Source organism: Drosophila mojavensis, unplaced genomic scaffold, assembly GCF_018153725.1.
Source record: "Drosophila mojavensis isolate 15081-1352.22 unplaced genomic scaffold, ASM1815372v1 contig_74, whole genome shotgun sequence".
NCBI lineage: Eukaryota > Metazoa > Arthropoda > Insecta > Diptera > Drosophilidae > Drosophila > Drosophila mojavensis.
In genome coordinates this window covers 8,584,995-8,827,533 of record NW_025318899.1, presented here as the reverse complement: position 1 = coordinate 8,827,533, position 242,539 = coordinate 8,584,995, and the positions used below count along the sequence as shown (strand labels likewise).

The 242,539-nt window shown below is 42.5% G+C and overlaps 22 protein-coding genes and 1 long non-coding RNA gene across 54 annotated transcripts; 14 read left to right on the top strand and 9 right to left on the bottom strand.

Annotated features, from left to right (window-relative positions):
* Nucleotides 1–7,582: 7,582 nt before the first annotated feature.
* LOC6581854 (DNA repair protein Rev1) lies at nucleotides 7,583–11,306 on the bottom strand. The gene is made up of 6 exons (XM_002007540.4): nucleotides 11,178–11,306; nucleotides 9,999–11,123; nucleotides 9,747–9,943; nucleotides 9,409–9,688; nucleotides 8,927–9,350; nucleotides 7,583–8,871 (listed from the first exon to the last, which is right to left on the bottom strand). Exons 1-6 carry the CDS (start codon nucleotides 11,211–11,213, stop codon nucleotides 7,763–7,765), a joined length of 3,171 nt encoding a protein of 1,056 aa, XP_002007576.3. The 5' UTR covers nucleotides 11,214–11,306; the 3' UTR covers nucleotides 7,583–7,762.
* A 55-nt stretch (nucleotides 11,307–11,361) lies between these two features.
* On the top strand, nucleotides 11,362–12,421 carry LOC6581853 (mediator of RNA polymerase II transcription subunit 30). Its single transcript, XM_032731568.2, has one exon. It carries the CDS (start codon nucleotides 11,435–11,437, stop codon nucleotides 12,389–12,391), a length of 957 nt encoding a protein of 318 aa, XP_032587459.1. The 5' UTR covers nucleotides 11,362–11,434; the 3' UTR covers nucleotides 12,392–12,421.
* Nucleotides 12,422–12,510: 89 nt separating this feature from the next.
* On the top strand, nucleotides 12,511–14,041 carry LOC6581852 (tax1-binding protein 3 homolog). The gene is made up of 3 exons (XM_002007538.4): nucleotides 12,511–12,688; nucleotides 12,874–13,002; nucleotides 13,065–14,041. The coding sequence occupies exons 1-3, from the start codon at nucleotides 12,635–12,637 to the stop codon at nucleotides 13,251–13,253; spliced, it is 372 nt and encodes a 123-aa protein (XP_002007574.1). The 5' UTR covers nucleotides 12,511–12,634; the 3' UTR covers nucleotides 13,254–14,041.
* Nucleotides 14,042–14,140: 99 nt separating this feature from the next.
* Nucleotides 14,141–16,654, bottom strand: LOC6581851 (UDP-glucose 4-epimerase). The gene is made up of 4 exons (XM_032731567.2): nucleotides 16,050–16,654; nucleotides 15,607–15,902; nucleotides 14,995–15,285; nucleotides 14,141–14,929 (listed from the first exon to the last, which is right to left on the bottom strand). The coding sequence occupies exons 2-4, from the start codon at nucleotides 15,847–15,849 to the stop codon at nucleotides 14,408–14,410; spliced, it is 1,056 nt and encodes a 351-aa protein (XP_032587458.1). The 5' UTR covers nucleotides 15,850–15,902; nucleotides 16,050–16,654; the 3' UTR covers nucleotides 14,141–14,407.
* A 93-nt stretch (nucleotides 16,655–16,747) lies between these two features.
* LOC6581850 (uncharacterized Golgi apparatus membrane protein-like protein CG5021) lies at nucleotides 16,748–17,975 on the top strand. 4 transcript variants are annotated; one of them, XM_015162106.2, is made up of 4 exons: nucleotides 16,748–16,878; nucleotides 17,029–17,111; nucleotides 17,173–17,407; nucleotides 17,460–17,975. In XM_015162106.2, exons 1-4 carry the CDS (start codon nucleotides 16,864–16,866, stop codon nucleotides 17,787–17,789), a joined length of 663 nt encoding a protein of 220 aa, XP_015017592.1. In that variant the 5' UTR covers nucleotides 16,748–16,863; the 3' UTR covers nucleotides 17,790–17,975. The 4 variants fall into 4 exon arrangements, with proteins under 4 accessions (XP_015017592.1, XP_015017595.1, XP_002007572.1 ...); XM_015162109.2 differs by having other exon boundaries at nucleotides 16,748–16,887; XM_002007536.4 differs by having other exon boundaries at nucleotides 16,749–16,878; nucleotides 17,475–17,975.
* A 211-nt stretch (nucleotides 17,976–18,186) lies between these two features.
* On the top strand, nucleotides 18,187–22,958 carry LOC6581849 (glutamic acid-rich protein). The gene is made up of 8 exons (XM_002007535.4): nucleotides 18,187–18,354; nucleotides 18,541–18,841; nucleotides 18,909–18,956; nucleotides 19,761–20,191; nucleotides 20,711–21,392; nucleotides 21,451–21,774; nucleotides 21,831–22,474; nucleotides 22,535–22,958. Exons 2-8 carry the CDS (start codon nucleotides 18,545–18,547, stop codon nucleotides 22,854–22,856), a joined length of 2,748 nt encoding a protein of 915 aa, XP_002007571.1. The 5' UTR covers nucleotides 18,187–18,354; nucleotides 18,541–18,544; the 3' UTR covers nucleotides 22,857–22,958.
* Nucleotides 22,959–29,443: 6,485 nt separating this feature from the next.
* Nucleotides 29,444–35,472, top strand: LOC6581848 (mediator of RNA polymerase II transcription subunit 15). Of its 2 annotated transcripts, none has more exons than XM_015162105.3 (4): nucleotides 29,444–29,553; nucleotides 29,847–30,054; nucleotides 31,174–31,520; nucleotides 33,346–35,472. In XM_015162105.3, exons 2-4 carry the CDS (start codon nucleotides 30,018–30,020, stop codon nucleotides 35,332–35,334), a joined length of 2,373 nt encoding a protein of 790 aa, XP_015017591.1. In that variant the 5' UTR covers nucleotides 29,444–29,553; nucleotides 29,847–30,017; the 3' UTR covers nucleotides 35,335–35,472. The 2 variants fall into 2 exon arrangements, with proteins under 2 accessions (XP_015017591.1, XP_002007570.2); XM_002007534.4 differs by having other exon boundaries at nucleotides 33,340–35,472.
* Nucleotides 35,455–39,886, bottom strand: LOC6581846 (transcription initiation factor TFIID subunit 2). The gene is made up of 7 exons (XM_002007532.4): nucleotides 39,716–39,886; nucleotides 39,599–39,653; nucleotides 39,381–39,544; nucleotides 37,712–39,316; nucleotides 37,241–37,653; nucleotides 36,972–37,182; nucleotides 35,455–36,910 (listed from the first exon to the last, which is right to left on the bottom strand). Exons 1-7 carry the CDS (start codon nucleotides 39,763–39,765, stop codon nucleotides 35,770–35,772), a joined length of 3,639 nt encoding a protein of 1,212 aa, XP_002007568.1. The 5' UTR covers nucleotides 39,766–39,886; the 3' UTR covers nucleotides 35,455–35,769.
* Nucleotides 39,887–39,964: 78 nt separating this feature from the next.
* LOC6581845 (calpain-B) lies at nucleotides 39,965–44,199 on the top strand. 3 transcript variants are annotated; one of them, XM_015162103.3, is made up of 3 exons: nucleotides 39,965–40,049; nucleotides 40,481–41,614; nucleotides 41,684–44,199. In XM_015162103.3, exons 1-3 carry the CDS (start codon nucleotides 40,043–40,045, stop codon nucleotides 43,243–43,245), a joined length of 2,703 nt encoding a protein of 900 aa, XP_015017589.1. In that variant the 5' UTR covers nucleotides 39,965–40,042; the 3' UTR covers nucleotides 43,246–44,199. The 3 variants fall into 3 exon arrangements, with proteins under 3 accessions (XP_015017589.1, XP_015017590.1, XP_002007567.1); XM_015162104.3 differs by having other exon boundaries at nucleotides 39,983–40,049; nucleotides 40,455–41,614; XM_002007531.4 differs by lacking the exon at nucleotides 39,965–40,049 and having other exon boundaries at nucleotides 40,202–41,614.
* On the bottom strand, nucleotides 44,089–44,819 carry LOC6581844. The gene is made up of 3 exons (XM_002007530.4): nucleotides 44,578–44,819; nucleotides 44,360–44,496; nucleotides 44,089–44,294 (listed from the first exon to the last, which is right to left on the bottom strand). Exons 1-3 carry the CDS (start codon nucleotides 44,647–44,649, stop codon nucleotides 44,150–44,152), a joined length of 354 nt encoding a protein of 117 aa, XP_002007566.1. The 5' UTR covers nucleotides 44,650–44,819; the 3' UTR covers nucleotides 44,089–44,149.
* On the bottom strand, nucleotides 44,725–45,737 carry LOC6581843 (LSM12 homolog A). Its single transcript, XM_002007529.4, has 2 exons — nucleotides 45,329–45,737; nucleotides 44,725–45,233 (listed from the first exon to the last, which is right to left on the bottom strand). Exons 1-2 carry the CDS (start codon nucleotides 45,566–45,568, stop codon nucleotides 44,928–44,930), a joined length of 546 nt encoding a protein of 181 aa, XP_002007565.1. The 5' UTR covers nucleotides 45,569–45,737; the 3' UTR covers nucleotides 44,725–44,927.
* Nucleotides 45,738–46,919: 1,182 nt separating this feature from the next.
* On the bottom strand, nucleotides 46,920–50,167 carry LOC6581842 (type 1 phosphatidylinositol 4,5-bisphosphate 4-phosphatase). 2 transcript variants are annotated; one of them, XM_032730931.2, is made up of 6 exons: nucleotides 50,059–50,167; nucleotides 49,473–49,741; nucleotides 47,745–47,920; nucleotides 47,470–47,679; nucleotides 47,240–47,404; nucleotides 46,920–47,172 (listed from the first exon to the last, which is right to left on the bottom strand). In XM_032730931.2, the coding sequence occupies exons 2-6, from the start codon at nucleotides 49,594–49,596 to the stop codon at nucleotides 47,035–47,037; spliced, it is 813 nt and encodes a 270-aa protein (XP_032586822.1). In that variant the 5' UTR covers nucleotides 49,597–49,741; nucleotides 50,059–50,167; the 3' UTR covers nucleotides 46,920–47,034. The 2 variants fall into 2 exon arrangements, with proteins under 2 accessions (XP_032586822.1, XP_015017588.1); XM_015162102.3 differs by lacking the exon at nucleotides 50,059–50,167 and adding an exon at nucleotides 49,861–50,004.
* Nucleotides 50,168–50,784: 617 nt separating this feature from the next.
* Nucleotides 50,785–56,354, top strand: LOC6581841 (nuclear distribution protein nudE homolog). Of its 3 annotated transcripts, none has more exons than XM_044009574.1 (7): nucleotides 50,785–50,859; nucleotides 51,369–51,696; nucleotides 51,762–51,915; nucleotides 53,662–53,935; nucleotides 53,993–54,250; nucleotides 54,711–54,802; nucleotides 54,976–55,404. In XM_044009574.1, exons 2-7 carry the CDS (start codon nucleotides 51,617–51,619, stop codon nucleotides 55,288–55,290), a joined length of 1,173 nt encoding a protein of 390 aa, XP_043865509.1. In that variant the 5' UTR covers nucleotides 50,785–50,859; nucleotides 51,369–51,616; the 3' UTR covers nucleotides 55,291–55,404. The 3 variants fall into 3 exon arrangements, with proteins under 3 accessions (XP_043865509.1, XP_015017587.1, XP_002007563.2); XM_015162101.3 differs by having other exon boundaries at nucleotides 50,849–50,968; XM_002007527.4 differs by lacking the exon at nucleotides 54,976–55,404 and adding an exon at nucleotides 55,492–56,354 and having other exon boundaries at nucleotides 50,851–50,968.
* Nucleotides 56,355–89,572: 33,218 nt separating this feature from the next.
* LOC6581840 (SCY1-like protein 2) lies at nucleotides 89,573–110,840 on the top strand. Of its 16 annotated transcripts, XM_044009780.1 has the most exons (20): nucleotides 89,573–90,572; nucleotides 90,667–90,792; nucleotides 91,387–91,485; nucleotides 92,748–92,900; nucleotides 93,004–93,124; nucleotides 93,224–93,319; nucleotides 93,406–93,551; nucleotides 94,025–94,155; nucleotides 96,941–97,055; nucleotides 97,443–97,588; nucleotides 98,976–99,129; nucleotides 99,651–99,827; nucleotides 99,896–99,968; nucleotides 100,821–100,957; nucleotides 101,034–101,247; nucleotides 103,067–103,320; nucleotides 104,156–104,215; nucleotides 106,170–106,187; nucleotides 106,825–107,004; nucleotides 110,669–110,840. In XM_044009780.1, the coding sequence occupies exons 1-20, from the start codon at nucleotides 90,390–90,392 to the stop codon at nucleotides 110,693–110,695; spliced, it is 2,610 nt and encodes an 869-aa protein (XP_043865715.1). In that variant the 5' UTR covers nucleotides 89,573–90,389; the 3' UTR covers nucleotides 110,696–110,840. The 16 variants fall into 16 exon arrangements, 14 of the variants coding, with proteins under 14 accessions (XP_043865715.1, XP_043865716.1, XP_015017582.1 ...); XM_044009781.1 differs by lacking the exon at nucleotides 106,170–106,187 and having other exon boundaries at nucleotides 106,855–107,004; XM_015162096.3 differs by lacking the exon at nucleotides 106,170–106,187.
* Nucleotides 110,841–113,025: 2,185 nt separating this feature from the next.
* Nucleotides 113,026–117,481, bottom strand: LOC6581839. Of its 3 annotated transcripts, none has more exons than XM_044009470.1 (5): nucleotides 117,361–117,481; nucleotides 113,718–113,790; nucleotides 113,442–113,652; nucleotides 113,292–113,385; nucleotides 113,026–113,239 (listed from the first exon to the last, which is right to left on the bottom strand). In XM_044009470.1, the coding sequence occupies exons 1-5, from the start codon at nucleotides 117,391–117,393 to the stop codon at nucleotides 113,099–113,101; spliced, it is 552 nt and encodes a 183-aa protein (XP_043865405.1). In that variant the 5' UTR covers nucleotides 117,394–117,481; the 3' UTR covers nucleotides 113,026–113,098. The 3 variants fall into 3 exon arrangements, with proteins under 3 accessions (XP_043865405.1, XP_043865404.1, XP_002007561.3); XM_044009469.1 differs by lacking the exon at nucleotides 117,361–117,481 and adding an exon at nucleotides 113,921–114,007; XM_002007525.4 differs by lacking the exon at nucleotides 117,361–117,481 and having other exon boundaries at nucleotides 113,718–113,959.
* Nucleotides 114,183–116,272, top strand: LOC6581838 (caspase Dronc). The gene is made up of 2 exons (XM_002007524.4): nucleotides 114,183–115,143; nucleotides 115,201–116,272. The coding sequence occupies exons 1-2, from the start codon at nucleotides 114,670–114,672 to the stop codon at nucleotides 116,080–116,082; spliced, it is 1,356 nt and encodes a 451-aa protein (XP_002007560.1). The 5' UTR covers nucleotides 114,183–114,669; the 3' UTR covers nucleotides 116,083–116,272.
* LOC6581837 lies at nucleotides 116,237–117,026 on the bottom strand. The gene has a single exon (XM_002007523.4). It carries the CDS (start codon nucleotides 117,009–117,011, stop codon nucleotides 116,298–116,300), a length of 714 nt encoding a protein of 237 aa, XP_002007559.1. The 5' UTR covers nucleotides 117,012–117,026; the 3' UTR covers nucleotides 116,237–116,297.
* On the top strand, nucleotides 117,104–117,998 carry LOC26527213 (small integral membrane protein 13). Of its 2 annotated transcripts, XM_044009472.1 has the most exons (3): nucleotides 117,104–117,194; nucleotides 117,265–117,398; nucleotides 117,841–117,998. In XM_044009472.1, the coding sequence occupies exons 2-3, from the start codon at nucleotides 117,278–117,280 to the stop codon at nucleotides 117,981–117,983; spliced, it is 264 nt and encodes an 87-aa protein (XP_043865407.1). In that variant the 5' UTR covers nucleotides 117,104–117,194; nucleotides 117,265–117,277; the 3' UTR covers nucleotides 117,984–117,998. The 2 variants fall into 2 exon arrangements, with proteins under 2 accessions (XP_043865407.1, XP_015017576.1); XM_015162090.3 differs by lacking the exons at nucleotides 117,104–117,194; nucleotides 117,265–117,398 and adding an exon at nucleotides 117,572–117,761.
* Nucleotides 117,999–118,053: 55 nt separating this feature from the next.
* Nucleotides 118,054–118,808, top strand: LOC6581836 (N-alpha-acetyltransferase daf-31). The gene has a single exon (XM_044009471.1). The coding sequence runs from the start codon at nucleotides 118,054–118,056 to the stop codon at nucleotides 118,642–118,644; it is 591 nt and encodes a 196-aa protein (XP_043865406.1). The 3' UTR covers nucleotides 118,645–118,808.
* A 472-nt stretch (nucleotides 118,809–119,280) lies between these two features.
* Nucleotides 119,281–211,464, top strand: LOC6581835 (junctional adhesion molecule A). 2 transcript variants are annotated; one of them, XM_002007521.4, is made up of 7 exons: nucleotides 119,281–120,345; nucleotides 148,229–148,708; nucleotides 177,066–177,286; nucleotides 180,571–180,781; nucleotides 181,447–181,574; nucleotides 186,578–186,746; nucleotides 210,725–211,464. In XM_002007521.4, exons 2-7 carry the CDS (start codon nucleotides 148,630–148,632, stop codon nucleotides 211,093–211,095), a joined length of 1,179 nt encoding a protein of 392 aa, XP_002007557.2. In that variant the 5' UTR covers nucleotides 119,281–120,345; nucleotides 148,229–148,629; the 3' UTR covers nucleotides 211,096–211,464. The 2 variants fall into 2 exon arrangements, with proteins under 2 accessions (XP_002007557.2, XP_032586766.1); XM_032730875.2 differs by having other exon boundaries at nucleotides 210,707–211,464.
* An 11,871-nt stretch (nucleotides 211,465–223,335) lies between these two features.
* Nucleotides 223,336–238,456, bottom strand: LOC116804386. 4 transcript variants are annotated; one of them, XR_006357615.1, is made up of 5 exons: nucleotides 238,392–238,449; nucleotides 224,770–224,818; nucleotides 224,369–224,672; nucleotides 223,596–224,247; nucleotides 223,336–223,527 (listed from the first exon to the last, which is right to left on the bottom strand). It is a non-coding gene; the product is annotated as an uncharacterized LOC116804386 (long non-coding RNA). The 4 variants fall into 4 exon arrangements; XR_004364385.2 differs by lacking the exon at nucleotides 238,392–238,449 and adding an exon at nucleotides 225,154–226,566; XR_006357614.1 differs by having other exon boundaries at nucleotides 224,369–224,818; nucleotides 238,392–238,456.
* LOC6581832 (palmitoleoyl-protein carboxylesterase NOTUM) lies at nucleotides 229,625–238,899 on the top strand. The gene is made up of 4 exons (XM_002007518.4): nucleotides 229,625–230,139; nucleotides 235,635–236,157; nucleotides 236,217–236,729; nucleotides 236,792–238,899. The coding sequence occupies exons 1-4, from the start codon at nucleotides 230,059–230,061 to the stop codon at nucleotides 237,790–237,792; spliced, it is 2,118 nt and encodes a 705-aa protein (XP_002007554.2). The 5' UTR covers nucleotides 229,625–230,058; the 3' UTR covers nucleotides 237,793–238,899.
* A 713-nt stretch (nucleotides 238,900–239,612) lies between these two features.
* On the top strand, nucleotides 239,613–241,463 carry LOC6581831. The gene is made up of 4 exons (XM_002007517.4): nucleotides 239,613–239,755; nucleotides 239,811–240,369; nucleotides 240,427–240,779; nucleotides 240,846–241,463. The coding sequence occupies exons 1-4, from the start codon at nucleotides 239,698–239,700 to the stop codon at nucleotides 241,229–241,231; spliced, it is 1,356 nt and encodes a 451-aa protein (XP_002007553.1). The 5' UTR covers nucleotides 239,613–239,697; the 3' UTR covers nucleotides 241,232–241,463.
* Nucleotides 241,464–242,539: the final 1,076 nt, after the last annotated feature.

Genomic DNA, 242,539 nt, shown 5'->3' with positions numbered 1-242,539 from the left:
AACTGCCAACAAATTCAAATTAAATGTGTGGCGCGTCACATAAAAGTCACCTACTCTTTAGCATACTATGCAAATTATCAGCAACGGCAACAACAACAATAACGGTTGACACATAAAATGCAAGCAAAGGTTGGCTGCTCGCTTGTCCGGCTGTTGGTCAACTTGGCTAGTTGGCCACGTTGTCATCGTCGTCGTCGTCCGTTGGCCGTTTATAAAGTCAAAGGGGGCACACGGCGAGTTTTAACTGACAGACAATTACGCTAATGGGACACAAATGGCAAATTAATTAGCTGCGGGGCCAACCACCAAGCATTGTGCTTGGATGTTGCTGTTGACTGTTGAATGTTGCTGCTGCTGCCTGTTGCTGTTGCTGCTGCTGCTGCTGTTGCCTGTTGCTGCTGTTAGTTTCGGCGCATAAATCACAGATGATGGCATAGCCAGTGTGGCGCATGGAATGAACCTAACACCGACTTCATAGACAACGGCAACTAACATATGCCAGCTACTAACTTGAAGCTATCGCCAGAGTTTAGCCGAAGTATTTGGCGTGAAGGATATCAAGAAACTTGATATTTGTGGCCTTAGACAAATTAAAACAAATATCTAACTAAATATGTAATATATGCTTATATCTAAATGAAAGAAGCATAGATTGACTTTAGATTAACTTTAATGTAATAAATGATGTTATAGCCTAGAAGCTTAAAAAGGTTTTACAGCTATATGTTTTGACCCGAGAAGCAGGAGAAGATTTTTGTTTTATGTGTTCAAAAAATAAAGTTTATTTAATACAAATCCCTTGACACCAGCACTATATCATGTAATACCTAACTAATCCATAGACTCCTAATTTATACTTGAGCATAAGACTCTGACTGAGATCCCATAGATTTCATAGCTATAAATGCATTGACAACTATATTCAGTCAATAGACAACGTCGATATCTTAAACTTTTATCTGTAAGCAGCTTATAAATCAGCGTTTGCCTTCGCATTTGCATTCGCATTGCTTGACAACTGTCAAAGCCTATTAGAGCCGCCCGATGGACCAGTTAGCAATGCCAATTGGCTATAATTTTAAGCAGGTGCTGCTTAATAATCTGTTAATATACATATTCAATGTAAAACATCTTGTTTGGCCATTGTTGTTGCTCATGCTGCTAGTGTTGTTGTTGTTGCTGCTGTTGGTTTTATTTCGGTAGCTGTGCGAATGTGGCACCGCCTCTTTGATTATTAAGCGAGCTGCGGGCGCTACAGCATGTAAATGTGTGTAGTGGCCAACAATAATGTCCATAATTACAAAGCGCGGCCAAAGTCAACGACAACAATGCTAACAACAGCAGCAGCTACAACAGCAACAGCAACAGCAACAACAATGTGAACAATGGCTACGTTCTTATCGCTTACAACTTGTTTCGATTCCATTGACCAACTATGGTAAGACTCTTAATTTGGCCAGAAGTCACATTGTTGTTGCTGTTGTTGTTGCTGCTGCTGTTGTGGATTGTTTAATTGCCGGCGTATGCGGCGCCATAAATGCGGCACAATGCAGACGAGAACAGACAGCCGGACAGCGGGGCAACGGGGCAGCCGGACAGTCGGACAGCCAGAGCGATCCATAATTGCAGCTGAACTCCTATTGATGAGCGCACACTTTGAATCAGATTCGCACATGTCCATGTCTGTAGCTAATGATAGGCCCTGCCACCAGAGAAAAGAACATTTTGCCGGGCAACAGCAGCAGCAGCAACAGGCTCAATTGGTGTGAAATTGGCCTTCCCGGCGAGTCAGTGGAGGCCATGTAATTAGCTATGTTGCGCTCGGTCTTTTGGTGGAACATTTAGAGGTGTTGCCCGTCGCTGCGCATTTATCAGTGCAAACAAGCGCTAAAAGAGCTGCTGCCCCAAAAAAAAAAAAACAAAAACAAAAACACAAGAGCAACAAAAATTGGTGCATGTACGCTTAGCCCTTTGGGCCAGAAATGTGTTTTATGCCATGGTCGGGACTAATAAGGATAATTGCTAGCCGGACGGGGCGTTAAGTGAGCTCAGCGATCAGCCGGGCGAAATTTGACAAATTGCCATCAGCTCTTACTGGAGTCGACGTGTAAACGGTTGCAGGTGTTTTGGCTGGGCGTGGCGTGGCCGAGGCCCATTGCCCAGTCGCAGCAGCAACAGTCAGAATTGCAGCAGCAGCAGCAGCAACAGTCGCAGTTGCGATTTGTATCGCTGTCCAATTAAGGCAGCAACATGCGCTGGCAGCAACATGTTGCCAGCTCTCGACTCTGTCCCGGCCACATCCAGCCGACGATATTGCTAACGAAGCACTGACAATGAGCGCGTATTGCCGTCAGTTTGACACTCCCGCAAAACTGAAAATATATATGTATATATACATACATACACTATATATCTGCGAATAACGTATAACGAAAAATTCATTACGATTTCGATTTAAGTTGAATAATTATTTATCTAGATAATGCTACTCACTCGGTTCTCGTTCGCTTGGCTCTTGCGCCGGGTCCAGTGATTCATATCAGTGCAATTGCAGGCGTGTCAACGACGGCAGCAACAGTTGCTGCCTGCCTGCCTGCTGCTGCTGCCTGCAATCACAGCCACTAAGCTGCAACTGCTGAGCCCCAAACTGAAAACTGAAGCTAAGGCCTGACATAAAACAAATAGACTGTCAGTTTATGTAGCATTTGGAATGACTAAATGTTGCCGTGATTGGATTTTGCATGGGCTTGTGCATTAGATAGCGTATAAATAGACGTTCGATATGCTCGGTCAGTGGGTGAAGTGCAGCAGCCACAGCAGCCACAGCAGCAACCACAGCAACAGAGGGTGGGTTGGGCAAAAGAAAATGGAAATTAAGGCAAACATGTTAAAGGAGTTTATAGACTGACATACATTATGTATGTGTGTACAGTGAAAACTGTCAGGGGTGGACAGGCATTATATGTGTTTGAATGATTTCTAATAAATGAAAGTCCCTCCATTTCTAGTTATCCTACTAGTCGTATTTATATGATAATTAATTGTAAGACTTCTTTGCTCCTTTACTCCCTGCAACTACTATAAAATCCGCTGCATTAAAATTTGCTCTCCATCCTTCTATGCATAACAAGAGCTCGGCATGTCAGCGGCAGAGGCATAATGAGCCTTAACTGATTGGTTAGCTGGCTGCTGATGTAATGGGAATGTTTGTGTCATGATATCTTGATCGGATTAACACGGAGCCAGCGCCTTGCACAGACAAATCATGCGAATTGTGAATTGTGAATTGCGACCTGCACCTGCCAGCTGTCACCTGCTGCGGCTGCGGCTGCTGCTGCTGCTGCTCAATGACAGACGCCCACCTTTGGCCAGGTGAGGCGTGTCTGTTGGGCATGCTTAGCATATTTCTGATTCAATTACAAGCAGCACACTCGCACACGACATACATACAAAGATATCTGCAGATCGAGCACTGGATACTGGATACCAAATAACAGCCCATAAGCGACTCACAGTGGAGGCATTAAAAATGCGTGAAAGCGCGCTGTGTTATCGCGGCCCAGAGTCGGACGTCGCAGAGCACGCAAATAAATCAAAGCTGGACCAGTTTCGCTCCAAGAGCGGCTCAATTGATAAACAAAAAAAAAAAAAAAAAAAAAATAACACTTTTTATAAATACATTTAGCCAATGCCAGGCACAACAACAACAACGGCAACAACAACGACAACTTTGTTAGGCAACGGCAAATTTTAGCCAAGATTTATGTGGCCATAAATGCGATTACAGTGCCCCAGCGAAACGTCAAAAAATAAATAAATACAGAAATAAAATAGGCAAAATAAAGGTAAATACAAAACTGTGCGTCCAGTTTGCACTTTACACGATTTTGTAATTTATTTCTGACGCTTCGATTGCATTCTAATGACAAGTGCAGCTACGTCGACTCCGACGCCAATTCTTTGGCATAATTCACAGAAAGTTGCTGCTGCTGCAGCGGCAACTGTTGTAGTTGCTGTTGCTGCTGCTGCAACTGATGTTGTTGCTGTTGCTGCTGGTGGTTGTTGCCTGTTGTTGCCTGTTGCTGCTGTTGCCACTGGCGGCGTTCACACTTCAAATTGCCAATTTGCATATTTTCGGCATACGTAATGTAATTGCAAACGGAAATTGTTGCTGATGTGCGAGAAGATGCCCTGTAAATGAAATTCTCGATTCTGTAATCAATTATTCATGCATCGTGCATGTCTCTTCGAGAATATTCCTTTTTCTTAAGTATCAGTCCAATTTGCATAGGGAACTTGTTCAGATTGCTCTTGAGCATAAATACAATGGAATAGAAATGATATCCAAAAGCAAGTACATTAACCTATATAGTTATAAATAATATCAGCATTACTGCATTACCAACACAAGTCCATCACACCCCACTCACATCCCCACAGGGTATGGGCCACAGCTTATATTGCATAAATCAACGAGCAGGCAAGCTACAAGCCGACGCGTTTTCGGCGCGTTTTTTATCGCGCGCCTGCATCTCCGACTGGCAATTCATCTCATTCTCATGCACACTCAGATTTCGGATGTGGATATATCTTGTGGATATATACATATATGCGAGAATTTGTTAGCTGTACGCCGCATTTGCTAATAATTAATTCCGATTGCACATGCAAACGTTGCCAGCGCTCAAAGTGGAAGACTGTGGAGGCGCGTTCGCCACGCCCATTTGGAAGGTGCCTCATGTGGGTGTTGTTGCTGTTGTTTGTCTAGTCTGGGAAGCTGTTGATGGGTTTGTTGTTGCTGCTGTTGCTGTCGATGCGGCTGTCGATGCTGATGTTGATGTGTTTTGACTGGTGCGCTGATTTACGGCCCAGCGCCTGCCGAGCAGCAATTTGTTTGGCTGCCATGCATCAGAGGGGCAAAAGTCTAAGAGGATAGAGCAACAGCAGCAGCAGCAGCCAAGGCCAGCAGCGGGCACAAATTAACGCGCCAGTCGCCACATAACTTGCCGTACGCATAAAACATGTTAAGTAATCAATTGCTGAAGTGAAGAGGCGGTCACAAAACGTGAAGAGATCTGCGCTCTAGACCCGCTGCCAAGTGTTCATTGCCAATGCCAAAGGCAACAAAAGGGCTACAAACACGTGCAACAGCAACAGCAGCAGCAACAGCAACAGCAACTGTTGCCAGTTGCTGCCACAGTCTGCCGCCAGTTGCGAGTTGCTGTGGCAACTTCAAAGTGTCCTGCGGCATAATGCGCTTAATAAACCATGAATCACTGTCCAAGCGGCTGTCAGGCACTGCAACAGCAACAGCAACAGCAACAACAACAGCAACCGCAACAGCATTGGGGCAGCAACATTGATTTTGTCACGACGCAAACACTTTAAAAGGCACAATTGCTAAAGTGCGCGAGGCTGCGTCCAGTAAATGATGTGCGCATGTGATAAAGGGCCCGCAAACGAGCCCCAGCAACAACAACAACAACAGCAGCGGCAGCAACAGCTATAAGCCCTAGTTGCCAGTTGTTCAGGGTTCAGGCTTGTTTTGGTCGCCTTGTCGTCGCTTGAGTGGCATAAAAAACGGCTTGCACTTGGACTTGAGAGCGTCAGCATTTTAGCTTTTCAGCTTTTTGAGCTGGAGTTGGAGTTGGACTCTGTGGGCCTTGGGCTCCATGGGGGCTATCAACATTCTCAGGTGCGCCTGCGCAGAGCCTTTGTTTGGCCAATGGGCAACTGTTGTCAGCTTCTTCTGCTGGCCAAAAATTGTAGTTGCTGTTGTTGCTGCTGCTGCTGTTATTCTTATTTTGTTTTCATTTTGTTTTTGCTTGCATTTCGGCCACAACCCTAAGCCCACCATCCAAGCTAGTTAAGTTGTTAGCTGCCCTCGGGGACCAGTTGCAGCTTCAAACCTCCAATTGCACAGTTGTATGCAAGTTCCCTTGCCAACCAGCCAGCCAGCCAACCAGCCGGATAGTCAGCTCGCCAGCTAGCCAGCCAGCCAAGCAGGCATCATTAATCAGCTCGGGCTCATCAGCGGCAACATGGTTCATTAGCTTTGGTTAGTTGTTGCTGTTGCCGCGACGACTGCTGCTGCTGCTGCTGCTGCTGCTGCTGCTGCTGCTGCTGCCGTGCCCGTTTGGCGGCCTGCTGTCGACGATTCTAATCATAAGGCACCGGCAGCGGCAGCATTCGACTTTGGCTTCGTCTGCCGGCACACCGGTCGCAAAGTTAATTGGCTAGAAGTTTTACATAGACGCAACTGCAACAGCAGCAGCAACAACAACAACACAACTGCAACATTGGCGGCAAAATCTGAAACATCTTGCCAAACTTTATACGTATGCTATTCTATGTTGCATTTTGTTGTCGTTCAGCTTATTTGGTAGCCAAGTCTGCCAAGACAGCCTCCCATTATCAACATGCTCAAGCTGATGTTGTTGCTTCAAATCCCGCTGCTTATTGTTGCTGTTGCTGCTGCTGCTGCTGCAGCTGACTGTGCCTTATGCATATTTACATGTTGCCCAAGCCTTGCCCAGGCTGTTTGGCAGTGATCTTGTCGGAGCGAGTGCCACGTCTGATTGGGTTGACAGTTTCCAGCGGCTTTTCCAGCTACTGTTAGTCAGCGCATCGTGGGAAAAGCTAAGCACAGCGAGCTTGGCGCAATGCTTGCACAGAAGCTATTGCTTTGATTTAGTTAAAAGCTTGCGAATGGGCCGATTAGAAAGGGAAACCGCCGTATATAACATAAAAGCAGTTTATGTACCACTCTATGTGATTCTCATATCTTTACAAATATAAGAAGTGTTGCATATATTAAATATGTACATATGTATGTATGTGAATGTATACGTCTTTCTGAATCTACTTACATACATCTCGATTATTCGCTCTCTATTTGTCTTTCTGTCTCTGCCTCTCATTCTCTCTCTCTCTCTCTCTCTCTCATTCTCCTCCGCTATAACTTTAGATCATCCCTCTAGGCATACCAAACTTATCTCCCTCTACTGCCCTCTAATTAACTCATTTATTGGCCTCTCCTGATCACTTATGGCTTCGTATTCGCTCTTCTCTGCGATTTTGATAAACTCCTCTGCTAGTTATAAAATAATGTTGATAAACTCTTTTTGCTATCTATTACAAGTTGCACAGGAAACTCGGACCAACAGATTTATGGCTACCAGCTGCTCGACTCGGTTCGATTCGATTAGGCGCATGCGTACATCCGCGGCACCGGCATCCACATCGGCATCGGCATCGGCATCGGCATCGTTGACAAATCATGTTGGCAACTGTTTGGCGATTAACTGCAGTGACTCTACCTGTTCGACGACGCTTTCATTAAAGTGCAAATTATGACTTGCCAGTTCCGCCAGGTGTTGGCCTGGCCTATTTGTCTTTAGCCGGCTCAGACTCAGCCGACTGCCAAGCCGCCCTTTTGTATAGTTAAGTTATCAACGCCATCGTCGTCATTGTCCGATTATTACCGCTTGCTGCTTTTACGACATTAATTACCGCTCTTCGGACCTGCGAGATTTATAAATAAATTTACGGGCTAGCAATAAAAGCAACTGGCGCTAACAGCTTTTGGTTTAGTCATGCTTTATAAACATATATATATATATGAAGTATATTTAAACTAATAAAAAAAACATCAATAATACGCTGTTAACAAGTAGATTATTTAGCTTAAGTGGCGCATTCAAAGACCACAGCTATGGAACATTTGTACTTTGGGTCAAGAGCTATGCTATTTATTCCCGACTTAGGCACACTTGTAGCAATCGATTGCCTCTGTGAAGTAGATGTGACAATCCAACGACTCGTGCACTTTCTCCTGGACGTTCGACTCGATCTCATTGTAAGCCATGTGCCAATGGCAGCTGCTGGCGCGTTTGGCCTTAATGAGACGGCATAAGTACTTCATAACCTCATAGACTTTCTCCATTTGGTTCCCTTCCACCAGAGAGCTAATGTTGAAGTACATAAGGTCTATGTCAGTTGACTTGGGCACCTCCTCCGACGTCACCCAGGTGGCTAGCATATTTTTATAATCGGGATCTAGAAAAACATTGAACTCTTTCCTAAGTCCCGCTTTTGCATTAGCTTGAAGGATGGCTGGAGCTTTCGGTAGTGTATTATTGGATGCAAGGAACTGCATGATGGCGGGATGCATATGCTGTGGCAGCTCCTGGACGTAAGCAGCCACGATTTGGTCAGCACGACAAGCGCGCGCATTCTGCCTGGCCAGCGCCGCTTTTGAAGTGGAAGGCTTTAAGTCGCTTTCATTTAATAAACTTGCATTGGAGAAGACAGTACGCATCGAAGGCGGCAACGGTGGAGGCGATGGTGTGCGTGAGCTCGAACGTGAGCGTGATTTCCTTTTGTTATTGCTCCGTTGCTTATGGTCGTCGGTTTGGTCGCCCTTTGCTTCACGCATCTGTCCCGTAGACATATGCAAATATTCCTCCGGATAGCAGAGTATGTCGCGCCGTAACTCTTCCGGCAGCTGAGCCAGAACATCCGCATCGAACTGGGAAACTGTTGGCTCGGCACAGCTTTCAGATATTATTGACTCTCCTACAGGAACGGTTTGAAAGCCCGTAGACTTCTTGGATGTTGCGGCATTCTTCAGCATGCTTAACACATTTACTTCGGATGGCTTTGCATTCTTATCAACTGCCGGCTTACGTGTTTCTGCATTTGTCTGCACACTCTTTTCGTTTTCATTGGGAGTTGTTGGTAATTCGATAGAATCATTTGAGTTCTTGTTTGTTGCAGCACTCTTTAACATGTTGAGAACATTCACGCTGGCCGGCTTTACTTTATTCACCACTGGAGCCGTAACTGATTCTGATGCGTTAGCCGATTTTTCTAGGTTGACAAACACTATAAATATGGGCAAAAATGACATAAGGTAAAGGCTTACCCTTTTGTTTTTCAGATATCTTAGAAAACATGTTCTTGATAACATTCTCCTTTTTTGTTTCGGTAACATCCTCCAGCCTGTTTAAATGTATGCCAATGCCACGCAGTTCTTGTGGTGGAATGCCGGACTCTTTCATAAGCTTTAGCACGTGGGAAGTAATAACTTCTACATCGTTAGTGCTTTCCTTCAGTAGCGACGATTTTGTCTGAATATCGCAGACGCCATGTCCCATAAACTTGGATGTTTCAACAGGCGCCTCGGCAGCGCGCACCATCAGCTTCAGCGTAATCGATTTAGCTTTACGCTTGATCTCGATCAAACGATTGTGCACCTCGACGCTTAGCTGTTGCAAAAATTTCTCTAGCTCCTCGTACTTAGTAAAACGTATGCCATAGTTCACCTCAGCCGACACAGACTTGCGTTGCTAAAATTAAATCAGTTTTCATCAAACTAATCAGAGGTCGCTTACATTTATGTCTTACTTGTTCGTAGACTAAGGGACGCAGATCAATACCGTGACAATTCTGGTGCAGTGTTAGTGCCATCTTCTTGCCCAGCAGCGTTTCCAGACGCGCCAGTGAAGCCAATTGAACATCGCCGCAAGTTTTAAAGCCCGCTTGATTGAGTTTGTAGGTCATGCTGCTGCCCACACCGGGCAAAGTGTCCAGTGTAAAGTTGGCCATGTACTTGGCAGCATCGTCAGTGTCTAGCAGATGCTCTCCATTCGGCTTGGCCAACTTGGTAGCCATGCGAGCTAAAAGTCTGTCAATGAATATATATATAATTATCAAATAGAGTAAGTGTTTCAGTTGAAGTATACTTATTCTCGCCCACGCCCGCAGAGCAAGGGCAGCCAGTTATTTGGCGCACTTCCTGCCGTAGATGCGTAACAAAAGTCATAACATCGACTTGCAGTTCCTGCAGCAAATCTGTGAGATCCACAAACATTTCATCGCAGCTAACAGCTTCGATATTCAGCGTGTACTGGGCTACAGTATTATACAGAGCGAAGGCGACCTGGTAATGAAATAAATCAGTATCCTGAATCCTTAAAGGCATATTAAACTACCACCTCTCGATAGCCCTCAAAGTCGTAGGGAATGGTTTTCAGTTCGGGGCACAGCTTGAGTGCCTGGCCAACAAACATGCCATTCTTGATGCCCTTTTCGCGCGCCTCGTAGCTGCAAGATGCGATTTCCGATAGCGACATCTTCTTATCAAAGCCATAGCGCACCTTGTCCGCACGAACGCTGTCGTGCTGCCGATGCTCGAAACGTTGGGCAAACAGATCCTGTTCCACCTTGCGATCAGCTTGAGGATGAACAGGTACATCTGTAGCTGCACTGCCGCCTTTGGAGTGTGTCACAGCGATTGGCTGGCCTCGCAGCTCTGGATGCTTGCGCAATCCCACAGACACGAAAAAGCAATCCATATCAATGTGCATCACATAACGCTTGGGTGTCTTCGGTTGTGGGATGATTGGCTGTTTCTCACTTAGTTGTTTACGTAGTTCATCCCGTTTAGCGAATGATTTGTTGCCATGGGCCTGTCGCAGCTCGCAAATATATTGCTTGAAACCGGAGCCAAGTGTCGCAATATGATGCAAGCGCGAGTTTTTATAGAACTCGCCGAGGAACGACGGGTCGACAGCAGTGCGAGCGCTATTACTGGTAGTATTTGTAGTAGTGGATACATTTGCTGTCGTAATTGAATTTTCGTCTGGCGAAGTGACAGACACAGGCTGCTGTAGCTCTTTGGGTATGCCACCAAGTGCATTCTCCGATGATCCCGCTTCCTCCGACATATTGGAATCATTGTTCTTGCCTTTGCCAAAATTTAGACATGGTTGTGTTGTTTTTTGATTGGTATACAACAGGTACGGCTTATAGTCCAAAATGCGCATCTGTTCAACACAATCGACCACCCATTGGGCCCTTATTATCCGGTTGGTGTCCATTTTACGAACTTTAACGTCAGGTAAATTAGACGCTATGACAAAACTCGTTTCCGGTTTTTCATAAGTGTGAAATGTCCCGCCATATACCATCATAATGCGCTTGAGCTCATCGGCTGATGGATTGACTTTCCCATTTACGAATATTGAAATTCCATTAAAAAGATTCGACTTGCGAAATGGAACGCTGGCTGCCGCGAATTGCTCCTCAAGCTTTGCTTTTTTCGCTTCAAAGTAACCGCCCTGTGAAAATTACATAAATCACTATTTTTATTAATTTCTTTTTTCCTAACTTACAAAGTCAGCAAATCCATTGTCTTCATCACGGGCCATCGCTGTTCATCGCCAAAATGAATTAGCCAACAATTTAAATTTCTTTAGAATCAGCTTCAACCTGGCCGATAAGTATCTGACTGACACAAAAAGTCGATATCCCACTCGAGCTGCTCAGTCGATATTTCCACATGTGGCAACTCTTTCACGGTTAGTGTTGAAAAATATCCGCATATATTCTTGTTATTTGTAACCGGGTTTTTACTTAAGTTTCTGTTGAAATGTGGAAATATGGACAAAATCAGATGAACCAAGGTGCATCTGGCGGAGGCGGGCCAAATATGATGCCTATGGGTGGATTTATGCAAGGAGGTGCTGGTATGCACATGTCGCCGCAACAACAACAACAGCACCAAATGAACCAAATGATGGGAAGCGGCGGACCCGGCGGACCAGGTGGAATGCAAATGAATCCGAATGCTGGCGGCGGAAATGGGCCAGCTGGTTTAATGCAGGGTATGGGCATGTCCCCGCAACATCAGATGCAGCAGCAGCATCAAATGATGCAGGGCGGCGTTGGCGTTCCAATGTCAAATATGCCGCAACAGCAATCAAATGTAATGCAGCAGCAGATGATGGGTCCACAGCAAGGAGTGGGTATGGGTGGTAGTGGTGGTGTTGGCCCACAGCAACAACAACCCAATATACCACAGCAACAACAGCAACAGCACAATCCAGGTACAGGTGCAGCCGGTGGAGGTGGCGGAAACAATATGTTGGCGATTTCTCAACCAAATCCCCACAAAGAAATCAACATTGTCCAACTGTCGCGGCTGGGCCAGGAGACAGTGCAAGACATTGCTTCGCGCTTCCAAGAGGTTTTCTCAGCTCTAAAGAACATACAACCTACCTCGCACAGAGACAACAATACTGAGAAAAAGGTTCAAGAGTATTTTCGCACTATCCGCTTGCTTTTCAAACGTGTGCGCATCATCTATGAGAAATGCAATGATGCCGGCATGGACTATATGAACGCAGAAACCTTAATACCCTACAAGGATGAACCGGATCCTCGTATAGAGCCATCGCAATGTGACGAATATCGCAAAGTGCTGCAGGAGAACCAGGAACTAATCGAAACTGTAAAACTAAAAAATCGTCAATTACGAGAGATTATTGATAGGACGCGTATAATAATATGGGAAATTAATACGATGTTAGCTATGCGGCGTTCCTAAATTTAAATATATGTATTAAATAATTGTAAACACTTGTTTATTTATCTAAATGGGTTTAAAAATACAAAAAGAAAATTGAGTTTGATTGTGGTCTTTTCCAACACTGCCTATTTGAGATGCAGTAGAGAATAGGCAGTTTGTGTTTGTACGCGACGACAGCGACTTTTCTCTCTTAAGCTGAACAATAATAAAGATTAAGTTTTCGTTTTCATTGAGCCGAATATTTATTAAAACAGCAACAACATGGCGAAAATGGCATTTCAGCATCAGGCCGGAACGGCTATGGAATGTTTAAGCGTGAGTTTATATAGTAAGATACACACACGCACACATTGACGGTAGAAATAGCGTTCTTCCTGTATACACCTAGTAGATGTGTATGTGTGTGAATCGTGTACGTGAAATTAGGTCGCGTTTCATAGAAATTACTCATAAACAAACTTTCACATTGTTCGGTTATTATAATTTCGGATTCTTATTAGATACCCATAACGCTGCATAAGGAGAAGGATTACGACCAGGAAGGCAGAGAGATACTGAAGTGCGGCTTTAAAATTGGTGGCGGTATAGATCAAGACTACAAGAAGAGTCCGCAAGGCTACACAGACTATGTATGAATTATCTATTTTATATATTTTCGAACTAAATCGAATACATATAAACATCTATTCAGGGCATCTACGTGACGGAGGTGCACGAAGGTAGCCCAGCTGCACGGGCCGGTCTACGCATACATGACAAGATACTGCAATGCAATGGCTACGACTTTACAATGGTCACCCATAAAAAGGCAGTTAGCTATATAAGGAAGAATCCCATACTTAATATGCTGGTGGCACGGAAGGGCGTCACATCCACATAATTTAATGGGCTGGTATCCAAACTTCAGAAATCTACTATTTAGTACTTCACTGCCTCTCATTGATACGGATCTCTAGCGAGCGCTCTCTTGAAAACTACTCGAATACTTACATATATTTAAGCATGTATACTTATTTAACTTTAACATTATGCATATCGCGCGCACCTATATATATATATAGCCATATATACATAACAAAACGTTTAGATGCATATGTGAATGTAGCACGTAGAAAAGCTTTTTGTTAAATTGATTTTCTTTGACTCGGTTTAAGTTGATATATAAAAAATCACCATATTAGGTTGTTATACGATTGCCAAGAAACCGTGTAAAGAAATTGCCAAAACAGAAATGCCACATGCTACAAACAATATAGAAAACCCATAAGCCATAACCCAGGTTCAACGAGGGGCCGATTTCCAGGCCTAAGTTCAAGTGTATAAGGTAAAATTGTCATCGAAATTCTCACTCACGTATTGAATAGGGAATCATACTCGTAAATATAAACAATTTTGTACTTTTATACACCAATCCAGATATATTCATATATACAGACGTATGTATGTAAGCAACAAGCAACAGCTCGAATACAATCAGCAGCATTCCAAAAACAAAACGCATAGTTGTTGAAAACTAAATATTTCATAATTGTGATAAAAGCCGTTATTTGTGCAGGTGTGTTTTTTTTTTATAAATATGTATAAATACACATTTATTAAGTATTTTTAAAATCAGTTTTTAAATGTTTAATTGCATTGAATAAATGTTCGCCTCTAAAAAAAACGAAACCCCGTATTTACATTTGACCTTGGAACTCGCATTACGTATGAAGATAACGAATCATAAAATGTCATTAGGTGCACATTGTTGATTTTAATACAAGTTACTCTGAGTTTACGTGCACACAGACACATATTAGTTCATTTAATTTTGTAACATTTTGCACTTAAAATTTGAGAAAACAAACCATAAACAACTAATCGTACGCAAGCATTTTGCTAATTAGAATAATTACAAATATTTGGAGTTAGAGGAGCGGTCGAGGAACATGTAGATAATATAACAGAACAGCAGAAAGAACGTGGCACGCTGACGGAGCGACTTGCCACGCAGCGGGGGCAAGAACACATCGATATGAAACACGCTAACAAAAACTACTTCTGGGCATAGCCATTGGGATTCTGACTCTGCCAGCGCCAAGTGTCCTCGCACATTTTGTCAATGCCACGCGTCGCCTTCCAGCCCAGAGCTTGTTCAGCTAATTTGGCATCTGCATAGCATGTGGCCACGTCGCCTGCACGTCGATCGACTAGCTCATAGGTCACCTTCTGGCCGGAGGCACGTTCGAAAGCATGCACCAGCTCCAGCACAGAGCAGCCAACGCCAGTGCCCAGATTGTACGCAAAGAATCCCGTTTCAGCAATGTTGCGCAGCTTGTCTAAGGCCTTCACATGACCTTCAGCCAGATCAACAATGTGTATGTAGTCACGCACACCAGTGCCGTCCTTGGTGGGAAAATCGCTGCCATAGACGCTGAGCTTTGGACGACGACCCACGGCTACCTGGGCAATGTACGGCATCAGATTATTGGGCTCACCATTGGGATCTTCACCAATGCGACCGCTGATGTGTGCGCCCACGGGATTAAAGTAGCGCAACGAAACAACGGCCCAACGCTGTCAATTAAATATTAAAATGATTAATGTCAGAGTGGAGTTTGTAAAGTAAGGATTAGTCACACCTTGTCTGACTTGCACAGATCCTTAAGTATTTCTTCTGTGAAATATTTGGTTTTTCCATACGGGGATGTGCAATTCCCCGTTGGGTGCTCCTCAGTGACCGGCAAGAACTGAGGCTCGCCGTAGACCGTAGCGCTCGAGCTATACACGAATTTGAAGACATTGTTGTCAGCCATGGCCTCCAGCAGGACATTGGTGCCTGTCATGTTGTTATGGTAGTATTGCAGAGGAATGCGGCAGGATTCACCTACAGCCTTCAGTGCCGCAAAGTGGGCAACCATGTCGATCTTGTGCTACAAATATAACAAGTAGCTAATGATTGGCAAACAACAACAGTTGTATTTAGATAATAGATGCATCTATTGCAACGTCAATATTGACGTAGTCGTTGCCAACGCAGCGAGTTATGTGACCGAGGTCACGACAATGCGCTCGTTGGCGAGGGCGCGTCAGAAGTATGCGGCAGCTGCGTAAACAGCGTTGAACACTGATAGCGTCAGCAATTATGATAAGAAAGATGGAGTGTTTGCGTACAGAAATGCGCCACATATATCCACCACTCAAGCACATTTTGTCAACTTGCTGACGTGCCACTGGGTTCTGGTTGAGCTCACCTCTTGGAACACCGATCTCACTTGCTCGCGATCTGTGATGTCCACGCGATAGAAGTGAATCTTCTTGCCGGTTATCTCCTGAACACGACTCAAGGCCTCTGGCAGCTTGGACGCTCCGCCACTATACGCATTGCAAAGATTATCCACGCAGATGACATTGTAGCCAGCGTTCAACATTTCCAGCACTGTGTGCGACCCAATGTAGCCCGCACCGCCAGTGACTAAGACAGTGGGTGGTGCCATATTTATCGAACCGTATGGTGCAAGCTTCTACTTACGACTGTTGCTCTGGTTCTCTGGAAAGTGAAAATTGGGTTAAGCTTAAGCGAAATTCTTATTGACGTCACCAAAAGTCTCTACGCACTCAAATACATACAGAGAAATGTAAAGAGTTTTGGTTAACGGTGCTTGCCAACGTGTGTGTGTGTTTGTTTGGCACTCACCTCAGTACACCTTAATTACTTGGCTGACTAGCTGACTGAATCACTTGGCTACCCTTGAAACCGAATGTATTATTGTTTTGTTTAAAACACACACGCACCAGACATGCGCTGATGCTGATTTTGTTGCTACTAATGATGATGGAGCTTGGAGCTGTTTAAAGATCGCTGACCTCTCTCTCTCTTTCTCTCTCTCTCTCGCTTGCTTGACCGAGCGCTTCTTCAATTTTATGTTGTGTTATCGTAACTCGTTTCGTGCACTTGTCGCGTCGTGTTCGCACGTTCATTCATTCATTTGCAAGCTTCCTTCTACCTTAGGCACTTGGCGATTCCCGAACGTCTGATTTGCTGGGCGGTTTGCTCGCAACTAATTTCTGTTCTGATGTGCGCTTTTATCTTATATTTCCGCTCCCATTTGTTTGGCTTATCAGCTTGTGTTTTTATCAATGTGAACGTGTGTGCTGAACGCTATGTTAACTTCATCTACTGGCAGCCATTGGTTTTATATTTTTCCCGCTTTACATTCCTCACAATCACACATATTTATGCAACAATTAAGTCAACTGCAGAATGAAAACAAGGAGAGGAAACTCGCGCTCAGAAGGCCGCTCTCCGGACACTATTATCAGCTGAAAGTAAACAATTATGACGTTGGCGTTGCCAGACTTGCACTGCAAGCAATCGATAGCTTATCGATAGGCAGCCAATTTGCGATACACATTTTACGCAGGCAGCAAGCAAAGAAAATATGCATTAAATTATTATCAAGCTATTTATCATTTAAATTAGTAAAAAGTTAGTCAAGCCATAACAAACAATGGCATCTGCAACGGTAAGAAATGTATGTATGCCACACTAACAACTAAAGAGCAGCAGTTTGCACATCAAATGCAACTAATACCAGCCAGCGTTAAAACAACAGCAACAAATTTTATCTGTGACTAAACAGCAAACAAACACTAAATAGATTTTGTATGCATAGGTGCCGCTATTGGACGATGATACGATACCGTTTGGTGAGGAAGATGAAATGCGCGATCCCAGCAAAGCGTCCCAGAAATACACGTAAGCAATAAACCGATTGAAGACATGTATGTATGTGTTGCACTCACCTGTCTTTTTCTAGGCATCCGTACGTCACCTTCTTCCATCTGTTCTTCCGTGGCGCATCGATCGTCATTTACATGTTCTGCGGCTGGTTTAGTGACTCCTTCATCACCAGCTTTGTATTCGTTGTGCTCTTTCTATCTGCTGACTTCTGGACTGTTAAGAATATCTCCGGGAGACTTCTAGTTGGGCTACGTTGGTGGAACTATGTTGATGACGATGGCAAATCGCATTGGGTGTTTGAGTCGAGAAACGTGAGTGGATCAACAGTACTTGATTGCAATCGATATGATAAGTGTAACACAGTCTCCTTCCTATCAGAGCCGAATCAACAAACATGAGCAGCGCATTTTCTGGTTGGGCTTAATACTCTGTCCCTTCTTTTGGGGTCTATTCTTTTTGATGGCCCTATTCGGACTGAAGTTTAAATGGTTGCTACTAGTCATGATTGCCATAGCACTGAATGCTGCAAATCTCTATGGCTATATTAAGTGCAACTATGGCGCAAGTAAGGATTTAAATAGCGCAGCAACGGACTTTATGAAGACACAGCTGTTCAAAAACGCGTTCGACATTATGACGAAACCAAATACAGCAGCTCCGCCGACTAATGTGCGCCCAACGGGCGTTGTGTGAGATCTTGAATGCAAGCCAGGCACCTTGCCAACATTTGCTGCGGAGCATTCCAAAGAGTATTTAGTTTTATGCTGACATATTCGGTCGTTGTCTCTGTGTAACATATGTAAAACTTAATTTAGCAATAACTTTTCTTACAATTACGCTGCTTTTTATTGAGTAAAGAACATATGTATGTACTGAAAATGTCGCTTTATATAATACCAAGTGGATCGTTGAGACATGGTAAATCAAAAATAAAAGGAAAAGATATTCAACATATAAGGCGGTATTTAAAATTATATGGCAGCCGCAAAAAGTCTGGTATTTTACGTTTATTACATATTAGGTCACATTAATTTTTTGAGGATGCCAACTTGCTTGATATTGCTGTCAGTGTTTAGGGTATAACTCGATTAATTCATTGCACATCACTAGGATATTAGCCATTGTCGGAAAATTTTCTTGTGTGTACGGCTTGCTAACAGTTAGAAAATATAATTCTTAAAATAAGTGCAATCATAGTGAAAAAGCAATCACAACCAAGAACATTAAGTTTGTTCTTTTCAATACATTAAAATAAAAGGTAAGCGCAGCGTTATTTCAAAGCATTTTTCGCGAAATATGTGGGTAGAAATATTGATTTTTTTGCCGCTGTCAAAGCCGGTCCCAGATGCAAGGTGGAAACAGGGTGCTTCAGTAGGCAAAAGAAAGCTAAAGACTGTGTGCATCTTTTGGTTCAATTTGTGCGTGCTTATGTTTATTTTTGTAGCAAAATGCGTGGACGCGGCAACTATATTCCACGTGGAGGCGGAACTATGCGCGGCGGTGGCGGCTATTACAACAACCGCAATTCCAGCAATTACGTGAACACGCGTACGCAAGGAAACTATCGTCCCAACAACGGACGATATGAGAACAACTATCATCACAACAATCGCTATAGTGGTGGAAACAATAACAACTCCAACAATGACCATTACGATAATCGCAACCGCGATAAGTTTAACAACCATCATAACTCGAGCACCGGTGGACGCTACGACTCAGGCTCTTCCCACAAGCGTAGCTATGTAAGTTGTGATTAATATGATATTTAAATCTCAGCTCTAACATAAAATTCTATATCTGGGTAAACAGGATTCTTCACGCGATCGTGGTGATGACCGGAAACGTCCACGTCAAGACGTAAGTTCATATAAGACCTAACCAAACATTAATATGCCCTAAAAAAAAAGTAAATCCCAAAAATTTTAGGTTTCTTAAAGATATTTGTGTACAGTTGTCTATGTCTGTGTAATTTTAATGAGTTTCCAAATATTTATAGCACTATTTATGAAGGTTTAACGCCGGATGGAAATGCATACACGTAAATGGTAGTGCTCTCAAAGTAGTCAGATTAAAAGACTTTGAGAACGAAAGAACTCAATTTGTATTGCATATATATTATACATTATAAATAGCAGCAGCAGAAGCAGCAGCTACGCATTATAGCAAAGATTTTGCCAGAGCGATCAAGATATATGTATTAATGCATATATTGTACAGCTACGGCTGAGATTGAACTTGAACCGTGAATGAGACCGTGTGTCTATATCTCATGTATTTATATATATTTTAATGCCTGAACAATCAGACAATTTCTCCGTTCCAAACAACAGATATATATCTATAAACCTATAAATATATATACATTCGATATGTATATTTGTATAATCAATCCATCTAAAATAGCTAAAAATATAAGGTTTGTTCAACATGCTACTACTACTACTACACACACTTGCTGCCAGGATAATGATTATTGCATTTGAGATAACCCAATTTATATATATATAACTATATAAAAATACATATATAGTAATTCTTTATCATCCACAAATCAAGAAATTTCTATGTATATCTATGTATTCGAATATCAAATCAAAAAAAAAAAAAAAAAAAAAAAAACAATGCTCCTCTACACTCCTTCCTACTCATCAATCGTCATAGGATTACCGTCGCACTTCGTCGTCAAATGATCACAACGATCGCCCATCGTCTTCATCGCAGAATATGGGCTCATCTTCGTCCAGTTACCATCAACGGAACAGCACCGTCGGCGGTGGTGGTGGCGGTAGCTCAAGCTCGTATAGGCCACGAGATGATTCTGGCAGCCAGCGGCATCAGCGTGATTCATCGATGGGTCCGCCAAAGCGGCCGCTGTTGCGCAGTGTTGCCGGCACAAGTTATATATCACGGCCGCGGGGCTCAATGTCCATACGCGGCGGCATGATTCGTAACAACATGCGCGGCGTTGGCACCATGAGGATTGTGCGTCCGCGCCTCAACGAATCCAATGATTTGCGCACCATGCGCCGCCAGCTGCTCTACGCACAGCAGAAAGATCGCGCTCGTCTGCTCAAGATACAACAGTTGAAAAGGTAATTAGACAAAAAGTTAAACAAACAAAACAAAAAGTAAAAAAAAAAGATTCAAGTGGTATTTGAATATTACATTTAAATAAATCCTATAAAGAAGTCAAAGCTGATGATAGTTTAAAGTATGCCATGTGCCAATGAAGTGCGAAAAGAGCATCTGATACATTTGGCTATATGTGTAATATGAACACTCTATATCAATATAAATATGCCACATTTGAGTGTGTTAAAAACTGTTATTGGCTAAATTCAGAAATTAAAAGGGTTATTTAAAACACCATTATTCTATTGAGATACTAGAAAGAGAGATTTGAGATATTGTAAAGTGTATAAACATGTAGAGAATCAAATTAAAATAACCAACGACACCCGACACTATGTAACAAACTATTTTGTTAGCTTACATCTTAATTGTATACGAGTACTTACCACATCAATTTGCATTTATGCCTTACCCCTTCACCACAAAACAAAAACAAAAAAAACAACAAACAAAAATTCAATTCGAATTCCCATGTATAGCTCGTTGCGGCGCCAACGCCAGGCAGTGAACAGCAGCGATAACTCTAGCGACAATGATGACTCTGATAACGCTGACAAGGGGGACGATTCTGATAAAAAGAAGATCAAGAGCAATGAAGATGGTGGCGAAGAAGACGAAGACGACAATAAAGATGGCGCTGATGGAGAAGAGAAGAAGAGCGAATCGACGAAAAAGTCGCCAAGTAAGAAACGTAGCAGCAAAACGGCAACTGATGATGCCGAGGGCAAGTCACAAGATGACAAGGATAAGGACGATGTCGATAACCAGGAGCAAGATGATAACAATGACGCGGAGAAGAAAAAAACCAAAGTTGGCACCGATGATGATGATGATGCTCATGAGGAGGCGGGTAAGGGCAAGACCGAAGAGTCCGGTGACAATGCCGATAAGCCCAAAGAAAAAGGTAAATCCACGAGCACTGCTGAAAAGTCAACAGGTAAGAAAAAAGAGAAAGATGGCGATGACAAGGACTCCAAGTCAAAGAAGTCGTCGTCCAGCAAAAAGGACCGCTCATCGCGCAAGGACAAAGACGAAAGCGATGACGATCGTAAAGAGCGTCGTACAACCTCTCGTCATCGCGACGATGAACACAATGTACGCAAGCGCACGTTTATTAAACTTACCTGCGTGCACTGCCGCATCAAGTGCGTTACCTTCAAGGTGGGTAGAGACGGATTGGTATAATCACTACAGATACTTATTTAGATATATTCCACAGGAATATCACTATCACTTGAACTCGCGCACACACAAGAATTCGATGCGCACCGTTGCATTGCGTCAGCGCGCAGACTTACAGCGCATGCGCGCCCGTCAACGCACCACACAGCGTGAAATTGAGGAGAACAGCAAGGAAGAGTACGAGTCGCGTTATTGTCGTCTGTGCCGTTTGGCTTATCGCCAGCCGAAGAATCTGCATCAAGCCTCAGAGCATCACAAGACGATCAAGAAGTTCCTGATGCCATACTGTGGCTCCTGTCACCTGGCATTTAAGAACGCCATGCTTTATGAGAACCATCGCTGCTCGTTGGAGCACATACGAGTAGGTGGAAAAAGGCAGAATATCGTAATTAAACTAATGATAATTTATTCCTGCAGAACAAAGCCCGCAATGATGAGTCTGGCTCGGAGGACAGCGTCGATGAGCGTGAAATTGATTTGAATAAATTCCTTACCGTTGATTCGGTAGGCGAGATCGATGACGACGCCATGGATGCTGATGTTGATGCAATGCTGCTTGAGGCTGAAACCGCGCAGAAGAGCGCTGACGAAGAGACTCGCAAACGTGGCCTGATTGGCCTGGACTACATCAAGGCTGTTGAAGCCTATTACTGCGAATTGTGCAATCATTATTCGCCGAAGCAAGGCGATGATACTCTAGAGACATACTCAAAGAAGCATTGCTTGCAACATTTGCATGTTAAGAATTATCTGCGCCATAAAGAAGAGACAGAAAAGAAGTCGAAATCGGATGAAGGCGAAGATGATGATCCAGAGGTCGATGAGGAGGGTAATAAGGTAGCCAAGGATACTGACGAAGCAGAAGCTGAAGAAGATATTGAGAGGGATGTCAAGGATGATGATGAAGAATTCGAGGGCGAAGACGGTGATGAATCGCATGATGATAAACTTTGGGAGGAGGTTGACAAGGATTTGGGCGATCTGTTGGCGGAAGTCAAACCGATGGGCCAAGAGGAAGAGGAGGAGGAAGATGAATCTGTACTAAATATTGACATTGAAAGGTGACGTGAAACGAGTTTTGATTAATTATTTGTACCAATAATTATATTAAACAACTACAGTGAAAAGAACAAGCTGAAGGATGTCAAAGATGAATCAAATGGCCCCACCGCAGACGACTCTTCAAAGGAAACAAAACCAGCTGCCAAGACAGCAGACAAAAAGTCTGCTGCTGCTGCTACTGCTGCAACAACACCAACCAAATCGGCAACTGCCGTTAAGTCGGAGTCGACAACGGCTAACAAAGCAACACCTAAAGTGGCCGTGACTAAGGCCAATCGACCCGGCCCGGCCTCAAAGAAACGTCAGGTGTTGGTCAGCTTGAAACGCACTTCAGCCGCAGCTATCAAGGCGGCCACCAACTCAGCAGCTGACTCCAAGTGAGCACGATCTGTCCACCATTGATACACACAAACCGACACACACGGATAACTGCAGTGATTTAGTTGCTGTATAATAAATAAAATAAAAACATTTGAAATTCAACTTTTACATGCAACTGCAGACAACAATGTGCGGCAAACAGTGCGCGAGGTGCACGTTTAATAACCTTTTAGTTTTTGAAAATTTAACTAAACAAACCGAACCACCTGTGCAGCATGTGGAGCACACTTTTTATGTACCTTTCGCGTCATGTGGCAGCGACGGTAGCAACCTTTCTAAACTGTAAAGCGACCAAACAATGAGCCAGCCGAAAATGTGCTCCAGCTGCCAATTTGCAGGGCAGCTATTACAGAGAGTGTGTTAGTGAAATGGTAGTTGTTTAATTTGATTAAGTGGATTTTTCGATTTCGGTGCCGCCTATTTATCAGATGTATTTATTAACCTTGTGGACGAGACAAGCAGAGACTTCGAGCTGCTGGTTTTTATTTCCGCCACGAGACAATGGCAAGACGGTGGCAATGGCAACTGAAAGGAAAATACATTTCATTTCATTTCATAATTTTCGCTAAAATTAACTTTCACTGCATGTCACGTAGGATTGTGGACTGTGGCTGCCAGATGTGGCAACAACATGTCTTTTGCATGTGCCACATTACACAATGTGCCACTTAATATGCGTTAATATTACAGGGGGCGCCTCTCTCATTCAGCGGCTGCGGCTGTTGCGGCTGCTGCTGCTGTGCGGTTTATGCAGCTTCCTTTTTATTAAATCAGACAATGTCAAGTTTTGTTGTTCGTTTTTTTTTTTTTGATTTGATTATTGCAGCGCGCTGCATTTTTTCGATGCTTGATATGCTGTCCACTTGGTTGACTGCCGAAGCTGTGTCGTTAATCCCTGACAATCTTTCATTCGGCGCTTTGGTGAATTGCATTTCAAGCTGTCGCGAGATTTATGCGCGCATTGTTCTGTGCCACAAATCCGGTTTTTCGATTCGTTTGTTGCCGGCTTCAGCTTCGGCTTTGGAGCTATTAACATTTAATCTGTGGCTCCAACTTGTTTATTTGTTGGTTTCTTACTTTTTGGTGCTTCTATTAAGAAATTGCGACGGTTTTTTTTGTTTTTAACGATCTTCCTGTTGCGAACAGCTAGTTTTTAAAAATCTTTGTTTTTTGCACTTTGCCACATTTTAAATGCCAAGGTAGCGTCTCATGTTAGTTGAATCAAGTTTGCTAGACTGCAAAAAAGTTTTTTGTTAATGCCAGCGCCAACGCACTAATGGTGTAAATATGCTGTTAAGTTACGCATTTACCGCTGGGCATTGGCATTTCTCATGTGTGTGTAGCTAAATTGTTGTTGAATTAAACCATTTGGCGACTTCATTGAAATGTCATTTTACAGTGCTTGCATGTCTTAAGACATTATTATTTGCCTTTTTGTGCGGGTGCGTGCCTAATTGCTGGTATTTAAGCAAATGCTTTGTTTTGCACATTTTCACATCGTTAAGTATACGTGTGTTGTTTTGTTTATTGTTTATTTCTTGTTGATTTCTAGTCTTTTCTTCTCTTGTAAAGAGCCTTGACACTCAAAAGCTGGGATTTGCATACATTTACGTGTGTATTCAAAATGATATCTGTTGTCCAAAATGCTGGTAATGATTTGATTGTACGATCTCAACGGTTTTGTAACGCGAGGTCTTAACTTTTTTCTCATTGTCTACATTTTTTTCTGTATTCAAATGAATGAAATTTAACCGTAGGTCAAACAGTGCTGTTAAACGGCAGCATAAGTATTGATAACAATTAGTAACGTCATCTTAGCCTATCTTTGCCTATTCACAATAGTTTTAAGCTGAGCCTAGGCTTACACAACTGTGCATGTACTTGAAGTCCACATGTATGCATGCAATTAATTTGTACATGTCCATTCTTATTGCAATGCCTAATGCCCAACTGTAATGTGTGAACATTTCACACGACTCTTTGGCAGCCTTGTGATTGATCAAGCAGCATTTAAGGCACGTTAATGCCTAAGAACTTAATTGCTGTGCGACCACAGACACCGACACAACCACAGGCAGTCACAGTCACATTTTAAACCAGGGCCAGCTGACCCGAGCTTTGGGAAATCCTCAATGATATTTCGTACATTTATTTGCACCAGATGCAGTGGCACACGGTTGATTTTTCCGCTCTTTCCGCATCAGTTTGATTTGGACTTGCATAAAAATATTACATCAGACAGGCAGATAGCAATTATTTTTTTGGCACGCAATTTAAAGAGAGCATTGGATGTGGATGTAGGTGTAGATTTTTGCATAGATACCGCATGGGCGTTGCCGGTGCGAATAAATAGTACTACTGCAAGATCTAATTAAAGCCAGCCAGGTGCAGCTGCATCTGGGAAAGATGCAGCCAGCACATCTTGCACATACACACGTATATGCATGTATGCATGTATTCATGTGTGTACATATATCTATGCTATTTTGTTTGTCATATTTTTGCATGCTTCATTCATTCTTCTCACGCCCAAAATGTAAATGAAGCGTCGCTGCAGTCAAAGGCACCCGCCAGGTGAGGCTTATGGGGGCTTACCTATTGCTAATGCTAAGCCAAAGACGAGTTTACATGCCTCGCTAGTTGCTGCTGTCAGCAGCTGAGTCTTTGTAGTGTGAAAATCTTTTTCTTTTTCTCTCTGTTGTTTATTTTCTATGATTATATTAGTCGACACATACATACATACATATGTATTTATTTTTTTATATTTATTGTTTAAAGGTTTTTTTTTTTGTGCTAAACCCGCTATTTGGGCTGCATTTGCTTTCAGTCGAGTTATTGCAACGCTTTTCTGATTTCTTTCTATTGAAGTTGGAGTCACAGATTTATTGTGCAATCAGATTTAAGTGAAGCAATACTTAACTCTTTTATTTTTAGGCACACACGTAGCATGTTAATAGCTTCACCTGTGCCTTTATTTTCTTTCTATGCCCTCTGACATTTTATGAGCTGATTGCATAGACGCCAAAAATCATAATCATAAATTTATGCAAGGTCGCTGGCAACATGCGGAGATCAAGCTGGCGCTGGAAATGCAAGCCATGCAAGCATGTCTATCAGCTGTCTGCCCACATTAGCTCATTATCGAATGGTGCGGATTGGGTGCATTAAATGCTGTCCGTTTCTGATTTTAATGGGCTTCCACATTATGAGTGCAGAGTGAAAATCAACCTGCCAAGCGTGCGGTACTTAAAGCTTAAGCACATTAATTCATCATATCACCCGGACCCGGCTGCGTTTAATGGAAACACTTGGCCAAAATGAAAAACCAGGAAAACGCAAATCATATAACAATGCGAACCAAAAAAAAAAAACTCAGACCAAAAATGATCTTTTATGGCCCCGGCGACCCACACAACATGTAATGCCAATCGCAATTGTCTACAGTTGACTGGACGCTACGCTCATTAGCAAATTATAAGCATAGCGAGCGAGAGTGTGCCTCGTGTGTGTGTGTGTGTTTGTGTGGTCCACGCTTCACTGGAACCCGGATTTAACTACAGATATACTTGGACTCCAATTGAGATAGAGCCGCCGCTGAGCAAATACAGATTTAAGACTCGTCTCTTTGTGGGGGGTTCGCCCGATTGGGCTTGCAATTCATGAATCACGAATTGGTTTATGTTTATAGCAGTTTTACGCCCGACTGGTTTTCAAATAAAACGACTTTACGTCAAGCTATATTAATTGTATTTAAATGTTGTGTGGCAATTGCTTAAATTAGAATGCTCTTTTTTTACGGCTCCAGACATTTTAATTAATGCAAAAGCGTTTTTTTTGACATTTATGATTTATGGGATTCGTTAAAGGTTTTTGGGCATATACGAAACTATGGGCAAGCTATAAAATAAGCTGTAAAGCATAAGCAATAAAATTCATAAATTCTAAAAATATATTTTATATATAATTATATACAAACTATTTTTATGGGCGTCTATTGACAATTTAGAATAGTTCTATTTTGGCAGCCCTCGAAAGTATGCAATGGAATGTTGTATTAAACGGCTCAGATTTTCATAGGTACTACCTGTTTGCAGTGCGTTTAGTCTTAAATTTGATTCTACAATAAAAGTGAAAGTTCTAATCTAAGTCTGTATTAAGCATATGCCATGTTGCAGCAATCCTATTTGATTGAATTTATTAACCTATGTGGAATATCTATAAATTCATTATTACATATAAAATTAAGCACGATAAGATATGATAATCCCACCTTATCCCACCTTGTCGTGCTTTATTTAATAATATGTAATAAAAATATGCAATAATGAATTTATAAATATTTCAAATAGGTTTATAAATTCAATTGCTTTAACAATTGTACCTCTATGTTGACACATTTGCGCTTAAGCTAAAGCTCCAGTTAAGCCCGTAACTCATATATCAATTACAGCCTAATAGACGCTGCCATAGGCTCCGTCTTGGATGGCATTTTAATTACGATTTGTCGCAGTTTAATTATACATAAATTTGCCATAATTATTATGGCCAACTATATGATTAACGTATCATAGCCCGACTCTAGCCGAAAACAATAACAAAAAGTTACGATCCGCACAGTTGACATATGCACGACGACGACGAAGACGACGAGGATTGTGCAATAGCATTGTCCAATGCACATTTCATTAACAAGAGCAACAACAGCAGAAGCGACAGTAGCATCAGCATCAGCAACAGCAACAACAACAGCAACGACTAGAAATAGTTTCGCGTAGATTCTGCCAATTAAGATCTTGGCCGATGTTTTGCGGAGTATGTATATCAAATGCATAAGCTAAATGCTAAGGTTGACTACTGTCCAACAGGCTGTCGCGTTAGAAACAATTTATACACATAAAATTTAGAGCATAAAACTGTCGGCCGCAAAAAGCATCAGCCAGAGCAGCAACAGCCACAGCAACAGCAACAACATTCTAGCAATAAAAACTGAATGCAAATGCCAAACTGCGAAGTGCAACAGCAGTTGAGTGCATCAACAGCAATTGCAGCAGCCACAGCAACAGCAACAACAGCAGCAGCAGAAGCAGCAACATCATTATCAACTTCATAATGAGCATTGATTGAAGCTAACTGTTGCACTTCTGCTTGGCTGCTGCAAAAAGTGTTTGAAATTAAAAGCTGTGCAGCCAACAAAAACAAAAAAAGGGAAAAATAAAGAGAAGAAAAATAGAAAAAACTGTAATACAATAATAATAAATAGTAGTAAAAGAAAAGAAGATGTTGCCCATGTTGTTGTTGTTGTTGTTGTTGATGTTGCTGATCGCATCGTTGTTTTGGCTGCTGTTGCTGCTGTCTGCGTCCAGCATGCAATGCAACAATTTCACAAGCAACACGTAGACAACTAAATGACAATGTGAGCAAACCAACAACAGCAACAACAACAATGAGCTGAATTTATAATAAGTAAATCCCATGTTGTTGTTGTTGCTGCTGCTGCTGCTGCTGCTGTTGCCTGCAATTGATCGATGTTGCTGTTGCGCAAATGCTGCAGAGCAACAAAAACAAAAACACACACACAAAAAGAAGAAAGATCTTCAGCTTAATTATCAACTTATTTATTTGGATTGCAATTGTCTTAATCAATTTGTTAAGGATGAGGAAATGGCATCGAGTCTATAATTTGTCAGGCCATTTAAGCGGATTTCCTCAGCGCTAAATTTCACAGCTACCGTGTTAACTTTGACACCAACAGCAACAGCAACAACAACAACAACCGCAACAGCAACAACAAACCAACAATCGCCCGCACCAAGACAGGCAATTAGGCATTGGGTAAGAGAGCTGGAAATTAAATCGCACTGCAATTGAGCCAAATTGTTGAGAGTTGAGGCTGCTCATGCTGATGTTGAAGCTAAAGCTGATGCTGAAGCTGAGGCTGAGGCTGGCCCACGCATGCGCTGAAATGTTGATCAATTGCCCGGTGGCAATTGCAAATGTCAAACGAAAGACTTAGGCAGCGAACTTGCCGATTGGGCGTTATTAAATATGCAATGCAAATGCAAATGCAAATGCTTAGCCAAATTTGCTAGCTTGTTAAATGTAATGCGCACAATTTGAGCCAACTAAACAGCAACTAAACACAAAATATGCCCTTTAGCCTCGGCCAGGCCCAGACCCAGACCCAGGCGCAGGCGCAGGCGCAGGCCCATGCCCAGGACCAGGCCCAGGCCGTGGCTCTGGTTCAATTTAGTGTCACGTTAGCATTTGTTGTTGTTGCTGGTGTTTGGGGCGCAAACGCTTCCAGGCGGCTGCCAAATGCACGGGTGGCCATTAAACAAGCGCCTAACTAGCAGTTGCGGCCGTCAACGTTGAATTAACCAAAGTAGCCCCCTGCAACGTTTGCTTAAAACCCATAGAGAAGTCTATAGAGAAGCTGCTGCTGCTGCTGCTGCTGCCGCTGCTGCTGTTGTCGAACCTTTCTCTTTGTGCCGCCGCAAAGGTCGGCAACGGTTCGTGGCTAGCTTTCGGTCTTAGTCTCGGCTCTGTCTGTGCTGTGGCGGTTTTTTTTAATAAATACAAGTGTTGCCCGCACAATGGCAAAGATTCGTTTGTCGAACGTGCAACGCGCGCGATCAAGACTTTTGCTCCGGCTGCTGCTGCTGCCAATAGATACTTAAGGCAGGCTACAAAACGAACGGTAAATCGTCGCCAATAACATCATCAGCCACAACTTATGTTGGCTGTACACCAGCCTAATGGCAGTCAATAGCGTGAAGGCTGCTGTGATTCAAGACGCGTGCGCATCGAAGGATTAAAATCGACAATTTTGCAGTTTATAGTTTTTTCAATTTCACGCATTGTGTGTCGAATCTTCACTTCCATTATATAACTCTTGGCTCTTAATAAGCAAGCGTATAACGTTCAGTGTTCATTGTGTGTTTTCTGTGATTTTCAATACTGTTTGTTTGTCTTGTCTTTGTCTATTTGCAGTTAGCCATGTGTTTAATGCAGTAATCCGTTTTTGCGAGCATTTTTTGTCAAGGAAAGCGAAACAAAACATCGCAGTGACTGTGAAAGTAATAAACAACCACAACAACTACAACAGCAACAGGCAACTGCAAAAGATATTCAATTACTAGTCCGTTGCAGCAACGACACAAAATGAGAATTCAAATATTGGCTCTAACACTTTTGCTGGGTAAGTCAAAATCAAACACGGAAATTAACTGAAATCGTGCAAAAGCGAAAATATGGGAAGATCCCCACTATTTTTTTTTTTAACTGAGAAAATTGCTAATTGAAGGTTGATGCCATTTATAATGTTTTTTATATGCATATTTTTTTATTGCATAAAATATTAGTTAGTTTTTGTGAATGTCAGATCAATACTTTTTGCATAATAAATAAGATTTTTAAATATATTTGGAATTGAAATATTTATATATATGTATATTTTCAATTATATTTATTATTATTATTATTATTATTATTTTTTTTTTTTTTAATTAAGTCAAATAATTCTTTCATTTGGCTTGTGTATAAAAAACAGAATCAAATCAAAATTATTATTATTAGAAAAAATATATTTTTTTACTTGATATTTTTTCTTGTCAAAATTTAGCTTAAGCTTGCAATTTTATTATATTTCTAATATTTTAACTTGTTAAACAGATTTGAACATAAAATTCGTTTAGAACTGTGCTTAAATATTTTTATGGAAATCATATATTATTCAAGAGATCAGAGCTATACATAAATATATAAAAGTAGTCAAGTCAAGTTAGTCAAGTACTTAAGCACATACAGCATATAGAAGTAGTCAAGTCAGCTTTATAAAAAAGTGCTTATTGAGATATATATGCAATTTCACATATACTACATCACTTTAACTATTATTAAGTGCTTTAAAAATAAGTCCTTTCTTGTTTTTTTATAATATATTACAAAACAACTCAATTATGTCTTTAGTCTGCGCTACTCAAGCTGCCTTTGGTTTATTTGCCATAAAAATGTTATAAACGTTTTATCACTGCATAAAAAGAACCTTTTAATATTTAACAATTGATTTTTATGGCGTAGTAAATTAACTTAAAAACCTGTTTTTAATTTATAAAAAATATAAGCAACGTGCGCAACACAATATAATAATAGTAAAAATCAAGTACCTAAAGCAGATTAGTAATTTATCTGAGCCCTCTATATATGTAGAGTATATATGTTTATATAGTTAGTTTATTGACCTTTAGTTTCCTTTCTAATTAAAAGTGAAAAGCTCTCATAAACACACTTTTCATCAACTCTTCTCCTGCCCACTCAGGCCTCGTCGTCGCCGGCCAAGCACTCGATGCCAAAGCCAAGAGCGAAGACAGCAGCTCCGCCTCCGCGCAGCTGGAAACGGAAGCGACCAAAGACAAGCGACAGGTGAGCAGCAAGGAGACGCCCATCTATCCGAATCATCGCAGTTCGGCTGCTGAAGCAGCCGCTGACGATCCCGAGGATGGGCAGGAGTCGATCTACGGCAGCAAACCGAACCAGTTCATCATACGCCCCATTGCACCGCATCAGCACCAGCAGCACGAGTCACATCAGGAGCCGCAGTTGCGTAACTTTGCGGCGGCCAACTCGCGTCCGCACGCTGCTCAGCTGCTCGAGCAGAGCCAAGAGGTGAGTCCACGAGGGGGAGGGCGGGGAAAGAAAGCTCTCCGCACTCGTAGTAGTGGGTCAATATTTGCTTGTCTCTTTCGTCAAAATTTGTTCGCCTGGGGCGACAGAAGCGTTTGTTAAGCGTGACTCAACCGAATTACACGATTCTTTGCAAAATGCAGGATGTTAAACTGTAACAACAGCAACCGAAACAACAGCAACAACAACAACAACAACAACGATTGCAGCTTGTATTGAATTTGTCAAATTAAGCCTTTCGCTGGCCCCCAGCTTGGCGCAAACCTTGACCAATATTGTGCTTCAATTTTCAACATTTTGGGAACAAATTGCGATTAAAGCAATCGCAATTACCCAAAAGACAATGTTTTTATATTACAAAATGTGCAAGAAAAATGATTGCTGTAAAATGGAAATAGAAAAAAATTAAAAGCGAATATAATAAATGCCATTTGTAGCGGCCGAAATGTAAGTCACGAGCAGCAACAGCTAAAAACTAAATAATTGCAAAATTATTATTATTGTGCTGCTCTAACGCGTCAACAACAACAACTACTACAACAACAGCAACATGCCACATCCAACACAATTTGCAACAGCAGCAACTTCTTCTTCTTCTTCTTTTCTGCTTCTTCTACTCGTCGCAGACAATGGCAGGCGTTCGTTGTCTGTCTTTGGCTTCAGTCGTGGGAAGAAAGTTGACATAATGTTATAATCACATCACCCCCCACATCCATGTCTGTCAGTCCGCCTTTCAGTCTCTGCTGATGGCGCCTTGACATGGCTGGGTTTTATTTATTATAATAATGTGAAGCCTATTGCGACGGCAGACACTGCGCAACAGATTTTGGGCTTTAGATCATCTCATTCGGCTAATTTTAACTAATTTGCTCAACTTAAATTTAAGCAAGAGTTTCAGTTTTGCTCTGTCCCAACTGCTGCTACTTATAAATGCATTGTCTTTCTATGCGATTCTCAGCAATTTATGAATTACTTAGACTTTTTTTTCTCCATTTCTCTTGTTAGACTTGTTGTACTCAGCTTTTTAGGATTATCGTATAAAAAAAGAAAGGCACTCACCATTTCTTCTAAGAGTAGTTAAAGCATGGTATATAGTTAAGTAATCCAATCGACTGTACTATTGATAGCCCAACAGAGAATTGATCTTCACTTCCAGTAAATCGTTTCATTTAAGGCTATTTATATTCCATTTTCATCATATCATATCTATACTCCCTCTCTGTTTCAATTCCATACACCAGTAACTGCTACTGAGTAGCTATCTGTGTGTCTATGGAAACCCACACTCATTTCTCATCATTTAAAAAACTTCTCTCTTACTTTCTCACTCCCCTCTCAGTCTAGTCTTGTTACAACTCTTGCTCCTGTAGTCTAGTGCTGCACATTGACCTAAAACGTTATCGTTAGTTTGTTGCACAGTGTAATGTAAATAATTTGTTTTATGCCAACGCCGCCACCGACTTGCGCATCGATTGCAACAGCAGCTCAAGTCAAGACCCCGCAACCGTTGAGGTTTCTGTTGTTGTTGTTGTTGTTGTTGTTGCTGTCAGTCGCCGCACAAGTGTTATATAAGTTTTAGATGCCACACGATTCTCACAGCTCACAGCTCACAACTCCGAGTTGATCTTAATAGATGTGGCAGCTGCTTTGTGCCTCTATGTGGGGAGCTCCACATTTAAACGCTGCCATTTGGCTGTGGCATTGGCCGTTGATCTTTCGCACGCCCACCTAGCCGCAAGCTAGCTTAATCGTCATAATTTATTAGACACGCCCTAACGCTTTGTCTCTCGCCCACGCCTAGCTGCAGCACTACGTCTATCTGCAAGATATACAGCGACACCAGCCCAAGGCACTGCCATCTGGGACTCAAGGTAAGGCAGCGACACAGTCTCCCAAGAAGGCAACGCCCGTCGCCGAGGAACAGGAGCAGGAGCAGGAGGCGGAGCAACGGTATGCAGTCTCCATACAACCGCAGCCGGGCTTGAGGGGCGGGCCCTACGCGCAGCAAGCATATCAACTGCCTTTGCCACTGCCTGCACCCCACCATCAACATCAGCAACAGCAGCAACATCCACAACAACAACAGCAGCAACAATATCAAATCATACCCGAAGAGCAGTTCTTGAAAATACTCGAAGAGGAGCTGCAAGCAAGAGCTTACCATGAGCAATTACGTCAGCAGCAACAACAGCAACATCAGCAGCAACAACAACAACAACAGCAACATCAGCAGCAACAGCAGCATCAGCAGCAACATCAACAACAGCGCCAGCCTCCACCTCAGCCCAAACTGTTGCCAGTGCACAGCACCGCAGCCACGCACAAAGTGCTGCAGCAGGCCGAGCCTATCCTGGGCCTGGGTGGCTATCGGGACCGCTATGTGGCCGAGCAGCAGCTGGTGCAGCCCAACTACTCGCGCGGCGGACCCAAGTACTTGCCTTTGCCGCAGTCACAGGAGGAGGAGGAGTCGCAGGCGCCTCTGCCGCAGCAGCGCCATCCACCACAGCAGCAGCGCCTCATCGCTGCCCTGCCCCCGCAGATTGCCTACTATCAGCCACAGATTAGCTACAAGACGCTACCCAATCATCCGCTGGCCAAATCATCGCTAGAGAGCGAAATCGAGAAGCTGTTGGCCGCCAACAAACCAGGTGCGGGTCAACAGGCGCTGGCCTACGTGGACAGCAGCAATGAGCCCACGCTGGTGAATCATCAGCAACATGTGACACGGCTGCCACCTCCACAGCATCCACCGGCACCCACTTCGCACCCGGCACTGCGCCAGCCCAAGGCCTACTTGGCCAGCACTCCCAACTCTCTGCTGGATGCCAACAATCAGCCTTTCGTGCCGTCGCTCTTCAAGTTCAGCAACTTCCAGCAACCGACGCCCATTTACCCTGGCCCGCAGCCCGAGGGCAAGCGATTGGGACCTGTTATTTATCCAACGGGCGCGCCTGCTCAGCCACAGCCCTCGCAGTACTACTACCAGGAGGCGTCGCCAACTCCAGTGCCCAAGCCCAAGCAGTATCGCACTAAGCAATACAAGCTGCCCACACCCTCACCAACCAAGTCCTATGAGAAGGCGCTGCTCTATGCCGACTATGCGGAGCGTGCCCCGCCTTCAAGTCCAGCACCCACTAACGCCCACTTCTATCCCAGTCCGCCCGATCCCATCAAGCATGTCTCCCATGGCCAACATCGTGCTGTTGTGCCCACTGTGCAGCCCATTGACTATCCCGCTCATCCGTCGCCCTCACAGTCCAGCATCTATGTTTCCCAGGGCACTGGCATAGCAACGCCCTCTCGTGTCACGCCCACAGCCGCTGCAGTGCACAAGCTGCGAACCCTGGACGAGGTGAAGCAGCTGAACCTGCCCCCACCCAATGGCAAGCCACTCACCCAGGCCGAGTTCCAGGCGCTCGTCGAAGCTGGCTATCCAGTCAAGGCAGTGCCCGTCCCTGTGCCCGTGCCCTATGAGCAGTACGTCAAGGATCATCCCGAGTATCGTAACCATCCGCCAGTAGACTATGCGCATCTGATGCGCCTGGCCACTCGCCAACTCACAGCCCATCAGCATCAGCATCAGCTGGCCCATCAGCGCGCAGCGCCTTCAGAGCCGTCGGTGAAGATCCTCTCCTCGCCCTCTTCCGCCGAGGCGCAACAGCAGACGGCGACGGGCATTGGAGGCGGCAGCGTCACGTATTTGCAGCGAAGGCCGCGCGACGAGCAGGACACTGCTGTCGCTGGTAGCGAGACGAAGGCAACGGCACCCGCCGAGCCAGTGGAGAAGTCCACATAAGACGCGATCCTTTAGTTAATCTCACTCACCCTTTGCCTAATTTTAAGTATTGTAAAAATGTTTCTGCATGTTCAGCACCTTGATAAAGTTAAATTATAAATAAATAATAATAAAATTTAGTTAGATCTTCAGAACAAGTTTCTACAATTTATCGAAAACTATTTATTTGCGTAAGCTTTTGGATGTCTAGGGAATTTTGTTATCTGAGAGGGATTTGGGGATTCACATTGGACTGAATACACGGAAAATGGAAAGGTATATTTTTTTTTTATATAAATACAAGCTATACAAATAGCTTTCATATGCAATGCTTTCATTTTTATAGATTGCTGAAAGCCCTTTTTAAAAAAATCTTACTATCTAACTAATTAATTAACCTATCATATATAATTCATTGTTTCAACAAGCCACAGAGAGTTGCTCGACGACCTTTCCTTAGTTCATGCCCATCGGGGTGTTGCTGTTGCTGTTGCTGCTATCCGCTGAGCTAAGGGTTTCGGGCGTGGCAGCATCCCTTGTCTGCAGGCGAGAAATTTGCGGGTCTCTTCGATCCTTATCCTTGCGCTCTCGCTCACGGTCTTTGTCCTTATCCTTGTTGTGCTTGTGTTTGTGCTTGTGCTTATGCTTCTTCTTGTCTTTCTTCTTCTTTTTCTTCAAATTGCCATCGGGTCTCATCTTGCTCTCGTCGTAACTGCTCTCGTATTGTCGTGTCGTCTCGCCAACGTCTAGCACCGAGATCGAATTATCGTCTATGGTATCCGCATACATCTCGGTTCTTAGACGCTTAGTTAATTGCTGAGAGTCGCCAGCGGCTTCATCGACAGCATCAACATTTAGCTTTGCCTCGCTGTCATAAGCCTGCACTTCAATCGGATCATTTAGCACGGTGATCTCCTCGCTGCGCTCTAACTTGATGATCTCATCGCCCACCTCGAAGGCTTCTGTCGCAGTTCGTTTAATAGTGACCATGGAGGGCTTTTGTTTCTCCTGGGGCTCACTGTCTATTGGCTTGGGCTCGGTTGTCTTTTTAAATGAGTTACCTGACGCATTAGGCTCCTTCAACAAGTCCTTGTAGAAGTTTTGAGTTTCGGAAGCTTGTAGGCAAAACGGTCGCTTGGTACCGTAAAGCGCATAGTAGAGATCGACAAAATCACAACGTAATTTCGTGTCACAGGACAATGTGTTAATGCTGATCCACAGACGTTCCACCAGATGTGGTTTGTCTAAGCGGCTGCGGGTCTCGCGTGTAAATGGTGGATTGTCGATGAGCAGCTGGGCGAGAGCATGACGTGCAGCAGGATCTGGATCAGTTTCGAGCAAATTTATCAAATGCTCCAAGTCTTCCCAGCGTCCATCTACTTTCACAAAGTCCACAAGACACTCCATGGCAGCAATGCGTAAGTCCAGAAAAATTCCATACTCCGCATAGCTGCGGTAAATGTGAGGCAGCGAGGGCAGATGGCCAAACTTTTGCAGCTTGCGAATGACCTTAAGGCAAGACACGGAAACCATGTACTTGTACGATGGCAAATGCTTCTCCATATTCAGCAGACGCGTTACCTCATCCAGAACCAGTCTATCAAAAAGAAAATGGCATTAGTCTACGCAGCATACACATTAGTTTCGTCTCTAATTACTTGGCATCCGTGGAAAGGCTGTCTGTGGTAATTTGCGTACCATGCATTGCTACAGATACGACGGGAGTCAAAGTCTCTCCCAGTGCCTCGACTAAAGCAGCCCTATAGTAGGCGTCAGTATAGTGATTACGAGAGTTCTCATTGTACTTGAAGAGATCGAAGAGGAATCGCATTACCTCGGGTGGACAGATGCCATGAGAGGTGCGTAAGCCTGTAGCGAGAATATATAGTTAAAGATAGAAAAAAAAAGAAACATTTGATCCACTCACCCGCCATGGCCACGGGTATAGCCTTTTGGAGGAAGTACAATTGAAAGTTGGAAAAGTTGTTCAGTTTTATGATGTGTGGTGCACTAAAGGAGCCAAAGAACTTGCGGAAGATGTTGAGCATGGCAGGTGGACCACTCCATGAGGCGACCATTTGGTTGGCCACCTTGGTTAGACTGTGAGCAGCCTGGCAGCGGACCTTGTAAAAGCAATGATCACTCTCAATAGTGTCTGTGAGTGCTAAACGCGTGGCATTGGTGGGATACTTTTGCAGCGCTTGGATAGCCTGAAACTGGGCTGTCACATCTCGCTCGTGCCGTAGTTGGTATTGCCATTGAAAGTCCGGCTGCTCAATTATTAGATCCCGTAACAAAATCATCTCTGGATCAAGTCGTATCCATAGTACAGGTGAGTCACTGTGAAATAGAAAATACATTAAGTTGATGTGCTTAAGTGAATGCTAATGAAACCTACTCCATGGCAGACAAGTCCATGTCCACCTCTTCGCCGGTGCACAATGGAATCTTCTTCTTCTTATTTCGCCTACTCTTCGAATGGCAGGTGATGTCCGCCTTGACCAGTGTATTCTCAATCTGCAGCGTGTGCTTGAATGTGCCATCCAACTCCTGCAGCTGCACCAATAAGGGCCCATTATATTTGCGCACACCACGCTGATTGACAAAGTCCTGGCGTATCTCCAATTCGATGGTGTTTCGTTTTCGATTGAATACCGAGGTAAGCGAGAACTTTGCATGGCCGCCCGTGCGCACCCACTGATCCATAAACACAGACATGTCCTTGCCCGTGACCGTGAAGATGGCCTTGATGAAGATGTTCGTGGAGATCAGCAATTGCGACCAGAGGCCGGCGCCTATTTTAGTACCCGCTGCATTTGTGGCCAGCGCCAGTTGCTTGTTAAACACTTGGATGAGCAGCTCCTGCCCGATGCGATGCTCCAACATGCGTATGACCAGATGCGCTTTCCTACGCATCGCCTCTACATATTTGGGTGAAACCGTGTGCAAACTCTTGATGGGAAAGTAGTGTACAATCTCCTGCTGTTTACTCGCAGCAGCTGCGGGATTCGTACTCGATACGGGCAGAGGAGCTGGTGGCTGACTGCAATCGAGTATAATGCCGCCAAACTGTTCCTCGTACTTGACAACGCGTGCCAGCTCCGTTTGCACCCATTCCCGATACTCGTTATTGCCAAAGCATTTCCGTGAGTAGAGGCCACACAAATACTCGGCTATGCCTTTCGCTAGCCAAGTGTCCGACCAGTGATGCGAGGTGATGAAGCAACCAAAGAACTGCTCTGCCACAGCTCGTGACATGAAGGTCCGTGAAATGTAGGTCTGGTCTATAATTGCTATCGAGTGCAGGAGATTAACCGATGCTATGGTCATTGTTGCATAGGCGCTGATATCAGTATCAAGCTCGTCTACAAACACCTGTTTGTAGCAGGAAAACGGATAGCGTGTGGAGAGCGTCTCTTCGAAGAACTCAAAGGCTTCGTGAAGATACCGCACCGTATTCTTCAAGAGAGGCAACAGGCCGGGCAGGCAAAAATGAGTCACTTCGTGCATATGCGGGTCCACGTAGATTTCGAATGGGCCCACAGCCAGCGCAATGTTCGGCGCACAGACAGGTGTGGATACAGTGTAGTGAAACGTTTTCTTTCGCAGATCCGGCGTCATAATAACTTCGACCAGTTCTCCACAGGAAACAGCAGTCAGATTTTTATCCACTGTAAATTCTAGTCGCCATGTGCACGGATCCGCAAAGCTGTCGACGCAGGGAAACCAAAGGCGGGTCGAGTTCTCATAGCAGTTGGTGAACATGTGCGCACTATAATTCTGTCCTATTTCATCATCAGGGGGTATGGGTGGAATAACGAAGTGCATGCCACCTTTGGGATTTTCGGCTGAGAATTCAATGCGTATGCGCAGACCACGACCCTCCTGAATCAATGGATAGCCTTCTTGCGGCACCTGAATCAGCAGCTCGCCATTATTCGTATCCGGATCCGTAATCTGCGCTGCAGCCAAATGATTCTTTGAGAAGACTTCCAGAGAGCGGCTGAAGTTGGAATGAATTGAATGAATAAATGACCTGCCACAAGCATTGCTACGACTCAACAAACCTCTTGGGATCGTTGTGGCATATATCCTGAAAGGGATCGAAGTAAAAAAACTCAGCTTGGCAAACATCGTTGAGCACCACGTTGTAAATTCGCAGCTGCTTGGCATTGAGACGTATCAAACGTAAACTGTCATTATTTGGCACTATCGTCAACTCAACCATGCCCTGAAAATCATGCATAATTAATATTAAAATTGATTCGCTATCATTTTCTCTTACAATTATGCTGCGACGTTCAAAACTAATTCCAGTTAGGCTCACAACTTGATGCGCCGTGCTAGAGAAAAGAAAAATTGTTAAATGGCTTACTTAAAGCAACGACAGCCAAATACTTATAATTTAAATGGACGCAGCGGTACTTCGGGAATCTCAGTTTTTGTGTCCATAGTTCTTCACATTTAATGTCTACAAATTTCACAAAATTCTTTAACCGCTATCAATATCGCAGCATTGTTTATTTTTTTCCTATTCTATATTGTTCTTCTTTTGCGGCTTGCGGCTTTTGTCAAAAATGACAGCAAAATATACCAGATGCCGTTGTGGCAACTCTAAAAATTATTATGCAGCCCTGATTACAACTTTTAACACTGATGCTGAATTTGGGGTATTTTTCAGCACCAATTAAAATTGGATAAAACAATAATCTCCAATATAAACTATACAATGAAATGTAAGTAGTTTAAATAATTGAATTCATAAATTAAAGATTTATACTTACATATATATCTACATATATTAAAACAAAGATTGTATTCAAACTCCTAATATTGTTAAATTACATTAGGATTAATATCCGCATACACAAGGGTTAAGATGTGAATCATCTGGTATACGAAAGTTAAATTTGGATATTTCTCCCATTTAAAACGTATATTTCCTCAGTCGAGTCAGCACTTTTCACGCAAAAGCGTCTATCTGCGTTCCCTGTAATAGTTGTTTATAATTCCATTAGCTGCGTAAATCGATTAATATATATTATAAAAAAGAAAAGATATTTAAGAAAAAGTTAATTAAATTTAAAGAACTGTGCAACAATGTACGGTATTGATAATTATCCCAAAAATTATCATGCCAGTGGCATTGGCCTTGTCAATTTGGCAGCTCTCGGCTACAACAAGAATGAAGTCAGCGACGACACGCAAGGCAAGCCGAAGTCTGGACTATACCCTTCGCTGCCCTATCCAACATCGGAGTCCGTGGGTGGCATGCCATATGTGGTGAAGCAGACGGTCCAGGCACAGAATTCATCGTATCAAGGCATGCCCCAGCCATCGGCGACGCCGTATCCAAGCTCTGGCATGTATCCCAATTTGCCAGCCATGCCGTTGCCATATCCATCAACGCCGATGGCGCCCATATCGAGTGCATCCCCATATCCGAGTGCCACGCCTTATCCAAGTGCAACGCCTTATCCCAGTGCAACGCCTTATCCCAGTGCAATGCCCTATCCGAGTGCGACGCCCTATCCAAGTGGGCCGCCGTCGCTACCCTATCCAACGGCTGGAGGAATGGGTATGCCAGGCATGCCCATGCCCTATGCACCCTTGCCCACAAGTCCGGCACCGCAATCAATTTATCCATCGATGCCAACGCCATCTGCGCCGCCACCAAACGAGCCCACGCCTGAGGAGGAGCCTTCTGTGGGCGTACAGGAGCTGCAGTTCACCAGTGTCAAGGTGCCCGAGAATCAAAACATGTTCTGGATGGGCCGCAAGGCGAGTACCACGCGCCAGCAGAGCATCCAAAACGTGGACTTTTCCACGCTGCGCGAATCTTGTGTGTCCAACAACACATTATTCGAAGATCCCGATTTTCCGGCCAACAATGATTCGCTTATGTTCTCGCGTCGTCCGGATCGGTACATCGAGTGGTTGCGCCCGGGAGAAATTGTGGACGATCCGCAGTTCTTTGTCGAGGGCTACTCACGCTTCGATGTTCAGCAGGGTGAGCTGGGCGATTGCTGGTTACTGGCTGCGGCGGCGAATCTGACACAAGACTCGAAGCTCTTCTTCCGCGTGATACCGCCAGATCAGGACTTCCAGGAGAACTACGCGGGCATCTTCCACTTCAAGTTCTGGCAATATGGTAAATGGGTCGAGGTCGTCATCGACGACCGTCTGCCCACCTACAATGGGGAGTTGATTTATATGCACTCAACGGAGAAAAACGAATTCTGGAGCGCGCTGCTGGAGAAGGCATATGCCAAGCTGCATGGCTCGTATGAAGCCCTAAAGGGTAGGTCTTGAATATACATTTGCTTTATTTATTATAAACCTAATGTAACCATCTTATCCTCTCCTTTAGGCGGCACCACTTGTGAGGCAATGGAGGACTTTACGGGTGGTGTCACTGAGTGGTATGATATCAAGGATGCCCCGCCCAACCTGTTCAGTATCATGACCAAGGCAGCGGAGCGTGGCTCGATGATGGGCTGTTCCCTGGAGCCGGATCCGCATGTGCTAGAGGCTGAGACGCGCGAGGGTCTGATACGTGGGCATGCGTATTCCATAACCAAAGTCTGTTTGATGGATATATCGACGCCCAATCGTCAGGGCAAGCTGCCCATGATACGCATGCGTAATCCTTGGGGCAACGAGGCCGAGTGGAACGGTCCTTGGAGTGATAGTTCGCCCGAATGGCGCTTCATTCCGGAGCACCAGAAGGAGGAGATTGGCTTGAATTTCGATCGTGATGGTGAGTTCTGGATGTCTTTCCAGGACTTCCTCAATCATTTCGATCGGGTAGAGATTTGCAATCTCTCGCCCGACTCGCTGACCGAGGATCAGGAGCAAAGCTCGCGTCGGAAGTGGGAGATGTCCATGTTTGAGGGCGAGTGGACATCTGGTGTCACGGCTGGTGGCTGTCGCAACTTCTTGGAGACTTTCTGGCATAATCCACAGTACGTCATCACGCTGGAGGACCCCGACGAAGAGGACGACGACGGAAAGTGCACGGTGATTGTGGCGCTTATGCAAAAGAATCGTCGCAGCAAACGAAACGTGGGCATCGATTGCCTGACCATCGGCTTTGCCATTTACCATCTGACAGAGCGAGACTTGGAGCAGAAGCCTCAAGGGCTTCACTTCTTCAAGTATCGTGCCTCGGTGGCTCGCTCTCCACATTTCATAAATACCCGTGAGGTGTGCGCGCGATTCAAGCTGCCGCCCGGTCACTATCTGATTGTGCCTTCGACATTCGATCCCAACGAGGAGGGTGAGTTCATAATTCGTGTCTTCTCCGAAACCATGAACAACATGGAGGAGAACGATGACGAGGTCGGCTTCGGCGAGACAGACGATCGTATTGCACCCGCTCTGCCACCGCCCACACCCAAAGACGAAGACGATCCACAGCGCATCGCGCTCAAGCGTCTCTTCGACAGCGTGGCTGGTAGCGACGAGGAAGTGGACTGGCAGGAGCTGAAACGCATTCTGGATCATTCGATGCGCGATGTCATGGTCGGCACCGATGGCTTCTCCAAAGATGCCGTACGTTCCATGGTCGCCATGCTGGACAAGGATCGTTCGGGTCGCCTGGGCTTTGATGAGTTTGAAGCTCTCCTAACAGACATTGCCAAATGGCGCGCCGTATTCAAGTTGTATGACGTACGCCGCACCGGCAGCATCGATGGCTTCCATCTGCGTGGGGCACTCAACTCGGCTGGCTATCATCTGAACAATCGGCTGCTGAATGCCCTGGCCCATCGCTACGGCTCACGGGACGGCAAGGTGCCCTTCGATGACTTCCTGATGTGCGCCATCAAAGTGAAGACCTTCATTGAGATGTTCCGCGAACGCGATACAGACAATTCCGATACGGCATTCTTTAACCTAGACGATTGGCTAGAGCGCACCATCTACTCCTAGAGAATTAAAGCTAATCCCGCTTCACCCAGTCGCAATCCATACTAATCCTAAGTGCCACATTTACTTATATACTACCATATCTATACAGATGCTATTCAGATGATGCACAGCTGCATGTCCATGACGCAGACAGAGCTTATCAAATAACAAACGATTGCTACAGTGAGACCACAACAAAGCGGAAATACAAAATCGTGTGCACATTAATTATATTGACCTTCAGTCGAGTGCTTGACGATAAACGTGCAGAGCGAGGGAAGCGCAGAGAGCGCAGCAACTCAAATAAAAACCAGAAACTCAGCAGAACTCGCCGGTTGTTTACAGAGTCATTATATAGATACTATATGGCTCACATGCACACACAAGCACATATATATATTATGTATATTATATATATTTTATATATATATAGTGTGTATCTATGAGTAATGTCTAAATCAAACTACATTCACATTCTTTGCAATAGCCAAAAGTCGCCGTCAGTACAAAATGATATGTGCTTTATACAAGAAGGAAACTAAGAAGCTAACAGTGTATAAATTTTACTATGTATTGTATGTATACAAATATAATTTATCTATTTTTTGCAAAGTTTTTGTTATATATGTATATGTTCAAGTGCTCGAGAAAGCTATTCGATCAAAAATTGCGGCTATGAAATTTAAAGAAAAAAAATTATTGGAGTATATATTAAAAAAAAAAAAAAAAAAATGTAAACTATAATTATTATATACTTCTTTTGTCTTGAATACTCAGTAAACAAAATTGTTTAAAAACCTGAATCACAGCTGGCAACAAATATATGTATACACTTTTTCTAATTAATTATAACTCTAATTGTAATTGTAATTGTTACCAATTAATATATTGTTTCATCGTTCTTTTCACCACATAATTAAAATTTTTATTTGACTACAACGATTTCCGTAGCGCCAGTCGGTGCGCCGGCCAAGACGAGAGTTTCTTTCATTTCCTCATAGTTCAAATCGGATTCCGAGCAGAGTATTTGCAGCACCTCAAGAAAATCTTCATATTCCAGACGCCACTTTCTGTGGAAATACGTGCCTCGTCAGATTTATAATATTACAATGATATCATAGACATGCAGATATACTTATAGCGCATATAGATTAGCCCGGTTTGTGTGCGCGTAATGGGCACAGGCATCAGCTTGGCCTGCTCCAGCCAGCAGTCAAGTTGCGAGAGCAGAATACTATGAAATTCCTGGTTTTCTAGGTCCGACCCAATCACCTGAACACAGGTGGTTCAAATATAGATTAGACAACTACAAATATATATATAGTAGTGCAAGGTAAATACTTATATAGAGACCTTATGATTGCAGTAAATGCGAAAGAGCGAGTCGATCGTATGCTTCTTTGGTTTATCATCGTCATCAGCCATGGCGCTAGAGAGACTATATATATAACTAGATGAAATATACTATATAATGATGCTCCAAGTACATTCAAACGTGTGTTGGCGATACAGACTTATTTTTTGTATATTTGGAAATGTGTTTTCTTATTATTTGTTGACAAACAAATTGCCAGGCAACTAGATGTACAGATGTACATACATATATAAATATGCATATAAAAATTGTGTTTATGTGTATACATATATTTGATTGATTTCGTTGCCAAGTGTCCCGGTCGATGATATCAGTGTCGTTGCCTGCTCTATTTGTTGTCCCCCGGCTCCTGCACCTCCACGTTCTGTGCATTGAACTTCTCCACGAGACGTTGCACGTAGCTGACGAGCTTCGGCAGTGGCTGCTTGCTGCTGATATCGCAGGTGCGATAGGGCGGCGCAATAATCACCTGTTGGAGCACTATTATGTCGTTCAGTTTCCAGGAGAGCTCGCTGTTGCCGAAGTGCTTGGAGAGCACATTATACAGTTGTATGCCACGTGGTGTGGCATGCTCGTTGCGGCTGCGCAGCACATGCTCACGTTGCTCCACAGTCTGCCGCAGGCGCTGATCCAACTGCAAACAGAGAGAGAGAAAGATATAGATAAAGAGAGAGCTTGCGATAAAGAGCGAGTCAGTCAAAGCCCCCTTGGAGGCACTTTTCTACATACGCGCGTCAAATTGAGGCGAGCGGGCTGCTCGCTCAGCTTATCTGCTGCCTTGGCCTCGCCTATTATTTTTAAGTTCTTGCAAAAGTCTAAATTCACAATGGTCTGATTGTCCTTATTCGGGGAGCTTAATATCAACATTTTGACGCTGTGCTCGTAGGTGACCACCTCGCCGATTATGATATCCCCAAAGCAGGTCTCCACATGCAATTGGGTGCCAATAGGGAAAGGATTGAAAGACATTTTGCTCGGAAAAATGAAAAATGCTTTTGACAGTGCTCGGTAAAGCGTTTTACGTAACAGTGCTGCCAAGAGTTGCCAAATTGTACAGTTAATTGTGCAACACACTAGCTCTAGAAAATTCAAGTCTTGTACCAAAAAATATCCCTTTTCAAGGGGAATTTCCCCTCCCCACTTTATAGCAATTAAATTAGTAAGGGGAATTGGTTTTTTTTTAGTTTTTCGTTTTATTTCATTTTATTTACATTGTATGTGTATGTATGCTAAATATATAACTAAATATAAATGTTGTTTATATATATTTTTTATTAAATATATATATTTTTTTTCAAAATTAAACCTTTCCTTTTAATATAATTTATACGATGTTTTTTATCTTTAAATTTAGTTGTTTTTGCCATTGTAATTGTTGCACGAGCGTTGATTTTTCTCTATTAAATTGTTGTTCTTCAAGACATATATATTATTTAGTTAATTGTAATTGTATGTGTTTGTAGCTCCATTAGCACTATTAGCTATACGCTATATCTAACGCCCGAAAAATTGGTATATATGTATATAAAAATGAAAACATGCTTTATTCTTGATCTAGGCGTAATGTGAGAAAAGTGCATTAATAAATTCTTGGAGAAAAGCAAAAATAAAAACAAACGAGTTCTAAGCGCATAATATATATTGAAAATATCAATATCGAAAAAATATGAAACAAGCACGTACACAAAACAAATATACTTATACAATTCAAGAACACATACGTATAAAAGTTTTTATATGTATATAAATATATTTATATATACATAATTAATGGCGCTTAGATATTTGTAATAAAATCTGCTTCAATATGCAATAAATGTATTTGCCATCATTCAATCCGTCTGTCTGTTCTAAGCAAGTCCGTCTGTCTACTCTGTCCCTTGGTCTAATAACTGCTTAGAGTTGTTTAGTTCCCCTTTTAGCACTTTTAATGTGTATTCGTTTTAAGCATCTGCTTTTGTTTCTGCACTTATGTAATTGCTGTAGTTTTTCCATCTAAATTTAGGTTTTACGCGCCCGGTTTAAAGTCTTAATTATGCTTTTAGAAATCACCTTAAATGTGGAGTTACTTTGCTGACGATTTAGCTAAGTTTAATATTAATTCAACACGAATAACTCTTGTAAGATGCGCGACAAAACTACATGTTTTTGTTTTTGCTTTTACATTTGAATATATATATATATATATATATATATATATTTATATATATGAATTTTTCTTGTTTTGTTTTTGATTAGGAGCTTGGCGAATCTGCATATGAAAATGTGTTAGAATTGCTTTGCCCTTGATGTTGCTGTTCGTGTTAAAGTTGCGGTTGCATTACGTTGTAAGGGATTCATTCATGTTTAATATCAAAAGGAATGATATATATGCATAATATATATGTGTGTGATATATATATATATTTATAAAAATAAAACAATGCACTTCCGATTTAACCGACACGTCGCGAGTCTAGCATGGGACCATCGATCGCGCTAACTTTTAGTCGGAAATAGTAGACGGAACGCGCCAACATGCTTGCCGCAATGAAGAACAATGCAGTGTAAAGAAAATACATGCCAAGGTGTTCCTGTGGATAAATAGAAAGATTGTGTTTAATGCTGTTCTCCATTTATCTGTTGTCTATTCGTAGTTACCGATGCATATGAGATTGTGCCGACGGTTAGACCAATGCTGCCAACGAGGAAGAGCAATGCGACGATAGCAAACAGAATTCCGCGACTATTGGCAAATCGCGAGCCCACCGAAGAGACCTTCCTGCAGTGAGGACAGCGAGCCAGGGCGTTGTGATAGGTGTTAAACTGTGGATAGAGAACAGATTTGGGTAAGTGCTTCGTGCTTAGTGACGGCTTGCTCTTGCTCTTACCAAAAACGTGTCCGAGCAGTGACCACAGGTGACGCGGCACATGCCCGGCATGGTGGGCACTGGTGGTGTCACTGGACTGGGAGCGAGATTGATGATGCGCTTGCAGTTGGGACGAGGGCAAGCGATGCGTTGCGATGAGCTCTTGCAGATTAACAAACAATTGCAAGGACAGCGCACATACTTCTTGCCGGGTGGTGCGTTCCTTATGGGCTGCAATGGAATGGGAAATAAGTATTTTGGGTAGGATGGCAAAGGACATACTAAGCGCCACTCACAGTTGCCTCGTTGCAGTGGGTGCACTTGACCACATGTTGCTCCCGTTTTGTGGTTATGTCAATCATATTTTGACATACGCGACAGGTGACCATTGGTACGCCACCCGTGCCGCTACTCTGATACGGCGGTGGCAGCTCATCAGGACCAATAAAAGGCACCGACTGCGCGGTGCTGCCTGCAAATAGCAAAGAAACGAGTGAATGTCAGTAAAGAGCGAACTGAAGAATTGACGATGATAAACCTTTAGTGTAAAACAAATACATGTTGATGCTGTTGCAACTGTTGTTGCACTGTTGCTGCTGCTGCCGCAAGTTGGAAGCTGCATGAAAGCAGTTGATTGAGGGCGATTGATAGCGGCTCAAGTGGGTGTGACAGCCACGCAGATTAAGGCAAGTGGGTCAATGTTTAGACACTCTCGGTTACCAACCGCAACTAGAAAATCTAGATTTAGACGCCTCATTGCAGTTTCAAACAAGTTCTTTGATTCTCTCCGATTCAAGGGGAGAGAGCCCAGTACATTAAGCTGCTGCTATAAATAGTTCACAGCTTAGCCCTGAAAGGGCTGCAGTGATCAGGTTCTTGGCACCAAACAAAACAGTAAGTGCAGAGGGGAGCGGCGTCATGGCAGGGCCCAACATTTGTCTGCGCGACGATAATGGAAAAACAGGCGCATGACTCATGAAATGCCTCTCTGCCTGCCAGCCTTGCCTTCGTAGTGCTGATTAAACAGCTGAACGACGACGACAGCAACGACAACGACTACGCTACCGTTGCTGACTGCGCAGCGCCGAATTGATATCAGGGCATAAACAAAACAATAGCATGCAAAGGAGTTTGTATTTTAAAGCCGACGCTTGAATATGCTTCCGATAAGCAGTTGTGGGAAATGATTAAGTTATTAGCAAATAGTAATTGCGGTAGAGATAGTAGCTGATGGGGGATATAGGCGAAGTTTGAATACACTGAAAATCAAATGAATAATTTTATAATAAGTGTATATACATATGTTTTTTAACATATTTCTTTTGCATATCTTTGTAATTCAAAACTCAATGCTAAATTATTTTGAGACAGATTAAAAAGATAATATAAGAAGCTGTAAAGATAACAGACTCAAGTTATCTTATGTCAAACTGAAAAACCTGACTATATAATATTAAATGACTTCAAATTCATTGAATCTGGTAATCAAAACTCGTTGACTTCTTTTTCGACTTATATTTTGTTATTTCTTATTAACAGATGCTCAAAACTTTTAAAGCCATATTCATCGCAGTTTATGCGCACCTGTTACTAACGCTTCGCCATAGCTGTGATTGCCTCCTCGCAAGTAATGTCACCGTATGACAATCAGCCATGAATTGGACTACGATTCGGCATCAAGTTACGAACTTTCTTTTGAATGTCTCGCAGTTATCGTGTAGTTATGGCACACGCCCACATTCATACCAATGAGGCGCACCATATCAATGACTCAGAGGGAAGTGCGAAAATCTGGGTATGCAATGTTAGACAAGAGCGACAGCTAAACAACTAAACAACTGGAAATCACAGTGGCTGCTAAGTAGAGCGCACACTTGTTGGGTTTCCAACCAAGACAATTCACGCCCGCATAGATCCATATGCACGCATGCTGGCGAGCGCATGGGCGGGGTGAACGCACTTATTTCTATTTTGCCTAGGCTTAGGTTTATTGGGTTTACAGTTCTCAAATTTATATTACGTACCATCTTCGTTATTGGCTACGGCGCTGCTGCCGGGATTTTCGCTGCCTTCGGTCGGGAACGATGTGTACGAAGTCGAGGTCGGTTCGTCTTTGTTGATCAAGCTTTGTCTCTCGGGATCAGCCATATCGGCACTTTTTCTCTTATTTTCCCGTTACTAATGCACACACTCAAATTGCAATTGTCGCTGTTGTTGTTGTTGCTGCTGCTGTTCTTGTTGTTGTTGGTGTCGCTGCTACTGCTTTTTGTGTATTGCAACGCAAATGCTTCAACTGCAAATAATCGAAAAACAAACACCAAAATTATTTGTATGCTTTATAAGCATATTTTTAGTTGCTTAAACAATAGCTAGCGATTTCTTTGTTTGGTGCATTCGCATGTTTTTTCCTACATTTTTTTTTTCTTTTCCACTCTTTGCTGTTGAATCCTCCCTTTTCGGCATGCGCCGCAATAATCAATTTTATTGCTTTTTTAGCCGCATCGGGCCTACAAAACCCGCACACTGGCTCGATATTTATCACTCGACAAGTCGATATATAGAATAGTGCTAATTGATTGATGTTTTTATATTTCCTGTGCTATAATTTACCTTATTTTGTTGAAATTGCACTGCTGCTGCCTTCGACGAGCATTTAGACGCTTGGCCACACTGTTCGTTCAGTTTGGTCACACCGAAAACTTCCCCTCATTTTGCAGCCCTTAAGTTATCTATGCAGCCCTAACATAGAGCTGTCGCTGCCGACCAGCTGATGTACGTAGTTACGATCTGAGTGCAGATGGCGGTCAAACTCTAAAATGGCTCAGAATAATGAAAAACAAACCTCCGAAAAAGATAATGAGGAATCCAGCTGTTGCAGTTCAAAAGTTTGTAATGCTTATAATAGTTCCAGTGATTCAGAAACAGAATTGATAAATCTAAGCCTGCGACGCAAATCCCGCCAACGCCAATTTACACAAAGCTTCTCATTTAATCCGTTGCCACTGAGAATTATTGGTCACGGGGAAGTGGAATCCATTTGTGCTACTTCAAGCTCAGTGCGTGAAGTGACTTTAGGTGCGCCGCAATTTATTGATGATAGTTCGGATATAGACGTGGACACTGATTTACATATATCTAATGACAGCAGTGATTCAACAACTAATAGATCCATTGTATATCCTGGTAGATCTCTAACTAAATCTGATATTGCTGTCAAGAGAACAATACGCAAACGTAAATCTCGAAAGAAATTAATCTGTTACAAAACCATGTAAATAAAAAATATAAAAAATAATTTAAATAAAATAAAATATTTATTGCATTTAAATTCAACTGCAATCAAAAGTGTCAAGTGCAAATGTACAGGGCTGACTGCGACGGCCGCTTTGCAACACTGGACCAGGGCTACAGGTTGGTTTGTGCATTTTGGAGTAGTGGTAAATTTTTACAAGCATAACTATTTATATGCGGTTTTTATGTAAATAAACCAAAGCATACGTAGTCAAATAATTTGTAAAGTGTAAGTAAAGCATGTAAACAAACATCTAATGCGCTGCAATGCATAAGATTGTTGTATTATGGCGAAACAGTTGCGTGAAAATGTGCGATGATTTCATTTTGTGGTGGTGCTGCTGCTGCGCGTTGTTGTATTGGAAACTTCGTCGTATCTTTGCTTTGACGCTCGCTGTTGTTGTTGCTGTTGTGTGGCTATGGCTGCTGTTATTGTTGTTGCTGTTGTTGGCTTAGGTACGGGAAACACATAGCCAAACTAGCGGCGACGTCAGCGACGCACACAAATGTTTATGTAGCTGCTAGAGTGTGATTTAGGGCGGCATAGACAGCAACAACAACAAAAACAACTATAGAGACAACATCAACAATGAGAACACCTGTTTCTAATTGATTTTTCGCATTTTCAGCAACGCTTTCAGATCAATGACTTAACATCAACAACTGTGTTTTGGCATTATTGAGAAAAGAAAAGAGAAAGAAATAGAAAATCTGAAGTGAAGTGCCACAAAACATAAGTAACAGACAGACCAATTATAAACGAATTTGCTATATATAGAAAATAGGCAAAATAGATAAAGCCAATAAGCAACGAACGAACGAACATTTCTAACCCTGTTTGACCACCGACTAGTAAACAACATAAAACGCATAAGATATGGAGGCCCCACCAATGTTTAACAGCGTCGAAGACGAGTGCAGATACTGGAAAGAGCGCTCAAAACAGTATCACAAAGAGTATGTATTCAAAGAGTATATCAGATAATAGAGGTTATTTATGCGTTCGCTTTTATGGTATGCAGGTGGACAGATGTCAAACAGGAATACGATGAGTATGTTGAACAGTCGAGAGAAATGGAAGCTGAAATGGACGCCACTCTGGAGCAAAAACAGAGTATAATCAAAGATCTCAGAGCCAAGCTTAATATGTTAGAGAAAGAAAACGATTCCCTCAAGGTATGCTCAAGTCATTTAACATTAGTTATTTATACGGACTTCAGTAAAGCATTTGACTCAGTACATCATTACATACTAATTCTTAAGCTTGAACGCTTAGGATTTTCACCCAGTCTTGTCTCTTGGATTTCATCCTATTTAACGGGTAGAACCCAAAGAGTCTTGCTGAGAACAGCTATGTCTAAACTTATCTTTGTTTCGTCTGGTGTACCTCAGGGTAGCCATTTGGGCCCATTGCTCTTTTCCCTTTTTATAAATGACCTTCCTAGTTGTATCTCGTATTCCACTATATTTATGTATGCTGATGATGTAAAACTTTGCCTTCCATACTCCAGGGCAAATGGACATCTTCACCTTCAAGATGACCTAAATGCATTTCAACTTTGGTGTGTGGCAAACCAGCTTGACCTAAATTGCTCAAAGTGTATGACAATGACCTTCAGTCGTACCGTTCCTCTAATTGTTGATTATAAAATTAGCAATAATTCCTTACGACGCATCTTTACAGTCAAAGATCTTGGTGTATTCTTTGACTGTAAACTTAACTTTAATCTTCATATTTCTACCATAATTAATGAAGCCAAAAGTGCGCTTGGCTTTATTAAACGTTGGTCTAAGGAATTTAAAGATCCTTTTATTACCAAGCGCTTATTTACTTCGCTTGTGCGTCCTATCCTAGAGTATTGTTCTGTCGTATGGTCTCCGCAACATAAACTGTATCAGGATCGTATCGAATCGGTCCAAAAACAGTTTCTTCTCTTTGCCTTAAGAGACCTTAGATGGGACAGTAATTTACGATTACCGTCTTATCATAGTAGGCTCCAGCTAATTGATCTTCCATCGCTAACCAATCGCAGAACAATTTTAGGAATTGTTTTTCTGCATAAATTGATTAGTGGTGATATTGATTCGTCCTCTTTGTTGGGTCGTCTAAATTTTTTGGTTCCGTCCCGAGCAACTAGACACTATTGTCCGCTTCATTTACCTGTGTGCACTAGGGATTATTCTTTGCACAGTGCGTTTCATGTTCTTTGTGTTAATTTTAATAAATATTATCACGTTTTTTCCTTAGAGCTCTCTCCTCCTAAAATAAAAAGTGTACTATCAGCTTATCTTAGGGAAATCACTCACAATGCTCAGGCATAAGCATTGGCATACGCTTTTGCTGCTAATGTTGTGTTAGTGATTTCTCAATTCTATTCTTATACTCTATTTTTGGCTCTTCCATTACTCTTTTCTTTTTATTATTTCTTATTCTTTTTATTAACTTTTCTTGCAACTTCTCTTATTACCGGCCTTTTTCTTTTTCTATACTTTACCTCTTCTTATTTTATTCTTTTTTTTATTGTTGTTTTTTTTTTAACTCCTTTTATTTATTTATTTATTTTATTTTATTTTTTTTTTAATATTATTATTATTTTTTTATTTTTTATTATTATTTTAAGAATTATTTTAAGTATGCTAAATATTGTTTAATAACCTACATTTTAATATTTTATTTTTTTAAGTTTTCTTACTAACACTTTCTTTTCATAGCTTCAATAGTATCACTGACCATATTTGGCTGTGAGACGTGGGCATAGCCGGCCGGACTGGCAAATAAAATACCCCCATCGGGTTGGTGTTACTATTGAAATTATATCGTGTACTTTGTATAGGCTTTTTTAAATTAAAATTGACTCTCATTTTTGTCAATAGCTTTAAGAAATAAATAAATAAATAAAACAAATATGATTTCATTTACAGCTCAAGCTAGACTCACATGGCATTGAAATGTCAAATCTGGATAAGCAGCTGGAGACGGTAAAGAAGGAACGCGATTCCATGAAAGAATACCTGCGACAATTGGAGCAGAAAAACGATGATCTGGAGCGTGCACATCGCATACTCAACGAGAGCATAGTAGACTTTGAGAAGATGTTGGACAAAGCCTATGAAAAGAATGCACTCCTTGAGATGGAGGTGGACGAGAAGGAGGTTCTGCAAGAGAAGTTACAGCGACTAATGGACGAGACTCGTGGTGAGTATTAAATGTGGCTTAGCTAAGAACTTCTTCTCAATGGCCTTCTGTTTGCAGATCTCAAACAAGAGCTCAATGTGAAGTCGCGCTACACTCCAGCGAATGGCACAACAACAACAACAACAGCATCATCAGCAGCTGGTAACAGCTCGATGAACTCCTCAGCATCGCTGCCCAATGGTATTGTGGGCAATGGTGATATACTGCTGCAACATGACAATGCCGCCACAAAGGCGACTAGCATGAGTGTGAATGCTCTAAATGGCAGTTTAAATAATAGAAACGAATATAATCAACAGCAACATTCGCTTAAAAGTAAGATACTCCACTCGTTGAAGCAAACAAAACGCGCACTCAAATTATCAAAATCAAAATCAATATCAATATCGAAATCATCTTGCCATACCAAATCAACAAATTGCTTTTAGTCTTCATCTAAAATCACAACACACAGCATTGCCACACAATTGCACAATTTGTTAAATGTATAAATAAGTTTTTTTTTGTAATTTTATTTTTCATTGCTGTATTTCTGTATGCACAAAATTATTAAATGTAAGCCAAATTTGTAATATTTGCAACATTTCTCGTAGGCAATCCATGTGTGTGTGTGTGTGTGTGTGTGTGTGTGTGTGCCTGTATGTGTATCAAAATGTTAGTTTGTTAAACGTGTTGTCCCTAACAACCATGTCATTATCTCGTTAATTAATTGTGTGTCTTAGGCCTAGTCTACTGATATAACTAACCAAGCCGTGTTTGTGTGCTTCCTTTGCAGATCCCGAGAACCTTATCAATGGCAATGCTATGAATGCCAGCTCCCGCACCACGGCGCTCAACATTGTGGCCGACATGTTAAGAAAACTGAACGTAAGTCCCTTAAACCAAATAGAAAACCAAGTCAAGCATGGTGCCAGCAACGCTTACTCTATACTCCATGTTTTTCTCTACTTGTATCCCTGCTATTAGTTTGTGCTTTATCTATTTTTTGTTTGGCTCTTTTGTTGTCTTTTTTTGTTCAATACTTTCTTCATATGTTTTAGTTGGACAAGGCCTTGTTATGTCCTGATTGTCAAAAGTTTCGCTGCACTTGTGAGCGTGCTGCACTGTCGCCAGGCAGCGAAACGAGTCTCTTTCGTGGAGCCTTCGTCAGCACGACCAGCGCAAGTGGCAGCAACTCCGCTTTGGCAACGCCCAGCAGCGAGGGCAGCAACAGCGGCAGCTGGACGGACTGCAACGCTAGCCGGCGAGCCAGTTTGGCCAGCCTACAGTTTGGCACAAACATATTTAAGCGCTTCGCTGAGCGCATGCGCAGCATACAGGACTCTGAGCGTATGCCAGGGCCACCTGAGCTGTGATGCACAAACCAACGATATTTGTAATTGCTTTTGGCTTTTGTCTAATGTCTATTTTTGACGCTTGCATTTATTAATTGCTTTTCGTTAATAAATAACAAACCGTTTAATTTGTAACTGTTCGTTTAATTTTTTTGTTCGTTACATTGTGTTGTGTTGTGTTGATGATGAATGATATTTTATATGTTTCCGTTTGCATTGCAGGCCATGGAGACAAAGCTGAAGACATATCGCGAGCATGCGCCGCCAATGCAGCCTCGTCAATGACCATCAGCAGCAGACAGTGGGCAACTATTGCTGGAGTAGGCGAATTGACAGCTGGGAGCAGCAGCAACAGCAGCAGCAATCGCCACATGTGGCAGCTGCACAGTTTCGTCTGCAGTTGCAGCAGCAGCTGCCGTTATGTTTAGTTTTATGTTTATAATTACAGTTAATGCGCTACTGCCCCTCAATTATTTATTTTCTTACATTGAAATGACTTGTAAAAATGAAAAATAGTTATTCAACAACAACAGCAAGCAACTAGTAAATAATACGACATTATTTACATAGTCTGCGGACATCGATGCCCCGCCCAACATAACTGATAGCGCCTTACTAAGTACTTGTATTGTAATTACATTAATCTTAAGTCTGAAGCTAATCCGTTTTGATTTCTCGTGTTTTAAGCATTGTTGAACGGCCTTCAATTGTTTAGTTATTTGGCAAGACATTCATGGAATGTTTGTAGGTATATCTAGAGTATAGTCATGTCCTGACGGAGCTTTGTTAGTGCACCAATACATGTACATTTAGCACTCACAGACGTACAACACACACATTTCGGACATGGCTTAGCGCGTAAGACATACAACTTAAGTTCAGCTGAGTCGAAAGTATTACAGCCCCAAAATCCGTACACACACACACAGATACAGATACAGATATAAAGATAAACAGATATACAGATACAGATACTATTTAACTGGCAACAAATACTCGTAGCATTAGTGAGGTTGATGAAGATCGTGTGGCACTTACACTTAAGTTAAAGACAATTTAAGACACCCACATCTCACACACACACATACAGAAATAATTAGTTAAATTTATTAACGTACAAAATATATAAAAACGACAGCCAACAATTAAACATTTTCCGTTTATATTTTCAATTGAATATAAATTATGTAAAAATGCAAAAAAAATTGTTAAATTAAATAAAACAAATGTTTTTTTTTTTATATATATTACAAATTGTACAACACACGCTAAATTATAAATAAAAGAGATGATTAGTTTTAAATATAAATTTTTTCTTTTCGGTGACTGTTGAGTTCTGTCGCATATGCTCTAAATAATGGATCAGCTAAATATTTGTATTAATTTAGCGCGGGCTATGCCAAGGACAAGCTACTGCTACATAAATCATACATAGACACAAACACACACACACGCGACTCCTGAAAGCTTTTCAGAGTAGCTTTCACTTCTCCTTTTTAGCACATTCGGTGCGGGTTGGTCTTTGGGGCTTTACCCCAGCGAATTATGCTGTGCATGGAGCATGCCACAGCGTAGCTGACCTTGCCACAAGCAGCGGCTGAGTGAGTGGTTAAAGGTGGTGGGTGGAGGGTGGTGGTGGTGCTGCTACCGCTGCTGACCGTGAGCTAACGTTAAGCTAATGAAAATGCTTTGGTTTTTGCGAACTAAGCAGCACGATTTAGCGCCGTTGTCTGCTCTGGCATTAAGTGCAAATATTTTTCATAACCAGCGACACCAGCAACAGCAGCAACAACACCAACTGGAATGACAGCAGCAGCAAATTGGCAGCAGCTTTTTATCAAGCTTACAGCAGCAACTCCGATGCCACGAGATGGTGTTGTTGTTGTTGCTGTTGAGTGCATTGTTTATTGTGTCGTCAAGCCGAAGCCGTGCAACCAACAAGAGCAGCAGCAGCAGCAACAGCAACACAAGCCATAAGCGGATTGGGTTGTGCACAATGCAATTCCCCGTTTGAAAATAAAAAAACACGCTGACACAAAGCTAAGCTTATGTGCATGTATATGTCTCTCTCTTCCTCTCTCTCTCTCTCCCTCTCGTTCTGTATGAGGGTGTGAGTTGGAGCTGCTTATTTTAAAAGCAATTCAAAGAATTTGCGGTTGGTTTTTTGCGCTGTTGCTGCTGCTGCGGCTGCCTAATGAACTCCCACGAGTTGTGCTTCAAATCTGCGTCAGCTAATTAAATGTGCAAAACTACAAATAGACTGCTAAAAGCAAAACGAACTAAACAAATATACATATAAATATAAATGTATATGTATATGTATATGTGTTTGTACAGCTGCCACTTGAGTGCGCCACTGAGCGGTGCTAATAATCAGGGTCAGGTTATAGCAGCCATAACAATACACACACAAAAAGTGAGTGTGTGCGAGAGAGTGAATGAGAGAGAGAAAGAGAGTCTGCATATTTGGCAAACCATTTGTATGAAGCTGAAGTGTAATTGTTTTCACATAAAAACAGAGCCAAACAGCTCGTAAAAATTGTAGCGAAAAGCTTGCTGATTCAAGCTGAAAGTTTCAGCCTGTTAAATCTTGAATACAGGGTGCTTCGAAGCAGAAATGAATGGTTGAAGGTTGAAGCTATAGATGAAAGGCCAAATATAAAAAGGGAAAGTAAATAAAAGCTATATAAAATGTAAAATAAATGTACAGTAAATTCTTAAAGAATCCTCTCAATTACCAGCCTTTTTTTTTTTTAAATTACATTCATCACAATTTAAGGCGTAAATAACTTCAATATGAATAAATTCTCGTTTGTGGCTCAATTTATTTACCTATCCATACAATAGGTGCTTCAATTGCAATCTAAAAACCTCTCAAGCCAAAACACCCTGTGCTTACAATGAATGTGCCCATTCATACAATTTGTATTCCAATCGGAATCTCCGGTGCTTTCAGCGAGGTCGCCCATTCATACGACAATCATTCCAATTGAATTCCCAGAATTTCGTGCACCACAACACCCTGTGCGTACAATGAACGTATTCTCTGGTATTCGCACACTTTAAATATATTTTAAAGTAGCGTTAAATAAATGTGGCAGCATGTAAATGTTAACGAAAGCTTTCATCCAGGTTGCTTCGTTGATGATGTTGCTGATGTTGATGTTGATGTGGATGTTAATGTTGATGTTGAGGTGGATGTGGATGTGGATGCGGCTGTTGCGCCTTAGGGTGGCTATTCGTGGCATGTCCTGTGCTGAGCGCGTTTTCGTGCTCAGTCCTAAACATCAAACAAAATCGATATGTGGGTGGGTTTGTACTTCAGCATGATTTTCGGCATAAACAAGCCATGCAAACATATACGCACACATATAGGTGCGCCACAGGCTGACGGGGGAGGCGTGGCGAGGAGCGAGAGCGGGTCGAGCGACTGTTGTCTACCGTCAGGCTGGTTAGGGGACTCTGCTTTGTTTGAACGCCGCAGGACGCACATTTTTCGTAATGAGTTTGCCTATGTGCAAGCCAGGCCGAGACAAGGTGAAAGCCAGAAAGCAGAACTCTCAATACTAAACTCCACGCTGGGCAAACAACACGGGCAGCAGCTTTGGGATATTTTCGTAGCTGCAAAGGCTGCAATAATAAAGGGCATAATTTGCTTTAATACAAAACCAGAGACCTTTTCCATACACAAACACGTAGGCACACTGACACGCAAACACACGCACACACCCACACACAGGCAGACATACGCAGTGTTTGGCCCAAAGGACATGTCGATGCTTGTTAACAGCAGGCAATGGCATCGTTGCCGCCATCTTTGCCAACTTCCGGTTGGCATTACATCCGTCGTTGGCAACCGGCAGTTGGCAGCTGGCAGGTGTATACTATATAGGTAATTGCTAGCGATTTCCAGGTGTAAATTTTGTTATAAATGAATTTGATTAGCGCCTGTCCTCAGCTTCGACATCTGATCAAATAACGAGCTACAACTGCATTGCAATTAGCTCTCTCTTACTATCTCCATCTCTCTCTCTCTCTCTCTCCCTGTTGCCCTCACTCGTTTTATCTTTCTGACTGTTAATTAGCTCAGAGGCATGCCCCGCCCATTGAATGCTATGTGCTCATCATTAGCAGACATTGGTGAGATTTAATTAAATTGAATTGGCCATTGGCTACCAGGCAACAGGACAGTCGATTGAGATCCTTTGAAATGTTTCGTTGCGTTTTAGCTTTGCATTTGATGTTGCAGCCAACTTCAATTAGTTACTGTGTGTTTGTGTTCGTGTGTGTATGTGTGTGTATGTGTGTGTGGCACTTTTACTAATTGAAGCCAGCTTCTGTTGAGTATTTTTCGTAGATATTTGCTGGCTTTTGTATTCCGTTTTCAGTTATTGCTGCCAATGGCCGCATAAATTGCCCAATGAAACGAGCTGAAGCCATGTGCAATCTTTTTATGGCTACCCCAAACGAGGCGCACAAATGTTAAAAAAATGCTACGTTGTGTCTGTGTCAGCTCAGTTGAGTGTATGCGTGTGTGTGTGTGTGTGGGTGTGTCTGTGGGTATCCACCTTACACACACATGAACAAGCGCTACATGCGTATGGCAGGCCATTGTCTGTAGCAATGCTCTGATTTATGCTATACAAAGAACAAACACAAACACACTCATGCACACACACACACACACATGCACATACATATACACTGGCAAGCACACTCATAAAAACTTATTCATACGTGGCACATATTTTGAGTGCTATCTTTAATATTTCTTTCGTTTTGGGCGCGTTCCAAGTTGCGTTAGCAAATAGCCTGCACTTAACTTGGCCAGCTAAAACCCAATCAGCTGAAAAGTGTGCTATATTTTTGACTCTACTCCCTAGCTGATTCTTGATATATGTTTAGGTAGAATGGGCTTATCTAAAGCGAATTTTCTTAGCTAGCTAGGCAAATTCATGCTAGCATAACTTACTGGCTTAAATATATACTCGATACTCTTTATGTATATAGCTTTTTTTCTATAAGAAGTCTCTATGTGTGCTGAACTATGACTATGCACTTTTTTGGGGGCAACACTAGCTAGACTTCTTAGACTTCTTAAGCTAATTTCCTAAAAAAATCAATATTAATGTATTATTTAAACATCTGATACTTTTGTACCAGATCTTCAATACGATTATATAGCTATATACAATTATATAGAACCGAGTCCTAGCATTTCTAGTTCTCCGTTGAACACATTCATATAACATACGTCCATTCACCTACTTATTTTGTTCTTCTATGCTTAAACTAGTATACCACATTATCTCTGTCTAACATACTATACCCAAGCGAAGCAGGGCGAAGCATCGAGCGCGTTGAAATTTATGTTGCATGCTTTTTTGGATGGTTTCTGAGTGTAAGCGTAGTCCAATTAGGCGTAAACAAATTTGTAGCTGCTGCTGCTGCTGTTGTTGTTGCGTTTGTTGTTGTTGATGATGTGTAATGTGAGCCACTGAGCGACCACTAGTTGCTGTTGTAGCCCACACCAGTACCGCCCACCCGCAACATGCCCAATCGATGCCGCCCACAACACGCCCACCGCTGACATTGACAAAGCTGTTCAAAGCGCGCGTCTCGTTTTGTGTACTTCTTTTTTGTAAATATTTTGAACTATTGATACGCATACGCTCATATTGAAGTATGTGTCGACGACGCTGATGATGATGATGATGATGATGATGTTGTTGCTGTTGTTGCTGATGATGATGGTTTCCGTTTGACCCAGATGCCAACAAACTGTTGCTTTTTGGCCCATGGTAGGTGGCGCTTTTTAGTACAAGGGCAACGTGTGCTGGGAAATTTCAATGCGAATTTCCCTCGAGTTCCCCTCGACGACGCAACAGTTAATTTCCCCCTGCGGCGGCGGCTCGTGGCAAGCCTCGTGTGGCCGAACTCCAATTTTGAGTTGAAGCATTAGGTAAACCAGCTTGAATTCTCAGTCTTCTGGGGGACCTGAAACCGTTAGCCCGCATCTTGCGCTAACTTAAATATATATACATACATACATACATACATATATAGAAATATATATAAACAAGTATATTTAGGCAGCCATATAGCGTAGTGATTCGCGCGTCGCGTGTGCCATACTTACATATATATAGATACGTATATATATAAACATATATACTTGAGTATTTTGGATCTCAGCAATTGCGAATCGTGAGTAAATAGATTACAAGGCGTAACAATAAAATGCCGATTGCTGTTATTTACACCAACTGTTCTTTGCATGGTGGGCTGGGGTAGGCGTGGCTGGGGTACAGAGTGGCACTTAACGTTCTTGTTAATCGGCCTGTTAAGAGGATTACAATGTTGCAAGTAATTATTATCGGTAGCACTTTGCTCTGAGCTTTGGTGTAAGTGCTAACAGGAATTAACTTTATTTCGATCTAGCCACGTTTTGACAACATAGCCCGCAGGAGGCTAACACACACACACACACACACAGCAAAGCAACAGGCAGCAGGCAAAAGGCAACAATGACTAGTTTCTAGAGCTACCTTTCACACAAACACACACGCACACATACGCACTCACACTCACACACTGACATACATATGCGCTTGTGATACACTTAATCCGACATTTAAAATTTTTGCTTAAGGATTTATTTATGGATTCAATATGTGCTCAACGTTTACATAGCTCTGCGATACACACACACACACACACACACCCAGATGAGCGTATGTGTGGGTGTGTGTATTCAAAAATGCTTGAATACTCTTACTAGAACTCACCCCTGGTCGCCCCGTCTCACTCCTTACTGGTACATTTGCATGCGCACAACATGAAGCATTTGAAATACACGCATTTTAAATTTTGTAATTCATTTTGTAATGCATATAGGATGGATAGATAGAGGAACATGTTTACACACATGCATATATGTAGACAGCCAGCTCCTTTGTGCTCTAGCCAGAAATGGCAGCAAAAATTGCTAACGACCTCGACTCGGTGCTCCTGGGACACTGGCTTTGATATGCACTCAATATTTTTACTTATGCATTGCTGTTGCATTCAATGTGGCTCAGGGCGAGCCAGGAGATGGCGAATGGATTTTAAGTAAAACTCACATTTCAATCATTTTTTACGGTCAGATTACTTCATGAACTATATTTGGCAAATAAGCATCAGCTACGGCTGCAATGCCAAAGGGAATTCTGAAGTGATTCCGCTTGTGGCTCGAAAGAGCTGCTCGCCTTCAAGTTGAGCTTGTGGCATTGATACTGGTTCAAGGGAAGGCAACGGGAGAGAGTGGAGATGGCCTAGTTTCAAGTTGGGCTCTGGGGAATAAGTAATTTCGGTTCCAATTTAAGGAAATTAAGCATCAAGCTAGCTAATTATTCCCAATGCACATTTCCATTGTTATTTATTAAGTAATTTCTGCCTATTTGATTTCAATGAAAGCTCACACACAATTATGAAATCATACAGTTAGTTAATGAAGCTCAATTTATATTTAACTGCATTTAAATGATGTTAAAACAACAAATGAAGTACGGGGAGCCATTGATACTACCATTTATTTTGGGAGTCTCGCAATCGATGGGCCCACAAGCAAATATTGGAGCATAAATTTCGCTCAGTATTTAATGTTGAAATTGGGTAAATTTGCCGTTTAATTAATTACCTACCATGCCATAAATCATGCATCTAATGTTTCACAACGGCTTTATGTGTGGTTAGACCATAAATTGTGCTGCTCCCCCCCACACACACACACACAGTTGCGGCTGTTGCTTTCAGCTGGCTGCATCCACAGTTGCTGCCCCAATCAATTGTTTGCCCTGTGGCTTGTTTTTCAAATAAGAAATTCATTTGATTTGTTGTTAATTCGTATTGATTGCATTAGAGCGACTGCAACTAACTATAAAAGTCAGCTTGTCCCGCACGCATCAAAAAGTTTTGCCACCCTGGCTACCACAGCACTGCCCCCGCACTCATTCCGACAGCCCTGGTCCAGCTGATGGACTATTTATAGAAAGTTCAACTCCCACACTTAGCGCACAAAGAGCAGCAGCTACTCCCCCGTCATGCTCAATAATATGACGACAGCATGTGCCGGACACTGTTGAGCTAGTTGTTGTTGTTGTTGCTGATGTTGTTAATGTTGCTGCAAATGTAGTTGTTTTTCATACATACATACAACACGGATTACTGTGGCTGTTGTTGTTGCTTTGTTGGATGCGTGGCTGTGGTTGCAGCGTGTCGACTAACAGAGATAGCGCGAAGTGTTTGAAAGAGAGAGAGAGACAGAGAGAGAGAGAGAGAGAGAGAGAGAGATAGTGAGTGGAATGCAAAGAATTGTGTGAAAATATCCAACAAAAAGTGTACAAAGCAAGTTAATACGTGGCTTTGCAGACAAATATCCTTTAAAATTTTAGCAGGACTGAACTGACTTATAAGTGCTTAAAGCTGCATTTCTATTTAAGCTGAAAAACGGACCACCCTAGTAAATAAAATATATATTGCATTTGATACTAATAAGAGAATATAATGTAAGAAAATATTTGTATATATTTTATTATTATAAAACATATTAGAGTGCAGTTCGCTTTCATATATGAATTATTCCCAGTATAAATTATAGCTCAGTAATTTAAAGGTGTATAGAAATATTCTTTCCATTCATTTAAATCAGAACTGCAAATGCTGGAAAAATGAAGTCCGCTTCGAAGCGCATAGGATTTATGAAAGAGCATAATATAAGCCATTATGGAACACGCTATTGAAATTGCCCATTTAAAATGCCCAGCTCGAATTTAATCCCGTGTTGCGCCAACCGTGTGCTACGTTGTACTAACTGTACTTCAATTGATTGGCAAAGCCAGAGGCAATTGCCTTGCGCAATAATATGCTGGCTCAAATTAGTTGCAGGGTATCCGAAGACACAAAAATAAAAGCAACAAGCGATGGCGGGCCAACAACATGACAAAAATCGATAACAACATCTACATTCGGTAGATTGTTGTTGTTACGAAAATATCAAATATGCAAATATTTGCTCGTCAGCTACCTGAAAATAACGCTAAACTTGTTTTCGCCCTCTTCTTAACGCGTTCTACCCCTCCCTCTCTTTCGCTCGTCATCTCCCTCTTGTGCTGAGTGGCTGTTTGAGTGATTGTGTGTGTGTGTGTGGGTGCAGAAGGAAAATTTTGGGCAGTGCTAAATGCGAGGGAAATGAATCCCAAACACAGAGGCCCAGAAGCCGATTTGCCAGGCAATATGTGAATTGTGGCACAGCTAGCTGGGGAATAGCTGTCACATTGACGTACCAGGACACCAATACAACGAGAGAGGGAGAGAGGGAGAGAGTATGTGTATACGCAGACATATATGCATGCATAAATATGGCGTTAATAACAAGACAAACACCGCGTGCAAAATAAAGATCAAACGCTTTAGCGCGGCCCTCGCACGCTGAAAAGGTGTGCAAATATTTTAGTTGATTTTATTGGAATCTCATATTGGACCCCCTCTCTCGCCATCCCTCTGTCTGCTGTTCTTTTCTTTTCTGTTTTCCAATTTTCCCTTTTTTGTAGGCAAAATAATAAAAAGCAAAGATAATTTTATATCGACTGAAAGCCGTGTGAGACGGGTTGCCGGTCAGATTTTTCGGCACAGTTGGTCAGTTTGTTGCCATTTGGTTTTCAACTTTTTGTTCTCTGGGTCCCGTTACCTGCAGCTGTTTATCATAATTTTGTTGATTTGGCTGTCTGGCAGCAGCAAAAAAAAAAAAAAAAAAAAAAAAAATGCTTCTCCAACAATCGCTGCGCGCAAATCAAAAAGGGGCGACACCGGAAAGTAGGCTCCAGAAACTTTGCTGACCCCCGGCCCGGGCCCATCTCGAAAAACTTTGCTCAAGTAAATTTAAATGGCCCCAAAAATGAGAAAAAGAAGCGGAAACGATATTAGAGCGTATTTCTGGCAAAGACTTTAATACCCTGGAAAAGCCAAGTCAGAGCGCGCGCGCATGGCAAAGAGTTTTTCCAATTTAGAATTCAAAGCGTTAACAGTTTGATCAAGCAGACATATATAAGCCCTTCAAAACTAACTGAAACTTGTAGAAAGAGCAGAGAGACTCACTTCGGAGAGCTCCAATGGCGTGGGAGCAGGCAAAATGTTAAATAGGCCCACGGCAGAAATTTCACACATGAGCTGTTGGAATCCCAAGCGGTTTAAAAAAAGTTATCTTTATACACTTAATATATATTACCATGCGTATATATATATTTTAACGGATGTTAAGTGTGTCAAACCCAGAGAGTATGTCAGCAAGCTCTGCTGCTGTTGAAGCGCACTTTTGATTGACTAACGTGGCGTATGCGTCATTTCAAACGGTTCGCATAACTTCCTCCTCCTTTTTTTTTGTTTTGGTAGCATTTTGTGTAATGAATTGTTGTGACAGAATAATGTGGCCTGGGCTGTTGTTTTTGCTTCTCTTTATATATATATTTTTTTTATGGCTCTGTTAGGCAATTTAATAAAATATGCAATTGCCCGAGGAGCGCGTGGCGTCAACTGTTGCGCGCCTGCTGCCCTCGAGGGGAGGCACAGCGCCAGCCTGGGCCAGGTTGGGTCCGAGCTGGCCAAACAACATCAGCCCCGTCTGCCAATTAAAAACATGGCGTCATGGCAACCAAATTGGCAAATGCCAGAGCATCTAAACGCACACGCAAACACACAAATGTTTATTAGCCGCAAAACGTTGCTCATTAAAAAGTTCGTCACGACTACGGGTGGGGCTACGGCTATAGCTACGGTGAAAGTGAAAGTTAAAGTGAAAGCAAAGGCAACCTGGTAACTGGGAACTGACAACTAGGGAGAACTGCGACTGGAATTGGCTCAAGGATAGGAAATACAACAATGTGGCCTGGTTAAAAGTTTTTGCCTTGGCCAGGGCCGAACAAAACGTGGCCTTAACTTGCTTAGCGTTCGGTTAGCTAGTGACGGGTCCAAAGCCTCCGGAACGTGTTTTCCATGCCCGCTGACAGCCTGCCTAATTATGTACATCATCAGCTGCTAAGCGCTCATGCAGAAGGTAGTTGGAATCACTTAGCCGAGGCACTGATCGACTAACACATATCCTGCAGGCCTTAGAGGACATGGAAATGTGTATAAAATCTTGGGATTTAAATTTTAGCTGAAAATATGAGCGGGCAGTCAGCTAACTATATTGTCGATCTATATGCATAGATATATTGTATATTTTTAATACCTAATCAAAACTTTTCTTCCTCTATAATTAATTTCTACAGCGCAACGTTAGCTAAAATCATGTTTTTAGTAGTTTTTTGGCAGCTTTTAAAAACTTTAAATCAGCTTAAAATTCAACAACTTTTCAACTATGAGTAAAAAATGAAGTATATTTAAAAAACAACTCAATCTGTCTATTATTCCCTGAAATTTGATTTTGCTATTCCTAGAAAGGAAATATAGCTTAAGCTAGGCTTTTGCCTTTTAGAGATTACGCCTTATTGCTCTCGGACATTGTTTCTGGGCCTTTTTTTTCTGGCTTGTAGCTTACAGTTTAAGGCTTAAATCCCAGCCCAGGTCAGCTTTTTTTTCTTTCCTCTTTTTTTTTGTAATATTCATACTAATAACCCTTTGGATTTTCATGCGCTCCAAAATATGCCCAAAAATATTGAGCGTACCTTTCTGTGTCACAGAGGTTTGTGCCAGGTTGGCCTGCAGCTATTTTGTCAGCTACTTTGATCTTTTTTTCAGCTGTTGACTCTGCCTCTCTCTCTCTCTCTCTCTCTCTCGCTCACTTAGTTGTGTGCGTATCCCTTTTGTTTAACGAGAGGGTCGTTAGTTTTCTGCTTCTGTGCGGCACTTGGCACGCCTCAACGGTTTTTATGGCTTTTTATGACATTTGATTGCTTCATCAGCCATCGAATCTGAAACTGAAACTGGAAAAATAAAGTGAAATCAAATAAAATAAGAGAAATCCGAATTCGAATCGTTGTCCAAATCAATATCAATGACCATATTAATATACATAACGTGAGCACTCGCTCAATGGCACATTGCACTCATATGTGTGTATCGGTGAGCAGATATAGATATATACCTATATATTTATATATATATATATGTATGTATATGGAGTATGCACAACAGGTCAAAGCACACGCAAGTCCAAAGGACACGGCGCAGAGCATAGATTGGACCTAGGACATAGGACACTCTGGACACTAATCAATGCGCTATTTCTGTGAGGAGTCAAGTGCGTGTCTGTCTCTCTGTCTCGCTGTCTGTCTGACTGACTGTGTGGCAGCAACTGAATCTGTAATCATTATATAGCCGACACTTCCTGTGAGTATACACATACACACAGTGACAGCCACACACTCACACATGTGCATGTTTACTATAGCTGTGCACACACACACACTCACATCCTAGGCGTGCTTACTTGTCGCCTTTGTCTCTGCCGCCCGGTTGCAGTGCGCCATTTGAATAATATATGGCTGACAGACTGTAAGCACAGAGAGAGTGAGTGAGAGAGAGAGAGAGAGAGAGAGGACAGGATTGCTAGCTCAGCTGCCACTTGTTCTGGGCAAAAGTTAAACATTGCTGACAGACGCTTCATTTATTATAAAATATGCAAACTCTCGTCTCGTCTCGGTCGTTGGGACGATCAGCACATTCGTCATTTATAATAATAATGACATTGTCATTCTCATTGTCCACATCATTAACCAGGCAACCAGATAACGCAGTTGTTGCTGCATTTGCAATTGCCATTGCCAAGTAGGCATAGCCATGAGTTGCATGCAACATCTGTCAGCCACATCAGCTTTAAGTCATCTGATTTGCATAATTAAGGCAACTGCATGGAATTGCATGCGGCAATGCTTTTTAAATGCCACAGCCTCAGTGGCATGCATAAATCAGCCTAATGGAAATCGTGAGTTGCCCCGGGCAGCAGTCCGAGTTGATTGAGCGCGGTTAAATCGATGAAAAAATGAGGAGAAAGGCGATTTAAAAGATTGCAAAAATAAGAGAGAGAGAGAGAGAGAGAGAGAGAGAGGGAGTGAGAGAGAGGGAGAGAAAGAGAAGGAGAGAGGGATAGTGATAGAGATTTTGAAGGAAAGAGAGCGGGAATTCGATAGAGAGAGAGAGAGAAATAGGATGATAGATTACGATAGATATTGAGCGTGAGTAAGATCCATCTCCCTCTAGGGAGAGCGAAAAAAACAGCGAGAGGGATAGCGAATTGGACAGAAGCAGTATGAAAAACGAAGCAGTATGAGAGAGAAAGATACGGAGATAGAGCAATAGAGACTGCAAAAATAAAGCTAGCAAGACAGAGAGAGGGGGAATTGATAAGCCATTTATAATCTCAACGAGCTCGAATAAGTGTTTTCTGTCTATCAGAAATCTTTAACTAATCGAGAATCATTCGAGATATTTGCCTAATAAATACGATTGCTTTAAGTATTGTCAGATTTCTGCAATCAATGGCAGCTGATAACAAGAGAAACACCTCTTAAATACGCTGTATGCAATTTGAGCTGAGAATGCATTAATGCAAAGCTCATGCAGCTGGAGGTGCAGAGAAAGCAGAGTAAACCGTATTAGCAACATATATAAGCTGAGCTGCAAGAGAAACAGTCAGACAAGGAGACGAACAGGGGACCGATAGACAGACAGAGAGACAGACAGAGAGACAGAGAGACAGACAGACAGACAGGGAGACTGTCAGACAAGTGGATGGACAGGTTGCTGATGGACTGTGACGGCAGCTCTTGGCGCGTTGACAAATCATTTTGGTGCGACTGGCGACAGCTGGCGGAGGCTGACAAAGGGCTGGAAGGGGGCGTAACTAACAGATGATTGACGCCTGCACATTCCAATTTGTGTGAGCCTCTTTCTCTCTGTGAGTGTGTATGTGTGGATTACACACATCAAAACAGCTAGAATGACAGTTAAGTTGTATAATTTTTAGTTTTTTTCTCTGCTTTGGCTCAACTGTTTGCCATTCAATTTGGTTATGAATTTTTCACTATGCCTTGCTGACAACTATGCAAATTACGAACTGTCGCTGCTCGCAACGGCCTGCCACACCCACTAAATACAATGCAAACAAGCCGCAAAATGGGGAGGCAGCAGGCAACAGGCAACAAGCAACAAGCTGCATGCAAAAGTTTTGCTTATTGAAAAAGTTCGTTTTATTTTTTTTCCTTAAGCCCAAAACATTTGTCATAATATTATGCAGGTCGCTTGAACCCTTTTTGCGTGGCCAGACTTTCCAATAAAAAACAGAAATAAAGCAAAGAGAGGCAAAGGAAATGAATAAAAAAACGGATATAAATTGTGTGTGTATGGAGCAAGCAAAATTGGGATTTCGCAGTGTGAACTTTTGCTTTTGTCTTACACCCAGCAGCACTCGAGCACCTTTATTTTGCATTTGTTGTGCGCCCAGAGAACAAAGCGAATGCCCAGATCCGGACCCAGACCAGATCCAACACGGACCTCGACCCAGGCAGCGCACAACTTGAACGTGTTGATTGATTGTGTCAGGCGGGGAAGGTGAAAGGTGGAAGGGGAAGGGGAAGGCGGAGCGATGGCGTGGGGGCAGTGGTTGGTGCTTTAGAGGCGAGCATTGCATTGAAATCGGGGGCAATGGCAATGTAAATTGTTCGCATCTCGAGTGGCTGATGGCTCTCGGCGGCTGTTTGCATAAGCCAAGCCAAATGAAATGAACTGAAAAGCAGCTTCAAGTGCTTTAATAAAAATTTAAAGCAACCGTCTGTGTGTGTGTGTGTGTGTGAGAGAGTGAGCAAACAGATGGCCGGGGTACGTGCTGTGCATGGTAACGCTTTGGCACGCATATTAAATTACAGTCACAAAATTGGTCGATTAGTCGCTGTGGCATAGCCCAGCTAGGAGCAACAGCTAGGAGCACCATTACCAACATCAGCCGCAGCCACAGCAGCAGCAGCAGCAGTAATAGCGGCAGCAACAAGTAAGCACTTGCTACAAATTGTTGCGCATACGCAACGTGTTACCTGACAATGGCAAAGACAACGACGCTGTAAAAGTTTCCTGTTTTATGACCAGTTTTTTGTGGCTGTTGCTGTTGTTGTTGTAGCCTTGTTGTTGTTGCTGTTGTGTCTCATAAACGCAATATATACAAACAAATATGTTTTATAGGGAATGACGATTTGAGGTTAAAAATAAATCACACAGTTTTAAGTGCATGTGTGTGTGTGTGTGTGTGTGAGCTTTTTAGTCATTTGTGGACTGAAAAAAAGTGGCCAACAAAGCGTTATTAAATGAGACATTTAATTAATTGCCACGGCCTGGCTGCAAATTAATTATGTAATCTTAGCACCTCAGGCAAACTGAGTGCTTTAATGAATTTAAAAAACATGTTAGTGCAAACAGTGCGAGAGAGAGATAGATAGAGAGAGAGAGAGAGAGGGAGAGCAGCGATATAGCGCCTAGAGCGAATTGTATTTATGTACACATATTGAGGCAAAGAAATAAATTAAATTGCATACATTCTGGCGCCAGGACGCACTTGACAGCTGGTCACAAAAGCCAGCCAGGCAGGCAGCCAGCCAGCCAGCCAGCCTGTCTGTCTGTCACGCAGACAGGCAAACACTTAATATGAAAGCTAAGGCAAGAGGGTAGCCATAGCATATACCCTGTAAATATACATATATATAGTGCTGAGCAGGCAGTCGGCAGGTTAAATTCGCTTTTATTAGTTCACAAGAGCTAATGTCTCTATAGTAGAATACAAAGAGCATGCTATACCCTGTAAATGTATGCATACTAGATCATAGAGTAGTTGTTCATAAGATATAGGTCAAGGTCAATAAGAAAATATTTTTATAAAGCATTCACTTGAGATGTGAGCTACATGATTATAGCCATAGCTTATACCCTGTAATTGCTTAAACCTTTATTATTAGACAGGTAGCAGCTGCTAGAGAGGTTTAATATTTCATTTATTTTTAGTCTATATGATATATAATTCTATTTTATAAATAATTAGCTCTCTATGGCTCTCACATGTATAATCTTGAAGTTATATATACGATATACAAATAGCTTTTAAAAGAATTTGATTTAAAATATGTTGAGAAAATATTTGTTCTAAAGTTAAAGCTCTGTCTAAACAGCGCTCGCTGAGCGCAAAACTGCAGACGTCAACATTTGTGAGTGTCTGTGTAGCGCTGTATCTGTATATGTGTGTGTGTGCCCGTAATAAGCAACAAAGGCAACCAAAAAGCAATGTTTATTTTGATTTACAAACTGAGGCAACGATTGGCGCGAGGAGGCGTGCATAGATGAAGGCGCAGACAGCAGATCAACTTTTCACTTGACTACGGTAAAAATAAAGAAAACGCCAACAAAAATGAAAATGAAAATGTTCTGTATGAAGCGAGCAAAGTAGAGCAACAATAAGTACAGCATCGGCAACAGCAACAGCAACAAATACAAATACAAACACAAAACACGCAACACAAACACAAGCAACGGCAACACAAACACAAGAGTCCAACTCTCTCGCACACACATACACACACGCGCATACAGACACACATGGACAGGCGCATGGACACGGCCACGGACACGGCATAATGGCAACGTATATAGCGGCAAAGCAAGTCCCTGGCTTAGCGCTTAAGCCTGCTGCGACAGGACATTTAATCTTCTTGTATTGAGTTTGGTGTGAGCAAGACGGGACGACCTGACGCCCAGGCACCCAGGCAGCCAACCAGGACAAGCTCGGGCCAACTTGAAGACCTAGCCAGCAGACCGAAGCCACAGTGCAGAGAGCGTGAAGTCAGCAACAGCTTCAAGTGGCTATGGCAACAAGCCGTAGAGAAGGGGGGCAGGAGGTGTGGCTGGTGACTTGGCAAAAGGGTAATACCAAAAGCTGTTGCCCTGATTTTTATTGTAATTCTAAGAATTGTTATTTTACTTTAACAAGCCCAAACTCAATCTCAGCTATTTCCATTCGGAGCAAGGCTCTCTATGCGTGTGCGTGTGTGTGTGTGTGTGTCTGTGTGTGGGTGTGGGTGCGTCGAGTTAACTTGAGAAATGTCATGGGGCTAATATCAAATGTGTCGTGCCTTAGCAAAAGTGCCGTCTATTCTGTGGTCCCACACAAATTGGCATCTCTTCGGATGGGCAGAGAATATGCCAAGGCAAATGTACTCGAATCTATATTTGCTTTGTGCGTTGCGGAAGAGCAGAAAGAAAAAGTTAAAGAAAACACTCGAAAGTGGTAAACCAATTCATTAGTATATTGTGTAAGAGTGAGCTAAATAAAATTGAGCTTATTTACTGCGGTTGCCACAGAAATTCGTAAAGAGAGAAAGGCATTTTGATTCGGAATACTTTGCTTAAGATTTGAGCTGTAAAAGGCATTTGCGGTTGGCATTTGTAAAGCGTTTTATTGTGTGTGTATTTTAGTGATTATATTTCTGCTTTATATTGATTTAAATGTGTTTATAATTAATAGTAAGGGAGTAGTTAAAGGTAAAGATGAAAACTGTTAGTTGCAGCAAATTAATTCAAATGAACTGGTGTAAAATTGATTTTTTTTATTTTATAAATTTTAAAATGTGGCGAATTGCATTGCATAAGGCGAATCGCATTCAGAAATAAGCCAAGACTTGAACCAACTGTTTCATATTTGTGATCCTTGATTAGCTGATTCAGTTGACGCGAATTACATCTCTTAGGCGAATTGCGTTTCTTAGGCGAATACTTAGAAGTGAGCTAAGCCAAGACATCAGCCAAATATCAAAGTACAATAACATGCAGCGAACTATTGGTGCGCAGCGTGCATCGATAAACCAAGTTTTAAGCTATCGATAGCGCTATTTACTGCAAACTAATAGCTCAATAATTTATTATCTACGCTTGCAGCAATGCACTTAATATAGAAACTGATTTCGAATCGTAAACTGCACAAAGAAGGTGAGAAAAGTGAAGGTGTGGCATAGGGCGTAAAAAGAAAACGAAACTGATTTCCGGATATCGAAGGCCGAAAAAAAAATGCGCGGAAATCGAATCAACGAGGTAAAGCTGAAAGCATTGCGTGACTTCAATTAGGATAGAGCATGCGAAGTTCTCACATGATAACTGCCCAGACAAAGCTACCTTTTTAGGGTATAGCGGGCAGCATTGGGTGTTAAAATACATTTACGATATGGCAGCTGGTTATAGCTGCCTGGCAAGTTTGTAAATAATGCAGACGATCCGCGTCTGCTGCTTGCCTCATGCCACGTGCCGGCCAAAAATGACAGCAGCAAAGTGCGAAGCTAACGACGTGGCCGAAACGTTTCAAAAGTTGTTGTTACTGCTGTTGCTGCTGCTGCTGCTGCTCCTGCTGCTTCTCTGGCTGCTGCAGCTCCAGCCAGACCCCAGAGTGGGAGGTCCGTGAGTCTGTTGCAGCTGTTGCTGCTGGTCATGCAATATGCAACTTGTTGTTGTTGCTTAAGTGCAGATGTTGTCCATGACAGTGCGGAATGCATTCTGCATACTGCATTCTGCATTTGCATGCGCCGCATTTTTATGCATTTTTCGACGGATAAACACACAAACATTTCGCTTGGGACAGTGGGATAGGGGAACAGTGGAGCATGCGGCGTGCGGCACGCATTAAGTGCAGCCAGCGAGTGCTGTTGGCCATGAAAAATGCATTTCAATATTTTTTGCTGCTTCACTTTCCAACAAACACTAATTAATGGCCAACTTTTTTTTATGCGTTTCCCCGCTTAAAAAAATAGGGTCAGCCAGCTGGTTGCCTGGCAACCGGAGAATCGGCATCACGGACACGCCTCTTGCAGTAAACGCCCCTGCTGTTGGAGCTCTTAACATAATTACGCTTTTATTCAAGTGTTGCCTACCAGGAATGGCACGAACAAGCAAAGCGAAGCCAGAGAATGTGTAGTAGAGGGAGAGAGAGAGAGTGAGTGAGAGAGTGAGAGAGAGAGGGGGTATGTGTGTGTGTGAGTGTGTAAGTGCCAAAAGAAAATACAACGTTTCACAGTTCACTCGCTTAATTTCCGGTGTGTTTGTTGTTCATCCAGCGAACTAATTAAAAGTTCAGTTTATATGTACGTAAAATAGAAAAGGGCATCACACACAACATTCTCGTTAGCAGCAGCAAAAAAAAAAAAAAAAAAAAAATTGCTACGACCTTGAGACTACTTTTCCATTTTCCTGTCTGCCCTTGAACTGAAAACAATATGTATGTATGTATGTACATATATAGTATATGAAGATGTACATACATCTATATCGTTGCCAGTAGTGCATGCCAAAATCAATGTCAACCCTTTTTAGCTGCTCGCTATAAATTGTAGCCTAAGTAGCTGGGATGCTCAGACATAATAAAGGAATATATACATATATATGCATAAATTTCAATAAGAGAGGGCGTGTCTCCATATATTTGCATGCATGAAATTAATGTTGATTTTAAGAGGACTTCAGTATCAGAAACTTTTAAATCTAAGCTTATTTAATTATATCTATAAAACGATTGGGTATCATATCTTAACATATTATGTTAATCTATATGACAGTAAATATAAGACTTTATTTATTCACTATAAAGTATCATAAAGTATCTATGGGAAACTATTTGACTTTCAGCTCTTAAAGGTCTTAGGGCATTCACTTCTAATTCAGTGCTGTGTTATATATACAGTGAGTAAAAAAAATATTTGCACAACAGCAATTTCCTATCTATTTGAGTGCGTATTATTTTGTCAAAGCCTTTTTTAACGCTCCGTCAAAGGAAAACTGAAATATGCAACGCTTTGTGGTTACGCTCCCAGCCATCGACACATATCTATATCTATGCATATATATTTTTATATGTATATCTGTATCTACTGTCTATGCATGCAGATAGATATTTTGTATATTTTATTAGCCATGTTGTTGCTGCTGCAAACCGCAAAAACCACGTCGCATACATGTGTGGTGCTAGTGTTGCAGTCGAAATTTCAAATATGAAAATCATTTATTCGCATATTTCGAATGGGCGTTTGCTCCCAATGGGCGTGGCATGCCGTGAAGGTTAGTCAAAGCCGATTAACGAGAATTCAATTTACAATTTCCAAATTTGGCACTGATTGAACTTTGGCAAGCGCGAGAACCTCAACAATGAGAGAAACAGAGAAAAGGGGAATAATTTATGCAGGTTGAGTGAATCGTTGAGAGTCCCGAATTGGATTCAAGTCTGTCGAATCGATTAAATTATGTGTGTAGCAAGTACTCAGCACTTTTAGCCGGGATCTGGATTACATTAAAGCTAAGTCTGTATTAGATTAGAGTAAATGGTATTCACATAACATATATACCTGATTGTTGCTGCTTAGATTATTATGCTGGACCGCACTAGCTAAAGGAATCTCATAATGCTTTTCAAGGAATTCTCCAACTGGTGTGGAAAATTCTAGAAAAATGTTGCCTTATCTTGAAATGCAATCACTTTTGATTCGAGCGAAGACCCAAGCTCAGCTCAAGGTGAGCGGCAGATAAGAGCGAAATTAAATAAACATCATAAAAACTATAAATCCTATGGAATTTGCAATAACTTATTCCGCAACCAGCAGCTGCGGCTCTCCAGGGAATCACACGCCAATCCCGTTTGCCAATGTCCACTAAGTCAAATTGCGCTGCAGTTGTCACATTTCTCACTGCTCTGGGTCTTTCGCTTTGCTTTGGCTTTCAGTTCTGTGTAAAACTTTTGTGGCAAATTCTTTCAGACAACTTTTCTTGGCCGACTGGCCGACTGGCCGACTGAGAGCAGCTGCCAACTGGCCCAACCTGAATTTCTCAATTTCGTGCTACCCTCGTCGTATTTGTGTACAAATGTATTTATGTATTTCTTTAAAAGTCTTTGTTTCGTCCGATTGTCTTATTATGCGTTATAAATCGCACGACGGCTGTTAAACAGGCTTAAATCTCTATAAAAATCAGAATGTATGCAAACGAGCATAAAAAGCTTTATTTCAAATTCACCCACGCAGAGATATATGTGTCTGTGTGAGAGTGTGTGTGCGTGTGGGGTGTGTACGTGCGTGTGTTGGGCCTTTCGCTTGGCTCACCCCCCTGCTCAGATATATATCAAATATTTCCTGCATGCGTTCACAAAAATAATTTCTTTCGCACATTTTCTTACGAATCAAATTATGGGCCACCTATGTCACTGTGTGTGTGTGCCCAAGTGTGTTTGTGTGTGTGCTTGGGTTTATTATGAAAATGCCACGAATTACTCGCGTATAAAAGTCATCATTAATTTCTCTCAGACGCTTTTTCCTGACAATCATTTTGGAATTTATGCGCTCATTCATGCGAGACGGCGGCTGGGGCTGGGGCTGGGGTTGGGGCTGGGGTTGGGGCTGGGGCCAAAGCTGCTGCATGACAGGCGGCTGCCAATCGTGACCGCCTACTTGCTGCCACGCCCACCACTGTCGTTGGGTGGGCGCTGGATGCGCTCACAGTTTTCAGCCAGCGCCTTTACCTCCAGCATTTGCGTTCGCTTCATATTTACTTTTTTTACGAGTTCATCAAAGTTGTGGTCGATTTTAAAGATGCCGCCATGTGACAAGGATAAACAAGGTCATAAAAATGCGTCGGGCCATACGCAGCGAGTGCGTTAAATGCGCCAAAGACGCTGGCACAGATTGGCAATGCATCATCCGGCCAACCAAGACATAGAACGTAGCAGCTGCACGCTGATGCGCAACGTGCCCGAACAATGGCTGAGGCATTTATTATGCATACGCCCCGTAGTGCATATTTGTTGCGTGATAAAGTCGGTTAATAGTCGCATGAATAAAACATGGCCAAAAACCAGACAACATGATCTCGCTGCCAGCCAGCCAGCCAGGTGCGAATTCCAGTTTCAGTTTTCCGGTTCTCCTTTGTTGGTTTTTGTTTGGCATTTGTTGCAATCCAATAAAAATTAAACGAAACGTCTTCAGAGAACTGTTTGGGCATTTAGTCTTGTATGCGGCACAAACTAATTTACTTGTCGGTTTTAATTATAGTGAGCTATTAAGTGACGCGTAACACAGAGCGCAGGAGGGAGAGAGAAAAAGAGAGAGAGAGAGAGAGGCATGTGTGTGGGTTGTGCATAGCCAGTGGCATATTATTAGGCCATATAAATTCATGTCAGTCGAGTTTCGCTTTAATTAACTTTCATGTTGGTATTAGCCATTTTGTCTATGCGAGTCTAAAATGACTTTGCCACCCATAGCGCTCTATCTCTCTCGCTCGCTATATCGCCCTGTGCTGCCACATGTGGCACATTGTCATGGTCAAGTTTTGATCTACTTGTTGTTGCTGTTGTTGTCGCTGTTGTTGTACAATGGAATTTCCCAAAAGCTAATTGGACGCCCGAAAACAATGCCTGGCAGGACACTTGGCCAATTTGACTTGTGCGCTCGTGTGCGTGTGCGTGTGCGTGTGCGTATGTGGGTATTTGGACATGCGAGGACCAGAAATTAATTCGCAATTTGAGCTTTGTCCAAAATCTGATAAATCGCTCAAGTGCCTAGCATAGCCATGCAACAATGGGTCGTTCAAAAATTTGCAATTTGCCTCGGAACTTGTTGCAGCTGCTGTTTGGCTTTGTTTTCGATCAATTATGAAGCGCAATAATATCGAGGACTACGCCTAAGTGCTCTATACTTTTGGGTACTTTCGAGTACATGGCACATAGCCATAATGTTTACTTTAACTTAACTCTTTTGCCAACAATGGCCAAAGTTTTTGTGTTTGACTAGGGTAAAGTTTTGATTTGCCTAATATCAACTGAAAATCTTAGCCAACTGCTGCTCACTCAATTTGCAATTAAATTGTAGAATAGGGGTTGCTGGAGAGGGCGCCGAGTAAATCAACTGTGTTGTAAAACTTCAGGCATGACTGCTTTCAGTAGGCGCACCGGAAACGGAAATGATTTTTGTTGTTGTTGCTGCTGCCTGCCTCTGCCTGGCTCTGCTGATGGAATGTACACATAATATTTACTCAACGCTTTCATTTCGGGTTTTGATTTCTGTTTGAAATGCATAAAAAATTCATAACAATTCAGTGGCCACTAAAAACGAAACACGTCGAAACGAGCGCCACTTAAAGGTCCACAAAGGAAAAAAAATTATTATTTTACGCTCAATAAAATGTCATTTGAAAATGTGTGTTTTGTTTATGTTTATTTGCCGCCGCTGTCGCTTGCTGCTATTGGCGACAAATAAGATATGCATGGGAATAATGAAGGTCATATAAGCATCATCATCAGCATCATCATCATCAATATGCATGTATTCAATTTCTCATGAAAATGCGGGAGGGTGTTAAATTGAGTGCACTACAAATATGTGAAAGCGAAAACGTTTTAAGCAAGTGCTACGACTTTAATGAAGGCGCTGCCCATCCATTCCATTCCATTCCATTCCACTGCCAGCATAAATTTAAACAAAAGCCAAGTACATTTATTTATTTTTGAGCATATTTGCTTACAGCTGTGCAACTGTACTTCACATAATAATAAAGTCCTCGCAGCAGGCAAAAACTCAGTTACCATTTTTTTCCTCCCTCCATTCTTTCCGTAAGTGCATTTCTTGCTGTCTGGCTGAAACGTTTTCTGGCGTATTTATAAAGAAACGGGATACAATGCAGCAACACGGATGCAACTGGAGCTCTTGCTGCTGCTGCTGCTGGCCGTGCTGCTGAGCTTGACGCCTGCGATATGACTCGGCGTTTAGCCTTCGCTATATTTATAGCTCATCCTTGGCAGCGAGAGCTATTAAACCATGAGCTAGTTAAGAGTTCGTGGGTTGCAGTTAGACGATGCTCTGAGGGTCAGCAGCAATTAGAGGTGCTGGTAAAGCAATCGGATATGTTCAGATGAACTTGCTAATAAATGCAAATCAAGCTGCCATTCAGTTCAGTTCGATATACATTCCAAATTTTATTACTCTGGTAGTCCGCTGATTAGCTGAGTACATTTTGGCATGGCATCAACGCTCAATAAGGGGAATTATTGGCTAACTATGGGCAATGAAAATTAATCGATATACCCTATCGATCGAGTGCTTTGTGTCGAAGCAGGAGTGCAGACAATAAAATGAAACGCTGACTGGGCAAACGCCCTTGTCTGGCAAAAACTAATTAAATACGTATTGATGCATGAGCATCACGTCGGAGACGGCGAAGGCAACGCTGACTTACAGGTCACCTGTGTCGCTTAATGTACAAATAAAATGGCGTAAATGTTGTTGCTGTGCATACTAATTGCAGCAGACAGCGACGGCAAGGACAAACACTTTGACAAAATTGCCCATTTCTCTGTGACAGAGCAGGGGTCGGGGTAGGCGTAGCACTAGACGTAAGAGTGGGAGCAAAGCTCAGCCAGAGTAGAAGCAACAAGCGTAGAAGTCACAGCAGTCTGCTCAAGGACTCGCACGCTGTCTTCGTGATACCCTTGAGTGTGTGTGTGTGTGTGTGTGTGTGAGTGTGTGACACGACGTGTATTTGTGACATTGACTGAGAGACCCAGTTCTGGCTAACCGGCTGCCTGGCTGATGGGCTGATGGGCTGGCTGCCTGACTCGCTTGGCCAACTTGTCCTTGCCCCGCCAAACAACAAACTGTTGCTTCTCAGCTGTTTGGCCCCTATTGCCCCAATGTGTTGCCCCTGCGCAGCGCATGCGCTGCATGCATTTTTAGTACACTCGCTGCCGGGCCTGGGCCATGGCAGTGGCCCCAGTTCGCGCAACAGTTTGGGGCATTCTTATGCTCCATTTTGGGACATTTGGCTAGCTGTTGCTTCGCGCCGTCGAGTCGAGTCGAGCACGCCGCCGATTACGAGTCGCGAGTCTCCGTCCGTGCTAGACTCGAGTCTCGACTCAGTCTGTTTGGGGACTTCACTGCGTGCGAACGTGCGAGCAATCTAAACGCGTCTAACCAGTAGAAAACCACGCCGAACACTTCGAACGAAAACATACAGGTATACTAATATGGGGTATAAAACGCACGTATGATGTATATACCTGGTACATAAGACACGGACACACACACATACACGCACTCACGCACACACAGATACTTATATATAACTGGCATATTCTATGCATGTGCGTGTATGTGTGTGAGTGTGTGTAAGCTGCATATAAAAACGCGTTTAATTAATGTAAAAGTGTCGCTGTTGTTACCTTCTTTGTGAGCCATTATAATGGCAGCAATGGATACTCAGAGACACTTACTCAGTGCGCCAGTTGACGAGATGTTTGCCCTGTTCGCTGTCTGCAAAACTCATGAGCTTTATCGTGCCATTCACATTTCATGTGCCTCTTATAAAGTGCTAAAAATTGATTTTGCAACCAAAATATAATAATCATAATAAAAATGTGTCAAATAATATAATTTGTCAGCCTGTGATTTATTGCATATTGTTTTCGCATTTTTTTTTTATACATAAATGTAATTTTTTATTACTTTGCAGTGAGCCGAAACGGTTTTGTTAAACTCACAAATATCACGTATACGACGAGTGTTGCAGGTGAGCCATGAACATAAAGCTATTGCAATATATATGATGCATCGATGCAATTAATTTAATTATTATGAGATCGACTCAAGCTGGGATTTAATTTAATTAAAATTCACTGTTTCTACTAATTAATTGTTGTTAAATGTTTAATATGTTGAGATTTTATTTGGGAATTCCATGAGTATTCAAGCAAATAGTGAACAAGCAAATTGATTCCGTTGATGGAAACTGATCAAACAATATTTGATTATTATACGTGAATGAATAAAATATATTCGCCATTCAAGCAAAAAACAATCATACATGCAAATAACCATTTAATGCTATACAGTTTTCCAAGTGTAAGCACATTTGCACAATTGTTTAGCAAATTGTTTAGTTGAGCGAAGCTTCAATCATTTTTATTGTATTTCCAGCTGAAGACAAAGTTTCAATCTATTTGAAATTAAATTGAATGCAGTCCTGCTGGCTCGCTTGATTTGCAGCAAACAAAGTCAGAGTGCGTTCGAAGTGCAGCTCGATAAATATAATAACAAAGGAAAACAAATTGTAGGAAAATCGCTTGACCCCATTTCCCACTCAGCTATCATCGTTTGGCCAGCAGCGGAACATCAAATATATTAAATATATACAAATTTATAATATATATAGGAAAACAGTTTTTCTTATTTCAATTTTTTATGCAGTTCGCTTCTGCATCATTATTTTTTATTTTATTTTTTTTTTTTCTTGTATTTTGTTGCGCAAAACTTATGCAAATGCGTGCTTATAACTTTCTTTAGTACTCACTGAATCAAAAGTTATACAACGTAAGTAGGGAAGAGAGAATGAAAGGAAAAGTGAGACGGGAAAACTTGAGCATGTTGCCAATTTTGAAGCGATTTTAAATAAGTCTCCCAGTAGCTGTTGCTGCTGCTTTAGAGTGTCGCTAAATTATATTTTATTTTTAGTCGAACAAAATGTGAGCTGTGTCAGGGCATAATTTGTAATTCCCTTTGCCAAGGCAACAAAAGCCAGCGCCAGCTACCATTCTGGAGTGAGGGTGTGCGCCGGGGCTGCAATTTAAAATAATTTCCTCTGCTGCCCTAAATGGCATTAAGCATTAAGTCATTTTGAGGGCAGGCAAAACTTACAGCCAACAACACAATCAACTTGGCTTTATGTGTGTGTGTGTGAATGACTTTGCTGCCATTGTGGCATATGCGGTTGTATGCTCTGTTGCCTTAATAGCATTGCACATTTATGCATATAATTGAGTCCCAAACAAGATGACAAACTCTTTTGTTATTGTTGTTCTTGTTGTTGTTATGGCATGCTTCAACTTTCTTGCTTGAACTTTGCTCCGCATGTGCTTTTCAAGCAGCAGCATAAATTTGTTGCCTTGTGTCTGGCAGCAGCTCATTAGAGTCAGTCTTAATGTTTAACTAACATAATAAAATATCAAAGAAATCAAGCTAATTTGTATAAATATTTTCACATTAAATACGCTTTGCTCGTGTGTTTGTTTGTTTGTTTCTACGAAACAGACGCAGTCTATTCGTCGTAACGCCTTTTGACCTTCAAATAAAAGTTGCTGAAAATTTGATGACATATTTTCGTATGCTTTGTATTTCGGGGCACAACCTATTTAATATTCACATGTTCACGCTGCACGCAATGGACACACCCAGTATATTCTCTTTTTTATATACATATATATTTTTTTTTGTATTTCGTTCAACTGTCCAGAGTGCTTCAATATGTTGGCCACCTACAAATGCAGTAAATGAATATCCATCACGTTGGCAACAGCGCGCAATTAGCGACTGACACGCGCTCATGTCGCGTTGCACGATTGGTTGTTGCAACAACAGCAACAGCAACGGCAATAGCAACGGCAATAGCAACAGTCCATTTGCCACATTTTTGGCATGTTCAATTAGGCAACTGCAGTAATTTGCATTTGTTGATTTTGTCCCTTTCTCGCGCGGCGCTGCGCAGCATAAAATTGAATTTCGCTCAGCGAAATTTCAATGGATGCGCCACAAAGCGAAGTGAGGCCACTCTGATGAATTATAAATATGACAGCATCATTTGTGGTGCAAATTTAATTAAATCAGTTTATTTTTAGCTTGCTATCAAATGTTCGCATTGAATTGCGGGCACAAAAGGTTTAAAAAGTGTTTAAATTTGAGTGGAAACAGAGCGAAAAATTTGGTTGTAAATGTAATATTTGAAATTATGATAATTCAGAATGAAATTGCAAGTCAGGAATAATGAAAGTTTTTGTTTATCAAATAATCCAAAGCGCTTAATGTTAATGAATGGAATGAATCATCAAAATTCAAATTTAAATACATTTGCTTAAATTAAAAGCTATCGATAAGTGATGTGTCATCGCCTTAAGTCGATTAAATGTTGTGTCTATCGATAGTTATGAAACACTAGTGAAGGCTGACTGGATATGATTTTAAAAAATATTCTGCTTAAATGAAATACGAATTTCTTGAAATAACTAATTAAATACTTATAAATATTTAATTATGCCAAAGCAAGCGAATTAAGCAATTCTGCAGAAAATGTTAAATGTTGACTTTAATATCTTAAGGAAAAGCTAAGATGTGTTTAGTGCTGCGATAATTAATATCATTTACGCCATATGCTTGGCTAAATTGAAATTCATATAGCGTGTGCACTAATAACCAATTAAATTAAATTTTATGCATGACAGTCTTTGAGGATTCAGGAAGACAACAACGTGAGCAAGAACAGCAGCGGCAGGAGCCGACTTAAGCATGACGACGCACCTCAGCAGCTACGCACTAGGCGTGGGCGCAGGCGAGGATTGGGGCGTGACCTGTGCCATGTTATTGAGTTGCTGTTAAAGCTGCTAAATACCCAGAGAGCTGAGCTAAGAAGCGGAGCACTTATTGAAAACTGATTACACAGGCACAGGCGCTGGCAAGCAAACATATTAAGACATTGAGCCACTGAGCCACTGAGCCAGCGAGTCAGTGTGCCACTGTGAGCTACTGAAGCGTACGGAATGGAAGCTGACGCATATTGCCTGGCAATTAAGCCTTACAGCTAAACAGATTGTGGCCACGCACGCGGAAGAGCAACAAGCAATAAACAAGAAACGTAGCCAACTGTTGGCTAACAGTTAAGCTGAGATGGTCAACGGGAAAGTATTTGTTTATTTTTGTTTAGTTTAGGTTTAGGATTAGTTTCGCGTGAGTTTACGCCACAAATGGCTGCATGTGGCTGCTTAATTAGCTTTGTTTTAAGCTCTGCTTTGTTCTGCCTAATTTCATTTATTTGGCGCGCAACAACAGGCAATTCTGAGCCTATAATTATGCCATGATTGTTGCTGCTGGCTGTTCGCTGCGGCTGCTGCTATTGCTGTTGTTGTTGCTGTTGTTGTTGTTGCTTTCTGCCTGCAGTTAAAAGCAATTCAATTATGGCAGCCCGTCTGCAACACTTGACTAAATGCTCGAGCAGGTTTTGCATAGCGCACAAACGAACACCCACACACGCACACACACACACACATTTGTATACATATATGTGTATAGATTAACTGTGTGCGGCACACACAAAGCGAATGCCATTCAATTTTCAAGTGCATACTACGGGGAATAACTAAACAAATTACGCAAAAGATTTAATTATGCAGCCGTAATGCCGGCAGTGGCGCAGTCAGGTCAAAGGCTTGCCCCAAGCCACCCAGCAACATCAGCAACAGATAAAGCGCCACCCGCATTCATAGCCGCACCCACAACGTCGCGTCAATGCGCGTTGCGGCACGTTTCACGTGGCGTATGCGTAATATGCAAATGTACGCTCACTTGCGGCTGTCACAATAAGTTAGCCAGGTTTGCCACACCGCAGTTGCGTCGCTGTCTTCGCCATGATACAGCTACCCAACTATCCAAATAGCGTTTGCATGGGATATGTGGCCCCAATGTCTAAATGTCGAAATGTCTAACTGCCGGCTGCTCATGGCTGACAAGCGTTCGAAGTGGAACCCTTATCAATTGTATTATATTACGCAAGCCGCAAGCAAGCAAGCAAGTCAGCAAGAGAGACTACAATACGTTGAGCTCCATTTGACAATGGGCTACTCGGGCGAGTCGCTCTTGAGTGGAGATAATTAACAATGCAGCAGCCCGGCTTTGACCTATGCTGCGTATACGTAATGCCTGATGACAGTTCTCGGTCGCAGAATCAAACGAACTGAGCTCCTTAGCTCTGGCCCCCCACATGGAAGAGTTCTAGTCTGTCCCATTTGTGCATTTGTTATGCTTATGACTGCTTATTGCGGTCGTTAAACGTATATGAAAGTCACATATGTGTACAGGCAGCTTGCGAGTGGGGGAGACTGTGGGGCTTGTCGAGGGTCGTCCTTTGACTAGGGGCTAAATTTATTTATGTACTTTCAGCTGATTTTATCAGACATTAAAGCACTTTTGAGTAAGAGGAACATATTGAAGCTTGTCCTCTATGGAATAGAGGGAATATAAGAGAGAAGAGAGAGGAGACAATGAAGAATAGATATGAAAAGAGAAAAAGAAATGGAGAAGCAAGAAGCGAAGAAGAGTAGAGAGAAGAGATACACGAGATATCATAGATAAGCAAATAAAGAAGATAGATGAGAGAAGCCGAAGAAAGATGACAGACAGCAGATAGAAGTTGGAAAATAAAAGAGAGAAGGAATGCAAAGCCAATAATAAGCTAAGAGCTTCAGGCTGATGCTAAGATATTAAAGCTGTAAGGATATTCACTAGCAGAGAGGATCGCTTATGCTTTAAGTAAGAGATATTGTTTTATTATATGTGCTTTTCGGTTGATTCAAGGCAATTCAAGGGAATATTTAAAGCTGTTTTGCCAAGAATATTTTATTTTTCACAGCAACAGGGCGCAGACTACGTAGGACAAAGGCTGTTGCTATAGCTTTCACGTATGTCTATAATCTACACAACTGGCTGACATATGTGTGTGTGTGTGTGTGGTTTGTATGTGTGTGTAAGTGACAGTGGCGACCGTTTATCAGACGCTGCTTTTGTCCTTTTTGCCAAGGCGCACAATAAATGAGGCAAAAGCAAACAAAATATGTGCCAGACTGGCTCGCACAACTATAGCTGTTGTTTTTACGGTTTGTGTGGCTGTGTTGAGTGTGTGCCAGAGTGTGAGTGTGTGTGTGAGTGTGTGAGTCTAAAAGGACCATCACTTTTTTTTTAATTGAGACATCAGTGCGCTGTTGCTCGTCAGAGTCTACGTTTATTTTGGACTTTGTGTGTTTTCTACTTCTTCTTGTGCGTTTGTGTGTGTGCGTTGGTGTATGTGTGTGTGTGTTGTGTTTGTCTTCAGTTAGCGCTAAGCAACGTTTGTTACACATTGTTGTTGCCTTTGCTGCTGCCTATCTTCGTTTAGCTTTAGGCTAAAAATATTAAACTCACAAAGCATTAGATACACACAATATTAGGCATATATATAGGGCAGCCTGTGTGTGTGCTTAAGTGTGTGTAAATGTGTGTACTCATGTATTTATATATGCCAAATTGTCAGATATAACAACGACAACAACAACAACAACAACGGCAACAATGGCAACGCACACAATAAGAACGAAAATAATTTTCGCGCTTTGTGCCTTTCACGTTCGTTCGCTCAGTTTTGTTAACATTTTGCTTTCATCATTTAATTTTGGGCTGCTGTGTGCCTCTGTCTGGGTGTGTGTGTGGAAATCAATAAAAGTGACCCACTGCGTATGTCCTCCTCTGTGGCTCACCTTGGTTACCTGCCCGTCGCTGTTTCGCATTTAGCATTTCACATTTCGGGTTCGCCTTTTCTCTCCTTTTGAGCCGCTTCGATTTGTTGCGTGCTCGCATTTACCAAATTTAAATTCAAATCCGAGTTCGGATTTTAGTTTGAATTTACGCTAATTTCGGCATTGACATTCATTGCCATTTATCATCATAATGATAATGGCGACGCCGTGCAGCTGTGGGCCTGTGTAAACAATTTCTGCACTGATTAAAGACCATCTCCGATGGCTGAACACGCAGTGAGAGCGTTAATTTTTCACTGTGCCACGCTGGCCCAAATAAACGACTCGATTTTCATTGTTTATCAGGCTCGGTCTTTTCTTCAGTTCATGAATTTTAATTGGACGCGCCAGTCTGTGCTTAAATTCATGTGGAAAATGTGCCAAAAGTTTTACTGCCGAATGCTTATATATATACATATATATCTATACATACATATAGATACATATATATGCCTGCATTTGAGTCCTACAAAGCAAAAAACAAACTCGTGAAAATTTGCTTTGTTTTCAAGGTCATGCTTCCACTACAACCTTTGATTAGTCTTGCTGAAATTTAACTGTTGCCAGTTCGTTACAGTGCGTTTTAAAGTGCGTTAAAAGTAAATTACGGACTGACCATTTCAGCTTGTTACCATTCAGGACGTGACGCATAAGCCAAGCTTTCCAACTAGTTAGTTGGGATAAACAAATAAAAGGGATATTTGGAAGGGAGAGTTTTAGAAGAGAGTTTGATATCTTTTATAAATAAAATATATAAATTTATATTTGATTCAAGTTCTCCTTGCTGCAAGGCACTTTGCATTAATATATGTGTCTCTCTTTTTCTCTACCAATATACATATTCTGTCTCTCTCTATTTCTCATTATATACATATCTACTTCTCTGTTAGTTGCTCGCTCGCTCTGTCTCTCTCTCTCAGCATTAATTTTCCCACTCTGTCTCTCTCTTTCTCTCAGTTTTATCTCCCACTCTGAGCTTTCCTTCTCACTCTCATGTCCCTCTTTCTCTATATCTGTGTAATTTCTCTTCCCTTCTAACTTATTATATCTGTCCATTTCTTCTTCCCCATCTCATCAACTTTGCAATTTATCTTCATAAAAGTTGATATACATTTCGGTTTAGCTGGAAGTCAAGTTATCATAAAATTAATAATAAAATTTAAATTTCTAAGGACTTAGTTGGCATTTGCGTGGCTTTTATGTAAAAACCCAATTGGTTTTCCGGCTTACCGACTGAACTAAACCCTATGCAGATGTAATCAACGTGAATACACGTTGTGGCTTTATTGATTCACCGTTTGAAGTTCAACACTCGCTTATGGCCTATAAATTTTGAAGGCAAATTCAACTTATGCTCATTGAATCCGGCTTAAAGCCTCAACTGCTGACCTAGTAACTTGTCTTGGAGGCAGCCGTCTGTCTCTTTCCCATAGCCTCTCCAGCCTAGTCTCAATGTCTGTGTGTCAGCCCCCGTGAATGCTTTTAGGCGCTTCTCTGAGCGAGCGGCTGTCTCATATTTTATTTATTTAGCCATGAAGTACAAATGAAACGCAATGGCCAGAAGCAAAAGCACTAAGTATTTGTACTAAATAGTTTAACGTACGCTCTGAAATTTATTTTGGCTATGTTGCCCTCTGCCCTCTGCTGTCTGCTCTCTGCCCACTGCTCTTTGCTCTTTGCTCTGTGCCCTCTGCTCGCTGCCCCCTGCCACGTGGCAGTTGCCTTTGCCATTGCCAAAGTCTTCCCAAGTCAATTTGTGGCCATCATAGGAGCTCAGACGCTCTGACGGATGCTCAGCTGCTCAACTACTCGGAGCAAATACAAACGTGTGCACAGAGGGCGCAGAGTGTTTGCACGGTGACTGCAAAAAGTAAACTACCTCACGTATTTACAGTGAGCAACTTTTGACACATTGCATGGCATTTAATTTCAATTTGGCCAATTGGAAAATGCAAATGCAAACGCGTTAAGTACATATGAAAATAAATACACACACTCTCGTATATAATAATTTTTACTTTTAAAGCAATTAATAAAGAGATAATGAGCTTAAGCATATTTTCATAAAATTATGAACCAAACACACACACACACACACTGGCACACATGCTAGCATACACACATAGATAGAGGCGCAGACCCATACGGACTCTGACACTCAATTTGAATGGCGCTCAGAGCTCATTTAACTTTTTAATTGTTCAGCTTTGTGTGAAGCTGGCGGAAGAATGAGATGAAAAACGAAAATAAATGTAAGATAAAAGTCAGACCGGCAATAAGCGTATTAATTGCCAGTGCAAAATAAAGTGGCAGGTGCTGCACAACAGCCGTTGCGAGGCCTATCAAATACCTGGTATATATGTATGTATATATTTAAGGGAAAACCCACAATTTAAAAAGATTCATTACCACGAAAGGGAATATTAAAGTAAATCGCACTTAATATACGTCAAAATACAGGGTAAATTAAATGCCAAAGGTGCAGCTCAAATTTAGCTTCATTCAAATTGAAGCGCATATCGATATCGCTTAAGCAATCAAAGTATCGATAACTGTGCGTTCGCATTTCAGTGCTGGTAAAGGCTTAAATAAAATATTTTATAACGACATTTCCACACATAGTTTAGAGTTCATATTTATATTCTGCTGTTGAGTTGAGTTAACAATATGCCCCGCTGTATAAAAATGCAACAGGGTATTTCAATTGGTAGTCGAGCAGCTGCGCTGACGGGTGAGCGCGCATCGCTGGCCCAGCGGTGCGTTGTGCCTGGCGCTTGGCGCGCGGTGCGTGGAAATTGTGGGGCATGTGAAGTGACCGCAATTAAAAGCGTATTTTGCGTTACTCTCTCTCTCTTTTTATTTGCAGCACATTGGCAATAAAGCAGGGACGGCGGCTTGAGCTTTAGTTATAACACAGCTGGCTGTTTGGGGCATTGGATCCGGAAGCGGAAGTGCTCATAGTTGGCTGGCGGTGCATAGTGCGGGCAGCAGCAACACGGCAACAACGGCGGCCAGAATTTTTTCACGTTTGGATAGTGTCGAGGAGGTGCAACGCAGTCGCAGTGGCAGCGCTGTTGGAATAACGCCCGGCGGTGGTGCAGTGGCAGCGGCAGCGGTGGCAGCGGGTTCACCAGCCAGAACCGGCGGTGGGGGAGTGGGCGCGGGCTTGGGCAATGCGGCAGGAGCGCGTAATCGCAGCGCCAGCACAATACTCGAGCTCAGTCAGAGCCAACTAGGAGCGCATACGCGCAAGTATTCCAGCGGCGGCGGCGCAGCACTTCTCGCTGGCGATGTGAATGGGTACGGAGACAACGCGTCAACTGCGAAATGCGATACATTTAATGGCGTTGGAGCGAGTGCAGGTGCTGGTGCAGGTGTAGGTGTAGGTGCAGGTGTCGGTGTCGCTGGCGGTTCAGGTGTCGGTGTCGGTGTCGGTGTCAGTGGAGGAGCCGGTGCGGCAAGTAGAGCTGCACCGCAGGATAGAAGCTCACTCGGATCAGTCAATGTGCCAGTCACAACAGTCAGCAGCTTGGGAATAACTCTGCGCGAACGTTTGTCCATCAGTGGCGCATCATCGGGTAACGAGTCAGGCGTTGCGGCTAGTGCGGGCGGCGGAGCTGGTGGCTCAGCGCCAACAATAGGCGGCAGCAGCAATACAAGTGTGCCACATTGCAAGCGACAGGGCAGCTTCTCGAATGTATTCTCAAAGCTAATCGATGGTATGCCCGCTGGCACAATGTTCGCTAAGTTCAAAAGCGCCAACGTGGCGGCCTCCACATCCGTGCAGAATGTCGCCGATGGCAATCCCATTACGCAGTACTTTGAGATTGGCAAGCCGGTGGCCTGTGCCGGCCCAGAGCTCGTCTGGCGCATACACGATGGATATCGCAAGAGTGACAACAAGGTGAGCGCTTCAAACAAAAAACTGCCAGCTCTCTTACCATCTATCTCACTTTCTCTCTCTCTCTCTCTGTATTCATCTGTCTCTGTCTCTGTAGGAATGTTCGATTTTTATATTTGAGAAAAAAGTGGCAGAGAAACTGCACAAGCCGCGTCGCAAGGAGACCATTACAGAGCTGCTAAAGAGCTCGGTAAAGACATTGGAACGCTTTCGCCATCCCCGGGTGAGTATGCCCTTCATTTATATTATTTCTTTCCAGCTATCATAAGGTAACTTCCTTCAAATAAATAGTTAAATATACTAAAGTTCTTCACCAATAACTTGTATGGCTAAAGCTTTCATTGAGTTTAAAGAAATATTCCAAAATATGTGTAAGGAATTTCGCAAAATATTTGCAGCTCATAAATTACGAGGCATCAGAAAGCAAGTAAAGTGACTCTAGTTGAGAATGAGGGACTAGAGGATACTCACTGGGTAGCTATTGAAAATTGAGCCTGATCTGTGGAGAAGGACTTGAATAGTAGAGCTTCATGTATTTAAAATTGAAATATGAGGATAAACCAATTTCGAATTGTAAACGTATAGACAGCCAAATAGTCTCCACACATGATGCTGACTCAGAATTTACTTTAAGAGCTTGACAGATTAAAGATAAAAAATTTGATAATTTAAGCAAATAAACGTAGTTTATAGACCACATTAAAGTCACTCTGAATAGTTGTCTATGTTCCTTGATTAAAATTTGTGACACTTTAACTTGCTCATATTTTTGGCTATCTCTCTCCTATGTATCTCACATTAAACTCTCTTTTCCCAGATACTTCAAATCTATCACACTGTAGAGGAAAGTGCGGACACGCTGGCCTTTGCTGCTGAGCCCATTTTCGCCAGCCTTTCAAATGTGCTGGCTTTTCATGTGAGTTGGTTTTTCTTTTTTTTTTTTTTTTTTTCGTCATTTTTGGTTCAGTTCACAGTTTTCAGTTCGATTCAGTGCGGTTCGGTCAGGTGAGGCAGGGTTAGGCACTCTCTCTTTTCGGTAGCTGGCCAACAGGATGCGCAATTTGCGTTGTCGCCCGCTGCTCCATTGTGTTTTAGGCTCGCTGCCTTTTACTGCCAGCTGCTTTAATCAATGGTTGTTGTTGTTGTTGTTGCTGGTAGCAACAAGGTTGTTGCTGCTGTTGCTGTAGTTGTTGCTGTTGCTCTTTTTGCGTACGTTTAAAGTTTCGTATGGCAGCCAGTCAACTGCATAGTTTGGCTTTTGGTTCAAGTGCCAGGCAGCACAGCAATGTGAGCTATGCATAACACACCCATGCACACCCAATACACACATACACATTTATACTAAGTCACCAATACAACTAAATCGAATTACAGTGCGTGCTGGCAAAGTTTACGCTGTGGAGATTGAGTCAATAAAATGATTCGTTTCGCTAGCGTAGTTCAGAAATTGATACACACACAAATACAACCACACCCACACCCAAACACACACACACACACACAGGTGGTAGCAAGAGTAAAGTGCTTTGTTTTTAGCTGGAAGAAGCTAACAAAGCTCCAGACAATATTTTAGTTTATTGAGGTGCACAGAGCAAGGGCAACAACAATCGAAGGAGAAACCAAATTCGAATCGAGTTAAATTACATTGAAAATTGCATGGGTACAAAGCCAAATTGTTTTACAGAATAAACAATATGTGCTGGAATAATGAAAGGAAAGCAGAAAAGTCACAGTTTATGGAACTATTTGTACTCTGCGACTCATAACGATCTTGTGGAACATGGCAAACGAAGAACAAAGGACAGCACGAGGCGACCTTTTAAAACCATGTCCATTGAAATTATAACTCAGCACAAATTCTTTACTTAGTCTCTGTTCGGCAGTCAGAGCAGATATACTAGACTTTTTTTTTTTTTTTTTTGATTTTGTTTTTGTTTTTGCTACTCCTTAATGTCTTTATTGTCTGCAAAGTTTATGACTTCATGACATAGTTATTTTTCCCGCTGGGAGGCGGCGAGCCAAGTGAAAAGAAAAATGCGAGAAAAATTGAAAAAGCAATTGCCATAAAATGCAAACAGAACTTTTTGCTCTATTTTTTTGTTTTTTTTTGTGATTTTATTTTTTGGGTGGACCGAGTTCACGTGTCTGCCAATTCTTATGCGCCACACTGTCTTGCAGGAGTCGAAAACGTACGAGAATGCCAGCGTGGCACCCGCAGCAGGTGGCGGGCCGGCGCAGGCACAGCCAGCTGCTGGGGCCCAGCCGCAACGGCCGGCGCATGCAAAGGAATACAATTTCTTGGATATGGAGCTGAAATATGGATTCTTGCAGGTAAACCAAACAACTCGCATTGCCAACGTGCAGGCGTATGTGTGTGTGTGTGTGTGCAGTTGACTCTATAACAGAGAGTTTCTCTGTGGCTTCTCGTTTGCAGCTAACAGAGGCTTTGTCCTATTTGCACTATTCCGGTCACGTAATTCATCGAAATGTGTGTCCATCCTCTATACTAATAACCAAGCGGGGCATTTGGAAGCTGGCGGGCATGGAGTATGTGGGTAAGTTTAGCAGCACATTTCAATTGAAACGAATGCCACTCTGGCCACTCGATTTGTATTCATAATACCGATTGTTGTTATGTTATTCTTGCCTTGCAGAAAGAATGAATGAGACTGATTTGAATAGCTCAATTCCTTGCCCGCCGTGGAGCAACAGGGTATCAAAGATGGCCCAGCCCAATCTCGACTTTATGGGTAAACAAAACGTGGCCACTTCAAAGCTGCAACAAATCCTTTCCCTCCTCTCTAACTCTCTAACTCTCCCACTCTCTTTCCTTTAGCACCCGAAACGCAGACCAGCTCGAAGTGCAGCCTGCTGAGCGACATGTTCTCGCTGGGCATGGTCATCTGTGCGGTGTACAACAATGGACGGCCACTCATACAGGCGGGCAACTCAACATCCAACTATGCCAAGCAACTGGAAACGGTAAGAGAGTGATTCATTCGCTCAGCTCCCACTGGGCGCTCTCAGGCCAAATTAATTTGCTGCTACTGCCCGCGGCCAGATCTGAAGCCAAGTGGCAATTGCTGTGGCTGGCAAAAGTTTTGCGCCGCTTGTGTTTGCCAGCTGTAATTAGATTCGGCGCTTTGTCAAATGCAAATGTAATCAAAAGTCCACTTGAAACTCTAATTGTTCAGCCAGGTGCTGAAGCTGAAGCTGATGCCGATGCTGATGCGGAGGCTGATGCTGCAGCTGCCTCGGGCCATGTCATTAAAAGTTTTGGCCCCATTCAGTCAGACTTCAAGTGTTTGCCTTCAATGTTGCGGCCAAACAGTATTATTATATATACTTTCCCTTTCTGTTTTTTTATTTTATTTACTTTTTTGCTATTTGGTCATCTGGCTGACTTGTCATTTATCATACACTTTGCTCTTATCGTGGTCCTATTCTGCTTCCAGCTGGATGACAATGTGCACAAGCTAATGCCGCGTCTGCCCATCGCTCTGCAGGAGGCGACATCTCGCATGGCCAGCCGAGATCCGACAGCGCGACCCACCGCTCAGCTGCTGCAGCTGATCAAATACTTTATGTGAGTAGACAACTAGCTAAATTAGCAACCCACTCCAGGTGTTTCGGGTGTCCAACTCTCAATACTGTTGCCTCTTCAGCAAATTAATTAACTTTTAGCTAAACGCAGAGCAAGCAAAAGAAAAAGCGACAGCAATTTGCGCAGTTTTAGCAAAAGTTTTTTGTTTGAGTTTCAAATGAAATTGACACCTGTTAAAAACAGCCACTCACACCCACACAGACACACACACACATAGATACACAAACACGCACACAGGCAAACATAAACAAGACACGCAATCTCTAAGCCAATTTGTACATGTAGCAAAAATTGAATTGAAGCTTTTGCTTTTAACCCACCAAGGTCTCATCAAGGAACACACAGACTCCACACACACACACACACAGAGATATAGACACACACACATATACCTTAATTACGTCTGTTTGGTAAATGAAAACGGTAATCAGGCTTGAAAGACACAATGCGAATCTCTTGAGCTGATTGTGAGTAGTGGCAAGCGTAGGAGTCGCCCGCACACTCGCCCCGCTCTAACCTCCTTTGCGGGCAGCATTGGATTTATGACGACAGCAGCTGCTAGGCAGACAGCCAAGGGCAGCGCACCTGCCCTGAGCGAAAGACGCGACAGCAAAGAACAAACTCGCAGATTAAACCACAGTGGGTCAAGCCAGAGATGTGTGAAGGCTTAGCAGAAATAAGTAAATGGACGATAGTTGAGGGAGTTGATAACTTTTGAATATCGAATGTTTTCTGGCCATGTTATAATGGCTTAAAGATTGACAAGGGTTTATAATGGCAGCGATTCCTTATACGACATTTCCTTTATGTATATAGTTGCACCACTGTGCTGTGTTTAGACAAACTGAAAGTCACGGCTGTTGCGACGGCTGCTGGGCTGGCAAAATCGGTTGCTTGGCAAAAATGAGTGGTGCACGCCCCATTACCGCCCTCCTGTCTGTCAGTCTGCTGCGTTGGCAGTCAGTTAGTCGCTTGTTGGCGGCACTTTGAAGTTCATTTATATGTTATCAGCGTATTCTTCGTTTATTTTTTTCTTCTTTTTTTTTTATACCCTGAACCCATTGAAAATGGGAAATCAGGGTATAATGGTTTTGTGAAAAAGTATGTAACGGGCAGAAGGAGGCGTGGCAGACCCCACAAAGTATATATATTCTTGATCAGCGCGACAAGCTGAGTCGATATAGCCCTGTCCGTCTGTCCGTCCGTCCGTCCGTCCGTCCGTATGAGTGCGTCGATCTCAGAAGTTACAAAAGCTAGAGAGCTGAAATTTGGCATGCATACTCGTGTGTACCATACGCAGTACGAGTTTGCTTTATTTTTTCGATAAATCGTCCGATAACTTTTTTATCGGGAATAATCGAAAAATTGATTTTGTTTTTTTAACCTAATTTAAACACTTTTAGACCTGGAGTCTTCAAATTTGCGTTGTATATAAAGTTAATCGATACAAAGATTTTATAATTTACAGATTTTGGATACCACGCCCCCTTTTCCCCCAATTTGTAAAAAACGCATTTCAAGTACTAGAGACTTGTGCTTTGGAATGTACACACATATTCACCATATGATTACACTCTAAAAGTTTCATTAAGATCGTATGTCTACAAAAGAAATTATTCAACAAATAAATTCTCATAATATTGCCCACACTGCAGCGCAGCCCAAGCGCAGTCGCTGCTTACTGCGCAGTTAGCAGAGCGCAGGCTTATGCATGCGTGTGGATGCATGTGTATGTATGTGTGCATAAAATAAGTCCAGAATGATTAGAATATCAGCTTGGAGGGTTCAGGGTATCTCCTAGTCGAGCAGTCTCGACTGGAGCCTTCTTACTTGTTTTTGCTGCGTTTGCAAATAGCTCAAGTGGGACGCGACAACCAGTTTGCCAGGGCTGTCTGCGTGGGCTAAGCCAGCAGCAGCAGGAGAGTCCTTATGCTGATTATGTGGCCCATGGCTAATCAGCTGGGTAGCCAGGCAGCCAGGCGGACGGGCAGTGGGCAATTCTTTTAATGGCGCTTCGTGTGCAACGGGGCGCATACGCAATGTGATTTAAAGGCGCACTCCTGCTTAGCCAAGCGCATGCCGCAAGTTTCTCATTCCAAGTGCCATTGCACACAATTTAACTGGTTTTGACTTTTATGGCCATTATACAGTTACCCGCAACGGCCACGCTTCAGCGCTACGAACTGATGCTGGCTGATCACAAAATATTCAATTGTATTTTCGTAATTTTTTGCTAATTAAACTTTAGCCAATTAGTTTTAGGCAACCATGAAAATGTTTCAGATAAATATTTCACACTTCAGAGGAGACAAAACTTTTGCACACGCAACAACTAAAGCTCTCTGTATTCCAGCATAGATAACCAGATAAACTCTGTATAGTTATTTATTTATATATGTCTGTATGTGTGTGTGTGTGTGTGCATGTGTGTTCATAAACCACAAATGTGCGAGGGATTAAATTGGAAATTAAAAGTTGACCTCAAAGGAATAAAATGCCAAACAATTGCAAGGTTTTTTTTTTATTTTTTAATTTAACTGTCAAATTTTGGGAATTTGCAAAATTTTTTTTAAAAAAATCTTTGAAAATATTTGTGTAAAATGCGAAAAAAGTTTTGCAGCTGTTGCAGCGGTTACAGGGTATATGCAGGGTATATATATAGACCGACAGTACATTCGCACAGTTGGGTGCCAATAAAAGTTGAGCGAGTGCTAATAAAATTTACTACATTTCGTATTTAATTTGTATGGGCTTTTCTTGTTGGCAGCGATCCGGCTATAAATGCGCTGAAATTCCTGGACGTGGTCAACATGAAGGACACGCAGCAGAAGTCACAGTTCTACAAGACCACCTTGATAGAGGCCATGCCGCTGATACCGCGCGTAAGTACCCATAAATTGTGCCAAAAAAGCGTGCGCTACGTAAACGGAAACGGAAACGGATGTTGGCCAGCTTGCGGACGCGTCAGCCATTTTGTGCTGACTGTTGACTGCTGACGGCTCGCTGTCAGCACTGTCTGTGAATGCATTCATCATTTATAGCGACAAGTTGAGCGCTTTACGAGCAATAGCAGCAGCAACAATTTGCAAATTACGAGCGCTTTTATGACAGCTGCAAAACTGTCACCCGAACGAGCCAGCGATCCCTTTGTCTTGCTGTCTCCCTTTTGTGGCAGCAGCAGAGGCAATTGAGAAGCCATCGACCAGCTGCTAGTTGCTAGTAGTAGTAGCAGCGATTGCTTATTGTTTTCTCTCTATTTCTGTTTGCAGAAACTTTGGTGGCAGAACCTGTGGCCCATGCTCAAGTCGGAGATTAACAATGGCGAGGTGCTCGCTGCTGTCCTGCAGCCCGTCATGCTCTTCGTCCAGGAGGCGACGCACGCCGAGTACGATGCCCTAATGTCGTCCACAATGAAGTGAGTGCCACGCGCTCATTAGGCGCCCACACACGCACACGCACACGCACACACACACACACGCACAGTTACAAATATACACTCATACATATTTTTAGACTCGCTTATACTACTTTAGCAACGGCTTACCGCCTACCATTTAACTGTAAAGTAGCGCTGACCTTCTGTTATTGTTTGTGTGCTCCAGAGCTGTGGCTCCACTGTCAGCTGCGGCTGCGGCTGCGGCTGCTGCTGTGGCCACCATCGATAGCTGCTGGGCAGCCAAACAATGGAGTTCGGCTTTTGTCTCGCTGCTGAACAATTGAAAAACTTTTGTGACACTTTTTATTTAATTTTCATGGCGTTTTATTGCACGCGCCCACTTCCAGAGAGGCAGCAAGGGAGAGAAAGAGGGAGAGAGCGATAGACACAACACATCGTATAGACAAGCGGACGGCCCATATTGTAATTTATAGACCACAAGTTGTAGTTAAAGTTTCTGCCACGCAAAGTTTTGTGTCGAGGCCAACTATGTCAGGACAATGCGCACCTTTTGTGTCCTCAACGCCGCTGGCGCGGCATACATAAATTAGTAAACCGCATGTGCACATCTGCTGCTGCTGGGCAGAGCGAGGTGTTGTCGAGAAAGTTGAAGTGGATGGCGCCAAATTACTTATAAATTGGAAAGGCAAATAGATTAAAATGGATTTTGGAGACTTTAGTATAAGACCAAGTGTTATACGTTTATGATAGCATCATAGCTATCTTTTACCTTGATACGAGATCTTCTTTTCAGCATGTCAAAGTTAAGCTTTCTGTTAACAATTTAGTTTACCAACAAGTTAAGTCCAGTTAGTATGTGAGCCGTACAGTGCAGATCAGGCAGTCATTCAATCAGCTAAATAGGGTATTAGCTAGTCACTCAACTAGACAGTTATGGGGTAAGTCAATCAAATAGTTGAGCATTCGCATATCAGTCAGTAAATCATGTGTGAATGAATCTGTCTACTCGATAGTTATTCACATACAATCATTTTACATATATGCACTAACATTTACAACACGTCAAACAGCCCTCGGCCCACTCAAACATTTGACTAAGGCGATGGGCAAACAAAGTTGTTTTTCGACTGTTGTAAGACGCTTATTGACACTGCCAAAAAAGTTGCAAATAACAACTTTTCACCCACACACACTCACGCACTCACACACACACTTAAGCATTAAGCAAAGGTCCAGCTAGTGTGCAACAATAATGAAGCATTTATTTGGGTTCATTTTTTATATAAATATTAAATGAAACAGTCGGCAAACTTCTGTGCCCCATCAGATTAAGATATACATACGTATGTTGTATTGAGATTAGTATGCAATGATTTGTGTATTTGCTTTGTCTGGCTATAAATAGGATTGTCTACAATACGCCAAAATCCATTCAGGCCAGCGTCACGATACTCGAGAACTTGCACTTGATAATTGAGAAGACGAAACCCGAGGATGTCACCACAGATATAATGCCGATGTTATTCTTTTCATTTGACGGATCCACAATACAAGTGCAGGTAAGCACAATCCGCAGACGTTGCCTTCGATTCACCTGCCACGCTATAGATATGCAAATTAGTTCGAGCCGGAGCCAGTCACACACAGAGGAAGTGAGGAGGTGATGAAGGGAGTGGGAGGTGTAGAATGGGTTGACAAGTCAACAGAGTTGGCATTTGCCTTAGCGTTGATTGCGTAATTACAGCAGAAATTTCTTAATTAACTGCGGCACAGAGATAGCTCTTCTTCTTCTAAGCAGCTCGGTTGCCACTTCAAATTTATTGCCAACGAAAGTAATTTTACCTTTTGCGCCTGAGCACCTCCGAGCACTAAAGACAAGGCCAGGCCCGGCCCGGCCCAGCCAGGCCAGTGTAGAGCACTCGAAACTCGAGCATTTAAAGTCGTTTGTAAATTGAAATGGAAACCACTTCTGCGGCATGCCAGACAGTACTCAAATCGAACAAGAATTTCCCAATTTGTAATATTATAGATCTTAGCCAATTCCCTCGCTCCCCGCTAAACAACAATTTCTATCGCACAGAGTGCAGCCGTGGTGGCTGTGGGCAACGTATTCGATAGCATCGCCGAGCTCTCCATACGGCGCATGGTCTTGCCCAAGGTGAAGATGGTATTCGAGAAGAACATAACGGACCCCAAGATTGTGCAGAATGTGCTGATATGCATTGAGCGTGTCATGGATCGCATGGAGCGAGCTCAGGTGCGTATTAGCCACTAAGTTAAGCCTTAAATCACGCCATCTAAGCTGGACTAACAACAACTCGACAGGTCATGGAGGAGGTGCTGCCCCTGCTGGCCAATGTGCGCATACCCGATCCAGATATTATCATGCGGACTGTGCGTAAGTACAAAAAAATCGTACCCCAAGATAAATTCAATTGATACTAACTGCACACAAAAAGTTAATAGAATTTTACAAACACAGACAGATAGAAAGAGGGGGACAGTGAGCGAGAGGGAGAGAGAGTGAGTGAGAGAGCGGGGCAGACATACGAACATACAATCAACGAGCTTTGCTATTGTGCCAATAAAAACTAATTAAATACCATAAAATTGAATCTCTGCCAACTGTGCGAGTGGGCAACGGCTTGCGGTTAAGCAATCTGAAATGGCTAAAATTACTTTAAAAATCCACTGTGTGGGTGCTTGCACTACGTTAACCAAGTTTAATTGATTTTATGCAGTCTATGCAGTCGATATTGAGTTTTCTGCTTGGAATAGCGCCTAGCCAGTCCTATATGGGCCTAGCATAAATTCCTATCATTTTCTCTCACAGTTCTTAAGCCAGTTAAAGTCTGCGACAATTGTCTTTATAATATATACGCAATATATAGGAAATATCCTTACTGCCCTGGACTCCATTCTCAACTAAATTCGTATAATATATGTATATGTATCATTGTTTAATAAATGATTTTATCTGATAATAATCAGGTAATATGTTTCGATTGATTCCCATTAGCATTAATTGAGTTCACTCTTGTGGCATAAATAACTTACGTTTTGCTGTACAGTGTAATTGAAAAGCTTATCGAAATGCAGAAGTGCCCAAGCATTTGCCAGTGTAAATTTGGCTTGTTATGTATGTGTATGCGTGTTTTTGTGTGTCTTTGTTTGTCTTTGATTAGAATTACGCTGACAATAATAACATGACAGTCGCTTACTATTAATGATATGGCATACCATTTTACAGGCATCTACCACAAGATGTTTGCCGACAAATCCTATGGCTTAACCGTGGAGACGATGGCCACCAATGTGCTGCCGCTGCTGATACCGCACACTGTCAATCCGTCGCTCAATTTCGAGCAATATTGCTATTTGCTTGAGGTATGACGATGGGCCGACCGCAGAATATGCTACGGTAAATTGCAAAACGTTTTCCGTTTGTGGCATGTCGTTTCAGGTGCTGCAGCAAATGCTGGAGGCCATCGATCGGCAGCAGCGCAACAAATTGAAGCTGGACAATCTGTCGATGGCGTCGCCGGAGCGGCATCGCACGTTGCGCCATCAGTTCTCCACGGATAACATGAATGCGCCGCCATTCAATATACCCAATTTGCGTATTGATCAGCGCAAGACCTCCAGTGCCGAGGATATGGCGCGCAAGAATTCTGGCGGTAAGTAAATGATGCTCAACGAATGTGCAGCTGGTGTCGCCAAATGTCCTGCGGGCAAGTGGGCGTGGGAGTTGGCCAGGGGGAGGGGATTGGCAGAGGTCTGGCAGTAGCTTGCATAATGAATAATGAGCTTAGAGCAGCTTAATTGAACATTTTCATTGGCATTAGCATTGCAGTTTCCATTTGATATCCGCGGTACGTGACAGTTTAGCATTGTGGGTCGCCTAATCAGGATCCTGTGTCCGGCAGCGCTCACTAATTTGTCAAACCGAAAATGAGCCGTGAGCTGTGGCATTTAATTGTATTATGCAAATTAAAAAAAAAAAGCTGAATCGAAATTAAAACGAAAAATGAAAATGAAAACTGTATAATCAGAGCCGCAAGCAACTGTCCGCAGGAGATTGAGTTACGTGTGGCACGTGCTACTTGCCGCTGCAGCACTTGATGAACTTTCAACCTTAACGATGATTTATTATGATGTACTTAATCGCTTGTAAATACAATGCCACGCCCTGAGGGCCTCTCTGTGTGTGGGTAAAGTTTTAATTTCTAGCAAATGCAAGTCAAAAGGTGGCCATGCTGTTCGCACCTGTCCAATATTTCATGGCCTGCTGCAATGTCAACTGAAAACAGATGTGTGCGTGTGGATCTGTGGTTTCCTCTCTCTCTCTCTCTCTCTAAATTAACAGAGGCAACTACATATTGCGAAATTGACATGTTGTTGCCTCGCTTTCCAGTCAAGTGCAAAGAAATGGGCTGGGCAGGAAGCGGCCAGAGGCCAGAGAGGCAACATGAGGCTACACTGCGGCTACGCTGTGGTTTTTGTGGTTAATAGTAAGCAAACATAGAAAGAGAGAGATAGAGTGTGTGTGTGTGTGTGCCTAGCTGTACGCTGCATATTAACTGTAGTTCAACAGCCAATGGAAACACATTCAATATTTGCGCTTCATTGCATATGTTTAGCAATATTAAGTATACACATGGTTGGTCGCCTTCACGTGAATCGAGAGCTAAAAGTTTGGCTGTGCACAGCGAATTTCAATTAAAGAGTGCACAAAGAGTATATAATGTATAGGTAGAAGCACAAATGCAGACTAAGCCGAGGTTTACGCCGGCGAAATCAAGTGGAAAATCAGGCGGTAATTCACTCGTAATGTGAAGCGAATCCAGGGCAACTTTGCATACCTGCAATTCAGATATTCGGATATGCAAAACTGTCACATAATCAAATAAACTCATTGCTCATGCAGTTGATGAACTGTAAAAAGCTGCAGATGACGACTGCAAAAAGTGATTTTTACATTTAACGCATTTACGAAATTTTTGAGCGGTATTAATTGAGTTGAACGTGGATTTTTTAACAACATGCATGCATGTAGTACGCCGTGAAATTGCGTGAAATCAGTAAGCGAAACGGATTGAAATATCGCCGTGGTGCAGTGTACAAATATGCGAGTAAATAACTTTTCACGTGAATTACCTGGTGCAGCAGGAGTAGGAGCGGGAGATGGCACTGCCCAGACTAGGCTAGAGGCAGAGTGGAGGCGTTTGGGTGGTATGGCGAGGGTCGAGTCACATGCAGCAGCCATAGCTGTAACCGCAGATTGTGCGTTTGTGGCCTTGACAATGACAGCAGGAGAAAGCAAACCTGACAGGGCCACACATAGCCACACACACACACACACACATACACATACTGTGGCTATTGTGGTGCCAAAATGTTTGAGGTCTCTCATTATGAAACCCAATTAGCTGGCCACTGTTTATGCAATTTTCATAGTAAATCTCTATATATGCAACTGTGTTTGTCCTCACCCAGGCTCTGGCATGCTGGGCGGCTGGTGGTTTGGCTGCTCGCCTTCGTCGCCGGATAGCAATTTCCTGCGCGTCGGCAACGTGTTTCCCAATCGACGGCTCTCGGACAATACGCTGATGACACCAAAGATACGAATCGCTCCGTCGTGCGCCTCTTCGCCGGGCGGCACGCCGGGCAGCGGCTTGCCCACCCGTCGCCATTCGAGCATTGGACCCCAGGAGCGACGCGGCTCCACCATCAATTTGTCACCGCCAACTGTAAGTTGTTTGTGTCTGCCACGCGACGTGGCACGTTGCCCATTTTGGGTTTCTTTTTATTTTGATTACTTATTTATTTATTTATTTGTGTCGCGAGCGCAATTTTGTTTGTTGTGGTTGCTTCATTTAGCATTCAGTTGGGTTTTCCTTTGTAATTCTCTTTTCTTTTCTTTTTATTTCGATTTCATCTTTTGTCCTTTGCATTTGTTTGTGCTGCTGCACTGACCTTTGGCTCGCTTTTGTTTGCTTGACCGCTGACAGTCACAAAGGCTTACGGTTAATTTTTATTTTATTTCAATTCGTATTTACCTATTATTAACCTTTTTTATTTTCATATGGGCCTTCATATGAGCCTTACCATAGCGTTTTATATTAAAGGAATTGTATTTAACTTTAGCGCCTAGCGAGTAGCATTTAGCGTTAATTTACAGTTAACAACAAAGAACAACAGCCGCTTGACATGAACATGAGAAACATGCAGAACTACTATTATATAATATTATACGATTACGTTTACTTTACTTTTATGATTTGCCCTGTTATCGGCTTTTGTATATTTATAAATACTTATGATCAGCTCATTTCCTGCAATGAACGATAAGAGAAAATCAATTAACAAACGCTCTAACACACGCTATTTTATCTTATCTTCACTTTCCCGCCCCTGCAAAAAAATAAATACATTTGATCGTCTCAATACAATGTAAAAATAAAAATAAAAAAAACAATAACAAAACACAAAAACAAACGTCGTCGTCGTCGTCGTCGTCGTCATCGTTGGGTCTTTGCTTCGCTTTTCCTATACACAAATAAATACATATATCACATATATTAGTATGGCGCTCGAGGTAGCTCCGGATCGAGCCTATCGGTGCCCTCCACTTCAGCCTATGTTGTAAGTCTAAAAAACAAAGAAGTGTTTGCCGTTTTGGCATATTGAACAAATTAATAATATAATAACAATTGTAATAACAACAACAACAACAACAACACGCTGCACGCTGTGCTTGGGTCTCAATAGTCAATAGTTATGCAGCATCCATATCCATATCAAAGAGAGAGCAACGATATTTTGCCATATTGATTAAAACTTGTGTCTTGTGCTGTTTTTGTTAACCGTTCTTGTTTACAATATTGTTCTTATTGCTGTTGTTGTTGTTGTTCTCGCCCACAAGCAGTCAACACTTGCACACACACACACATGCATACACACATACGTATATCTAAACGGCTGTTACCAAAAGTATTTAGTTGGCTCCGAAATGTATGCTACGATTTTTGTATGTGGGGCGCAAATATGGCGACCGGAAGTTGCTCGCTGGCTCGCTCGCTCGCTCGTTCGTTCGTTCGAAACTTGTTTCTGGTATACTCACTCTCACTCTCTGACTGTCTCTGTCTCTTTCTGAATCTCTCTGTATATTTTGCATACCGCAACTTGCAAGTCAGTTTTGATCTGAGTTTGAGTTTGAATTGAAAGTTGCATTTGAATTGTTGCCTTAATAAATTGAATCTACTCCGTATATTGCCTGTCTCGTTCTGATACTCTCTGTATTTACCATTGACGTGCTGCCTGAATGGAACAAAAACAAAACAACAAAAAAAACTTATCTGTTTTTTTTTCTTTCATTCCTTTGTTTTTCTTATTTTCATTTATATATACATATATTCGTCTGTTGCTTTCTCTGTCTTTGTCTCGGTATAGAAACTTTAACTAATTTGCAACTGTGTTGATTTACATTTTTGTACAGTCATTTCGTTGATTGTTGTTGTTGCTTTGGTTTCTCACTTACTTTCTGTACTCTCTGTATTGAGCAGGCTGTTATTTGGGCGCGGGCGTGGCTGTCCATCAAGCTGGATACTTATGCTAATGCAGTGTATTTGAAACCTTTTACGTCTATCAATTATTTGTGTAAATTCGAAAGTTAACTTTGTTTAATTTTAACTTCCATTTTTCCGTTGCTGTATACATTGTAATATTTTGAGTTGTTTGTATATATACATATATGTGCCTGAGCATTGCTATAAGAGTTGTATAAGAGCTGTATAAGAGCTGTAAGTAAAGGTCAGAGCAAGTGCTTCGATTGCTGTTCAACAACATCGCTGGTCTCTAAAACTTTGTATTACTTCACGAATATCTATTTGTGATAATTAAGTATATATACATATTTATTTGAGTGGTTTTTATTTGTATTCGAAACGCCAAGCTCGAATTTCAATATGTCTGTATATTTGTTGTTTCTCAACTGATCAATTTTTAAGCTAACTGACGTACATTTTAGGAATGTTGAACACACACCTGACACACGATTGATATAGTACATCTCACACAGCCACTAAACATCTATCATTAATATGTATTCTGCAACAAGAGAAAAACCTGTAAATTCTACAAAAATTATTCATTATATATCCCGATCGTTCTCAGTTGTTGATTTGAATTTTGAGTTACCAATTTCTTCTTTTCCTGTCCTCTTTGAACGGTATCTACAAAATTAAAGACTAAAATACACACACACATACATATACACATAATACTACACATATGCGTTGAGTGTATTTTCGAATGTTTGTGCTTATATTTGTTACTGAAATTCTCGTTAAGCGCGCATCTCACGCTATGGATTGCCTACACTACAATTCATATAGAGCTGTTTCACACACACTCACACACATACGTTACACACACTCATTATGGTGCATATATGCTGTATTTATATCATGTGTGTATTTTTCGTTTCTCCATTTCATGTGCGAACAAAAAATTATATATAAATTTTATATATATGAAACTAAAAAAAAAAAAAAAAAAAAAACAAAAAAAAAATCCGATAAATTAATACAATTTGCAGCTTGCACGGAGCATGATCGTGAGTACACGTTACCTTATTTCGGAATTTTTCAATTGATTTTTTTTTAATTTTGAACTCTCTGCCTTCCGCTTTTACCTACTCACAGACACACACACACACACACACTCTGCTGATGTTAATTTGTTTATGTTAATGTAATTTGTATTTTTATTTACAAATAAAGGAAACATTTCTGTTCGCTATGCGCGTTCTAATTGGATTTGATGTACACGCGAATACTTGATTGATTCATAAACGTATATCAAATATATTCACGTAATATTCATACTCTCGCTCTCTCTCTCTTTATATATATATATATTTGTATAATGATGTTTGCGCTATGTTTTCATGGCTCTTGCTCGAGTGGGTAGCTCCTTCTCGCTCCCACTATGTCACTCTCTGTATAATTTCGTTTGGTTGTTTGTATATGTATCAGCTATCGTTAACAGCTCATTCAATCAGCCCAGCTGCTTAGGCACACACACAAATATACACACAAGCATAAGCTACATTCACATCATTGTACATATTGTACTTGTATATATGGCACATCTAAGATATATATATATAGACATATATATGTATATGTACTCCGCACAGCTCGCAGATAATGAAGCGGCCATGGTGATAAGCTTTAACTAATCTTCCAAAGAAATCTCCTTTATTGTACTCTCAAAAACAGGGTGGCTCCATGCCCAACACCTCGAGCAGCGTTCCGTTCTTATTGTCGTCCAGCATGCAGTCGATACGGTCGCGTCGCACTTCCACGGTTTTGTCATCGGGTCCGCTCGGGTCTGGATCTGGCTTGCTGCAGCAGTTGGGATCTGGAATGGTAAGACAATTAACTTCCGTATCCGGTACGGTTAGTCCTGTGCCACTGTTGCGGGTCAATGGTACGCGCAGCAACAACAGCAGCGTCCGAAAGTGTCCGTCACTCAATATAACATTCAGTCAATAATATAATCTGAACGAAATCGGCGAGGCGCAGCCCTCAGCTGATTTTCACAATTACAATAACAATTACAATTACAACAACTACAACAACAGAAATGTGCGCTACAGAGCACAGCAACGAAACCTCAATTTGAACTTGAATGCGCCAAAATATTGAGAGATTCGACAAATCAGAAACTGAAAACTAAAAAGTGAAAATTGAAAATTAAAACCTGAAAATTGAATTGAAATGAAAATGAAATGAAATGAGAGAAATTCTTAGAAAGTTGTATGCAAAAAGGGGCAGAGGGTAAAATGAAGCAAAATCCAAATATATTTCTATATGTATACTTATAATTTACAATATGCTATACATATATATCTAGTTTAGTTTAATTACTAATTATAATTAACAACTAACTAAGTCATATTTGATAATTGTGTAAGAAATGTTGTTTTTTTGTATTATTATTATTGAAATTAACTATAGATTAAAACGCATTCGTATCTATGTACAATAAATATTATTGTCGCATTATAAAACATATCTGATAAAACGTAACGAATATATATAAATACATATATGTATATTTATATAACATACATATTAGTAATTGTAGCTATATATTATCATTATTATTATTATTATAATTGTACCTACTTATTATTTGTTGCTGCGTAATATCCACTCAACACACACACATACATATAAACACACGCTCACATCGAAATTTGAATAAAATATTTATTATTCAAGAAATTATATGCAAAACGAATGCCAATTCTTTCAAGATCTCGTAAAAGAAAAAACTGCTGCGCGTTTCTATGTTGAACTAAATTATTCATTACAATTGACAGATTTTTTACACGCACACACACACCCATACACATATATCTGTTCAACATCCCAAACTGTAGTTTAAAGTAGTTTTTAATGTTCGAAACGTGATGTTAGTTTTATTTCCACTTCTTATCATTGTCGTCAAATCGATTGTTACTAAGACCTAGATTGTACTTAGGCCAACTGACTAACTAATTAGTTAAGCACATGCACTAAAAGTTGACATAGTCTAAGCTTAAGCTGACATTTGTGACAATCGCAGCATTTGATTGATTTCTCCTTCGCCCCTCCAGAAAGTGGTTTTATATAACTTGGATGGTTATGCTCCATAATTGAATGTAAATATATATTTTTATTTAATTAACAAATTCACTTGTTTGCTTCAAATCGCATGTGTTTTTTTTTTTTTTTTTTTTTAAGATCTAAAGTAGATAAATTGCATATCGAAGAGTTTTGAAACTCGAATCATATTGAAGTCGATTTAGTAAGTGAAACTTTCGTCTTGGAAATGAAGCAAAGTGATAGATTAAAGTTCAAGAATTATATAGATAGATGTTATTAAGACAGAGAGAGCAGCCTGGAGATTCTTAATACTTTGCGTATGTGTGACAAATACATATATGTATGTATATACGATATATGATAGATTTTAATAGGAGAATTTCAATATTTTATTTTTAATTTTTCCAAAGGTACAAAAACTGTATAAATACATATATATAAATGATACATTATAGATTTTACTTAATGGAAGATGAAAAGTTTAACAGAAAAGCTTAACAGATGTTCAAGAATTTTATATATGATATGTTATGAATGTGTGGCTCAATGAAATTCTTGAGACTACACAAAGAGAGTTCTTATATTTTTCAGGGAAATGCTCAAAATTGGGAATATTTAGCACTGTGATAAAAGTGTATCATGTGGTAGTGTTAGCCACACCAAATATGTAAACTTGGAAAGGCTATTATTCAATTCCAAGAACGGGTTCCTGTTAAGACGACTTCAACAACATACTCAAAGCATGCTCAGTTTCGGTGTTAAGAATATATATATGTATATTCATGCATCTATTGTGATTGTCTGAATGCACTCGTAATACTCGTATTTGTATATATGAATTGAAATGAATTGTTATTGTATATCTAAAAACTATTTAACTTGACTTGCCGTTTTACTTTCTGCCCATCTTGCACAAGAATATTTATATATATGTATATATATAAGCATATATGTATATATGTATATGTATATGTTTATATATATATGTATGTATATATTTGGAAACACAACTAATGCAATGTTAATAAGAGAAACGATGTGAATAGAAGTAGAGATTATGAGATCTAAGTACTGGAACTGTCTACACTCGTTTTTGAATGACTGACACTGGAGGCGCATAGCCAAAGCTGGAGGCGCTGCTAAACTATAACTAAAACTTAAAAACTAAACATCTTAGCTGAAACTAAAATTAAAATTAAATTTATAAACTGACTAACGATGATATGATATGCATTTGTATTTCTAACTGAACTCAATTTACATTTAAGTCTTTGCGAATTTATTGTACTCGTAACTTTAGTCGTGAACCATCGTATATATACTATATATATACTTAATGCTTAGAATATTGCTTGGATTGCCTTTGTGCTTGATATTTGTTGTGAAGCCCCGCAGCATCCACTCCCCCATTCAAGTCTAACCCGCATTCTCTCTGTGTGCATTCGTATGTTTGTTTGGTTATTCGAATTGATTTCTTTTGTTTCTGTTTATTTTGTACACATCTATTGTCAGTATAAGATATATATTTAAACTACTTCGAAATGTGCCTTAAGAGTTGAACGTTTTTGCATTCTGTGCGAGAACTCTATGTACATATATATATAAACATATATATATATATATATATATATATATATATATATATATGATTGGAAGAATATGAATATATTTATTTATGAATAAATGTTAAGTAATCTATAAGTCAAGGGTAGCAAACCAAATCCAAAACCAAGTCACTCTACGCCCGTCTCCTACCCAACAATTGTACCTTAGTAGTGGTTTTTTAGACACACATACTCATGCTACACTACACTCCCCATTTTTCCATTGACATATACTCACGACTGACTCTCACACACTCAAACATTCAAGCCCTCCCACCCAAACACATTGAAGCCTATAAAAATAAAACATTTAAACATATATTAAAATATTTGATGTGTAGTTTTGAATTGTAATCGGTCTACATACATATATATACATTTATATATATATATATATATATCCAAAGCAGCTCCCGAAACCCAAAGAACATTGCGTTCCGTAGTCGTATGTGTGCATGAACTCTGTTCCCAGTAAAATCCTTAAACAAAAATCCTTAAAAAAACAACCAAGTGCCAAGTAAAGATCCTAAATTCGTTAGTCGTTGTCCTTTTTTATGCTAAGTATTATATATTGATATATACATGTTTATCGTGTGTATCCGCCAAGTTTTCTATTCCATCCAAATAATTCTGAATTCCTAAATATCTACATATATATGAATTTTTTCGTATCGATGTCAGCTAATCCTGTAAAAACACAACCGTATTTCGTAGATATCGAGCAATAGCCAACCAAAATATTTCCTTCCATTGGTTATCGTAGAAACATCTCTATAGTTTATATTGAAGATTGTGTGAAAACCTTAAAATTGATGGCCTAATTAACTTTATTACAGTATCAACTATTCTCCGGACGTAACTAAAAAGATACAAGAAATAAAATTACCTAATCTAAATATATATGTTGAGTATATATTTTTAAAGCAATTTCGGTCCATTAGAAACACCAATAATCAACTTATATTAGCGCTATATATGTATACAATATTTACACAATAAACAAACATTGTGAACGTCAATCACAAAAAAAAAAAAAAAAAAAAAAGAGAAAAAAAAGAATACATAATTATCTATATTTGAAATGAATTTAAATGTTATTAGAGAGCAAACAAGAAACAACTACAAAGCATATTTAAATAATTTTTGTGTATTTAGATGAACCCACAAATGTGTTGAACACAATCCCTAAATCACAACAACAAACACAACAACAGATAAAATACAAATACAAATACAAAAACAACACACAACTAACACAAACGCTAAATGCAATCAATCTGAACGCTACAAAAATATATATCAAAATCTAGCTACATGTCGACTACTTAATACTCTAACTATAAATATAAAAGATAATTATCATATACAAACAAAATCATATACCAATATTTTTCGATTTATTTAAAGTTCATATTACAAATACATATCTACTCATGGCTAACACATTTCTATATGAACTCAATTAGAATATCGGGAACGTCATTTCCCAACTAATTCAACTATAAATCTATTCGGTCAAATAACATTTTATTTTTCATGAATAGCATTTGAAAGAGTTGCATTTTTATATATATACTACTATTTACCTACATATATAAAAGAAATCATGTACCTATAGCGTACCTACTTAAGAGCAAATAATACCAAAGAACTCTATGGCACAAAATTATTAACATATACATATATCGATATATCATATTATCGCTCTGTTAAAGTTCATATTTTTGATGGCATAACGAATACATTAACCAGTTGATCATAAAACAAACTTTTAGACAATGTTTCTAGACCAAGTATCATCCATATCTAACCCTAAAAAAATGTTTAGAAAACTACTACTAAGGTAAATACACAGACATGTTACCAAAAGAAAATAAGTTTTAGCTCGCATTACATGGGATTCTGGAAGTCAATTTGTAATAGTATATATATGTATGTACAAATAAATAAATATATATATATATAATTTGAAGAACAAGCACTCTAAACACAATATTGAAAAACCAAATAATTATCATTGTTGTAGTAGTTTTTTTTAGCAAATATATATGCATATATATGTATATACATATATATATGTATATATGATCTGTCATCCAGCAGAACAACACGAACGGGACAATCAAAATTCTATTGACGCTCTTACTTTATGTATGAAAGTTGAGTCAAAAAAAAAATATATATATATATATGACAAGTTTATGTTGTTGTTGTTGTTGTTTTTTGTTAATTTGTTAAATTTAATGAAATGACTCCAGCAAACAATCAAACATGCATCAAATTATTTTTGTCTATGATTTATATTCAATTTATTTGGGGTTCTATAACAAAGCATATCTGATATTATTTTCTAGTGTATAAATATATTATAGATTAAATTAATTTTAATTAAAACTTATGTAAACAACAAAAAATAAAAGAGGGGAAAACCAAAAAGCTCAAACTGGACTGAACATTTAAGAATTATATTATTATATTGTATTATTAACAAAAGAGAAAAAAACACACAAAAAACTAAAACAAAACTAAATAATTGTAATATTAAATGAGTATTTATATATGTATGTATCTCTGATTGTATGTATGTATGAACACTTCAGTTTTTATATATGTGTAACACCTATTGTAAAAGAAAAGAAGAAAAGTAAAAACCAAAACCAATGGCGTATCAAATCAACTCTGTCTCTTGTGATCTATTTGTGATGCTATGAGAGATGCAAATAGCACTCAACTCTTTTTATGCCTGTTAACGTTTTAAACAATACTCTACACTCTATTCTATACTTAGACTATGCAATACATTTTGGCATTACTCTTGCGAGAACAACTCTTGAAAACAATCATGCACAATAAATAATAAAACCGAAGAAGATGAAATTATAAATTAAAGCCAAATTTAAATACTTATATATATACATACTCTTTCATATAGACTACTTCAAGTAAATTGTGTGAAACTTCGTAAGCCCCTTAACTTAGATTTTAAATGTGCTAACAACTATTTATACATAGAAATGTACTTAAATTATGTATGTATGTATTAATTATCTAACAAATACGTACTATGGGAAAAGACATATACAAGATGCAGGCAGTCTATACACCTAAGTAGGATTGAGATTGAGATTGAGCAACTTTAACAGTTTTAAGGATTGTGACAAAATGTACGCGTACAATTTAACTCGACAAACAATTGAATTTAAATGTTTAATAAATATGTGTGGATATAAATGTGTTTGACTATCATTTTTTGTACAATTCTTAAGCTATTCATCTAAAAACAATGGATCCAAGCTGCATTTGTTTGGCTCCGCCTCATAGTTATACTCCTGCCGATCGTTCAGCTTCTGTCCCATGCTCCGCACAACATTATCGGAATGATCATTGTTGGCCTCTTCAATGAGGAGCTGCAAACAAGGCATTACTAACATGATACAATAGTGCATAGGGGTTTTTTACCTCAATTTCCCGTGCAAGAAACGCTTCGCTAGCTTCGCCTAATCCCTTCTGTATCTGTCCAGTTAGAGCATTCTCAAGAAAGCCGTATACCTCACTGAAATCAAGTCAACATAAATATTAATGTACCCATAAGCTGGCTATGCAACTTGCCTCATGTCGATGCCACCCAATTGAGCCGGCTTTGGTTGCACCTCCGTGCGCACTATGCTATTCATCACGGCTGCTGCTTCGTATTCGCACAGTTTCGACAATTCCGCATTGTTTAACACCTCTAGCCATTGATTTATGTGGCTTAGGCTAACCGAATCACATTCATGATTCACACGCACCTCAGCATCCTTGCAGGCGTTGCATATGTACTCTATATACATACATATAATAATTTCATTACTCAGCTGAACAAGACGCAAATGCTCGATATTTTACCTATCGCACGCTCCTGATTTTTTCGCCTTGCCCTCGCAACGGCGACCAAATTGTCATGCGTACAGCCATGTTTCTGTAAATAGTCGAATACGATGCGTTTGAGATAATTTGGAACGATATTGTTAGATTTCTTTTTGATTGAATCATCAATGTCCGTTTTAATGGGTATATTCTGATCCATGTTATAGAATTATAAAATTCACTTCTGTTTGCACGCCGAACAGCTGTTGCGCATTGGAACTGCCCACTCGTTTATGCAGCCCTGGTCGCTGCATCACAGTATCACTAAATACCAATATTCTAATAAATGTTGGGCAGAATTAAAGCCGATTATGTATGTTTTACATATTCCTAAATGTTTTTAAATTAAAATCAATTATTATAGAAGTGACCATAGGCATACGCTAGCAAATTATGCACAGATTCAACTCAAATTTGGTCACAATGAATTACTCATTTTTGCTGAAGCGTTTTGTTGCACAGTGTGATTCGCAAACAGCGAACAGTGTTAGAATACGAGCGAGAGTGAACGGACGCGCGATTGCACTGCCCGCAGCCACTGCCAGCAAAGTTGGATGATTAACTCCCTTTGTTTCAAATGAAATCTTATCAAAGAGCATAAGACTTAGCTAATTTTATAGTTTGGCCACCAAGTGCAATAATAAATTGAATAATTTGCTTTTGAAAAAATAAGGATCAACTTTTGCAAGAGAACAAAAGAAGTCAACGTGAAGCGAAGCCAGTTAAAGTGACTCATTTCGTCAACCATTTCCATTTCCAATTCCATATCCATCTCTATTGATATTGCCATTGTCATTGTCATTGCCATTATCACTGCCTGTTGCGCTGCGTCCGCATTGCGTTCAACAAACAAAACGAAACGAAACGAACCGAAAATAGAATTAACGTCCTCGAACTCGAGGCTCCATATATAGAGAGATCGTTACACAGCATGGAGGAAGTGAGAGAGCGAGAGGTCGATCAAGTGCAAGAGCGAGAGCTTGGCATGCAGCAGAAGCACCGCCAGCACATTAAGAAAAACATAGAGAAGCTTATCAGAATTACCGACTACAATGTTATAATGACGGAAACCGTTCGCAGAGGTCTACTCTCGCCCGTGATGCGCCGCAACATTGAGGCTCTGCAGTTTATGGGACCACATCAGAGTGAGGAGCAGGTGCAGCTAGACCGGAGCCGAAAGTACTTTGAGAAGATTACAAAGCGTGGACCCACTGCCTATGCAGAGCTGAAGGCTATTCTTAGGAGTTTGAAGTACATTGAAGCATTGCGTATACTAGAAGAGATCGACCCACCGAACAAGGAATTCGTATCGTTGAGTCGTGCGCATTCCAACAAATCCACGGATATTGTTGACAATCGAGTCAGTGAACCGCCCGATGATCAGCCAAGTGTTAGTAAGCCAATCGTAAGTAGCTTCGCTTTCAACCCTCGGATTTGTCAGCTAACTAAATTTCCCTTGCAGGTCTTGCATAATGATGCAGATGGTCCCTTGCAGCCCTTTGTTGGGGAATTGAGTGGCCAAAATCGCCAGGTCATCAAGTCTACTCGGATTCACACTGACAATGTGCTGGGCGCATACACCATGAAGTCGAAGCAAAATCGTGGCGTTCTCTTCATAGTGAACATCATTGACTTCCCGGATCCCGAGAAAAAACGAAATGGTGCAGATGTAGACAGTGAATCGTTGATTCACATCTTCCGTGAAATTGGATTCACGACGTTCCATTACAAGAATCTCAATCAAGTACAGTTCTTCAAAACGCTCTACGAACTAACTAGCTCGGATTATGTGCGCGATACAGAGTGCTTTGTCATGGTGCTGATGACGCACGGCGAGCGCATCGAAGATGTGGACAAAGTGATCTTTAGCGATAACTCTGTGTGCAATGTGAAGACAATCATCAATCACTTCCAGCCTGGAAGTTGTCCACATTTGCTACACAAGCCCAAGGTGCTAATGTTTCCATTTTGTCGTGGCGAGACTCCGGATCATGGAAAGTATTTAAACCATTCATTGAACATGAGGATGACGAGCTTGCGCGTCCAAACTGACGGCATGCCTTTTGACAATGTGCCAACACTATCGGATATTTTGGTGTGCTATGCCACAATGCCCGGCTTCCAGACCCATCGGGATCCTGATAGAGGCAGCTGGTATATTCAAATGTTCTGTGATACGATGGCCGAGCATGCACACGACACCTCGTTGGAGGACATTCTGAAGAAGACGCAGGCGTTGGTGGGCAACATGCGTACCAGGCATGGCCACTTGCAGACTGGCGCCTTCGACAACCTGGGCTTCAATAAGAAGCTCTACTTCAATCCAGGCTTCTTCACCGACTAGAATACTCTCATACCAATTGACGAGCACAAATGGAAGCATTCCCATTCGACTGAATTGCATTTATACTTGTCGTCTCAATATTTGTAATTTTTTAAATTGTATATTAATGTTCTATTGTCCCCTCCGTGTTTGCCAGTACTATATACTCCATGTATTATTTTTTTATAAATACAAACTATATTTTGTATAACTATATCTAGTTTATATTAACACTTTTAAGTTTCGTCATATTCATCCAGTTCTTCTAAATGGGACAGCTGTAGTTTGCCAGCAGCACGTTGATTTGGTTGACTTGAGCTGTGTTGTTTCTTTGGCTTCTTGGTGGACTTCTGGCCAATCACATATTCGGGCATCACCAGCTTGGAGCCGCGCAGCTGTGGCTTGTCCAGCTCTACATCATCCACCTCGCTTTCCTTCAGCTGCTTGAGATTGCGATTCAATTTGCTGGTCTTTTTGAACTCAATCTTGGACGTTGTTCGTGTGCCTGTCTCATCCATGTCGTCAGTGCCATCTGAGTCGGCATCTCGCTGTGCATCCATTTGCCTTAAAAAGGACAATGCGGCCGCTGCGTTAGTCTGATCGGATATGTCGACATCGGAGAGTGAATATTTCTTCCATTTGTGTGGATTGACTTGATAGTCTGGCGTCTTACGCGGCTTCAAACATCGCCCGATAGGTAGCTCTGGCTTCTTGAAAATGCTCTCCTTGCCTCGCATGCGGCGCAGCTTCCCATCCTCGACTTCATTGCCAGCTTCGATGCTGCGACCCTGCCGATAATTCATTACCGGGTTCCTATTTTTGGCCTTCTCCAGTGCGACGACTGTGTACGGCTTCGATTTACTTTGATCTAACGCCGTGCCCTTCAACTCTTTGCTGGCATCATCGAGACAGGCAAAGAGTGCATCGCGTTTCGCACTAAATTCCTGCATTTTGCTTTGTTTATTTCTTAATATTGTGTATATTTAAAAAACGTGCTGCCAACTTATTTTCAGTGAACAGCTGTTTCTCGATTGCGAATTGGCCAGTTCTCAACACTAATTAGTGCCGGTGTATAGCAAGTGAGGAAAAGTGTGCGTGCTCCGCGAAAACTATAATATATCAACAATATCAAGGTGATTATAATTATAAAATAACATAATATTGTAATCGCTGCATTTGAAAGTGAGTATTTATTGTCAGCAGCACCGTTAAGTAGATGCAACGTAAGGGAGTGCGTACTCAGGCTATTCCATGTGACTGGGCGCAAATCAAGTTTGCTGCACACACCAAAATACTTACCTCAATATTGCAGAAATCGAATAATCTCATCATTTATGGTAATTAAATGAAATTTGATGTGTAATTGGCACTGGTTTAGATATTTCACATTTGTATATTCCAATGGGAATTTCAATACTGTTTGAGGAGTCAGCGTGAGGCACCCCTGGGTGCAGTGTTGGAAAACATAAACTGACAGCTGTTTTGTATTTGGAAGCGAGTATTTATTTCATTCAATCGAAGCGGAAACGTGAACAAATTCTTTTTTATTTATATGCTACCTGAATAAATGTGCGCAAGCGATTTCCAAAGTCAAAGACTGTGATTATTTGTGATATTTAGTATGTCCATTCAAACGGGTCTGGCGTTTATATTCACAATATTAGCTTCCGTTAGTATTGTAGCTGCTATTATTTTGTTGGGTAAGGCGGCGGAAACTGAACTCTGGGATTAAACTTTGTGCTTATATTATATTTTTGAATTAATTGTTTTGTGTTTCAGGCTGGTTTTTGATTTGGAAGGCATTTCTATCCAAATTTCGTCTGGTGCGTGAACTGTTGGGACAAGAGGAGCTGGAGGAACCGCAGCTGGTTGGTGGAGAGCAAAATCAAAACGTTCGAGCACGTAAAGCGCGACGTGACTAAGCACACATACACACACGCGCTCACAAACAGACTCATTTACATACATAAACAAACATAGTTTGGATCGAAGATGAACATCCGCTGCGCCAAGCCCGAAGACCTCATGACCATGCAGCATTGCAATCTGCTTTGCTTGCCGGAGAACTATCAAATGAAATACTATTTCTACCATGGCTTGACGTGGCCCCAGTTGAGCTACGTGGCAGAGGACGACAAGGGCAACATTGTCGGTTATGTGCTGGCCAAGATGGAGGAGCCGGAGCCCGGAGAGGAGAGTAAACATGGACATATTACCTCGCTGGCGGTTAAGCGTTCCTATCGCCGTCTCGGCCTTGCCCAGAAACTAATGAACCAGGCCTCACAGGCCATGGTCGAGTGCTTCAATGCTCAGTACGTTTCACTGCACGTTCGCAAAAGCAATCGCGCGGCCCTCAATCTCTACACAAACTCGCTTAAGTTCAAGATCATCGAGGTTGAGCCGAAATACTATGCGGATGGAGAGGATGCCTACGCCATGCGCCGTGATCTGCGTGAGCTGGCGGAGGACGACGGCAAGCCCAAGAGCAAGGACGGAGGCGACGAGGTGTCGGCGCATGATCACAGCAAACACTCACACAGAGGCGCACACAATCACAGCGGACATGATGGTCATTGCTGCTGAAAGCATGGAGATACAAATGAAATACTTACATAGAAAGGACTAATAAGGATGTGCATGTAGGATGCGTTTTTATAGTTTTGCATTTTTGTGCGATTAGGTTTTTGTATTTGTGTAATAAATAACACATAAAGCGCAGTTAAATTAAACGGAAATGACGAAACATATATTCTATCTATGTCTTACCTATAATCGTGTGGTGGAAAATCCCTGATTTTGTTTTTGGGTTTCTTCAAAGTTTACTTCGACTATTTTTAGCGGCGCCGAATTTCGCGCCAAAACTTTATGGGTGGCACCTTTTCCTACATTTGTTGGGCTTATTCGCAACTGTTCCCAGCTGTTTCCAGTGCTATAATTCGAGAAGCTTTCAAATATCCCCATATTGTGGTACTTTGTGGAAGTGAGAGGCAACAGCGCGAGCGCAGAGGCGGCCAGCCGCAACAGCTGTTTGGGGCCTGGCACGTGCACAGGCTTGGCGCCAAAGCAAAACAAGTGAGAGAATTTCCTTGCCGATGCGAGAGCTGTTCCCATCCAATCACAGCTGTGTGTTGTCAAACGTCAAAGTGATGCTGCTACTGCTAGCGCTGCTGCTGTTGCTGCTGCCGCCGCCATGGCTTCGGCTTCATGCGCTCGACGTAAGCGACGTTAGTTCGTGAGGCGCTGGCTGAGCAGTAACGTCACGGTCACGGGTAACGGTACCTTTGAGACAGCTGTATCCATTCCTAACGTCGAACAGAACGTGCGTTGCAAAAGTGTTTATAAAGCATTTATCAAACAAATTACAATTTGCCAGCCACGCTGCTTGAATAAAAGTATTGAAAAGTGCTACGAATGTAGATATTTTGATTCACTGAGCATGCGAATATTAAATTGAACTGATGTGAATTTAATGTGGAATACGCTTTAATCAATAAGCTATCAGCAGGCGGCAAAATATGTAAAGTATGCTAACTTCAAAGACGCAACACACACATACACACACAGCCACGAGCTCCTTTATATGTGTGTATCAGTGAAGCGGCGCCCACTTTGCGGCAAAGTGCAGTGTGAAATGCCAAAGTGAGGAGATGTTGTGAGACAAAAAAGGGACTCGAAAGCAGCTGTTATTGTTATTGTAGTTGCTGTTGCTGTTGCTGTTGCACAAACGGGGTCAAAAGTTCGTGTGTAAGTGAGCCCCCGACACTGTCTGCCTAATTTCGCCGCATCCACTAACTAACAGCACTAATACTTGTTAAAAGCTCTCAAGTGCTCGCGTGTGTGTGACTGACTGACTGTTGGTGTGTGAAAGTCAGTGGGAGAGAGAGAAAGAGTGAGGGAGAGGGAGAAGACGCTGGCCAGACAAAAGCGTCAGACAAGTGCGCCAAAATAGCCTACGGATAGACGCACACACACACACACATTCAACTGAGAGTGGTGTAAAAACACAGTTGCACACACACACATGCACACTTATGCATAGATCTTCATATGTATTTATATATGTGTGGCAACGCAAAGACAAACTAGGCCAATTCGCGAGTGAGACAAAAAGCCAAAAGGAAAGTGCAACAAAAAGTAGCGAAAAATAAAAAATAAAGAAAGCATAAGGCAAAAAGAAAACTTCTGCCACATTTGTCAATGACTGAGGCCAACGACTCGCGTGACTTGAGGCATAACAATAACCGACTGCTGTCCCGTTCTCTCTGTCTCTGGGTCGCTCTTTAGGTAAGTCAGAAGCCGCCTTCACTTCAAAGCAAACTTCAGCAGCGAGTGTAATGACATTTGTCAACGGCATAATGCCGAATGCTGACACTGCCTCGCACTATGCCATGCCCCCACAGCTCATAGTCAGAATCATCATCATCGTCAGCGCCATCGCCATCATCATTATCATGATTGTCCTCATTATGGTCTTTGTCACTGTCAACAGGAGTTTAGCTGCGTCTGTCAGTCGCAGCGTCAGCCATCGCATCATTTTTAAGCAAACATTTGCTTGCCACTGCCTCTTCCCTTTCCTCTTCCCCTTCCCCTTCCCCTCCCATCCATGCTACTTCAAGTGTTTAGTACTCTCTGTTGGCCTAGTAGTACGTGTTGGCCCAGAGACGATGTCAACAACTTTTACTTGGCAAACGTATGTTTGCCCGCTTGTTTCTGTCATGTTGATCAAATTTTCAGGGCTGGCAAAGCAGCTCGAACTCTTTGGGGAAAATGGCCGGCCAGGCGGATTCCGCTTCCGCTTCCGATTTCATCGAGCGCCGCCCGCATGACGAATTGATGTTCATCGCACGCGCAACTCCAATTAAAGTTATTTAGCTAGTCGGCATCATCATCAGCTTCGTCCTCTACGTCGTCATCCTGGCGCTGCAATTTTTCATTTTCCACTCGGCCTCGGTCTCGGTCTGTCCTAACCCGCCCTGCCCTGCCCTGCTCGGCCCCAGCCTCTTTGCTTTTCGCTTTGAGTGTTTATGGCTTCAATTCAATTAAACAACTGGGTCAGCTGCGGCCGTATTGGCAATGGCTAGGATCAGCCTCTAGTTCTTCGACTGGCTGGCAAAAATCAGCTTGCCGCATAATTAATTTCCAGTCAATGCATTCAGCTAGCCAAGCTGAGGGGAAAAATAATAATAAAAAAAAGTCCCACACATATTCCCTTTTGTGTGAAAATTGCATATTTTAAAAGCGCGAGTCGGAATTAAATTGATGAAATGCCAGCGGCTGAATATATAATGCATGCTAATGTAGTTCAAAGTCATCTTAATTACACAGATATAGCGCATTAAATATGATTTATGGGTAAGACAATGAGGATCAACAGATAAACGTTATTCTAAATGCAAGAGAATAGCCGTTGAGTAAATTGGTTTCGAGGAGGTAGAGAAGAGTGTGAGCTGGTGAGGAAGTGTTACTCGGGCATATAAGACTCAGAAGTAATCGAGGTAGATGAGTTGACCAACTGATAATTGAGCATTACGAATTCAGTCTCTAGCTATATTAGCCATAGCAAATAACTAGATATATTTGTATATAGATGCTTAGCTATTCTAGATTCAGGCCAACCACAGCAACTAGTAAGCTGTCATAAGAAGAGCTTAAGACGATGAGCTCTACTATTGTAAAAATAAAACAACGTAAAAGTTTTCCAAGCTTGAGCTACTTCTTTAGATACCAGCGGAATGGCAGAAAACAATATCAGGAAGTGGAAAATGTTTCGTACATTTATTTTGAAATCAATTCCTGACAAGCGCTCATGTCAATTTTTGTTGCTCACGTTGCGTTCTATGAATCGAACTCAAAATCGAAATCAAAGTCAGCGACCGGAAGCAACAGACCGCATTAAATTGCTGAACCCACACTATTTGCTGTTGCTGCTGTTGTTGGTTTTTATCGAAGGACGTGTATTTATGAATTAGAACTTTCCGCCTGTGTTGCTTGTGGACACAGCAAAACAGAAGAAGAAGAAGAAGAAAAAAAGTAACAATAAATAGACAACGACATGAAATGTCCATTAAAAAGCGTTCGCTTTTTATTGCAACTTGCGGCTTGTTTATGAGGCGATTAGTTTTAGGGGAAAGTCGAAAGTGCTTATTCATTAAATAAATAAGAAATAAAGGGGCGGAGGACAGCAGCTGAAGTTGAAGTTTTGCGATAAGTTTAGCAACATAATTTCGCAGCGATGAATTGGACTTTACGTCCAATATTTATCTACCAATCGATTTAAATGTCAAGCGGAATTTGTCCTGCGGGAATCGAAGTGTGAAAACTTTGCGCCCAGGCAAAAGTTTACTCGGCCCGAGCAAAAAACACACCAAAAGTTGATCAATGAAATTAAAAAGATTTATGATTTCGAGTTTTGTGTAAGTTTCAAATGAATAAATCCAAAAATGTTGCCCCAACACACACACACACACACACAGCCAGATACACACACACATACACACGCACACAATGAAAGCCACGTCGCTTGGGGAGTTGAAGTTTTCAAGTGTCATCCATAGCAGCCGGCTGATCCTGCTCCTCCAATTACTTTGAATTGCAGCCATTTGGGTTAATGCGCGGACCCAGGTTCACCATTGAATTGCTGCCAATAAAAAGGGCCAAGAAATAAAAATACAAAAAAAAAAAAAAAAAAAAAAATAATAATAAAATAAGAAAACTTATAATAATCAGCAAACAAAAGCGCGTTACATTCTATTAAAATCGAAAGAGGTTCAGCTCACAAACACACTCTCACACACACACAGACACACGGACACAAAGAAAAGTCAAGTGAAATACAAATTATGTTAATTTAAAGTGAAGGTTCGCCCGAGAATATTGAGAAAAAACTGTCGAAAGTGTTTAAACGCATTCAACGCAATGCACACAGAGGGCAACAAAAGGCGCAAGGGGGAGCCGCATTTGGCCAAGCTTCAGTTAACCGAATTTTCAAGTAGGTCCTGCCGCCCAATCCTTTGCCTTGCTTCTGTTCGCCAGCAGCCTTTAGTGGACCCGCTTCCGGCTGCCTTTGCGGCGGTGACTTACGGTTTGTTTGAACAAAGGCTCGACCGGGTTCAAGTGGCCAACTCCAGAATGAAAACGAAGCCAGCAAAGGAGGAAATGGGACAAGGGAACAATGGAGCACTCTCTACTTGCTGTGGCCCATTCTTTGGCAAAATTAAGGCTTAGGCACGCTAATTTTTGATGTTGCCTCAATGCAGCTGGCCACGCCCATTAATAAGACGCCAACATTTGTTTGCATTTGTCTTTTTGGAAAAAAAAGCGAAAATGAAATGTGATCCAGGCAGAGAGTCGCACAATTGTTGCTGCTGCCTTAAAATGAAAGCTGTTGCCCTGGGGCGTGGCTTAGAGAGTTGTTGCTGCCAGATGTTTCTTTAATAGACAGACACACACCCACTCACACACACACACTCACAGACACTTAGAGCGAGACGAAAGTGTGACAAAAAATGGGCGCAAAAATAAACAAGTCGCTTGTCGCTCGCTGAGCCCTTTTGCTTATCGCTGCCGTTATAGTTACCGTTATCCCAAAAGACACTGCAAGAAATTGTTGAGGTTTGTATCATGTATACTTAAAATAAAAAAACTGTTTACCATTTAGTTAATCCAAATGTATTTTATTAAATCAAGACAAAAAGATGAAGCTGGAAATGAAAATGGAAATGAAGCTTTTGATAATTGATTGATATCTATTATAAATTGCTTTAAATTGTAGAAGCAGCCAGCATTGTAGGTTATTTCTATAGAGTATTTATCTATATGCCTCTAATTTGCACTAGCAATAAATTCGATATTTCTCTCTCTCTCTCTCTCTCTCTCTCAGAGTTTTCTTTCTATTTTTGTGCTCTCAAGTCTTCGAGTTGAAAAGTCTCATTCAGTTAATCTCAGTCCAACTTCCTATATATAATATTATTTAGCTAAGATATGATATTTAATTAAATAGTAGTTCTTATGATTTCCATGTCTTTTCAACACATTTAAAATTTTGTAATCTGAATATCTCTTTCATATACGAGATATCTTTGTCAAACTCGACTCCTATATGACCAATTGATAATACATGTTACGGTAATATTTCAAAAATGAAAACAAAAAAAAAACATTGATTGCTTTGTGTCAACAATTTCGCTCAGTGTACGTAGCCCCTAGGTGTCTAGGCACTGCATATGGTGGGACATCATATGACCCGCATATCATCAAGCCGGCTGCCGTTTGCCTTTTGGCAGTGCCCTACAACAAATACAACGACAACAACAACGATAAGCGCACAGACAGCAACAACAAAAAGCGCGCCTTTCGCAAATTTAAACAACGTAAATGGAAACTGAAGAGAAAGGAAAAAAATATCACGCATACGCCGCGTTGAACCTTTTCTCATATTTTTTTTTGCAGCTTGAGCTCCTGCTGTTCCTTTTTGCTTTTCAACAATTTTGCAAAGGGGCAAATGGTGGCAAGCGCAGCCGAAGGAGTCTCTGGCACCAAGTCGAGCGGCAAAACTATTTGCGGGCTCTGCGGCTGGCGCTGTCAAAGGCAATCGGCGCCATGGCAGCCAAATCAAATGTCCAATTTGCGATATTGCGCATACGCCGCGTGCGCTGCGTATGAAAACCAAAAAATCAAGAAATAGAGCCAAAGAGCCGAGTCTGGGAAACGAATGAATATGTTGAGCAAAGTGTGCGGCGACAACAGTTATTTTTAGTTTTTTTTTTTTTTTTATAAAGTAATCTCGTTCAGCTCCAATGGCGGGGACATCAATTCGTTTCGGTCTTTTGCCTCAATTTGTTGGATAAACAGTGTGAGCCGCATTGCCACGCCCACTGGGCCGCGGTGGGTCAACAATTTCAATTAGGCGACGGCTGAAACTGTTTGCGCGTTGCAGCAGTTAATTAAAATTTAGTTTTCATTTTGGTTTTATGGTTTTGGCGAGCTAAACTTTGTGCTAATGTAAATAACTGAATGTGGATTATTAGACTAGGAACAGGTGTGCGTGTGTGTGTGTGTGTGTGTGACAGGTACTGTCATTGCGGCTTGGGTGCTGACCAATATTGACGTCTATTTGATTATGGTTAAATATTGGCCAAAATGCATCAGCCAATACGCATTAGTGTGGGTCTCTCTGTGTGTGTGTGTGTGACTTTGTTGTGCTGGCAAAATATTGATATTAATTAAAAGAAAGCACTTTACCAACCAGCGGCCAGCCACACGGACCAAAGTCAAATGTCAATATGACCACAATTTTATATTCATTTAAATATCAAAGATATATATATATTGTCCGTATATGTATGTATGTGTGTGTGTGTGTGTGTGCATATATAAATATTCTTTCATAATGTATTTTTATTTCATTTTGTGCGCTTTTGTGTGTGCGCTCGGGCTTTATGCTAATGTCGCCTGCTGCCATAAAATGTGCTAATACACAGGAAAAGTGGAGGCGCATTTGTAACTTTGCATTTAAAAAAGCATTATGTTAAAATCTGCCTACGGTCATAGTCAGCGGGGTGGAGCAGCTCCAGGGAGCAGGCGTGTCGGGGGGCGTGCCTAGCGGCTGGTGGCTGGTGGCTGGTGGCTGGTGGCTCACTGGCGGAATAGCTGGCATAGACGCCACGATGCGCAATTAGATTTCCGCCAAAGCGGATTTCGTGATATCGCGTGACTTGGCGGGCCGCAGAGGCAGCGGCAGAGACAGAAGCAGAGGCAACGGCAGAGGCCGCAGCAGCAGCTTTGGATTATGTTTAAAAATCAGAGCGCAAAATTGTACAAAATGACAGAGACAGGAGCCGCAGCCAGTGCCAGAGAGCAGCCGTAGCAGGACCCATTCAGAGTGAGCTGGTAGTGAAAAGCTTCAGGGAAGCGTAAAATGAAAACAAGTTGCTGGGCGCGCATGTAGAGCGACGGGGCCAAACCAGAATGGCAACAACAATTACAGCAACGGGCGACAATAGGAAATGACGACATGAATAACAACAGCAACAACTGGTGAGGTGGACTGGGCGGTGGGAGATGGGAAACGGGCGATGGGTGTGAGCCCGCATCGAATGATAACAGGCGCAAATATCTAGCATATTAAAAAAGTCAAGCTGGGTGCAAATGCTCGAGGAGCGGGCTCTTCTTTGCCAGAACATGCTTTGTCTTAGTGCGAGATATTAGAGGGAGCAGGCGCAGGAGCGGGAGCAGGAGGTAGAGTGACAGAGAGAGGGAGATAGACACTCATGGGGAGTGTCATGCCGATAACATCGACAAGGGTTCTGACTTTACATTGAGCCAAGCAACACTTTGCCTGACAATGCAAAATAGAAGCAAACAAAACAAATGCCGCCGTGTAGCTGTCGAAGTAGGCGCACAATGAGCGTGAATTAATGGCCAGATTCGAGATGAATCTCGGAATAAGTAGGGGCTGCCAGCCCAGCCCACAATTGACAACAGCAGCAGCAACAACAATGCGAATGACAACGACAACAACAACGACAACAACTTGGACATGTAGATGAACATAATAGCGCCCGAAGCTCGAGGCTCGAGGCTCGAGGCTGTTAGCCATGCCCGAGCTGCCAATAAATGGGTCAAGCCTGAAGCCTCTCTGCTTCAAGTATGCATAAAGTATGCCTAATCTTGTTATTTTCAGCCGATCTGCATCTCTGATGCGGGCGACTAGCGTGAGCGAGAGCTCTATAGGCCAGTTGATATAATTATCCCGTTGGATTTAATTACACGTTTATCAGCGCCTGCTTGGCAGTTGGCCAGCAATATAAGAAAAAGTTTTATTTATATATGTATATGGTTTATTCTCTAGCTATATAGCTAACATATCTAGCTTGGTAAATGACAGATGTGTTTTATATTGTATATATATTACGCTTGATTAATTAAATATCTTCACAATGATTATTTATACTTATATGTTTACTTCTAACTAGCCCATGTTAAGTCTACTTAAATCTAACATGATCTCATTCATTTTTCATTTTTAAGTAACCCTCTTTATACCTGAATCACTATGCGAACAACTTTTCTAACTTCTCCAACTAACTTCAGCTTCTTCAAATGCAAAACTAAGCTTGGGCTAACAGTATCTATGCTTAAGGCTTACAAATCTCACTCACAGTATCACGGATTTAAATACCCTTCCTTTTACCTTCATCAGCATTCAGTAAGCTTATCTAAAGTTCCTCAACTACATCGTATTAACAACTTGAACAAACTTTTCGAGCTAGATTCCTTGGGACTGCCGCATGCAACTCTATGTTTTCATGCCACATGCTTAATTCAATTTATTAAAACGTAAAAACAATTTTCACAATTTTCACAATTTTCATAAAATTCCTCAACTCGGCACCGACTGCTGTGATACACTTAATTAACCGCAACATTTTCCAGCAGTCAGCTGTAGAGCAAACAACAACAGCATCATCAAGAAAGCATACAAGAGAAAAAAAAAAAGAAAAACGTAAATAAAGCTGAAAAGCTTTAGTGGAAACTGGGAAAAACCAGCTGGAAATGCAAGCGACGAATTTCATTGCATCGCAAGAGCGCGGCAAATATCAACGTCGAGCGCCTTAATTTATGCGGCATGGCTGACCCACACACATATAGACAGCTCAGCTTGTGTCTCTGTGTGCGTGCGTGTGTGCATGTGTGTTGCAGTATAAAGTTTATACTGTAAACATACCCGTTTCAGGCTTGTCTTTTGATGCGAGCGCTGCCTGTGGTAAATTTTTATTCTGTTCGAATTGGACAAAAGTTTTGTAACTGCATTTTATTAGCTCAAAATTCATTTGCATTTTGTTTGCGCTCTCGTTACCCGAAACGTTGACACACTCAACTGTAATAAATTGGCATTACATGTGCGTGTGCGTGTGTGTGTGTGTGTGGGTGTCACAAGAAAATAAACACCTAAAACTAAAGGCAAACAAGGCACCGAAATTAATGCAATTTCAGTTGCTCTTTATATGCGAATATATGTTTTTATAACTTTTTTAATGCACTTGTTTGCACTGATTTAATCACATATACATACACACATACACTCGCATATACACACACACATATATATACATTTTGACAGAGCTTGTTGTCACTTGTTTGTAGCTGCGCACTTTTCCAAAAACTTTGACGGACCAAACGTCAAAAGTTGCTACATTTTTGCGGCGGGGGCGTGGTGGCCACTTTGGGGGCGTTGTATTTTGGCCGCGAAGGGTGCCCGCAGCAAATTGGCTCTGTTCGAGCCATGTAGTGGTGACTGCCTCCTCCCGCCTCCTGCCGCCAGCCGCATGCTGCCTGTTGGGCGTGCAACACAAATTCGTTTAGTAAAAACTTTTCATTGCATGCGCCGTGCCTTCAAAATGCCATAAACTGTGCCCAAATGCTTGCCCCGGAATTAAACAGTGGCCCTTTATTGTTGTTGCTTTTGGCCAAAAGCTTCTAAATGGCAGTTAAGTAAGCACTTTTTAAAGCCGTTTATAATTGAACAGTTAATTGAACGCATTGTAGGCGTGCTTTATGCCAATTCAAGTAGTGGGCGTGAGAGGCAACCGTAGAGGACCTGCCCCAAAGGGGAGGAGCAAGCTTTAAACATGTCTCAAATTGATGGCAGATAGGTAAATGAAATCACAAATGACACAGCTCAGGCTGATAAGATAGGAAAAATGTCTTAGAGATTAGTGGACCTGCCTCAGCAGAAAGTTAAACAAAGTATTTATGCCTAGATTTTATTTAGGTGCATAAAATTAACAGTGAAATAGTGGAATCGAGAGCCAGAGGAGAGTCAGTGAGGGAGGGGCAGTACGACTTAGATATGATATGCTGGATATGAAGAGTTTAATTACGATACCTTTGGGAGCAGAGAGAGAGAGAGAGAGAGAGATAGACAGGCAGAGAGAGCTAACTTAGACTTAAAAGTATTCCAGATCGATTCAAAATTCTCAGTGTGGTATCTGAACGGAGCATAAATTGAACTAGCTCGCAACAATGAAAAGCTGGCTAAGATTTGTTGAGGCATGAACTTCATTTTCTTATTTAAAGAAACATAAAATACTAAATTCACATAAACAGAAAGTCAACATAGATATGCCCTTCTACTCAGTTAAATATATAATTTAATCTACAGTTAGCAGTTCCATTATTGCCAGTTAGAAAACTTTCAATTTCAATAAAAACTTTGCTCATGAAGCGCAACTCTTCCATTAAAAATTGAGCATGCCAATTTCGTTTTTCCAAACTAGAATTGGCTTGTTAGTTTAGTGTCCATCAAGTTGCATTAGCTTAATTACTCTCAATTCAAACAAGAGATGTGTCATAATACATTCACGGGCCAAGCTCGGTTTCAGCTCAGCTCTTAAAATTGTTTTTAGATTTTGCAGCGACTTTCGGCAGCTGTCACAGCTGATGACCTCCAGTTAACATTCTAACTCCCGCACATATATCAGCGAGCAGTGTTTTACGACAGTTTCTTGAGTCTAAACTCGAAATTTCTATAGTACTCGTATGCCTGGGTCATTAATTTGAGCGCTTAAATTAGCAGCTGCTGTGCATTATATATGTACACACACACCCACACACACACGCACACATATGTATATATATAGTATATATGTGCCAAAAGTTTGCTCGATAAAACGAGAGAGAGTCGCAGCCATGCACTGCCCCCACATGGCATGCCATAAAAGGCGACCTATACACACACGCTCCTGCAGAGCGTACCTTTTTTTATTGACGTAATTTTATGCCAACCAAAAACTAGCTAGCTCGTTCAGCTGGTTCAGCTGGGGCGTGGCTGGGCGTCGCTGTTGCCCTTTTCAGCTCTTTTTTTTTTTTTTTTTTCTTTCTTCCTATTTTGTTGGTGCTTATCAAAATTCTATGCAAAATTTGAATTGACTTTTAACGACTTGCCTTGTGTACATATTTACATTTAATTTGTATACAATTTTTGGCGTTTTGGCTCTCATTTTTTATGTTTAAGATTGTCGCTTAATTTGAGTTTTGCTGTGGGGTTGAAGCTGTACGGTGTAGGAGGGTGAGGAGTGGGGTGGGTGGGGGTTGCTGGTTGTGTCGTCGTTTTTAGCTGAATAAAGTCATTAAAACTTTGGACTATTTTAAGCGTTGCGCTCAAAAATGACATTTTATTTTATTTTGTTTGAGTTTATGAGTGGATACACACTCAACAACCCCAGCCACGCCACGCCCCCTCGGCCACCCGCTGGATATACTTTTGGAGCCAAGCTCGGGCTTAAGCTTCACTTGATAAGCCACTGCACAGTTGCTTTAATTGCGTGGACAGTTCTGTATGTGTGTGTGTGTGTGTGTGTGTGAGGGTGAAGCGAAACGAAACATAAAGCAAAACTTTGCATTACAGTTCAAATTAATTGGGTCAATGCGGCCGAGATAGGGGCTGGTGTGTGCAGGGTCAGGGCAGTGCAGGCACGCTTTGCTTTTGACACATAATAAGTTGCGCCTTTCTTCTCTGGTCTTGCTTATTCCATTTTGTTGTTGTTTTTGTTTTTTATTTTCCGTTGTTGTTGTTGTTGTCGTTTTGTGTCCTTGCCGATGAACTAGCGCTGTGCTGCAATTTTTGCGAGGTAAATGAATTACGTAATCAAAAGGCGTAGGACGCTGGACAAGATCAAAGGCTTGGCCGTGGCTTTGGGGCCAAATTATGGCCGCAGGACGTGGTCGAAAGACGACAACGAAGCAGAGGCAGAAGAAAACAAAAGTAAAATTCGCTTAAGACAAGACAACAACCCAACTAATTATGCGCTAATTAATAATTCAAATAATGTGCTGTTGTCCCAAGCATCTAACGACCAACCCGCCTTGCGCTCCCCCCGTCGTATACGTAATATTCTTGCAGACCTTTCGTTGTTTATCTTGATTAGATGCCAACGTCCTTCAGTGCGTCCCGCCCCTTTTCAAGGAGTGGGTTAATATTTTTTCATTTCTGTAAGCAAATGAATATCTACGAGCATTAGTCAAAAATGCTGCCCGGCCCACGGCCTCCCCCCTCACGCCACACCTCGGGCGGCAGTTTGATTTGCAGCGCTACGATCCAAGTTCTTAAATATGCAATTTATCATCGGAAACTTTTGCTCCGACTAATGAATGCGAATGCAAAATGTTAATGACAGCGCACCAAAGCCGTTGCGAAACTTTTCACTCTCCTTTGTAATTAATTGAAGTTGTGAGCGCAAACAGTAGCAGTTACCAAAGCAGTTACTGAAGCAGTTGCACAGTTACACTCGCTCAACAGATACAAATAATAATAAAAATTCAGCCAAAGGGAGAGGGAGAGAGGGAGAGGGAGAGTGAGAGAGTGGGAATAGAGGCAACTGGGACTCAGTTACAGCTTCATCAATCAGTGGCTGATTTAATATGCGCGCAGAGTGCACGTTTATGATGTATAGTGTATATAGTCTCCGCACAAAAGGCCAAATAAAAATAAAAACAATAAAGCCAAAGAGTAAACTGTAAGCGAGAAGCCCGGCAGAACGCTGCGTATGAGTTATATATTAATTATTTAAGCGCTCGTTATACTCTGCATTGCGCTGCTCACTTGGCGTTGGCGCTGGCGCTGGCGCTGACGCTGGCATCGGTGGTGCATGTTGCATGTTGCATGCGGCTCGTTGTCTGTTTGCTGTTGTCTGCAGGCAGGGTCAGCCCAGCCGGCCAACCAGCTAACCAATCAGACAGCCAGCCAGCCAGCCAACGCCACTTTCGTTTCGTCTGTTTGTGGCACTGCAGTGCATTTGTCTGCTGGCGTCTGTCGGCCCGGATTGAGGGCATTTATTTATCAAAAATACCCTGTAAAATATATAGAGTATAGATGTGCTAGAGAGCTGAAATGTTTCCATGGAAGTTGGATTAAAGTCTCGATTTGAATGGTGAATGGACTCTTGAAGTCTCTTTATCTCTCTCTCTCTCTCTTTCTTTTTCGCTCTTGTTCATTGTTCTGAACGCAACTTAGAATCTGTCTTATCTCATTAGCATTAGCTCTACTCTAATGGTTCTGGCTGAGTTGCATCTATTGCAGTTAAGCTTCTTATATTCCTCCGCTGCTCATTGTCTCTCTATCTCCCCCTCTTTTTTTCTGTCTGTCCCTCGCCCTTGTATGGAGAATCATCAATGACTATTGTCCTGAACTTAACTTGAAATCTTTCATTTCCTGCATTAGCTGTGCTCTCTCTCGTCTTAGTAGCTTAGGTTGCTTTTATAGTTAAGCATCTTAAGTTGCTCTATTGCTCTTGGACTTATGTTTCCTCTCACTACCTTTTCTTCCTTCTCTCTCTCTCTCTCGTTTATAATTAAAAACTGTACCTGACAAGCTTTTTAGTTTAAATTGTATCTACCACCTTCTGCATATGCTTCACACTCTTATAATGGAATATTTATTCCCGCTCGTGTAGCCCTACTAGTTAAGCTTCTTAGCTTGCACTTCGTTTCGACACTTTTTGCATTCAACTTGAATGAAATATATAAACTCATGTTTTTTTTTGGCACAGCTTTCGTGTCTATTATTTATATTTGCCACCTTGGGTGTCATTTGTTTTTTGTTTTTTGCTTTTTTTTTTTTTTTTTTTTAATTTTGCAGTTAAGCTCCTTATCAATCTATTTGTGTTTATCTATTGCTGTCTTTCTCTTATTTGTTTCATTTTATTTCTTCCTCACTCACCCCAAATTGTTTTATTTTCACTTTATTTATATATATGATAAATTCTTTTAAGATTTTCTCTGCTTCTTTTTTCTTTTTTAATACACTTAATTTCTTTCCCTGTCTCTCATCCTCGTTTTATTTCTTTTCATTTATAACGCTTTTTAATATTTCATTCATCCCGCTAATTTCACTTATTTCTTTCATTTTCTTTCTATTAAATATTCTCTTTCTCCCTCTATGCGCTCTCCATTTCTTCCTTACTCTCTCTAAAAACTATTTACATTTTCTTTTAATGTGTGAGCATATAAGACGAGGTATTTACAAGTCGTATATATTTGATATTTCAGCACAGTTCAGTTTTTTATTCATGCTGCTGTGGCCTTTGGTCCGTTTTTAGTCAAGGCTTCATAAAAAGCCGTATAAGCGTGTGTCTGTGTGGGTGTGTCTCGTGGCAGCAGCGTGAAATTGTTTACATTTTTGCTCCGGCCAGTGCACAGTTTTTCAATGCGCATAAATGGAAGCACATAGTTATGATGTTTTTTATATGGCTACAGATATAACGAAGCCTCCGCCGTGGGGCATGGGCAAAGAAACATGCGAAGAAGCCAACCGCCTTCTGGCCACGAATTGTGTCGGTATTCTGGCTGGCAGACATCGCATCGGCTCGCCGAATGGTTAAAATGAATTAAAAGCGGGCCACATAAACTCGCCTTGACTCGTATCGGCCAACGGCCATCGCTCATCGAATTGAAATGGGTCCCGCATTGTCTTTGGGCCATGTCTGACTGCATGTTACCGTTATTTTTCTCGTTTTTTTTTTGCCGTTATTTGTTATTGCTGCTGCTGCTACAAATGCTCCCCAGTGCACCGTTAAAAGCATAAAGAGCACTAAACTGCTGTCGGCCATGAATTACGCTTTAATTGTGCACGCATTTTAAATGAGCTCAACGTTAACACTGACAAACTTATACTCTATCCGTAAGACTGTCTGCTATGTGGATCAAAATTCATATTCATAATCTGTAATCCTTATTGAGCACCTTGGGCTTGTATGAATTTGCAAAATATTTTCATTTAATCTGACAAATCTTTGCCCCTCTTCTCTCTTAATAATTAATTTGATAATTAATCTTAGCCATATTTTGAGCTTAGCTCAACGAACTCGTGGCCTTCAAATTCACTAAGTAAAAAGTATTTAATAACAAGTCATAACAAGTTTCTCTCAACAAACTTGAGCAAAACTTGTGCAGCACCTTGGCTCGGTTACCTACGCATTGGCGGGTTTTCAAAGCCCTGTTGGACAGTGTATGAGGCAGCTGAAATTTAACAAATGCGGCAAATAAAATGTGAGCTACTCTCTTCAAGTGTTTTTACGACTGAATGAGCAAACATTTGCGTTTAGTTCTTCATGAGAATTAAAATGCCTGCACCTGTTCGAAGCGCAGTTGGGCTCGCTCCGCTGGGGCAGCTCTGCCCCCGCCCCATGATTTGCGATGGCTCTTTAAATGCCACGAATGAAATAAAAAACTTAATGCAAGGCGCAGGCTGGGAGCCAGCGCCGAAGGGCGTCCCAAGTGGGTTTCTGTGTAGGCGTGGCAGAGAGAGAGAGAGAGAGAGAGAGAGAGAGAGAGAGAGAGAGGGAGGAGAGCCCAAGTCATTCGCCTAATGAATGCGCCAAAGTGAAGTGCGCGAAATTGAAAAAGCACAGCGCGACGAGGAGGCAGGCAAAGAGAAAGAGAGCGCTGCGAAAATGATGAAAATGAAGCGCAATGACAGCAACAGGCGCACAAACTGAATAAATAATACACAGGAAAGGCGAAGGAGAAGCGCCAAGAAAAGTTAACCGAATGCCAGAGAGCCAGAAAATAAAATGGAGAAAAAATGAAAATATTGAAATGCTGATTAAGTTTACTTTACGCTGATTTGCTTTTGGACTCAGATGCGGCGACATTCGCACAAACACACACACATTTGCAGATACATAAACATCTACAGCACACAGTCAGTTCTACAGACACATCTACATTTAAACTCGCATTGCATGGTCTAAGCCTTGGCTTAATTTTAACGCCTTGTTGGCTTCTGGCCGCAATCCGCAAAGCACAAAAAAGAGCTGCCAGAAATGCAAAATCCAAGAATCAACCGCTTAATTGTTGCTGCCAGACGCAGACGGCGAAATAATGAAAGGATTTGGTTAGGAATACCCTGTAGAGCTTGTCAGAGGTGAAGGCACTTCAAGCACAAACTGCCGCTACTCCACGCCCACTTAGCAGTTATGCACCACAATAGATAGTCTTTGAGATACTCGACTTACCGCTGTGACCCTACTCATGATACCCTAGATGGAGCCAGACGTGAAAGCACTTGCTGCTGCTGTCTCACATATACATAGATATATACTCTTTGAGATGCTGTGTTACTTGAATTGTCTCTATGACCCAACTCATGATAACCTACACGACTAGTAATACCCTGTAGGGCTTGTCAGAGGTGAAAACAGTTAAATATCGAGCTGCTGCTGACTCCTGCCTGCCATCTCAACATTATTATAGATGCTGCGTTACTTGACTTACCCCGAGCTGGATACGGGTCCCAACTTATCAACTTATCATACCCTATATTTTCGATGCAAATAATTCAATTCATAACAATTCGCGTGCAAATAAGCAAATTTAATGACTGACGACTGTTGATTTGGCTGGCAACTGTAACTTTCAATGGTCTTTGGCAGCAGCTTGGGCTCATTAACTTTGGCAACAAATAGCGCACGTGTGTGGAGCTCCCAGTCCATGTGACTGTGTGTCGTTATGTATATGTGTGCGTGTCTTTGAAGACCTGCAGGCCTGGAGGAAGCTTCACGTCTTGTTTGTTTGGCAGTGGTAACAAATCAAGCAGAGATCAGAACACGTGTTGCTTTGATATTTGATGAGCAAAAGTTTCAGGTCCTTGGCAGCTAAACGACAGGGCCTGGGCCCCTTACGTCCCTCTGCCCCTGCCCCAGCGCCTGCCGCAGACACCACTGGCATCCCTTGGCCAACAAAAGTCAAACAGAAACAAAGTTTGTCCGAGCTTTGCATGAATATTGATATATGTATCAGTGTGTGTGTGTGTGTGTGTGTGTACTGTGTATGCCTGTGCGTGTGTGTGTGTGCGTATGTGTGCAAGATAGCAATTATAGTAATTGCTTAAAGTGGCGCTTGCCAGAGACCTGGCGAGGATTTATGGCCCGCTCGCCAGCTTCATTAACATAAAAATCAGATTACTTTACTCATAATGTGCATATTTTAAAATATGTGAATGTCTTTGGTCTTGTTTTCTTTATTTTATTTTTATTTTATTTTTTGGCTTCTGTGTTTTTACTGTGGCTGCTGGGCTTTCTTTTTCTCTGTTAGTTGTTGCTATTCTGGCTGCTGTTCTTGTTGTTGTTGTTGTGTCTCCTGTGCCTGGCTTGTTGATTCAAATGAAATATATTGTTATGGCAAACACGCAGGACAGCCAGGACATTGAGCAGGGACCCTGGGGGGCGTCTCCGCTTGGCAGCTTTATTAATTTACATTGTTGACTGTTATCAGCAGCGGGCCGATGCGCGGGCATGTCAATGTCAACGCCGCGTCGCCTTGCCACGCCTCCAGCGTCCGCCCACCTGCCGCCTTATCAGCAACACGTGTAATGACTGCCTAAACTGTCATTATCACCTTCTGGCGCGTGTTATGTTTTTCGGTTGTCATGTCAGCAAATATTGTGAAAAGATATTCGCTTTGCCCACCCGGCAGCTCCCCCCAGCTCTAGGCACCCTTGATTTACGAGTAATCAGAACTGCTCCGCGGAGGAGCAGACAGCGAGCAGTGCTCCTCGTGCTGCCAGAGTGTCACACATATCAGCATTTACGGTGGCGCTGCTCCCTTAAGACACACACACACACACACACATTAGACCTTAAGTAAGCGCCTTTAGCCGGATGCATTTCTGGTCGGATATAAGTGAGGTCTGCGGCACAAGGCACGTGCTGGAATTGAAAGATGCGGATGTAAAAGATAAGAATTATTAAGATGCGAATTATTAAAAGATATTATTATGAAGAGGGCATCCGCCGAGTAAGCAAGATGTCAAGCCTAAGCGACTATATTTATTGATATCGAAAATTAGGCTGAAGTAAGTCTGAATCGATAGCGGGGAATAATGGAAAGGAAATGCCAAAGAGTTGAGAAAGGCACACCTCTTGAGCATCAGCCCTTATATAGGCGAGCCAGAGTCAGTCTGTTTCACTGCCATCCATTCCATGATTATTTTCCATTCACTCATCTTCAATGGCAATAAAACTTTCATAGAGTTCTGTCACTTGCACCGAAACACACGCGCAGCTCAGCTATGTGGCAATTATCTGTGGCAGGGTGACAGGTGTTGGCTTCGCTTCGGGCTGCCAGCTTGGCTGCTGCAGCAGCATTACTCATACGCCCCGTCGTGTGAAGGGTAAACAAGCTTTTTAAAAGACTCCAGCTTGAAAATTTTCGCGCTGTTGTTTATATTTATGCGCGAGCACAGCAAACAGCAACAATGAAGCCGAGCAACAACAGAAAACACCTCACGCAGTGTTCCGACTATTATTATTGTTGTTGTTGTTGCTGTTGCTGCTGTTGTTGCTCTTGGCTTGGCTGTCGTAGACGACAGAGCAATAAGTCATAAAAAGAAAAGTTGTAAAGGGCTCTTAACTTTCACTTTCATCTCTGTTGTGTGCTCCACTGTAGCCCGGCGACTTGACTCGACTGACTGAATGGCCGAATGGCCCAATGACTGAATGCCTGACGCGAGCTGTCCTCATTCTGCACTTGGACGGCGCTTAACTTTTATGGCGAACAGCCCAAGACGAAGCTACCATGTTGCGATTACAATGCCGTGCGTCATGGTCGGAGATGGGCCCAGGGGTTGCCTATTGAGTGCCGAGGGGCTTAGTATTGGAAGGCTGGTGGGTGGCGGGCGAAGGGCAGCTACGGGCGGTCGCATAAATAAGAAAGCAAATGTAAGTGATGGACTTTATTTTAATATTGGCCGCGAACGTTCTTTCGCATTGCGTCCGCGTACGCCATTCGCATTCACATTTTGTTTAATATTAAGAAATTTTCCTTTTGCTTAACATAATATATATACAGATATATATCTATATGTATATTATACTTTCCTTTCGAGCTTTTGTTTTGCTTCTTTTTCTTTCGTTTTCTCTCTTTTTTTGATGTTTTCCTGAAGGCTTTTCCGCTTAAGTGAAATGAAATGACTGGACGCTTTATGAGATATCTGTGCGGCGCTAATGAAAATATGCTTCGAATGTAAATTGGGGCATTCGCTGGGGCTTTTTGGACTGGTTTTATGACCGGCCGGCCGGACCTTGAGAACCTTGCGCAACTCGGACCACAAACATTTCCGGCGCCTAATGAATTTGTCAATGCCTGACCCACATAGAGAGAGCCAAGTCGCTCGGGCACACAGGACGCAGACATGGGGCGCCTTATCAGCGGCGCTGAGTGAGGCCAACTGTGCACAGGACATGCTACCCTTTTCAATTTGCTGATATGTACAATTAAACGCGTCCCACTGTGATAATCACAGGGCGAGGCGACATTCGGATGTGGTCAGCCCTGCTCCGCCCCGGCCCTCGTTAGCTTTGTGCTATCTTCAGCCTCCGATACCCGTGCCAGCCGGCCCTGAAAAGGGTTGATTAGCGTGTGCGTGCGGCATGGCACGCAGCTTGAATTCGGCACAATCTGGAGCAGAAACTCATTTGGCTTGGGTATATTAAAAGTCGGTTCAGTTTATCATTTGCAGCGCTGCACTACCGGCAGCCCAAGTTCTGGCTCTGCTCCTTATCGCCGCCAAGTTACGCGATACGCCATAAATCTTTTGCCTGATTTATGTCGCACAGCGACATTGGCCTCAAATTTATCGCAGCAGCCGCAGCAGTCGAAGCAGCGGCTCGATGATAGCTGCGCCCAAGTCAGAGCCACGGTCGCAGCCAATGTTGTCCTGGCTGCCGACAGCCGTGTCCTGGGTGCGAGTGGCCTTTTTCGCAACTGGGCCACTGGCTGACATCCTTTTTCAACGTGTCGGCCGTCTTCAAGGCAAACACAGCCAGGCAGCCAGCCAACCAGCCAGGCAGCCAGGCAGCCAGCGGGCAGGCAAGTGTTTGTGTGCGGTCAGCCCGCATGAGTGTCCTGCGAGTGGGCCCAGCTCAATGTCTGTCGCCGTGTGACTGAGCTTAATTATCACTGCCGCGAGCTGGCGCCTCGGTCGCGGCTCGATGGTATTCTGTGTGACTTCTGTCGGAAATTAATTTCCTTGCGGCCCGCTCACACTCACAGACATACACTCGGATATACAAGGATATGCGTGCAGTTACTCAATGATGCTATTTACTTAGTCTGAGTGGAGAAAAGCTTTTGCAGCGCGTTGTATTTGCGTTTAATTTTGTATGAATGGCGGAAATTTGCGGCTTTCCGCCGTTTTAAATTGCATTTAAAGCGCTGCCAGCAATCGCTCTCACACCCACACACACACACACACACACACGCATACACAACAAAGACGCTGCGCTGCGCTGGCTGCGGTTGCGGTCGACGACCATTTGTAAATGGTTAAAAATTTAATAATAACATTGATTCTCCTCCTTCTGCCTAATTGAAGCGTGTTAACAGGAGTTGAAAATGATTTTCTGACTTGCGCAACTCAGAATTCCTAGCGCTGAAAAGTAGGCAACAACTTTTGATATGAAGTGAAAAATGAGTTAATTGTGGGCCATTCATCAAAAACCCACTGGAATAGGATATATGTATGTACATGCAGAGGCCGTTTGTCAAGTAAGCAAACACTCGCCTGCTCTGGCAATCAGTGTGAAATTTCATGGAACGATTTGCAAAGTGTCCAATTTGCAATTTAATACAAATTGAAGCAACAATAAATTAGGCAACAGCTTTCAGAGAGTTTTCCTCTCGCTGCTGCCATTAGGCAGATCATCTCTTTTCGAAGTTTAGACGTAGCCTGGCTGTTGCAGCAGCTTTTGCAGTCTAGATGGTGTTGCCGGAGGCGGGCTACGGCCAGGCCACTTAGGCTGCAAATTAAAGCCGAGTCGGCAAATACACAACTCGTTGGGCATGTCCTTCCTTGCCTTCTTGGAAGAAGCAGCATATTTGATTATGCCTAGCTGTGCAAATGTGCCCGGGCGTCTCGACGACAGCTGTGTGCCGCTTATTGCCAATTATTATCCATAAATTGCGCATTTATGAGCCCAACATACGGCCAGAGATTTGTGGGTGTGTGTGTAAGCGAGTGTGTGTGTGTTTACCTTACTGGTGCTGGCTCTTATAAATGGGCTCGCATTTTGTGTCTAATGTGCTCCATTAACAGTCTCGCCAGTCGCCCAGGCAAATGAACAGCGCTCGAGGCTGGGCAATTGTTGCATTAACTTCTGCTGCTGATTGCCCGTAAACGGAGGCTGTGCAAATATTTGGCCAGAGGCTGGCCACACACGAAACTAGAGCTAATCGATGCCCAGATGGAGTCTGAGTGAGATGACAACGGCTGTGGTGGGAGAGTCTTTCAATCAGTGAATAGAGAAAAAAAGCACAGATTAAAACTGTTAACAGCTGCAGCTTAGCAAGTCCAGCGTCTATACACCCCATTTGTCTCTATTACAGGGCAGCGGCTTTTCGAGGCGTTGGCTTAATTGCATTACTGAGCGGCTTTGCGTCGGCTTAAAGTCAGGCAGCCAGCGTTGATTTGTTTTGCCAACGTCAAGCGCAGACCAGCCCAGCCCAGCCCATTCAGTGTGCCACGCCCCACGTCCGTTGGGAAGTAAATCAATGGGGCATATGCGATTGGGTGCAAACGAATTCCGGAGCAGACGCAGAAATGGCCAACTCCTGCCCCAGCCCCATGCCAATGGAAATCTATGCATGCACGCCACTTTCTGCGCACATTTTTCACATTAACTGGCCGCGCCGTCGACGTCCTTGTCAGTAATTTTGTATGCACAGTCAGCTCAGGCAGGACAACAAATCACTATCTCACTGCACAGCTGGATCCGCTGGCCAGCCAGTCAGTCAGTCAGTCAGTCAGGCAGTCAGGCAGTCAGCTAGCGCCACGCCAGATAAATAAACAGTTGCGCTACGGCTCGTTGATAGATCGACAGACGATTGCAGTTTGTTGGCGCGAAATTGCATTGCGGGCGCTTGTCGGCGAGGGGGCGTGGCTGGCAAAAGACATGATAATGCATCGGGACTGTGCAGTCCATCGACAACAATGGCAAGCGAAATCGTTAGAGAGCTGAATGAGTAAGCTGCGCTTGCTATTCGCGCTGCATACGATATTGGATAAATCATAGATGGATTTTATTGATGGTCTTTAATTTAATTATTATACGCAGCAACATACATGTAGTTCCAGCTATGCTCCTCGGCCCACCTTTGTAGTAGCATTGTATGTGGAGCACGTGCTGATGTCAGCTCGACAGAAATTCAACTTATTTTTGTGCATTTTCCACGCGAGGCATTGAAGGATCTTGGGATGTGTAGACAGTTCCTGTTGTTCGAGTTGATTTCCGTCTTTGCATGAGCTTAACTTTCGATTTTGTTTTGTGCTAAGCGCGGTGACTGGGGACCAGGAGAAGGAGGAGCACCACGAGCAAGGGGAGGAATTGCATCGGGAGCAGGCTGGAGGCATTCCTTACGTCTCTTGCATTTTTCAGTGTTCGACTTTAGCCTTGCGCAAGTTTTATGCAGAGTTTTTCGTTATCATGTTCTTGATTTATGAAACTGTTTTTATTATTTTCATATTGTTCGAGCAGCGGGCGGTCTAAGCAAGACGCCAGCCGCACACCCACGACCAGCCAGCTCTGATTTCTGAAATCACAAGTGCTTTTTTCTCTCGCCTTCGCCTCTCAGCTCTCCATGCGCCGCCACGTTCCTCATGTTCTGCCACCAGGGCATCTTCATACCATGCTTCATATTCAGTTGCTACATCGGTTTTTTGTGCTTTGCACCAGAAATTCGTATTCCATTCTGTTGGCCATGCCAGCAAACTTTCCTACAGATTAGAGAACGAGAGAACGAGAGAACGAGAGAGAGAGAGAGAGAGAGAGGGAGCGGGAGGGAGAGTTGCCAAGAGCTAGTGCACTGTGGAGCATGTCGTGTACGATATTTCTTACAAGTTCTCAAATTTGATTTTTGCTGTTTGTTGTGGAATTTGAAATGATTATGGAGCTTTTCGCAACGGCCTTCCGCATCTCCTCCATTCGGCAAAACTTGCATTATGCGCTTTGTTGGTCAACAAGAATTCGTTGCTGCCGAAAGTTTTTGGCCAAAAACGGCACCCATATGAATAATGCATTCATGCTGGCTGGCAGCAGCATCAACAGCATCATCAACAACAACAACAACAACAACAACAATAACAATCTGAGCTTAATTTTGAGCAAAAACCACTCAGCATCCATTTGGCAGTTATTAATGCAATTCACAATTTTGCAGTTAAAGCAAATCAGGCGTAAAATATTTGGCAAATAATTTAAGTCTTGGCTAAAACGATAATTTTGGTATTTTAAGCATTCAATTTGGATTTGCACTAATTGCAAATGAATGTCAATTTGATGTTGAAATACAGATACTCTCTAAATTAAGTTCAATAACAAGCGTAAAGTGATGTCATTGCAGAGTATTTGCTAGTCTGTCTAACTGAAACTCTGAAAGTTTTCGCTTTTATTGCTGGCCTTAAACCACAATTTAAAATAATGTTTCCTTGGCACTTAATTTAATTTCAATTCCCCAAATCTGGCGAACCTATCAATTAAATATCAATTAAGTGATCCGCACTTTAAGTCAATTGTTTAGTTTCTAATTGAATTTCGCAAATAAAATATGCTGAATGAGTTGGTTGGTGGTTTCAATCGAAATAGAAAATGCCTGCGGCAATTGTTGACATTCCTCGCAGCAGCAATCTCAAATACACTTGTCGCTTGCACGGCGTCTCCTAGAGGCGCCCCTCGGCAGCCCCCCCCCTGGATTCGCTTGCCACACAATGAAATATTAATAAATTCCATTACCAAAGAAAACACACTCGAGTGCACAGCAAAACATCAATGGCAACAAGCGCTGGGCTTTGCGGCACTGGGAATGGGATTGGGACACGAATCAACGATAGCGAAGTCGATGGAGATGGTGATGGAGATATTGAGGCATCGTCATCTAACAATCACTAAAAACGTCGCTACAATGATTCCAATACCGATTCGTATTCCTTCAGCTATTTCTATTCCCGTTCCTGTTCCTATTCAGGGCTTCTCTATGCCGAATGCGTTTCGCCGGCATCGGAATTTGATTGTGTACTGCTTTCTGTGGCAACATTTTCCTTAAGCCACGCACACAATTTTCAATTGAAGTGGCTGAAGGGACGACGCCTTTTCCAATTCAATTGTCAGCACATATATACATTTATATATATATATATATATATATATATATATACATCCATCAGTTGAATGTCGACAGACATTTAGAAGGCATTCAGTGAGCACTTTAACTCGTTTATATGTAAATTCACAGTTTATATATGAGTTTATTTTCGGGACCCCACTTAAGCGCCATCTGTGGAAAAAGGGGCAAATTTAATTGGTAAATTTCAGTTGAACGTTCGCTTATCGAATGGCTAGAATGGCTCGAATGGCTGGAATGGCACGCGCCCAGCTTTCAGTAAATGCGCGTAGTTTAAATTGCAGTAATAAGAATAATATTTGATTTCTCAAATGACTACGCCCCGTGCTGCTGCCTCCCCCTGGTGGCGCAGCAGCTTTGTTAAAGTCGTGCTGTGTGCGCTGTTTAAGCCAAATGCGCTTGTTAACAAGGTCAACATGGCAACAGCAGGCAACCGCGACAGCAGCAGCAGTTGCAGCAGTTGCAGCTGCAGTTGCAATTAAATGCTAATGGCGTGTGAAAGCCAATTTTGAAAAGTATACACAGAGAGAAAAGGAAGTGTACTAAGTGCAAGGCAATCGTACAGCTAATTTGTGGAGTGCCCGAGGGCTGTCAAGCACGTTGACAATGCCATTGACGTTGCGCTTGAGTGGCTTTCAGAGTCGGCCAAAAAGTCGCTGCATACTTTGCAGCGCACGGCAAAGAACAACTATTGTGACAGCCGGACAGAGCGTGCGTCTACCCGCCCGAAATACCAATTGATTGGCGGTGGGTGGTGGTAGGTGGTTGGGGGCAGCTGGCAGTCGAGCCGTTGGGCCTTTGTCTACTCGCTGGCATTCATTTAATTGGTGAAAGCAAAGCAAAGCAGGGCAAAGCGAAGAATAGCACAGCAGCGAGCTGGCTCATATTTTGAGCTGGCCGCAATGAAACCTTTTATTATAATTTAGGCAAGGCACGCGGCTGGCCAGCGGGGGAGCTGCGCCAACTGGGGTGAGTTAAAGAGCTGACGTCGCTCGAGCGGAAACCACTAACCGAACGAGAACCCAATGGGCGCTGTGGCTCTGCGTGAGTGCGTGTGTGTGTGTGTGTGTGTGGGTGCGTGCCAATGCTCATTGATGTTGACCCGAACTAAAACCGCAAATAACGCAAAACACAAACAGCTACAGCAATTACAACAAAAACAACTTCTGTCTGCACGGAATGCCGAAAAGCAAGTGAGTCAGAGAGGCGCGGTGGGCGTGGCCAGATCACAACACCCACCAACAGCAGCAAACATCGAATTATGTCAGAATCCAAAGCCACAAACAATTAAACAAAATTGCAAATTAGACGTTATATAGACCAACAAACCGACTCCACAGTTAACAACAAGAAATCGGCCAACCAAGAGACCAGCCGACCGACCGACCGACCGACCGACAGAGCGACAGACCAACCAACCGAACCGGCCCACTGGCCACGCCCCATTTGCGGTTAGTGCACAGTGTGGCAATGTCAATGGGAAGGAAGTGTAGGACATTGCCTATTTGCAATTGTAATTTATTCATGTGGTTTAATATGCCGTGAAGCGACAGACTCCAAACAAAGCGCCTCCAAATTGAGCAAAACAATAATTTTCTCTCCTACAAACTAGAATCTATTTTCATTCCACTCGCACTCCGCCACTCCCTCCCTCTCTCTCTCTCTCTCTATGCTCATGTTTCAATTCCGCTTGTTTGTCGTTTGGCTGCAATGGTTTGACTAATGATTCGATGTCAAGGTCAGCCGGATCATTGTCACGATTATTGTTCTAGCTGCCTTTCAATTACCAACAGCGCTCAATTTGGCCAAATTAACATAAAGTTTGACAAACGACGCCCAAAAAGTTATGGGATCAAAGCATTGAAATGGGCCATAGCCTTGATGAGTGAATGGCTTAACGGGAATCTGTCCATCAATCTAGCTGGCTTGGGGGTCATGAATACTGTGGCCTAATTGTGAGAGCAAAAGGAATTTGGACAGTGGAGTAGGAGTTGTCATGCCCTGAAATAGAATGTGCTAAGCTCAGTTAGTAAGGTTCATAATTACTTCAGTTTTTTCAGACTGTAGCAAAGCTGTCTCGTCTATGCTTAGCTGCTCAAATGTCTAACAAATTGAATTGCGTGAATAAGCCTCCCTCTCTCTCTGTATTTCTCTCTCTTTCTCTGTTGCCTTTGGCTAGACACTTAAGCTGCCATTCAGCAGGCAGTTTTTCTTCAGCTTAAACGTGGCAAAGCAATTTAAATTGAACACAATGAACGGCTTGTTGCAACTAGCTGTGGCTACTTAGTCCTGCTGGCTAAGTCTGCTAATCCTCTGGCCACTAAATGGACTATAGATTGCACTTTTATGTCACGACATTCAAGCAAATCGTTGGCCATTTAAAATGGCTGAAAGGCAACACACACACACACACACACACACACACACACACAAATGCGAGGGAGATAGAGGGAAAGGGAAACACACACATTTGATTAGGCAGAACCAACTGGATGCTTTGGTTGATTGGGCAAAAGTGTGTGCCATGCTCTGCTGCTGGGCTAGAACAATAAATGGCAGTCCATTTGCGTACGCCCATGCGGAAGATCAGCGTGCGCCACAGCAAATAGAGTACGAAAATTGTTTTGGCTGTCAAATTACGTAAACATTGTCATAAATGAAAAATTCATCCAGCCGCCGCCGTTGCCGTTGCCGTCGTCTCCGGTTTTCATTTGCTGTCGCTCTAGCAAATTTGTCAATCTCGTCGAGCCTTTTTTTGCCTACACTTGGCAGCCGGCAGGGCCTCTGGATGGGATGCTGGATGCTAGCTTGGGCCTGGCTGGCCTGGCTCAGTTGACGCCGTTGGGGCCTCACATGAGCGCTGGCTTTGTTTTTCTTTTCTCTCTTTTGGATTTTGGCGCTGTTTTGTTTACATTACTGCAAACCAGCAAATTGCCAACGTTTTTTTTTTTTTTTGGATTTTGGTTGGTTTTCATTTTTGATGCTGCCCTTGGCTGCCATAGCATGTGGAGCCGCGTCTCCGTCCGTCTCTGTCCGGGTCGTCCGCAGGCGCGACATATTAATTATTCATTTCGATTTTTGGTCTGCCAACTGCTTCAAACCAAAGCATGCAGAGGCCCGGACTGGGCTGTGGGCGTTACTTGGCAATCGGGGGGCGGGTTGGGCGCAGGGAATCCGCACGGGTTGCGACTAACAGAGCTGCTTGTGATTTATAAACACGCGCGCCGCACTTTGGTGATTTACTGCAAATTGCTTTATAATGTTATATAAATTTTCTTGTTGTTGCTCATGTTGTTGTTGTTGCTGTTGTTGCTGACGTTGGTGTTGGTGTTGCCTGCTTTTGAATAATTATAAAAGAAGCAAAAATGTCAGACAACCAAATGGCTAAGAGGCACGCCAAATGCACTTTGAGCTCAGAACAGATTAAGTATACGCCACGTTCTTCTGGGATACCCATCAACAGCTTCACGCTTACTTGTGCTGAAATAAATACATGACATATGCGCACTCTGCTTAATAATGTGTAATTTAAATAAAAATGTTCATTTTATATTAAAGTAAAACTATGAAAAAGTTAGTCAAAATCTATTTATACATACTCAATGTAATAATGTTTGCTAATGTGAATTTGGGAAAAAGCGCGAGCTGAAAGTAAAAGCAATTCTATGTCTGCTACAAATTACATGCATGCGAGTTGAGCTTTATGTAAATTTCTGAATGGCTGATTTTTCTGCTCTTCTATTATTATTTTTCTGCTATTTTATTTTTGTTCATCGTATGCTTCTGCCTCTTTTACTAACTTTGCCTTTGGGCTGTGCCTTTTTTTTTTTTTTATTGTATAAATTTTTCGTAGCTGAAAATTAGAAATGTTCCATCGCGTTCAACTTCACTGACAGTGCGTGGCAAATTGCTTTCCGAAGTCTAAAGTCTGGCCCACACACACGCACGCACACACATGCAGAGGCCTTGCACATACACCCACGCCCGCACCCACACTCACGGACAGCCCACACACAAATACAGACAGATACAAGCATAAACCAATTGCTAACAATAATAAAAATTCCTTTTTTTGGGGGGGCCTTTGGCTGCGCCGTTTCCGTTTCCTAACAATAAGCACAGTGCACAGACTGCTTGGGCAAGACGGAGGATGGGGTAAGCAGGGAAGAGGGAATGGTGTAATTTGCATGAACAGACGACGAGCACATAATATCCGTGCATTAGAATTATGCCCACTGCCATGCCAAATGGCAAATAATGGCAGCCAGTGCCGGATAAATTTACTAGATAAATGCGAAAAAATTCGAAAATGTTCCCATGTTGCGGGCGGCGGGGCGAAATTGTATCTGCTGAATGTGCACATGGCGTATGCGTTATAAATATGGCCGCCTCTCATTATTTGACAATAAATGCGAATGAATCGATCAGGCAGTCAGGCGCGCTGCACATTCACAGTAATTATGCTGCATAATAATCAGAGCTGAAAGTGGGGAGGATTTGCCAATTATGCCCATTACGCCGCAAACCTGATTGATGGGTGATGGGAGGGGCGACAGCCAGATAAGTGACTGTAAGTAACTATTTTTGGCAAATTCAATTGCATAGCTGGTCGCGAGTCGCTTGCCCGAAATCCTGTAATAGAAAAATAAAAAGCAAGTGGTGCCACAATGGCACCACCACCGGCCATTGGCTATATCATTATGCAGGCGGCGTGCGCCATTATCGTTTTGCTCTCATTTCCGCTTTCGTATTTCGGCATTCGTTATTTTTTTTTTTTCATTTAACAGGAAGCGTTGCGGAGGCGTGGCAATGAGTGCATCTGCTCCCACTCCCCACGCATCACTCCTCCTGCTGCTGCTGCTGCTGCTATTCACCTACATTTTAAGTATTTTTGTCACAGCAATAACTTTCATGTCAGTCCACAAACAGAATTTAACTGCTGCTTCCACTCACTCAGCATCCCTCTCACTCTCTCGTTCTCTCTCTCTATTTGCAGGCAAGCATCGCGAGTAAAACAGTGGCTGGGCAATAGAAAAAGCAAACAGCGTACGACTCTGCTTCTGGGCCAAAACAGAGTTGCCTTTTGTGCCCCGGCTTGGCAATTGGCCAAGTTAATAGAGAGCGTGAGCAGACGCCAATAATGACGTTGCTGCTGCAGCAGCTGCTCCTGATGTTGATGATGACGTCGCTAACTTGGTTATTGCTGCTGCCAGCATAGAAAATTGTCAGACACCCAGACCGAGCCAAAGGCAGACCTAAAATAAAACAAAGGCATTCGCCCAGCTCGCCCCCGCTGCCCACGGCGACTCGCTGCTGACCGAGTACCAGGGCCAGGAGCCAGGAGCCGGGAGTCGGCTTACTGCATTTCCGGTTGTTGTTCCTGTCGCCGCTGTCACCATGCCGCCCTTCCATATGGCCGAGAGCAACGGCATGGCCTGGCCGCTCCTGCTCGCTGTGATTGTGATTGTGCTCAGCGGTAAGTACCACGCCCCCTACCTACCATCGCCCACCACCACCACCTTGTTCTGTATTCATATTTATGCCAGCGGCTGGCATGGCCAAAGCATTTAGTTAAGTTTCGCTCTTATTGTTGGCAGAGTTAATTGTTGGCATTTGTTTGACGGCAAGTGCCTTGCTTTGCCTGCAGCCAGTGAATGGCTGGCAACTGCAGCGCCCACAAATGGACGGGATTTTGTTTCAATTAACAATTAGTTTGCACAAAAGTTTTTCTGTACAATCCTTTATTTTTATTATTTTTTGTATTTGGCCGGCCAAAGTTACCGCAAAAGCCCCTCGTTTGCCATATTCCATCAAATGAAATAATATTGCGTATACGCCCCATGGCCATGGGTCGTCGTCGAGTGAAAAGCAAAAACTTAAATGCTGAAGGCAGCTAAAATAACTGCATGCATCCGAGAAATACAGTTGCAGCCAGAGCAGCAGACGGTTCGCAAATTGCATGCATGTAGAATGAAGCAAATCTGATAAAGTTGCAGTCATAAATTAAATACATATATGTACATGTACATGTATGTACAGAAGCATGAGTGAAGGCAAAGTTTGGCATGCTTGCTTGCTTTCCAGCTGGAGGTACTACAATATTTAAAAGCCAATTATATATCAGCTAGTCAAGGCAACAGCCTCAAATTAAAGAATCATGGCTATACATATTTGATAGCAGCTTCAGCTGAAGGAAAAGCTCACGTTTAAGTAACTGTGAAAAAACGTAAATATATAATGGAAAAATAAAATAATTGTATTTACAGTAGACCACTGGACTAAAGCAATTAAAACTCTTGCGGAAATTTCAACAAAAAACTTTTTGCTTGTTGGGCAATTATTTTAAAATCTCTCTCGACCAATATAAATTGAATGAAATTGACCATGTGCATATTCGACCCGTAGCTTGCTTCAACTGAATGTGTGTATGTGTGTGCATTTGTATGTGTATATTTAGTAAATGGCGTGCGGGCATATCAATAAAACGGCATGCAAATTGCGCATACGCCACGTGCGCCAGTTTGATTGCAACAAATTAACAAAACGTTTTAGCTAGGCCACGATTAAAAGGCCCAATAAAAAGTTGGAACATGATTTAGGTCTGCCAGGCCAGGCTAGGTCTGCCTACTGATAGCTGCTATAAAAATGCGACACGCAACAATACACCAGCAACAACAACAGCAACAACAACAACAGCAACTCATTTAATTAACAATTTCCGGGGCAGCAGACGGCTGATTCTTAATGCATTTGATTTATGCTTAACGTGTGGTAAATTTATTGCAGCTACAGCAACAAATAGCGCCGCGCACGGTTCGATGGAACAATTCAAAAAATGCTCGAATTAATTGCATTTACGACAACAAAAACTACAAAATGGCCAACACATATTTCAAAATTCAATTAAAATAAAACAAAAATGAAATGAAACGAAAACGGACTGCTGCTGCTGCTGCAGCAACGACACTATGCAATTTCCGCTCAAGGGCGTGCCCAGGTGGGCGTAAAAATAATTAAAGCGCAACAAAAACAAATATTGACAACAAGCGACGGCAGCTTCCGCTCGATGTCGACAATTGTTGTTGTTGTTTCAGTTTCTGTTTTGGCTTTCGCGTCCGATTGAATTACAAACTCCATTTGAAATATACATAAACAACTAAAAGGCACAAGACGGTTAGACAGCCAAAGGTGTATGTGTGTGTGTGTGGGTGTGGGTGTGGGTGTCTGTGTGTTTGTGTAGGTGAACTCAATTGACTGATAGCGGGCAGCTGCTTGCGGGCAATCTCTGGGCTCTGCGCCACCAGGCGAATGTCAATTTAATTAGCACATTCAACGCTTTTAGCGCAACTAATCGCAGAGAGCGCAACCATCAATCAATCAATCAATCAGTCGGTCAATATATCAATCAGCGAACGCAGCCGACAATTTTGCTGAGTGAATTTGTGTGTTTTGTGTTTTGTGGCGTGCAAAAAAGGCAAAGAAAAAACTGGCTAAAAAAAGGAAAGCAAATGCGATGGAAACTAATTGACAAGCGAATACCCTTTAATTGCGCGGACGAACAATCTAAAAAGGTCAAAGCCGAGCTGAAGATATAAATAACGGTAATAGAAAGTATATACTATAGCCTGAAGAACCTTGAGAATGATTGAACAGGGCAATGAGTTTTGGTGGAAGTGTAGCTAAAAGTGAGATGGAGGATTCTTTGAAGTAGATATCTCCGATGACTGTGGGTATGAAGAAGTCAAAATCAACACTGAAAAATGAATATAAAAAATTAAACCTTTGTACGGCATTTATTGATAACTTTTATCAGTTCCATATACTCGTAGATGACAATTATCAATATTTTAGTTATTCGAACACTCTAGTTATACACACATTTAGATTTCAAGTTCCAAGCTCCTATGCTCTGCAGTCACCCAGTCTCACATCTTTTGCTATATACTCAGCATGCACTCAATTCATATATGTAAGAACATACATGTGTATTTAAGGAAAATATCTTAAGCTCCACACACACACACACAAGCTATCTACATACAAGTTATTCATTTATGCATGTGTGCAATGCTTTTATGATAGTTATTAGACCTGTCTGATGGCCATAGTGCATACTCTGCCGGCCTTAATCAATGTGAAATTTATATTAGCGTCCGTTTGCCATATTTTTCAATATATTCATAGAAATTGCAATATTGATTATGATTGATTTAGTGAGCCGGCAAAGCAGCATATTATTTTTATGGCAATGGGCACGAGTGCATATATTGTTCGACTGGCTGCATGCGATTGCGATTGCCGTGCACGGCAAATTATTCAAAGTTAAATTTACGAGTTGTGCGAAGCTCCATAAAAGCAATTTTAATATTAATAATTTAAAGTTGGTCAGCTATACACAAGCACACACACACGCACACACTCACTCACACACTGTTGTGCAGCATAGAAATTGCAGATATTTTTGTGTAAAACTTGTTTTATTTGTCCAGCCAACGCAAAAGTCCAAAAAGAAGTCAAATAAATAAATGCATTGGAATGAAATTCGGCGAATAGCGTAAAGCAAACGTGCCAAACGGGTCGGCAACAAGCCAACACACAGGCTGCTCCACTCACCCCTCTGCCTCTCTCCCCGCCTGTCTGGGGGTGGGGATTGGGGCGGAAATGGAGTGCTTGCCTGTGCGCGGTCGATGGTCAAATATTTGCAACAAACTTTTTGGCCTGGCCAAGTCATTGAACGTTGGCTTGGCGAACTCAAACAGAAAGCACAAAACAAAAGTTCTACAATTCACGTCGAGTGTGTGAGCGTTGCAGCACAGCAAATGGACTTACGAAATACCCTGTAATAAATATTTAATGCACAGCTAGATCCATTCTACTTAGAGCCTGCCACATACTCCTTAAAATGAAATACGCCGTCTGTAAGCGAACAGCAGCGGCGCATACGAATTGCGTTGGGGCCTCGGCCAGATGGCATGAAACCTCTCCAGCAGCCGAGCAAAAAATTGCCACGTAGGTAATTGAGTATGAATGTGGAATGTGTCGAAAGCGTTTTTGATATTTGCCAAACAAAACGTTGGCATGAAAAGACGTGAATAAAGCAACAACAACATATACACACACCAGCGAAATGCCCAGAAAAGCTGGCCAGGCGGCGCCACAGCGAGGACTCCAGGTAACATGTGTGTGTGTGGGTGTAGGTGTGTGTAGCTGTGTGTAGGTGTATGGGTGTGTGGGTGTGGGTGGCAAGTTGGCAAGCAAAACAAGTGGAAAATGAATTCGATACATTATCATGACGTCAAGTCGTGCGTGGTGACTGGCCGAACCGGGCGGGGCTGCCGGGAGCGGGGCCGGGACCGGAGCAGCGACTCAGGGCCAAAGTGGCTGCCAAAAAAGTATAAATTACGTGTAATGCGGCGCTCCCTATCGATGGCAGCCATTTCTTATGCGAAACACCTGCAGCAAGGCCGACAAACGGACGGACTGACTGAGTGACTGGCTGGCTGGCAGACAGAGAGACAGACGGACGGACCAAAGCAAATGTGCGCATAAATGAATTACCAATGAACCGCATGCGATGCTCTCTACGTGCCACATTTTATTTTCAATTTGGATCCGAACTGGGAAGTCGAAGCGAGCAACGCTTGGGCGCTAATTTGTGGGCGGTATCCACTTCCAGATGGCCTAGCACAGCCGGGTATTTAACCATCTGACAGATGCGCTGCACAAAGTACCCAGCTAGAGTACTACACAGCTATTGCGGAGCGCGGGCGAAGGGGCTCCATTCGACAGCCTACATAAAAGCGCAATTTGCGCCATTATGCGTCGAGTTCCATTTGATTAGAACACGATGACACGAACGACGCACTGCTCAAGCTGTGGGCGTGGCGTGGGCCGGGGGTAAAAGCAATTTCACTAAATCTGCAATTGTTATGTCGCCTGCTAAACAACTCACTTTGCCACACACACACACACACACTCAGAGAGAAACGAGCAACTGCCCCTCAGGCGGCTTCTTCCATTTGGGTAGCCATAAAAGCCGAACGTTCTCACACGTCAAATATTTATATTGCATTGTTCCCCTTCCACTCGTCCCCTTCTCACTCTCTCCCTCTGTCCCTTGATCATTGTTCCTGTGCGATATGATTTGGGTATTGATTAAGCGTCAATGGGGAGTTTCCTCAGCTGCCGCCGTTGCCGCTCCTCCTGCTGCTGCTGTGCCACTGCCTCCAATTACTGCAGCACCTTACATCCCCATGCGAGAACATTTTTCTCTCTATACAGTTTTACAACATTTTTATGCTACATGGCAAGAAAAATGTGGGCAGCAATTTGCCATAAATCATGCAAAACGATTTGATGGCCTCTATTAGACAGTTTATGGGCCTAGTTAAAATGTTTATGGCCCAAACTTGACGGTGAGCAGCAATTAAGCATCATGCTACCGCTGATCAGCTCCTAATCAAGAGCCAAGACCATCTGGCGCACATAAAACTCGGAAAGGATTGTCTTGACAACGAAAAGGAAAAGGAAATTGCTCAATTGCCAAATCAATCGAATTGTTTAGTTAATTTGGCAATTTACATTAAATTGACTCTTGTTGCTTTCTTTAACTGCTTCAATGCTTATAGTTCTCTCTCGCTCTCTCTCTTTCTGTGTGTAGCAGTCCATCTGGCAGATAGCCAGACATCAATCAGACAGATATCAGTCAATCTCTCCATCGTGTATATTCGATCAAATATTATTCTTTGTCCCTACTCTCTCTCTCTAATTTTCTGCTCTCTCTCTCTTTCTTTCTCTCTCTCTTTCTCTCTCTTATCTGTCCTCCTTCCCTCACCACAAATTTAGATTTCCTTCTGCTTCACTCACTTGTTCTCAAATTCTGATATTCAAATATTCAGTGCTGATTATTTCTTTCAGTGCACCTGCTACCAATTGATGAGCAGTGATTACACATTTCTATGTTTATTGGAATGGCGTTTAGTATCTGACTACGTGAGCCGAGGGCACTCAGACGCACGCACAGACGCGCGAGCATTTGGTTATGCGAGGTGTTTTGTTTTTACTGCCTCCTGTTTGAGAATTCCCTAGAGTGCACTTGATGCGCTGCCTCACGAGCCGCGCTTGAGCAGCGGCACAATGAGAATTGTTGAGAGATTGTGTAGATTCATTGAATTTGAACGCTTGTCGATTGTGAATTGTTTTCGCCAAGCCAAGTCGTGCAGAGGCAGAGGCAGAGGCAACGCAACTTGGCCTACTCTCAGAGCGCCTGCTCAACTAGCCAACTGCTGTGCACATACTTTCATTTATACTAATACACATATACATACATATATATATGTATGTATATGTATTAAGCAAAGCATTTCCGCTGCACTGTTTACTGTTGACTGTGTACAAACAATTTCCGCAGCTAAATCTACCCAAGCAGCAGATGGCAATATGTAATGGCTGCTCAAGGCTATTTATGGCAACCAATACGCATTGATCCTGCGGAAATTTATTGATGAATTTCATTTCATTTCATTTCATTTGGCTCACGCGCACCTCTCGAAATTGCTTTATTTTCAGCTGCGTCGCTTTTCCTACCCTGTGCGCCACATGCCGAAGGGCATATTAGCACTGCCAATGGGAATTCATTTCACATGACTAGCAGACGAAGTATGTAATGGAATCTGCCTGATAGTTGACTCAAGTTTAAGACTTTTTGTGAGGCCAGGTATTAGTTAGTCGGCTATACCCGTTTGCAGCTATACTCTGTTGCTCTCGATTCCAACTGTAAACCAGAGCTAGAACACACGATTCCGAAACTTTGGCCGGGTTGTTTGTTTGCTTTTCATTCGTCAGCGCGCTGGTTGAGAGCCCAGACATTTATATAGCTATCCACCTACTGCCAGAGGGAGATAGACAGCGAGAGAGAGAGAGAGAGAGAAAGTGAAAGGTATAGAGTGAGGTATGGGAGAAAACGTTGCTGGCATCTAAAGTGGTTGCGATTAGTTTGCTAATGTTGTAATTTCATCATTGGACGCCGCCGACGTCGCGACGACGCAGCGCAGACGCTCAGGCGACGGCGGTGGCAGAGGCAGAGGCAGCGGCAGCAGCAGCAGCTTAACTAAACATCATCAGGTACTTGACAGCCTGGAGACCGCAATTTGCTGGCAATGGCGAAGGGCTGAGCCACCGCCATTTGAGCCACTCTGCAATTGAGCCACTGACCAACCCACACCACCACTCAGCATCCGCTCATCCACTTGGGCCGTGGCTCAAGTTTTGTTTCGAATTGCGAGTTGCGCTCTGCACTCAACTTTCGTCGATTCATTGATGTGAGTGGTAGAAAATACCAAATATATTTCTCTCCTTTATGTTGCTTCCATTTTTTCCCTGTTTTCTTTTTATATAGATTATTATTTTTTTTGGGTTGGACTTTTCGTATTGAAAAGGAAATGAACTCATAAAAAGTAATTTGGCCATAATGCTTTGGTCGAGTTAGTTACTTGATTTGCAGTTGCGAATAAAGTTTCGCTTTATTAATTTCGCTGTTAAATTTTGTTGATGTTTTTCTTGTATTTGTGCTGTTGTTGTTATTGTTGTTGTTGTGTTGCTGTCTTTGTTGTTGTTGTTGCTTTTCGTTAGCCACTTAAAAACTTGCCTGCTGCTGAAGTTTGCCATAAAGCTGAAAAGTTGAGCGTTATACAAAATGAAATAGCATTTATTGCTTTTAATGTGCGTTTGAATACCTTTTATTTATAGGGTATATCAGATATATCAGTACAGTAATCGATCTCCTTATATGTATATTTAATTATTTGCTTTATAGCTGGGTATCTTTTAGGCGGGCATATTCGCTCTGTATCTTTTTTTCTGTTTTTTGTTGCAAATGTCGATTGAGCTCACGACTCAAATTTAATTTGCCCTTCGTATATTTCGTTATGCTTATTGACATTTTGAGTTGAATTGTTTTAGACTTTGATCAGAGTTTGCTTTTTGCCACATTTAATTGAACCGACACGTGCTAGACCGGCTTACAGTTAGCCGCGAGCTTATGTACACACGCATACTCCTTCACACTCACAAACACAGAGAAACACACACATACACACATGTCGCCAGCAGCGCCTCTGAATTGAGTTTCTCTCAATTTTGTGTTTTTTGATAGCGGAATTCAATTAGTTTGGGAAACGTTTGCGACTGTCTTGTTAGCTGATACGATCGCATTTCATTTAATTTGATATGTATTGGTAGTTTTTCATTTGACACCCAGACACACCCTTACACACACACACGCACACGCACAGGCAGCGCGAAATATGCTGGAGGAAGTGTTTGGAAATGTGACATGTTTTTCCTTGCTGACTTGTGCCGAGCTCTGTGCGGCTCTTCAGTAAATTGTAAAAATAATTAAATTTATTTACGTTCTCCTTATTTAATTGCCGCCGCAGCTGCGACACTGGCTGCGAAGCATAACCTGAGGCGACGCGTACAAAATGACTGCCGCAGCACAGAGAGACGAGAGTAGACTGCACCCCCCTCTCTCTCTATCACTCTCTGCATACAGTGCTGCCGAAATGAGTGCGCAAAGTGAAAGCAAATAAATGAATAACAAATAACACAAATAAATAAATAAACAAATGCAAAGCTGAAATAGAGTTTTCATCCGAAACATAAAAGATATTCCAGCTGCAGCTGCAAAAACTACAAAAAGGACATTTTGCCCAGTAGTTGGAGCAATTGAAATTGGCGTTGTTATTGCTGTTGTTGCTCTTCGTTATGAGTTTCAAGTTGTTTGATATTGTAGTTTTGGCTGCTTCGTTAAGGATATTTATTTATTGCCAAGTCCTTCTTCGCTTCGCTTCGTATTGGTATCAAAAGCGAGCGAGTTGAACGCTGCAGTCTCTCAAGGAAATTTCAAACTGTGTTATGAATTGGCATTGAGACAACTCCAAAGTTCAAGCATTTGTGTGCGAGTCATTCAGAGAATAGCCCTCTATATATTGTAAGCTTATTACAGGCCACTAAGTATTTCCCTCTTGCTCGGCGTTTGTTCTCGTTTAAATCAGAGTTCCGAATCCTATTAAATAACCTCAGCCTGAACCAAATGGGCTTTAGCTGGAAGTAGCTCATGAAAATTTATTTAATAGTTGCAGACAAATTTAACAGTTCTCTGAAGTCCGTTATGGACAGACAAGCGTTTTTATACATATTTAACTACGTGCTAACGGTTTCTATTGAACTCAACCCATATTGTTGTCATAAAACATGTTGGCAAGCACTTTCATTGACATGTGCACAGTTTGTCTACTCTATTCTCTTTATTGTCTGTGTGATACTTTCCACGTTTTCATTTTGGTTTATTGCATTATTTGCCCTTTGGCTCAATTTATTTGTGTTATGCTTGCGAGTGCAACAAGGTTTCATCAAGGCCCCGTGGCACTATAAATATTTCTATTTCCATTTATGCAACGTCAGCCTCACGTCTGCTGTTGCAGTTGCAGCCACCGTTGCATGTTGCTCGGGTTGTTTTCCATTTGATACTTCGATAAGTTAAGAAATTCAAAAAGTGTCACTGCCACTTGGCATTCGCTGTTCGTGTTGCTGCGCGAAATAAATTCAATTCTTTTGTTTTTGCCATTTGCCACAATTGGTGCGCGTCTCTGTTGCTGCCACAGCCTCCGTTCGGCCCCTTCGCCCCTACTCCCCTTCTCCCACTCCCCCTGCTGTTGTTCGGTTTGTCTGACTGTTTTTCATGCGCATTCAATGAACCATAAATTTCAAAGTGCCGCGTGGCCAGACACGACGGCGTCGCTAAGCTGAAATGCCAACAACAACAACCGCAACAACAACAACAATCACAACAAGGACAACAAGAAATAGTTTAAAAGTTATGCAAAGAGTTGGCTGAAGTTCGTGTCATGGCCAAAACTGTTCACTCACCTCGCTCACAGTTGCTCTAGGATTGGCATTCGCTTACAAAAACATTTCTCTAATTGTCCTGCAGCTGTAGCAATAGTTAACTAATGCACACACACATAGGCAGGAGATATTCATATAAGCCGGCTCATGGGCAGCACTTTACAAAACCAAATAAAAAGAATTGCTTAAGCAAAAACACAAAAAACTATCACACAAAATACTCATTGTTTTAGCCTAGGCAAAAGGAGGGCCAGAGAGGCAGAGTGAGAAATAGAGAGAGAGAGAGGGGGGTGGGCTAGATAGTGAGCGTGCTGGGACAGGAAAAGCATTTTAGTCGATGATATGTCTCGCCCCCTTATCTGGCAAACAATTTTATGCTTCCGGCTGAGCGACAAACAATGGAGCGTAAATATCCGAAAATCGGCGCAACAACAACAATAGAAATAAGAAACAAAGGCTATTGGGAAAAGTGTCGAAACCGAAATACTCTTTAAAATAAATTAGAAAGCTGAGCTATAAATTGCCAAGAGAAAGAAGGATAAACTTTTAAGCAAACATGACTTTATTTAAAGAGAATGTTCCATGGCAAGCAAAACTTCAAACTATCTATATATATTACATACTCATTCGATAGGGCTGTAAGAAACAGAGCACAATTCTATTTCTGTAATTTATGCACTTACAGTGCATGGCAAAAAGCTTCTTCCATCCATTTAACAAATGAGCATGGCCAGCTGTGAGAGTATAAAAGCATAGAAGAATGCCAGCTAAAACGATGGATCGTACATAAATGTGCAAATAAATGCATGAGTGAATGAGTGAGTGAATGGGTGAGTGAATGGGTGAATCACTGAATGAGTGAATGAGCGAATGAGCGAATGAGTGACTGTGTGAGGGAGCCCCGATGCATGTCCGGTGCAAACAAGCAAGGCAAAGAGCCTAAAGCTGAGGGCATTGTTGTGCGATAGAGATGGCATACATAGAAACATTATAAAGGGACAAATAGCAAAGAGGATAATAACAGCTACAACAACAACGACGACGACAACAACAATAAGACAGTTGATAAGATTTGTCTGCAACGTTTATTGTCCTTTGGTTTTCCACTTTGCTTGGCTCGTTTCAGTTTAGTAAAATGCTTTTTTGCACAATTGTCATCATGACCCTCACACACACGCACACACATACACACACACACTCACACACATATGATTGTGAAGGTGTTGGTCGAAGCTGTTTTGCATACTTTGTGCCACTGTGGCATTGGCCAAATATTTGTCCTTTTTTTAGATGCTGGCCAAAGCAACAAAATAAGCGATAAATAAATAAAATTTTCTGGTGTGTTTTTTTCTTATTTGAATTTAAGATTAAGCAGATAGAACACGCAGCTGCTGGAATAAAACCCAAATGAATATTTGTTTCAAGAAACTAGTCACAGCGGAGAGGAAAAAACACGATGGAAACGAGTTTTATGTTCATGTGAAATCCTTAAAGCCGCATAAATTCGAAACGCAGCTAAGCAGAGCGCGTGGGCGAGCGGAGAGAGGGCGAAGAGGAAGGCCCTTAAGCGCTCTCTAATTTGCTTTGACAGCAGACATGTGTTCAGGGCTTTGTCTTTGTGCGTGCCAACTGGAAAACCAAATCCAGCTGAGCGCGATGTGAATGCAGCAATGGAACGAAGTGGCGATGAGTATCCAGCAAGAGAACCAGAGCAGCAGCAGCAGCAGCAGGAGGAGCAGGAGGAGCAGCAGCTGCAGGAGTAGGAGCAGCAGCTGGAGTGGCAAGCATGAGCAAGAGTTGTGATGGCTGAAGCAGCCATCAGGCAGCCTTTTAATTAATTTCAATGCGCGGCAGCTGCATGCGCATTATAACCCCTTCTCACTCTCTCGCTCTCTCTATCTCGCTCTCACTCTCAACTGGCTGGCTTGTCATGTAGGTGAGGGGACTAAATTTAGCGATGAAATCTTGTGCAACTGTTGCCAACTCTTTTGATTTTTGTATGCCACATAATTTGATTGTGCCGGGTGCAGTCGCTGCAGTCGCCGCAGCCGCCACCGCTGCGGTAGCAACAATGCACCACCTGCCATTAAAAGCAAGCATCCATCCTCCTTTGGCTCCGCCTACAGTGGCAGCAAGTGTGAGGTTTTTGAAGTGTTCATGGAGTCGCTGGCAAATGATTTTATATGGAATTATTTTACATAAAATGATGTTGAATCATAATCTGAATAAGTTTTATATGAATATAAATATTTAAATTAAAATATTTTGCATTTATTTACTTCTTCAAAAAGAGCTTCAGGTGCATTAAACTTTGGGTTAATCAAAATTACTTAAATTTGGCGCAATGCAAATGCATTCGGTATCACTGTGCACGCGTCATCTGAGCTAACAGGACACAATGTTGCTGTGGCAACTGGCAGCATAGCCGTCAAGTTTTACAGCGTTTACCGAACATGAGCCATGTCGAGCATATTGTTAACTTTTTGCCTTCATCTCATCATCTGCCTCTGCCTCTACCGCTGCCACTGTTGCTGCCTCTGCCTGCTTGGTGCATCATTTCCAACTGGCAACTTTGCTGCTTATTTACATATTTATAACTTGCAACGGACTGCGGTGTATGTTGCATGCAATATTTACCTCAGCTCTTGTTTTTTCTTTTCTAGTTTTTGTCTAGTTTTAGTTTTTGTCTTACATAATATTCAACCGATTTCTAGGACATACATCGCGCTCTGTGTATAGTCGAGAGTCCTGGCAGCAACGTGCACCTTTAGCTGCTTGCTGCTGCAAGATCGGATGGCAACCAAGCGTAATGCAAATGGTATGCATTGTGCAAATTTTGTGTGCGTTGCAACAACTTGAACCTTGCTGCTTGCCGCTTGCCGCTTGCCGCCTGCCACACATCCCAGCCAGTCAGTGTTTGACTTGTGAGCCTTGGCATATTGTCTTACCTTGCCAAGCCGTGCCTTGTACTTATTTTATTTTATTACCAGCATTACGTATTGTTTGTGTTCGAGGCGAAAACTTCCCGCAGCTGTTCGGCTCTGCTTGCGTTCCGCTTGAATTGCCTCCCACATCGCCTTTAAAACTTTATGGGAATCAATTGGGCTGGGCTGGACTGCTGTGGGTGGCAGACCATCATTTAAAATGCTACCTCGGCCTGGGCTCATGTGGCGTATGCGCAATATGTTGCACCTGCCTTGACGGCGGCAATTCATTTTCACTTTAACCACACAGCCAGAACAATAGCCAAGGGCCGTCCACCAGCCCACAGCTCACACGCTCATGCATATAGAAAGGCAGCATTAAATACTACCAGCTGCGTGTGTGTGTGTGTGCTAGTACACATGTGTGTGTGTGTGCAGTTAAAAAGACGTAGTGCGGCTGGATGAAACTATGGTTCGAGGCATTGCAACGCGCGTTGACAACGCCAATACAGGTGCGCACAATGCAAACGAGTGACATGCAAATGCTTTCAACAACAATTGCAATTCATGCAGCCCTTGCACACACCCACACACACCCACACACACATTTCATGCGCTCATCATGACAGGCAGACACGGAGCTCTAGCTTCGCATTTTGTTTCATTTTGGAGCGTCGATTTTGGAGCGTTCGCTTCTACCAATTTCCCTTCCATTCTGATTTTTTTATAGTTGTTGGTTTGCTTGTTGCGTTGCGGTTTGCTTTCCTTCTGGCGCGCAGCTGTATTTGCACGCGTGTGTGTATGTGTGAGTGAGCGTGTTTATGTGTTTTGGGGCATTTAGCATGTTCTGCCGCACCCATACACTCACACATGCCTGACCAAGGAATCCTTTAAATGTGAGGACAGCTTTTGCTTCTGTTGGTCGTCATCTGCAATTACCCTGTAGGGGGGCAATTAAAGGGTATATAAGCTACTTGAAGCTCTTACAAAGTACTTAAAAGCAGCCTAATCTGCATATTATTTCAAGAAATTTGTAGAGTTTATTCGGCAAAAAGCTCCTTTGGAACTCTTTAGGCAGCTATGTTACCTAGGAAATTTGTACCTGTTAAAGTATAATCTAGATTGTTATTCGCATTGTTTCTAACTGCGCGGTATTTGCTGACATGTCAGAGTCTCTGCTTCTCTTAGCGAATTCCTGCTGGTTAGCAAACTGTTTTTGTTTACGCCAGCGATGGCCACAGCAATGGCAGCTCATGCTGGAGCTGACGCAGCATTTTTGTTGATGCGGCTGCTGCTGCTGCTGCTCCTCCTGCTGCTTCTCCTGCTGCTGCTGGTGATGCTGTTGATGCGGCTGTTCTATACTCACTTATGTATTCACACTCAAATATGCAATGCGCCACAAAATTGCAATTTCCACTAAGATTGATGAAAAACGCCAACGTCGACTGCTGTGCCTTCACGTAGAGCCAGCCCGAGCAGGAGGCAGCAACCAATGCATTGGTGGCACCACATGCAGCATCAGTCGCTAGCAAATCATGTCATCAATTGAATTTCAAGCGATTATTTTTTCACGTTTCACAAATCGCAGCGCAAATATCCATGGCCATGCGTGTTGCCGTCTCTTTGTGTCTCTCTGTGTGTGTGGTTGACTATGGCTGTGTGTGTGTCTGTGCAGGTGTCTGTATGAGTTTGACTGCATATCAAACGAGGGCACGAATATTGCGTCGCTCACAATACGTTTCGATTACGCATTCAATTCAAATTGATGACGCGCGGGCGCCTCCTGTGGCCGCCAGCCATAGAAAATATGAAGATGCATCACAGTTCACGACTGCAACAATCCACCCAGTAACCTCCGCTCCCCTTCTCACTCCCTCTCGCCCACGCTCTCCCCCTCCATCAACGGCGTGTAATCCCGCAGAGTGCATTCCGGCGAAAGCCACGTAGATCACAAATCAGCGCAGGTTTTGGGCGCAGAAATTGTTGCCTAGCTTAAGTATAGCTGCATATTTCATAACTCAATTTAATGCAATGCCAAAAGGCATACCTCATGCATACTTTTGGCCAACCTCTTTCGTCTTACAAACTGGCAATGGAATGCAGCCCACACATATTTAATATTAACTGTATATACTATCAAATATATATATATACAAGCCTGCAATTGGAAGCTTTCATTAAATTGGCAAATAAATTCACTCGAAGCACTCAAACATAACAGTTGGCTTGGCCCGCTTCATAAATATTTAGTGTATATTAGTTTTCATGGCGCCCCATGGTTTGTTTATATGTATACAAATATATATATATATATGTACATGTATTCTTATATACACTATATATATATTATCTTGGAATGCTTTGCCTTTGGCTTTGGTTTTGCATTACTGGCTGAATATGGATTGCAATTAAATTGCATTTACAATCAGTTTCGAAGCTGTGCTAACCGCAGCAACCCAATTAACCAAGATTCTCTCCGAAAACTTTTAGAATACCTTTCGCCCTCCGCCCTGAACTTCTGCCACTTATAGTTGCGATGCATTGTTTGCGTATCTCAAATATTGCTGCTGCCAATTTGTGTGGCTTAAATGCGTAGCAGGTAATTGGATGTTGTACAACAGCTAACAGTTAACACATTCCAGATTCGGTTTCGGTTATAGTTGCTGTTGCAGTTGCCGTTGCAGCAGCATCTGCAGCTGCCGTATCCAAGCAGTTGGCCAATAGATAATTACTATATTCAATTACAACTTCATAATTCAATGGCGCTGTCATTATTACCAGTCAAATTTACCATGAGTATGTGTGCGTGTGCGTGTGCGTGCATGTGCGTGAATGTGCGTATAATCCTGTAATCTAATGAGCCAAACGTCTGCTGCTATGCCATCGGTTTGCGCTCAATCTCCCAAATGCCACGCTCAGTTCATACATCTTGCCTAAGCTCCCATATTGCATAGCTGCAGCTTCCGTCGGAATTCTGCTTCGATGTTAATTGGCCTGGCTTAAACACTAGCAGACTGCCTGCAGCTGCCTATCTAATATAAACTCATTTTGAACAAAATAAAATTTGCCTATTCCGTAATCAAATAAATGTATTTTGACAGCTGTTTGGCTGGCTAATGCTAAATAAATACAATTTATTATTGGTCGATTCTGATTTTCAGCCGGAATAAATGGTTTTTGGCAGCATTTACAGTTGCCAGACTGAGGCTGGCAGTGACAGCAATGCAAATTGAATTGTTTACTGCCACAGCTTTAATAAATATTTGAACACTTCTGGCGTTTTTTGACGATAGCCGTTTCGACATTCAGCTAATATTTATTTGGGCTGGCTTATTATGATTTTCGCGACTAGTTTTAGAGCCAACCTTAAGCAGCCACAACTCCTGCTACAATTAAAGTCGCGCTGTATGTCCTTGTTTGCCATTTCCATAAAATATGCAGCTAATTACGTGCAAGTTGCTTGAGCTCTGACAGGGCACAGGGCCACAGCAGCAGAGCCAGCACAGAGCGAGCAGAGACAAGATGCCAAGAAGCAGTCTGTCAGGACCCTAATACAATATAATTACTGTAAAAATCAGAGCTGAAAACCTTCATAAGGGTGCGTCTTTTGTGGCGAATGGTTTGCCAAATGACGCATAGGAAGAGACAACGGCAGCTCAGATGGAGCGAGATAGCGAGTGAGTTAGGGTGGGTAAGTGGAACGAGCACAGCAATAGTGCGTAAATCTTGACGCCTTTAAGGCTCCCAGCCCAATTGACAATGACATTTTGTCGTCATTATTGCGTTTCTTAACTAAGAAGCTAATGCCAATGCACGACAGAGAGTTACCCTGTAAAAGTTGATTGAATTTATGAGTCCTTTTAATGTGAGTTTTTTCGCATTTTATTTTATTTATTATAAATTTGATATATTATAAATTTAATAAAAATTTAGTTAGCTTTAGCTGTTGCTTCTCATTATTTGTATATACCCCATCGTACGTGGAGCAACAGGGCATATGGTTAAAGAAAGTGGGAGCGTGGCAGTTACCGCGACAGTGGCAAGAACATTGAGGTTGATTCGCTCTGTGCTGGCAATTACAGAAATTAGCTTTCGTTTTTAATTTATTATCGCCATTGTGCGTGCTCCTAATGGGGCGACAAGAGACAGTCGACAGTCGACAGTCGAGAGTTGAGAGTCTCTGCTTGCCCGCCTGCCCCCTTTGCAGCTGCTCGTGGTTCGTGGCTGGCTGCTAAAGTCTTGTTGATGTCATTGCTAAGACAAATGCCTGGGCTGCTGTCGACTCAAATTAATGTGCATATAACTTACGCTTTAACTGAAGCTAGATCTGAAACGGAGGGCAGGTGGCTGGGGCTGGCTATAGCCATAATGTTTGCAGCGCTTGTTTGAGAGGTTCATGCATTTTAAAGTTTTACAACCATGGAATTCTTGGCTGCCGGCGCCCATATGGCATATGCAATGAAGTGTGCATATGCTAAAGCATTCATGATGATTTACCAGTGCACTCACACCCACACATACACACACACACACACAGACATTCAGTTTGCTGTGCCCATGCATATGCATACGAAAAAATTGGCCAGCCTTTTGGGCCAAGTAGCCGCTGGTGCATGCAATGCAATGGCCAAAGATTTATTTGCTCAGTATGCAAATAGCAACATAATTGAAACAAAAAAGGCGCCGAGGCCATGCCCCATGGCAAGAGGCGGCCATAAAAAAGTGTTGCCCACCTTTTGGGGCGGGCATTGCCAGCGAAAGCCCTGACAAAGCTGTCAAGTTATTTATTAATGGACTGCGGTGCAAAACAATTAATAAAGAACGCTTAGGAAGTGGGCATGGTCGCCATGTCAGTTGTAGTATTTCGCCAGTGTGTTATTTGGTGGGGGGGAGGGGCATGCCACAGTTGATGATGTTGCCGCGCTGCAGCGTGCAGTTGTGGGGACCATTTATAAAGGGAGCTTCGCTAGGTGCTGCTTTGGCTGCATGTTGGTTGCTGCATTTGCTAACCGTAAACTGCGCATTAGTGTGATTGCATAACATTTGCACACATGCACCAAGAGAGAACGAGAGAGCGAGAGCGAGAGAGAGAGAAAGCGATAGAGTCACACGCGAGCTGCTCGTAAGCAAGCTGAGACCCCTAAACCAAAAGCGAACCGAAACCAAAATCCTTATGTATGTTCAGCTGCTGCGGCTACGTGCTGTATCCAGTATTCAGCATCCAGATGCACAGTGCTGCGCGCATGGATCCCTTTCGAAAAGTTTGCACAGTAGCAACAACAACAGCAGCAACAGAAGCAGCTGAAGCAGCACCCACAAATTTTCAGCAAACCAGCTCACAGTTGTTGATAATTTAAGCCGGAAATTTCAAGGAAGGAGCTCGCACGTAATAGTTAAAACAAGAGATATGTGGACATATACCTACAGACGCATAAGAACACAGAGCCACACACACAGCCACACACACACACATCGACAGCAGTAAATTGCAATTACAAGTGCAATGCAACATGCAACAGCAACGACAACACCAAGAGCAACACCAACTGTAATCAAAGCAACAGAAAAAATTTTGTGCACAGAAAAAAGTGTGGAATGCAATTATGGCTAGGAGACAATTGGGCTGGATGGTTGCTAGGACTGGCCCAAACAGCACATAAAGGCATATACAGTCACTTGCTGCAGTTTACGTACAGGCGGAGCCGAAAGTAAACTTTGCTCGGCTGTTATGCAAACCGAAAATGAAATCATTGTCAATTCATAAAACCCAACAAAAATGTAACAAATTGCATTTACATATGCAGCAGCAGCACACACATGCACACACATACACGCATGCACTCATGCACACAGCTGCAGTCGGTCATTACGTTGCCCATTATGCTTCATTTGTAGAGGCGCCGCTTGACACACATACCAGCTGGGCTGCTGGGACGAGGCGTGGCAGCTGTAGGTGTCAGACTGATGCTGGCTAAGCCCCAGCAAGCATGTCGTCCATTTAAGATGACAGCAACAGCAGCAACAGCAACTGCAACAGCTAACCCATTGCAATGGGCCAAGCACAATCCAGTTGCGGTCAAGTGTGTGTGCAAACATATGGCAGCCACTGTAAGAATGCCAGCTTTAGAGCTGTCCCATCCTGACCTTGTTTTTACGCTCGAACGTAATTGACATTTATTAATTGGAAAACAATAATTTTGGTCTCTGCTGGCGCCAAAAACTGGCAGCTGCCAAGCCAACCTACAGAATGTCTGTACGTATGGCTGTGTGTGTGTGTGTGTGCGCGTGTTGCATGCCACTCGCTTGTTGCTGAATGATTTATGAGCACCTAGCCGGGCTGCAAGTACTGCGCTGCTTATGCGGGCACCGATTAAAAGCCGACAACAGCAGACGGTCGGCGCTGAAAACTTTTGCTGGCTGTGCGCTTGCTGCCCATTAAAAGCTGTCAAATTTTAATGTTTTACATGGCAGGCTCAAAGTGCCAGCCGAAAACCAACACGAGCAACAACATAATCAGCCCCTGCCCTAACCCCAGCCCCAGCCGCAGCCGCCTGTTCCGGGCACCTGTCAGAGCCGTGGACAGACGTGGGAGACAGCACTCTATCTCTATCTAGCCGTGGCCCGACCGTATGTTGAGAGCACATAGTTTGCCCGAGCCTAAGGCGTCGGGTGTAGTCGCAGTCGAGCGCAGTTGGGCGCTTTAAAATAGTTGCCGTGTGTCCTTGGCTAGTGCGGGCTAACGGGGCGTATGTGTAACAGAATCCCAACACGCGATAAATTCATTAAAGAGCTCGCATAGCAACTGAAATCTGGCTGACATGTCTCGCGGGCAACGTAAAATACCCGAGTGCTTGCACACACACACACACACACACACACACGCAGGAGGAGTACACAAGCCACACGCACGGAGGAGCACACACAAAAAGGCATTGCATACTTTCGGGCACGTTTATAGATTAACACATTTTTACTGCTGAATGTACTAATAAGGCAAGCATTTCCACTTTGAGTTGCCCCCAGGAGGCATATAGCCGCACATACGCGCACTCTGTCGGCAGTGGCTGCTCGCTATCTCCCTCAAATGCACAAACACACACACGTGCTGGTCTGTGTTTGCTGTATACTTTCAAAATTTATAACGCCAAGTAACAATGGGGACTGGCAGTAGGCAGCAGGCGGGAGGCAGCAGGCAGGAGGCAGCAGGCAGGAGGCAGCAGGCAGGAGACAGCAGGCAGGAGGCAGCAGCACCGGCCAGGTGTAGGAAAAATGTTAACAAGAGCAAATAACGCGAAAATATTTCATACACTGCGCTGCGCTGCGCAGCCCAGCCCAGCCGAGCCTCGACCAAGCCCTTACACAGCCAGCCAACCATCCAGCCAGCCAGTTAAATGGCAAACCTTGAGGGAATTCTGGCAGTCGTGCCTGCTGCTGCTGCGCAGTTGTTGTGATTTCAAGTCTGGCCGTCGAGCGCTGGTTGTGCACACACTCAAGCACACACACACACACACACTGGCCAGGTGGCTACGTGCCTGGCACACGGTACGAGAACGCGCCAGCTGCTGCTGCCGCTGCCGTTGCCACTGCCTCTGCAGCTGTTGCCCTTCAGTGGCAACGACCACGGCAGCGACTCGTATCTGATTCGACAGGGGCAGCGCAAATAGCAAATAATCCAAGTCGACTTGTAATTACCTCTGCATGCTGTACATTTATTTTTCTGTTTTGTGTGCTTTAACTGTTTTAGTTTTCTTCTCACTCGTTTGATTAAATTGCTGTTTAAATATTTTCTACGCTTGTTGCTTTCGTTTGCCATTAGAGCCAGCCCAATCTAAAACTTTCATGTGAAAAAAAAAAATACAATTAGAATTTTATGTGGTTTTCAAAACTATATTTATAAATAATTTAATAAAAGCATGTTTTTCAATTAGTAAATACTTTATAAAAGAATAATCAATGAAAAAATTCTATTAGAAATTTGGTAATAAAAAATGTATAGAAAAACACTTAAATAGTAAAAAAAAAAAGTTTATGAATTTGGTGAAACATTAATGCAGATTATATAACTTTAATCCAACCCGAAAAAACGAATAACAAATATTTTAGAAAATAACAACAGAATTGTGAAAGCATAGCACAAAAGAAAACACAAATATCAAAAATGGATTTCTAATTTAATTAAAAATAAGTTTGGATAACCTAAAGTAATTAAAAATTCTTTTAATGTGTTTCCCAGTTACCGATATTTTTTTTAAAGATTAATAGAGCATATATATAACTTTAATGGCTGTGGGTATAATTGTGAATATGAATATGAAAAGGCGAGTTATATAAATCATTTGCAACCATTAAGCTTCACATTTGCAATTCATTTGCCCTTCATTTGGCTTGAAAATGTTAATGTTAATGAACGCTATTTCGAGCACAGTCAAGGGAGGGGGAGCTAGGTGGAAAAGGGAAAGAAATAAATAAATGTGCGAACTATAAATTGAAATCTGAAGCAATAAAAAGTGTTTGCGCAGCAGCTAGGGAAAGTGTTTATTAATGCATTGATGCACGCATAAAAATCTCAATTTAATTCAATCGATTTGTATTCGCGTGACTCGGGAGCTGCGATAATCCTGGAATACAAATAGCAAATTGCATGCGCTGGCAACTTAAGCTAACGGCAACAAATGCGACGAGTCCTCGGCAGGAGCAGCCGTCTCGTCCCACACAGCAAAATTGTCTGATGAATTTGCGCAATTCAAAACGTGACTGACGCAATGATTGTACACGTTACAGCTCCGACTCAGACTTGAAGTGGAAGCCATAACTAAGTGGCACTATGTAAGTGAATAGCAGAGACCAACGACATCTGCCGGCAGAGCAATGTATATGTATGTATGTATATGTATCTGTGTGTGAACTCGTTCACTTAGGCAAACACATGAGTCAAGCTCGCACACACGAGTAGTTGGCACTTTTAAGTCATTTTCTCGATTCGTACTCAATTCGAAATGCGACCATCAACTCGAATGGCCACTCAATCAAACTAAAGAAAAGAATCAGCTGAAGCAGCAGATGTAGCTCCGCTTCTAGACAAGGATTAGCTCTGCTGGTGTCCTTTTGCCTCGGCACTTGCCTCAAGTTTGCGCAGGCAGCACGCGTACGGCAAACATTTCTGACTCTGTTCTTTAAAACAAACCAACGCGACCACGCTGCATATGACAGAGGCAGCGGCCAGGTGATTTTGATTGGCTTGTCAATCGGGGTGTGCAAGACTAGAGAGTGGGCATGGGACATATGACATATCATAGTTAATAAGATTAGGGTATTTAACTAACTACGTTCGATATACTTGATATCATTTGGGACTTAATACATTTGTATAGAACATTCAACTAATGTGACTGTAAGCAGCTTTAGAAGACCTTGTGATTGAAGCATATGATCAAGTCATTGCTAGCTAACTTTGCTGAGTAGCTCTTTGCATACCAGGCAGTTATATAAGCGCTGTTAAATGAGTATATGCTAAGAGTAATAATTGCTTTAGTCTATATTCCAATTCCATGCCAAATGTTTTTGAGCTTGTATAAATAAAACTTTCTCCAGCAACTGCTACTCCCACCACTGCCCTACTTACAGGGTATTCTTCAGTCTGTGCCAGCAAACGGCGTGGGCAGCTCTTAAAGTGCAAGCCAGTCACATCGACGCTGATTGCACGTTTTGCGGATTTGCCAGCGAATTCGTGACAGACAAAGTGAAGCTTTTGCTAAGCCATTACACGCCTCGTGTCGCGTCGCAAAAATAAAAAAATAAAAAAATGTTCGAAAAAAAAAGGGAAAACGAAAATAAATAACAAAAATTTGTTGTTCTTTTTGTACATTTCAAACTCCATTTGAGGCAGACGTCAAATCGTTGACGCGAAAAGCGCGACATGTGCGAAATCTTTTTTCTTTTTGCTGCAGATCGATTTTATTTTTGGGGATTCGGGGCTTAGCCGGGTCCCGGGCCTAGTTCCGAATGTGCAGGCGTTTGCCATATTGTAAATTATTTAAAAATGATTTATTGTAAGTTTGTTTACACTTTGCCATGCGGTTGCATTTGGCAGCAGCTGTGTGCTGTTGTAAATATTTCATAGCTCGCTCACTCGCTCGCCCGCTTGCAAGCAGCAAGAGCGAAAAACCAGAGCACAAATTCTATTGTGTTTTCATTTGAATTTAATATTTTATATTGCTCTGCAGCCCAGAGGAGCAGCAGCAGGCAGGCGAAAGGCGGCATAGCTGAGAGATGCCCTATAGAAAAACTTGATTTAAACTAAAATAGGGCCAGGCAAGGGAATGCAGTTGGCTGCACTGCAATTCGACTCATGAGCTATTGCTATTGATATATACCCTATATAGCTACTGTTTGCAGGGTATCAGAGCAACAACTGCAACAGCTATATCAGAAATTGCAATCGCAATCGCCATTAAGTTTGCCTTCTGCGGTTTGCAGCTGCTGCAAATACGCAAGTGTGAGTGTGTGTCTGTGCGTGTGTGAGCTAGTATATGTGTGTGTGATTGTTTTTGAGTGTTGTGACATGTCACTTGCATGGCCTGCAATTAAAAGTTTAACTATAAATGCCTACAATGCGGTTTTGACTGTTTGCCAACAAGATGTTGTCCTTGTCATAGATTGTTGCTGTTGTCGTTGTTGTTGTTGTTGTTGTTGCTGCTGTGATTGATTAAGTTTAATAAATAATACAAGACCACATGACACCTGGCAATCAAAGAAGCAGCTAACGAGAAGACAACTTTAAAATATATGTATATGTATTTATGTGTATATTTATTTCGGGGTCACGTCTCCTCCCTGGCGGCCGATAGACATCAATTGTCAGTTGAAATGACCCAAAACCCAAGCTGGAATTTATGTGCCACATGCGTAGCAAATTGTATTTGCCAAAATCATTGCCGCAACTATAAATTCAAGTTTTCAGGCCGAAATGCCGATCTGCTGCCCGGACCCAAATATTAACGCACGCAATTAAAATTCGACAGCATCAACAGAAAAAAAAGAGCGAAAGGAGAAAAAAGTCTCAGTGCCAAGTGACATTTTGAAACGCCATTTGTGACCCTTTTCCAAGCGATTGAATTGAATCCTGTCTGCCGAGCACAAAATAAAAGGAAGAAAATAATAATGTTGAGATGGGAAAGTGCGTGCCGGAAAATGGCAGCAGGAGGCTGAGTGAAATACGAACAGCGTGTTTGCTGTAGATTGCTATTCCAGTTGCCATTGGAGGGCCCTGGGATTACTGCTTCTGATTGGAAAATCTATGATGATCATTAATAAAAACAAGTGGACATTGTCGAAAATGCCAAACAATAACCGAAAGGGCCAGAGACCTACCGGCTCTAATCAGGCTATCACGTGGCCAAACTCGAATGCAGATGCTGCTTATTATCATCAGGCTGTACTTGAGTCTGTCGAGTCCCTGGTGTTGTACGGCTGCCCGGCATCTTATGCATTGTACTACGCACCACTTCAGTCTTTGTAAATATTATTTTAATATCATGTCAGCCAAGCAGATACTCCGAAAATGCCCTCACACACATGCACACATACTCACTCACACACACAGACATGTCGTGAGACTTGGCTTTCTTCGAGACATGAATGCTTTGACTTGTTGTTGGCTCTTTGCTGGTTTCTTGCTGTTTTCATTCCGTTCCAAACTTTGTGCAACAAACAATGCTTCATTATAAGCTTCAGCGGTAAGGCCAGAGGTGATAAGCCCTGCCAGATGCAGGCAGTCAGCCAGCCTTTCTACCCAGCCAGCCAGCCAGCCAGCCAGCGAAGCAGTCAAAACCAGGCAACTTCTTGTAGAGTAAACTTAATTTTATGTTTTCAGCTTTCACAGCCTCATACAGCACTTATACACACACACGCATACATGCATACACACACACACATGACACTTGCTTGTACTTTGTATTAAATTTTACGAATATTTCATATATGAGTTATGTGTGAGTGTGTGCGTCTCTCTCTATCTCTCTCTCTCTCTCTCTCTCTCTCTCTCTCTTGTGTGTGTGTGTGTTGGTGTTGCCTGGCTGTTGTTCTTGTCTTGTGTCGCATCGTATCGCATGTTTTGTCAGCCGAAGTGGCTATGCAAAGACAAACAAACTAAAACAACAACAGCAGCAGCGAGAAGAAGAAGACCAACAACAGCAACAAAAGCATTGCTCAAAAATGTTGTCAATCAACGTTACGGATAACAAGTTACACAAAGACTCACTCTAAAGAGAAAGGCTGAAATTTAGCCGAATACCAAAGGGCTCGGAGCTCAAAGGGTTTTCGAATGCCATTAAAAACTGCACACCAATATTCTTAAATTCTTAATCAAGTTCGTTTAAGTATTTTACCAGCATTTAAGATATTTGTACATTCAATAAATGATGCATTACTGGTTTACGTAAAGTAGTCAGTGAAGACTATCTGAAGTGGATTTTAAATGGTGCTAAATGCTTGGAAATGTAGAAAATGTCTTTTTTTTTTTTTTTTTTTTTTTTTTTTTTGCATAGATTTAAATGTGTAAACAATTGAATTTTCTACAATTGTTAAAGAGATTCAAAATGTTTAATTTACTTCTGAATGCAATTTCGACTTATTTTAGAAATTAATCATGCGAACAGTTGATGCACATTCCGATTGAAATGATTTAATGAAGGACATTCAAATTAATCAACGCTGAGCTGTGAATAAAACAAATATGACAGCTGTGCAGTCAACCCGAACTGAACCAACTGCTGGACTCGCCCACCCACCCACTCACACACACACACATGTCACAGTAGCCACATTTCAATTTTCGCTGTGTGCCATGTAATTTGCTTGGATAATTTATATGCATGCCGCGCGTATAGAAGATGCTCCCACAACAGGTTCATGCACAGGTTCAGGTTCAGTCTCGAGTGCGAAATGAAATAAATTTTGCAGCATCATTTAAGCTTAATTAAGACGGCAGCCGCAGCCGCAGCCGGCGAAAGGCAGCATTGTTCGCTGAATGAGGGCGTAGAATGTTGGCAACAAAAGCCGCGCAATGCATTGCGCAGCACATAAATAAATAAGTAACTGAGTGGTTGAGTGGTTAAGTGGTTGCCAACAGTGGCAGCCACCGACGGCGACGTCGCTGTCGCTGTCGACGTCAACGCCAAGGTGCCGACTGCGTGCCACATGCATACGCGAGTGGCAATCAGCGCGCCGTCCAGTTTAGCTTCAATGACAGCCCATCGAGCAAAGCTGCGAACAGTCTGTATTTCCAGTCGACTCATGTTGCCACGCATAAAACTACTTAGACAATGTCAAAAGGCATCATTATTCATGCTAGCGTGCGTGGCTGTAGCAGTAGGACCAGCAGCGCACGTACAGTCCCCGCACGATTCTCCAGTTTCCATTCTCCATTCTCTGACAGGACAAGCCAATTCCAATCAGAATAGCGCTCGTCATGTTGCATTAGTGGGAAATTAATGGTGCGAGGACTCGGCATGAGCCCAATAGCAGCTCAACTATTGACGCCTTATGTTGATTTTTAATTACCCATACACACACACAGGCACAGCTACATCCAGATGCAGACAGAAGATATCAAAGCCAATGAAGTGTGCCGAAAAACAAATTCAATGCCATAAAACACACCCAATAAGCAGGCAATTAGTAGGCACCAAATTCATTGAGCTACGGGTTCAAAGTGTTACACATTAGGTATGATTTTAGTGAAACAGGATCAAATTCCACAAAATTACCCAAGTTGCTTGTGGCTGGCAAATTAAGTGGCTGCCTTCGAAATACCCTTTGATGCAAGGGCAATGAATCTTCAGACATTGCCTTCAAGAAGCATGAGAGCAATTTGAACAGTCTTGCGAAACTTGATGCTGCTATCACACACATGCATAAATATGCCTCCTACTCGGCAGGGTATACAAAATATGCCAAAAATATCGGCATGAAAATTACAAAAGTTTTCTTAATTGCTCCACGCAGTCGTTGCGTCCATTCCCGTTGCGTTGTCCTCTCAAATTAAACGCAAGTATGCAAAGTCATTGTATGAGAAGCCCACTGGCCCACCCACCATTCAGGCCAACCAGCCAGCCCACCAGCCAGTCAGTGGGCGTGCACAGCCTGCGTAATGATTAAGCAAACACTCAATCACCCCTTCCCAAACAGCACATTCAATGCCATTCCACACACACACACACATACACTTTCTCACAGAGGCCTGAAATGAAGCACATTCAGCTGGGGCAATTGAATTTTTTTTTTTGTTATTGCCTGCGCATATTGCCCAACAGCTCGACGGCTTGGCTTTAAAGCTGTTGCATGGTTGTCTGGGAGATTTTGCAAAATACGTAGCATACTTTTATGGGCAGCAAAAACAAAAAAAAAAGATGAAAAACTCTGCTGCAGTTTTATTAATAGTGAATGCAATATTTACAGAAAATTTGTGCAATTTTCTGTGCAATGGGTATTAAGCGTATTAAGCTTAAGCGTCTATCGTATGCATGCCACGCCCACGGAGGCGGCAATACATGCATACAAATGCGCGTCATATGCTGGAAACCTTTTGTTTAATGAAGCCGAAGTTGAGAGCGGCCATAGATGTCTCTGAATAAGTAAGTCTGTGCGTGTGTATGTATGTGTGACTAAAGGCGTGCATGTGGAAAAACAGCTTTCGAATGAATGCAAGTTTTAATCCTTGAAATATGATTTGAGTGCAAATATTTTGCATAACCATGAGCTCAACTCTGCCATATAGACACACACATGCAGTCACTTGCGGTTCGCCTACATGAGTGTGGTATGCATGAGTGTAAGTGTGTGTGTCTGGTTGTGGATTTTGCCTGCCTCGTGATGTAAGCAGTGACACAATTTCATTTTTCTTATGCGTGTATGTCCGTGTGTGCACTTGTACTTGCCAACCGCAAACACTTCACTCGCTTGAAGCCTGCCCTCCATGCCTGGGCCAGACGAGCAGCCCCCTGCCTTGACTTCCCCTGCCGTTGCCGCTGCCTACCCTGGCGCATATCCCATTTTCATTCCCTGTGCGTTCATTTTTGCAGCTGCTTGCGGTTTTGAAATGCATTTGCCCCGGCATTCGCTGATGCCCTTTCAGTGGTTCAGTGGTTCAGTGGCTCAGCGGTTCATTTCTAAATTGAAACTAAAGAGTTGCCAGTGGCTGTCCAACCACGCCCAACGGTCGACGGCCGACGGTCGACGGGCAGCTGGCTTAATGAACAAAGTTTATCTCTGTCGCACTCTCTAAGCCGATGACAAAAGTCAAGCTGCAGCCTGGCGAGGCTGACGAGTGCTGTCGAGATATAAAGTGTGTGGCCATGCAGAGGCTGTGACATTTTGATTTTTTCTGAATTTTCACCTGATGCGTGCTTCTTATTTATTTTTTGCTGTCGCTCGCTGCTAGCAAATGTCGCACGCTGAAAAGTTGCTGCCACAACATTTTTTTTGCTCTCTTTTCTGCACTTTTGTCAACGAGCTTTTAATATTTTCTGACGAGCGGCGGAAAAAACTCACTCGGACTTGCATATAGCACGAAAAAAAAACTGGAGAGTCTCAGTAAATGGAGACATTTGATATTTCCCAAAACTTTTTGGCTTATGAACTTAAAGGCAAATTCCGAAATATTTTCATTTTTTCTCTATTTTTTTCTTTTTTTAACCTAAAATGTTTCGTGTAGCCAACAAAAAATTGGTCAAAAGTGCATTTATGTGGGTTTTCATAAATATTTTGTATATCAGCTTTGCATCTGACATACAAAAATGGGAAAAATCCCAAACGGTCAAATGAATTATTAAAAACTAGGCTTTAGGGCGTATGCGTGATATTTGTTTACATATTTAAAAGCGCTGCGCAGCAAAGCTCTTAATAACTATAAACTGTGTACACACAAATAAAATTTGATCAATTTCTAATTAGTCAGTGAGAGATATTAATTGAATTTGATTTTGCCCTGGCAACTCGTTGCAGATATGACAAATGGCGGCGTGCATGGACCCATCGAGGGCTACAACTCGCTGGATGAGCTGGCTACGACGCCGTCAGGACTGGCCACGATTCCCACCGCCGCCTACACGCATCCCAAATGGATGGAGCCATATTTTGATCCCTCGACGCCCCGCAATGTCACCGCCCTCATGGGCAAATCCGCGTATCTCAGTTGCCGCGTGCGCAATTTGGCCAACAAAACGGTGAGTGCCAACAACTAACAGCTAGAAGCAGCAGCAGCAGCAACAGCAGCAGCAGCAGCAGCAACAGAAGCAGCAGCAGCAACAGCAACAGCAGCAGCTAGATGGCTAAAACTTTTCGCCTGTTCGTGACGATCCGCTTCAGCCTCTAAAGTTTTTTGACATTACCCGCCCCCCATCCGGGCGATGTGTGTCGCTGACGCCCATCCAGCCGGCTGCCACGCCCACCAACTGTTTGCTTATTCTCAGCTTCGCCCAGCTCGCTCTGGCTGCTTTCGTAATTGTTGACTTCGTTGATTTGCCAACCTGGTCGACAGACGCGTTGCCAGAATGTAATTCCCCTAGCATGACTGCGAAATTTTTAATTAGTTACACGCCCAGCCCAATTTGTTGTTGTGTTTTTTTTTTTTTTTTCTTATATTCTTATTTTTGTATTGTCTGCGACGTGCCGAGCTGTGCGGGGCTGCGCAAAAAGACCTTTTCTTGATGGCAGCCTAGAGTGGGAGAGGTCGCGTCCTGCGTCCTGCGCCCTAAGTCCGTATTAAGTTGTTTTCTTTTTAGAAATTTAGAAATTGTTTCATTCAGTTCTGCTGTAAGCGGCAGACTGTTATTGCAATTGTTTCCTTTGTTTATCTGCTTTAATTGCGCCCTGCCACGTTGTATCATCTATTTAAGAGACAGCCTGCCAAGCCGTAGCTCCCAAGGCAACCTGCTGCTGCTGCCGCCTGTTGTGAGGGGGGCTCCAGTGGGCACTGATCGACTAAGACTGCTAGCTACACTACTCAACAAATATGTGAGACTGTAGATGTATTACAGTTATGAAAGCCAAAGGATCGCTCAGTAGGACCAGCTAGGGCTGTTCATAGAATTGCTTCAATATGCCTCTCAGTGCTTTCAGTTTAGTTTCTGATGATGATAAAGATGATATATGATAAAGGCATTCTATGAAATATTAATTACTACCTCGTTTGCTCCTTTGGAATATATATTTTGAGTAAAGTGTAAGTTATGAAATGGAATGAAATGTCTGACTGTCAGAGATGCCATCTGTGCGTGACAATTTTTTATCGGCGCCTCTCAGAACTTTTTTAATATGCGTAACAGACAAGTTTATGAATAATTAGGCAGCGAAAGTGTTGCGCAGTGCGATTAATCATTGGAGTCCCCCAAAGAGCGGCACGTGCCCGCTGCCCGGGGTGCACAGCAGGGCAGTGGCACAGCCAGACAGAGCCGGGAGCTGGGTGGGAACAAGTGCTTGCCGAAAAGATTCGAACGCTCATTAAGAAACAATGCGTCGCACGCGGTGCTAAGGCAAACAAACAGGGCTTCAAATGCCAAAAACCAACAAACTTTGAGCACACGCGCTGAACTACCGAGCACTTGACATAAATGCGCCAACGGCAAGAGCAGCCAACAGCAGGAGTAGTAGCAGTAGGAGAGGAGCTGGAGGAGCAACAGCAGCGGAGCAAGAGTTTGTGGCACCCAAAAGGACTTGCAGCATGCAGCAACTTTTAATTTCTTGGCAACACACAAAAGCGTCGAGTGGAAGTTGCCACACGTCAGCGACTAACTGCTGTGGGCGGTTGGCTCTTTTTGGCGGCCCACGCCCATTGGAGCTCACGCCATCACGCTGCCACGCCACACTGTCGCCCCCTGCCACAAAACACTTGCAATTGCATTTAAGCGCGAAATTATTTAAACAATTTCGTGAAAATTGCACTCGCCACACGCGTCAACAGCACTTGGCGCAGTCCGAGCCGAGAAAACCAAACAACAAACCGAAACGAGCTCAGCAGGACATGTTGGGTGTGCTTCGATGGCTGTGTGTGTGTGTGTACTTAAAGGGGGGAGTAGCATGTCTATGTGTGTGTGTGTTGCAGCAGAGGCGTTGCTGCTAATATGCCAGAGACTGGGCATAGAAGCAAAGGGGAGCTGCGTGTACTGGGACATTGTCAGGCGATGCGTGTTTTGTTGCAGTTGTTGCTGCTGCTGCTGTTGTTGTTGTTGTTGTTGTTGTTGATGGAGCACAGCGTGCACTTGTTAATTACACTTTAATTTGTTGCGTAAAATGTTTGTTTAATGGCAGCCCCTTGTCGACATGTTTTTCACACTTTTATACACTCATTGCGGTCCATATGCGTCGCACAAAGCTGCCGAACCGACAGTCCGCCAAGTGGCTCCAGCTTGTTCGGTGTGCGTGTGTGTGTGTGTGTGTGTGAGGCTCGCCATTGTTTAGTGTGCAACAACATTTCGTATAATTAAACGCACGCACCAAAATTTGCCACGCCCCGTGAGGCGTGAGGGGACTGCAGGCAACATTTTGTAAGTTTTTGAAGCACAGCAACTGGCAACTGCGATAATTTTGCATTTGCATTTGACTTAATAAGTTGTGCATATCAAGTGTCAGACAGAGGCAGCGACAGAGACAGAGGCAGAGATAGTGAGAGAGAGAGGCAACGAGAGAGGCAGGGAGAGACAAAGTGCAATGCTGTTTAGCATTAAGCTTACAAAGTTGTAACTCAGCGCTGCAAGTACTTAAAAAGTTTGTTATAATTAAGCTAAAGCTAAAAACAACTCAAAACTCACCAGCAGCAAAAGAGCCAAAAAAGCAACTACTGTTTCAAGCGCACTCTCAACATGCCCATGCCCAGATTTATCAAGGACTACGACACGGCCATAAACTTGCCGTAGCCGAACAACAACAGCAGCAGCAGCAGCAGCAACAACAACAAGCTCACGTTGCGTATACGTCATGTGTGCCATCAACTTGGATGAGATACGCGTCCATTAACAATGCGAGAATACGCCATGGCTGCTGATTAATCGCTGAAGGACATCCATCCAGCTCACACACATGTACACACACAGTCCGAAAAGAAAAGGACATTGAAGAAGCCCTGCGATACCCTTGCGCATTTCATTCGAATTTGATTGCACTGCGACAGCAATTCGCTTTTCAATTGCTGCATTTTTAATGCCAGCTTTTTACCTCTGGCCATAAACAAAAAGATTTTGGGCTGTTACACCCAGCCTTTTGTCAGGCGGCTAGAATGGGGTATGTCGATTATAGAAATGGCAGAGTGGCAGAGAAACATTGAGCAATATTCATTTAAAATTTACCCTTGATCGAATAAGTCACCTCCTTTCGATTATCTTTGCTTTCGTTTCTCTTCGACCATAAAACATTTCGCCCCCTCGAATCGCCCTCGCTGTGATATCGAGTACTTCATTTGATTGACATTCCGTGCAATATCTTTGTTTGCTTGCTTTTCGTTTTTTCCATGCAGGTATCCTGGATACGGCATCGGGACATACACATATTGACAGTGGGCTCCTATACGTACACGTCCGATCAGAGGTTTCAGGCCACACATCACCAGGACACCGACGACTGGACGCTGCAGATAAAATGGGCCCAGAAGCGAGATGCGGGCATGTACGAGTGCCAGATATCAACCCAGCCCGTTCGCAGTTATTTTGTACGTCTAAATGTTGTCGGTGAGTACGAATACGAGTGCGAGCATGATTCTGAGTAGGTGAAGACAACTGCCCGCCCCCACACAGCGATTACGCGTGTGTGTGGAGAGCATCAGCTCAGCATAGGCATTGACATTGGCAGCGACAGCGACTGGGACAGCGGCGGTGCCTCTGGCTCTCGCTTTGGCTTCATAAAATAAAAAAATCAACCATTTGTCGCAAATAACAAAGCCAAAGGACACTCGCGCCACGAAGGCAAGCAAAAAAGTTGTTGAGCAAATAAATTACATACAGCAAACGAGTGAGCAACACGCACAGCCCAAAGACGCAGAGACGAAGACGACGCCGAGCATAAGGATGAGCACGACGATGAGGATGAGGATGAGGCTGGGCACAATGTCGAGTGGCAAGGCGATGGAACGTCGAGGACTTGCTTTTTATACGACAATAATTTCATTTTATCTTGTAGTTTATTATTCTACAGTGTCAGCCAGGCTAGCAGAGCTCGAGCCTCCTACCTATGCGGCCGGCCCGTCAGCTTTGCCCGTGTCTGACTCGTTTTAACAGCATTTCTTTTTCCTATGCCCCCCATCCTCTCTATACACAGCCTCATCTCGTTTCTCTTTCCATTTTTATTTTTTTCGGTGACTCGTCTGCTGTTTTTCATTGGTGTTTCCTGTTGACAGTGCCAACGGCGACCATACTTGGCGGACCTGACCTTCATGTTGATAAAGGCAGCACCATAAATCTCACTTGCACTGTGAAGTTCAGCCCCGAGCCGCCGGCCTACATATTCTGGTACCATCACGAGGAGGTAATTAAACTTTATTGTAACAATTGTACCGAGCATTTGGTTTCTTCTTGTTTTTCTCTGATTCTATTTGTATCTTTTTTTGTTTTATGTGCCATTGTGACAGTCAGCCTAGCTGACAGTTCAACTAGTTGTTAAAACAAATGAAATATTCCTAATGAGACACATTTTTAATTAGATATTTGCTGGAATTGAATTACAATTTATTTTCACCGATAAATTATCTGTTTCTGCCACGCCTCAGCCCTGAATTCACGCTGCACTGCAACTTCAATCAGAGAAGTTATCGCTTCACCGCATCTGCACTGCCAGCCGATGACATAATTTGAAGTGACAGTCGCTGATTTTACTTTGCGAATGGCTTTAATGTGCAAATGAACACAGTTGCATGTGGCAAGTGAACAAAAAGTGGGTCAATGGCGCTGCAGTGCAAACATCAGCTGAACATGAAAAACATGAAAACAACAGCCTGCTCATCCAGGTGGTTGCATTATCCTTGGTCGCCTCGCCCTGTTGTCCGACAATTAGTTGTGTTAGTTGCAAGCGATTTAAACAGCATAAACAGCCTGGCTAATTGCGCGGCATTAAAAGCGCTTAAAGCGCTCCATGAGCAGGGTCACTCACAAGGAGAGGGGCAGACAGAGAGAGAGAGAGAGAGAGAGAGGGATTGAGAGTCCTAGACGTGGTCGTTATAGTGCCCAGCTAATTGCAATGCAAATGCCAAGCGAAACAGCGACGAAAAATGGAGTAAAAAAAGAAAAAGAAAATGTGACTTGGGCCAAAGGCAAAGAGGAGGCGCTTGTGCTAGCAACGTGTTAAAAAGTGCACAAATCCTGCTGCCAACTGCTGTTGCAGTTGCTGCCGCTGCCGCTGCCAACGCCGCTGCTCCCGCCTCTGCTGCTGCTGCTGCTGCTGCTGCTCACTTCTGGCTGGCACTTGTACTTCTGGAATTTTCTAATTAAAATCCTTGCAGAGCCACGCGCCACAATTGTGTGCCTCTGGCAGGTGGCCTTACAAGAATGTGAGTGTGTGTGTGTGTAGTGTGTGGCGTGTGTGTTGGGTGTATGTGCAGCCACAACCTTAGTACAACTCGAGCGTCCTCGCCCAGGCTGCACAGGGATTATTTACGATCCATGCAAATTTGCTGTTAATTAGTTTAATGGATGGATAAACTTAGTTGATGCACTTGCTGCTGCCAGGCGCTGCGCTTAAATGTATTCAACACTTTTTTCGTTCGCGCACATCCGCTTGCTAATTGTAATTAACGTGTTACATATTTCCTCTCTCGGTGTTGGCTCGCCTGACTCTCGCTTCCCTTGCTTTGCTGGCGTTTCCGCATTGGCTTCTGGCATATGTCCGTCTGAAGCGGGGGCCGGCCATAAGTTGGTTGCGAATTATGACTGGCCATGGCGTAATTAAAACTGAGCTTAAGTCCAGCTTACGCTGTAACTTCTCGAGCGGCCCTCGCTGACGGCACTTGTAATATGCAGAACGCTTAAGTGTGCGGTCGGCGAAAGTTTCCTGAACTGTTGAGTGGACTTAGCCAGCTATTAGCTGGCTGTCAGCCTCGGCACCACTGCACTATGGGGAATTTTGCCGTTTTTCGGGTATTTAGTCATTTTTGCGAAGTATGAAAATTTATAATTTTTTTATGTTAACATCTTAATAAAACTCCAAACTTTAAGGTACTGTACCCAAAATGTTGAATAACAGTCCACTGTTAAGCCTAACAGCTGTTAAAGTCAGCTGTTATCTTCGAAAAGCATTTGCCTTCAGCTTACAATTTGTGTTAGCCGATTTTCAAATCATCGTTATTCAATGACCAGACATTATTTTTGAGAAATTTAAAAAGGATATGAATTTTTAGGGCTTCTACTATGCGTTGGCTTAAAAACCAATTGATGTTTGAACTTATTTTAATCATTTATTGTATAATTAGCAAATGTTGTCAAATTTCATTTCTTGTAAATAAAATTAAACTTTGCAAAGACATATAAAACAGCCACCAGGGCGCACCAGTGTAATTCCAATTGCATGTTATAGAGTAATCAATTGGGATCTTAGTGCCTTTGTCTCAATGTGCACTTTTGCGCACAACCGGCGCAAATCAATTTTTAGCAGGTGACTATGAGCTGACCTGTGTGATATTTGGCTCAATGAAAAAGGCAACTCTAACCAAGAAATAGTAATTGTGATTTTGAAACTAAATAAGACTAATATTGATTCAACTTATAAATGATATTAAAAAAGCAAAAGCCGCTTTTTTTGCCAAAATATAAATTACAAATGGAAGAAATGCAGCAGGAACAAAAACTAGCTGACAACTATGAATGACTGCCTATGACAGCAAATGTTTATAAAAATAATTGTTCATTTGAGGCAGATTATGGAAAGTACTGTTCATCCTGTAGGCTTTTTTGGTAAGGAAGCGTCTGATTTGCCCAACCAGGTCTATAAATCAGACTAATTTCATCATGCATGAGAGCATGAGAGCAGAATCCATAATTTCGCTGATGGTTTTTAACAATGGATACATCTGATCAGATTATTTCTTCGGCAAATCTTTAGAAAAGAGTTTGAAAGCATAAAGGTCGCTGTCTAATGAAGTTGTACGTATTGTATTATGTAAAGTTGAAGGCACAATTAAATCAGTTGAAGAACCCGAATTTTTTTAGCGGATCAATATTTCTGGCTGATTTGGAACTCGAAACTGAAGAAAACTAATTTCGATTTTATGAAAGTTCGATTGTTTTCAATTAAAATTATTATTTTAAAGTATGAACAAGCAAAATTCTTAAAAAAAAAAAAAATTTTTAATACAAAATTTTAATAAATTTTTTTTGGGTGGGCGGTGACACGCCCATTTTTCTAAAATATATTTCTGATGGTATACATATTAATAATACAAAAACCGGATCAAAAAATCTGGCTTAGTTTTTAAGTTATTAATTAATACCCGATAATTTGGATTTTTCCCCATAGTGCACTGGCAGCTGCTGTTCCGACATCAAGACGAACTTTTATGTACATTTAACTGCTTTGGTTTTTTGTTATGCTCGATTATTGTGCTGCCAAGTGCCACATAAATCGGATATATGCGCATTTTTAGTATTTTTCTTTTTCTTTTATTTGTCTCTGTGTGTGTGCGCTCCAAACATCTGCAGTTCTCCAATGGGGTAGTAAAATTGTAAATTTTTAATGCAGCCGCTTCTGTTGCAAAATATTATTCCAATTTACGTGGACAGTGAAGGGGACAAGTGGGGAGGGTGGTGTCAGTTGCCGTTTGGCATTTACCAGTCTGTCAGCTCGTCCGTCTGTCTGTTTGTCTTTCTGTCTGACAGCTTGACTGTCAGGGTAAGCCGTCGCTTTCATTAACCAATTTGCGAGGAACAATAACAGCAACAAAAAAACAACTACAACTACAAGCATTATAATACAAATACGAAATTTATGCTGATAGCGACGACAGCAATGGACTATAATGGCAGCCAGACTTTTGTTAGTTCCCACCCTCCCCGGCCCCTTCATCTGCTCCCTGCCCCGATTCGCGCTGATAGGCAAACTTTTTACTTGCCTGTGCAAAAGTTGTTAAGCCAAAGTTTCGGGCATTGTCATTGTTTTTTTTTTTATATGTCTATCCACATTTTCATACCTACAGCTATACGCCGTATGCTTTAACCGTGGTCATAGAAACAGCTGCATGTACGTTTCCATATCGTCATCATTATCAGCGCCGCCAACTTTTCTTTCATTTTTCATATTATTGCAAATGCCGTCGATTAGTTGAGATTAGACAGCAAATTATGAGCCCGCTCCCTGCACACATTGCCACATTGCCCCTCCCTCCCGCTCTGTCAGCCAAGGGAGCGCCGCTCATATACTACAGCTGCTCATTTCCTCTGGCTCTGTTGTTGGCTCCATTTTCTTGTCGCTGTCAACGACATGATGTGTTAATGTCAGCTACTTGCTCTGCTCTTTTCCGTCAATTCTCTCTCTCTATCTCTTCTCAATCTGCCCTTGCTCTCTGAACTTGCCCTGTGTATCGATATTGGTATTGGTATTGGTAAATTATTCCGGTATTTGTTTTTGTCAGCGCTTTGAGCATCTGGTCCACTTTCCGACTAAACATGCATCTGGATTTGGCTGCTGTGAGCAGCACTCGGCAGCTGGAAGTCGACAGTCGACATTTGACTTTTGCCCTGCTGTTTACCCCCTATGCCCTAATCGATAATGAAGTTGACTTTGATGGCGGTTGCCATCGGTCGCACAAAAGGCCATCGTCATAATGAGCTCTTAGTCCAAATGAACCCGAATCAGGCGCTCGCCCACTTGATTAGCATAATTTTTGCAGCCAACTAACTATAATTGGCGCCCACGCTGTCTACTGTCTGCTCACGTCTCTCTCTCTCTCTCTATCTCTCTCTCTCTCTTTCTCTCTCTCCTGGGAGCTGAAGATCCTTAAAGTCAACTTTAATCATGCGCGCCGTTATCAAATTCCAATTAAAATCACAATTTTAAACGCATTTTCGGCTGAAGGTCCACAGCAGCGAGAGGGGCAAAGGGGGGCACATTCATTACTGAACAGTAAACAAGACTCACTGACATGTTGCTGATTTGTAATGTCAGTCAAGCGCAGCTGTTGCTACACTCCACACACACACACACACACAGCCGACTGCCCCTCCACCCGCAGCTGTCACACGCATTTGAAAATTACAACAAAAATGTAATGCGAAATTCAAGCATACGCGTTAAAAAACACACTCGGGGGAAAAAATACAAAGTGAGCGGCACTCGCTTATTATTATTTGCCAGCACCCATCTCTCCATCAGCATAAAAAAAAGTACATCTGCTGCTCCTTAGCCATTGTTCTCACATTATGTTTGACTGCTCAGAGCGGGCGGAGCACCCACTCTGCTCTGCCCTGCTCTGCTCTGCTCTGCTCTGCTCTGCCTACACTCACTCACTAACCGGGCCTCTCGGCGTAATGCTCTTCCATTTGCAGGTCATTAATTATGATTCATCAAGAGGCGGCGTGTCGGTAATTACCGAAAAGGGCGATGTGACAACCTCATTTCTGCTCATACAGAATGCAGATCTGGCCGATTCCGGCAAATACTCGTGCGCCCCCTCAAACGCAGATGTTGCCAGTGTGCGTGTGCATGTTCTAAATGGTAAGTACCTACCGACACAACCCGACTACCCGACTACCCGACTACCAGACTACCAGACCACCCGACTACTGCGAGTGCAGCTCACACACACCAACGCACCAACACCCGCCCACACACAGACGCACGCACTCACACAGATTTTAACGCTAATGTATGTACGTGCAGCTACTGTCTGTGCGCTGTGCAAAAAAAAAGTGTTGCATGCTTCTAGGTGCCGCTCGTAACAGCACAACAAAGCCTGGCACAGTGTGGGATGTGTGCGACTGACTATAAACGTTGTGTTAGTGCTACAAAGTGATTGATTACCTTGGCATATATGTGATACACTGATTGCATAAAGATGGGCTTTATTAGCAAAAACTATCGAATAGCTTAAAGACATGACTATTCTAGCGGCAGACTCTCTGTCCTCATTATATATTGCAACTTTAATTATCTTTTTTTTTTGTTTTTCGATTAGAGGGTATTCAGCAGACCACATTAAACGTAGTAAACACATTACATGAAGTACCAAAGTAGCAGCCGAGGCAGCTGTTGTCATGCTGCATGCCTCTGTCGCTGATGTTTTTGGCATTTTAGCAAATTTGTGCGCAATTTCCAATGGCGCAGAGGCGCAGGGCCGAGACGAGAGAGCCACAATGGACACACAATGTTTTTGGGCCCAGGGCCATGGGCAATGGTGCATATAGATCCATGACAGCACAGCGGCAACCGCAACGGTGGGTCATTTTATGAAGTCACAATTGCGTGCGACGGTGTTGCATGCACTTGTCATGTGATTGACGTTGCCGCGAGCTAAGTGGCAAGTCGTGCCAAACGCTAAGCGCCAGGCGGCAGATGGCAAGCGGCAAGCGGCAAGCGGCAATTGAAACGGCCAAAGACAATAGATACAAATCAGCTTAAGGCAGAATGGGCGGATGCGAATGTTGTTGTTGTTGTTGTTGCTGTTGTTGGCGCTGGGGCACACAAATGCCACAAAACACGACTTCCGCTTTCAATTTGGCACAGTTCCGACATCTTGTGGCAGCTAGCTGGCCAGTTCGCCGCAAATCTATAAATTGTGCAAGACGCCTGTTCAATTCGTTTGATTTCCACCCGGACTGGCCGCAAAGAACTGCAACAGCAGAGAGCGAGGCAGCCAAGAAATGGGGCAGCAATATAGATGTTGCCCCAGGCGCCAGTTGTTGCTTGTTTTTGGGCACAAATGAAACACATAATCGCATCAATTATGAGCAAATTAATTAGCACAGTGCGGTTAATTGGCGAGGAAGAGGACGACGAGGACGACGACGATGGCGAACAGACGAAGACGAAGACGAGCAGCAGCCACAGGGCGGCCAAATGAGTGGCAGGGCTGATGGCGTAGTGGCCATTTGGGGCGAGATCGTATGCGGATGCGAGCGACGTTAACAAATTGCAATCGGGACCTGGAATGGCTGGCAAGGAATTGTTGCAATTTGCCAGTATAATCGCTGTCGATTGGCGTGGATTTGACACAGTTAAAATAAATTACGTAATTGTGAAGGGGAAAGCAGCAACAGCAACGACAACACAAATACAAACAGCAAAAGCAACAGCAACAGCAATAACAACAACATCGAGTAAAACCACAGAACAATACAATGCCAGTGACAGCACACAGAATGGCATGCAATTTAAGCCGGTGCACACAGCTGGCAATGGGCTTGGCCTGAGGTTAGAGTCTCGATGCCCTCCATGCCAGAGAGCGGCTCCGGCCCCGGTCTGCCCAGCTGGCACGTTTTTCAATCATGCTAACGGCGCCTGGGTGACCAAAGCCGACCGACTCGCCTTCAGCCCTCTGCCCTCTGCCCGCTGCCCGCTGCCCTCAGCCTGGCTGGCCGCAGGCCGCAAATGGACCGCAAATGGCAGCGTGCGGAAATCCATGCTGCAGCTATTGTAAACGTTTGCCAGCCATTATGCATGAATGCATAGAAATACGTAGTGTCACACTTATACCACACCCCTCACCCCTGCCAGCAGGTGCAGCTGGGCGGTAACAAAATAATGAAGTGGCTGGCAATGCAAACGACCCACAGGCCACACTTTTCACTCTTCCAATCGCAAATACCACACAAAAATACTCGATGCTTTCGATGCTCACAGCACATGGAAATGCATATACTCTGCCCGAGCTGTCAGTTAAAAGTGGGGATTATTCTTATTTCGAATTAACCTTATTGAAAATGAGATTTTTATCTTGATACACAAATATATTTATTTATTGTTTAAATATTTCATTTCAATTTTCCATTAGAAGCATTTTAAAATGATTCTGTCTGCAGTCATATCTGTTTAGCTTTTAAGTTTGCGTTAAGTTTGGCTTTTAAGTTTTTTAAGTTTGCGTTAAGCTACATCAGATATGAAATAGATTTAATTTAAAGATTTTTATTTAATATTCATATTAATATATGCAGAGCCAACCAAGACTTTTCTAATAAAAATATAATAATATTCTATTCAAATATGCAAATTTTGTATGCCAAACGTGCGATGTTATCTATTGTTGTTGCTGCTGCTGTTGATGTTGCTGCTGTTGCTGTCCTCTTGATTGACACCACAACCAATGGCATTTCATGGCTAAGTCGATGACTAACAACAGCAAAATCAGGCTAACCCTCAAAAGCTGGTCCACCGTAGTGGGCGATGTCTCTCTCTCTCTCTCTCTCTCTCTCTCTCTCTCTCTCCTTTGTATGTGTATGGGTTTTTGGGCAACAATGTGGCTGCGATTGCTGACAGCCACTACAATTCACGCGTTAATGGCATCAGTAGCGACAGCAGCAACAACAACTACAACACCAACAACAGCAGCAACATGGGTGAAGGCAGAAGAACAGGCCCAACAAGGGCAACCCACAAGTTGTGACAGGCAAACAAAACGGAGCCTTCTCTTTGACCAACGTGCAACGTGGACGTGGCCTAACTTGTTAGCCATGACTAACACATACACATACACACATACACATAAACCCATACGCACATGCCGTTCATGTCACTACGCAGTTGGCATAACAAACTGTAACAGATAGGAAAACAGAGAGGAGAGAGAGAGAGAGAGAGACAGATTGAAGGGGGCAACAGACAGCGAACGTTATGGCATTTTTGGGGGTCGTAAGGCATACTACACGCTTATTGACCCACAAAGTTATGCGTAGCGCTCGCATGGAGTGGAGCGTATTGAACCGTTGACACAAAGCCAATGTATGCAAGCGTATCAATAGTATGGAAATGGCCAACTGACAACCTATCTACGTCACTCACTCGCTCTCTCTCTCTCTCTCTCTCTCTCTCTATCTGTCTCCCAGCCTCTCTCTGTCGCTCTCTCTTGTCTGTCTGTCTGGCTCCACCAAGTCAGCCTGCAGCTGTTTCATTTGCAGTCAATCTGCGTGTAGAGCTTCGCTGTTTGAATTCAAATGCTGCTCGTGAACTGCAAAGGTCTCTCGTTGTTTCTTACACTGTGCTACACACGCGCATTTCTATTCACTATCGATCAACATTTACTCACTTTCTTGCGCATTTTTAAATAACCGTTCCAAGGCTGTCCTGCAAAATATTTTTTGATTAAATTTCTTTGACTTTTGCTCAAAATTCCCTCAATATTTATTTATTATATTTGCTTTGCGTTCATTGAATCGCTCTTAATCTGATTTTGAGTGAATTTCCAAGCTGCAATATTTTTGTTCCATTAAAATAAAGTGCTTCGCTTAATTTCTAATGGGTTTTTAAGCATAATTTAAAAACTTTTTCCTTGTCATTATATGAGATTTATTTGCGTTTGGTGTTTGTTTGGCGAATGCTATGCAAATAGATTCACAACTAGTCCAAAATGGCTTTAAATAAAGCTGGAACCGCAAACAAAAAACAACATCGACATTTTAATGAAGCACAAAATAAACAAAAAGTTTTTCAATGCCATTGAATTGCATGATTAAATGGAGTTTCCAACCACTGTGCGTTGGTCGGACCACCTGTCTGCCTCTCAAACAACAACAGGTGAGGGTGTATGCGGGCAATCGACTGTTGAATTCAGTTAGCGCTTGCTTTCAACTTGCTTAAATCGCTGTGACGGCTCTTCAATTTGGCTTCAAATTGAGCATAATGAAAACTTGCAGCACGGCATTTTTACTGCCTGCTCCCTGCACCTTATCGCCTCCTGCTTTCTGGTTGCTGCTTGCTGGCTGTTGGCATAGTGCGTGCTCCATTCAATTAATGTCCTTGCTATTTTAGTAGTTTGGCGCATGTGGCAGCTGTTGCGGTTATTTGTAAGCTGGCATCCTTGCTCGATTTCATATTGATATTTGTGTGACAGGGCATAAAGTCTTTGCCGAGGCGTAGTTTACACTTGAGAAATCAAACGAAAGCCCCTGACCGAATACATATAACATTCGATGGCAATCAGACCCAGAACAAATGTCCTGCCAGCTGCTGCTGCTGCTGCCGCTGCCCCAGCCAGCAACAACAAAAGTTCAACTTTCGATTTATTTTTGTCAGTTTGAAATTCCTTGGCTATTTGTGTAGCGCTTTTGTTGTCGCACAGCGTTTCCTGTGTCCTGGCTCAACAGCCACTCCAGCTACTAGTGCAGCACCTGCAATAAGACCAAGGGCTCGCCACGCTCATCAAATGCCAAATGCCAAGGAGCCATCGGAGCCGCAAAGCCTTGACCTGCCTACTAAGACAACGGATTCACGGCAAGCAGCAGCAGCAGCAGTAGAAGCAGGAGCAGCGACAGCATCAGCAGGAGGAGCAGTCAGTCCAGCTCTCATGGCTCGCTGCACGTATCGAAGTCACTGACTGCTACACTTGAGCCACACGGCCAAACACACAAATCCTTTGGCCAACTTTAGCTTCGCTTGCAACCTTGTCTCGGTGTGTGTGTGTGTGTGTCTGCATGTGTGTGTTTGTCTCTGTGTGGGGATTAGCTTTGTATTTTGTCACAGGAAATTACATTTCGCCTTAAGGATGCCAGAGCGCAAAAATTTCGCTTCATTGTTTGCCCCAGTGTGTGTGGGTGGGTGAGCGTGTGAGTGGCTAGTGGCTGTGTGGGAGGTCGCAGTCCGAAATAAGGTGCATGTCCTGTGCGACGCTTAAGGATTGCCACTATGACTACGACTTCGACTACGACTATGTTGTCGTTCTATCTAATCGTGTGTACGTGTACAAATGTCGTTGTGTGAGCTCAGGCGCGTTCCGCTCCACTCCGGCTTCGAGCCAACTGGCCAACATCCTTTCACCTGCAGCAGACGTAACTTTGGCTCCATTAGTATTTACACTACAACTTCCAGTTGGCATATATACATGCACAGGTAATAAACACACGCACGCACACACACGTACAAATTCAACACTTCCTGTGTGTGCCTCAGTGTCAGCTCACGTGGTTACGTCTCCTGAGCCAAATAACGGCATGTTCCAGCTAGCTGATCTAGAGACAACTAAACTTCGTTCAGCACTTAGCTTCAGCATCAGAGCATCAGAGTCGCATTGCGTTGTGTGCGTGTACATTTAAATGACTCAGATGCCTCCGTGTTGATAGACGCCAAATAAGAAATACACTGCCCGAAAGCAGCTGCACTTTAATTCAGATGTGCGCCACCTGATAGCTGAGCAAATTGGCTCTGGGACTGGGATAAGAGTCGAGCCAAAGGAGTGTGTGGACTGTGGAATGTGAGGAAATCCATTTTAATTACATTGCTGCATTGGAATTTCGAATGACGAGCGAAATACGATGACATACAGTGTATTTTAAAATCCCGTTGAGTTATTAATTAATTATGACAAATGAACTCACAATGAAGGAGATGTGGTTTAAGCCCAAGAGTGGGGGATTATTCAAGTGGCGGAAGTTAAGTTGAAGCGTGGGCAAAATATGTAGGAATTTAAAGCAATCAATTGAAACTAAATTCCTGGAGCAAATCGAATAAGAATCACAAATGCCTGGAATAATATAGATAATTATGAAGCAAGGCTGGCTTATTGCTTTAAACTTAATCATATTATGCTTTGCATACTAACTTATGGTAAACACAAAATGCTATCTTAGCATGTTATCAAGTTTTCTTTGAGTGTATCATGCACTGCAGAAGCTCTGGCTAAAAACTTTAGCCACAAGTTATGATAACACAGCCGTGAGCGCCTATGCCTCAGTCAAGCTGCCTAGGCTGCCGCCGCTTCCTCCCGCTGTTCATATGAAGTCAATCCTAGGAGATTGCTGTCTAACTTAATTCGGGCCGTGTTCAACGAGCCACTGAAAGCCGCAGCTAGTCTAACCAACTCCTTCATAGCACACGCACGCATGCACACACAAACACACACAGGCACACGCGTACACTCACGCACACACTGGCATAAATCCGCAGCTAATAATATACGGCTTTTGTTTATTAGATTCATACATTTTGCAGGCAACTTGTGTGAAGCGTGCGTGTAGTGTGGGCGGTGTAGTGGGTCGGGGCGTGGCACTCATTATGTTTGCTTTTATGGTCGCACTGCGTGCTTCAATGGGGCACCCAACACCTCCTAGCAGCCTTCACAGCAGCCGGGCCTCTTTCAGCGCCAGCTTCTGTATGAAGTGATTTTAATAAAATTGGCAAAGCGTGTAGCTGGGTAGGTAAAAACAACTTGGCTAATACAACAATGGGAGAGGGGATGGCTCACGGACTGTGGCAAATGGCATGTAAATCCTGACCAGAAATCGCTGCCGTTGGCACATTTTTTCGGTCTATGACGAAATCGAGCACAAATTGCATGATTTACGTAATGGAATAAATAAAATAAATTGCTTAATTTACTGATAAATTACTTCAGCACACACACACACACAAACATAGTGTGTTTGGTTGACACACACACACACACACACACACACACTGCTTATTAAACACTTACCTTGTTTGTATGTGTTGTGGTTGGCTCCTTTGGCTTTTTACTTTGGCACTTTTTGTGAGATTAATTTTGGGCCCGGGGCAGTTTCTAGCAGTGCAACTGCCCAACATACAGAGAGGCACTGCCACACATACACACACAAATCTACACACGTATGGGAATGTATAAACTACGGCTACTTAAACTACAAACAAGCAGCTCTATGGCCAGGCAGGGACATGTATACACCTGGCCACAGCCAGCACTGACCTTATCCTGGCCAACTAGCTGCTGGACGACGAATTTGCAGAGCCAGAGCTCCGGTCGAACAGCCCGCACCGCCGACCAGGCTCGTATATTTACAAAAGATTTATGCCAAAAGCTAATTTCATGGAAAAACGTATTGTTCTTGCCAGTTAGGGCATGAATGTGTGCGCGTCTGTGTGTATATATATATGTGTGAGTGCGGTTGGTTGTGTGTGCTCATGTTTTTAGGTCGAACAAAGGCAGTTTACTGCTTAACTAAAAACAATCTGTCCGCTGTGAGACTTGACTCGAATCTAATTATTTATGTTAATCGCTCTCTAAAGACGTTCAATATATCAAATTTGCACAGATTTATTATGTGCAGCCAGATACAATATAAAATTTATCTACTCTATAAATGGACACAGGTGTACATACACCTGTATACATGCAGGTGTGTGTGTATGCGGTTGTATGCAAAATAAATTTACGGTCGACTGCCTAATTATTATAATCCGTATATTATGCACCACTATCACGGATTACTTTCGAAGTGGTTCATTAAAATGGATTATAGCAATCGGTGCGTGCGTTGGATAAGTTGTCATTCATAAGTTTCAATTATTCAAATATATATTTCACTCTAATCAAGTGGGCCGTTCAGTGGGCCATTAAAGAGATGCAGCTGCCAGGAGAGCTCAAAAACGCTTGCAGCTGACTAGCAAACTAATCGAAAGCCAGTAGGTCACTACGCTGCCAACAACAACAACAGCAACAACAAAGGAAAGTAAAGCAAAGCAAAGCGAAACAGAGCGCTTGCAATTTGCCCTAGCTAATCTCAAAGGATATAAGCTGTAAAGCAGCTCTCTGGCACACTGGCACACAGCCACCCTCGCCTTCTTCCTTGCTCCCTCTCCCATTCTGCCTCTCCCTTACCCAATCTCCATTTTGCTCACTTGCTACAATCAGCTCTCTCTATAAGTTTGAATTTTCAATTGAAATCTGCTCTTAATATACCCCCAACAGTGCGCACTTACGAGTGTGTTACATATACAAATGTGTTGCTCCTTGTGTGTGTGTGTGTGTGTGGGTGTGCCGCCCATTCCGCAGTTCATGTGTCACAGCCATTTGACCCCAAGCTGATAACTGAGAACAACACGATTCAAAAATATACACACAGGTGAACTCATTCCGGTACGGCCAAAGCGGATATTCAAAATTTAATTAAAAATTTCATTTTTGCAATTTTAGTCTCGCAAACTGTGGATGCCAGAGCCCGGGTGTACCTCGATGCCTCTGCATTTTCAGTATTGGCAGCATTAAGCAGCGGCTCACCTTCATTTCTATGCGCTCACATTCCAGTTGCACCAGTGTGATGCGGTGCGGGCGGTTCGGTGAGGCGCGGCATACAGTGAAACTCAATTATGACAACTCATAGCATCAGCCAGCACACTAAAATGCCAAAAAATTCAATTATCTTCGGTTCGGTTCGGTTAGGTTTGCTCGCCAATGCGATAGATCGCGCAGGCCACGTCCACTCTGTACGGGCCGGAGTCCGTTGCCAACGAGCATTTTGTCATTTCCAAATTTGTCACTTGACATGCGGCAAAAGCAACAACTGTGGTATCTGGACTGCGGAGGCGACGGCGACGGCGACGGCGGCGGCGACGGCGAATGTGATTGCGACTGATGTCGGTTGTTGGTGTTGGTTACATGGCATTCAGTGGCATAATGTTGGCTTTAGCATTAATGTCAGTCAATTCCGTGGCGCAGAGCGCAGCAGCCAGTCGTCGTACCCGTGGGAGATATTCACGAATGTGATTTGAAATCAAGCATTTTTTCCGTTATGTTTTTTTTTTCTCTTTTTTGTCGCTTACTGTGAATGCGAATAAAGCGTATCAATCATTCAGTCAAGCATCAAGTGAGCTGAAGTGTATAGTAAATGTCACTGGCATGGCCAAAGGCCAAAGCCCAACCTACCACCAACCACCTACCACATGCCGCATGCCACATGCCGAGTGACTGTGGGCGAGCGAGAGAGCGAGAGTGTGGGAGACTGGTTGCCCTAACCGTGTCCGGGCTAGTCGAGCAATTCGACTTCCGTTTGCACAGGCATTTCCGTTCGCCTCCAAATGACAGCTTTGACTCAATGGCTTCAATATTTAGCTGCCAGCAGCTATGTTTATACGTATTACAAATTGAGTAGCATTACGAAGGGTATGTGTATGTGTAACTACAAAGTAAAGATGCTTTTGCCCATTTGTCATTCTCTCAGTGTTCTGCGAAAAGAAAAGGATTTTTATACTTTATAACTAAGATGCAAAACTAAGCACACAACATATCTTTACAAATTCATGACATTACACAACATAAACCTAGCTCCAGGGCGGCTTTTACATGCGTGCTTGGATACACTTGAAGAAATAATCGAAATTATTTACCATTCATTTCCTGCTCAAATCTAATTGATGCAGGAAATATTCCTTGATTTAATAAAGAAAAGAAATCTTAATTTCCTTTAGATATTTAGAATTTTTGTGAAATAATTGATATAAACTCTCGTTGGGCTCTTTGAAATCCCTTGGCAGTTTCTTTTTCTGTGTTTATTTAATATTTGTGTATGTCACCTTGCCTTTGGCCTGGGGCCAGCAGCTTATGTCCCACTCTGCCTGTTGCCCACCTGCTGTGTGGCGTTTCGTGGAGACGATTCACCCTAGGTGACATATTCATTTCTTGGACATTTTGATTATTTCAAGCGGAGCGAGAGTCCGTTAGAGAATTTACCATTTTGACATGTGCCAACTACAGACTGCACTCTCACTATCTCACTGTATCTCTCTCTCACTTTCTGTCACTCGACATGTGTGTGTGTGTGTGTGTGTTGGGCTAAATGGTAATTTGTCTGGCAGACTTGGCCCTTGTGTGTCTGTTTTGAGTGCTGTTATTGCCAAAAATTGCATTTCGTTTATTAATTAAACACCAATTTAGCTGTCGCAATTCAATTACGACCCTCTCAAGCGTCAATTTCGCTGCAGTTGGCGGCGCAACAACAACAACAACAACAACAGCAACAACTACAACAACAACTGCGCATAAATTCACATATTGCTTATTTAGTATGCGTTGTCGCAGGGGTAACTGTTATTTTATTACCACAAATCGGACTACCAAATCAATTAGGCTTTGCCTAAATATTACGTATACGTAATTACGCATACACATTGGGGCTTATTAATTTCGTTAAAAATGGCGCTCATGTGACATTGCCTAATGTAGAAGAGTGTATCAACTAGATGCCTTGCTACTATATTACAAATTTAATTTATCTTCCAGCTATTGTAAAGACTTCCCCACCTTCACACTCTTTGTATCATCATCGCAATTTGCATTTGTTTCACTTGGTAAACATAGGCTAATACAGCGCTTATCTCGCCTTAGATTGTGTAACGTCGCTTAAAACAAATTGTTGTATTACAACAATTTTTTAACGCATATTTTAAGGCACTTTTGTTCCATTTTTATGTTCACACTTAACTTTGGGCTCTTGTTTGGCTTTAATCAATTTTGACGCCAATTTGTTGGTTGATTCACAAAACAAAAACAGGAAAATGCCGTTCATTTAGTTAACCCAAACCCTACTTGTTGTTTGTACGTTGTCTATTAAAAACCCCAGAGACCCCTGTCCCCATTACTCCTGCTTTTTTCCATTTTTACCCTAGCAAACCGTTTTCAGCAATTTTCCCTATCGTTGTGTAGTCACAATCCCGAAACAACAACAAAACATAAAGTAACAACAACAACAAGCAAACAAAAAAACAAAAACCTTCCGCGAGCATATTCAAAATTGAAACATGGAAAATCGCAAAATGTTTTTTAGCTGTGCTTTCGCTCAGTTTTGGTTCAGTTCATGTTTTTTTTTTTTTTAGCGAGTAGGCAGGTCATAGTTCATTGTTTTACGTGACGTATTGTTGGATAAACAAATGTTTATGTTTTTGCTTACTAAGCTGTGTATTTGTTAACACTTTGTTGTGTCTGCCGGGACGAGCGTGGGGCTGCACGTCAATGCTTGCAATCTTACTTTTCTGACTGGACCCCGGACATCGAGCGGCAAAATAAATTTATTTCAACGTCAGTTGCTGTGAGAGCTTTTTGAAGCAGTGAAAACAAAAAAAAAAACATGCACTCGCCACGCCACTCGCCCATCGGCCCATTGAAAAGTGAAAACTAGATTTGACGGTCAGCTGGCTAATTGAAGGTTGCCCCACCAACTGTAGATAAAAGTGTGCTGCACGCTAAGAGTCGAGCTGCCATTTAAAGCAACGGCTACTGTTATTGCTACAGCTATAGCTGCTACTGCAGCGTGCCACACTAAAAAAATTTACTTAAACTTAAAAGCATTTGCTTTTAATTAAAAATTTCCACTTGCCGCACTTTGCCGCCGCACTGGGAATTACAAAAACTAACATTGTTTACACACACACACACATACTTATTCTTACACATAATCAATTTTGCTATGCAATTTTAATTACAAATTGTGGGCGTGGTGGTCAGCACACCATCATATACACACACACACATACACACACGCAACCCATTCGGCATGCTTGCGCGTGTGTAAATAGCTACATAATGGATACGCAGTTGTGTCCCAGAGGCGTGGCCATGCCTCGTTGACATTCTTCGAAGCTGGCAGTGATGCGCAGACAGTGTCTGCAAGAAGTTAATACACATGACGTGCAACAAATTATATTTATCGCGCATCGCCAAGCATCAAATTATAAGAACGCAACGGCAACGGCAACAGCAGCAGCACGAAGGACCTCAGCGAGGCTGTTGCTGCTGCTGCTGTTGCTGGTGCTGGTGCTGCTTCGGCTGCTGCTGCTGCTGCAAATTGATGCTTAAGGACAATTTTCACTTCATTACACGCTGGTGCTGCTGCTGCTGCCGCTGTTTCTTCTTTCTTTGCGCTACCCCTAGTTACAACTATTTTTCAAGGAAATTTTTTCTCCGGCTGTGCCGCTGCTGCTGCTTGGCTGCTCGACGATTAATTCTCAAGTGTTGCTTAAGCAGCAAAACATGCAACAGCAACAGCAACTCAACAGCAACAACAACAATTGCAGTTGCTGCCACCGTGAAATTACAAATTGCGCCCGCCGGCAAAAGATGGCGCCACTGTCGCCGTCGCGGTCGTCGTCGCTGTTGCTGCCGCCACAGCCGCAGCCGCTGCCGCTGCCCGCTGTGCACCTTTGCATGCCTAATTTAATAAGAAAAAGTGCCAGCCTGTATATCATTTAAAAGCAACATCCACACACACACACACTCGGCCATAATTAATTGTGATTGATAGAAGAAATTAGTTGCCAGCGGCTTGGCGGGTTGCTCGACCGGGCTAAAACAGATGGCAACGCCAGCAACAGCGGCAGCAGCATTGGGCCAAAAGGCAAGATGAAAAATCATTTCACAAACTGTCCCAAAAGCCAGCACACACACACACACAACCAGGTACACATATAAAAAGTGATCCGCACACCTGCACACGGCAAATGGGACATCATAAAGAAACTCAATTTGTTGCCGCTCGAGCGATTTGTTTGCCACGCAAATGAACAAAACGAGAAACAAGCAAAATGGCCAAAAATGTAGGTGTTACCTTTTGGTATGTATGTGTGTGTGTGTGTGAATATGTAGGAGATTGCATATGCAGCAAAAAACCGTTGGCCATTTTAATTTATGTCGCCTGGCAGCGCTTGGCTAAGCTGCTTAACATTTGGCCCAAACACCCGAAGGGACACGACCATCTGCCTCCGCCCGAGGCGGCTACAGCATAACCTTAAAATATAGCCAAAGACTAAAAACAACGGCTTAGCCTTAGCTTTGCTCTCTTCCTCGTTCTTTCTCTCTTACTGCGTGTGTGTGTGTGTGTGCTTGTGTGTATGTGTGAATATAATACGGTAGCAAATTGAAAATAAACGTTTCGCGCTGACTAAAAAACGCGCTGCTACTTTTTACATCGTTTATCTAAATGTGTGTGGGTGTATGGGCATGTGTGTTTGTATGTGTGTGTCTAGGTGTGTGCCTGCTTGTGCCATAAGCCCTTGCAGTTGGCTTAAAAAACGAAAAGTTTCTGTGGAAAGTTACTTGCCAATATCTCACAGTAATTTGCTAGAAGCTTTGACCCGTTTTTCTCTTTTTCTTTTAATTTAACTCTTTTTTTAAACCTAAAGAATGTTGTATATGTATGTATACATGTAGACATGTATATATATGCTTATATAAGCACTTTTAATTTTTGGTCAATTGCCAATATTATTTGTTATAATAGTCGAAAATAGGATTGAATGGATCGAGTTACTGCTTACAACAGATTGAATTAAATAAAGTAAAGAATTAAGAATTAAGGTATTATATACTGCATGCTTAAATTGAAGCTTTTTACATTTAAAATAACACAAGATCAGATTCTATACTATTGTAACGAGAAAATCTACAGCTGTAAGAGTTCGCACTAAATTTACAATTTGTATTAGGCTCCAGCCACAACGTTCCGCTTCAATAGCTCTAAAGATATTCATCAGCAACAAACAATAGCTAAACATTTTTGCTTCACAGAAAAACCAATTTGAGCTTACAACCTTTTGCAAAATTTAATTTTGCAGCATTTTTAGGGCTGGCCACAAGAAATTTTGAATGTGAAGCACAAAAGCATAGCATGGCTTGTTACTTTATTTTGGAAATTGCAAATTCCGAATTGTGCATCGATTTGGATGCAATTGCAAAGTTAAAAGTTATCACAGCTGCACCAACTGTGAGAAGCCATGTTGATTGTCTGGAGCTCACAACTGATGCCTCGTCCAGATATGGGCATATCGTGCACTGTCCATATCAAAACTTCATATATGCAGCATCATCTGTCGTCATCTTCTGTCCGATGGCTCTCCTCTGGCTGCCGCCTGGAATTGTGCTCCATTTCGCATAAATGTCGTTTGCTTGATTGCAGTTGAAATTGCTGTTGATAAATGCAACGCAAATGTGATGCTCGACTCTATCCCTCTCCCCCTCCCTCTCGCACCACTTTCTTTTATTTTTCTTTCACTTAACGGCTCTGTTGTTTTCTTCCAACTGGCTTTTCGTATCAAATTGTTATTTCGTATATCGATTTACCTATTGCTCGATTCCAATGCCAAAAAATGAGCTTGGAAAATATTGCCCGATGCTGCGTGGAGCCATTGCATTAAATAAATTCAAGGAACTTTTAAAATGTTAGACAAAACTTTTATAATTAAACGCTAAGCTCACTTGGATATTACTCTACACGTAATGATACGAGTGCGTGCTTTTTCTATCTTATATCAAGTTATTTTTTACTCTCGTTGCTGTTTCTGTTGCTGTTGCAGTTGCTGTTCGAGGAATTTCTAATTTAAAGTTGCAAAAAATTATTGCAGCTGCAGCATAAAATCGCACGTTTTGGCCAAACTTGAGTAAACAAACAAATGCGCTAACATGGCTGAGGGCCATCAACACGACCACGCCCCAATGGGGAAAGCTGACTGCACTAGCCGGAAGCTGGAAGCTGGTTGCTGGTAGCTCCTAGCTGCTAGCTGCTAGCTGGGCAGCGCGTAGTTTACGCTCATTACACGCCACCAATAACTAGACACTCACACACATACATATATAGATATATATAGAAGGGGCAACACTTTGCCGGCAGCACTTAATTACAAAATGGTTTTTTGGCCAAGAGCGTAAGAAGCAACAGCAGCTGCCAGAAGCCTTAGGCAAGCATCTCACTGTGTGGGTGTGTATGTGTGTGTGTGTGTGAGTGTGTGTGCATTATTTCGCTTGTCTGGTTGCTTTTGTGTTGCATGCAGCTGCAGCTGCTGCTACGTCTTGCTGCTGTCAATTGCAACATGCGACGTTGCGCTTTTTGTGCCAATGATGATGGGTACAAGTTCCTCCAGCCAGAGACACACCCATGCCCCCGCCCCGCCTCTGCAGCCCCTATTTAAGTTGGCTGTCACAGGCAGCTTAATAAGTTTTTGTTGTACCCAGACATTTATGCAAGCAGAGCGCATACAACAAGTTAGGGCTGCCAGCCCACCTAACCACCCAGCAGCTGGCTTCATTTTTTTTTTTTTTTTTTTTTTTTGTCTACTTCTCTCCTCGAGCTTGGTTTTTGTTTGGTTCTGTTGATGGTTTTTAAAATTATTACATCTTATTTACAATGTGCGAGCTGTGGCTGTGGGCTGCCCGAAGAGGCGTGGTGGCGACATGTTGTTGCGCCTGCTGCTTGTAACAAAAGAAATGTTGCAAATTAAGCGCTCGGCTGCATGCGCCGCACAACTTTCAAGTGCGCTGCAAACAGAACAAAGCAGCTGCAACAACAACAAATGCAATTGCAGTAAAATTAAATAAAAAATACTCATGTTTCTTTATGTGGCATGCAATACGCACACCCAGACACACACACACAGACGTATCCATGTTGGTTGGCTTGCTCGTAATTGTATTTCAACATTTTTGCCGTACTTTGCTGCGTATACGTGATATTTTATTATGTTGCTACATTTTTAATGCCACAACAAGAACTGCGCGAAAATATGTCATCGTTTTACAAGCGCTTTAACCGCACAACTCTTTTCAGTTTCGCCTTTATTTTATTTGTTACTGCGTGCCCGTTCGGCCGCCCCGTCGCTGCCGTTATTCAAGTGCGGCAAACTCATTTTGCGAGTCGGTTACTTGAAATTGGATTAAAGTTGCTTGGGCGCTGCTTTCAGATTTTTATTTGCTGCGCTGCAAACTTTTTAACAGCATTGCGCTTGAAGTTGGCTTTAATACATGTCCAGTTAACATGCCAGTGGCCAGCGTGGGCGGGGCTGAAAGGTAGCTGCCGAGTGTCGAGTCTCATTTCATGCACACGACAATATCTGTGAAAATGCCGGTAATAATATTTGAGGTTCTCCGCAATGGCGCCTGCAATGGCATATGTATGCTGCACATTTCACTGTTAGACAAGGCAGTAGCCTGTCGCCTGGCCGTTGCCTCTCCCCCGACTCCTCCCATTCCTGTATGTCTGCCACTTACACGCTGCCTGCCATTGGCCATCTCGAGCAGCGCCCCAACGGCCAACGGTCCGCAAAAGCAAAAGCTGACCCAGAATGCAACTTGTGCCGGTTAGTTGGCTCTGTGCATGCGTGTGGGTGTGGGTGTGGGTGTGGGTGTGGGTGTGGGTGTGTCTGTGTAAGCTGAGCTGGGGCTGAAGCAATGTTTTACTAACCACAAAATGCTGTAACTAAACGCGCTCTCACACTCGGACTAAATAGATAGAGCTAGGCAGACACGAAGCGTGCAGCACTACTTATGGACCACTTGAGGCAGCTGCAGCAGGTAAAACTGCAGCTTGTTTCCCATAAGGCTCTGTTTCGTAACTTTGCCACACACACACACACACACTTACACACGTCTATATATAGACACCCACAACATATTGTTATGGCCATGCCAAAGTTCTTGGCCCCAAAAATTGTCAACGTTTTTGGTTGCAATGTTTAGCACATTGACAGCATAAACTTTAACTAACATTTTGAACGGGCAGCCGCATCCCAAGGCGCTGGCACATTAAATAGTTATAAATGTTTGCAAAATAGTTGCTCTTAAAGCCAGAAACTTTTCCTGATATGAAAATATTGAGATTCTTATCCAAAAAATACTTTGCTCTGTACGCAAATCTAAAAGTTTTTGTTTATATTTTGTTATATTCATTTAATTACATTTTAGATTCACAGAATTATTAAAAACATAATAAAATTGGGCTAAAGTTTTAACTCTTTGTATTGCTATATAACAGGCATTTTTTCTCTTTTATTGTATTCATATTTGCATTCATCTCAAGGCCCAATTTATTTCTTATTGAAAGCATTTCTGATTGAAAAGTGGAGCAATAAGTAATATTGTATATAGCTCTTTTCCCACTCAGCTAATAAAACTTGCTGACAGAATATTGCTCGAAATATTCTAGCCAGACTTTAATTGCCTGCAACTTTTGCCAAGGCAAAAGCTATTTGTAACAGAAAGTAATATAATTTGGCTTTTTCAATGTTCGGCTTTAGGACTGCGGCTGCTACAGTTGAAAATAAGTGGACGCTAAGTGCACTTTTGGCTAATTTGGCAATCATTTAGGCACTCAGTGGGTCAATCAGCCAATCAATCAGCTTGACATAGGCCAGGCAACATAATCCTAATTCAATTGCCCGGCCACGTAATGGGAAAAGCCGAACAGCATCAGCTCGACTGGCAGAGCGTTACGTCTGGTCGGTGTAATATAATCTTGTCAAGCACTGTGCGGCTGTTTAATCAGGCGTCAGACATCAAAAAAAAGTAATTCGAAGTGCTCGCACTGCTCACGGCGTATGAGTGATATTTTGGTGTAAAATAAAAAGGATTTGGCTTAGCGAGCCAACGATTTGGAAGCCAGTGAGTGCGCATCTGCGGTGCTTCGATAAAATTCGTTAGATAAATCAGCAGAAAAATGTGGGGAGTGTTGGCGCAACCCTTTGAGCACTTGCCAGGCCAGCAAAACTAATTGAAATCCGTACGAAAACTCATTTGTTTGCTGGCCAAATTTGAAATCTTTACAACTGGTAGGCAGTCGAGTCAGGCAGGCGGCAGCTGGCAGCGCAGTTAATTTAAATATAATATTTGAGTTGAGTGGATCGATAAATATATGAATAACGCTAACTTTAAATTATGCTTCTATTAACATATTCCAATATTCCAAGTCTCATGCTGACGTATCAAAAAAAAGAAAGTCGAGTGTCCGGCTTGTTCCTTCTTGCATAATTCTTTGGCTCTGGGTGAGCAAATCCGTTCGATAACGAAATAAATTGCTTTCGGCAAATGCTTAGTGCTTTGATTAATAGCAACAAGCAGCAGGAGCAGCAACTGGTTCTCGAATAAAGCAACTTCTTTCCGCACTTTGTTGGCTGGCTGATTGCTCCTTGTTGCTTCTTCTACTTTATTCCTTACTGATGAGCGCACATTTACTTAAATGTGTTGCTTCTGTGTGCCTGTGTGTGTGTGTATATATGTTTGTGTGTTTGTGCCGTACGAATTTAATTGAGTGCTAAATGGCACGTAAACTGATAGGTCAACACACACACACACTGACACGTATACACATCTGGAGCGAAGCAAGCACAGACGGACGCCACAGACAAACTTTTGCCATCGAAGGCGTTGCCAAGGACATGCGCTAGAAAATCCAAGTATGTGCATCAATGCTACACGTCTGTCAGCAATCGACGGCAAGGACAAGCACTTTTCGCAAATTGTGTGGGCGTCAATTAATTTCTTTATACATATAATGGAAAGTTTACATTTGTTAGCCCGGCCGAGAAAAGTATGCAACACTTTTTCGATTTTCGCCCTTCGCTCGTTTTGTGAAATAATTTGCTTGCCGAGTGCGTCGCATTAGCTGCGCAATTTGTTTGGTAATCCCCATTTGGCAAGTCTTTGTGCTTGAATGAGCAGCAAGGCCTTGTCGGCCAGCTAATCCCCAGTGTTGAATGAGAGGGCATACAACGTCAACACGTGCAAATAAAGCATTCAAATTGAAGTCAGAACAACGTCAAAGGCGCCTTGACCGCAATGGCTGAGCTGAGGAGCCGCTCAGCGCTCTCTGTCGCTCACACTCAATCTCAGTGTGGGTTTGACTTATACAAACAGTAAGCCACATACACACACACAGAGACACACCACATGCCACACATTAGCCACACACATTAAACGAGCTCAGTCGCCGCACGTCTCAAGTTTATCAAAAGACAGGAAAAAGAGGAGAAAAACTGGGAGCGAGAATGGAGCGCGCTAAAGGCAGACAGAGTACAGATGAATGGGGTTATATAGATACACACACACATTGGCAACAATGGAAAGAGATAGCACATAGGAGAGTTAGAGCAACACGAACATAACCTCACTTAATTCATTCGTGATTTATTTGACTTACTTTCGGGGACTTAAAATGCGGTTGTAACTGGTCTTCGGCATTCCGGTTTGAGCTGAGAGAGAAAAAACAGAAAGGAAACTATTTTTGCGGTCTGTCCATAGCCCACCGAAGTGCTAAGACTTGCCTGTAGTCGTGGCTCTCAATTAAAAATTCCTCTTGAGCTGCTCAGAATTCAATTCAAATTTTCGGCACAGATTCTTGTAAGCCTTGGCAAAAGCCAGCAAAACCGCTGATAAAATGCGACAGCAGCAGGAGCAGCAGCCACACACTCACATATACAGACACACACACATTTCTAGAAAGTTGGCTAAGCCATGCAAAAGCAAGTTTCAATTTTTTGGCTCGAAACGGCATTTTGTCACTTTGACAAAATTGTTGGTACTTTTCGAACACGGGCTTAAACAGAGGGGGCTCGGTCCAGACGGAGGCTGGGCCTGGTTGGGGGCCTGGATTGGGGCCCAACTTGTCGTTCAAGTGACATTCAATTATTATTTCAGGCAGGGCTAAAAGTTTTGCAACAAAACGAAATTTAGCTACAAACGAGCAACGACAATATTGTTAGAATATATAGTATTGCGAGGCAGAGAACTGTAGGGCATTGAGACAGCGATAGCCGAGGACACGGAAAGACGAGCAAACAGTCAGACAGACAGAGAGAAAGAGAAACAAACAGAGAGACAGGCAAGCAGACAGAAACACAGTCAGACAGTTAGATAGCTAGTTGGATAAGAAGAGAGGCATAATGCGTATTTGCGCATTAAATGCAAAACTTGGCAAATAGTTTGTGTGCCGAAAATAAAATCAAAACAAAATCTAACAGAAATAAACGGAAAAAATATTCAAATTAAATGAAAATCAAAAAGTTTTCAATTGCATTTGATGAAAAGCGAGCGACAGCCAAGACAAGCACAAGCCAAGCAGCATTAAGCATGAAGAAGCTCAACTTTGTTTTAAGCTTAGGCCGACTTTTAAACCAAGAAAGTTACAAAGATAAAAGCATTTAAAGTTTAAACCTCAATTAAGCTGCTGGCGGGGGAGGCGACGCTGGAAACACGAAAAGAGGAATATGAAAGAAATGAGATACAAAACTTGTGAACGCTTGAAGATTCTAATTCATGTGGAGGGAAAGTTGTCTGTTGGTTTTTACAACTCATTAACAAAAGTCAAACTATACGAGATATATGAGGTATTTGTAGAGTCTTTATAGGTAGATTTTAATGCACATTCGCAAAAAGTTGTTGCATGCCAAATGGCTGGAAGGCGCTCGAGCTACGAGTACGAGTGCGAGTGAGCGCAGTTTTGGGCAGAGCCAGAAGCATGCAGCTTAAAATTAATGACAGCGAAGTAAATGTCAGCGCAGAATGAAAAACAAGCCCGAAATGCCAGGCGCAACTTTGCCAACCGCGACGTAATTGTATGTGTGTGTGTGTGTGTGTGTGTGTTAGTATATGGCAAAAACAATAACAGGACGTGGACATGGATGTGAGCGTGGACGTGAACGTGAATGTGAATGTGAATGTGAATGTGAATGTGAATGTGAACGTGGCTGCAGACAGGCGCGGGCAACTTGAGAAGGACGCTGCCGACTGCGATGCATGGTTTCCGGTTTTTGTTCGCGCGCTGGTATTTTCCGTGCTCCGCCGTACCCTGCCCTGCCGCGCCGCTCTGCCACGGCTCTGCCATTGCGTGCGCGAGTGTCGCATATGCACATTTTATTTATAAACTCACAGCAAAGTAGAAAATAAAAAGCGTCCAGCTTCGAGCGCTATGCTCCTCAGCGGATGCCAGCTCGCGGCCCTCCCAGCGAGAGCTCGGCCCGCCGCCCCCTTCGGGTATTGCATGTGCAGCGATAAAAGTGGTAAAATGCTTATCAAGCTCAAGCCGGATGTGCACAGTGTCAAACAGCGGCAAGCAGGAGCTGCACGACTAGGTAGCAGCAGCAGCAGCAGCAGCTGCAAATAGTTTTTACGGCAACTGTAATATAAGCGGTAGTTTAATGCATAATTGAAAAGCACGCAAAGTTAAACAATAGAGCGCCCAGGGAGCCCCCGTCACACTAAACACAAGCTGACTGCAAAAAGGGTTTACACTGAGAGAAAAAACGGCGGGCACTCACAATGATCAAAATTATGAAATCAAATGCAATTGTAAGCACTTCCGACCCTTGGGTACATATTGATTGAAATTTAAAATATTTAAAATGTTGTAGAGTTGCCTTTATAAAGCGAACCCTGTAGACCTTAAGCTCTTCTGGTTCAATGATTAGCCATTCAGTTTTTCTGGCTTAGCACTTGTGTTGACCAGTGTTAATCGTGTTAAAGGGCACCACATCGCTTCACTGACCATTTTGCTCGTATTTGACTTAATTTACGAGTCACAACACGACAAGCAACGGAAGAGGGGGTATAGGGAGTAGAGGAGGTAGAGGGGCGGTGCCGCCAGCCAAGGAAAAGCCCTGGGGAAATTTGTGTCAAATCACAATTTAATGGCAATCAACATTTTTGCTATTTCGCACTTGCTTGCACTTGATAATGGTAATTATTTAACAATAAGTGTGCGATGGAGCACGAAACAGGAGCGTTAATGAACTGTGTAATGTTTTTACAATTATAAACGTGAAACAGAATTGAAAATCGACACATTGAAAGAAAAGCGTAGCTAGAGTGGGACTTAACAATGAGTGCGATTACATACATACATATATATTTTTGTATTATATGTATATATATGCTAATTGAATGCCCACTTAAGCCAAATCAGGCCAAATCGGCGCTTTGTGTCACACTTGAGCTGCACTTAAAGAGCGCTCTCTCAGCCGTCAAACATTACTCGTCTTCATCCGGCGACTGCACAAACAAAACGCGCTATAAAATGTAAAAATACTGCCAAAGTATGCAAAGCTCCTCATAAAAACACTCAAAAACTAACGTGCATTCCAGCCAGGCAGCAACTGTTGTTGCTGCTGCTGTTGCTGCTGCTGCTGCTACTGCTGCTGCTGCTGCTGCTACTGCTGCTGCTGCTGCTGCTACTGCTGCTGCTCCAACAACCATGTCCTTCGTCCTTATTCACCTTTCGGCCTTCCTCCTCTGTGGTGTGTGCGTGCTTTTGTCTGCGCTTCGGTCTATGTCTGTGTCTGGAGCTACTTGCTTAGCTACTTCCTGCCGCCTCTACATGCCCTGGCTTCCTTCCTGAAAATCCATCAGCGCTAATTTTGCATATTTTACTTTTACTTTATTTTTTTATCTCACACTCTACGTCGCTTTATCTCTCCGTCTGTCTGTCTATCTCGTTCCCACTCAAGCATCTCTCCTGCTCAGCACTTTATGCGCTTTTATTTGCTTTAGCCGGCTTGTGACTTGTGTTTTCATAGCCGCAGCCCAAAGATATTTTAGCTATGCACAGTTGAGGGCAATCCGGATTCAGTGGCCTTGTGTCTGCTCTGATGATGAATTATGTGCGCCACGTACGTTATTAATAATTCCTGTCTTGTCAACAAATACATTGTTACATTTGCCCACACACCAGCCCACGGTCCGGCCCCACATCCAGTCAACCAACCAGCCAACCAATCTTCACGCCTTTCCTAGCCGCAGGCTCTGCTCACATTGCGTATGCGTAATATGTTTATTTTCAACACTGCGGCCAGATATTTATTAAGCAGCTGCTGCGCAGCTCCGAAAAAATAACAACAAAGCGTGCTTTCAAATTGAGGCCCATGGCCAGCTGGTGGGGAAGGAGGGGTGGGGGAGATCTGCAAAGAAATACGGCCGTGACGCAAATCACGTTTAAAGCAACACACAGCAGATGACGAATGCCATTTTGTCAACACGGAGGTCAAATAGCTCGAAGATGGGGGAAAAAACAACAGCTTAAAGCTTATTAAATTTATTAAATTCAATCAAGCTAAACGTCTGCAGCTAACACGATCGACTCACGTAATACGCAGCAGCTGCGGCATTACGCATACACCGCGTGTTACGTCATCGTCATCGCTGTGCCAGGCTGAGAGCTAAGGGCTGAGCGCTGTGAGCTGAGAGCTGTGAGCTGTGAGCTGTGAGCTGAGGGCGCTTCCGATGTTTGTTTGCACGTTGTATTGAGTTTCAAGTGCACAAGTTAATTGCTTGAAAAATTGAACTCAATCAATTACAAGGGCACGCGACGTGAATACGTGTGTGTGTGTGTGTATGTGTGGGAGCGTGTGAGGTGGAGCGCAGCCAAGGCGTTGGCTGCCGCGAGCAACTGTTTTATTACAAGAGCACGCCGGCACACATCGCGTGCATCACACGCATCGAGTGTGTGTGTGCTTGTGTGTGTGTTAACACTCCGCTTAATAACGGCAATTAATTATATTATGTTGCGTACTTAAGGGCGCGGCAGATATTACATGGTTTTGGGGCAAAAACTTAAAGTTGAGCGCATTTAATTGGACTCAGTTTAGCTAATTATTTTGTGCTGTGCCGTCATTTGCATCTAAATAGCTACAGCAGAGCTGACGTCAAATCAAATGTCGGCACTTTTGGGGCCAACTGTGGCCAGGCCAACGCAAACAGACGCTGCACATTAATTAAATATTTATGTGTGCTGCACAAACACACACACGCACACACACACACACACACACACACACACACACGCACACTTAAACACTTATATCTGCTAGAGCCAAACAGAGCGCAACAAATAAAGAGACAAACAGCAACAACTACTTGACTTGCAGTCAAACTTGCTGCACACACACACACGCACACACATCCTTATTCAGTCGTTTATTGTTGAAGTACAAATTTAATATCTAAGCTAAAGACAATGCAATAAAGTTGAAATTAGTTCGGGCCATAATTTCAGGTGAACATCCGGAGGCAATGCAAACTGGCTCATCCGGTTGCCAGTACAATTGGCTGACAATTGTCATGCTGCTGGGCCTCGTGCTCGGCTACAGTCAGCGGCAGCAGCAGCATTGTGCCACTCTTGCCTGCAACAGAGACAGCGTCATGCTCGCGGCCAGTGAAAGTGACAGACGTAGAACAGCAGGAGCAACGACTACAGCAGGAGCAACGACTACAGCAGCAGCAGCAGCGAAACGGACTGCTGCTGGCCATGAAGCAACGTCTGCCGTTAGCTACAGTAACAGCAGTAACAGCAGCAGCAGCAGCAATAGTAACGATTACCAGTCATGCCACGCCCACGTCGAAGCCAAACGCTGCTGTCACAGATGATCGCAAAGCGGCATCGAACGTGGAAACTAAACAACGCATGTGAATGTGTTCGTGTGTCTATGTATGTAAGTGTAACTCTAACCCTGTATGTGTACGCGAATGTGTGTCTGACTGTCACGGCTAGCTAAATATTGGCTTAGTTAAGCAAGCCAAGTCCCGTTGCCAGTTCTAAACTAGCAAGTCGCAACTTTCCCGACACCCTAGGCGAATGGACTAACATTTAATGTGTATTTTGTATAGTTTAAGCAGCGTGTAAATAGCAAATAGCAAACTTATTAACGTAATTGCAACATCAAATGTATCACATTACAAACAAAACGAAAGTATGAAATAAATTAAAGTAAATACAAATAAATATAAATACAAATATAAATATAAATTAATGCGAACATAAATACAGAGATTTTCGCAAATGGCTCTCTAGACAAACACATGAGCCCGAAGCCAGAGTGAGGTGCATAAAATAATTAGACATAGCCGCAGCAGCAAATACCAGAAGATGACAGACGCGAATGGAGAAAAAAGTATAACACTCAGATTGAATTGCCGTAAAATATTTAAATTATGCATGATATGCAAATATTTGCGTTCACATTGGCAATGCCAACTCAAATGTGATTCTTTATTTGTGAAAAATTAAAAATCAGTTCTTTTTATTCAATAATTGACAATTATTTTGCAATTCAAATGTGGCAAAAAAATCCTTCAATATTTAGCAAATACTCTCCCTCCCTGCACCTCTGAGGCTTCTTCAAGTGTATGCGAGCTGCATAAATGCGTTATTAAATATTTGCTCTGAGGCCTATTTTTCACATTAATTAAATACTGTTACCGCAAAAATATACAAAATTATGACTTTAATTTCTTTTTATTGCATTTCTCCCGGAATTACATTTTATAATTATATTTGCTCAGTAAATGTGTACAAAAAATGTTTGTATCTTTGTGTTGCAATTTGATTTTATGTTCCGTGCGAATTCAAATAAATTAATTTAATTTAAAGTCACTTGACGTTTGCCATAGAAAAAATGTTGAACTATTTGTTCAATGCAATCAAAAATTGGTAATGTAATTAAAAGTTGTTTGAATGTCGCTCAGGCTGCAGATGTACAGATGTAGCTGTGGCTGTGCCTCTGGATGCGGATGCGGATATGAATGTGAATGGGACTATAGCTGCACGCTGTAATTCATATTGGACAACAATAATAGTATAATGATATTTAATCTAAAGCCTCATTATAATTGGTTATCAATATTGTTGCAGTTTGTGCAGTGCAGTCAAGCGCCAGAATAATTGTCTTAATAATGAAAACAATTAGTTGCATTCCAATCAATATAAGCTGTAAAAATTAATGTTAGTACACTCTACATATGCATATAATATAAACTTAATGATTACAAATCATGTCTGCTTAATTGCGAGCATGAAATACGATTAAGACTTTTCAGTTTTCCAAATTAATAAAAATATTCAAAAACTCTTCCTTTTCCCAGCAATTGTAAGCATTGAAATTCGTCTAAACATACTGTAAAATGTTAATAAATTATACATATACACATAGAGTATACATATATATATATAGCATAATTGTACGCCAGCCAATTTGTATATGTTGCTCAGCATTTGTGTTAGGCTGTTGCCCAAATGCTACGATCTAATGGCTACGATTATTGCATTAATTCCAGTTATATTGTAGGTCATCAGACAAAACAAATTCCTGTACATTAAAGTTAATTAGTGAAACTTTAGAGCGCCTGTGAGATAGTGTGAGTGAGCGTGTGTGAGAATGTAATCCCAAAATAAGCTATATAAACTACCTATACTTAAATTATTATTAGAATTAAGCCAAAAAAATATGCATCTGAATAAAGCAATTGAATTGTGTGAATGGAAGGAAGCTAACTAAACATAAATATACGAGTATATAAACCATAATATACTTTTAACTGTTGCATTCGAATACAAGCAAATTGATAAATAAACAAACAAACAAACGTCAAAACAATTGATCAAAGTGTGTATTATAATAGTATACCATAGAGCATAGTAACATTTATAACTGGGCAGTCAAAATCAATAACAAAAGCATAAACATAAGCATCAGCAAAAACATAAACATAAGCATAAACAACTGTGCACACGCGTAAGCATTGACATAATATATAAGAAGACTTAGCAGAGCATATTACAACAATAACAGAATTCATAGAAACAATAACAAAAGCCATATGCAAATGCTGTCAGCAGAGTGAAAAGAGAATTGCAAAAGAGGAGATAAAATAAAACAGAAGTTGTAAACTGCTGTGCGTGTGGCACGTGCCACTGTAGCAACAAGAATACCAGCAACAACAACAACAACAACTATGTACATTAAACAGTGCAAAACGAAGAACAATTAAACATTTTTTTATTTAAAAAAGAAAAGAAAAAAATAAGAGAAATCTGAGTTTACGTGTTTTGATAACTTATGAAGCGGATGCTTTTGCAAACAAGTCGTGCGTTTCTTTTGCAACGAGCTGTTCAATTATAGTATATGCAAACTACGCTGCGTCACTCCTGCCTGTCCTGCCCGCATCTCCACCTGTCCTCGACGACAGCCAAAGAAATGAAAAATAAGCTGCAACGTATGCGTGTGTCACATGTAATCTCTGGATTATAGACAGCAACATCAACAGGCAGGCAAGCAGGCATGCAGTCAGGCAGGCTGGCAGCCATGGGCAGAGTCCTTGCCCAAGCACTGGGGCACGAACGTGGCAGATGGGCACTTTTTAAAACTGGGTCAGCGTATAAATCGAAACGGCTTAAGCGGGAGGAAACTAAGGCATCAATATTGGCACATCGAAATATTACATGCTCTTTCAAGTCTTAATTTTCAGCATCAAATCTCACTGTATTTACATATTAAAATTATTTTATAAGATTTGAGCAAGGTCGCATTGAATTTCAATTTTTAAAATCACCCAGCTTAAGTGAACCAGCTGTTTAGCAAGAATATATTTTCGTAATATGGCAAATATACAAAAGGAAATGCGGTGCGCACTGCTTGCCATAAGCTTAATATCCGCTTGCACTGCTTTAACACTGCTTTGCGACAGCGTCTGTTAAAGCTGATTACGCAGCTATTGTGGAACGATGTGGCAAAGAGTATCTGGTAATTCCATTCACTGCGAACTTTGACAGAGGCTGCAACAAAACACGCATACCAACTGCAAAGCCTCATTAATTAACACACACGACGAGTGAGAGAGAGAAAGTGAGGAAGAGAGAGAAGGAGCAAGCATGCGACAAACAGAAATGGAAATGGAAAAAACAACATGGAAATTAAAATGCAACAACAATTGGCATGCAATACTCAAACACACAATTGCAGCTGTAATTCTATTAAAATTCGCCACAAAGCGACGCTAATCCTCATGCATGTCCGCAGCCAAAATAATCAAGCTGGCCAGCCACATGCAAGCCAAACAGCAATGAGCAGAGCCACGCCACGACGCCAGATTCTGTTGGTTTTTGTGACTGCGTTGGCATAAAAATATTTATACGCTCGCTTGGCCTTTCGAATTGATGCGCGCTGCTTATGCAAATTTTCTGATGTTTCCCATTTTTTTCAGCTTTTTGTGGTTCGGTTGGCCAAGCCACGTGGTTTCTGTCGTCCTTGTCCTTACGCTTCCTCATTGGATATGCCCAACAGTATGTAATTTGGCCTGATAGATTTTATTTAATAGCCTAGCATTAGACACATTTGTTGCCCCGCAGCAGCAACAGCAACAACAGAAACAGCAGTCGCAACAGCAGCAGCAATATTAGCCGCATCAGCAATCGCAGCATTTTCGATATATTGATTCGAGACCAGCAACGCACAAAACATTTTGAGCTTTGCTTTTAAAGCGCGACCCGCGCACACGTTACAAGTTTCCAGTTGGCATTTATTATGGCCACAATTTAGCAGATTTTATGCGCTAATTTTGCAGTAAATTTTTTGGTCTAAGCGTTGAAAGCCTTTTACGACCTCTAATATTAGCAGCAACAGCGAGTGAAATGTGACATTTAAATAAATGACAAGAGAGATAAGCCGAACGGGTAAGGTTAGTGGGACAACGCGAATGAGCTCAATGAGATGAGAAACAAAAGTGTTTTGAACAATTAAGGTAAGTAGTAGATAGATTAAATGTATGGAAATGGAAACCAGCTATGGAATAGTTTAAAGGGTTCTCTGAACTATGGCAGACATACGGCTTAGGTGTAGAGGCACGGCAGACCCAGAAAAGTTGGGTTCGTTTAATGAAGCTAACCAAATTCTAAATTTGTGTTCTTTTACTTTTGAACTTGTTTGATATAAGAAACTTTTTATGAACAATGATGAACGAGTGGCAAACTAACAATATATATATATAGCAAGCAATGAGCAACTATTTTGCTAGGAGAGTACGATAATGATATAATGCTGAATGGTGTTTTGGTAAGCTTAGGAAAAGGCGCATTGTTGAAATTTCGATGCTGCTACATGATTTTAATTGGAATCTTTATACACGCCGCATTAAGTTTGTTTTACCTCAAATTAGGCAACAAAGTTTCCTTTTATAGCATAGCTCGCCAATAACTGTTGGTCGTTTCTCGATGTCTGCATTGAAACACTCAGAGAGCAACCAACCAATTGCGTTGCCTCTTCAACGAGCTCGTTCGCGATCAAACAGAAGCCTTCGGCTCAGTTTTATTAAGCAAAAGGCCTTTTGTGTATGTATTGGTATGTACGAGAGGGATGTGCTCGCTAAACCCATTCGTATCGTACATGAATTGGGTGTATGCATGTATATGTGAGTCGATGAGCTATTTCGTCACATACTGAGTCTCTCTGTGCAATCGAACGGCGATCGTATCGCTCCCTAATTGATGTTCGTTAAAAGAGCGCCACACGATCAGCTCAACTGAGGGCGCTTAACAGAAACGAAAAGAACCGAAGGCAATTTCTCAGAGCGACATGATTTCATCGGCGGGTTTCACAGGCAGAGCGTAAGGAATAAAATGGTTAGCCGGTATTTTATGTAATATTTTATGCATATTAAATTATTGTATTTGCTATATTTTTTATTTTATAGAGTGTATGATATTCTTAATCTGTACATGCAGTCTCCCAGTCTCGTCTAATTCTCACCATCAACAGATCCTCAGCCAAACAGAGCAGAACAGCCAATATGCTTTGCGTAGCGCAGCTGTTGATAAATATGCGTGATGCGATAATATACGAATTTCTAATAGTTTTGAATGCATTTTTACAACAGATTTATGGTTATATGTGTGCGTGTGCGGGTGTGTGTGTGGGTGTACGTATGTCGCACTTTGTCAAGGACCGTTGATGTTGTTGTTGGTGGGCGTGGTCAGCTGGACAAACGGGAAAAAGTGGCCGCAGGCAGAGCCGCATGAAATGCCAGTTGAATTATATAGACCATTTGAATGAAATTATTTTAATTGCGTAAATCACTTTGCAGCCAACCAAAATTCAACAATGCTGCGGCATTTACAACGACTTCTGTGAGCATATTTATATGTGTGTGCGTATGTGTTTGTGTGAGTGTGAGTGGGGGTCACTTATTGGCCCATTGTATGCGACGCAGCTTTGGGGTGCTTCAATGTGAGCAGCAAGAGGCGATGCATGCAGCAGAGAGAAATGAATGGAACAGAACGCTAAGAGCAGAGATGGGATGCCGGCAAAGATGGCAGTGGGGCAGTGGCGCAGTGGTGCAGTGGTGCAGTGTTGCAGTGCGCCTGCAGTTGTGAATTGGAAACTAACGAACAACAGTACTCGAAAATTTAAACAAATATTTCAGCTGGCATATTTGCACTCCATTCCAGAGTAATTGTTTTCCCTAGGTCGCCAGTACAAATAAATTTTGGCAACAATTGCCATGGCAAACACTATAAAAACAAGTGAATGCAAACGAGCTCGCGCAGCGCTCGGATACCCTGTAATAGCAAGGGACTGTAATGCAGACAAAAGGGGTGTAGCAAAAGCATAGCTACAGCATTTAAATTAATGAAGAAGAGCTCTACTCGCATGCAGATATACCCTCTCCCATTCCACTCGAGGGTATTCAAAGTGCAGTCATGGCAACAGCCCCACTGGGATGCAGCGCAGTTATTGGTTGGCTTGTTTCATTGTAATTGCGACCGTAATTTGTCGAAATTATCAGTAATATTATAAATTAATTTCAGTTTAGTTCGCAACTAGAGGGACATTTCCAAACACGCCGTTACACGTGGCGTAAGCGTGCTATCGAATAGAAGCACACATGTTGCGACACCTAAAAAGGCTGATCATAATTTATGATATGTGCGCTGTCAGTTTTCGGCAACTGCATTAATAAAATATGCAGTTAACAATCCCCAGCAACAACAACAACAACAACAACAGCAGCAACAAAAAATGAAACATTTCCATTTCCATTTCCAGTTCCATTTCTGTTCGCAAGCTCAACTTTTGGCGCTGACAACAAGTTGAAAGTTGATTTGGCTTCTGCTCTCTGTTGCAAATCCTGCAGCCCTGCGAGGCGTGACCCATTGAAAAGTTTGCTTTGAATATGAAATAGCCAACAGAATATGCGTGCAGAGCTAAGCAAGCACTTTGGCGCTAACAGCTCAAGACGACCCCACACATGCCCTAACAATGCCCCGTCCCATCTCCAGCACGTTCGATTGCTGTTGGCCAAGTGTATTTGACTTGGATTTGTTTGGCTCTCAAGTGGTTATTGTTGTCGCTGAAGCATAATGCATGGTCGTGCGCTATAAAGATATGAGCTGTGATGCGATGGGATGCGATACGGTGCGATGCGATGCCGGCAGCATGATAAATGATATGGCTTAGTCGCGCTCAGTGCGCTTCCAAATAAAGCCTGAAAGCCTGCCCATCTGCCATCCGAACTATTATGATGTGCTTAGAATCAAGTACTTACAACATATTTGCTGGCAACAGAAGGCAGGCGGCAGACAACAGACAACGGACAGCAGACAGCAGACGGCGACAGCAGCTGACAGGCATCAGTTGCACTTAGCACTAAGTAGTTTAGCAATAGAAAATGATTTCAATCTGCGGCAAATTCCACTTCAGTTCAGCTTAGTTCAATTAATGTGAAGAACTGTTAGCGATAACATATTCCCCTCGACTGCTGTTAAACTAATTATAGAAGAGGAAATTACTTAGCATGATAGGTACTTTTAATTTCCCTTATTTACAAATATCCCACTGCGAATTCCCTTTTCGACCTATTCGCGGTACTTTAAGAAGACCATATTTGCAAAGGACATATTGTTATATAGCCAGTACACAAAATCTGTTTGAAACTTTGCTAGCATAACAGCGGAATTTAACGAAATACACTTAACGAATGTTAGCTGTTCAGCCAGTTTAGCTTATTTAACGTAACGTTAAGTTATATTAGTTTCAAATGTAGCATACTCTCGGGCTGAAAATTTCTGTTATATCTGTGGATTTTATATGCGAGGACTTGCTGTTATAAAGTCAAGACACCAAGCATTGCTACAGTCGTTTTCATTTAATCCTTCAACTGTGCGAAAAGGGAATTTTGTCAAATGTTAATAATTAAGGAGCGCTGTTAAGTTACGGTGTAGCTTATGTTAATATTAAAACCTTACATTTTATGTTAAATTAACTCTTTAGAGATAAGGGAAACTGTTAATCTATTCATTTAAATTTAAATTTTTAATTTAAGATTATAATTGAGAGCCTTACTGCACTGAGTCCCACCCTTTACCCCTTGGTACTTCTTCCAGTCGAAACTCCACCTTCTCAAACTGTTTTGCTTCTTGGTAATTTTTATGGAATTGAAATCTGTTTTGCGCAGCAACTAATCAACTCTGAGCACAAAACGAAATCTTGGCTACGCCCACTGTTGGCGGCGCAGATGAAAGACAGACGAGAGCACAATGCTTAAAAGTGTCCTCGTAGATCACCGTGCTGCACAGTGCTCTATCGCTCGATAGCTCGCTGTCGGAGAAGACACGCTTCACTATGGTTTAATTGCTTTGAAATAAGCCACACCCACGGTGCCGAAAATTTCATCTTGCACGCACATTATGGCTGTCGTGGGGTAAGGGGCGGTCCGCTTTGATCTGCAGGATCAGAGCGGCCGGCGAGGGGCGCGCTGTCAATTGCGGTTGGCTTGAAAAGCGGTTTGGTTACGCTGTTGACGCTGTTGATTCTGTTCCCTTGGCCCAGCTCTTACTTATCCTAGACTGAGAGAATGAAGTGTGTAATTCGAAATTAGCTGAGCTCTGCTCAGCGGCACCTTTGTGCGCACCTGCTGGCAACATGTCCTTGTGCTCGGCTACTCAGTTACGCGTCAGATAAGGACACAAAGGATCCGCCGCTATGCGTAGCAGTTGCCTCTGCATCTATCCATCTATCTGTGTCTACCTACATATAGACCTATATAGACATATATAGTTATTGATTTGTTTGCTGCGGCGACTTCATTCAGTCGTCCAAATCGATTTGCATGTTTCGAGTTAATTCGTTACCGATTCAAAAACCTAACTTCAAAAGCAGAATTTATAACCGCACACATCTGTATCTACATTTATAATCTGACTAATTTTAGGATAATCATATCAAAAGTAAAAAAAAAAAAAAAAATCTATTCAAATAAACAAAGCTGAACGAACCAAGTCCGCCTGCATAGACGACTGTGATTGCTGCTAATCAGGTTTTCTTCTCAGCCAAATTAGATTTCATTTTCATATTTCAATTTCGAAACAGTCGAACAGTCGAGCAACCGCACAAAATGCAAAATCAGTAAGACCAGTAGTCGCGACATGATATAAATTAACTGTTTTGACTTTGTGAAATGAAATGCGGCCTCTTTGAAATTCCAATTCAAATCGATCTCTTGCAGCAGCGCCACTGAACAAAAAAAAAAAAAAAAAAAAAAAAACAGTGGGTGACCGAATCACAAAAAAAAATAACGGAGAACGGCATAGCTAGCATGACTATAAAATACCTTACAAATACGAGATTCCTACAATAGTTAAAAGCTTGACTAGAAAGATATCCATATAAATATTTTAATATTGAACTTAGAGTTAACTCTAGAGAATATTCAACAAATAGAAAGGCATATCAAATCTTTTAAGCAGTAGATATAAATATAGCTACAAATACATTCATTCACCTCAATGACATTTGGACTCTAGACATAGCTTAACTATTATTGAACTAGCCAAGCTTAGCTCTAATCGCTAAAGGGTATATCATATGTGATATTTAAAATATCATTAAGAGTAGTATTGGGCTTTTTTGGCTGGGGTGCTGGCCATATCTTGGTATCGTTAGAGTTGCCAGCGCACCGATTTCTTTTCGGCTTAAATGGTTTATGTGCGTTTGCAACCAGTTTAGGCCGTTGCCGCTGCCGCTGCTGCTGCTGCTGCTGTTGCCGTTGCTGTTGCTGTTTTCGTATTCCATTTAAAGATTTAGGTGGGCCGTGGCCGGCGCCTTTGAAGCGTGCATCTCGTTTACCACGTGCCGAGCCCCACTCAAACTGAGAGACTGCGGCTCAGATTGAGTTTGAGACGAGCTTCCGACTGGGCTTTTGCGTCAGCAGTCGCAGCAGGAGTTACAAAATATGCCGACTGATCCAATGATCCAATCAAATCAGCGACAAAAAGCACCATTTGAATTAATAAACAAAAATGTTTATCAATCTATAAATATATATATACATACATATATATCGAGATATGTATATGCATATCTGAGTTTATTATTAATAAATATGCATTTTGATATTCAGTCTCTCAAGCCGAGTAGCGATTCAAACGATTTTAATGAGGTGCTCAGCATTTTATGATTTAATTAAGCCTCCATTCCGCAGTTGTTTACTTCGATTTTATTATGAGTAACTAGTATATATCTATATATATAAATATATATTTATATAGAGCCTAAGCCCCCATTTGTTGTGCCTTAATTATGAACGTTTTAAATTCTTAATGAATGCCCCATTTGGCGATTGCCGACGGCCGAGGACGGGGGTGTTCAGCTCTTCAGCGACTTCAGGCATGCGACAATGATTTAAATGATAACGAAGACCATCTGCATAATATAGTAGAAGCCGCTATTTTGGCATTACGGAAAGTTTCTATAAAGGGAAGCCCCAACTGGAACAAACCGGAGCAAAAACTAGCCCCATTCATGGATCCATTAGGCAGCTAAATAATTATATACGAAACTATTCCCACTCTGGCAATTCAGCGAACTCTTTTCCAAACAAACTTATAAATTAGATGATTTAAAAGTCTCATACATACTATGCTAAGATTTCGGTTTCTTTTCATACTCCATAGCTATTAAATAGCTAATCTAGACCTAATGTCATGTCACAATATCCATCAAGCCCTCCACTTTCAGTTAATCCTTTTGACCACTCGCTCACTTCCGCATGCCCTTAACAATAACATCGACAACAGCAACAACAACTGAGGTTGGTAAGAAGCGTGTAAGAGCTGCCCAAAGAGAGCTTGGACATGGAGGTCCGTCCTAAAGGGGAGCTGGCGACATATGTAGGTTGCGTTTTGTAGCTTAGAATCAACGTCGGATCAGCGCAAATCTCTGTGATCTCTGTGAATGTGGATATGTTGCCTTCGCTGCCGCTGCTGGCACCTCTGTCGCTGCCGCTGCCTCAGTCGCTGCTGCTGCCGCTGTCGGTTGAACACTTTGATGTCCTAATTGGTTTATTACTTTGTCGGCATCTCGAGTCTTCTTTGTGTTTTTGTGTTTTTTATTCTTTTTTATGCTGTTGCCTGTTTTATTTATTTCTTTATTTCTTTGGGTTTTCATGCGGCCGCTGTGCTGCATTGTGTAAAAAAAAAAAAAAAAAAAATAAAACGCGCCCGTTGCGGCTCTCGAATCCCGAGCCAAGCTCCAGCTTCAAGCCCCAAAGCGGCTGAGCACGCGCACAGCACGGGAATGGGCCAGGGGCATGGCTACATACACTCCAAGGAAGCCACCCCGCCCCGCCCCCTGTCGCTCTGCCACCCCTCTACATGGCCTATTCTTGTTTACAATGTTACCGCGTGTGCGTTCAATCAACATGTTGCGATATCAGCGCAATTTGTCATCCCATAAACAACAATGCAACCTGGCTAAATGCTTGCCCCTATATCATATGCCGGCCGAGGCAATAATCGGTTGCAGAAAGACTATACTTATGCGTGCATGCGATGCTCAGGCGAACAAAGGGAAGACCTACCTCAACCAAATACATTGTAGCCCTACCATAAAAGGTGTGCGCTTTAAGCAACAGTTACAAATAATCATTCAACTTGTTGCAATTTGATATTCTTGTACAAATTTTGTGTAAATTCATAATTTTATATATAAAATTCTCGTATACAAATATGTTTATATATAATTTATATATGTTTATATATTTATTATATTATAATGTTTATATTAATTTATTCTTCCTCCTTGTTGACGATTCTTCCTACGCTGTAGGCGTAGTTGACGCAGCTGACGTCGAAGTCGCCGCTCCAGTCTGATACGCAGCCGCCTAAGCTGCTGTAAGCGCCGTCTACGTGCATTCGACAATCTGATGGGGCTGAGGTTGAGGTTGAGGCTAGGGCTTGGGCTGAGGCTGGGGCTGGGGGCGGAGCCGGGGCTTGGGGTGACGCTGGGTCTAACGGTGCTGATGATGCTAGCAGTGGTGCCGGTAATTCTAGCAGTGGTGCTGGTAGTTGTTTCAGCTCTTCTAGTAGTATCGTCGTAGCTGTAATCCGGATTATGATATTCATAATCGCTGCTAGCCAACTGAACCAGCAAGCAGCAGCAGAATAATCCAAAAAGTAGAACAATAGTCGACCGCATTGTCAAAAGCGAATGATATGACTTGATAACCCAATCAACTTATATATTATATTGTTAGCCGAGCAGCTTGACTCAACAGCTGTTCTCTAAGGTGTGCGCAGTTGGTTTCTGTTTACGTGCGGCGGATATAGTAAATGACTTCCGATCGATAAAATAAACACAAATTGTCAAGTTCACAATGAACTTACATTTCCAATGTCGATATATTGGTTAAATAAACAATTTACACCAAATTTCATTTCATTGTTCATTTGCTCATTCGTTTCATTAACACTTTAACAATTGTTTGTAAAAGATGTTTTATATGGGGTCGGATTATTATACTTTTAAGATGTATCAGATTCAGTAAAATAAAGCTGATATATAAATTCATATTTCTTTGCAAGTCCTGCTTCCGATGTATTTAACTGTATATAATCCCTTACAATCGAATATGGTATCTTGAATTATATTTTTCATAAGCGCCATTTGAGTCGTCCTAGCCTCTGCTTCTACTTCGCTGCTGCAGCGGACGTTAGCGTTGCTGCTTTTGTCTCATTCTAAATCCCTTAGCATACTAAAGATATACATGTAAAAGTTATTTTGAAACTCAATAAGTATACTAAAAATAATTCTCAGGCTTACCGTTTCATATCGATAATTGTTTATTGTTATGCCACGAATCCTTTTCCATAGTGAAATCATAATCAATAATTTCAAGATTTTCGGCAGCAAAAAGTCTGTGAGCTGCGCCGTTAACACAGAATGCAAATTCATCAGTTTGCCGTGCCACGGTTCTGCAGAGGCTGCAGCAATGTTGCAGCACTCAATCAACATGTTGCGATATCAGCACAATTTGTCATTCTATAGGGAAGAGCGGACGTGGCCATGGCCATGGCTTTGACTGCTGCTGCTGCTGCTGCTACACAGCGCTGAGACAATGTTAACCGAAATCTCACATCTACCATGTCGCATCTTTGGCAGCTCTGGCCCGCTGCGCTGCCAAGTTTCGTACGGTGGTCCTGTCTGATGTTTGCCGTATTCAAAGCATAAGAAAACTCAATCAAGAGGCTCGTAAATCTTGGCACAATTTGATGAGCGCTCAGTGGGAGACCCGTCTCCAGCATCGTCTGCATCTTTGACTGTGTCCGTGTCTGTGTCTCCGTCTGTGTCTGCATCGTCGTCTCTGTCTTCGGCTCGTATAAGAGGTCTTCGGCTCGGCTTATTGATTATCAATGCTGGTGCCGCATCGGGGACCATTTCCGATTCGTCATCATGAGACGAGTGAAGTTTCAATCTGCTCCGAAATATATTATAAGAAATATATATATATAAGAACTCTGATGTACGCTGTGTGTGGCGCATTCTGAGTGTTTTGACAGCATGGCACACACACACACACACGCACACACACATACAGTTACCAGTTCCACCTAAATTTGATGCAGCACAAGCCCAGGCGACGATCACAGGCGACTTCAAAAGTGTGCGGCTGAGCGTTATTGATCGTCCATGTCCCGCTGTTGTGATCCGCTCCCAGCATGAGGCATTACAAAAGGCCCAGTGATGGCAACAATGCCGCTCGTTGTCGCCGTTGCAGTTGCCCATAATCTACGCACGCACACATTGACAAAGTCGGTCCTTTTGAAGGTCCTTTTGGCCAAAGTTCCCGAGCTCACACACACACTCACACATACACACATGTATACAATGCTGGCTGCGCTGCATATGCAAAACACAATGAAGTTCTTTGAAGCACGGCGCGTCAGGTAAGCGACAATTATTTATCTTACAAATTTACCTGAAATTAAATACTTACGCTGCGAAGCTAAAGTGCTCAGCCAGGCAATGCCACACACGCAGATACCCTGGAAACGGAATAGCAAAGGAGGAGAGGAGAGACAGATTAAGGCAAATTATTGAATACAATTCTGATATATATAGATATATAATGTGTATATATATGAGTTTTTCTCACAGCATCTCAGATCAGGATTCTCTTTGTCCGTCTTTTAGCTGCACATACCCAATTTGTACATTTGATGTTAACAGGGCAACAAAAGGGCGACAAATTCCCCCTTTTTAATCAGCGGCACACACTTTGATCACCTGACACACACACACACACACACACACACAGATGCATATACGTGCAGACAAGGCCGCAGTTTCAGTTTCAGTTGCAGTTGCTGTGGGAACTTACCTGGCCACAAGGTGTGACAAGTCAGCGGATTTGCGTGTTTTCCTGCGAAATATTTAAATGCAAGATTATCGCCACACAGGCAACAGCGAACAGGCAACAGGCAGCAGCTGTTGCCAACAAAAGACTCGCTAACTTAATCCTGCGGCCTGCCCTTTTGATCTGCTGCTGCTGTACTGGCCGACTGGCCGGAGCGTTAACTAATTAGCAGCTGGACTGGCATTTGCCTCATTTCCGCCACAAAACAATTTCGATTAAGGCGAACTTAAAGCAAAAAGCTACCGACAACAACTAATCCAATCATAATCGCGCAATCATAATTACAACAATCTACCAAATGAAACGCAGACCCAGACCCCAAACCCCAGACAAAGACCGATGATGATCGAAACGGCTGGCGAGTGGCCAACCAAGCAGCCAAACTAACGGGCACAAACGAAACCCATAGATCTGGCCAGCATTGACTTCTATTGCTGTTGTCGGAGCAACTGCACACAGCAACAACAACAGCAACAGCAGCGGCAACAACAACAAGAATAACAAGCATCGACAACAGGTTGCTGCTGCCTGAAGTGCTTCGTGGCCAGACAAACGTTAAGATTGTAATAACCATGTTAAAAGCAATTTACGTTTAAAGTGCTACTGTGATACGCCGCCGATGCGTTTCTTGATTAAGAACCCAGAGACGCAACGACGAGAGCGGAGGCCTACACACACACACACACGTGCACACACACACAGACAGACTGGACAGTAAGTAGAAGGCTGCAGGAGCTGCCTTGTCTGTTCGTCTGCATTTATTTGGCGGCAAAAGTTGTTTTTTTTTTTTCGAACTTTCCTTTCATATTCACAGTCCACTTAACACGCGCGTCGCACAATGCGCCTCAAAACACAAATGAGCAGCAGAAACAGTTGTTGTTGTTGTTGTTAGTGTTAGTGCTGCTGCCCCAACGGTGGCGGCAGCCTCAGAAATCTGTGCCTCGGTCGGCACACTTTGATGTTGGGAATGGCGTGTGCCCAATGCAGAGATTCCGCTTTGTTGTTTTGCCGACGCCAGCGACGTCGTCGTCGACGTCGTAGTCGTCGTCGTCTTCGGGCATGCAACAGCAATTTGCCGCCAAGTGAGCCGCAGCAAGCGTGGAGCGTGGAGCGTGGAGACCATACACAAGAGATACAAACGAACAGAGACTGCGAAAGAGACACTGCGACGGAGAGCAAAGTCAACTTAAACTCAACTCCCAAAGATGCCCAAAGTGCCCAAGAGTGGCTCAGCTCCTACCAACACTTCAGAGTCTGCAGTGTTTGCCGTTATTTCTCATAGAGAAGTTTGTTAATTTGCCGTGGATTAAAATGTCATTAGTTTGCGAATCTCTAGCAAATGTGAATTTAGCATAGATGCTTAAATAAACTCTCAAATATCACCGATTGACATCGAATGCTCTGCAATTATAGCAACATAATAAATTTGATTTCTTTGTCTTGATAATTGACAAACAAATTACTTGAATCCTTTCAATTTCCTCGACTGTTCTATGATTAACAATTAAGAAATTAAAATCTCAATTTTTAACAAATTCTTCTACTGTTATTGTAAAATTAACTCAGCTAGTTACTCTACTGCCCTGCAAATAAATAAACTTGTTTATGCTCAATTTCATGTGACAGAACTTCAAACTTATGCGAAATAGTTGCAATTATGATGATAATCTGCTTAAATGAGAGCGCATGATGAAGAGCTGACTGGCTGGTTGGCAGCACCTGTTGCTTTTCCCACACAATGTTGCAGTTTGCAAATCGACAGCTGCAACAGTCAACAGGATCAAAGGCAGTTACCGTAACTCAGTCGAGGCCGAGCTGCATGATCCGTTAATAAAGTTGTGCGTCTTGGCTGAAATTTTAATTGCTTATCGAGCGCGACCTGGGCACATCTGTTGAAAGGTTAGAGCCTGAGATAGAAGACCAAATAGAAAGAGAGGCAGAAAAAACAGAGAGACAGAGAGAGAGGTAGCGAGAGATAAATTGAAGCTGAGATTCCTTCGTGTTGCACGATTGATGTCAAGCGCTGCGACTGCGGCAACTGGGACTTTAAAGATTATGCCGAAAGTTATGATGGTAGCAGCCGCAGCAGCAGCAGCAGCAGCAGCAGCAGCAGCGGCAGCGGCAGCGGCATCAACTACGCGGCTCCAGGTGTTCTGGCCTAGCATGCGAAATTATATGGCTCAGTGGCAGCAACGGCAGCAGCAGCAGCTTTAACTACGCAGTGGCTGCTTCTTCAACAACATCATGAGCATCAGCATGATCACCATGATCGTCATCAGCTGCTGCTGCTGCGGCTGCTGCTGCTGGCGTCGCTGGGCAGTGCGGCAAAAGATGAAAGGTGGCGGCAACACTTTGATGCGGCCAAGATCAAAGCTGCCGATTGTTTACATAATAGTGGCCTTTGAAACGGAACAATAGAATGCCAGGATCAAAGACACCGACCGGTTAGTGCGCTTAAGCGAAATGAATGTCCATGTCCCGCATCAGCGAGGGGCCAACGCAACGCAACGTAACGCAACGCAACGGCAACGATCATCTGTTTCTCCTGCTGCCACCGCTGCTGCTGCGGCCGTCGGGCAAAAGTAGCACTCGTCTTCATCATGATCATCCTCTCGAGCCGAAGACATCATTATGCTCGGCTTTCAAATTGTGTGCAAGTCGTGTGCGAGTCTTGTAATTGTTGCAAAAGAGTTACAGCCCATGCCCATGGTCAGGCCCCTACCGTCCAGCCTCGATCTCGATCTCCGTCTCTTGCTCTTGCTCTGCCCAGTGCCGTGCTCCCTGCTGATTGCGCGTTAAATGTTTATGGGCATTCATCGCGTGCTGTTCGGCGGCGTTTTAATTGCCCCCAATGCTGCAGCAGCAACAGCAGCAACAGCAGCGACAGCAGCAGCCACAGCAAGTGCCACACGGTGCGTATGAGCAATGCGAGCATCCAATAATCTCCAGAGATGTCGCCGCATAATAATTGCCTACGCGGTCTCGTACTTAATGCAAAATTATTGCAGCGCCTTTCCAATTCTCACTTTCAAGTCGCCGACAAGTTTTTGTTTTATGTATTTGTATTTTCGTTGCTCCATAGGCCTAGAAATTTCACTATTTAACAAACGATCGACGGGGGAAAATAAAATTAATTTAGTCCGTGATAGTAAAGAAGAAGCTGACGCGAAATAAAAACATTTGCAAAATACAATTTTATGGCTACCAAATGCGCTCATGGAGGCCGTTAAAAACAAGTATGCGGCGTTGAAAGATCGTAAAAGATTGAAATATTTCGATTTCGGCAACGGCATATCAAAGCCAAGATATTTTTGTATTTAATGATCGGTCATTAATTGAATTTCGTATAGAAATGGAAATGGAAATGCGTGGCAAAGGGCCATATGGATGGAGTCCCTGTTGACCAAGAGAAGAGACACACATATAAACATATATACATAATATGTATATATGCGACATGATTTCTCTCGCATTTCGGCAGCAATTTCGTATGGGAATTAAACGTATTTTTTGTAGATTTACAATTAGATAAAGTCGCGACTGACTACTTTATTGAGATTTTATGTGTTTAAGCCGCCGTCCCACATATTCCAAAATATATATCCCAGGGCCACGGCGGCTTGGGCTCTTTCCAAGAAATGCCGCGCGATCATAAAACACAAAAATGCGCCGCATTAAAAACATAAAAATACATATATACATATATGCCTATATATGTATATATATGATGATGGGCGAATTATTGAAGCTGTCGTCGCGGGTGCTTCTGAGCGCAGCATAAAACGCAACTGCATTCAAAATTTGCAATTACACTAAATTAGCATTAAATATGCCATTAAAAAGTGCGACAAAAAAACGAGCAGCAATAAAACAAAAGACTTAGGCAACGAACTCGCCCAGCACAAAAGATGGCAAATTAAACAACAACATTAAACCAAACGCAAAACGAAAACCGAAAACCGAAATCCGAAATCCGAAAAAAATGAAACCGAAACGAAAACCAGAAGCCATTTCGGCTTTCGATTAAGCAGATCAAAGGCGCTGATAAAAGCGTAAGACGATTATTAAAAAACTTAAAAAAAAGGAACCAACATCGACACCGACGCCGACGCAGACGCCGACGCAACGCGGACTGAGAGCGAGTCAGAGAGTGAGCCACCGAGTGAGAGAGAATGAGAGCGCATAATTCTTTCAAATTGCATTGCCTTGCAGTTTATTATTAGTTTTGTTATTATTTTGCGTATTCTAAACAAAAACGAAGACCACGCCGAGCACGCCAAGTGGTTGGAGTGCGAGAGCGAGCGAGCGAACTGAACAGATAGAGCGCAAGAGAGCGGCGTACGTACGGCGCACGTGAGCCGCAGCTAGCAGTGACGCTGACGGCGACGTCGATGTCGGCTTCAGCGTCAGCGTCGGCGGCAATGCTGCCAAAGAGCGACACAAGGCAAGGTAAAAATTTCATTCCGTTTCGAGCATTCGACGTGTGCGGACGTACCAGCAAGTGTCTTCCCAGTCTCAGTCTCAGTCTCAGTCTCAACTCTCTCACGCAGTCGTGCAACGGGCGTTCAAAGTGTTTGCAGATCAATATTTATGAAATAATCAAAATAATCACAAATCATATATCAAGCCGATAGAATGAAAGTGTTTGCCAAGTGTGCATGGCAAAACATGGTTAAATATTTGCAGAATGTGCAGCAATAAACATGCAGTGCTTCAAAATTGTGCATTGATAGCCAACAGTGCTTAACAACTCGATAACTGAAGAGAGCAGAGCAGCCCAGTGTTCGCTGCGATTCAATAAAGGCTATAATCATAATCATTTATCATTATCAATATATATACACACATATATATATACATATGTGAGCCATGGCAGCTGTTCAGATACAAAATATGCCAGCCGCCACAAATAAATGGATTAAATACAACAACAATCACACACACAAGCAGGTGAGTTTAACCACTGAATTTATTGGCTAAGCCATACAGTAGCCGCAGCTACAATAACAGCAACAAAAACAGCAGCAGCAACTTATTAAAGAGGGCCGCAAATATCAAAAGTTGCCGCTGAAGTTGAAGAAGAAAAAAGCCAAAAACAACACGAAAAAACAGTAGCACGTCAATTAAAATTAATAGCTTCCGACTTAAGCCGCCCAATCGAGTTGACCGAAAAACTACAGCAGCAGCAGCAGCAACAACAATAACAACAGCAACATCTACAGCTTTATTTACGACATTAGCATATCGCAGAAATCGAAATCAATTTGAAAATCCTTTGCAAGGGCATAAAAATCAGCTTAAATTTGCCTGCGTGCGCAAAGGGGCCAACAACAACAAAAAGTTACCAACAAAAAAAAACATACCTACATACATATATAAAAATAAATAAAACTCAAACAAAACAAAAGCTAAAAGGCCGACAGAACGCAGCGAAAAGACTTTTTTCTTTAAGTATAGCTAACCAAAAACCCTCATCAGCAACAACAACAACAACAACAACAAAGTGCAGGCCGCTTTCGTGCGCTCCACTTCGCTTGAAGCCACAACCACATCCACATCCATAGCTCCAGAGCTCCACAGCTTGAAGAGTCCCAGTTCGTATAGCCTCCATGCCATATAGCGTATAGAGTAGTTGGCTACTGTTTTCAAAGTTAAGATCAATGAGTGCGACGACTGCCTTTGGGTACGCTCGTACGTTCGTGCGCTTGGGCCGAACTGGTTGGCCGGCTGGCTGGCTGGCTGGCTGGCTGGCTGACTTGGCTGGTTGCCTGGCTGCGAGATCTGCTTTGCAGCATGCCGCAAAGCGGCATTGGCCATTGGGCCATCGGGGCGGCAAAGTACAAAGCTGAAAACGGCACGGGTTTAGCGCGCTCAGAGTAAAAAGCGATCAGCGTAGCCGCTCGGCAGACGTGCGCACATCCCACAGATACAAAGATACAGTCACACACACACACACATACAGTGAGAGCTGTGGCCGGTCTAATAACGATGCCTGGCACTTGGCTACATGTTTTAGGCCGCGGCTTCGGCCTTTTGTTGTTGTTGCTTCTGCTGCTGCTGCTGTCGCTGCTTGCGGCTTCATTTGAGGCTGCTTCCGAATTACCTGCGTGGCATTGCAGTTGCCGCCGCCTCAGCAGCCGTTGCGTTATTTCCATGCCATAAAAAGTATTAAATTGCTGCAAACAGGTGTATTTTATGAATGCCTCGCATCAGGCAGTTGTTGGCTCTGCTTTAGGAGCAGAGCCAGGCAGGCAAGGGCAGGCAGGCTAGCGGACCCGTCTCTTGGCTGTTGACCATTGCAGTTGCAATTATGTTGCCTAGCCGTGCACTCAAGTGGCAAGCTCTAAGTGCAACAAAAATATTAAGGTCAATTCCTGAGAAAATGTAAATTATGGTAAATGGAAAGTAGACTTAAAAAAACGATTGTATAAAAGGAATCTGACATAATTATCTAGGATTTCATATCATAAAAATATAAAATATAATAAATATAGAACTTAGGCATCTTCAATCTCAACAGATTAAATTCTCTATGATTAATGGCATCCTTTGGTACCTCTAGCCAATGCTCCAAGTGGATCTAAAGTTCTGCCCGCGCTGCTTCCGTTTAAATTTAACGGTTGCTTCGCTTTGGTTTTTGCATTTGCGCGCGTTTTTTCATATTTTGTCTTCACCGCCGCCGCACGAAAATCAAACAAGCTGGCAACAACAATGGGACTAACAATAAACAACAACAAAAACAATGGCAACGGAAGTTTATTTATGCCTGGCCCGCTATTTGCTTAAGCGTATGCGATAAGCCGCGTGCGACAAAGATAAACAGACAGACAGAGCGAAAGAGAGCGCGCGAGTTGTTGCTGCTGTAGCAGCAAGTGCTGCGACTAATAAGTTGATGCAAGGTGGGTTGGCCCCAACAGAACCAAAAGCAGGCAAAACATATTTATATATAAAGCAAAAACCACAACAAGCCACAGCACACGACGCCACTTGCCCCACACAGCCCCCTTCAGTTCATAGCTTTGGCCAGGCGCAGTCATTGCAGTCGCTCGGCTCCTTTGATTTGACAAGGTCGTTATTGATTATGTTGCATATTTGAGTACGAGTGTGTGTGCGAAGAAATATAAGTGTGTGTGTGTGTATTTGTGTGTTGAGAGGCTTGCAAGCGAACGGGAAAAGTCAACGTAGGTTAAAAATATATGCAAAACACTTGTAAATGATGTTTCAACTATTAATAACAATAACATATAGAACGATTAGAGCTATCGATAAATACATCAAACATTAAATCCCATAAAAATAAATTCCACTTGAATAAGGAAATTTACATGTATCGCTTTTTACTGCAATCATCAATATTTCTGTCGAAAAATTGGACTTCTGCAATTAAATTAAATATGAAATATAATTTTATTCCATTTATCTTAAGTGACTTCCAAAATATATTGATTTTTGCTACTGTCTTCAATCGGCCTGTCCAAAGATTATAAATAATTATGAGCCATAAATCGTGTTGCCAATTTGTAAAGAGATTTGCAAATTTTTTAATAGACTAATTCACTTAGGCAGCCATTTAATAGTAGTCTAACCTGTAAAAGCCTAATTGCATTACAATTAACACACACAGGCATACACACACACACACACCATTCACAATCGTATCAAATTAATTCAAGTCACCACAGGGCGTATGCTTAATTTATTAAAAAAGTAAAAAAGAAACACATATATAAATAGCAACAACTAAGCGCTTAGCGCCAGCGCCAATCACTAAAAAAAAAAAGAGAGGGAGAGGGAGAGGGCAGAGTGGAGAGAGGGAGAGCGACTTGACTATTTGCAGCAATTAATAAAAACTGACAATTTAATCGTCGCGACAAGTAGTTGGCTGCCAGCCAGCCCCCAGACAGAGCAGCTGCCTAAACTCTGCCCGGCACCGGGCAGCGGGGCGAACGGAGCTTGGGGTGGGTCGGGCGCCTTTGTCGGCATTGCTGGCCGCAAGAAAAGAAAGATCGACCAAGAGCGAGCGAGAACGAGAGAGAAGCAACGACAGAGAAAGACAGAGGGAGAGAGGGAGAGAGAGAGAGGAGTTACTACAAGCCAAAAGCAAAATATTAATAAGCAGTGCCCGCAATTAATAGCGCAACTTAAGACGCTATATAGGGTAATTAAGCGGCGCTTGTGAACATTTTTTCCTTTGGCGGAGCCGACGACGACGACGATGTTGTTGCTCTTGTTGCTGTTGTTGTTGCTGTTGCTGTTGCTGTTGCTGTCGGCGCTGCCGTTTTTTCTCTTAACAGGTAAACAACAAGTGCAACGTACGCTCGAATCTAAGTATCTCTATCTTCACTTGTGGCTGTCTATGTGTGTGTGTGTCTGCGTGTGTGTGTGTGTTTGTCAATGTGGGCACGCGTTTTGTTTACTCAAGCGTAAATCCGCGCACACACGTAATTTTTGTTATATTATTTTGTATTTTTGTGGGTCCTGGTTAACATTAGAAGATTGTAGGCGCAGCCCCAAAAATAAATAGTCAAGCATGTCAATAGACGAGGGTTGCTCAAACAGTTAGGAATAGCTCGATAGAAGAAGACATTTTATATTTATTTTATATATATTTATATTTATTTTTAGTAAAATTGGCTTTCTGATAAATATATATATGTATATATATAAGTTTCCTTTCTTCAGTCAGTCTAATTCGCCGCTTGATTACCTCTATTTACATTTGTTAACTCAACCGAATCTCACAACTCATTGAGCAGCTCTCGTAGCGTTAGAATTCTTGTCAATTTGTTAAGCGGCAAACATCAGAGAGTTTTATTTTATTTTTTTTTTTTTTTTTTTTTTTTTTTTTGGTTACTTGAGTTGTGTTGTGGCAGCACTATGGGGGGAAGGCCTCCACTAACAGACAGGCAGCAATCAAAACGGCAGCGATAGCAAAACTGAAAACTGATTGAAGAAAAGTCGCTCAATTTGTGTGTGCAACAAGAGCAGCAGCAGCATCAGTAGCAGCAGCATCATCAGTAGCAACAGCAGCAATGGCTTAAAGCTAGATGGCTGACAGCTTAAAGCTTTAGCCACCGGCTTAAAGCTTAATACGCTACCGTTACTTAAACTTGTTGAGCAACTGACCAAGTTGTATATGTGTGTGTGTGTGTGTGTGTGTGTGTGTGTTTGTGTCTGTGTGTGTGTGAGTGTCTGTTTGTGTATCCATAATTGTTCTGGCTGTTTTTGTAGGCCTCCTCTCAAATTGTCCGTGTCATTTGCATTTTGTCTGCAAATTGTCGTCGCTAGAGGCAGAGACAGCGGCACAACTTCAAAGCCAAAATAAACATTGATTGAAGATTTCTTTACGATTTCTGAATGGTTATTTATGCAGAGACAGCGGCGCAGACAGGCGGACACAATTGACAGACTGACACACTGAGACACTAAAATCGTTGCCTTTGACTTATTGTTGTTGTTGTTATTGTTGTGGTTACTGTGGTGCTGTTCTTCTGTTGTTGGCGGCACGCGTTTTGTTGTTGTTTAGTTGTTTTTGTATCATTTACAAATTGCTGGAAAATAGCGTAAAATCAAAACAACAACAACAACAACGAAAACCACAAATCGCCGCTGCTCATTTGATTGATGTGCACAACCGACCTTAAGTTCAAAGCCAAGAACAGCAACAACAACAAGACCAAAACTGAAACTGAAACAGAAACAGACGTCGACAACGCTGATTACCACGCGTCAGCGGCCATGACAATGTGAAATCCAGCTGTATGTGTGCGTGTGTGTGTGTGTGTGTGTGTGTGCGTGGACCCACGAGGCGTATGATTAATATACAATTGATGTGTGTAATAACAGAGCAGCTCTCTAGCCCATGTTTAACTAAATACTTGGCCCTCACAATGGCTCTCATTCTTTCTTTTTCTCTGCCTGTCTCTCTCACCATGTGCTAATGCGAACGGCAAACAACAACAAACAGTGCACAACGTAAAACAATAACAACAAAAACGTAACGAAATACGCGGCAAAAATTTCTTTGATCTTATCGCAAAGCTTCTTGCTCGCATTTTGATCAAAGCAAGTTTTTCCGCCAAAATACAAAGGCAACAACAACAACATCAACAGAAAACCACAAGAGCAACAGGCGGTCGCAGCATGGCAGAGCGAGAGAGCAATACGCGAGGGCACAGAACAACTGATATTACGACGACAACAACAAAAAGTTGTGAATGAGTTTTGAGTAAACGCACAAACGAAGAGAGAGAGAGAGAGAGCGAGAGCGGCGTAAAGAGAGAGCAACTGAACGCGTGCCGAGTGCAACTTTAAAGCTTGCGCGTCAAAGCTGCTGCAGCGCGAAAGCTTTAGCACTGTCTGCTTTTCGAGCTAAACTTATTTGAATTTTAACTCGCGAGAGTAATTTACAGCTATTCTAAATCAAGAAATTCTTTCTCTTGCAGTCGACGACGACGACGACGACGCAACTGTGCTGTCAGCTGTCGCTGTTGCTGCCGCTGATTGCACTCAGCGCATTGCCGCACGCCAGCAGCAACAGCATTAATAGCAGCGGCAGCAGCAGCAGCAGCAATACAAACAAAAACAACAACGACAACATTGAAACATTTGGCGTGCGCAAAGCTCCATTGGAACTGGAACTGGAGCAGGAGGAGGCCAATGGCAATTCGCTGAACATGATACAGCGCAACTACATGATCATGCACCCAGCGGGCGCCGCGTCGGCGCACAGCGATGCGGGCATCGATCACAGCCGGTCGCTGAAGCGTGCCTCGTTAACCAACTCGAGCATCACCTGCAACGATGGCACCCACGCGGGCTTCTATCTGCGCAAGCAGCCCAACTCCAAGAAATGGATCGTGTTCCTCGAGGGCGGCTGGCACTGCTTCGACAATCGTTCGTGCCGTGCGCGTTGGCTGCGTCTGCGCCATCTGATGACCTCCTCCCAGTGGCCAGAGACAAGAGATGGTGAGTGAAACCACAAGCAATGACTGTGCTCCATGCTAATGCTCTCCCTTCATTTATAGCTGGTGGCATTCTGTCTCCGCATGCCGAGGAGAACCCCTACTGGCACAATGCCAACCATGTGCTGGTGCCCTACTGCAGCAGCGACTCCTGGTCGGGCACGCGCATCGAGCCGGACACACGAGATCGCGATAACACCTGGCGCTTCATGGGCGCTCTGATACTGCGCCAGGTGATTGCCGACCTGATACCCTTGGGTCTGGGCCGTGTGCCCGGCGGCGAGCTGCTGCTGGTGGGCTCCTCTGCAGGTGGACTCGGCGTCATGCTCAACCTGGATCGCGTGCGCGACTTTCTGGTCAACGAGCGCAAGCTGCAGGTGACAGTGCGAGGCGTCAGCGATTCGGGTTGGTTTCTAGATCGTGAGCCATATACACCATCGGCTGTGGCCTCCAGCGAAGCAGTGCGTCTGGGCTGGAAGCTGTGGCAGGGCTTGTTGCCCGAGGACTGCACCAAGGCGCATCCCACAGAGCCTTGGCGCTGCTACTTCGGCTATCGCCTGTATCCCACACTGAAAAGTGAGTTACTCAAAGGAATCTCCCTTTCGACTCGAACCCTAACCTTTTCCATCTCGTTGCAGCTCCACTCTTTGTGTTCCAGTGGCTCTTCGATGAGGCGCAAATGCGCGCCGACAATGTGGGCGCGCCCGTCACGCCCCAGCAATGGAACTATATACACGAGATGGGCGGCGCACTGCGCTCCTCGCTGGACAATGTGAGCGCCGTGTTCGCGCCCAGCTGCATTGGCCATGCGGTGCTGCTGAAGCGCGACTGGGTCAACATCAAGATCGACGACATCTCGCTGCCCTCGGCGCTGCGCTGCTGGGAGCACTCGACGCGGCCGCGACGCAAGCGACACGACAAGCTGAAGCGCAGCACGGAGGCTACGACAACGGCGCTGCAGCAACAGCAGCATCAGCAGCGACATCCGAATGCGAATAACCAAAGACATCAACGCCATCGCCAGCGGGCACAGAAGCTGAACAATGTGGCACAGGTGCCGCCGGCTCCGCAGCGCAAAAGGAATCACCTGAGCAAAGAGCAGCGCGAGGAGCGCAAGCGTCGCCGTCAAGAGCGACAGCGACGTAAGCAGCGACGTCGCCAGGAGCAGCTGCAGCGCAAGCGCGAGAACGAGGCAGCGGCCAGCAACAGCAGCAATAAAAACAGCAACAAGCAGCGTCGCCGTCCACAGCTGACCGCTGAGCAGCAGCTGCAGCGCAAGCAGCAGCGCCAGCAGCGACGCAAGCAGCAACAGCAGCTGCAGCAGGAGCAGCCGAGCGAGCCGCAGAAGCGACGAGCTTCCAACAGCGCCACCAAGCTGAAGCCGCGACAGCGTGTGCCTCGCGTGCCCGAGAAGTGTGGACTGCGGCTGCTGGAGCGTTGCAGCTGGCCGCAGTGCAACCACTCGTGCCCCACGCTCACGAATCCGCTGACCGGCGAGGAGATGCGCTTCCTCGAACTGCTCACCTCCTTCGGTCTGGACATCGAAGCCGTGGCCGCAGCACTCGGCGTCGATATGCACACGCTGAACAACATGGAACGAACGGAGCTGGTGAATCTGCTCACGCAGCAGGTGAGCTGAAGGAGCAGCGTCATTAGGTTTTACTACATAGATACCCTGTAAATAGTTGGCCTGTATATAGATATAGCCATAGACTGTATAGCCACATATATATATTTGTATATGTATATATGCATATATCGGAGCTATTCCAATTCCTAAACCAAGCAAAAGACATGCGCATAGTACCCAGTTATTAAGCAGAATTTATTTATATACATAAATATACATATAAACAAACACACACTCACACGCACGCACACATACGCATACAGATGTAATACTGTGCGTATACGTAATTCATATTTATTCATTCGAGAAACTAACACAAATGCAACCACAAGACTGTTTTTTATGTTTTCTATACATAAACATAATATAAATTTTTTTTTTTTTTTTGTAATTAACTAAAAATTAAAATCGTATTTATATATAATTATTTATAATATAGAAGACAGCAGCTGTATGTATGTATGTATGTATGAAGGCAGCAAGACTGTTTCAATGCCAAGTTTATAAACAACAACAAAATGGAAAAGAAAAGAAAAGAAAACCAATACTATAGCAGTTTACATAAAATATATATGAATATGAAAAATTCAAGCTTACAAATTACCTACCTCAGGAGAACAGAGAACCATGAGAAATTATTAGAACCAGCTGCCTTGAATAGCATTGCGATTTGTACCTGTGCAAATTAAATCAAATAATTAATTAACATTATTTATTTATGTACTTTAGCAACATTTATTTTTTATTATTGATATTTTTTTGTTTAGTTATGCGCATTCCGTTCAAAATAATTGTACTTAACTTAATCTTATAATTAACTGGCAACAATGAAGCAAACCGAACAACTCGAATATTATTATTTATATGTATAGTCTATAAACTAAATGTAATATAGAAATATAGATATAGCTAGATATATAGCTAAACCATATGTCATAGAAATCAATATTAATTAGCTTGTACAGAAACGGTTAAAGTTTAGACTAAGAATTGTTGTGCTTAAATTAAGCTAAGTTAGAACTTTAAAAATAGCAACTACAAAAAAATATGAGTCGAACAAACAGCTAAAATCATTGTTATAATTTGCATTTACATAGAAACAAAACAGTTAAAAAAAAAAAAAAAAAAAAAAAAAAAAAAACAAAACAAAAAAAATTAATATCGATAAAACAAAAATAAATGAGAAAATAATTTTTATAAAATTAAATCCATTTTTCTTTTACTTAAATGTTTAAAAAAATATATTTGTATATATATTTATTATACCAACTGATATTTCGTCTCAAGTTCACGACCCCCCAAGGTCATTGCCTTCTCAAGGTCACCACCCTCTCAAGGTCATTGTCCCTTCAAGGTCACCACCCCCTCATTATATTGCCCACACTGCAGCGCCGCCCAATCGCAGTCGCTGCTTACTGCGCAGTTAGCAGAGCACCTGCTTATACTTGCCTGTGGATGCATGTGTGTGTATGTATGTATGTATGTATGTGTGCATAAGAAGAGCAGAATGATTCGAGTATCAGCTTGGAGAGTTCTTACTTGTTCTTTTTTTTTATATTTCGTGATCTTCGAATTCTTAAATTTATGAAATGAAGTTCATATTAAATTAATTTTCAAACAGTTAAGAGAACGAATTTTCGCAACTCAAAGTTCCCCTCTCTTTCTCACTCTCTGCCTTTTAAGACGCCGCCTACGCAGCTTAGTATTCATTAGACTTAATTGAATGAAAGCTAAAAAAAAAATTCTAGATTTCGCTCAGTTTCATAGGCTTGCGGCATTGTGCGGAGGTGGCAGTGGTGCAAATTGAGCCACAAAAGCAACAAATTTGAGACTCGTCTCATTTTCAATTCATCGCCAGAACTCGAGCAATCAAGACGCAAGGAAAATTCAGTGTCGATTCTGTTGCAGTGGAAAATGTGGAAAATTGTGTTATTTGCGCTGCATTTGCAGCTGTTGGTGGCACCGCTCTCAGGTGAGTGGCCCATTTAGGCCAATGGCTAGTGGATAATGGCTAATGTCTGCTCCAGCTAGTTGTCCCATTTTCCTAACTATTTCGCTGTCGGGCAAATCGCTGACCGACGCCTGCTTGGAGATTAATTGGGGACCCGATTGCTATGCACCGCCCGAGTGGGTGGGCATCTATCGTCAGGATCCGTCCGTGTCGAACTTTCAGCCAGAGCTGCGCATCGACGGCATACGAAATCGGACGGGCAAACGACTGACGCCCATTAAGCTGGGCAAGCTGCAGTTTCCAGGCGGCTGGAATCGGCCCACGGCCCGACAAACCACGGCCACCAAGTACCCGAAGGGCAAGTGTTTGCCCTACTACGTGGCCAGCTACAATGGCAACGAGCTGCTGACTATCGATTGCCTGAAGATCCAGCCCAATTGGCTGGCCCACCTCAAGGACGCGGCGAACATGCCGCTAAAGCAGCTCTTTCTGCCAGGCACACACGCCTCCGGCGCCTACATCACCAACTACAGCAAGACCAAGTCGCTGCTGATCAAGGACTACCTGGTCGCTCAGCACTTCGATGTGTGGTCGCAGCTGGTCTTTGGCATTCGCTATCTGGATCTGAGCGTGGGGTGAGCTGCTCGAGAAATTCCAAACATTTTCCAAAGTCTAATGACCCCCTCCTGCAGCTATCGCTATAGCGCTGACAGCGGCAGCGAATCGGAGAACTTCTGGGTAGTCAACGAGAACATGTTCATCAATCCGGTGATCGATGTGCTACGCGACGTGCGTCGCTTTGTTGAGCTCTCGAATGAGATAGTCGTGCTGGACTTCAGTTCGTTTCCCATTGGCTTCTACAAGCACCCGGAGATCTACAGCAGCCTCTACCATCTCATCCGGCAGGAGCTGGGCCAGGTGATCTACGAGCGGAACGTGAGCAGCAATGAACATTGCGCGAATCGCAGCTTCAATGATCTGCGTGTGCTCGGCCGGCAGGTGTTGCTGCTGTTTCCCACAGAGGAGCTGCCACATCCAGAGAATGGTATATACCAAATATATATATACACTTTAGAGCATCCTTTAGCCACTGAGCACGTCTTGCTTACAGAATCCGTGCTGCTCTGCCCGCCCTGGCAGCGCTTCAGCACCAGCTACATGAACATGTCCCAAACCCTGGACTATATGCGTCTGCTGTTCAGCCGGAAGCCGGACTCCCCTGTGCAGGACGATGGCTGGATATTCCATGCAGTGATGAGCATTGAGCAGGCGCTCAACTCCCACAAATTGCAAACGGCCAAGGAGCGAGCCGCTGTCATCAATCCGAAGGTAAATCAATGGCTCAACGGACCTTGGGGTCTGAATGCGAATGTCGTTGCCATGGATTACTTCAGCAACACCAACCTCATCGACGTGGCCATACATGCCAATGTGCACAAGGCCTTCCTTGCGGCCAATGACAAATTTGTCAATCTGGAAATATTGAGTCGACGCTAGAAATTTGACTTCTTTATTTCTTTTTTATTCAATGAAACAGAGTATAGGCAATGTATCATCTGTTTCCAAGTAGTTGGCAATGCGTTGCATTTAGTCAGTGCACCCACCAAGCAGTTCACCAAGCAGTACACTACATATCTAAAATAAAGCAGTGCCCGTGTTAAATCAATTCGTAGAATAAAATGAAGTAAAAATACGTTGGTCAGAAAAATATATATATCGCATAATTATATACGATGCATAAGTATATATCAGTTAAGTATATATTTAGTTCCCTGCCTAGAAAGTGGCTTTGGTCATATAATTTTCTACTAGAAAATGTTCAGTTTTATATTTGCACCTCTATATTTTTTAGAGTATCTCCCAGTCAGATATAGCCCATTAAAGCACACTTAGTTAATTGCAATAGCAAACGCTGACATTTATCAATTAAATTGATATCTATGATATCATATTGAAAGCATGCAGACAAAGTTCGATGTGAGCTATCATTTGGGTTGTCTACTAATAATTTGAACTTATATATTTATTTTTATTATTTTAGCTTTATCAAAATTAATCAATACATTTTCTGTAGAATTTTAGTTTGGCTCATTCATATTTTTTTTTTTTAATTTTTTTTTCTTATCGCTTTATAGTCTTCGCCTCTATCGCAGATCTGTAAGAATAGAATATAACTGTGTTTGTTACGTTTGTCATAATATGATATGATCTTATAGCTGCGCCGATTCCTTGTACCTTTCATTGCAAGTGCGAGAGTAGCAGAAAAAAGATTAAGTTCATTTTAATTTGATTTTTCAGCTTGTGCTCTAGATTTTTCACTTGAAGCCTTGAAGGCGCTAAAAATATCTTTGAAAATGGGACAACAGCTCAAAAATTGCTAAAATGGCATCACTGCAACAGAATGTATATGCAATAAAACATATATACCTATGTATGTATATAAATGTGTGCAGCTGTTCATACAATATATATTACGTATACGTAATTCGTCACACGAATCATATTTGGATGTCATTTGCGTGACAATTTAAAAACTTGCTAAATATAGCTATTCTCAAATTTAAAATGCAGAAAGGCAGACGGAGAGAGAGATATATAGAGAGAGGGAGAGTGTGGGGGAGACGGCATTTAAAATTGATCACGAAATTCTAAATATATATATTATACATGTATATAGTGATCTTTTCTAAAGAAATAATTTCAACTATTTGCTGCATGCGATTCAAACTTGTTTGAGCTGAGCTCTATAGAATTATCGTTATATCTATAGATACATATATACATACATATATATTCCGATTGCAA

Bases quoted from the DNA above. Each gene is read 5' to 3' on its own strand.
- LOC6581854 (XM_002007540.4), bottom strand. From the start codon at position 11,213: ATGGCCCGTGATGAAGACAATGGATTTGCTGACTTT. The intron at 9,689-9,746 runs GTATACTTCAAC...ATTCATTGACAG, and splicing joins GCGGGCGTGGGCGAGAATAA to ACTTTTAGCTCGCATGGCTA. The intron at 8,872-8,926 runs GTAAGCCTTTAC...TTGTCAACCTAG, and splicing joins GATATCTGAAAAACAAAAGG to AAAAATCGGCTAACGCATCA.
- LOC6581853 (XM_032731568.2), top strand. From the start codon at position 11,435: ATGTGGAAATATGGACAAAATCAGATGAACCAAGGTGCATCTGGCGGA.
- LOC6581852 (XM_002007538.4), top strand. From the start codon at position 12,635: ATGGCGAAAATGGCATTTCAGCATCAGGCCGGAACGGCTATGGAATGT. The intron at 12,689-12,873 runs GTGAGTTTATAT...GATTCTTATTAG, and splicing joins CGGCTATGGAATGTTTAAGC to ATACCCATAACGCTGCATAA. The intron at 13,003-13,064 runs GTATGAATTATC...ACATCTATTCAG, and splicing joins CGCAAGGCTACACAGACTAT to GGCATCTACGTGACGGAGGT.
- LOC6581851 (XM_032731567.2), bottom strand. From the start codon at position 15,849: ATGGCACCACCCACTGTCTTAGTCACTGGCGGTGCGGGCTACATTGGG. The intron at 15,286-15,606 runs GTGAGCTCAACC...TTATATTTGTAG, and splicing joins TGAGATCGGTGTTCCAAGAG to CACAAGATCGACATGGTTGC. The intron at 14,930-14,994 runs GTGTGACTAATC...TTTAATTGACAG, and splicing joins ATCTGTGCAAGTCAGACAAG to CGTTGGGCCGTTGTTTCGTT.
- LOC6581850 (XM_015162109.2), top strand. From the start codon at position 16,864: ATGGCATCTGCAACGGTAAGAAAT. The intron at 17,112-17,172 runs GTAAGCAATAAA...GTCTTTTTCTAG, and splicing joins AAAGCGTCCCAGAAATACAC to GCATCCGTACGTCACCTTCT. The intron at 17,408-17,459 runs GTGAGTGGATCA...AGTGTAACACAG, and splicing joins GGGTGTTTGAGTCGAGAAAC to TCTCCTTCCTATCAGAGCCG.
- LOC6581849 (XM_002007535.4), top strand. From the start codon at position 18,545: ATGCGTGGACGCGGCAACTATATTCCACGTGGAGGCGGAACTATGCGC. The intron at 21,393-21,450 runs GTGGGTAGAGAC...TATATTCCACAG, and splicing joins TCAAGTGCGTTACCTTCAAG to GAATATCACTATCACTTGAA. The intron at 21,775-21,830 runs GTAGGTGGAAAA...TTATTCCTGCAG, and splicing joins GCTCGTTGGAGCACATACGA to AACAAAGCCCGCAATGATGA.
- LOC6581848 (XM_002007534.4), top strand. From the start codon at position 30,018: ATGAGAATTCAAATATTGGCTCTAACACTTTTGCTGG. The intron at 30,055-31,173 runs GTAAGTCAAAAT...CTGCCCACTCAG, and splicing joins GGCTCTAACACTTTTGCTGG to GCCTCGTCGTCGCCGGCCAA. The intron at 31,521-33,339 runs GTGAGTCCACGA...GCCCACGCCTAG, and splicing joins TGCTCGAGCAGAGCCAAGAG to CTGCAGCACTACGTCTATCT.
- LOC6581846 (XM_002007532.4), bottom strand. From the start codon at position 39,765: ATGGACACAAAAACTGAGATTCCCGAAGTACCGCTGCGTCCATTTAAA. The intron at 39,654-39,715 runs ATAAGTATTTGG...TTTCTCTAGCAC, and splicing joins CCGCTGCGTCCATTTAAATT to GGCGCATCAAGTTGTGAGCC. The intron at 39,317-39,380 runs GTTTGTTGAGTC...TTCCAACTTCAG, and splicing joins TGCCACAACGATCCCAAGAG to CCGCTCTCTGGAAGTCTTCT.
- LOC6581845 (XM_002007531.4), top strand. From the start codon at position 40,414: ATGTACGGTATTGATAATTATCCCAAAAATTATCATGCCAGTGGCATT. The intron at 41,615-41,683 runs GTAGGTCTTGAA...CCTCTCCTTTAG, and splicing joins CTCGTATGAAGCCCTAAAGG to GCGGCACCACTTGTGAGGCA.
- LOC6581844 (XM_002007530.4), bottom strand. From the start codon at position 44,649: ATGGCTGATGACGATGATAAACCAAAGAAGCATACGATCGACTCGCTC. The intron at 44,497-44,577 runs GTCTCTATATAA...ACCTGTGTTCAG, and splicing joins GCATTTACTGCAATCATAAG to GTGATTGGGTCGGACCTAGA. The intron at 44,295-44,359 runs GTATATCTGCAT...GTATTTCCACAG, and splicing joins CTAATCTATATGCGCTATAA to AAAGTGGCGTCTGGAATATG.
- LOC6581843 (XM_002007529.4), bottom strand. From the start codon at position 45,568: ATGTCTTTCAATCCTTTCCCTATTGGCACCCAATTGCATGTGGAGACC. The intron at 45,234-45,328 runs GTATGTAGAAAA...CTCTGTTTGCAG, and splicing joins CTCGCCTCAATTTGACGCGC to TTGGATCAGCGCCTGCGGCA.
- LOC6581842 (XM_032730931.2), bottom strand. From the start codon at position 49,596: ATGGCTGATCCCGAGAGACAAAGCTTGATCAACAAAGACGAACCGACC. The intron at 47,921-49,472 runs GTACGTAATATA...TGCTATTTGCAG, and splicing joins CGTAGCCAATAACGAAGATG to GCAGCACCGCGCAGTCGGTG. The intron at 47,405-47,469 runs GTAAGAGCAAGA...CTCTATCCACAG, and splicing joins ACTGCTCGGACACGTTTTTG to TTTAACACCTATCACAACGC.
- LOC6581841 (XM_044009574.1), top strand. From the start codon at position 51,617: ATGGAGGCCCCACCAATGTTTAACAGCGTCGAAGACGAGTGCAGATAC. The intron at 51,916-53,661 runs GTATGCTCAAGT...TTTCATTTACAG, and splicing joins AAGAAAACGATTCCCTCAAG to CTCAAGCTAGACTCACATGG. The intron at 54,803-54,975 runs GTAAGTCCCTTA...CATATGTTTTAG, and splicing joins ACATGTTAAGAAAACTGAAC to TTGGACAAGGCCTTGTTATG.
- LOC6581840 (XM_044009775.1), top strand. From the start codon at position 90,390: ATGCCCGCTGGCACAATGTTCGCTAAGTTCAAAAGCGCCAACGTGGCG. The intron at 91,486-92,747 runs GTGAGTTGGTTT...ACTGTCTTGCAG, and splicing joins CAAATGTGCTGGCTTTTCAT to GAGTCGAAAACGTACGAGAA. The intron at 101,248-103,066 runs GTAAGTAAATGA...GTCCTCACCCAG, and splicing joins GGCGCGCAAGAATTCTGGCG to GCTCTGGCATGCTGGGCGGC.
- LOC6581839 (XM_002007525.4), bottom strand. From the start codon at position 113,898: ATGGATCAGAATATACCCATTAAAACGGACATTGATGATTCAATCAAA. The intron at 113,653-113,717 runs GTAAAATATCGA...GTATGTATATAG, and splicing joins AAATCAGGAGCGTGCGATAG to AGTACATATGCAACGCCTGC. The intron at 113,240-113,291 runs GTAAAAAACCCC...CCTTGTTTGCAG, and splicing joins TTCTTGCACGGGAAATTGAG to CTCCTCATTGAAGAGGCCAA.
- LOC6581838 (XM_002007524.4), top strand. From the start codon at position 114,670: ATGGAGGAAGTGAGAGAGCGAGAGGTCGATCAAGTGCAAGAGCGAGAG. The intron at 115,144-115,200 runs GTAAGTAGCTTC...TTTCCCTTGCAG, and splicing joins CAAGTGTTAGTAAGCCAATC to GTCTTGCATAATGATGCAGA.
- LOC6581837 (XM_002007523.4), bottom strand. From the start codon at position 117,011: ATGCAGGAATTTAGTGCGAAACGCGATGCACTCTTTGCCTGTCTCGAT.
- LOC26527213 (XM_044009472.1), top strand. From the start codon at position 117,278: ATGCAACGTAAGGGAGTGCGTACTCAGGCTATTCCATGTGACTGGGCG. The intron at 117,399-117,840 runs GTAATTAAATGA...TTTGTGTTTCAG, and splicing joins GAATAATCTCATCATTTATG to GCTGGTTTTTGATTTGGAAG.
- LOC6581836 (XM_044009471.1), top strand. From the start codon at position 118,054: ATGAACATCCGCTGCGCCAAGCCCGAAGACCTCATGACCATGCAGCAT.
- LOC6581835 (XM_032730875.2), top strand. From the start codon at position 148,630: ATGCCGCCCTTCCATATGGCCGAGAGCAACGGCATGGCCTGGCCGCTC. The intron at 148,709-177,065 runs GTAAGTACCACG...AACTCGTTGCAG, and splicing joins GATTGTGATTGTGCTCAGCG to ATATGACAAATGGCGGCGTG. The intron at 186,747-210,706 runs GTAAGTACCTAC...AGTTGAAATTAG, and splicing joins GCGTGTGCATGTTCTAAATG to TTCGGGCCATAATTTCAGGT.
- LOC6581832 (XM_002007518.4), top strand. From the start codon at position 230,059: ATGGCAGCTGTTCAGATACAAAATATGCCAGCCGCCACAAATAAATGG. The intron at 230,140-235,634 runs GTGAGTTTAACC...TTTCTCTTGCAG, and splicing joins ACAATCACACACACAAGCAG to TCGACGACGACGACGACGAC. The intron at 236,158-236,216 runs GTGAGTGAAACC...CTTCATTTATAG, and splicing joins GTGGCCAGAGACAAGAGATG to CTGGTGGCATTCTGTCTCCG.
- LOC6581831 (XM_002007517.4), top strand. From the start codon at position 239,698: ATGTGGAAAATTGTGTTATTTGCGCTGCATTTGCAGCTGTTGGTGGCA. The intron at 239,756-239,810 runs GTGAGTGGCCCA...TGTCTGCTCCAG, and splicing joins GTTGGTGGCACCGCTCTCAG to CTAGTTGTCCCATTTTCCTA. The intron at 240,780-240,845 runs GTATATACCAAA...TCTTGCTTACAG, and splicing joins GCTGCCACATCCAGAGAATG to AATCCGTGCTGCTCTGCCCG.